The following is a 288,358-nucleotide window of genomic DNA, read 5'->3' on the forward strand; positions in this document are numbered from 1 at the left end:
CGCTGTTTCCCCGTTGTCGAGCAGGGCTCGGATGTCGTCGGTGGCTGCGATGAGGGCGGTCTCAGTGCTGTGGTTGGCTCTGAAACCGGACTGCGAGGGGTCGAGGGATCCGTTCGTCTCGAGGAAGGTGGCAAGCTGTCTGTTAACGATCTTCTCGATGACTTTGGCAGGGAAAGGGAGGAGCGAGATGGGGCGGAAGTTCTTGAGGTCGGTGGGGTCCGCTGTAGGTTTCTTCAGTAGGGCGCTGAGCTATGCGTGCTTCCAGCTCTCCGGGAAGGTGGCGGTGACGAAGGAGGTGTTGATGACGTCTCGGAGATGGGGTGCGATGGTGGAGTCGGCCTTGTTGAAGACATGGTGGGGGCAGGGGTCAGTCGGAGATCCCGAGTGGATGGTGTTCATTGTGCGGACTGTGTCTTCGGTGGTCACCGTGGTCCAGGTGCGGAGGGTGGCGGTGGGGGGTGTTGGTTCGACGGTTGGGTGCGTGGATGGTGCGCCAAAACTGTTGTGGATGTCGGCAATCTTGCGGTCGAAGAAGGAGGCGAGTGAGTCAAAGAGATCTTGTGAGGGAGTGATGTCGTTGATGCCGGTGCTTGGGTTGGAGAACTTCTTGACGATAGTGAAGAGTTCCTTGCTGTCGCGGGTGTTGTTGTCCAGTCGTTCCTTCAGTGATTTCTTCTTGATGGTGCGGATGAGCTGGTGGTGCTTGCGGGTGGCGTGTTTCAGGGCGGTCATGTTGTCGGTGGTCTGGTCGAGGAGCCATGCTTTCTCAAGGGTGCGGCAGGTCTTCTTGGAGTTCTTGAGTTTGTCGGTGAACCAGGAGGCCTTCTTGCTTCTGGGTCTGCTGGGAGGGTTCTTCAGTGGTGCGAGGTAGTCGGCGCAGGCCATTAGCGACTGGGTGAAGTTGAGGGCTGCAGTGCTGGGGTCCGTTGCGCTGGCGGGTGGGTTCTGGCTGAGGGAGGCGGTGAGCTCGTCGGTGGTGTTCTTGCTCCAGCTTCTGTGAGGAACCTGTTGCGGGTAGTGGTGGGTTGTGGTTCTTCTGAAGCTGAAGTGGACGCAGCTGTGGTCGGTCCAGTGGAGTCCGGTGGAGTGGCTGAAGGTGATGTGCTTGCTGGAAGAGAAGACGGGATCAAGCGTGTGGCCGGCGTAGTGGGTGGGGGTGTTGACCAGTTGCTGGAGTCCGAGGTTGGCAAGGTTGTCCAGCAGGGCGGCGGTGTTGCGGTCCTTGTTGTTCTCCGGTGGAAGTTGAGGTCCCCTAGGAGGATGAAGTTGGCGGAGGGGAGGGCGTGCGGGCTGATGAAGTCTGTGATGTCTTCGCTGATTTGTGTGCGTGGTCCCGGGGGTCTGTAGATGAGGGTGCCTCTGAGGGTCGTCTTTGGGTCGGTGTGAATCTGGAAGTGGAGGTGCTCAGCGGCGGCGAAGGTGTCGTTGGAGTTGGTCGTGATGCGGATGGTGTTCTTGTGGACGATGGCGATGCCTCCTCCGGTCTGGTTGACGCGGTCCCTTCTGATGATCTTGTACCCGTCCGGGATGGTGATGGCGATGTCGGGGGCTGAGGAGGCGTTCATCCAGGTTTCCGTGAGGAAGGCGACGTCTGGTGATGTGGTGTCAAGCAGGTTCCAGAGTTCCACGGCGTGTCTGTGGACGGAGCGTGTGTTGAGCAGGATGCACTTGAGGTTACTGCTGGTGCTTGGTTTGGCGGGTGCGGTGCAGGTTCGGAGGCAGGTTAACTTACAGGTTCTGCAGGTGAAGGGTCCGTGGAAGGGTTTCGGGGTGGCCCGGCAGCAGGCGGGGTTCCGGCCGGTATTGAGTTTGTTGAGTGCGGCGGCGTCGTAGGTCTGTCGTGTAGTCTTGCATCGACGGCGGGGGCTAGGGGTCCTGGCGCTGGGCGCGGTCCAGGCGCTGACGGGCTTGCCTTTGGCGCACAATCGGCACACCCGCTTGGCGTCAACGCTGCGCGTACGTAGGGGCGACATTAGAAGGAGCCGGGAGGGAGGAGCAGCTGGGTGGCGGGAGCGGGGCAGCTAATGGGCAAGAGGGGGGCGGGGCATCCGGGAGGCAGCGGCGGGAAAGGAGGGCGGAGGGCGGCTCAGCGGCGGCTGGGTCGCCCTGAGAAGAAGGAAAAAAGGTTAGGATAGGGGAATACGAAAATACAAACGGAGGCAGCAGCGAGGCAGCAAAGGGCACAGCAGATGGGAAAACAGCAGATGGAGGCAGAAGTAAAGAAAGAAAAACGAAGGCAGCAGCAGGCAGCAAAGGGCACAGCAGATGGAGGCAGAAACTGCCCGCCATCGTCAACAATGCAGGTGCACGGTGGCTGTAACCCTGTCGGAACCTTTATGCCGCAAGTGTATACTACAACAACCAACTCGGCAACAGAGCCAAAAGGGCCATTAGGGATGCCAGTTGTGTCAAGTATTATAGGAACGGCAAAATCAGCAAGCCACTTGTACATCCTATGGGGCTTCTATGTGAGTCCACAAAGAACTCATTTCTTTTCTGGACCTCTCTATCCATGCTACACCGACGGGACTGCAGAGCGAATTATATAGAAAACCAATGGCCAGAAACTCTCTCCTTTTGTACGAAAGCCATCATCCGAAAGCACTTCGGGACAATCTGCCCTACGGGCAGTTTTTGAGAGTGCGGCGTAATTGTTCGGAAACTGCTGATTTTCAATCTCATGCAAACAACTTGACTAAACAATTACTTGAGGGACATTATCCTCGACCACTTGTTAAACGCTCACGGAAAGGGCTAATAACAACAACGTGAAGCCCTGTTGGACCCTCCAGTGCAAAAAGTTCCAAATGAGCGTCTGACTTTGGTTAGTACGTTCAATACCATGAGCAACCATATTCAGAAGATTGTACGCCAACATTGGCACATTTTGAATCATGGCAGTAATTGTATCTCAAAACCTGTGTTTGCTTTCAAGAGATCCAGTAACATTCGGGACCGACTGGTGCATACCAGGCCGAAAGAAACTCCAAAAAGAACAGTAGGAACCTTATGGGATATGCCTCCAGTAACAGGACACCATCCCTGTGGAACCTGCTCCGTGTGTCCCCAAACAAAACACTCAATGCAAATAGACATTGGCACTGAACGACCTTGGCTTCAGACTCATTTCACAAACTGCAATAGTGATAATCTAATTTACCTGCTGACATGCCCATGCTCAACTAGATATGTCGGAATGACAACGCGTAAAGTACGCGTACCCATGCTGGAACATAAGAGCTCATTTTGCTGTAGGAAATCCATGACCAGCCTTACCAAACACTTTCTAGAAAAACAACATCGAGAAGATGACTATGTATGGACAGTTTTAGAAAAGCCATTCATACCATCACACATTAGCAACATCTCAAGATATCTCTTCATTAAGGAGCAGAAATGGATCTATAAGCTTCGTACCAATGTGGTGGGGCATAATGACGATATACCTAGGGCTTCCCTATGAAACTATAGGTTCATGCTCATCTCCATGGTTCATATTGAAGATCTTTGATTTATCTTACTATGTACAACTCACATAGGAGCCCCATAGGATGTACAAGTGGCTTGCTGATTTTGCCGTTCCTATAATACTTGACACAACTGGCATCCCTAATGGCCCTTTTGGCTCTGTTGCCGAGTTGGTTGTTGTAGTATACACTTGCGGCATAAAGGTTCTGACAGGGTTACAGCCACTGTGCACCTGCATTGTTGACGATGGCGGGCCTAGTGATTGATATGCCACGGCAGTGAGGTCTGTATTGGCCATCTTATTATTTTTAATAATAGGATGTTCTCTTGATAAGACTAATGTTTCCTTGTTTACCTCTTATTTAAGGAGAGGTGCCGCAAATAACAAGCAGGACCTATTTTCAGCCAATTCACACGCTGTATTGGATCACTTTCATCGTTAAACTACAAACGACGACATGATGACGTCATATTGTAGTCCAAAGGCATTTGTTTGGCTGGTTTCCCGGTAGCCTTTCACTTTCAGTGAGAACCCGGTACATTTTTACAAACGAAGACATTGTAGTCCATTTGTACATTTTTAGTAATAACCACAATACTTTCTAAGGCCCCACGCAGGTTCCCCTAGAGTGTGTTACTTGCGATCTCCGTATTTAACTCTATTATATATTTTTTATTTTTTATTTTTTATTTTTTATTGAACTACAAATAATGACGCTGTGACGTCTTATTGTAGTGCAAGGACATGTCATCGGCATATTCATAGGAGGCTGCAAACATCGAGACTTCCTTCATATTCAAAACAACAATCAGTAATAATCGCAACATCTTTGAGGCCACGCAGGTTCACCAATTGTTTGTTTCCTTTGGTCCCCGTTTTTTTAAGTTTATTGTTTTTGATTGAACTACAAGTAATGACGCCGTGACGTCACAGTGTAGTCCAGTGGCCACGTGATTGATATATTTACAGGAGGCTCCAAACATCGAGACTTCCCTTGCACAATAAGGTATATAAACATTTTTCACCAACGCTATGCTTTCTGTGCTAGCGTGGGCCTTGATTGCTAGGTCCGATGGCAATGTGTATTAGGTGCTATGAATTTGCCTTTCGTAGCTGTGTGTTTGACAACAGGGCGAGGCCTAATGAGTAGCATATAATGGTGGCAACCTGCCGTTTCGGTGCCTCCCCCTAAGACTCAGGCTTGAGCTTAGAGGCACCGATGGACAGGTAAGGTTTGGCCACTACTTTCCTCTGCCCCGTAGATTTCTGTTCTGTCCTTATGGGACATACTGTTCTGTCCAAACGCCTGGTTTAAAATATCTGGCAGGAAACATTGGCGCTTGGATTTGTGCATTGAGACCATATTAAAATGACGTAGGGCTATTTTGAAGTATTGCGAGCTTTACATACCTAAAAATACAGTTGGTCATAAGGTTTGATGCCAGTTTCCAATGTTTTACTTTGAAGCTCTTCTATTCCACATAAGGGGTGTTTGTATCAGTGTTATGGCTTGCGAATGCTATACAGTGGAGTATATCACACACTGCGGCGACCATATACGTTTATCAGTTTTTCCTTTTCCTTTTCAAAGCTACCTAAGTCTTAACTTGCTATGTTCTAACAATATGGATAAAGACACATGCGAATAGTTTCTGATTCGAACATGTGTTGAGGACACTGAATGGGGTGTTCCGAAGTTGAGAGGGTTAAGCTATTCGAGGGATGTTTATGTCTGCATAAGGTGAAAGTACTACTGATAACCTGTAGGAAACCGTATGGCCTTTGGGTCATGTACAGTGTGGGTTCTTTAACCCCCCCTTTTCTGTTTTTGTCTTTGGTGATCCCTTTTTACCTTTAGAGCGGGGCCTCGAGAAACCTGAGCACGGTCCAGGTGAGGTGAAGTCCAGTCCCTGGTCAAGCTGGGTGAGAACATTTAATTTTGTAATATGTGTTGGGTATGCTTTATGGTCATTTTTTACATACGGTGTATTGTAATAAGTGCATTCTCTCTCTATATCTCTCCATAGATGTGTGTATTTTGCATCCACTGAACCGGAGGATTAGTAGACTTGGTAGGTTGTATTCGTTCCAACCTCAACACTATTTTTGTTTGGCACTTTTATTATAATCTGTTTGTCACTTTCTAGCAGTAGCAACAATTTAAGAGCAGAGGCCCTGATGAAAGTTGGGGGACATATTTTGCCCCATTAGGCAGAAACATGTTGGCCTTTTTTCACGGCAGATATTTGTGTTCACTGCCGTTTGCACTCTTCTGGTTTTAATAAGGGGTGATGTCCTTAGTTTAATAAAAATGTTTTTCCCTCTAGGTCATCCCACCCTTTTTTAATTCACTTTCACTCTGATTTGCACTGCTTTTTCTCTATTCCCACAACCATCAATAAACAGCTATCATAATTGCCCGTGGACTAGATCCTGGTCGAATATCGAGCTTGTGGTTTATTGGTCTCGATGATCAAAGGACCAACCACTAGATACGGGTTAACCAAATGATAGCACTGATCACAAAGTTCAAATTTGATGGTTATCCACTTTTGAGCGATTGGGATTTAGTAAACTGGCACCGTATGTACTTACTTCCATGCATGCATACTCTTCTCGACATTATATGTCACTAGATAGGTCACCCAGGGCAACTAGGATACCTATAAACAAACTCTGCCACCCACAAATGCAAGCCCCAGTTCTCCTTTTGCTGAACCTCAAGGCACCTTCAGTATTGTTTGAGGGTTTTGTTTAAACAATCATTAATACTATCTGTCTGTGGGTGGTAGCTTGTTGACAACCTAACATCTATCCTCATGGGTGAGCAAAGCTGTTGCCAAAATAATGCAGTGAATTATGAGCCTCGGTCTGTTATTAACACATTATGTATGCCATTTAGATTGACTATATGTTGAGTGAAAATTTGAGCCAACAGATATGCTGTGGGTAGCTTAGGTAATGCTATGAAACGACTAACCCTGGGCGTAAAACTCCACTCCGCTCATGGAGTTTGTGGATTATTGGCAACTCCGCGTAGAATGTGGACTCCACACTAGAGCTGAGGTTTTTTTGTGTTTGCATGCCCAAACTGCATTGTCACGCATATGGGAGCAGCTTACCATGCGCCTGCGATTGGCAATGAGATTTTCCATCTGTTCGCGAGCATCACGAAATTTGCTAGGCGGCTGCATTGTCCCGCGAGAGTTTGCGATCACGAACATGTCATTAGGGCACACCATTGAACTTCCAGTGGAAGTTTTGTGAAGATTGCGATCCTGAAGATGCAGAATTTGCAATTTGGAGAAGATTCTCTCTCAAGCAGCATCAAAACCTTCTTGACATGATGATTTGGATAAAAAAAACTCCTAAGATTGACATTTGGCTGTACTTTTTTGTGCAAGGAGACCTTTTTCTTTTTTAACTTTTTTTTAAGAGGAAAGAAGTGCCCCAGAGTCTCAAACTTCCTGCTCCTGTCCAGCATGCTTCTCCCAGTGCTTTGTTTATCTCCTGTTCACTTTTCATTTGGATTTGGAGCTGGAAGGATCCATCTTTGTGTCTGCTGCATCATATATCATTGGATGTGAGGACATTTAAATTTGAGATTTCACAAGTAAGTTAGAATATTGGTGTTTGATTGATTGGGGCATTGCACCTACATTTTTTATATACTTTTCATCTTTTTTTAAAAACTTTATTGTGGTGGGTGGCCTCTAGTTTTACTAGGGGTCTAGTTTTTTGTTTGTTAGTAATTTTTCTTCTTTTATAAAGGAAACATGTTGCACAGTTCACTACATTTTCTCCAAGTTTTGAAATCAATTTGCAATATTTATTTAATTCACTAGCCGGCCAGTAGTCTGCCATTAGGCCTTTCAGCCAGTAGGCCCAGAGCTACTCATGGGTGCATGAAACAACTGTTTCTGTGGTGTCTGTTGAATGTAAACATCAATTAGGGCATGGATGGCATCGGATTGAAATGCAATATGTGTTTTTTTTGTCTTTCACTTTTTTCATGTGCTTTAAATAAATACCTTTGTTTGATGTGTGTGGTTGTGTGTAACTTCCAAACCTTTTTCAGCCCCGTGAAGTTTTGTTTTTGGAATTGTTGTATTAAAGCTCTGTTGTTAAGCATGGCTCCTTTGTCTGGCCAGTGTGTGAGTGTGATTGTAATAGTGTGCCAGCATTTACCTTGGCTGTACCTCTCCGTGTGGCCAGGGACCATTTTGTAAAGTCTGTGTTCATATAGGCCTGCTTGAGAACATTGTTTGCCAGACCTTCTGCCTATTGTTGTGAGGGACTGTGGCTGGTGGCCATTTGGTGGTGGTGGTAGTGCTTTTGCCGTTGACCTGCATGTCTTCTTTCCTTTGTTCCTCTTGGCTAATTGCTTCTTCTTGTGAGCTGCCTGGCCATTTTGTGGAGCATTATCTCAGATCAGGACACAAGTTCAACCAAATGTCCTCGTGGGTAGTTGATGTGATCAAACCCACCAAAAGACAGCAAAATGTAGACCGTATTTTGACACTTAGGGAGGGCAAGCTAATATGCAATGCCAATACCATTGAGCAAGGACTGAATAGTGCTACTGAATGGCATTCGCTTGCATGTCTTTGAAGGATACAATTAATGTATTTTTGTATTTTTGATAATCAGCTGTAAACTGGCAGATGGCCAGGAGGGACATGACATTATGATTAGATGTAAACTGGCATAAAGCCAGGAGGGACTATACATCAATATGTAAAGCAATGTACAATATGAATCATAAGTTGTGAACTGGTGACTGGCCAGGAGGACAAATGGTAAAGAACATCAGTATCTTGACTTATATTTACTGGCAATTGGAATATATGGCATTTAAATGAGTTCAACAAACTATAGATAAACATGCATCACCAACAAACAAGTTGTTCTACCAGACATCATCAATGTTTTTATTGGCAATTCAGTTTGTAAACCTACAGGTTTCTTAGAATAAGTAAGACTAGAAAGAATATGTATACAAATTCTTTAACTATGGAAATAGTAGGTTACTAAATAATCCTGGAACAAACACCACACAAGCGCCCGTTTGTATATCATTCATTGATTAACATTCGTCATTCGTCCCTTAAAAAATCAAATTAAAATTAAACAAAACTAGTCTTTTCACTATGTTAAGTACACAATTTGAATTCCCCCGCTTAACTGTAACAGAGTAATGATATACTCTGTACCTCCTCATTTTCACGACTACTAAAGTCGGCAAATTCCATATTACAAGATGGCCGCGTCTCTCCTTTAGAGGAGACAAAGAAGGGACACACTTTGTTAGTCCTATTTCTATTACCAAACAAATAGGGTATAAAAACCATGAGGCGAGAGAAACACATGATCTCTGCCGGATTGCTGCTGCCTGTTGAACTGTGAGGATCGCCTTCGACCTTTGTTTAGCCAGGTAAATGATATATCTTTAGAACTCAGGATCTATGGTTGAGAAACCAGTTTAATGTCCTCTAAGCTAGTTTAAATCTGGGCATCTCATAATATTTATGGTGATTTCCTTATTACCATTTGTAGGACTGCTGTGTTAAGTGAACTTCATGTAAAAGTGACCGAGGGCCTGCCAATCGTTTAAATATACAGGTATGTTAGTCTTTTAACAGCGATATCCCACTAGGCCAGTACTCCCTATGTGGTAATTTTACAACATATGAGATAAAAGGTCTTAGTTGAAATGATGTTTGATAAGTTCTCCTTGATTTACAGACTAGATGTACGTGTTTATCAGCAGTGCCACCTCTAAAGTTACACAGGGAGAGATAAAATCAGCCAATTCCTGTCTTTACAGGTAAATCTCACAATGTACCTTTGTTCCTCATATCGTAACAGATTTAATGGCTGACATGATAACTTTTAATTTTTAATGTGAGCCGTGTGTTTAGCATGCATTAAGCAGCCAGTTGAGAATCTCTGCATCTCTTAACAACAACACTGTCGTTTAATATATGTATGCAGATATATAATCAGTTTGTCCACCATAACACACAGGTGCGACAAATATTGAAGCATACAATCCTTTGGGCCCGAATGTAATATTTGATTGACTACACGCACGACAATGTCGCGAAATAGTCATATGCCTGTTGCAGTTTATAGAAAATAAGGCCAAGAATAAGAGTCATTTAACTCAAATAAAAATATCTATTTACCTTCAAATAATGCATTCAAGTTGAATTCTAATTAAAAGATCGATATGAATGCATTAACAAGTTTGCCCTAATATTTGTTTTGCCATGAACGAGGGTTACATATAATACATGCTTTATAAACAACTCATATATGGTTTATCTCTGCTTTTCTGAAAACAGATGATTGCACTCAGAGCTACCATCTACTTGAATTTGAGGTCCATTTATACTCCATGATCTTCATTAATCTATAAGAAAGGTAAAAGTTTCTGCCGAATCTGCTAACTGTGACCAGGATAAATGGATCAGAATTTTATCTCTGAATTGCAATTGGATTGATTTGTTTTCAACAGACCATATCCCCTATATGAAAAATTGCTTGTTACAAAGTATAATCGAACAATGTTGTTGGTTAACAGACAATACCATCAAGAATGTTAAAATGGTAATGAAATATGTACAAAAGATAATGATGTTGCAATATGCCTTAAATTATGTTGACAATCTCTTTTGATTGTCAAGGTGTCATTTGAATGAAATATCCTGAATGATAAAAAATCTAAAAGTAATATAGTTTGTTATTAAAATCATGTAGAGAGCTTAGGGTTTTATTTGAATAATATATGTAAATCCCTTGAATGGGAATAAAACAGTTTTTTAATTATCGTTTTTACTGTTTTTTAGGGTATTCATGATTTGATTTGTTTGTCCTGAGGATGGTCTCCATAACGCAAGTCTAGAGACCGAAACGCCGACTGCGCTTGTTCCACCGCTTGTAATGATAGAATCTGTAAATAGGTGGATAAGCTACAACAATTGCTGCAAATAGGCTGTTTTATTGATATTTTTCCTATTGTAGCTTTTGCAACAAATGGTATACCCATGTATATTTTATTCTTGTTTTGTGAATAATTAAAACAAACAGAACTTTACCATACACCCTGCTATTGCTCTCTCTTTTTATTACCGTCTGGTATTAGCTCTATTTGTCTAAAAACTTTGTCTGACACAAATTGTGCATCAGTGGTGTCAAATGTTTAGGACCACAAAATAATATATAATTCTGAATATTCAACAGTTTAACAAAAACCCTTGACGGCACAATTACCCTTTCATACCTATCGCCCAAGCCCTCAAGGGTATATTGGGTTGCTCATTCTTAGTTGACATTTTGTGAAGTCAGCAGGTGTGCTTTTCCCGTAGACCTTCATTGTCTGTATTCCCTTTCTTGTTGTTGTGGCCTGCCTGGCCATGTGGTTGGCGGCCATTTTGTGAATACAACCAGTGTGCTTTTGCCACAGACCTGCATTGTCTGTCTTCCCTAGCTTGTTGTTGTGGCCTGGCAATGTGGCTGAAGGTCATTTTGTGGACGGGCAGCCAGTGTGCTTCTGCATTAAGCCAGCATGCCTTCTTTGTGGTGGCCATGCCTTCTTGCTGGTTGTTGTTTTGCATGCAATTTTTTCTTCTTTAATCCTGTAAAAATGTGGCACAGTTCCCTACCTTTTTCTAATACATTTGAAATATTATCAATGTGAATTAATTCACTATGTGGTCTAGTCTGCCAATGGATTATGCAACCAATGGGGCCAGAGCTACTCATGGGTACATGAAACAACTGTTTCTGTTGTGTTTGTTGAATTTAAACATCATTAAGAGCATGGATGGCATTACATTGTAACTTGCAAACCTTTTTAGCCCTGTGGATTTGCGTTTTTTGCATTGTTGTGTTAAAGCTTTGTTGTTTAGCATGCCTCCTTTGTCTTGTCAGTGTGTGAGTGTGTTTGTAATAGTGGGCCAGCATTTGCCTTGGCCGAGCCTCCCCGTGTGCACAGGGGCTATTTTGTAAAGTCTGTGTCCATATAGAGGCCACCAACCCTGCATGGCGGCCGTAGCTCAATGGAACGGAGCTTCCCGGTAATTAAGCATCCAAAACAAAGATGACGAGGCCCAGTTCCTGACACCACCAAACATTTATTCACAGTGAAAGTGGCTGCTCACATGGAATCCTGACGCGTTTCAACAATCAAGCCTTGTTCACTGGTAAGTAGTCCTCATTTTACAAGACACTAGTGCTTTCAAATCTGATTTTCATGTGATGCTGTAATGAATCCCTACATCTCACAGAAAGCATCGATTATATCACGCCAGTTCTTGGAGTTGCACTGCAGCATTATATCTTGCTCAATTATGTTAAAACAATGCAGATAAAAATGTGTTTTATTTATAAAGTGCATAGGAAAAAGTTAAAAGGTGCCCATGTATATTTTTTTGAAAATATGCTTTTTTTAAAGTCTTGAGAGCATGGTTCCTGCTGCCACGTTTGAAAAGTTTCAAACGTGAGGGGGAACAGAAACTGCTGTCGAAGAGGTTACAACTCCTTACTTGTGTGGTATCCTTGATTCATTCTGGGGGATGTAGGAATTAATTACAGCTCGTAGGTAGTTATAGTTAGGACCTACTTTCCATAAGAAAGGCATTTTTGACTTGTCTATAACTCTGGCATCAATTGACCAATCTGCATAAAAATGTCCAAAAAATGTTAAAGTAGGTTTTGTGTGTAATGGAAAGCTTTGGGGTGATCCGTGCAGTGGGGCCCAAGAAATAGGGGCGCAAAATAAGGGTGCATTTGTAATGTTAAGTCTCATTGGAACGCATTGTTGAGCCTACAGCCCGATTCGCTGGACAGAATTACACCAAATTTGGGAGAAAGGTAGGTATTGTTATTCAGATTGTGCTTTTTGTTATGTGGTGCAAATCCATTCAGTAGATTTTGTGAGATTAAAACCGAACAATTTAGTGATATCTCTGGTCACGGATATTTCACAGAGATCGCAGTGAAATCGTGATGTGTTCGAGGTAAACGGCAAAAGCACGCACCAGCAGGGGTTCTCTAATTGGCTGATCACAACCTGTACAGAAAGTTGCGCCGGTTTTGCGATGGTCGCGGTGACATCACAGCGTGTTTGAGGTAAACCACAAAAGCGTGCCAGTTAGAATGCTGTGTTGGCTGGACGCAATTTGAAGAGAAAGTTGCGGCTGCCATTTTATTAATCAACAACAGTTCCTGGAGCTGTCTGTGAAAGCTAAGATAAGAGGTCAGGGTGGAGATACTGTGACCCCATGATTGGGAACTGGGGGTATTAGTGACACAAGTTATGTGTTCAAAATTGTTTTTTTGGATCACACGATATTCACGATGACGGCATGAATGCCAGCGGGCCCCCTGTGTACCATCACAGGAACATCGCAAATAAAACTGACACACCATAATATTGGTGAAAATATCACCGGTCACTGTCACAGTCTCATATATGCACTCACAAAATCCCAAAGACACTTATACACCCATTCACATACCTACCCACACACTTAAACATCCAGTCACATACCCACTCAGGTACTCATGCACCCACTCACATACCCATCCAGGTATTCGTGAACTCATTTACAGACTCACTCAGTGACTCACACACCCACTTACAGAACTACTCACACATGCATGTATGTACTCACAGACCCACTGAAACACCCACACCCACATAGACACTCATACACCTACTCATAGATCCATTCAGACACTCATAAATCCACTCACACACCCATAGAGTCACTCACACACTCTGTCACAGATCCTGTCAGAGGGTTATACATTCAGTCACTCACTCATAGACTCAGAGACTTATACACTCACTACTGTGTACATGCACCCACTCAATCACCCACTCAAAGACCCACCCAGACACTTTCCCTCTGAGTCACAGACCCTCTCAGACACGCATGCATGTACACATTCACTCACCCACTCAGGGACATACGCTCTCACTCACAGACCCACTGAAACACTTGTACACCCACTCACATATTCTCTCAGACACGCATACACCCACTTACAGAGCCACTCAGACATTCACACACCCATATAGTCTCTCATACACCTACTTACAGACCCACTCAGAGACATATGCACCCAGTTACTCACAGTTGCACTCATATACCCATGCACCCATTCACAGAACAAATCAGACACTTACGCTCCCAGTCAAAGATCCACTGAAACACTTATGTACTCAGTCACTGATCCACTCAGACACTCATGCACCCAGTTACTCACCCACTGAGACATGCACTTAGACACTTATGTATCAACTCACAGATCCAGGCAGTTATATTCTTACTTTCAAATGCACAAAGGCAGTGGCACTCATGCAGCTACTCACAGGTTGACTGAGAGACTCATGCAACCAAATCACACTGATGCACCCAGTCATACATGCACTGAGACAGTCCCACAGTACGTTACAGAACCATTAATAGACTGATGTGGGGGGGCGTGGTCTGCAGCCCAGGATGGTGGTCGCTTAAGCTAAGAGCTCTGGGCCGGGGCTTCACATCCCATAAATTATCCGACTTCTCTTACCTGGTTGGAAGGTGATTTGAGCGCTGGCGCACTGCCCTGACTGACGGGCTGCCTCGGCGATGCTTCGTGGATGCCGGTGACCCCTCCAGAGTGATCTTGTGGGTGACGGAGCTTACCGGCTTTCCTGGTGGCCCGCTGAGAGAGCGATGCCACTGCCTGCACTTTGGGTTGGCTGGCGGCGGTTGCCCGCTCCTGGCTGCAGTGACAAATCGAGACCCCAGCTCTGGGCCTCTGATCCTGCACTGCCTTTGATTCCCTTGGTCGGCATCCTACCCAGGCCAGCTGAGAAGCTCCGGATTGCTGATACCGCCCATGGGGGTGGGTGACGCACCGGCGTGTTCGTGCCGCTCTGTCCACCATGGGGGAGGGCTCTCCCGGAGAGACTACAGTTAATTGCAGGACCATATCGCGCCGCGGATCGGCGGCGAGCCCCCAGCAGTCCCCAGCAGTACCCGCACTTATACACTGGCCGGTGGGGTGGCTATGGGGGCTGGATTGGTGCTCCCCATGTCTTTGGTGATCTTGAGGTGAGCGTTGGGACTTCTGTCCTTCGCACCCTACACCAGGTGGCCACTGGGGCTCCAAGGACTACATGTTGGATTGGTGGGGCACGGGCCACGGGGTTTGATGGGTGTTTCCCCCTCCCTGCTTCTTACACTAATGGTTCAGGCGAGGCAGCCACTGCATACAAGAGGGGGCCCTGTCGCACCTCGTGGACACAGTGAATTCCTGACTGGGCCGGTGGTGCCTAGCGCAGAGTGGGGGTCGGTGGCAAGCTGGGGCTGGAGGGCGGCTGCGGTTGGAGACCCGCCTTGGTGTACTGGCTGAAGGAGCGCCGGGCTGCCCAGTGGCCGGACTGAATTGCTTGGACTTTGCACCCCGGGAGCAGCTTGACACTCTCTTGACGCCATTTCCTCTACTTCCAGTCCGGGTTGGTGGAGGGGCCCACTGTTGCACATGCAATCAACTGCCAGACTCCACCTGGGTACCCTGGATTGCCCTTGGGATTGGGCTGTGTGGCTTACCTACCAATGAGTTGTATTGCTGGTTGGTGGTGGCGACTTGTTTTCTGACGGAGCTCTCCTCTGGCTGTGGCGAGGTTCGGGTGTCCACTAACTGTTGCTGGGTGTGCACTGCTTGGCTCCTCCACACCGCCAACCATGGGCAGGAGAAAGCCCAGGGCATCTTCGAGGTCCGGGAGAGCAGGATCTCTCTCTCCTCCTTCGGGCCACTCCCCTGCCCGGTCTCATCAAACAGAAGGAACAGTGGAGACCAGCACTTCGGGGGATAAACTGGACATGATCTTGCAGGAGATCCGTGATTCTCGTTCTGTGTTGGAGGTGCAGTTGGGCATAATCTTGGTGGATCTCCATGTATTAAAGGATGACCACAAGAAACTTGTCAAGAAGGTCAAAGCAACTGAGCAGAGGGTAGGCACTGTGTTGCCTCAGGTACAGGCCCATGAGAAACAATGAAAACATATGCGTCAACATATCGACTCCCTCCAGGCACGGGCGGATGATGCAGAAGGCCGGGCATGCCGGAACAACCTCCGAATCATGGTTATGACGGAGGGGACGGAAGGGTCTACTCCTGCGGAATATATTGAAAACTGGTTAAAATCTACTGTGGCCCGATCGAATTGTACGCACATTTCACAGTCGAACAGGCACATCGGGTAACTACAAGTCGCCAAATTCCTGGCACCAACCCACGTCCCATCTTGGCCAGGATTCTGAATTATAGGGATCGTGATCACCTCCTCCAGGCGGTGAGAGACAATGGTCCACTGTAGGTTGACAATGCAAAGATCTCAATATTCCCAGATTACACTCTGGCTGTTCAGCTCAGAAGATTTTCCTTTATGGAGGTGAAGGCTTGTGCCCGGGTAGCGGGTCTGACGTTTGCCTTGTTGTTCCCTGAAAAGCTGAAAATCCTTTATAACCAGCGTTCTCTGTTTTTTGACAGCACTTGGGATTGGCTGGACAAGACGTTCCCTGATATCCATCCTATGAGACATATGGATTCCTCAACTGCCCAAACCGCAATGCCCCCCTCAGAGGTGTAAGAGGGGGCTTCTTACTCAGAGTTCGGTCTCCAGTTCCCTGGTTCGTCTGCAAGTGCTGGAGGGCAGGCGGAGGGCACTACACACTGCTTCAACTTTTCGCACCACTCGCCCGGGCTGTGGTTTAAATGTGCTGTTTGATATACGTTTAGATCGCTCCCATCCTCCTTTATTTAATACTGCAGCGAGGGCGCAGGCCATGTTCATGACACGTTGGGCACAAGGATGGAATTTATGGACATCTGGAGGATATTGCATGTGAATATGAGGGAATATTCCTTTTACTCATACCCCTTTAAGCTGCACACTCGTTTGAATTACTTTCTTTGCTCCCAGATTTATCCTCTTCTATTAACCATTGCAACTACCTGAGCAAGACTATTTCTGACCATAATCCCATAGAATTATTGTGGACTTGGGGCCAGTCTCCTGCTCCTATGCCGAAATGGATGCTGCAGCCTATACAATTGGAAGACCAGGTACATCGAGCCGTATTGTCCATGACTATAGAAAAATTCTTTGTGGAGAATGAGGGTACTGCCTCGTCCATATCTATTAAGTGGGAGGCCTTCAAAGTGATTGTACGTGGGGTTGCTATGGGGACTTTGGCAGGATCGCAGAGGGAAACGATCAGGGACATAACTGACCTAGAGGAGGAATTGCAGGCTCTGAAGGTTGCGGATCAGGAGAGCGTAGAGGGCATAGAACCGATTCAGTCCGCCAGGATTAAGTATGCAGAGTTGTTGGAACGCTTGCGTATGTTAGATTTTAATGCCTACACACTGCGTACACACTCCGTGGTGGATAGGGTGGGTACGTTATTGGCGAGGCAGATACAACCTACGATGAGTCCTACTCCCATTTTAGCTGTGAATACGATTGATACTGTGTTAGTTACGTCTCAGGGTGGGATCAATACTGCGCTCCAGGAATATTATGCTCGTTTCTACACCATCCCTTACACAGATGTTATGGCTCCCACACTCTCCTTCTTGTCCGAGGTCCTGCTTCCCACAGTTTCTAAATTTGATTGCTAAGGAATTGGCTGCTCCGATTACTGTCGCAGAGATCCGGGTAGCGATAAAGGCATTGGCCCGCAACGAAACGCCGGGCTCTGACAGCCTCCTTGTGGAATTTTATTCCACTTTTGCTGACATGTTGATCCCGAGGTTGTTGCAACTCTATACTACTTCCTTGGAGGACAGGGTCCTGCCTCCAACTACCAGGGAGGCGATAGTTACGTGCTTGTTGGAACCGGAGAAGGAATCAACTGGTCTTCTGTCTTATAGACCGCTTTCTATTCTTAACACCGAAGTCTTAGCGTCGCAGCTCCTTACCCTCCTTCCTCGATTGATCCATACAGATCAATGTAGATTCATACCCCAACACAGTACCTCTCTATATATCTGCCGACTACATGCCATAATGCACGCAGCGCCCAACACTTTCCCTCTTGGTGGTTGCTTGTCTTTAGACGTGCGCCAAGCTTTTGATACTTTGAGCTGGCCGTATATGTTAGCGGTATTGTCTAAATTCGGCCTGCCTCAGTCCTATTGTGAATGGATTAAATTGTTGTATACTTGTCCTACAGCTCGCGCTAAGACGGGCAGGACCATTTTTCCCTCTATGCAATCTCCCGGGGTACGTGCCAGGGCTGTCCCTTATCCCTTATGCTCTTTGTGTTGGCCCTCAAACCTCTTGTGCAGTTTCTGCATTAGCTTATGGCCCCTTATGGCATACTTTTGCATGGAGTGATGCATTCAGTATCATTATATGCAGATGACATGCTGTTGTACTTTCAAGATTTGGGTGCTGATAAACACACAATAGCTGCTGCCTTTTCTAGATTTGGGGACATTTCTGGCCTGTGTCTTAACGCCTCTAAATCGGTCGCCTTCGCCTTCTTTAATACTTAAGCTTCTCCCATTTTACAATTTGGTAAGATGCACTTTCGAGTCAAGCCGGTCACTTTTTCTGGGGATTAATGTCTATAGATCAAACGCTGATACCATAGATGGTAATGTAGTACGCACCATTAATTTGCTGCGCTCCCAGATCTCCTTTTGGAATTCACTGCCATTGACGGTGGCGGGCCGCTTGGCTGTGTCAAAAATAGTTATGCGACCCTGCCTCCTTTATTACTTTGTGAACTTACCGGTGATCTTTCCGACCTGGATTTTTAAACAACTTGACACACTGTTGTCCTCTTTGATATGGGGAATGGGCAGGCACCGGTTGGCACTGTCTAAACTGCAACTACCTAGTGCAGCGGGGGGCATGGAGCGCCTGATTTTAAAACGCATTGTATAGTAGGACAATTACATTGGATGGCTTATTGGTTGTCGGTAAGAAATTATTTGAAATTGGGTACTCCCTGGAATGTTTGAAATGTGGAACCCTCCAATCACAGCTCTGTCCTAGTGCACAAGAGCTGCGCGATTCTCCTTATTTGCTGCATGTTGCCTTACATTATTGGACATTGGCGAAAAGGCTGGCGAGATTGCCCTTTCCGTAGGCCCCGAATATCCCCCTGTGTGTATTGCCTATTAGGCGTGAGATACTTTCGATGAATCAAATACAGGGGTGGATGCGAGAGGGGGTGGGGACAGATATACTTTTTGAGGGCCAATTGATGCTGCATGAGGAGTTTGCACATACTTACTCAGTGCCTGAAACCTTGTTTCTCATGCCTGCTGCAGTAGTATGCTTCATTCGAAGTTATTGGTACGCAGATCAGAAAGAACTCCCCAGTTTCCAATTGCTGAAATCACCACACATTATGGGACACGGCCGACATTTGGTGCGCTGGCTCTATCGAGGTTTGAGGGAACATGTGCACGCTCCATTTTTGCATCTTAGGCAGAAGTGAGACTTAATATTTATGCGGGAGTTGGAGGATAGGGAATGGACTCAAATGCTAGAACATCCCCAGCGAGTCTCTCGGAATTGTCATCTCAAAACGATTCCATTATTTATATTACATAAAGCATACCTTGCCCCTGCAACCATACAAAAGATGTTCTCTACTGCGACCTCGGCATGTCCTTGGTGTAAGATGCCTGAAGCTGATTTTCTTCATATGATTTGGTATTGTCCGGTGCCCAAGGGGTTTTGGTCTGAGGTGTTCGGGGTTTGGAGGTATTGACGGAGCTCACACCATGGGACACAATTGAGGCCTGTCTTCTGGGACTTTTCCCTCTCCCTAAAAAGGCAAAAATATTATGCAGATTTGCAGGGTTGGCGTTGATGTTGGCTAAACGTATGATCACGGAGCACTGGAAGTCTACTCTGGTGGCCCGTGCAGGCACTTGGCGCGAAGAGGTGGGCAGATGGGCGGTTGCTGAGAGGGAGGCTTTACAGCACGAAGAGTACAGGGGACTACGGAATCGACCGATTTCTCTGGACTGGGCACACCTAGTAGAACTATTTAAGGCTGCCGAAGGGGATGGGTCGGTGGACTCGCAAAGTGGTAGGGGAGAAAATGGTACGGTGGTGCTGCAACTGCTTGTACATGCTTGGGTCATTATCCGTTATACAAGTATACAGTTTGTACACTCATGCTGAAAATGATGTGATACATTATGTCGAGTGGATTCACTCCGTATAGGCTTTGTATCTGAATACGAACAAGATTTATGCCAAATTGTTTTTTTGAAATGTGTTTAAATGCTTACTATCCACTGTGTACACTTGTACATTCATTGCAGTACTCAATAAAAATATTTTCACAAAACAAAGATAGACTGATGTGCCGTCTCACTGATCCACTGAAATAATTAAACAGTGAATGAGAGACTTACAGATACAGTGATGCATGCAGTCATAGATTCCACTGAAAGAGTTATACACTGTGTTATAGAGATATTAAGGGACTTATACATGCTATTATACATCTTTTAGATAGTAATGCATTTAGTGTGTTGGTTATAATCTATTTAGCAGTTATAAGTTTTGTATGTAGTGGTGGGTATTGAATGTCTGCTTTTGTTTTGTCTTTTCGAGATGTATTTGCGGGAGCTGGGCTACCAATATCATCGCTGGCACCCAGAATCATGCAAAAACGGAAAATGCATTTTCATAAAATGCATACAAAGGGGAAAGTTAATTTAATTTAGCAATTATAGAATCAATATCTAATTATAGAAAAAAAATATAAGGATGTTATACTTATTAAATAGAAGAAAAAAACCTTAGACATTCACTGAAAAAAACAAAGGTTACAGGTACGTTATAGTTACGCTGACATTTCATTCATAAAAAAACAGAGAAATTTAGCAGTTATAGTTAGCTGTGCTAACTATAACTTGCACCCTCGCAATGCACTGCTTATGAGCTTACATATTACATCACTCATGACATGATCAGTGACATCACTAATTAAATCCCTAATGACATCTCAAATGACCACTGATTACATCATCCAGTGACTGTAAGTGTTTTTAAAAATGTATGGGTGTTAAATATGTATACCAAGGTGTTTTGATGAATCAGTGGGTGTATTAGTGCCGATATGGATGATTCAGCGTGTGCATGTCTGACTGTATCAGTGCGTGATAAGGTGTTTCAGTGAATGTATGGGCGAATGACCAGGTTGTGAGAGTATCTGTATCAGTCTGTCAGTTGGAGGGGGCGTGGCTTACGTGGCGATGTGAACAGAGACGAACCTCTGAGCTTCCCCGTGGCCACCCTCAGAATACAATGATCCTGTAGCCTAATCTGGGGTCCCACTCCACATCCGATTGCGGAAAGGTTGGTGCCCAACTGGCGCTCGGATCAGGATGCTGGCGAAGACAGAGATGGGAGAAATTCATGATTTTCCCACGGGCTGGTGCCTGCCTGGACGCGATCTGAAATGGCGTCTCCCCCGCAGAGGAGCGGATGCCTGACAGAGAGGTTGGTGGTGGCGGAATGTGTATGCCCCAGGAATGGCTCTGCCTGTGAGTACAGCTGCCTGGGTGGTGGAAGCGCTTTACCTGGGCGTATGGTGCGAGGAGGCGCTTGGGAGCGGCGGGAGAGGTCATACGTTTCCCGGCTATCTGGCCGCGGCTGCCTGGTTTCAAAATGGCAGTGAGCGGGACATCGACCACGTTGTGGTGAGGCAGGCCGCCCCTGAGCCCTGTTGGAACTCTGCGGCGTGAACTGAGCCAACTGGAGGAGGTTGCTGGCCTGTGCTGCTGAACGGGTGGAGACTTGTGCGTTGGCACTGAGGAGCGGAGTAGCGGTCTGGTGAGGGGTGCTGAGGCTGGCTGTGCACTGCTGATCCCTATGGAGAGGTAGGAGCTCAAGGTGTGCAAAAGGCCTGGTGTATCAACGTCCGATATTGGATGACCTGGTGCTGGCTGGCATACTAACGAGGACGCTGAGGAGGGAGCACCTGAGGACTGGTGGGGGTCATAGCACCTCGCGTGGATCACCGATGGGAACTGCTGGCAGGCATCGAGTAGACCGTCATTGAGCTCCTCTGGGCAATGCGAAGGCTAGGGGGAGCAGCGACTTTTGGAGGCCTGTGCTGAGAATTGCGCTGCCATCAGAGAAGAGGCCCTGTGCCTTGGAGCATGGGGAGCTGGGGCAGACTACTGCTGTGAACAAGGGGAACAACTTCGTCGGAGGCTTGGGAGCGCCCTGCTGGTGTGACCGAGTATGCACTGCACCACCAGGGTGGGCAGGGGGGCCTGGCTGAAGTGGAGAGGTCGCAGCTGGCCCTCTGCAGTACTGTGCCTGTATAGTGCCTAGGGTTAGAATAAAAAAACCTTAGACATTCACTGAAAAAAACAAAGGTTACAGGTACGTTATAGTTAGGCTGACATTTCATTCGTACAAAACCAGAGAAATTTAGCAGTTATAGTTAGCTGTGCTAACTATAACTCGCACCCTCGCAATGCACTGCTTATGAGCTTTCATATTACATCACTCATGACATGGTCAGTGACAACACTAATTACATCACTAATGACATCTCAAATGACTTCACTGATTACATCATCCAGTGACTGTGAGTGTTTTTAAAAATGTATGGGTGTTAAATATGTATACCAAGGTGTATTGATGAATCAGTGGGTGTATTAGTGCTAATATGGACGGCACTGATACAGTCATGACTGACTGTATCAGTGAGTGATAAGGTGTCTCAGTGAATGTATGGGTGAGTGACCAGGTTGTGAGAATGTCTGTATCAGTCTGTCAGTTGGAGGGGGGCGTGGCTTTCACGGCGATGTGAACGGAGACGAACCACGGAGCTTCCCCGTGGCCACCTTCAGAATACAATGATCCTGTAGCCTAATCTTGGGTCCCAACACCGCATCCGATTGCAGAAAGTTTGGTGCCCGACTAGCGCTCGGATCGGGACGCTGGCGAAGACAGAGATGGGAGAAATTCATGATTTTCCTACTGGCTGGTGCCTGCCTAGACGTGATCTAAAATGGCATCTCCCGCAGAGGAGCGGATGCCTGACGGAGAGGTTAGTGGTGGCGGAATGTGTGTGCCCCAGGAACGGCTCTGCCTGTGAGTACAGCTGCCTGGGCAGTGGAAGCGCTTTACCTGGGCATATGGTGTGAGGAGGCGCTTGGGAGCAGGGGGAGAGGTCATAAGTTTCCCAGCTATCTGGCCGCGGCTGCCTTGTTTCAAAATGGCGGCGAGCGGGACATCGACCACGCTGTGGTGAGGCAGGCCGCCCCTGAGCCCTGTTGGAACTGTGCGGCATGAAGGATTCGCACGTTAAGCGACTTGCTTGTATCATGAACCTCAAACAATGTTAATAAAATAATCAATATGTTTGTCTTAATAATTTTGCACATTTTCCATTATACAGGGTGTCCAAGAGATGCTTGCCTATGTGTTTATTAACCCTAGTACGCTTGCATTACAAAATGGTCGCTGCTACGCGGGAATTTGGGTACAGAGACTGAATATTAAGCCTGAGGAAGTCTAAAATTTAGGTGGTGTGATGACCTGTCCTCCTCCTTTGTCCAATCAAAATTTGGGATCCTTACACTTGCAACATTGGGAGGTGGTACACTGACTTGAAAAACAGTATAACTAGCGTAGGTTTAGCTAGGGAAATTGTCCGACTTGTCCGAATAGCTGACCTGTCACTGACCCAACGCACTCTACAGGTGACGGATACAGAGAGCTGCAGAGCACTCTGTTGGGAGGTTCGAGAAACCCATTCCGGGGTTTAGGTAATTGAAAGTGCTGGCAAAGCACTCTGCTGGGAGGTTTGAGAACCCAATCGAGGTTATTGGCAGATTCCTTGCAGAAAGCGAGTAGCGCAAGCGTTGCGACCGAAGCTGCGGGTGTTGGTCGTACCCTTTGGTGAACCCGGTCCTGACCCAAATTCTGATGGTTATCCTGTCCTGACTGTCCATGAACTGTACCTGCTCACCTACTGGCACCTAAGTCCTTGAGAGTCCTTTCCCGTCTTTTCCAAACTGACCCGTGGCCAGGGTTGGTCTTCACTCTATCCTAGGTAAATATAAAGTCTGTGTGGGTGATTGCTTATCTATATTTGCATTTCTAATTCTCGAATATTGTAAAGCATAATTGCATATGTTCCCTTTTCTTCCCTGTCCCTTTATATATAAGATTTTCATACATTACTCATCTATTAGCATGTTCCACATTTTACCTACCTTTAGTTAATGCTAAATCGTTTCTATCTTAAGTATATGTTCCTTATCTTACCCTCCCTCTAGTAGATAAGCTGAATTGAATAGTATGTTCCAATTGTCCCTACCTATTAGTATCTGAGCTAAATTAAATCTCGAATTTCAATAAAGTTTCTTTGACTGCTCTAAAGCCTTTTTGAATATAGCATGTTCCCTTTCTTTACCCTCCTTTAATCAGGTTGCGAGAGGTTGTTATCTAAATATAGCATGTTCCTTGTTTTTTTCCTATCCTTCAGTTTAAAATTCTAGATGCTAAGCATACTCTGTCTTATTCATAGCTAAATACTGTTTCTAATTTTAGTTATTGATAGTCTTATCACATTCAACTTTCTGCTCATGACATATGATGATGATGATTAGATAAAGTTTTGCACCTACCCAGAGTCTGTGGTTATTTCATTATTCAATAAATGTTATTAAATGTTCTTGGATACCTAGCGTAATACTCGACTCCCTGATTCTAGGTGATTAGGTTCATAGTATCTACCTTGCTAGGTTGTAGATATGGGAATCAGTGTAGTATAGAGAATCTCAAGATATACTGATAGTAGAGCGTGAGTTACCCAAAGTAAATATTGACGTGTGTTTAATGAAATTTATGGGCCCAGGTGAGTATTTAATAAAATTATCCTAGCCGGGTGACCTGCGCACTCTATCAGCTGGCCTGTACTGCTGGACGGGTGGAGACTTTTGGCATTGGCACTGAGGAGCGAAGGGCCGATCTGGTGAGGGGTGCTGAGGCTGGCTGTGCACTGCTGACTCCTATGGAGAGATGTGTTATAACGGGGTAAACCCTGAGAACTATCTGACCTGGGTCAGTTAATCAGGTACGTATGAAGTGGTCAGAGTCTATTGCTTTTTAGGGCATCCAATGTCACAAATAAACATTATATATCTCAAATTATAAACAGTCCATAAATGCAGTGCATATTTTATTTTAGCACATCATTAACTGGATACTTAGTATCAATCAATAAGTATCAGAGGTTGTTGAATCAAAACAAAAGCATATCAATTACTTCATTGAATCCAATAAATTTAAAGACAAAGGTATAAATCAATTCAATAGTAGCTCCTCATGAGTGTAACTTATAGTTTAAAAAAATTATCACATATTATCTACATTCTGGTATATCAACGCGCTCATAGTGATCAAGAAAAGGAGGTAGTAAGGTGGGATAGGTGTGATGGGATATATGTGGGGACTAGGTAAAGGTGTTGTGACCATAAAACAATCACAGTGAAATTCAGTGCAGCCTTTATAGTCTGGTTTAGATCGGTAGTTCCGTAAAAATCAAGAACCGTATTTTGCAGCATTGCAGCAGAATAAGATGCCAAACGGTAGGGGCACCTTTGGTTGAACATTTCCCAGCCAATACTCACACACCTGAATCTCTGAAGTGGGTAGTCATTGAGAAAATCACACTGGGACCACGGGGGGTGATTTGAATTCTATCTTGAATCTAAGAGAATGTAAATGGATGCAGTCCTTTGACTCCGTCCAGAATGGACTAAATGAACTGGAGGCCACATTTGCCCAGATGGCTCTGATTAACCCTGAATAATAGTTTTCAGAACACAGGTGGAGACGCATTGAGACACATCCTTTGTCTCTATGTTAACTTTACAACCAACATATAATACAATGACAATGTATAGCAATTATGTTTTCATGCATATATATATATATATGTATATTCATGCCTAATGTCATGCCAAATGGACAGAAATAACCGATTACCCTCCCACGTTACACTTGGCTTTGATACACTGAAGCTGTATACCCCTCATGGAATGACCATACTCCTAGACGAACAAATGTGTATTCAAATTTTTTTTCTCCCTTTGGTGAGGCTTATTAAATATTATGAATCCCTCTGCCTTACATACAACTTATGTTCACTAGTGAGGCCCCTAACTACCGATGTAAACATAAAACCAGATCGATTATGTTTACCCCAGGGATCCCGGCTAGCACCATGGGACCTTTTGCCACACTCCCTCAACTCAGACCGAGAACTGTCTCTTGATTGGTTGTTCTACGACGAGCCTCTCGACAGTATCTAGCGACTGCACCTCGAGGCGGATCATTCACCGATCGGTTGCCGACAGTGTGTGATGAACATACGAACATCTCGGTGTTGATTAGGTAAGTAATTACGCCCGACCCATTTACCAACTAGCTCCAATATGGAATCCTCGCGATTAACATATATACGGCTAACTTTTAACATCCGGTGATGCCTAGTCTTATTAGACGACAAACTAATTACTTGAGGTATATGACACCCTAACATAGCTCTTCTTTATTGGAAGACCGTCACATATGAAAAGGAAATCTATACGCGGCTTTCGTGGACCTAAGGTCTGCATTTGACATTGTCCCGAGGGCCAAGCTATGGGACTGTCTAGCGAAGCTGGGTATGCCAGCTCCTCTTCTACACTTATTGGTCAACCTTCATGCCCACACATATGCCCAGGTACGTTGGGGTAAACCAGGGGAGGTGACAGAAAAATTTCCAGTTTCTAAAGGTGTAAGGCAATGGTGCGTTCTAGCACCCACCCTATTCTCTCTGTATATAAATGGGGTTACTCAATATTTTACCAATCAGCCTACTGATGCCCCGACCCTGGCAGGATTGAAAATCCCACTCCTCATGTTCACAGACGACACTCTTTTAATATCTAAGACCAGACAGGGTCTCCAGCAGGCTCTGTCAAGGTTTGAACTGTTTTGCTGCGAGCATGAGTTGGAGGTAAATGTATCTAAAACAAAATGTATGGTACCAAGAGGGCACTCATCCATCTCAGCTAGGGTTACTATGGGAGGTACACCTCTGGAACAGACAAAGCTGTTTACCTACCTTGGAGTCACATTTAGTGAGAATCTCAGTTGGGCTCACCAGGTTAACCGAATGGCACTAAAGCATATGCAGATTGGAGGAGCCTTGCTTAAAGAACATAAAAGCTCCAGTTCTAGGCCCATGTCTCCTCTAATAAAAATTTATGGCATGAAAGTTTTACCATCTGTCCTGTACGGAGCTGAGTTATGGGGTCATAGTAACCTTGATTCGTTGAAAGTTGCCCAAAATGAATTCCTAAGGCAGGCTATTGGCCTCCCACAATCTACACCTCGGCTTCCACTCTTGTATGATCTTGGGTGTCAGCCGGTGGAGGACATGGCTAGACAGCGCCCAATAGCATTCTGGCGTCGCCTCTGGACTACGCCCGAACTTCAGCTCTATGCGAGAGCGTGTCTAGAGGTAAGGGATCTTCCGGGCTCCTCAAACATAGGTTGGCTCAAGGTTCTGAGATCCACTCTATGTGCTATGGGATATGAGGAACATTGGCTAAACCCTGACACTGCAACTTTTCCCACCAAGAAGGATTTAAAGCTACAATATTGGGATTGGGTGGTGAACATTAGACATTCTGGACAGTCAGATACAAACCTTACTGGCAAATTCCTCGCTATGAAAGATGTCTCCAGCTTTGAAAATTATTGGGATGTAATAACTAAGCCCTTGGACCGCAAATTGTTTCACCAGTTTAGGTGCGGCTGCTTGCCCATAAGGGAATATACAAAACAGTGGGGCAAGGGTGGACCGGGACAGTGTCCCAGGTGCCCAGGACAGAACGAAAGTATTGATCACTTCCTTTTTGTCTGCCCCCTGTAAACTGCCCCTCGAGCCAAGTGGCTAAGACCAGCTTGTAGGAATCTGGGTATTCGCTCAGCAGCAGTTGGCAGAAGATTGTTAAAGTCTGATCCAACACCCCTAATCGTAACTGGTGTAGCGAAATATCTAGGCTGGGCCTGGACCCTTAGAACTAGATTTATTATTTTATCTTAGGCTATTGCCTTCTTTTTACAGAACTGCTACTGATTATGTATAATAGTGTCTCTGCAAAATGTGTTAGTCCCATTAAGGTTATTAGACTGAGGTCTATTTTAACATTTAATGACTCTCAATGAAGTATTGTATTCGATTCAATTTGGTCTTCGACCACTTTTTATTCTTCTTTTTTAGTATGTGAAATGTATATGTATTTTAGAGTTTTGTAAACTGTGCTATATGTCTTTTATGATTTAATTATCGAATAAAGACTTCTTGAAACAAACAAACCAAAATGTTACGGCACAACCGCAAAAAATATAGCCCAACTGCGCGTGATCTAGCCCAATCTGGCAACGCTGATGCCACAGCCACTCCCTCACGGCTGGTATATACCCACACCACACCCATCCAGCACCGGCATCACAGGTCACGTGACCGTACTAATATAAAAGATTGGGCGCGCGTACTCTACGCCATTTTAGAGTTGCTCGCCACGCACACACTGCGGCCTGCACAGTTACACCACCACGGTGATGACCTGACCCTGATGTTTTGTGTGCTCTGCTGCACCGCAGTGTTGATCTGAGTCCAACAGCGAGGGCCTACCGCCTCACTTGTCACTCAGTTAGTAGCAACGCAAGCACTGTGTGGATGTACAACCTGCAATGATGATAGGTGCACTAGTATGTCCTCTGTCATTGCGATATCAAGACTCAGTACCAAATGTGAGATCTGTTAGCTTGCTGAACGGAGCTGCATGATGTGGAGGGTACCCTGACCTTGAAAAGGTGTGCAGCGTCGGGCAGATACCTCTGGGTGGCGGGCGTGGATGGGGTTCACCAGCCTGGATGCAGGAAGACGGCAGAGCGATTTAGGTGTGAGCAGTCGTATGTACTCTACCATTACTAATTCTGTACTATCTTTCAGATGTGAGAGTGTTAGAACTGGGGTCTCTAGTTGGCAGTGGTATATACCTTTGACCAAATAGGGACCATTGTGTCTAAGTCAGGGAAAGGGGATTACACTACTGGATAACCCCTGCTCACCCTCTCGGTAGCTTGGCACGAGCAGACAGGCTTATCTCAGAGGCAGTGTGTTAAGCATTTGTGAATATACACAGTAACACAGTGAAAACACTACAGATGGACACCACACAGGTTTTTATAAAAAATTAGTATTCTTTATATACACTTAACACAAGACCAAAAATGACAAAAATCCACAATACTGTACTTAAAATTGGCTTACAGATGGTAGAAGTTACTTAATTCAAGTTGGTGATGAATACGACAAAGTTCTCACAAAAGTACCGCAGGGATGGAGATGCGTTAGTTCCTTGCTTCGAGGGAGACGATGAGTCGCAGAGTAGGGGATGCGTCTTGTTCCTTACCGGAGAGGAGGTGATGCATAGATTCTTGTGATGCATTCCGGTTGCGATGCGGCAAGATGGTGAAGATGATGTGTGCATGCCAGGCGGCTGTGTGGTGACTCTGTAGCTTTGTAGCCGCTACAGGCCTGTGACACGCTTCTCCGGTGATGCGACGCCGACCTTGCGGCGGCGACGCGCTACTCCAGTGATGCGTTGGGTAATAGCTTTGGCGAAGGCCCGCTTCTTTGGTGATGCGGCAGCAACCTCTGCGGTGACAACACGCTTCTCCGGCGATGCAAAGGCACCAGCTGTGAATGCGACATGCTTCTTCTCGATGTGTCACGCTTCCAGCTTCCAGCGACACGCAGGCTTCTGCAGATAGAATTCCCAGCAAGGAAATTCAGAGGGGAGCTGGGGGTGAAGTTTTTTGTCCCTGAGACTTCAGCAGGAGGCAAGCACAAGTTCAAGCCCTTGGAGTAATATTCTGCAAGATGATGAAAGTTCTTTAAAAGTTCCTTCTCCTTTCCTTGGCAATAAAGAAACCACTACAGGCCAACCCAGCAACACGATTAAGAAAAGGGGGTGGTGATGAACAGAGTGTCTGAATTAAGCAGACCACTCTTACCCAGTCCAAAGATCAGGGCTTGATCCATCACCGTTTTTTAGCTCACTGCACCATCCCAGCTCAGAACCCGGCTATATGCAAATTAGTCTGACCCTGGCCCAGTGCATCATGGGAACAGGGCAGACCAAACTACCAAGGCAATTCTTATACTGGGAAGGAAACAAGCTTCCGGGGACCGGTTTCTGGCATTTCAGCCGTCTTCGGCCCGCCTAGCTTGAATCCTGATGGTGCAATGAGCAAGGGACTCACATCTGAGTATACCCTTCCACGCTTATGGTGGACAAAAACGATTCAGAAAAGGGGGTGGCGATGAACAGAGTGTCTGAATTAAGCAGACCACTCTTACCCAGTCCAAAGATCAGGGCTTGATCCATCACCGTTTTATAGCTCACTGCACCATCCCAGCTCAGAACCTGGCTATATGCAAATTAGTCTGACCCTGGCCCAGTGCATCATGGGAACAGGGCAGACCAAACTACCAAGCCAATTCTTATACTGGGAAGGAAACAAGCTTCCGGGGACCGGTTTCTGGCATTTCAGCCGTCTTCGGCCCGGCTTGCTTGAATCCTGATGGTGCAATGAGCAAGGGACTCACATCTGAGTATACCCTTCCACGCTTATGGTGGACAAAAACGATTCAGAAAAGGGGGTGGTGATGAACAGAGTGTCTGAATTAAGCAGACCACTCTTACCCAGTCCAAAGATCAGGGCTTGATCTATCATCGTTTTTTAGCTCACTGCACCATCCCAGCTCAGAACCTGGCTATATGCAAATTAGTCTGACCCTGGCCCAGTGCATCATGGGAACAGGGCAGACCAAACTACCAAGCCAATTCTTATACTGGGAAGGAAACAAGCTTCCGGGGACCGGTTTCTGGCATTTCAGCCGTCTTCGGCCCGGCTTGCTTGAATCCTGATGGTGCAATGAGCAAGGGACTCACATCTGAGTATACCCTTCCACGCTTATGGTGGACAAAAAAAGATTCAGAAAAGGGGGTGGTGATGAACAGAGTGTCTGAATTAAGCAGACCACTCTTACCCAGTCCAAAGATCAGGGCTTGATCCATCACCGTTTTTTAGCTCACTGCACCATCCCAGCTCAGAACCTGGCTATATGCAAATTAGTCTGACCCTGGCCCAGTGCTTCATGAGAACAGGGCAGACCAAACTACCAAGCCAATTCTTATACTGGGAAGGAAACAAGCTTCCGGGGACCGGTTTCTGGCATTTCAGCCGTCTTCGGCCCGGCTTGCTTGAATCCTGATGGTGCAATGAACAAGGGACTCACATCTGAGTATACCCTTCCACGCTTATGGTGGACAAAAACGATTCAGAAAAGGGGGTGGTGATGAACAGAGTGTCTGAATTAAGCAGACCACTCTTACCCAGTCCAAAGATCAGGGCTTGATCCATCAACCCAGCAACACAGCACAATGGCAGAGGGCAGTCCAAACTCCTGCAGCTTCCTTGGTTTTTCTCGTTGGCAAAGGTTTGTCTTGTTGTTCCAGAAGTGATCTTAAGTCTTGGGGCCTGGGTCACCATATTTATACTGCAAAATCCTTTGTCCTCTGAAGGCAGAGAGGCCTCTGCCTAGTCCAAACCATTTCTGGTCAGTCCTGGAGCACTTTTTTGACAAGACTCCTTCTTTCCTTTCACAGTGTAGGCCAGGGACATCAGACACACCACAGGAGGTGGAGCCAGCATTGTGGAGGGAAGGCACATCCCTATTCAGGTCCCAGCTGCAACTCCTCCCTCCCATCTGCATCGAGATCTCTCTATTCAGCACTGTGCTGACTCACCCTCTCTCCTGGAATCCCCCAGCCCCTGTCACTCAAACTCCAGACAATGAATACACAACCTAGCAGAGGCAGGCTTGGATAGTTAGGCAAGCAAATACCTGCTTCCTCAAAGGTGTATTTTCAAAACCAGAAAGTTAAAACCAACTTCACTAAAATATATATTTTATCATTCTGAGTTCAGGCATACTAAATTCGATTTTCTACCATGTTCCCTGAGTCAGTTAGGATCATAAGATGTTATAATCAAATTAGTTACAACAAGGGGTGGTGAGGGACAGAGTCTCTGAATTAAGCTGAAAGCTCTCACCCAGTCAAGAGATCAGGGCTAGATCCAACACCGTTTTTTAGCTCACTGCACCATCCCAGTTTCAGAACCTGACTGTATGCAAATTAGTCTGTTCCTGTCCCAGTGCATGATGGGAACAGGGCAAACCAAACTACAAAAGCCAATTCTTACACTGGGAAGGAAACAAGCTCCCGGGGACCGGTTTCTGGCATTACAGCCGTCTTCGGCCCGGTTTGCTTGAATCCTGATGGTGCAATGAGCAAGGGTCTCACATCTGGGAATACCCTTCCACGCTTAGGGTGGACAAAAATATTTACAACAAGGGGTGGTGAGGGACAGAGTCTCTGAATTAAGCAGAAAGCTCTCACCCAGTCAAGAGATCAGGGCTAGATCCAACACCGTTTTGTAGCTCACTGCACCATCCCAGTTTCAGAACCCCCTTTTCTAAATCATAATCAAATTAGGACATGCCACACACACCAGGGCATGTCCTACCTTATACTTATAATGCACCCTGCCCTTGGCCCTACTTTAGGGGTGTCTGATATAAAGAAAAGGGAAGGTTTAGGGACTGCCAAGTGGGCGCACTTGCCATGTCAACATGGAATTACTAGACTGCACACAGGCTCTGCAATGGCAGGCCTGAGACACACTTTACAAGCTTCTTCTGTGGGTGGCACAACCAGTGCTGCAAGCCCACCAGCAGCATTTGATTTACAAGCCCTGGGCACACATGGTGCACTGTACTATGGTCTGACAAGTAAATCAAATAACCCAATGATGGAGTCACTAATCAATACATCAATTTAACATAGGGAGCATATGCACTGTGGCACTAAATAGCAGTGGCACAGTGCCCAAAGCATCTAACCAGCAAAACAGATCAAAAACAGAGGAGGAAATCAGTAAAAAATGGAAGGGAGACTCACGTCAATGATACCAGTTGTAACAGGGAGCTTGAGAGTTCCACTAGGTCCCGGCACGAGGTTGGAGACAGAGCGGTGGAGTAAAGGTAAGCTGTGACAGTTTTGTACACAGTGTGTCCCTCCTCATCTCTTCCTTTCTCTCTCTCACACTCTATCTCCCTCTTCCTGTTATACTGTTTGTCTCTTTCTCTCTCTCTCTTCCTCTCTCAGTTTCTCTCTCTCTCACACTCTCTCTCTCTGTTTCTCTGTTCTTCTTTCTCAAACTCTTTCCCTCTTTCTCTCTCTCTTCCTCTCTCTCACTGTTTCTATCTCTTGATCTTTCTCACTGTTTCTCTCTGTCTTCCTCTCACTATTTCTCTCTTTCTCTCTGTCTTCTGCCCACTCTTTCTTTCTTTTTCTCTCCCTCTCTTCCTCTCTCCTCTGATGGACGCATGACACACAATCTTATTTTGCTTTTATCTAACAGGCTGTGAATCCCAAATCGACAGTCATTTCCCCCCAACACCACCAGAGCTGAATGCGCGTCGAATCTGCGATGATGTGTGGCTATCCTCAATGCATGAGAAAGTTGCTTCGGCACCGTGGACCCTCTTACACACATGCCGGTGGCAGAAGGTGAGCAGAGAGACTTCTTTCTGCAGCAGCAGGCAGTCACCTCTGGGCGGTGGGAGTGGATAGTGTGCAGCAGTCTGGGCGCACAAGAGTGCACTGACACCTCCGAGTAGTGGGAGCGGATGGGGTGCACTAGCCTCATCGAGCATTGGCGAAACAGAGATTTACACGTGTGCAGTTGTATGCACTCTGCAATTACTAATTCTATGCTATCTTTCAGATCACTAAACTTGAGGATGCACTATCTCCCGGCACGTGGTTGGAGACACACCGGTGGCACAAAGGTAAGCTGCGAAGATTTCTCCAGTGTCAACACTCCCTCTAAATCTCTTCCTTTCTCTCACACTTTCTCTCTTTCTGTCTCTTCCTCTCTCTCTCATTCTTTCTTTCTCTCTTCCTCGCTCTCACTCTTTCTCTCTTTCCCTCTTCCTCGCTCTCACTCTTTCTCTCTCTTTCCCTCTTCCTCTCTCTTACTCTTTCTCTCTCTCCCTCTCTCTTATTTTCTCTCTTCTCTCTTCCTCTCTCTCACTCTTTATCTGCTCTCTCTTTTCCTCTCTCTCACACTGTTTCTCTCGTTATCTCTCTCTTGTCCTCTCTCTCACACTGTTTCTCTCTTTGTCTTGCTCTCTTTCTTTCTCTCTTTGTCTATCTTCCTCCCTCACACTCTTTCTCCCACTCTTTCTCTTTCTCTCTCTCTTCCTCTCTCTCATTCTTTCTCTCTCTCTTCCTCTCTCTCACGCTGTTTCTCTCTTTCTCTCTTCCTTGTATCTCACTCTTTCTCTCTCTTTCTCTGTCTTCCTCTCTCCATTTCTCTCTCTCCACTCTCTTCTCTCTCTGTCTTCTTCTCTCTCACACTGTTTCTCTCTTTCTCACTTCCTTGAATCTTACTCTTTCTCTCTTTCTCTCTCATACTCTTTCTCTCTTTCTCTTCTCATACTCTTTCTCTCTTTCTCTGTCTTCCTCTCTCTCACTCTTTCTCTGTCTTCCTCTCTCTCTCTCTCTCTCCTCTTCCTCTCTCTCTTTCTCTATCTCTCTGTCTTCTTTGCTATACACATAACGCACCAACTTATCTTTCTTTTTGTCTTGCAGGCTGTGATTCACAAATGGTCCAGCATTGACACCACACGGCTGTACATAGTTTTATTTGTTGTTGTTTTTTTTTAATAAAACGTTTTATATGTAAATCTATACATGACTAAGATTCTTATTTGTCCAACCTCACAAGCATCTTCTTATTAATGGTTCGCAGATGGACACTTCCGGGCCCAAGAATGTTCTTGGGGGTATGTTGGTGATGTGGGAAGATGGTGCGTTACCTGCTAATGTGGGGAGACGCAGCATGAAAAGGGTATCTCTCACAGAAAGAGCTCGGGTATGTTTTCAGAAATGCCTCGGACAGATGCCAGCGGACGGACTGAATCACAAAATGGCTTTTCAATGCTCATATAGTGTGACTTATGAACAATTCACACCCAGGCTTGCAAAGGGACAACTGCGGCCAGTGCGCTCGACTCACAGATGCAGAACTACGAGTTGTCCGTTCCCAAAGGAACAACAGCATAGTAGCTCGCAGACGTAGAGGAACAGCAGCCTACTAGCTCGAAAAGGTAGAAATGCTGCATGCCGACGGACTGGCTTCTAAAGGCATTGCTGCGAAGTGGCTGATGTTGGGCACAGGGAGCGTGAAAGGGTTATCTTCCTACTGGTACCTGGAGTGGAAGTCGTACTGCCTGGCGCTCACCTATTTCTCCTTTATTGTTAATAAATCTTAAACCTTCAATGCGTCCATATTATCGTTACACAGAGCTCCGCTATATTAAAATTGCCCCTGGAACCTTTTCTTTTATATTTTTCACTCGATGCGAGGCACAAGATGGCTGCTAACACTTCCTGGTTTGAAGTGTTAGCAGCCAACCAAAGGCAAGCTCATGCTCGGGAGTTAGGCACTGACCATATATATACATATATATATATATATATATATATATATATATATATATATATATATATATATATATATATATATATATATATATATTATATATATATATATATATATATATATATATATATATATATATATATATATATATATATATATATATATATAATATATATATATATATATATATTCTCTCCACAAGCGCCGGAGAAACTTTGGATATATATAACACACACTTAACTCTGGTAGGGCGCAATTTGTATAACGTAGAGATTCACATGATGTCCTTTACCTATGTCATTTTGTGCGACTGCCACACACGACTAAGCAAGCCGTCTCAAGCCCACTTGGGGCCAGCAACACAATAACTCCGAACGCGAGCAAAGCGCGAGTTAAAGTGGTAGGCATTCAAACACATGAGTTGCCTTCATGCGTAAGCAATATTTTCAGTCATTTAAAACACTAACACTGGTAGACGCGCACAATAACTCCGAACGCGAGCAAGCGCGAGTTACAGTGTTAGGCATTCAAACACAAGAATTGCCTTCAGAGTCGGCGGCGAAAATGCGTAAGCAATATTTTCAGTCATGTAAAACACAAACACTGGTAGACGCGCATCAGCACTTACCTATTGATACTCTTTGGTCTACGGCACAAACGTGGCTCACGGAAGGTGATCCGGCCTACCCCCACACATAAACGCTGACATGGTAGACACGCCGACATGGTTGTGACACATGGAGACTGGGATGCACAGGCAAACCAGATGGCCTACCAAGAGAGGACCCTATGTAGGGCACATCTATGGCAAGCACTCGGGGTAAAACAGCGGCAATAAGTGTCAACTTATAATTTATACACTGAAATGGCAGCAAATGTTTTTAAGTTACCTTTTTGTCAGCTGTGAATTTAAACATGCTATTTGAGGAAAAGGTTGTCAATATTGTTTGTAACACTTGTTTAGGTGATTTAAGCATTTTTTGATTCTATTTGCAAAAATATTTCTGTAATGAATACTCGTAAAAATGGTAAAAACGGAGAAAAGACTCTTTGAAACAAACAAGATTTACCACAATGTAACCATGGTAACATCTGGATTTAACCTGTGTGTTAATTGTTAGACACGCCCATATCTCTTCAGTATATATGTATGAGCTCATTTTGAATGCAGATGTAGTGAACAAGGCGGCAACGCCGAAACGCGTCTAAGCAGATATTGAGTGAATAAATCGAGTTTGGATTCAGATTCATGGTGTCAGCGCCTTCTTCTTATCGGATAAGTTTGGCAAGACTTGATATATATATATATATATATATATATATATATATATATATATATTACCTACTCGCGGTCGCCAGTAGGTATATATAGTTAGGATTTTTTCTCTATGGGACTTTTGAAAATTCTATGTCTAATAACTTTGGCGTTTGTGGACGGAATCGGCTGAAATTTTCAGGAAAATGGCACATTTTGTTTCTGAGCAGCCCCTGAAAATATAGGGGGGTTTTGTCAAGGGGGGGGCCGAGAAAAAAGGGGGGTCCCAAAACGCGTTTTTCCTATTCATTTTTCCATAGGGCGTTTGGCCTCACTTTTAGCTCGAACGGCTGAATGGATTTGCACGAAACTTGGCAAAATTGTAGGGACTGTTAGCCCGATGTGCCTTTGCTGGGTCTCAATATATGTGCTCCAGTGGATTTTGAGAAATTAACGTTTAAAAAAACAGATATATCTGTGACAGCGTCTCGGGTAGCGCTCCGGTTCGCGTACTTTTCGCGTAACGGAACTTTGCGAAGCGAAGCTGATTGGCTCTCCGGTGTCTGTCAACATTCTAAACAGTCCGGAGCGGCCGCCATCTTGTCTCTCGGTAGGATCGAGAGACAAGAAGAGGAGAAAAACGAATGGGGAATTTAATGAAAGGGGGCAAGGTAGACCCCTCTTGACCCCCTAGGAATGATGTTGGGGTTATTAAAGGGTCCCGTGGGGCAAATAAAAAAAATTAGATTTTTTGCGGTAGAAGCGCTTTCCGGTTCGCGAACCGGTAGCGAACCGGGACGCGAAACGGGAATTCGCCATTTTGCGTTTCGTTTTAATTAAATTACAAGATGGAGGAAAAACAATGTGAGAAATGGGTATAAGGGGTTACGGGAGATGTATCCTGACCCCCTATGTTTTCTGAGGGTGGCTGAGGATGCTCATATATGTTGATACTTATCTTCCAGCGGCTGCGCGTGAGGGTTTTTTTTTGCTGCGTGACGTCTGTTAACGTTCGATTCGAAGGAAATCAGGAAGTGTTGACCGCCATTTTGACACTGCGAGTAAATATATTGTTAAAAATAATTGTTATAAATTAATCCGTATTGATAAACATTGTCTGCCCCATCTTGCTTTTTTTCCAATGCCACACTTTTGTCGTGCACGGCAGCCATTTTAGATGCCTTGACCAGACCCACTCTCTGCACGCCGCCGATCGTGACGTCTGTTAATGTTCGATTCGAAGGAAATCAGGAAGTGTTGACCGCCATTTTGACACTGCGAGTAAATGTATTGTTAAAAATAATTGTTATAAATTAATCCGTATTGATAAACATTGTCTGTGCCATCTTGCTTTTTTCTAATGCCACACTTTTGTCGTGCACGGCAGCCATTTTAGATGCCTTGCCCAGACCCACTCTCTGCACGCCGCCGATCCTCAGCATGGCTCCCCACCCTCGCAAGCATCTCCCCCACGCACTGGTCACCCCCGCTCTCTCTCTTATGCATGGGCCATAAACCTCCCCCCATCTGCGCTGCTCTTCCCTGAGAATCACACCCTGTGCCCGCCCGACACCTCCCTTTCACCCTATTCACTACCGCACCCTCTGACACTCCTCTTCCTTTGTGTCTGATTGTCCAGGCCGGTCCCAGGCTATCACCTAGCCCTGCGGATGTAGTTTATGGCCTCAACTGTAAAGAATCACCCCTCTTCAAAGGAGTTACAGTATTTTCAAGGCCCCCACCCCATGAGATCCATCACACCACACGCGTTCCTACTATCTGATAACGATCCTGTATTGTGATTGGGGAGGGGATTCTCACTGTGAGGGTGTGTGGGACCGAGCCTGAAGCGGAAGATTCCAGGGATGCCTTTTTGTACATCAAAGTCTTCACAATTATGTGTCACATTAAAAATATATAGCACTCCAACAAAGTAGTAGGATTATAACACTTTAATAACTTATAAATATATACAACGCACCAAAAACAGTAAACATGTTAAAAAAAATTTTTTTAAACAAAAGCAACAATGGTCAGTAGCGGTCTGTTGTGCGAATAGTCCGAAGGCAGCACAACGCGCTGAGATCTGGACGGCACCCAGGTGATGTCCTTTACTTGCCGTACTTGTCTTGGCATCCTACAATGCTGCACCGAAAAATGGCGTGGGGCGCCCCCGGGGGGGGGGAGGCGGCGTGAACGGGCCTCCCCAGGTGGAGGCTCGTCTGCTGTAGTGGGGCGCCCCTTTACCGTTTCAGTTGCCATTCAGCGGTTTTCCGCCCGCTTTTGCTGCACTGTGCCTCATCCGCCATTCAGCTGTTTACCACCCGCTCTTGCGGCTACAGCGTCTCGTCCACCATCCAGTTGAGTTGCGCTCGCTCTTGCGGCTACAGCGTCTCGCCCACCATCCAGTTGAATTGCGCCCACTCTTGCGGTGCAGCGATAGGCGACTGCCACAGGACTTTTAAAATGGCGGCCGGCTCTTCGGATTTGGGCCTGGTCCACTAAAATGTCCCTGGGACACATTTGAACTCGGACATTTGCCTGCTAGGGCTTGGGCCCCATTCTCGAAAGCGTCCCCTCAGCCTTGAAGATTCTACAAAAGTCATCGGGGCCCCCGCCTTCCGCAGGCTTCCGGTGGGGAGCGGCTGCCATGATTGCTTGCGGAATGGCCACGACGGAGCTACGAGATGGTGGTGCTCTCATGCTGACGCCAGCTTCAGTCTGAAACATCCAGAAACACTGTAGACTATCAATTCGATGACTTCCGGTGGAGCCCCAACGTGACCCGGTAGGGAAGAACTTGCCCTCCCCTTTTTTGACTGATGGTTCTTCATTAGGAAACCAAAAGCAAAATGAACCAATGAAAAGTTTTATAAACAAGTCACATGACCTGTTATGCGGCTTTGGGCTATAAAAAGCCTACAAAATCCGTTGGCCTGTGAGGCGGCATCAGTAGCGGACCGATGTGCGAATAGGCCGAAGGCAGCACAACGCGTCGAGATCCGGATGGCACCGAGGTGGTGTCCAGCAAGTTGCCGCACTGGTGTGGCTATCCTACAATGCTGCGCCGAAAGACGGCGAGGGGTGCCCGGGGGGGGGGGGGAAGGGGCGCAAACGGCCCTCTCCCGCCTCCCCAGGTGGAGGCACCTCATCTGCAGTGGGGTGCCCCTTACCGTTTCACTCGCCGTTCAGCAGAGTTGCGCCCGCTCTTGCGGCACAGTGCCTCACCCTCCATCCAGCTGAGTTTCGCCCGCTCTTGCGGCACAGTGCCTCACCCTCCATCCAGCTGAGTTTCGCCCGCTCTTGCGGTACAGTGACTCACCCGCCATCCAGCTGAATTTCGCCCACTCTTGCGGTACAGTGACTCGAACGCGCCGAGATCCGGATGGCACCGAGGTGGTGTCCAGCAAGTTTCACTGGTGTGGCCATCCTACAATGCTGTGCCGAAAGACGGCGTGGGGTGCCCGGGGGGGGGAGGGGGAGGCGGCACAAACGGGCCTCTCTCGCCTCCCCAGGTGGAGGCACCTCATCTGCAGTGGGGCGCCTCTTAGCGTTTCACTCGCCTTTCAGCTGAGTTCCGCCCGCTCTTGCGGCACAGTGCCTCACCCCCCATCCAGCTGAGTTCCACCCGCTCTTGCGGTACAGTGACTCACCCGCCATCTAGCTGAATTGCGGTTACTCTTGTGGTGCAGCGATAGCCGGCTGCAACAGGACTCTCAAAATGGTGGCCAGCTCTTTGGATTTGGGCCTGGTTCACTAAAATGGCCCTGGGACACCTTGGAATTCAGACGCTTGACTGCTAGGGCATGGGCCCCATTCACAAAAGCGTCCCCTCTTTTGACTGATTGTTCTTGTTGCCTATTTCTTCTGTTGTCATTTAACGGAACCTTTTTGGGCTGCTGAAAGGTGTTCAGGTCCGACCGCTGGTTGGTGGAGACATTTTGACTATATCCTGGACCTGCCCGGCCTCGCACAAAATGGCGCCGGTATAAATGGGACTTGTAACTCCTTGTTGTGTACTGGTTGCCCAACCTTGATATCACGAGATACGTATGCAGTTTTGAAGCACATGGCGGGCGGGGACGAGAATTGATTGAACATTTGGACATCCCTATTGATATTAAGTTCTGATGCGTTATTGATTACTGTACTATTGAAAGTTCAAATTAACGTCACCCATGATACTTGCCCGCAAATGTATATCTAGATAATTTTATTGTAACTGGCCCTGTCGTACTTTAATTATAAAATGTACGTCCACCGATTCCGCAACTGTTAGACACCTTAGTTCTTACAACCTAATGGCCCGCCCGTTACGTTCTTCTACAGTGTAAATGTCCCCTCATCATATACGATTCCAGTTTGCTCTGTGGCCGGCCCACGTGGTTATAGGCCCGTATTTGTATACTGACATTTTCAAAATAAAGGTTTTTAAAACAAAACATGGTAGTAGTACCTTTTTTGGTATAGTTTTGAATAATAGCCACTGTTTTCGAATGAGTAAAAGGCAAGTGAAATAAAGCAGCCCGATTACATGACGGTTAAAAGGTATAATACGCAGGAACGCAGTAAAGATAAATGGTCAAGGGCTGTTGTGTTTTCGACTCCTGCAACATAAAGTGATCGATAAGAATCCGATATTCATGCCTATCAGCGACTAAGACAGCAGGCCGAGCCTCTTTTGCTCAACGGCTCCCTCATGGGACGAAGAAACGCCCTTTTTCTCGAAATAGGAATATTTTACTTGCAGGACAGTTGTAAATTTCCCGGGAAAATACATTAGCCTGGAACATTGTTAGTGATAAACTGTAAATGCATCTGGGTCCTTTGCTTTACAAGTCAGAGCGAGAAAAAAAAAGGTGGGGCTTTCATCATTTGGGCAAAAAAAATGTTCGAAAGCAATGAAAGGTGTTATTTTTAGGTCATATGACCAAGCCTTTCATCATTAGAATAACAAAAGTAGAATGAACCAATGAAAAGTTTTATTAACAAGTCACATGATCTGTTATGCTTACGTTAGGCGCTGCGCGCCGCGCTCTGGATCGTTTCCGGGAAGCTGCGCCTCGCGCACCGGAGCACTTCCGGGTGCGCTAACGCGGCGCGTCATATGACGCATTACGCGACAACGCAGGTCCAGAATATAGTCAAAATGTCTCCACCAACCAGCGGTCGGAACACAACCCCTTGCAGCAGTCCAAAAAGTTCTGTTAAATGACAAGAGAAGGGACAGGCAACAAGAACCATCAGTCAAAGAGGGGAGGGCAAGTTCTTCTCTACCGGGTTACGCTGGGGCTCCACCGGAGCTGATCGAATTGGTAGTCTACAGTGTTTCTGGATGTTTCAGACTGAAGCTGGCGTCAGCATGAGAGCACCACCATCTCGTGGCTACGTCGTGGTCATTCCGCGAGCAATCATGGCAGTCGCTCCCCACCGGAAGTCTACGGGAGTCGGGGGTCTCGGTGACTGTTGTAGAATCTTCAAGGCTGAGGGGACTCTTTTGGGAATGGGGCCCATGCCCTAGCAGTCAAGCGTCCGAGTTCCACGGTTGCCCAGAGCCATCTTTGCAGGCCAGGCCCAAGTCTGTGGAGCCGACCGCCATTTCGTGAGCTCCGTAGCAGCCGCCTGTCACTGTACCGCAAGATTGGGTGCAATTCCGTTGGATGGCGGGTGAGACGTTGTAATAGCAAGAGCAGGCGCAATTCCGCTGGCCGAGCGAGGCACTGTGTCAGAAGAGCGGGCGCAAGTCAGCTGGTCGAGTGAAGCGCTGGGGTGTAGCTGAGAAACCTCCACCTGGGGAGGTGGGGGAGGCTCGTTCGCGCCGCCTCTCCCTTCTACTGCACCCCACGCCGTCTCCTGGCGCAGGTATATGTGATGGTCGGACCAGGGCACCGCAGTACGTGTCTTCAGGTCAAACGGATTGTGGGACAAGGTGTGGAGCAGGCGCAATTATCTCGGGGGCCTAGGTCAAGCGGTTCAGGGAGGCACCGCATCACATTGTTTTCCAATGCAGTCAGGTCCACAAACAGCCCCCACTTACTTTGAGAATAGTGAAGCTGCAGCAGGTGCAAATAAGCTTCAGACAGTGTTACAAGCGCTGCTCCGAACCCTCAACTATGGCACCCAACATCCAGGACTTATGCCATTTGTGCAAGGCAGTGACATCGAAGCATCTCAGGGACCAAGCAACATACCATATCCAGAGTCCTCCCACAACCTCTGCCTTCCTTCTTACCTAGTTATTGTTGTTTCACTCCCACTCTAGGCTTTTAGTCTGTGGATGGAAAACCATGAAACTACACTCACCTATGAAAATCTTACTATTGATGGTTTATTTTGAGCCCAAAATACAAAGGCTTGTTTGGATCGATGTTGCAGCAGGCTGCCATGTAAATAGTTATTTAATAAAACGTTTTACCCTGTTACTTTGCTGGTGTGTTGTATATATTTATAATATTTGCATAGTGTTTGTCGTTATTTTGGGTGGGGTGGGCGGCGGAGCCAAGCTGTCTTGCAGCTATCATGGTGTCGAGCTCAGTTCCTCTCACTAGTTTCGTATTTGTCATGAGGGGTTGTTCATAATGTTTCTATTTTAGCGAGGTCAAAAAGAGATCTCATTAGTGGCCTACTGATTTTGCTTGATTCCTTTTGTTTTTTTAACGATTTTTCACTATCTGCAAAGACTAAACAGAGTATTGCGACTCTGTGCTTGTTTGTAAATAGAGAATGAACCAAAGAGAACCAATTCCAAAACAATAAATGCTTGGATAACAATCAATCAAATGGAGAGGGAAGCAGGCACGACGGATTACAACGGGGGCAAAGGCCTGTGTTACCTACTCTTCACTATCTGCAAAGAGAGAATACTCCTAAAAGAAAAGAGGAGGGGGGGCAGCGTTAAAAGCACATCAGCGTGCATAAATACGAAAATGTTTTTACCTACCACGTACTTGACATTTTACAGGTTTTGATATTTGCTATTAAAAAACCATTGAAATTCAGTGATGTCACTGACCATGTCATGAATGATGTAATATATGACATCATCAGCAGTGGATTGCGGGTGCGCGATATATAGTTAGTGCAACTAACTATATATGCGAATTTCAATGATTTTGTGGGAGTAAATTAAGGTTTTGTAAATGCTAATCCCTAACTATATATGGTCTATAACCTATGGTTTTTTCAGTGAATATATATATATATATATGTATATATATATAAATATATATATTTTCCTTTAATATTTCATAAACTACTGAATAGATTTACACCATTTCTACAGAAGCGCGCTTTCTAGACCAAGACTTTTCTCCCTGCCAAATTTGGCATAATTCCGTTGAGCAGTTTGACCTGTAGCCTTGTCTAAAGTTTCCTATAGAAAATGGATGAGAAAACATGTTTCGGGACCCCCTTTTTTCTCAGCCCTACTTGACCAATCACCCCTAACCTTTCAAGATAGGAGCTGATCAAACAAGAGAAACTTTTCTGAAAATTTCATAAACATTTGTCAAACGACACCAAAGTTATAAGCACATGGAGTGCTCCAGGAGAGGGGCCTCGCAACACCCCTCCCAACATGAGTAAAGCCCCGGGACTGCGGGGACCCCAGCGGGCCCCAGTGAGCCCCTGCTATTTTTTTTTAATTCCCCCGAGACAAGCCCAACCCGGGGTCTCATTAAAATGAAATACAGGAACCCGCACCCCAGCGAGAATTGCGCCAATTTTCTTTTAATATAAAAATGCTTTCCCTAAACATGCCAATGGGGATAGGATTTTTCTACCCTACCACCTTCTCTTGTTTTATACCTTTGTTTCTGAGTCACAAGATGGCTGCCAACACTTCCTGGTTTGAAGTGTTGGCAATGACACCAAAATTATAAACACATGACCTTGCCAACCCCGAGGTAATGTAATGTAATAGCTCATTTATAACGCGCAAGTATCGCCCCAAGCAGCATCTAGGCGCCCAGGAGTGACCAGAAGATGTAAAATGGTCCAGCTGCTTAGTTTTCGCCAGTCAAATTATCACACTAATGCTCTAGTAGTAGTATCTTGTAGCTTAAAAATCCAGGTTTTTAGTTCTTTACAGAATTCTGTTTCTCTCTCTAGGGCCCTTAGGTGGGGTGGGAGAGCATTCCATGCTTTTGAGCCCAACACTGACAGTGATTTACCCCCTCGCGTCCTAAGTCTGAAACCTGGGACAGCCAACAGATTGGCGTTTGAGGAGCGTAGGGTTTGTGTTGGATGATACCTAGAGAACTTCTTCCGTGGATATGTTGGCCCTAAGGAGTGGACTGCTCTGAAGGTAATAATCAGTATCTTGAAAAGGACCCTTTTGATTATTGGTAGCCAATGTAGGATATTTAATGCGTCCGATGCTGACGATCTTTTCGGCCATTTCAGCACACCTGGCTGCTGCATGTTGCACCATCTGGAGTCTATGAGTGACCCCTTTGTTGGTGCCTGCGTACAGACTATTACAGTAGTCTATCCGTGATGTCACCAGTGCTACTGTAACCGTTTTTCTTGCCTCCAGTGGCAGTAAGTCAAAAAACTTCCTTAGTCCCTTTATGATACCGAAACATGTCCCTGCTACTTTTGATGCCTGTTGCTTAAAAGACAGGGCAAAATCAAAGTTGACCCCCAGGTTACGGGCCGAGTCGGTGGTATGAGGTGGTATTTCTGCTTCCTCTGGCCACCATAATCTGGGGATGAAATCGTTTTTTGGGCCGATTGGCATGATCTCAGTCTTGCCTGTGTTGCATTTAAGATGGTTTCTCCACATCCAGTCAAATGTAGCCGTCAGGCAACATTTGAGCTTTTCCTCCCACACCTGATTTCCTTTATCCAGGACCAGGATCAGTTGGGTATCATCGGCATATGCCACCACATCAATGCCAAAGATGATATCAACCTGATCAGAGGTGCGGTATAGACATTAAACAATGTCGGGCTCAGACTAGACCCTTGAGGCACTCCCGTCGTCAGTGGTTTTCCTTGGAGCGAAATTCACCCAAGGTGACCACTTGTCTCCTGCCACTCAGAAAGTTCTTGATCCATTCTAGGACTGTACCTGTAATGCCAGATGTTATTAGCCGGTCAATCAAGATGACGTGTGAGACCGTGTCGAAGGCCGCCGACAGATCTAATAAAATCAGGACGGCCTTCTTACCTTGGTCCAGAGCCAAGCGGATGGTATCGGTAGTGAACAGGAGAGCTGACTCAGTGGAGTGTTGGGCTCTAAAGCCTGCTTGATTGGGGTGCCACGCTTCACTATCTTCCAGGAACTTGGTAAGCTGTTTGTTAACCAATGACTCTGTGATCTTACACAATACTGGGAGTAATGAGATTGGCCGTAGGTTGGACAAGGTAGTAGGATCGGGGAGTTGTTTTTTTTGCAACGGCTTGACTGCCGCTAGTTTCCATTCTGGGGGGATGTTGGCTGTTGCCAATGAGGTGTTTACAATTTCATTGATTACAGGATTGGCTACCTCCACAATCAAGTGTAGGAGCCCAGGCGGGCATGGGTCGAATGGTGAACGTGACTTAGTAGCCAATATTACCCGGTGTGTCTCCTCAAGACTAATTGGCTGGAAGGTGGCCAGCTGATCTACAACCTGGCCTCCCTTCCTGCTCCCCTCTCCTGACTCTAAAACAGGGACTGTGAAATCCTTCATGAGTCCTTGTACTTTTTCCGCGAAAAAATCTGCGATAGTATCACGGAGAGTCTCTGAGGGCGGGATTTCCTGCACTAAACATTTGGGCTTATGAAAATAGTTTACGATCTTAAAAATGGCTTTATGCTTGTTATTGGCAGTTTCTATCGCTGCTATATAGAACTTCTTTTTGGCCTGTTTAATCAGTGCATGGTATGCGCTCTTAGCTGATTCATATTTACCACGCTCCGCAACGCAGTAGCTTTTCCGCCACCTACGCTCAGCTCTCCGTAGTTCCCCTTGTTTGTCTTTAACACTCAGTCAAACCATGGGCCTGATTTTCTCCTTTGGCCAGGCCTAGTTTTACTTCTCCCGTGCCCTGCCATGCCTTTCAGTTCAATCATCCATTCCCTAAAAGTATTATTGTCCGTGTCTGGGAGTCCTATTAGATGAGGCTTACAATCCCTGGCCATCCTTTCCAGTTCTGGGTGAACCATCGCAGCTTTCCATTCCTCCTGTCTAGCCTGATGGCATGTTTCCAATTGCTTGCCTTTTCTTATACATTCTAGGGGTACAGTAAAAGGTACCAACGCATGATCTGTCTAAGCTTGGACTATGGGATGGTTGGTATTGAGAGTAGTGAGGTTGGTGGCAATGCAATCGATAGTATGGCCTGCCTCATGAGTGGCCTGTGTGGTGCAAATGGCTAACCCTAACCCGTCCATGGTGTCCCTGAAAGAAACTGCTGACGTATCTGTGGGAGACTCTAGGTGGATGTTAACGTCCCCTAACATCGAAAAATTTGAGAACCTGAGTGCCAGGGGACTAAGAACCTCCCCAATACTCTCAAGAAAGCCCTTGCAGGGTCCTGGGGGGCGATAAATCAATGCCCCGGCAAAAGTGAAGGTGTCACTGATCTTAATACAAAAGCCCATCCCTTCTGCTTCCTTCAGATCTTGAAGTTCGACCATCAAGCATTTGAGTGAGTCCTTATAAATAATGGCCACTCCTCCCCCCTGTTTTTTTTCTCTGTCCAACCTTTGTATGCAGTATCCTGGTGGCAGAGCGTGCACTACGTCAGGGGTGCACCATGGTTTAAGCCATGTTTCTGTTAAAAACAGACTGTCTAAATTATCATCAGTTAATAGGTCATAAATATGCTGAGCGTGTTTGGGCAAGGATCTAGCATTTATTAGCCCTCCCTTTAGGATGTTTGTCCCTGCTGCAAGTGCAGCAATTTGTGACCAAGAAAAGGTTTTTCGGCATCCCCGGCAACTCACCGGGCCCTTCCATAGGGAAAGATCTAATTGATGCCTGCAACTGCGAGAATCAAAATTGTAATGCCAACAGTTCTTGCCTACTGTATCCCTTGATTTCAGCGTTACCGGTCCGGCAGCCCCTCTGGCCCTAGGCACGACTAGAGCGCGGACGAGCGCAGATGGGCTTACCTTTGACGCTCCATTGGTGCGCCCGCTGCGCGCGTCCGCTGCGCGTCATTTCCATAAGTGCTTTAAATAGAAGGCTGGGCTCGGTCCTGTCCATCAACTGGACCGCCAACCTCAGCCAAGATGACCACCTCTAGTGTGCCCCAGGAAGTGAGGATCTCACTTCCTCTCTGCCGTGCTGTCTCCCTCCACAACAAACTGCTCTTGCAGTGGTGGAACGGGGAGCAATGCGGCTATTGGTGATGGTGCAAGAACAGGGTATGCACAACCACAATTAGCAGGTATTATTTTAAAATAGCGAAGTGAAAATTAAAACAAATACAATTTAATCAAACATGCAGTCTGCCAGGAATCTTAATAATTCGAGAAGGGCACTACACTCTATACCCCTGTTACAGCTTGCGAAGCCTCGTAATCAGTCAAGCTTGCAACAAAGCAGCAGCGATGCTGCTCGCGTCTTGCTGCCCGTCCTCTAAATAGAAGGCTGGGCTCGGTCCTGTCCAGCAACTGGACCGCCAACCTCAGCCAAGATGGCCCCCTCCAGTGTGCCCCAGGAAGTGAGGATCTCACTTCCTCTCTGCCGTGCTGTCTCCCTCCACAACAAACTGCACTTGCAGTGGTGGAATGAGGAGCAGTGCGGCTATTGGTGATGGTACAAGAACAGGGTATGCACAACCACAATTACCAGGTATTATTTTAAAATAGCGAAGTGAAAATGAAAACAAATACAATTTAATCAAACGTGCAGGCTGCCAGGAATCTTAATCATTCGAGCAGCGCGCTACACTCTATACCCCTATTACAGCTTGCGAAGCCTCGTAATCAGTCAAGCTTGCAACAAAGCAGCAGTGATTCTCATGTAGGGGTGGGTAGAATTTGCGGAATGGACTATCGTGGAGAGGCACGGAGATTGACCAAATCTCCGTGCCTCTCCGCGATATTTCCGTTTTGCAGAGCCCGCCCACCCGCCTCCCGGCTCCCGCCGGCCTCCCGCGTCCTGTCCGCTTCCCGCCCGCCTATTAATTATATTTTAAAGCTGGAAATAAAGTTAAAAGAAAACTTACCTTATTATTGTGCCGCAAACTTCCTGGTCCGGCTTCTTCTTTGAACTGCACATGTGCGGGAGCCTGCGCATTCCTGGCGAGGAATGCGCATGCGCAGGCTCAAAGAAGAAGCCGGACCGGGAAGTTTGCGGCACAATAATAAGGTAAATTTTCTTTTAACTTTATTTCCAGCTTTAAAATATAATTAATAAGGCGGGCGGGCAGCCAATTTCTGTTCCGTTCTGGTTTGTGCAGAAATTTGCACTGTTTTTCCGCCTTCTTTGCGGAAGGCGGAAAGTGCAAATTATCGCACATTCCGTGGGCGAAACGGAAATGTCCACCCACCCCTAGTCTCATTAAAATAAAACGCAGGAACCCGCGACCCCAGCGTGAATTGTGCCTTTTTTTCTTTTCTAAAAATGCTTTCCTTGGCCCTGGGGGTCCTTCTGAGATCCCGTAAGCATGTCTATGGGGTCAGGATGTTTCTACCCTACCACCTTCTCTTGTTTTATACCTTTGAGTCACAAGATGGCTGCCAACACTTCCTGGTTTGGAGTTTTGCCAGCCAATCACAATGAAGCTCGTGCACAGGACTTAGGCTCCGCCCAGATATACAAACTTTTATTTTTCTATTTTCTCAGCAACTACTGAACAGATTTACACCATTTAAAAAAAGGTCGCTCTCTGATCTAAACACTACCTTTTTGCCAAATTTGGGTTAATTCCATTCCAGTCGTTTCGGCTGTCGCCTTGCACAAAGTTTCCTTATGGTAAATGGATTTCTTTTTTTCTGAATTTCTCAAAAACTACTGAACGAATTTACACCATTTAAAAAAAAGGTCGCTTTCTGAACCAAGCTCTACCCTTCTGACTAATTAGGCGTCATTCCGTTCAGCAGTTCGGGCTGTAACTCGTTGCAAAATATCCTATGGAAATTAACATGGGGAAAACGCGTTTTGGGCCCCCCTTTTTCTCAGCCCCCACTTGACGAATCACCCCCAAACTTTCCTTTTTTTTATTTTTATTTTTTTTATTTTTAGTGATACGTTTTCTTCATGATAACAATTTGGATACAAAGAACAACAAGAACAAAAAAAGAAATGGAAACATCTCATATCACATGTTTAGACGTACATACCCTAAGAGGATGCAACTAAATATAGAATAAGAAAACATTATCATTAATTAAAGCTTATATAAACAGAAATAAAGATGCCAAACAAGCCTGGATATCAGATAGCATTACATTTTATTAATCAATTCCATTAGAGGCTACCCCAAATCTTTTTTAATTTGAGCCATGATCGTGGACCTCTTACCTTATCAACAGCTAATTCCATTTCATATATTTACCTAGGTAAAACCCAAAATTCGTTAATACTTGGACTCGTATTTTGAATCCACATTCTAGCAATACATAATCGTGCACAAATTATAAAAATAGAAATGAAAGGTCTCAAATAACTGCCCATATCTCTTATAACCCCTAATATTATTTCCTTCTCACTAATCTGGACATTATGCCCTATCAACATTACAAGTGCTAAAGTTACCTTTGCCCAAAATAAATTCAAGCTTGGACATGTCACAAACATATGCTTTAAATCTGCAGCGTACAGTTGGCATTTGGGACAATGTATTTTAACCAGTGAGTGAGTGTTATACCATTTTGATATACGTTCAGGAGTGTAGTATAACATAAATATTGTCCGATGTTGTTGGAGTTTACAATTAACTGATGCTATTGCTGTATCGATGCACTCCAGCGAATCCTGTACTTCCCCCTTAGTTATCTCAGTTTGAAACCATCATCCTCAGAGGCTGCTATCAGCTTATTATACACCTTTCCAATAGTTCCTTGACCTTCAGTCATAAACAGTGTTTCTACTACTTCTGGGTTATTTGCCAGCTCTAAAAGCCTCTTACCCCGTATAAAATAATCTCTTATTTGCAAATATTTTAAGAACGTATTCTGTCTTAAACCAAACTCCTCTTTCAAAGTTGCAAAGGATCGAAACCCCTGTTTATCATAAAGTTGACTGAGTTGCAGGATACCTTCAACTGCCAATTTTTGCCGATAGCATCATGAAATATATCGGGCATATTAGGATTACCCCATAGTTTCATATAGGAGTGATACGCTGGAACTGAGTACTCCTTACAGATATCCTGCCAAATCCTAGTGATGTCCCTTATTATCTTGAACTGACCCGTTTGTAGTAGTTCGGGTCTGCCGTTTTATAAAGAAGGAATCCAGTATTGGGTCCGCAGGCCAGTTGATATGAGAGCCATACTGAATTAGTGTCTGGCCCATCAAGTAGGCTTTGAATAAGAGCGGCAAAGGTAGTCCAAAAATAAAGTTTAAAATCTGGGAGCTTAAAATACCCTTGCTTGTAAGATAGTTTTATGTACCTAAAAGCTCTTCTAGCACGTCTGTAACCCCAAATAAAACTACCTACTACACTTTCTAACCGCTTAGAAAATGTATACGGAACTCTTAAAGTAATTGTCCGATACAGATACAGAAATATTTGCAGAATATTCATTTTAACTATGTTGCACCTCCCGTAGATGCTAAGTGGGAGTCGATGCCATTTACGGAGTTTAGTCGTAATAGTTTAAAGCAGTGGCTCATAATTTTAAAAGACCACTTCTTCCACTCAACTTCTTAAACATATTCCCAAGTAAACTGCAGTTTTTGTAATTCCTAGCTCTTGCTTAGTAATACCAGACTGATAGTTTAAAATGTTCAGAGTTTTATTCACGTTTAGTTTATAGCCTGAAATCGAGCCAAAGCGTTGCGCTTCTTGCATGATTTGCAAATATGGTCTCGTCTGGATTAGAAGAAAAAACAGCAATGTCGTCTGCATATGCAGTTAATTTAAGTTCCATGCCATTAAGGACAACCGGTTCTATCCTTGGATTTAGCAAGTGTCTTATATAGGGCTCCATATATAATGCGAACAATAGCGGGGATAGCGGACATCCCGGCCGCGGTCCTCTTTCGATAGAAAAGTGTGCCGATGTCAGACCATTCAACTGCAATGCTGCTATCGAATTGTTATACAGTTTTTGAACAGCTGAGATAAACCTTTGACCCAGGTCGAATGATGACATAATCAACCATAGTGCTTCGACTCGAAGGTCTTCTCCGCATCCAACATCATCATCCCCATTTGCTGATTTAAGTGGCCTGATACATCAAATGCAGCAATTGCTGTATTAATATGTGCTGCTGTGTCTCTACTCGGGACAAAACCATGTTGCTGTTCTGATACAAGCTGATGTATTATTGGGGCTAACCGGGAAGCTAAGATTCTAGAAAATATTTTTGTGTCAGCATTAATCAGTGAGTTTGGGCGATACAAGCCCATTTCCTCTACTAGTTTCCCTTTTTTAGGAAATACTATGATATTATTAATCTTCCAAGTACAAGGAACATCCTCTCCGTTCATAATATTATTAAACAATGTAATAAAAACTGGTGCCAAGATGTCTTTAAAGAGTTTGTAGAATACGAGAGGAATAGCATCTTCACCAACCGCCCTATTATTTGGTAAAGAGCTCAGCGCTAACTCAACCTCCCCAGGCCCAACATCTCATTGCAGCCCCTCAGAGTCTCTCAGATTCAGAACCGACAGTTCAGATTCTTGGATATAATCCATAGTTACTTGTGTATTATTAAGCACTGACTCATCGTATAGTTCAGTATAGAAAAGTCTAAATTGTTCAACTATATCTTCTGATTTCATATGAGTTAAGTTGTCCCCCCCTTTCATTGTTTTAACATATGATCTAGCCCTCAGATCAGCAACTTGTGTGGCTAACAAACGTCCTATTCTTTCTCCATATTGATACTACTTAATCTTATATTCATGATATCTAGTAGCTACTTTATTCACCAGGCCACATTTAAGTTTAGCTCTAATTTCCACCAGGTGGAGATATATTTGCTGTTCCTCCTTATCTTTAGCTATAAAAGCTCTAGCATGTTGTTGCTCCAGCTCTAATAGCAACTTGAACTCCTTTCCTTCTCCCGGTTAGCCTGCTGATCCCAAACCACTGCTATAGCCGCAGTACCCCTGTTATTTTCTAAATATTCCTGTAAATTATCCTGCATAAAGTTTCCATACTCAGGATTGCTTAGAAGATGCCTAGGAAAGGCAAATTCCCTACATGGCGTCTTATCGTCTGACTTGATTTGTAAGGTCAACATCATCGGATTGTGGTCCGATGTAATCTTTGGACATACTTCCACAGTCGTTTTATCCAGTGTTGCCCTGGTGGTAAAAAACATATCTATTCGGGAATAATGTTTATGCGGGTACGAGTAAAATGAAAACCCTGGATCTTTTGGGTTTAACCTCCTCCAAGCATCCTCCAACTGATGCAAATGCAGGAGTTCCAGAATTGCCACCCTAGTCCTGCCCATTCTAGCCCGCTGTGCTATATTAGTAGTGTCCATCTTTTTATCGATTATACAATTAAAATCACCCATAAGTATCAGGTCACCGCCCCATTTCAGCAATTCAGAACATAGAAAATTAATAACCTCTGGACAATCTGTATATGGACCATAAACCACACATATCGTATATTTACGCCCCCTGTTCAGCATTTGGGCAATTGCCCATCTACCTTTAGAATCAGCTAGTGTACATGTTACTGTTGCTCTACAGGTTTTTGACTTTAATATGGCTACCCCTCGTATAGAGACTGCCTGTGACGTGCATATTATTACATCAAATCCTGACTGTTTGAGCTGAAATCTAACCTTAAAACCAATATGTGTCTCTGTTAGGCCCAGTATATGGCGTTTAAATCTTCAAAGCTCCTCCATTACTAACCGTTGTTTCCTGGCCTGATTAAGCCCGGCTACATTCCAACACATATATTTAAAATCAGACATTAGCTCATAATTGTATCTATGCTGTAGTTGCTTCCTCCTTTATTTATTAATACTTTCCCTTTCATATTTCCCAAAATTACTCTAGCTAAGTAAACTAAGACATGGCTATTTAAACCCCACTCCCTACCCAACCACCTACTCCCTTCTGACCCCACCACCCAGGCGGCCAGTACCAGCCCAGTACCTTCCTCTGCCTGTCATCCACCCTTCCTAACCCCACCCTGTGCCTACCAGAAGGAATCACCCCTACCTCTGCTGTGCGCACTGACAGTTTGAAAGGGCACCTCGCCCTTCCCCCATCCCTGAAACCCCCGATCCCTGCCCCCTCACCACCCCAATGTAATAAGCTAATGTAAGATAACTAATGCAGTTTTAGAAACCCTAATAATGCAAAATATGAGTAACAAAGCAGGCAAAGCAAACTTAGCCAAGTGACATTGATAAACATTTAAGTATTCATTTTGCCTCTATTGCCCATGCCATACAATATTTACTATCAGCAGTCCCTATTTAGGATCCGACTGCCACTTGGTTAAAGCAGATTCTGCCTCTATTTCAGTAAAGAAAAAATGTACTTGGCCATTTCTAATAATCTTGAGAAGGGCCGGCTCCTGGAGAAACACTTGAGAACAGATTGTTTTAAGGGGATCCATTAATTGCCACAGTCCCCAGCGCTTATACATTGTGAATTTGCACAAATCCGAGCGTGCAAATATGGACGTATTGTCCCGCTTAATGGGATTTGCTGGGCGTGCCTTTAGGTAAATTGCCTGTCGCAGCAAAAAGTTCCCCAGAAACACCAGTATTGGTCTTGAATATCTAGGCTCAGTCTGTTTCCCAGGTTTTTTTGTCAAAGGCAATCTATGTGCCTGCTGTACTTGTGTATCCATTTCCCAGTCCTCCAATTCAGGGAATGCTTTTTGAGGTCAGACCCTTCAGCCCCTTCTGGTATACCAAAAACCCTTAAGTTCTGGCGCAGTTGGCAGTTTTCCAAGTCTTCGATTTAGGTCTGCATAAACATGATTTGGGACTCCTGTGTCCTAGTTATATTTGTAGTGTGTGTATTAGCCTCTTCCACTGCTGCAAAGCGCTCCTGCAGTTCCACAACTTCTGAAGAGAGCTGAGCAACCTTTGAGGTAACCTACCCTAGTGTTTGTTTTATCTTGCTACTATCCGCCCTGGCTTGTTGATAATATTCTTGAGCCTCCGCTCTTTGGCTGATTATTGCCTGCAGTATTATAGACAATGATGGTTCCTCACTGTCAACCGACTGAGAGACCCTTTCAGTGCTCACTGTCATCCCAGATATAGATATAGATCCAGGTCTGGAGCTGCTAGCCTGCTTAGCGTATGAGGAAGGAGCCTCTGAAGCTGGATCTACCACAGTTGTGATTTGGGAGGGTTCCAGAGTTACTGAAGTTGTTACCGTTCTTGCTGTCGAAGCTACCTGTGCATCTACAGAATGATGAATGTCTTGTGAACCCCCATTCATACTGCCTCTACCCTCAAACACGCAACCAAAGCTAACAGTACCCTCTGTCTGGGGTATAAAACCCCTGCTATTAAATGTGTTGCTTACTTGTTCAGCTTCAGCAGCCACTCCAGCCTTTCCTGTAACCTCCACATTACCAGTATTTGAAGGTCTCAAGATAATTGCTTGCACATCACCCTTTGAGGCCACCCTCTTCCGTATGGGGCTAATTCCAGCCCCCACACCAGGCTTTGCACTCTGTGCAGCAGAGTCCTTTAGTCTTTTCACAGCAGAAGCAACTTGAGGTTTGACACCACCACCCCGGCCCTTACCTCCTTTAGTTGCTTAAGATGCTTTAGTCACTTTAGCCACTTTCGGCCTTTCGCCTTTAAGCACGAGCCTGTGCCTTTGCCCCCCCTCAGAGGGCTGTTTTTTTGGGTGTCAGGCTCCCCCACCATGGGGTACCGACTGATCAGGGTAGTTTGCTGCATTACATCTTCGCCCTTTTGATTATTCTGTGCATTCTCCGTATCCGTCTCGCACTCCACTGAGTTCTCTATATTCACTTTTTCTGCAGTATCAAGAGATTCGCAAGGAGTTATAGTTTGAGTTATAGTCTCTTTAGTCTGGTGTTCCATGAGGCCTAATTGCTCAGCTTTTTCCAGAGTACTACCATCAGGTTGGTTGCTAACCTTCGTGACTGCGTAATTTTGCTCATATTGCATTTACATCAGTGTTACGCTTTCATCATGTTCCTCGAATACCTCAGATTCATAGTAATTCTCCTTGGTTGCACCAGTATCTTTACCTGTATTTATCTGGCATGCGCAGACTTAGTTACACTGTCCTGTATTCTTTTATCCATTTTGCTTTCGTCATAAGTCTCAAAAGTCACACTTATATCTATGTGCACAGTCCCGGGTTCAAGAGTTAGAGGTACTGTTAGCTCTGTATTTCTTTCCTCCTTTTCCCAGCCTGCCTCAACTGCTGCATTCAGCATTTCTACCATCACAAAACCAGGGATGGACTCCTCTGAGCCACAGGATTGTAACAAACCTACTGCTCTACAAGAACCACATGATTGGTTTGCCAATTTGTGTACCGGAGTCTGCGCCTATCCCAGGTACTGCCTCTGTGAGCTGCAGTGATCTTGTAGCCCCGACACCGGTGCTTCAGTTTCTGCCACCATCTCCATTACCGGCTACAGGAGTGACCTCCAGGCACCCCAGTCCCCTACCGGTATGTTGCGGGCCGTATTAGACTCCTGATCGGCCCACCAGATATTTTGCATAGATAAGCTCACTGTTGCCAATACTGGCACCCGCACCGCATTCCAGCGTGCAGTGCGTCCTGCAAGTATCAGTTCCTGTAGCGGCTCAAACCGGCACATCCAAAATATGTTGCCTGTTCAGTATTCCTGCTATGCTTGCCAACAAATTCCAGATGGTTGAGGGAGGGAAGGAGGCAGGATCGGCAGTTACTCCAGGAAAGACTCAGGGAGAGGCATCCTTAGACGCGGAAACCATCAATCATCTCCCTTCCCGTTTAACATGGAGAAAATGCGTTTTGGGATCCCCCTTTTTTCTCAGCCGCCGCTTGACGAATCACACCCAAACTTTCAGGATAGGAGCTGACCTGGATAGATTTGTTTTGGGAGAATTTTGAGAAGATTCGTCAAACAATACCAAAGTTATTATCAAATCAAAAAATGCTTTTCCTATGGAAACTAGGTTCTACCTATAACTACCTACTGGTGACCGCCAGTAGGTAAAATATATATATATATATATATATATATATATATATATATAGGAGTGAAACGCTTCATGGACGACACTATGTCTTTCACTTTCTTTTGTGTGGAATACATTTCCTGCCTTCATTGAAAAAGATTTGCTGCCTCTCCTTGTTTATTTTCATCTAACAAGTCTCGTGCGAGAGGTCCTTACCTGGTTTTCCTCACCGTGAAGTGGTAAGCAGGAACATTATTGCATATATATAGTTAGGATTTATTCCCTATGGGATTTTTGAAAATTCTATGTCTAATAACTTTGGCGTTTGTGGACGGAATCGGCTGAAATTTTCAGGAAAATGGCACATTTTGTTTCTGAGCAGCCCTTGAAAATTTGGGGGGGTTTTGTCGAGGGGGGGCCGAGAAAAAAGGGGAGTCCCAAAACGCGTTTTTCCCATGTTAATTTCCATAGGGCGGTTGGACTCACTTTTAGCTCGAACGGCTGAATGGATTTGCACGAAACTTGGCAAAATTGTAGGGACTGTTAGCCCGATGTGCCTTTGCTAGGTCTCAATATATGTGCTCCAGTAGTTTTTGAGAAATTAACATTTAAAACAAGATATATATCTGTAACAGCGCTCCAGGCTGCGCTCCGGTTCGCTTACTTTTCGCGAAACGGAACTTTGAGCGCAGAAAGCTGATTGGCTCTCCGGTGTCTGTCAACATTCTAAACAGTCCGGAGCGGCCGCCATCTTATCTCTCGGTAGGATCGAGAGAGAAGAAGAGGTGAAAAACGAAGGGGGAATTTAATGAAAGGGGGCAAGGTATACCCCTCTTGACCCCCTAGGAATGTTGTTGGGGTTATTAAAGGGTCCCGTGAGGAAAATAAAAAAAAAATGATTTTTCACGGTAGAAGCGCTTCACGGGCCGCGAACTGGGCCGCAAACTGGTAGCGAAACGGGAATTCGCCATTTTGTGCTTCGTTTTAATTAAATTACTAGGTATAAGGGGGTGCAAACTGGTAGCGAAACGGGAATTCGCCATTTTGTGCTTCGTTTTAATTAAATTACTAGGTATAAGGGGGTGCGGGAGACGTATCCTAATCCCCTATGTTTCATGAGGGTGGCTGAGGAGGCTCATATATGTTGATACATCTCTTCCAGCGGCTGTGCGTGAGCTTTTTATTTTTTTGGCTGCGTGACGTCTGTTAACATTCGATTCGATGGAAATCAGGAAGTGTTGACCGCCAATTTGTCACTGCGATAAAATATTTTGTTACAAATGAATCCTTATTGATAAACATTGTCTGCGCCATCTTGCCTTTTTTCCAATGCCACAATTTTGTCGTGCACGGCAGCCATTTTAGATGCCAGGCTGGTCCCAGGCTATCACCTACCCCTGCGGATGTAGTTTATGGCCCCAGCTGTAGAGAATCCAGACATGCCAAACCTCCCGATTCAGGCGTGAGACTACTGATTTCAGTGCTAGTCTCCCGCCTCCCGATTTCTGCAAGCAAAAACCCGGGGGCATATTACCAACAACTAGCGATAATTTTTGTCTCTAACTTGTTTATAGACAAAAATTATCGCCGCACATCGGCGATTTTTATCGCAGATAAACCTTGCTATTAGCAAGGTTTATCGCAAATGCGATAAAAAACGGCCGCAATGCATGAATATCGCTGAAAAGTCAGCGATATTCATGTATTATCGAGCAAATGCTCTTAGCCATGTTATCCACCTCCCATTGGATAACATGGCTAAGAACTGCTCAGGGCACTATCACTGACATGCAAAGCGGGGCCCACGATGGTCGCTATCTCCTTTTAGCTGTCACTAACTGGTGTTAGCGACAGCTTGGTAATAGGGAGATAATTTTATCTCCGCTTTCTTGGCTTTTAAAGCCAAAAAAGCGGAGATAAACCCCCTTGATAATATGCCCCATGATTCCTCGGGGGTTTCAGCTGACAGGGCTTGGTATTGTGTTACGTGGTAATTCTTCCAGGAAACATCAGAGGGTCGATGCAGGGGTTCTAGAAGGGGTGATAAACCATTTAAGCCTCATAAACAAGCGCATGGTCTTTTAAAGATCTGTGAAGTACTCGGGGCGGCGGCGGTGTGTGTGTGTCCTCTTTCAGGAGCGGGTGGGGGGGGGGGGGAATGCCAGCAACTTCCAGGCTAGGCAGTGTTCAACACTTGCATCACCCTTTCTCTGCCTGCTATTGCGCTCCATGCTTCGGAAAGGTAAGAAAAAGAACGTGCATTTGAGTTTGAAATGTCCGATCCTGTAGCAGTACACTTGCAAAGCCCACACATGACAATAACCCGATTCAAGGCCCCATTCACCCGTTTTAAAAAAAATATATAACACTCCAACAAAGTAACATTATAAAACTTTATTAACTTTTAAATATAATGAACGGAACAAAAACTGTAAAAACATTTAAACATTTTTCACCAAAAAAAGCAACAATTGTCAGAAGCTGTCTTTTGTGCGAATAGTCCCAAGGCAGCACAACGTGCTGAGTTCTGGACGGCACCCAGGTGATGTCGCCTGGGTGCCGCACTGGTTTTGGTATCCTACAATGCTGCTCCGAAAATTGGCGTGGGGCGTCCCGGGTGGTGCGGGGGGAGGCCTCGTCAGTAGCGGTCTGTTGTGCGAATAGTCCCAAGGCAGCAGAACGCGCTGAGATGTTGATGGCACCCAGGTGATGTCCAGTAAACTGCCGCACTGGTTTTGGTATCCTACAATGGCGGCCATCCAGCCGAGTTGCGCCCGCTCTTGCGGCTACAGCGTCTCGCTCACCATGTTGTTGAGTTGCTCCCACTCTTGCAGTGCAGCGATAGGCGGCTGCCACATGACTCTTAAAATGGCGGACGGCTCTTCGGTTTTGGGCCTGGTCCACTAAAATGGCCCTGGGACACCTTGGAACTCAAACGATGAAAGCCCCACCTTGTTTCTGGATGTTTCAGACTGAAGCTGGCGTCAGCATGAGAGCACTACCATCTCGTAGCTCAGTCGTGGCCATTCCACGAGCAGACATGGCAGCCGCTCCCCACCAGAAGCTTGCGGGAGTCGGGGGCCCCCAAGACTTTTGTAGAATCTTCACGGCTGAGGGGACGCTTTCGAGAATGGGACCCAAGCCCTATCAGGGAAGCGTCCGAGTTCAAAGGTGTCCCAGGGCCATTTTAGTGGACCAGGCCCAAAACCGAAGAGCCGGCCGCCATTTTGAGAGTCCTGTGGCAGCCGCCTATCGCTGCACCGCAAGAGCGGGAGCAACTCAACTACATGGTGAGCGAGACGCTGTAGTCGCAAGAGCGGGCGGTAAACAGCTGAATGGCGGAAGAGGCACAGTGTAGCAAAAGCGGGCGGAATGGCAACTGAAACGGTAAAGGGGCGCCCCACTACAGCGTGTCTTCAGGTCAAACGGATTGTGGGACAAGGTCCAAAATAGAAGAGTCATCAAAAGGCAAAAAGTTCCGCCGGACCCCGAGAGCCGGCCGCCTATGTCGGGGGCGGTCTCAGGCTACACCGGTGCTATAAGACTTGGGGAGGGGGTCGGAGCCAAGTGTCTTCTCCGAGTCCATGGCCATCACACCGCCCCTCGGGGGCCTCCGTCAAGCTGTTTAGGAAGGTTTCATATCACATTGTTTCCAAATGCAGTCAGGTCCACAAACGACACTCACTTACTTTGAGAATAGTGAAGCTGCAGTAGGTGGAAATAAGCTTCAGACAGTGTTACAAGCGCTGCTCAGAACTCTGAACTATGGCACCCAACATCCAGAACTTATGCCATTTGAGAATGGCAGTGACATTGAAGCAACTCAGGGACCAAAACCATTAACGTACTTTCACGTATGAAAATCTTACTTGGGGAGGGGGCAGGAGCGAAGCGCCCCCTCCCAGTCCGCGCCACCACACCGTATGTTGAAAATCTGAAGCCATCGTTCTACAAAGTCAACCAACCTTGGATTGAAAAATCTAGAAAAATGTACAAACTGAAAACCAGTTTTGGTCTGCATAGCATCAGTAGCAACGCTTGCTATCAGAGTGCATGAGTTTCATGCTCGATCGATTGAGCTAGCCGGATCGGGCAATAAAAAGTATAAAATAGTTATGTAAATAGTTATTTAATAAAATGTTTTACCCTGTTTCTTTGCTGGTGTGTTGTCTATATTTTTAATATTTGCATAGGGTTTGTCGTTATTTTGGGCGGGGTGGGTGACGGAGTCGAGCTGTCTTGCAGCCCTCATGGTGTGGAGCTCAGTTCATCTCACTATTTTCGTATTTCTCATGAAGGGTTGTTCCTAATATTTCTATTTTAGCGAGGTCAAAAAGAGATCCAATTAGTGGCCTACTGATTTTGCTCGATTACTTTTATTTTTTTACATGATTTTTCACTATCTGCAAAGACTAAACAGAGTATTGCGACTTTGTGCTTGTTTGTAAATAGAGAATGAACCAAAGAGAATCAATTGTAAAACAGTAAATGCTTGGATAACAATCAATCAAATGGAGAGACAAGCAGGTACGAATCCACTGCTGATGATGTCACATATTACATCATTCATGACATGGTCAGTGACATCACGTTATCATTGAGTTTATTGATAAACTCATTAGCCATTTCAAAGGACCCACTCCAAATCACAAAGAGATCGTCGATATATCTCCACCAGGTATCCACATATGGCCAGAAGGAAATTAGGTTGGGGTCTGAGTTGATGCTTTGCTCCCAGTTGCCCAAAAAGAGGTTCGCAAAACTGGGAGCACAGCATGAACCCATCGCCGTCCCAGCGGTCTGTCTGTATAAAACACCATCAAAGACAAAAAAGTTGTTGTTTAAGCAGTACGACATCATATCCACTAACATCTTACTATGTTCTCTAAAACGTAGTGGACGATTAGATAGAAAGTCTTCCAGTAGACTCTGGACTACAAACATGGCGGTGGTTTCAGTGTGTCCGCAATTTGCATTTTTAATACAGTGGGACTTACGGAAGCGTACCTCTTCTGTACATTTAACAGGAGAAGGATTGTTTACGATTAGCAACTAACCGTGATATTTACCCAACAACCGATATGTTGTGCTAAAATGAAATTAATACATTTATTTTTTTTCCTTTCGTTACAATAATGAATGTGGGTAATTCATGTACTAAGTTTGTGTGGTTGCATTCTGTATACATACATATGAATTTCATGTTACTTCACAATGACGTTGATAACTAAGAAGTCCTGTTTCTATGTCCATGTATTTTGACGATATTAACAGGAAACTGCCTTTCCAAACTAGCGTGATCAAGGCTGTCCGCAGCCGAAACATGTCGTTAGTCTAAATAAACACCCTTGGAGACTTCTGTGGCTTGGTGTTATTTGGCGGACTGAGAGCACTGTAACTTTGGAACTTTGGAAACTTGTTATAGTACCGGCGTGCTCGGCCGGCATTGGTGCCACTTCCCGAGGGGCCGCCGTCAGCGTTTCCTGAGCAGACTCTGAAAAAAAAAAAAATATATATATATATACACACCACAGCTGTGCTTCTTTACCTTGCTCAAAGCGCAGCAGTCACGGACACAAAACAGAGTTGTGTGCAGCAGACGTAGATTTATTCAACAAATGGTCTTCTGACAAGAATACACTCGACGCATTTCAGGATTACTCCCCAGTTCGAAGAGGCTGCCTGCCTCTTGACGGACCGCCTTCACCAAAGCGGCTGGGAGAGGCGCTGCGAGCGTTTACGCTTGCATTTGGGATTGGATATATATATCCACTGTTTGACGTATAAATGTGGTTAGTTTATTTATTTACTTACTACAGTATACACACATTAATCCTGGATTTATCCGGTAATATTAGTTTGTGCTTATTCGATGTTAAGGAACTACTAGTGGCAGTATGTTTTCACTTTTCATTTGTCACATGACACATTACGTCACTGTGAGGGGGTGTTCCCTTCAAACACTGCATTTAAAAGTAGCATTCTGTCTTCTTTGCATGTTGCAGCGTGATCAAGGGCATAATTTGCCAGAAACGCGTAGCTGCTCTCTGTGCATCGAATAAAAACTTGCTGATGCTGATTCATCGTGGTCCGTCTCCCTTTGTTTGCTGGCGTGCGAGGCTGTGCTGGGTCTGAGACGCTGAGAGATTCGAGGAGGAGTCACGTGGTATATATATATATATATATATATATATATATATATATATATATATATATATATATATATATATATGCAACAGCAGCAGTCTCACACCACACCACCACCGCGATAGCAGAGACCACGCAAATCCAACGTATTTTCTTCGGCATAGATTTATTCAAAAAAGAGTCACCAAATCTGACCCGTTTCGGGCGTCCGCCCTATATATATATATACAGACATACACACCCACCCACACACACACAAATGTATACTTACCTTAAATAGACTTACCATGTGTGGTAAAGGCATGGATGGTAAATTTGCGCGTTAAAAGCTGCATGGTAAAGGCACTGCATGCTAATTCCCACATTTAAAAGGCTGTTTCCCATTTAGAGCTTGTTTACACTATTTCTAAATGACAAATTAAAGCAAAAGCATAATTACCACCTTCAATAGAAGATTTTACTTAAATCCTATTAAATTAACAGCTCCTGTTCCTTCTAGAATCTTAAATTCTGAACAAATGATCAATATTTTTTTCTGATACATGTGTATATCCTGTGCCTTATTAAATGCCTACCTGCCATGCCAAATGGTGGCTTTCAGTGTATCCAGAACTCTGCTGTGTTTTTGAACACTGGTATAATGGGTGACACGCCAGGCCTATAGATCAGCCCCATCTGCCAGAAAAATAGGAACTCCCTGTGGCACCTGAGTATTTTTAACAGAGAACCTATCAGCAACACTAGCCTCTAGGGCAGCAACCAAATATTACTGCCAGTTGGCAAGAGTCTGACATGCTGACCAATGCTCTAGCACGCAATGCCTTCTCTGACCTTCACTCTTCTTACACACCTCTGGCTCTCCTGTACTTTATTTTCTCTTTCATACTCGCATAATTTCTTCGCTAGAACCCTTTGGCATGCCTGACACTAATATTCATCCAACCTTCGCTTCCTACCATTCCCAGCTCTCACCCCCATTACCCTTTGCCCATTCTTACCACTAATTGCATCCTTTCCTTCAGCTTACCACAGTGCCCTCATACCACAATTCCTCCCTCTCACCGCGTGCTTCCTGAAACTCTTCATCCTTTTTTCCTACTAATGTTATTTACCTAACCTACTTCACCCAGTCTCTATTTTACTCCTTACTTCTCACCAGGTCACTGTTTTCCTCCTTTGCATCATTCTTCCTGTTCATTATTGTAGTAGTCTGTCATCTCTGTCGCACCCATCTTTCTTCCAGTGTTGACAGGTGGGGCTGTTTCCTGCACAAAGAAACCCACTGGCTGGTGTCTACATTTTGGGCTTGATTTGACGCTGATGTGAGGCGGTGCCCTCTTAATGCGCACACTTGAGAGTCGCAACGTGCCTGGCACTCAGAGGTCATCACGTGCCCTGTCCCCCTCCATGTCTGCGTCAGGCCCTCTTCAGTCTGCATCCCTCCTCCCAGGCTAGCCCCCATCTCCATCACTGTAGCAGCAGCAGCAGCAGGGACAAGACTAGTGAGACAGGCTCACACCAGGCGAGAGGAAGGCATCATGCTGTAAACTGGCATTATTCACACTATCCCCGAGGGGTGTTGCTGTTCGCATGGGCTTTATTTTAATTTAGAACGTGAAAGTGCGACCCATGATGGGTCTGTTTTAAGTGAAGTGATCCATACACTCCCCACTCCCTCCCCCGACCTCTGCTTTTAAACCGTCCTCCCTAAGTGCTCTCTCTGAGGAGAGCCAAGCTCAGCCGGTTGGTCTGCACTGCTTGATGCTGAGCCTGAACCCGCGTGAGATAAAACTGGTGGGTAATACATTTTCTGGAGACGTATGTTTTGCATAACCGCAGATCTGATTCATCAGAAAGTAGGACAGAGGATGAATGTACCTGTTGCGAAGCACAATGCACAACATGCAGACCACAGTTTTGTATTTTATGTGGCTGTTAGATCTGGGGGTCTCTAGTTGGCAATGGTATTCACCTTTGTCCAAATAGGGACCCTTACTTCTAACTCAGGATAAGGGGATTACACTCCATAATAACACCTGCTCATCACCTTGGTAGCTTGGCACGAGCAGGCAGGCTTATCTCAGAGGCAGTGTGTTATGCATTTGTGAATATACACAGTAATACAGTGAAAGCACTAGAAATGGACACAACACAAGTTTTATAAAAAATAAGTATTCTTTATATAGACTTAGCACAAGATCACAAACAACAAAAATCCACAAAACGACACTTAAGGTTACTTAAATGATTATTAAAGTCTCTTGGTTCAAGTTGATAGTAAATGCAACAAAGTTCTCAACAAAGTACCTGGATGCGTAACGCAAAGTAAACAAAAAGTCTCGCAGAAGGGGAGATGCGTTGGTTCAGTGACCTTGGGGACCGATTGCGTCCTTCCTCAATGCTTGCGCAGAGTGGGGGACTCGTCGTGAGTTTTACCAGTGTGGAGGTGATGCTAAGATTCTCTGCCTGCGGGCCCGTGCGGTGCGCAAGATGGCGCCTTGATGCGAAGCGATGATCCGGTTGCGATGCGAGAAGATGGCGCCCTTGATAGGGCGATGACGATGCGAGGACCCATGGCAGCCTTGCGACGACGCTGTACTTTGGAGCCACGACAGGCCCTGCGACACGCTTACCCAGTTATGCGATGGCGACTCTCTTGATGGCGTCACGCTTCTCCGGTGATGCGACAGCAGGCAGCTTCGATGAACACACACTTCCCGTGAGATGCGGCGAAGGCTCGCTTCACCAGCTTTGCGATCATTTCAGCTGTGGCGGCGACAGACACGCTTCCTCTCAATGCGTTGCACTTCCAGCTCCCAGCGGCACGCAAGTGATTGGAGTCAGAATTCCCAGCAAAGAAATTTAGGAGGGAGCTGGAGGTGAAGTCTTTTGTCCCTGAGACTTCAGCTGGAGGCAAGCACAGTGCAAGCCCTTAGAGAATATTCTGTAGATAAAAGTCCTTACAAAGTTCCTTCTCCTTTCCCTTGGCAATGAAGCAACCACTGCAGGCCAACCCAGCAAAGAGTACACTGGCAGAGGGGCAGTCCAAACTCCTGCAGCTTCCTTGGTTCTTCTCCTTGGCAGAAAGGTTTCTTGTTCCAGAAGTGATCTAATTTCTTGGGATCAGGGCCCCAATATTTATACCCCTAAATCCTTTGCTCTCTGAAGGCAGAGAAGCCTCTGCCTAGTCCAAACCAGTTCCTAAGCACTTTGTTTACATGACTCCCTTCTTCCTTTCACTGTGCAGGGCAGAGACATCAGCCGCCCCACAGGAGGTGGAGCCAGCACAGGGGAGGGACGATACAGCTCTGGAGCACTCGGTTGACATGATTCCTCCTCTCCTTTCACCTTGTAGGGCAGAGGCATCAGACAAGCCACAGGTTGTGGAGCCAGCATTGTAGAGGGAATTCCCAACCCTATTCAGGTCCCAGGTGCACTCCTCCCTCCCATCTGGATGTAAATCTCTCTATTCACCACTGGGCTTTATTATTCTGAGTTCAGGCATACTAAATTCGAATTTCTACCACGTTCCCTAAGTCAGTTAGGATTATAAGAATGTAATAATCTAACTGCCCATTCTGGCCTATGAGAACAGGTAGCCTTCAATAGTGGAAAACGAAAATGGCTGTAATTCACTATTAGAACATGCTACACACATTCAAGCATGTCCTACCTCATACTTACAATGCACCCTGCCCTTGGGCCTACTATAGGGGTGTCTAATATGAAGCAAAGGGAAGGTTTAGGGACTGGCAAGTGAGTGCACTTGGCCATGTCGACATGGCAGTGCTAGACTGCACATAGGCCTTGCAATGGCAGACCTGAAACACACTTTACAAGCTGCTTCTGTGGGTGGCACAACCAGTGCTGCAAGCCCACCAGCAGCATTTGACTTACAAGCCCTGGGCACACATGGTGCACTGAAATAAGTGGCTGACAGATAAATCAAATAACCCAATCATGGAATCCAATTAGTAAATCAATTTAACAAAGGGAGCACTTGCACTGTGGCACTGATTAGCAGTGGCACCGTGCCCAAAGCATAAATCCAGCAAAAACATATCAAAACAGAGGAGGCAATCCGTCAAAAATGGAAGCGAGACTCACGCCAATGATGCAAGGTCTAACACGTGTCCGCTCCAGCTGAAATGTGGGGAGAACTACCCTTGGGAGTTCTCTTCACTAAGGCGGAAAAATCTGGACAGACCATCAGCGTTGGCGTGTTCTGTACCAGGGCGGTGTTCCACCGTAAAGTCCATACCCTGTAGGGAATTGGACCACCTCAACAACTTTGGGTTCTCACCCCTCATCTGCATCAGCCATCTGAGGGGCCTGTGGTCGGTCTGAACTCGGAAGTGAGTCCGAAACAAGTATGGTCTCAACCTCTTCAGTGCCCAGACCACAGCAAACCCTCCTGCTCAATTGCACACCACCTCTGTTCCAGTGGAAGTAACCTCCTACTGATGAAGGCTACAGGTTGGTTGAGGCCCTCTTCATTAATCTGTGATAGAACAGCCCCAACACCATGCTCTGAAGCGTCTGTATGAACAATGAATTATTTTGAGAAGTTGGGTGCCTGAAGCACGGGTGCTGTGCACATGGTAGTCTTCAGGGCGTCAAAAGCCTTCTGACAGGTGTCAGTCCAGTTCACTTTCTTGGGTTGATTCCTGGAAGTCAGCTCAGTCAAGGGTGCAACAATGTTGCCATACCCCTTGACAAACCTCATGTAGTACCCCGTGAGTCCTAAAAAGGCTCTCACCAGTGTCTGAGTCTTTGGGGGTTCTCATGCCAGGATGGTATCAATCTTAGGTTGTAGGGGCGCCACCTGAATGCTTCCTACCTGGTGACCCAAGTACACAACGGAGCCCTGCCCGATCTGGCACTTGCTAGCTTTGATCGTGAGGCCTGCCTTGCGCAGTGCCATCAACACTTCCCAGAGGTGCTGCAAGTGTTCTTCCCAACTGGCGCTGAACACTGCAATGTCATCCAGGTAGGCTCTGAAATCCTCCAGTCCAGCCAACACCTGGTTGACCAACCTCTGAAAGGTGGCAGGTGCATTCTTCATCCCAAAGGGCATACCCGGAATTGGTAGTGCCCATCTGGTGTGGAGACTGCTGACCTCTCCTTAGCCCAATCAGTCAAGGCGATCTGCCAGTACCCAGACGTCAAATCAAACGTGCTGAGGTACCGGGCAGCCCCTAACTGATCAATGAGCTCATCAGCTCTGGGGATGGGGTGTGCATCAGTCCTGGTGACTGAATTGAGCACTCTGTAGTCCACACAGAACCGGAGTTTGGGTGTGGCACCTGGCAAGGCAGCCTTTGGGACCAAGACCACTGGGCTGGCCCAAGGACTGTTTGAGGACTAAATGACCCCTAAAGAAAACATCTTGGAGATTTCCTCCTTAATGTAAGCCCTAATCTTGTTAGTCACTCTGTAAGCCTTGTGCTTAACAGGACTGTCACCAGTATCCACATCATGGAATCCCAATGGTTTTGACCGTGCACAGCCTTAGATTTAACCACACTCGAGAGTGTTTTGTGCTACAAAGAATAACTCCCCGCTCAGGAGAAAATGAATAACTAGAAAGTGGCACCAGTACACATGTATTGGTGTCTCCTTGAGCACCGATTTGGTGCTGCATATACAGCTAGTTTCAACCTTATAATAAACCAATCAATGTTACTTTTTCTTATTCAACCGTAAGTGATTTTATTCATCATTTACTGCATCCAGGTAAGTAAACAATATGTTTTTTATTATTCCTGGGTATCCATAATACATTTCTTTCTCATTCCCAATGTATTTCGGCTACTGCCTTCATCTGGGCAATATCTAGTGAAAAACATATAATGTACATCACTAATGTGAATATGTCACTGAACTATATCCACCACCTAATGCACATTGCCGTGGGAAAGGTTAGCAAAATCACCAAATAATATCAACCTAAATGTTAGGCTTCTAATGGTTAATAAAGGGTGTTTACGTACAAGAGGTAAAACGGTGCGTTATATTGAAGGACGTGACTAAATTAAACAAGGCGTTTGAGTGCACAAATAGAGGTAAAATCACAATAGAACGGATTAGTACGGGTGAAGAGGCTTTCAATAGTATACATGCTTGAATGGTGCATTTAACTTCTATGGACTTGGGGGTGCATGATCGGGACGGCATTTAACAACATTGCGGTTTATGTGGTGTAATATAAACCAACAATGGTGTGCTATTCGCTACAACCGTAGGTGGAATGTATGGTAATAAAGAAGTGCTCTACAAGTTAAAGAAGCTGCGAAATAAAATCTTACCGATTAGAACAACGCTACGGTGTTTCAATGAGCCGGCGGTACAAACGCCATACTCTCGTACCGCGTCCCTTCACCAAGGCGGATTAGGACGTGTGTTACAATGCGTCAGGTGGAGTGGTTAAGAGCGCAGTTCAGTGTACGGTGAATTAAAGGTGTATCCACATAAAATCGAGTGCGAGTGAAAGACAAACTAATAAAGATTTAAGGAATTTTGAAAGAAATAACAAAATCACCAGAACAAAATTCTAAATAAACTGTACAAAGCTATCAATGAGAAACCTCAAAAGGACGGTAAAAATGCATCAAATAACAACGTATAGATAGGATAACCAGCATCAATCATGACGGGAGATATTTACAATGGCAGATAACATGAATAGAATTCACAGATACTCAATACAGAACACCCTGGGTCTTAAACAGAAGAGTGAGAAAGGAGTGAGTCAACCAAATGAAGCAAAAACTAGGGTACCAGTGTTTCAAGTGGGAGCGAGATGTCCTTCTACCAAGACCCATCAATCACCCAATGTGATGTCTCATCATCTGGGTTTAGGTATCATCCCATCAAGGAAAACCGATCTGTGAATTGATCGGAAAAAACCTTGAGTAAGAGGAAGACTTATGGGTTGACTGGTCACCCTATATAGTGCTTGCTCATATCAAGAGACTCACTTAAGGAGGTGAGAGGATCAGGAGGGTATAGGTAGAGAATGTGAAATGTGCAGCGCAAAATAAAGTAGAAAAAGTTGTGTTCTAAAAATGACTAAGGAGTACTTATAACAACTTTATTCATCAAGCCCCCTTGCCATTATTAAAAAGCAGAATGCTGACGCTTTCAAATACAGCTGCTGCTACAAAAGTGAAAAGTATAATAGTGCAAAAATATACATATACTCCACCGGTAATGTCCAAATTGAATGATTAAGGATACATTAACCGGAACCCATAACGATTGGGTGTCGCCCTCACCTCTACCTGGCTCATTACTCAGGGAAGGGGGCCCCGCTCTATCCGTCGGTACCCCGGGCCGTCAGGAGTAACGTACCCGGGGTATATTTTTGCACTATTATACTTTTCACTTTTGTAGCAGCAGCTGTATTTGTTTATAGCTTGGTCCTGATGAATGCCCCGATACAGTTAGATCTTAGCGAGGGCAGAAACATGTTGACCTTTTACACAGTTTGACGTCTTGAAATAACAAGCGTCAGCATTCTGCTTTTTAATAATGGCAAGGGGGCTTGATGAATAAAGTTGTTATAAGTACTCCTTAGTCATTTTTAGAACACAACTTTTTCTACTTTATTTTGCGCTGCACATTTCACATTCTCTACCTATACCCTCCTGATCCTCTCATCTCCTTAAGTGAGTCTCTTGATATGAGCAAGCACTATATAGGGTGACCAGTCAACCCATAAGTCTTCCTCTTACTCAAGGTTTTTTCCGATCAATTCACAGATCGGTTTTCCTTGATGGGATGATACCTAAACCCAGATGATGAGACATCACATTGGGTGATTGATGGGTCTTGGTAGAAGGACATCTCGCTCCCACTTGGAACACTGGTACCCTAGTTTTTGCTTCATTTGGTTGACTCACTCCTTTCTCACTCTTCTGTTTAAGACCCAGGGTGTTCTGTATTGAGTATACGTGTTAATAGGGGATGTCCACCCTGCTGGTCTATAAAATTATCCCTCAGACCCCCAGTAAGATATTTGTCGTGATTGAAGTAGAATTCACAGATAACATGAAAATTCAACCCTTTCCTTCATGCCATTAGGTTTCAGAGTTTGAAGGTGATAAATCCAGTAATTTTTTCGCGTTTCAAAAGCGATTTCTTATTGTCTTTCCCTTCCGATCTGTCAATGATTTCAAGAATACATGCTTTCATCTGGCTCACTTGATGGTTGGCGTCAATGAAGTGGGCAGCAACAACTGATTTAGCAGCTTTAGTTCTAATGTTACTTTTGTGCTCATTCAGTCTTATTTTCAATTTCTGCTCTGTGACACCAGGAACCAAGGAAAATAGATCAGAGAATTGCCATAAAAGTTGGCCACTATCTTTCTGCTGATCAGGGGTCAGTGTGGCAGAGAGGCTGACACCATCCACTGACCCATCTTGCTCTGTTGCACACAGGAGGTAAGGAAAGGCTCGGTCTCCTCTTCCATTCCATCATCTGTCGCTAGGAGCATGCCCACTTTGGACCATTCTAAGTGGGGCTTTAGGCGGTTACGGGGTTCCTGGGAGACCGCAAGTTCACCAGATAAGTGACATCACTCTTGCGCTCCACCACCTCATATGGACCGGTCCACCTACCCTGGAGTGCACAAGGCTCCACAGGGGCCATGACCCAAACTTTCTGTCCAGGTTGAAGCTCAGAGTGGCATTCTGATCATACCACCACTTCATTTCCTTCTGGCTAGCTTCCAGACTCGCCTGAGCGAGATCCCTGAAACGCCGAGTCTGGTTCCTGAAGGCCAGCATGTAGCTATATACATCCTGGGGAGGTTTCCTGGGAGATTGCTCCCAGCCTTCCTTGACCAAACTCAAAGGTCCTATTACCGGGTGACCATACAACAGCCTAAAGGGGCTGAACCCTAGAGACTTTTGTGGCACCTCTCGGTAGGCAAACAGAAGGCATGGCAAGAGGACGTTCCACTTATGCCTCATTGGTTCCTCAAGACCGATGATCATGCCTTTGAGGGTCCGGTTGAATCTTTCAACCAGCCCATTTCCTTGTGGGTGGTAAGGAGTGGTGAACTTGTAGGTAACACCACACTCCTTCCACAGAGACTTCATATAATTGGAAATGAAGTTTGTACCTCAGTCAGACACAACCTCTCTGAGAAACCCCACATGGGAGAAGATCCCCATCATTGCATGTCACACCACGGGGGCCGTCACTGTCCTAAGCGGAATGGCTTCCGGGTAGCATGGTCCACCAAGACCAGGATAAACCTGTTGCCCATGGCTGTCTTGCGGTCCAGTGGCCCCACAGTGTCAATGCCCACCCGTTCAAAGGGGGTACTGACTACAGGGAAAGGTTGGAGAGGAGCCTTGTGCCTCCTTCCACTTTTCCTACTTGCCTGGCAGGTTTGACAGGCCCTACAATGAGTATCTGAACTCTTCCGCACCTGGGGCGAATAAAAGTGGGAAACAAGCCTTTCAAAGGTCTTGTTCTGCCCCAGATGACCAGCTAAAGGAACATCATGAGCCAAACCCAGTAGGAAGGCTCTGAAGCGCTGGGGTACCACCAGCACACGGGCTGACCCAGTCTCAGCAACCTTAGGCTCGCTATACAGGAGACCATTCTCCCAGTAGATCCAATGTGATCCAAACTGATCACCTGCTGCCTGGTTTGTGGCCTGTTGTCTCAAACCCACAAGAGAAGGGCACTTCTTATGCTCTTCATAAAATTCCTCCCTGGAGGGAACCCCTTCTTGCTGCCTATGGGTCAGCTCAGGTATGCTCCCCAGTTCAGACACTTGCTCATCAGTGGGTTCCAGGGCATCCCCCTCAAAGGCTGCCTCCTCCTGGACCGTGGGAACAATGGGGGCTGGTTTCCCACGCCCCTACCTCTTCTCTTTAAGGCAGGTTCCTGGGCCATACTTTCAGGCCCCAGGGTCTCTTGAACACCCTTAGCTGCCCTAGACCCACTGTGTCACACATGCCCACTCAGGCAGACCCAACATCTCTAAATGCGCCTTCCTCTCCACCTTAGCCCAAGGGGAGCTTTCTAAATCATTGCCTAACAGACAATCAACAGGCATGGATGGCCTCACAGCTACTTGAAGAGTACCAGAGCCTCCCACCCCACTCAAAGGGAACTTGAGCCACCTTGCAATGGCTCTCTGTGTTGTCTGGTACAAACATATGATATCCCAACTGGTGTCATTCAAAGACAATTAGGAAGGATATGTGTACAACATTATCGAAAGGAAGTAAGCAGACACTGTTTGATTATTGTATGTGCTCATGGCATCATTTATATAGAAAATTTGAGGAAAAAAGGAAAAACAAGACAATTGGCAGTTGTGACAGCACTGCGGTATACAAATTAAAAGCGATTGGTAACAACCCAAATTGTGACTGGTGCTCAAGGTGTGTGAGTGAAAAACACGTAGCGACGCAAGTGACAATGTGGTCAGCAAGGAAGGCACATAGTGACTGGTGTATAAATATGTACAGTGAATGAATAACACAGTATGGTTCCAGATAGTTTGAAGGGTCCGTTTCTATTCGATTGGAAAGTTTGTGAACCACTGTGTGAGGCGCGCCTAAGATCGCGCTGAGCGCTCGACGGCGCTTCGATCCACTTAAATTGGGATCTTCATCAGGAATGGGTTGGAGGCAGTGTGTCAGCGGCAACAACTGGGAAGAATGCATCGGGGACCACCTGCTCTTCAGAGACCAAGTGACACTTGACAGCTGTCACACTTGCTCCTGCGTCGCTGAGAACCTCCACTCTATGGTCAATGATGATCACCCACTGCCTGTATTTTTTAGTGTTATCAGGCAGCTGAGTCTTAGGGACCATCTCAAAGTCTCCTAATGAGACAAGGGACATTTCTGCGGGACCCCACCCACCTTGGGCACCCATCTCCTCCCCACCCAGGGCTACACTGGCCATCTGAAGGGGTGGTGCACGGGGTGGCACATACTGTCCATTCTGGGGACAAATGTGTCCCACCTGCTTACACTGAAAGCAGGTAACAGGCCCCCTATGAACAACAGGTTTACCTTTTGGGGGTCCTTACTTCTTTTCAGGGGGAGGCTGGGAACCCTTACCTTGGTTCCCTTGAGAATTACTTTGGGGAACTTTTGGAACTCCCTCTGTTTACCCTTGTCCCCCTTACTCTTCTGCTGGGGAACCTGCCCACCTTTAGCGGAGTCTCCTACAATACGCTTGTGGACCCTGGTACTGACACAGGGGTCCGCCTCCTCAGCAAGTTTTCTAGGGTTAGTCAACTTGCTATCAATAAGGTGCTGGCGTAGCTCTGGAAAACAATTAGCAGATAAGTGCTCCCTGGCAATCAAATCATAGAGAGCTTGAAAATTATCAACAGTGCTACCCCTCACCCAACCATCCATAGCTCTGCAAAAGAAAGACACATATTCTACCCAAGTGGTTCCCTCCAGTTTCTTACAATTCCTGAACCTCTGTCTATAGAGCTCTGGAGTTAACCCATACCTTGTCATCAGTGCTTCCTTCATGTGGTGATAAGACATCCTATTTGTGCTGGGCAAGTCTAACAAAGTATCCCTACCTTCAGTTAAAAAGCGGCTCCACAACCCCGCTCCCCAATCCTTTTCAGGGACCTGGTGGGCCAACATTGCTATCTCATACACTGCAAACCAGTGACCAATATCTCCACCTTTGTGAAAATCTTTGATGACATCCTTGGGAATATGTACCCTGCCTTCTGAAGGCACAGATGGTGCGTTGCCACCAGAGGGATTGATTTCTAAGCCCTTGGCCTTGATCTCTAACTCCCTCAACATTCTCTCATGCTCCATTCTCATTCTTTGCCTTTCCAAAGACAACCTGTTATTCTCTGTTTCCCTCTGACTCTCCATCTTAAGTTTAACCAACTGCAGCTTATGCGCCCTACTTCTCTCCCTGTCTTCCAACTCTCTGGGGGACAGGTTTTTGGAAGAGACGCTGCTGCCATGTGGGGACGGCACCCCACCCCTGGCTGGAAACACTGGCCTATCAATTTGCCCATCTGCATCCCCAACAAACTCCACCACAAGATCATGAACATTTCTTGCTTCTACCCAGGCCCTCAGCGCCTTTTGGTAGTCTTCCTTTTTAGAAATACCTGGTGTAGCAACTTTCAATTTCCTTCAGAGATACTTGAGCTGTTTCACAGTGCAGGTTTCCAACCTCTCTTCCTCAAAATCAAGATCCATAGATGCAACAGATGCTGGTTTACTCTTGGTAGTAAGAATCAGTCCAAGGAAAAAGGATTCTAAAAAGAGTATGTGGTCCCGTTTGGTCTGCACTCACTAGTAGTGTACACCAATCACTGTATATGAAACACAAATACAAAGTCGAAATCCTCACCGTTGACCACCAATGTTAGATCTGGGGGTCTCTAGTTGGCAATGGTATTCACCTTTGTCCAAATAGGGACCCTTACTTCTAAGTCAGGATAAGGGGATTACATTCCTTAATAACCCCTGCTCACCCCCTTGGTAGCTTGGCATGGCCAGACAGGCTTATCTCAGAGGCAGTGTGTTAAGCATTTGTGAATATACACAGAAATACAGTGATAACACTACAGATGGACACAACACAGGTTTAATAAAAAATAAGTATTCTTTATATAGACTCAGCACAAGACCACAAATGACAAAAATCCACAATACTACACTTGAGGTTACTTAAAAGATGATTAAAGTCTCTTAGTTCAAGTTGATGGTAAATGCGACAAAGCTCTCAACAAAGTACCTGGATGCGTAACGCAAAGTAAATAAAATGGCTAGCAGAAGGGGAGATGCGTCGCTTCCGTGACCCGGGGGAACGGTTACGTCCTTCCTCAATGCTTGCGCAGAGTAGAGGACTCTTCGTGAGCCTTACCGTAGCAGAGGTGATGCGTAGATTCTCGTCCTGCGGGCCCGTGCGGTGTGTAAGATGGCTACTTGATGCGATGCAATGATCCTGTTGCGATACGAGAAGATGGCGCCCTTGATGCGGCGATGCGATGACGCCATGGCAGCCTTGCGACGACTCTGTACTTTGGAGCCGCAACAGGCCCTGCGACGCGCTTACCCGGTGATGCGATGGCGACCCTCTCGATGGCATCACGCTTCTCCGGTGATGCAACAGCAGGCAGCTACAATGAATACACGCTTCCAGGGAGATGCAGCGAAGGCTCGCTTCTCCAGCGTTGTGATGATTTCAGCTGTGGTGGCGACACGCTTCCTCTCGATGCGTCACGCTTCCAGCTCCCAGCGACACGCAAGTGACTGGACAGAAAGGAAATTCAGGAGGGAGCTGGAGGTGAAGTCTTTTGTCCCTGAGACTTCAGCAGGAGGCAAGCACAGTGCAAGCCCTTGGAGAATATTCTGTAGATGAAAGTCCTTACAAAGTTCCTTCTCCTTTCCCTTGGCAATGAAGCAACCACTGCAGGCCAACCCATCAAACAGCACACTGGCAGAGGGGCAGTCCAAACTCCTGCAGCTTCCTTGGTTCTTATCCTTGGCAGAAAGGTTTCTTGTTCCAAAAGTGAACTCATTTCTTGGGATCAGGGTCCCAATATTTATACCCCCAAATCCTTGGTTCTCTGAAGGCAGAGAGGCCTCTGCCTAGTCCAAACCAGTTCATGAGCACTTTGTTTACATGACTCCCTTCTTCCTTTCACTGTGCAGGAAAGAAACATCAGCCGCCCCACATGAGGTGGAGCCAGCACAGGGGAGGGAAGATACAGCTCTGGAGCACTCTGTTGACATGATTCCTCCTCTCCTTTCACAGGGCAGGGCAGAGACATCAGACAAGCCACAGGGGGTGGAGCCAGCATTGTAGAGGGAAGGCCCAGCCCTATTCAGGTCCCAGGCCCTGGACAGAGGAGGCAGAGCCATGTTGTTTATGCTTGACCTCTCCGCTGCTTTCGACACCGTCCCCCATGACCGCCTCCTTTCTAGACTCTGGGAGATTGGTCTGAGGGGGACGGTGTTCCGGTGGTTTAGGTCTTTTCTCTCGAATCGCCAGCAAACAGTCTGGGCCCCCCCTTTCTCTGCCGCAATGCCACCTTTGGAGTTTGGAGTTCCGCAGGGCTTAATTCTGAGTCCTTCGCTCTTTAACATCTATATGACCCCTCTGGCGGAACTGGCGGAGGATTTTGGGGCCCAGATTGTGTCGTACCCGGACGATACACAACTCCTGTTCACCTGCGACAAGGGCTGCGATTTTGATGGGGCGTCCATCCGGGGTTGCCTTGGGGCAGTGTTTGACTGGTTTAGTCATAACAGCCTCAAGTGCAACTCCGATAAGTCCGAAGTGCTCTTCTTCGGCTGCCCCGCGGACCCCAGATGGAAGGAATGGTGGCCTACTGCCATGTTCCCTTCTGCTGGCGATTCGGGAGCTGCTAAAAATCTGGGTATCCAGATTGACAACAGCCTCTCGTTTAAAGCCCAGGTGGCTGGTCTGGCTGGCAAATGTTTTGCAATCTTGAAGATGCTAAGGAAGTTTCTGCCGCTCTTATCTTTAGAGCATAGAAAGATCACGGTACAGGCCCTGATAGGCTCTCGCCTGGACTATTCCAACATACTGTACCTAGGCCTTCCGGACTTCTTCCTTGCGCGTCTCCAGGTTGTGCAAAACTCTGCGGCCCGGGCCATCTTTGGCCTCACTAGGAGAGCCAGGGCCAGCGATCTTCTCAGAACTCTTCACTGGCTGCCCATTAAGAAGCGGATCACTTTTAAAGCCCTGACCATTGCCTTCAAAGCCCTTCATGGTACACTTGCCTGTTATATTCGGAAACGGATCAGCTTCTATTTGCCTTCTAGATCTTTGCGATCCTCCACCCAGGCCAGGGGGTCACCCCGGTGATCCAACGTGCACTCTGCGGGGGCCGTTCTTTTAAACATCTCGCCCCCCGGTTATGGAACGCTCTTCCTCTGTCACTCAGATCCAACACCAACCTGCTGGCATTCAGGAAGGATCTAAAGACCCTGCTTTTCACGCAATAACTTATTCCATTCTGCTCTTAGCTCTCTCTCCCGTTCTGCCTTCCACTCTGGGCCTGTGATGATCTTCAGCGCCGGGACACTCTTCGGAGTAGCTGTGCGCTATAAAAGTACCCCCATTAACATAACATAACATAACAGGTATACTCCTCCCTCCCATCTGGATGTAAATGTCTCTATTCACCACTGGGCTGTCCCAGCCTGTCTCCTGGAATGCCCCAGCCCTGTCACACACAAACCTAGACAAGGAATACACAACCCAGCAGAGGCAGGTTCAAATGGTTAGGCAAGCAAATACCTGCTTTCTAACAGTGGTATTTGCAAACACAGAATATTAAAATAACCTTTACTAAAAGATGTATTTTATTATTCTGAGTTCAGGCATACTAAATTCGAATTTCTACCATGTTCCCTGAGTCAGTTAGGATTATAAGAATGTAATATTCTAACTGCCCATTTTGGCCTATGAGAACAGGTAGCCTTCAATAGTGAAAAAAGAAAATGGCTGTAAATCACTATTAGAACATGCTACACACTTCTGAGCATGTCCAACCTTATACTTACAATGCACCCTGCCCTTGGGCCTAGCATAGGGGTGTATAATATGAAGCAAAGGGAAGGTTTAAGGACTGGCAAGTGGGTGCATTTTGCCAAGTCGACATGACAGTGCTAGACTGCACATAGACCTTGCAATGGTAGACCTGAGACACACTTTACAAGCTGATTTTGTGGGTGGCACAGCCAGTGCTGCAAGCCCACCAGCAGCATTTGGCTTACAAGCCCTGGGCACACATGGTGCACTGTACTAGGGGCTGACAGATAAATCAAATAACCCAATCATGGAATCCAATTAGTATATCAATTTAACATAGGGAGCACTTGCACTGTGGCACTGATTAGCAGTGGCACCGTGCCCAAAGCATAAATCCAGCAAAAACATATCAAAACAGAGGAGGCAATCCGTCAAAAATGGAAGGGAGACTCACGCCAATGATGCCAGGTCTAACGGTGCCTATATCAGTTTGTTACTACTATTGTCACAGGGATCCTTTTGTTACTTGAAGTTCCTAAGTTACAATCTAACTGTTATAACGCATTGTGCGCTGAACCCGCCATCAAGGAGCTGCATGCAAACTGCAAGGCACAGATTTAGAACCTAATTGTTTTTCCTCAATCTTTTGGTAAAACATTTTTTTAAGTAGTAATGATATGTTATTAGCATAGACAACCTCAATCACTCTGTGATGTTTTAAATCCTGACTTTGTGTTTTCCAGACCAAGTACCTTCACCAGATAATGCCTACCGGTATGGATGATATGTTGCGCGTACATTTTGTAAACCTCACTGTCTAATGTAGCATTCTCTGTACATTGATTTGAACACTAACTATCCTGGATTAGGTGATTTTTCTTTTAAGGTCACACAGGACTTATACCATCTAGAAGAAACACACAACCACCATAGCAAATGCACACATTTGTAAAATCTGAGTAGGGAACAAAAACTGTGTTGGAATTCATTGAAAGATGATATTACCATAGTGATCCGCGAAGCGGATAAGGGAGGAAATATAGTCCTGATGGACTATACAGACTACGTTGCTGAAATAGATTGCCAACTTGATTGTGTGAATTATTATAAAAAGCTTCAATCCAATCCCACTGCACAGATCGAAAAAAATATCAACACCAAACTATCGGATTGGTGGGAGTCCGGTCTAATTACAGACCGGTAATACAAATACCTCTTTGCCCACAATTCTAGACATCCATGTATCTACATACTCCCCAAGATACACATGGGGGGTGCTTTCCCCCCAGGGCGCCCCATAATATCGGGCAACGGTGGACCCACAGAACACCTGGCGGAGTATGTAGACACTTTCCTTCAACCTCTTGTAAGAAATCTTCCTTCGTATCTGAGGAATAGCAAGAAATTGCTATACAAACTAGAAGATCTCAAATGGGAAACAGATATCTTCACATTTGTCACAATGGATTTGGAGAGTCTGTATACATGCATAGAAAAGACTCATGGCATGAGATCGATGACCCATTTCCTGTATAAGAGGAATGCGAGTCATCTGGAGCATACCCAGATGTTACTGGCAATGGCAGAATTAATACTGACTCGAAATGCATTCATGCATGGAGATAAATGGTTACTACAACAACAGGGGACCGCGATGGGATCCAGATTTGCCCCATCCTACGCCAATTTATTCATGAGGCTATATGTGGTGGAACATGCCTGGGGCCCTTGGGCTTAGCAATGGATAGAGAACATTTTGTTCTATGTCCGATACATTGACAACGTATTACTAAAATGGAAAGGCAGTAAAAAAGATCTGGAAGATTACTTTCTATATATAGACACCAATATCTGGCATCAAAGCAATTGTGTGATGTTTTTAAAAGAATAAGCATAAAGGAGGATAACTGCGTATTAATAAAGATTTTGAATTGAATACAATCAAGACGTCTGGCTGATTAATAATTATGCTTGAGAAGTCTTCCCTGTTTGATATTTGTTTTATTGCTAAACATTACTTGCACAGCATTAGCTATATACATAAGAATACGATTCTCTCGGGTGCGGGGTCAGTTCGAAATTTAGTAATGGTAGATGCTATCCACCAAAGTGGGGTGTATATGGGTCACATCCCAAACCCAACGCACTGTGGTCATATTCTAATGATATAGGCATACATGGTAGTGTAGATTGGTGCTGGAACTTTGTAAAAAGCTCTGACCCTTGTTCACAGAACTATAGTTATATTTGAGCTTACCAGCACATTCAACTACAACAGCCCGTAAATATGGGTAGACATGGGCTTTGACAACAATAGGGAGGAGCTCTTGGGAGACTTATTTGGCAAAAATGACACAAGGACAACACAGGCTACATCTAAAATACCTAAGACAGAGAGGTTAAAAAACAAATTCATACGGTTGTAAGATTAAAAAAACAAAAACTCGCCAAATGGTGGGATGGGGCCACTCTAAAAAAATATCTAGAGAATAGGAGCATCCCACGTGGTCTTCGAATTCTTATCTTTCCTAATTACGAAGATCTGGACGCGGACAATCTAGGGAAGTGGGAGGATGGTTTATATAATGCATCCTACAAAATGATGGATATTTTGATTCGGAACCCTGAATGCAAACTTAAGAAAATCAGAGAAGACATTTCCCAATTAGAGAAAGAAATTAGTGACATTGACTTGACTGACGTTATACAACAACAGGGTTCGCGATGAGCTCCAGATTTGCTCAATCCTACGCCAATTTATTCATGGGGCTATATGAGGTGGAGCATGCCTGGGGCCCTGGGGCTTCGCAATGGATAGAGAGCATTTTGTTCTATGTCCTATACATTGATGAAGTATTACTAATATGGAAAGGCAGTAAAAAAGATCTGGAAGATTACTTTCTCTATTTAAACACCAATATCTGGCAGCAAAGCAATTGTGTAATGTTTTTAAAAGAATAACATAAAGGAGGATAACTGCGTATCAATAAAGATTTTGAATTGACTACAATCAAGACATGTGGCTGATTAGTAATTATGCTTGTGAAGTCTTCTCTGTTTGATATTTGTTTTTATTGCTAAACATTACTTACACAACATTAGCTATATACATAAAAATACGATTTTCTCGGGTGCGGGTCAGTTTGGAATTGATTTGAACACTTGCATAATTCATTGTGAAGTGATAACAAACAGAACCCTTTTTCCCCTCTATTGCATTTGCATCTTGTGGTAGGCCAAAGGTCGCTCCCAGTCAAGGTTAGACTCCTATAAAAGGAGAGATGATTGCTTTTGAGTGAGGTCTTTGAGTTAGGCCCAGGTGGAACTACAAATAAGAGATTAACCCCCCACCCGTTGCCCCCCCACCCCACCCCACCCCACCCCAATCCCTTGCAGGCTGCTGATTTGAAAGGAAAGCAGACAACATGCTGGCGTCGCTGAATAAGTCCTGATATTGGCAAAGTAAACTGGGATAAATTTAACAGATTTCACTGATGTTGGCCAGATCTGGCTCAATATTATATGCCGGATCCCCTCATTTCCTGAACTGATTAAAGGAAATACGTACTGAAGGAAAGAGTGCAAAGCTGGTGTTGAACAGGGAAGAGAACAAGTGAGATAATGCAGATAGAGAATTCAGGAAGATGTGGAGAGAATAGGGAATTTACAACCCTGGCATCACCCTGACCATATGGGCATGCAAAACTGGTTGTGACTTAGCCCTCGGGGGGCACACACACACACACAGTGCTGCTTTTATTTACAGTTGGTACATATATGAACATCACTCTGTGCGGTCTGCAGAGAGGACAAGGATTAGATATGCATGCAGGTTAAATATCTTCATGACTCACTGGCAGACACTGTGAGAAACTTGCACTGCCTTTAGCCTAGGGGTTTTCTATTGTGCCATGTTGTAAGCACCCACCTATACCCCGACCTCACTCAGACACCTAGCGGTGACTTGGTTCACAATATTTAAGAGTCAGAAGTTGGATGAAAGTAAAACTAAAGAAGCACAACCTCTTGAAAAACACAAACACTCTTCAGGATTGTAGAATGAAGTAAAACTTGAAATATAAACAGACATGGATTACCTAAGTCTTTTTATAGTTACTGTTGAGAACTTCACAGATGCTTTGGCCTATAAACTAAAGGACATATGTATTGGTTGCAACAGTCAAGTCAAGTCAAGTCAAAGAATTTATATAGTGCACTACATACCCAGAGGGTCTCAAGGCGCTTAGGGAGGGGAGGAGGATTGCTTGTCAAATATCCATGTTTTAAGTTGCTTTCTGAATGCTAGGTGGTTCTGGGTAAGGCGAAGGTAAGTGGGGAGTGAGTTCCAAGTTTTAGCTGCCAGGTATGAGAAGGATCTTCCTCCCATGGTGGTCTTGTTGATGCGGGGTACAGTGGCGAGGGCTTGGCTGGAAGAACGTAGTTGGCGGGAGGGGGTGTAGAAGGACAGTCGTGAGTTGAGGCATTCTGGTCCGATGTCGTAGAGTGATTTGTGTGCGTGGGTCAGCAGTCGGAAAGTGATCCTCTTATCGACGGGCAGCCAGTGGAGGTCTTTCAGGTGGCCAGAGATGTGTTCGTTACGCGGGATGTCTAATATGATCCTGGCTGAGGCGTTTTGGATTCGTTGGAGTTTCTTCTGGATTTTAGCGGTAGTACCTGCGTAGAGGGTGTTTCCGTAGTCCAGTCGGCTCGTGACCAGAGCATGGGTGACTGTTTTTCTGGTTTCGGTGGGGATCCAGCGAAATGTTTTTTTGAGCATGCGAAGAATGTTGAAGCAAGATGAGGATACGGCGCTGACTTGTCTGTTCATTGAAAGTGAAGAATCCAGGATAACGCCTAGGTTCCGTGCGTGGTCTGTCGGGATGGGTGCTTTTCCAAGGGCTTCTGGCCACCAAGAGTCGTCCCATGCAGAGGGGGATGTACCTAAGATGAGGACTTCTGTTTTATCTGAGTTCAGTTTCAGACGGCTGTGTTTCATCCATTCGGCAACTTCTTTCATTCCTTCGTGTAGGTTGGTTTTGGCGGTGCTGGGGTCATTGGTGAGAGAAAGGATCAGTTATTTATTTATTTATTTCCAAGTTTGCTTTTGCACCTGCCCCACTCAAAGCCCTGGGTGGGTGATAAGTGTAAATGAGCTGCAGTCTGATGAGATTGCTCGGGTCAAAGGTGATATGAGAGTAGGCAGAACTAATAAAGATGGTGTATGGAGGGATATGAGACAAGAGCAAAGTAGACAGTGACAGCAGACTTGGGTGAGCGTTATGGTTCGATGTTGGTAGAGGACATCGCTGAAAATATCAGGAAATGCTTCTTTTTCCTTTCTGCTACAAGTATTGTTGCATTCATTTCGACCTCAAACAGATTCATGTACTTCTTGCCAGGATTAGAATTTTTAGTCTAGTCTTTTCTGCAACAGTAAGGCAAAAAGACAGGTCCTGTGTAACTTTTACTAGACTATAATTTTGCTCCATCGAATAAGAATTTAGGGCACGTTCAGGATTTACATGACTACTGAATTGCCTCTTAGTTCACTAATGGCATTGCTCTTGCGGGCGAGGCATGAATTTTCTCAAAACCTATCACTTTTAATACCTGTCTATGCAGTGATATAAACTGACATGTTAAGATGAAACATTTCCGCACGCTAAAGAAGTGCACTTTTTTATTTTTTACAAGATTGTATAATAATCTTAAATGTGTGTGTTGCAAGATATACATGCATAATATGTGCATTGCTCGACTTGTGCATGAACTCTTCGAGCCAAGCTAGACCCCCGGCTTGGCTCCCCCTATTAATTTGCCTGCATATGATCCAGGGCCGGACTGGCCGTAGCGGACACCGGGCAATCCCCCGGTGCACCGCACAGGTGGGGGCCAGTTTGGAGGCCCTGGAGGCAGTTTTTGTTACAGGGCCGTTTTTGCAGCATAATTGCCCAGAAACAAAATCGGCCGAAAACCGACCCTGGCAAAGAGCTCGGCGGCACCCCACTGCCTCCCCCCCCCGGCCGAGCACTTTGCCAGGGCTGGTTTTGGTTCCCAGTCCGACCCTGATATGATCCTCTATTTGCGAGTCAGGCTTAATGCATGGGGCCTTTAGTCACTTGATAAAAAGATTTGCAAGGACTGAAACATGAAGCCCTGCCCACATGCACAGATTTGACAGCTCCACAATCAAGGCTTCTTCTAGCAGAGTTGAAAAAGAAGTCTTGCAGTGGAAAAACATTTAAAATAAGTGATCCAACTGTTACTTGTGTATTAAATATCTTATTAAACAAGAGAAAAGAGGTATTTGGCAAAACAAGAACAGTTTGTTTAATTAAACATGGAGGCCGGGAGAACAGTTACAGGCACATGGTCTGAGGACGGTCTTAATTTACATTCAGTTGGCATCCTTTCTTCAGGTTGTAAAGTTCTCTGGCGATCCATATATGGTGAGGAATGTTGGTTGCTGCCTTAGAGTCAGAAATGAATGGTCAAATGGTTACTACAAGTGGGCCATGACCTTGCGCGGACACAATGTGGCCAGTGTGTAACGTGCCTCAAGTCAACCTAATAACGTGTCTAGATGCCCGGCATGGGGAGCGTGAGATCATTGCATGTGCTGTGTTCTGATTGGCTATATGTTCCCAACTCATGTGGCATCAAACTTTTTGGTGTCTTTGAAGAGCGTGAACCCCGTCTAGTCATGTGTGCGTTATTGGGGTCATTTTTCCTTGACCATTGTATGTTCGGTGTGCCTATCTGTGGGATTTATCTAGGGTTTCCTGTGCTATCATCTGCCAGCTACACATCAACCCACCTGTGAACTATAAATCAGTAACCGAGGGTTTGAGTCTCAGAGCTTGCCTGACTATGTATTTGCGAGTCTTGGTTGAAGTGGAGTTTACAATGGCTGATTTTGTTACTAGGGACATGATTTCTTTTTCATAAATGAATGTATCTATTTCATATTAACATTATCATTTTCCATATTAACACCACAGCAGGGACTCCAGACTGTTGTGTTGTATGTGACTGTAATCATGAGTTCCCAGGGAGAACTACCAAGCTTGGGTGTGACGGGTAGGGGCATAGCTTTAGGTAGAGTGTTTTGGGTGTGACACCCCTCAAATGCATCGTTAGTTTGGTATTTGGGACTGGGAACAGTGAGTCAGGTCTGCTATGTCTGTGTTGCCTTTTCTCGTTGTTCTCATTTCACTAACCGGTTTTAGCTTGTTGGTTTTTTGGATTAGGTTCAAAAATATATATAGTGACGAGTTTACCGAAAAGCAGTAATTCGGCATGCATTGAAGTACTCCTCAAACTGATGGAAATATACTACTTTTTGGACGTCACAGACATTGGCAGTAGTAGGCTTGAAAAGCTGCACCAGTCTCAAGCTTCAAGGCATTCTACTGGCGATCAAACACCCTAAAGGCGATGGCATTAATGCTTGCAAATAGTCTAACCAACGGCAATCGCCTGGGGTAGCATTCCACCCCACCATTTTTCACCCAGTGTGCCCCTCTAGACAGAGGCTTACCTAATGCAAATCAGTACTGACCTTGCTCCTCATGCAGTCTATCCTGAACCTTGAAAACCAGTGCCTTTTTAGTTGGGAAATTTTAGATGCACAATCTCTCCAATCTCAGAGACTAATCCACGCCCCTGCCCTGAGGCTAATTTGAATTGTAACTCAATTTTGGGCTGGGTCTCAAAATCTGGCAACACTAACTTCATCCTTCTTTAGTCTTCTGATCTTTCCTCACGTCCATCCTCTTTTCCATGTTGTGTTTCCCTCATTTGTTCATTGGTCTGCTTTATCCGCCACTATACCTCTCCATCGTGTGTCCTTCCCTCTGTCTCTTCCCTTTTAATTCATTTAATCTCTTTTAGCCTTCAATTTCTCTCACCCTGTCCTTCCCTCCCTCACCTCCTACAGCATGTTTCTCACCCTCTGTTCTTCCTTTCCACTCACCTACTTGTATTTCTCTCCTGTCAGACTCTTGCCCGTCCCTCTCCCTCTCATCTCCTGGCTGCCCTTCCCTTCCCCTCAGGCTCTTCTTGCCTTTCCCTCCTTCTCGTCTACTATCATTCCCTGCCTGTCAGACTCAAGACCTGCAATCTCTCACCCCACGCTCCCTCCCTTGGTTGCCCGGCTCTCATCCCCTCCCACTCCCTCCCGTGGTAGCCTATCCTTCCCTTTATCTCTCACCACACTCCCCCCCCTTTAGTAGCCTGCCCTGCCCTCCTTCGCCCCCTCCCTCCCTCTCCCCGGTGCGCGTGCGAGCGCCGGGCTCGGTATTCCAGGCTGCTGCCTGTCGCCCACGCCCAGCCTCCCTCCCACGCAGGATCTGCGTCACAGGCCTATGTGTGGGAGGGTGGGAGGGAGACAGCAGAGCTCGGAGCGGAAGATCCCAATCCGAGCGGCAGAGGGGGGACGAAGGGGGGTGGGTGCGGAGGAGGAGGGAGGAAGAGAAGCTACCGTCCTCGCCCAGCATTACCACACTCCCACCCACAGCTGCAAGGCTGCCCGGCTCCAGCACAGGCCGGTCCTGGCAGAAAGGGACAGGACAGGAGACCACTGGCCGCTAACAGAGTGCCCACCCTTGTGGGCACCAGATGGGTAGAGTGCCTGTCCTGCTGTCAGGGGGTGCTGTTGGCACTGAGTGAACGAACAAGGCAGCCACCGCCGCTTGGGGTAAGTTGCACTCACTTAGTGTTTGCCTCTTCACAGCTCGGGTAAGTGGCACTCACTCATGCTTGGTACTTTAGGGGACTTCTGAACTTTTATTTTTTATCATTGCATCATTCCTTCAGGCGTACAAGGCACCTTGAGCACTTCATCATCATATTCATAACGTACGAAATCACAGGGTATCCGACTGTTCATAGGGCTGCAGAACAGTGCACTCACACTGCATTGCCCTGCTGTGCACGTATGCACTGGCCTACACTATAAGCGTCACCTCACGCTCTGGGAACTTTGCACGAACAACTTGCACCGAACGCTTAAGTTCCCATAACGCGCAACTGCACTGCTCTACCGTGTACACTTCACAACTGCATGTGTTTTGAACTATACTTTCACAACCCCGTGTACCCTCGCGTGCATATCCTTCACAGTTCGTGCACTGCACACTCTTCGTTTTAGAAAACTCTTGATTTAATGCACTTCACTAATGTATGCACCAGCTTGTGTTCTGTTCTGATCTACACTCCGCAACACGACTTACCTGTATTTTACTTTTCGACTCTTTATGCAGTTGCATACCGTTTACACTATGCTCTTACCACCGTTGCATTTCTGCACGCGCATCCCTATCTCACTCCACATAACTGTTAGTTACACTACATAACAGCAGAGGACAGCATCCGATCAGCTCTTGTAGACTTCTTAATACTACTTATACACTTGTGTGATCCGCTTGAAGAAACTCGCCACATTAGTCCTGCACGTGCACACTTTATTGCACAAGTTCGCGCTATATAAAAATGTATAAATACATTTAAAAAAAATAGTCACATGCGCTGTTCCGCAATCCGCAGAAACAAAGCGTTCACACAGCTTTAACCTTTTGCGTGCACTCTGCGCTTCACTGAACTATACGGGGCAGATTTACAAGACCCCTGCACTACATTTGCCTCATTTTACCCATGTTAAAAATGACGCAAAAGTGGCGTAGGGGGCTTGCAAACCTGCCCCTACATTTCTATCTTGCGTTCTATTGACACTTCGCATCAGTTTTCGCCTGAGTGCTCTCTCTGCTTCACATTTCACAGTATCAACACCCTGCATGTACTTTGCAGTGCACGCTGCAAAGTACTTCTAAATACACTCAAGTGCTTCATTGTGTTGAACGCTATGCACTGTACAGTTTCACTTTATCATATGGCTTGTGTATTTGGATTGTGTACTTGAGTATATTGTATGCTTGAGCTTCAGTTTTTAAAGTTCTGTTACTTTACTTACAAGCAAAAAGTAATTTGAAGGTAACCAGCACACGCATTGCTTAAAACTGACTCCGTTTTAAGCATTGCATGTGCTGGCTTTTTGGGCCAATAGTAATGTGCGAAACGTGCTGTACTCTGGATGCACTGTCACGTGTCATTTGGGGCTACCACGTGACTCACGTCAGGAAGCCATAACATTTCCGGTCTCGCACCCACCTTTCAAATTAAGTTTTCAAGTAAGGCATGTCAGCGGGTTCATTTGACTACAAGTCCCAGCGTACGCTCTTGCATGAAATGAAAGACTAGCAGGTAAACGAGGTTTGCATATGACGGAATGATTATATGGTTCTTCTCCTTATTTTTATTCAGAGGTACAGTACTTTAAAATAAATTCACATGTCACAAGGCTGCTCACATGGCCAGCAAATGCAGTAACTGAGCAACACAGTTAATTTTCCAGTTGTTTCCGCTTTTTGTGTTGTATGAAGTAATGGTCCCTCAACTCTTTTTGGCTGCTAATGATATCCACCAAAGAAAGACCTGTTATAGAGGAGAGGGTGGGGGCTAGGGAGGGAAGGTGGAGGTCCGCTGCCTCCGTTTTGAACTTGGTTCTGTCACATATGAGGATGCGGTCATATGCAGGTGACACTGACTGAACGCTGCACTGTACGCCCATTTCTATTTTTTATGTCTGGCGTAGATACAGTTTTTTTTGCCAGTTTAATGTAATACAAAATATAGGGGCAGTGGGTCAGCTTAAATTCGGCCATTGGCTCTTTTTTACTGTGAGTGAGAACTTAGCTTTATCACAGGCAAACATCCGCTGATAAAGATTTGCAATCAAATTCCAGGGGTTGCTGGCCAATACTTTACTGTGTTATTGTGTTTTTTCTTTCCATCCATTCTTGACCCCTTTTTTTAACTATTTTTTAGTCTTCTTGAGTGTTTAAACTGTGTCTTCAGATTACAATAATTGAATCCAATGCACCTTTTCTTTGTACCAAAAAGAATCATATATTCCTGTGTTGTACATTAAAACTAAAAGGTGCACCTATTTTATATTAAGCACCCACACATTTCTATTAAATTATATGTGATGGTTCATTTTTACAGTTTAATATTTTTATTGCAGTCACACGACTGGCAGGTCTAGACATTGTCATTTTTAGTTTTCTTGTTTATATTTTTGTTGCATGTCTCTGAAGTTAAAAATGAACCATTGCACCATATTGCCATAATCAGACCTATTGGCTTTACCAATGCTTGTTCTTAGTATTTGTTTTCAATCACTGTGGTAGCTTCCTTACTTTTTTTATATTTCACCAATTCACTTTAATTTATCCATTACAGCAGGGTCAGCCCTCCGGTGAAGATTGTTGCTATTAGTGTGCACTATATACTTCAGAAATAAGCTGCAGTATATCAAGATGTCCCTTAGTTGTCTCTTCTGGAAGTTCTGTATTGATCGCTGTGTAACTGTCGTAGCGTGGCCTGATGTTAGCGTTGCGGGCATAGAGCAGGGATCACTCAACCTTGGACCTGGAGGAGCTGGGTTCGAGCATCGGTAATGACGCTAAAACATCCTGTGATTCTGGGCAAATCACTTAATCTCCCAGTGCCTAACAAAAACGAATGAGTGTCTTCATGTAACGTAACTGGTGCTATGTAAAGCGCTCTGATACCCGATTCGGGTCAAGTTTGTGCTATATAAAACTTTGCAAAAAACAAAGCAAAAAAAAAACGTACTGGACACAGTAGCGGTGTAACACGCTAAACCTCGTGTCGCGCGAGGTTAGCCCCTTTTATTAGCTTCACTCACGTAAGGACGCCAGACCACGTCTGGACGTTCATTAGTGTGACGGTCAGCACACCAGTGTTTAACGCTAGCACGTGCTGAACCAAGACCGCCCTTGCACTCACGCTGGCGGCGTGAGTGTGTGTATAAATTAAAGATGGACGGAGCCGCGAGGCAGTCCGCAACACACGCCGATACTGTGTGTGTGTGTCGGTTATTAACGTGGCGCGCTAATTAGGCCCAGCGTGACTTTGGTATCAGGAGGGACCCCCCTGATCATAACTTTGGCGACGAGGGTGGGGATCATCACACGCTGCTTTTGCCCAGCCCCATAAGGTTGCGCAAGCTGTCTCTGCTATACTTCAAGAAGCAACAGCCTACACCTTGTTTCGCCTCAGGGCCTCACAAGCAGCCCTTCCTGGCCAGAGTTTCAAACACGGCTGCCCCCTCCTGCCAAGCAACACTTGCCACAGGAGCCTCGGATATCTCCTGCTCGCATCAAGAAGGGGCAAATTGCGACATCCGGGCGGAGCCAAATGACAGCACTGACCCACACCAGACCGGTGAGTGGCATACCACTGGAAGAGCGCAAGCTATCACGATTCCTACATCGTGCGCCAGCACCTACGCGCCTAGGCCCACCACGAGGCACCAGCTTCCTTGACAAGACGCTTTCCTGCACCTACGTCTGGTACAATGGGAGATCAGGATAACGCCGCCTAGGCCCCTGCGCCGTCAGTTCCCCATCACCCACCTTCAGGAGTCATGCCTCCATTCAGCGAGTCGGCAGGCCCCTCCACAGCAGCGGCGCGGTGGCAGACCTGGCTAGGTCGCCTGGAGAATTACTTAATCGCCACAAGGGAAAAGAATGGCGCAGTGAAACGGTCATTGCTACTCCACTACGCGGGGGAGGAAATTTACCTTTTGTTCAAGCACCTACCAAACACAGGAAACCCTGACGACTACGCAGCAGCTGTCACCGCCCTGAATGCCCACTTCGACCCGCAAATGAACCCGGACTTCAAACACTTTAAGCTCAGACAAGCCAAGCAGGCAGAGGGCGAGTCAGTAGACGCTTTTCATGCATGACTCCGGGAACTAGCTGCCACCCACATTGTAGGAGACAGGCCCACAGAAGAAATAGGGGCCCAGCTAATTTTTGGAATTCGCAGCAAAGTTCTACGTGGCCTCATACTCAGGCAACCGAACATCCTGATGAATGACATCCTAGTACTGGTGCGATCTCATGATCTGTCGGCAGCGCAAGCAGAGGAAAGGGACACGGTGTAGTGCGAGGAGCGGAGAAGGGCGTCACGGTCAAAACAGAGAAGGCCGACGCAGTCAAGACACCAGACAGAATTTACAAACCTCGTGATCGCCAACCACAAACCCCAAAGACTCAATGCGGGTATTGTGGATACCAAGACCACCCTTCACAAGCATGCCCGGCACAAGGAAAGACCTGCACCAACTGCGGCATCACGAATCACTTCGCGTCAGTATGCAGAAAGAGAACGCAGTGCAGGGAAGGGAACAGACCACGGCACATGAGGAAGATGGGCAGGCAACATTCGCAAGTGTCACTTGCATCACACCCCAGAGGGAGGAAGATGGAACAACCAACCTACCAACCAGATGAGTCCACATCAGAGGACGAAGGAACAATCTGCTTGCTTTCGTTCACCCGAGCCCTAAAGAGCCGGAGGCGACCCCAACCTCACTGCATAGTACAGGTAGCTGGGACTGACGTCAAAGCTGTGATCGACACTAGGGCCTCAGTAACAGTAATGTGGATCCAGCAGTTGAGACCCAGGCCAAAACTGAGACCGTCGAAGGCACAGATCTTTGCATATGGAAGCGACTCACCACTACCCCTCCGAGGCAAAATGATCGTGTCAGAGCGGTCAGAAGACGTTGAGATCACCATTGACATTCACGTCATTAACCAGGAGGTGGACACTCTCCTCAGCAGCCATGCAGCTGAAGACCTAGGCCTGGTAATGTTTGCTAAAAGGATACAAGCAGACCAAACAGAAGAACTACTGAGCCAGTTCAGTGACCTGTTCAAAGGACTAGGGAAGATAAAGAGACCCCCCATCCGCCTGCACATAGACTCTACCGTCCCGCCAACAGCCCTACGACACCGAAGGATCCCATTCCACCTACAACCGCTAGTAGAGGAAGAACTACAGAAACTCTAAGACCAAGGGGTCATAGAGAGAGGATCCGGGCCCAGGCAGTGGGTGTCACCCATGGTGATTGCTGAAAAGCCACGCCAATTAGGAAAGATCAGACTCTGCATTGACATGCGCCTTCCCAACAAGGTTATTCGGTGGATACGCCACATCACGCTGACTATGGACGACATTGTTGCCGACCTGAACGGATCCAGGTGGTTTTTGAAGCTGGACCTGAACGTGGGCTATCACCAACTAGCTCTTGCCAAAGACAGTCGGTACATCGTCACGTTCAGCACGCACCTAGGCCTCCGGAGGTACAAATGACTGAACTTCGGGATATCCTCCGCCGCGGAAATATTCAAGAACGCTGTTAAAGAGATCCTAGTATGGCTACCTGGCGTCCTCAACGTAAGTGATGACATACTCATCCACTCATGGACAGCGCAAGAGCACTACCGGCATGTGAGAGCTACCCTGAAGAGACTCCTAGACCACAGCGTCACCCTCCACTGAGAGAAGTGTCTGCTGTTCCAACAAAAGATCGAATTCTTCGGATACACCTTCACCCAAGAAGGCATACAGGTCGACCCAAGGAAGTCCCAAGCAATGAAGATCGCAGCTGCACCCCTCTATGTGGCGGAAGTACGCAACCTCCTGGGAATGGCCACATACTGCGGATGTTTCATTCCAGACTTCACAACTCTTGCAAAACCACTCTGAAACCTCACCAGGGCAGAGACCACGTGGCAGTGGGGTCCGGCGGACGAGAAAGCGTTCTAAGCAGTCAAGAAGGCCATTCTCAACCACACCACGCTGGTATACTTCGACCCGGCAAAGAAGACAGAAGTACTAGTAGATGCCAGCCCCGTAGGCCTCGGGGCCATTATCACCCAAGAACAAGAGCCAGGGCGATGGGCTGCCTTAGCGTACGTTAGCAAAGTGTTATCCCCGATTGAAAAGCAATACTCTCAAATCGAGAGAGAAGCCCTGGCCACCCAATGAGGATGCAGACACTTCCACCTCTACAAATGCGGGCACCCGTTCATGGTAGTCACAGATCACCAAACACTAGTACCGCTTTTCAAAGGCTCAGCGCCTCACCCTCCGCCACGCATTGAAAGATGGGCCATCGGGCTCCAGCACTACGATATGGACGGTGTGTACTGGCCCAGTGCCAAAAACTCGGACGACTTACTGTCCCGACATCCAGACACGATGGGGGAGAGCGACGAAAAGCCCAGCAACAACGACACAGAGGCACACCTGGACATGGTAGCGACACTGACGTGTCCCCGGGCGCTTACGTTCGAAGAAGTAGCTACCGCCGCAGAATAAGACACCGTCATGATCAAAGTCCGGGAAGCCAGCCAAGGAGGACTGTGGCACCAATTTCTACAAGCTGCAAACGCTTGGTCAGATCCATAAAAAGAAAGGCTGATGAACATGTGGAGTGACCAAAACGAACTAACCTCACCAGAGGGGGTATTCTCCTCGGAGGACCTCGCAGCATTATCCCGGCTTCCCTACAAGCATGCGCGATGCAACTTGCCCAAGGGGACATCAAGGAGTGGAGAAAATGAAGGCGCGAATGAGAGAGAAGGTCTGGTTCCCAGGGATGGACACTTTAGTGGAAGAAACAGTCCAGAGGTGCCCATTCTACCAACTCATGAGCGGACCAGAATGACCAGCATCCATACTCACTGAGGAGCACTGCCGGCGACCGTGGGAAAAAGTAAGCACAGATTTTGGGAGCTTCCCTGATGGGTGCGTCACGCTATCTCTCATTGACAGCTACTCAAAGTACCCAGTGGTAGAAGTTGTACCATCAACTCCCTTCTGGCACGTCGGCCCAGCTCTCGAAAAGATATTCAGCCTGTTTGGGTGTCCAGATGAACTCCGCAGTGACAAAGGGCCTCCATTTCAAGGACACGAGTTCCGTGAGTTCATGCACCACCACGGTATCTGGCACCAGCACATCACCCCACAATGGCCCCAAGCCAACGGAGAGGTGGAACGTCTCATGAGGACAATAAACAAAGCCCTCAGCATCGCTCTGGCAGAGCAAAGCAACCCGGAATATGAACCGCAAAGGATTCTGCAGGAATACCGAAGCACCCCACACTGCTCAACACGCCAAGCGCCCTGGGCGCTAATGTTTCACGGCACCTGCAGAGACGGCCTCCCAACTGCACCTGGTTGGTCCCCCCTCCTTCCCCCATTTGATTAAAGGGGTGCCTTTCGGAGGAGGGAACAGCACAACAATGCTGCTAGCATTTCGTCAGCTACAACAAGGGGACACTGTCATCATGAAGGACAGGAGACCAGGAGGGAAATTCTGGACAAGGTATGAGCAAGGGTACTGGACAGTAACCACCACACGAGGGACCATGGTGACGGTCGAGAAGGCAGGAGAAACAGTGACCCGCAACGTCTCTTGGTTCAAACGGGTGGACAGGCCCCACCCCACACCTGCCATCGCAGACCCTGCCGAAGGACCGGAGACCATGCCAGGTGAACCCCAAGTAGTCGACGACCACCATCCTGAAGCGATCCCAGTGCCGACAAGTCTGAAAGCCCCTGGCGAAAACCCCAGCCTACTTTCGGGGCCTACCACACGAGCTCCTGCCCCCACCACCTGCCGGGGTGGTCAATGTATACGATGAATGGATGTCCACATAGGTGCACATAGACATTTCAACGCATCCCAGCGTATCACAATGGTCTCCCTCCTGCTTTGGGAATGTCTCTGCTCATTGGGTGTCAGGGTCCAGCTCGCATATGGACCCCTTCCACTTTGTGAACGCTAGCGAAAACGTTTTTTAAGAGAGCGGTCCCAATGATTACTGCCTGCTCTTAAAAAAAGAAAACGTTAAATTTTTTTCTTTAAAACGCATCCCATTTTTCTTTAACCACTTGCATGCTGCCGCGAATCTGCGCCTGTGCGGCACATTCCGATCGCGGGTGCGGTCATGGCGGCCGGGAGCCGTCATCAGCACACGAGCACTGTGTGCCATGACGGCTCCCGGCCGTCATCCGCATGCAAGGGGTTAAGGAAAACGGGCTGCATTTTTAAACCTGCATTTGCAATGCAATAGGTCTCACATTTACGAGAGTTTGAGCTATTGTCATTGTAAAGGACAATGCCTTTTATTTATCTGTTTTGAAAGCAACACATAAATAAAAGGTATTGTCATTTACAATGTCAATAGCTTAAACTCTCGCAAATGCAAGACCTATTGCATTGTAAATGAGTTCAATGCCCATGCTATAAAGATTTAAAAAAGCGTTAGGAGAGAGCATCTCCTGCCTGCAACAGCAGGCAGGACAAAGCTACTTGAGAAAATAGTGAATGGAGGCTAATTAAAGCCTATTGAGCAACAACGTACTTAATAGGGGGTGTCCTCATAGGAGGTTATAAAATTAGACAAGGTGGTACTAAGGAGGGACTACTAAGTCTATTTACTAATGAAAAGCCAAACTTTACAGTGGCCAATGACACAAGCAAATGAAAAATATGGGCGGAGAGTGGACAGAGTTTCAAGTCCATACCTGAATACAGCATGCCTCGCTGAGCAGCACATGTGCTGCCAGGGCTCGCCCTAAAAAATTATTGCTTTCTTTAAAAGAAATCAAGAACATGGTGGTCTGCTGACCCCAGCAGGCCACCATCCCTGTGATTTTAGTGATTCCCAATGGGTCACAAATTGCAACCTACCTCATTAATATTGGTAGGTTGATTTGCGACCCACTTGGAATCATACATTAGGAATAGCTATTACCTAATTGTGATTTGCAGAAAATCGAAATTAGGTAATTGCTATTTTCCAAAATTGATACATGTGGCCTAAAGTCTGGACGTCCTTGGGGCTTACATGTGTTTGTGCAAAAACTGTAACATTAATGAAAATGAACACACCTCTGCCCCTGTGCTCATGTTGGTACACCCACCCAGGCACCAACTGGCGACCAGAGTGTGATACTACAATAACCAACACTAGAGTAGGTGGGACCTCTGTACAAACAGTGCCCTGATACATAAAGCAGTCTGGTACAGTTGGGCATGTTTGTGTGGAAATCATGTTTTTTTTTAAGGAAGAGGAGCCTGACTGCTTGTGTGTGTGTGTTTCTGGACTGATGAGTTTCTTCCTGCCTTTTGCCCTGGGGGAGAGGGTGGTGGATCCGTGCCTGCTGCGTGGGTGATTCCCAGAGAACTCCACAGCAAGAGGGATTTGGGAGTAGGCGTGCTTCAGCTGCAGTTGGAAAGCAACCATATATCATTCCATTGTTTGCCTAGCTCATGAAAATGTTACACAGAAGTGAGTGTGTGAACTTGCTGATGAGTAGAAGTGACCTAGTTTGGGTGTTAGGTGCACCTTCTGTCTCTAATAGCATAGAATCACGTATTTCCAACTTGTTTTTTAATTTTATTGCATTAAAACACGTTTTCCTGAAATTAATTTAAACCACATTGTTAAATGTCAGCACTGAAAACGTTTGCAGGCATATTCCAAAAATGCAATGTTAAGGTGACAACTGCAAGCCTGCTTTTGATGATGTGCACTACAGAACAGTCTTTAAAGTTCGAAATCCCTGTTTATAGTGGTTAACCTGAGAAAAGTCTCTAGAAATGATATAGTGAACTTCTAAGATTTGGTCATTTCTTGTTTGGTTTTCTTGGTGTCAGCCTAGTTCTACCTCCTGCCGTGCACACCTCATTACACTTTATTGACTCATCATTTAGCTGCGTAATTGTTATGAGAAACATAAAGATCAGGAAAAAGATCTGTGTTTTTGTTTCACCAATCATGCTCTTACGTTAATTACACGATTTGCCCTAACAAGGCTTTTGGTAACGTATGTACCATAATGTATTAACAACAGCAATAATTCATGCTTTATACGGGACCTACTTCCACAATTTTGCCAGTTTGGAGTGCTATAAATACCAGATCTATCTTCCTGCTACTAATTTCATCAGTAATTATTTTCTTGTTCTTGAAAGGATAGACATAATAGATCTGCCAATATGTAAACCAGGATGTGGGGTATCACACACATCTCAGAGTGACTGCTTAACTCACTTAGCTAACTTAAAGGCTTGCCATAGAACTTGTATGAGAGCGAAGTCATAAGGCAAACCCATACAGGAACACTTCCAATGCTGTGTATTTGATGAGAAGTGGGTACTCAAATAGGGGTGCTTCTGTCTCAACTGAGGGTGACTTCTCCGCCTAGAAATCAAATCAGGTGATTCCTGAGACTAAGCCCTCCCCACAATTCTATCCTACGTGGGTGACTCCATTGCGGTCTGTTTTAGGTCTTACTTATTTTACTTCTTTGAGGGTAGGATGATAAGGGCGGTCGATGCATCCGTACCACTACTAACGTGCACTAGGAAAACAGAAGGGTAGAGAGTAAGGCGCCAAAGAAATGGAGCTGAAAGATGGAATGGTCCACGTAAAAAATAGCAGGAGACACCTACGAGAGTAAAAGTATGACGAGGCTGGGATTCTCGTCTAGATTTTTACCTTACCAATCTCAAGAATCCCTGGTCGACAAATCTCTTTAGTCTGCATAGAAGTGTAAAGGAAGTTCTCTAATTACATACTTTAACAATTTACCAATGAACGATTACAGCTCACCCTAAAGGACCACTAACTCTGAAGAAAAGTTTAAAGATTTATTACAAAGCCAAAAAACACTTGAACATACATGCACCTCAGCAAGAGGTTCAAGAAATAAACTGGCACTAATACAAACATAATCCTATGCAGGAGTCTCAGGCGACTCAAAATAAAGAGCAGCGTTAATTCAAGAAGCATTAGGCAAGCAATAACAGTTCCCACTGGAAAATTCAACTGCATCTGCTCCAATGGAAAAGAAAGATTAGTCTATCCCTACACTAACTCTAAGGTGACATCCCTACTTAGCATCTCCTAAGTAAGAGGAAAAGGTGTCAGCTGTGAAGGCTCCCTAAGAAGCACATTCACTCTTTCCAGGTAAGTAGCCTAAGCTACTGAGCTCGTTCTAAGATGCTCCTTAATTTCTCCTGCCTAGTCCCCTCTGAGACCCATGTCTAACTGCATATCCAATTGGACTGCCTCAGTCAGGACTCGGTCTAACTCCAACTGACTCTAACCCTAGCTTCAATAGCAACTGACTCTCCACCCTCGGGGCACTTTCCCTAATACAAAATCCCAAACAGTAAACACGCCCATGGCACACCTCCTTCAGGCAGGTGCAGCCCCTCGTACTTTTCTAGCACTGGTACATCTTCTTCCAGAAATCGTTGCTGTGTCCGTGGGTCCCAGGCACCTTCTCCACCAAATGTTGCATCTCTGCATTCCTGTGCACTCCCTTCGTTCCTACTCCTATCAGCCTAACTTCTAAATAATGGCTCACTCTACCTAACAAGCTACATGGCCTTGCACCTGCAAAAGAAATGCATGAGAAACAATCTTTTACACATTCTAAGTTACATTTCGAAATTCAACTGCAGACGGAAGCTTTTTCCCAGGGAGAATATTCAACTCTACGTTTCTAATTATGCTAAGAAAACCACAATAAGGCCTCTGCTGGCGTTTTCATGTCTCAGGCCTTTACTCTTTTAAATGCATTTCTAATACAGCAATGTACGCGTTACATTAAACCCATTCTAAAGCTCCACATTTAAAATCATCCTAAAAGCACTATTTCATTGCATTCCTAAACATTAGTCTTTCTCATGTTAAAACACCACTTCTCTTTAATGACAAACTACACGTGCAACTTTAATATGGCACGTTCCAACCTAATGCAACATTTTATACGTGAAACAACAATTCTACAATATTCAAACCACTATTCCTTTGCTAAAGCTCTACATTAATCTGCAAATTCTATGAATACATTTCTACTTATTGCACAGATCCCCAGCCTAATACTACAAGCTAAATGTCACACATTAACTTGGGTGTTGACTACTGGCGATTATGGTGCACCCCTACAATATTCAAACAACATGGCGCTCTATCAAGTACAATGTACAAAACCACTCGAAAATATATACAAACAAAAATAAACTAAACTGGCCAGACCGGGTAAGGGTATGACAAGCTCCTTTTACCATGTTGGGAGACGGCTCAACCTTGTCCGAAAGGCTTGATCAGTTTTTTTTCATGTGAAAGTAGCAAAGATCTCGATCATTCATGTTACATATACTACATATGTGTTAAACGTATTACCAGTACAGCTCGTGATAGGACACTTGTGGTTATTGTACATCAAGAACAATTGTAGACATCACATGACCTGTACAGCAGCAAAAAGCAAAAGAACACAGATTAAACTAAGGTGGGGATCAAAGAACACATTGAATGTCATAAGATAAAATCCTTTGTGGATAAGGAGAGTTGTAGTATGGGTATTAGTCCCCTGGGTTGTGGCAGCTCAATTATGTAGGGTTGGAACTTGAGCTTCAGCAATACACAAGCACACATCAAGTAGCGATATTCTATATAGGCCTGCAAGCTAGCCTGCACTGGGTGCAATGTCAGTAGAACCGACACTCTGTTATTCACATATTGAACGCTGCTGCAACCTATGCATGCGCCTCCACAGTTTAAAAAGTAAAAATCCCCTCATCCCTCAATACAGGAATGAGGTGTCTCCAGAGTTTCTAACCCAAGTAAGACAAGCTTTTCTGCTCATTGCCCAGTCCTTCACCTGTCCTCACCAGCGACTCAGCAGCAAGGTCAATATGGAGCGGCAAGACATAGCTATGACTCTCCTCGCCAACAACAGTGCCAGGTACAGAGATTTGTTCCCCACCTTCTTCGGCTTTGGACCTATGAAGAGTCCCAAGAGGCTGTGTATAGATCCTTGTATACTAATATGTCCTCCAGGACTTCCGTTATTTGCTTGCATTTATGCCAGGGCATTCTCTTGCCATATGAAAGAAGCCTGCATCTATGTTAACACATCTGGGGCCCGATAATGGAACTTGCACATGTACCTCATTACGCCACATAGGTGTTAAATAAGTCCTATGAATATAGTTAAACTGCATGTACTTGAAACATTGATTTCTAGAGCCCCTGTATTGTCTTCCAGTTTCCATCATCCCACTGAGATCCATTGTTGTCTCAGATTCCCTAGGTTGACCTTCATCATTGAGTACAGGTCCCGTAGAGCTCTGTGACTTGTATTCTGCTGTTACACAGGGTGAGCACAATTTGCAAGAGATCATGGGTTTGGGGGTTCTTCTTCTCTGGCACCCGACCTTGTGCAAAGGACATTAACAAGGAAACCATACATTAGAAATTGACAGAGTCTGCCCTTTTCTCTCAGTTGGTCTATCGTCTGCATCACCCCTGAAATATAGCAGTCTCCTGATGTCTTTACCCCTGTCCTCCTCCAGGGTTCGAGCTGCACTTTTCTAAATAGACCTCAGAGCTTCAGAAGGACCATTAGTGGGATAGATGGGAAACATAATCGGTCTATCTGGTCAACACCATGCATCATTTCAGCACAGCTTGGAGCTATCTCGTACACGAGATTGAAGCATCAACACCTCATAGAGTTGTCATAACCCCCTCTGCCAATACATTTCCAGGCACTCTGGTATCTTGGAGGAGTGCAACCCTAACTCAGTGTGCTAACCGCAGCAGTTGTGCTGCCAAGTAGTGTTAAAAATCCAGAGTGTGTAAGTCATCCTCCATTATTGGACGTTTAAGCTGGTCCAGATCAGCTCGGTGTCTGTCACTGCCTGAAATCATCCGATCCAATAAGGAACTGAGTTCTTTGAAAACGTTCTCAAAAATACGAGGCGGGGAGCCCAACAATTTTGGCCAGATTTATTTTGCCCATCATTGACATAGGTAGAGTATTTTAGAAATATAACATCCTTTAAGGGAATGCAAAGCTGTCAACAGTTCAGAATCAGGAGTGAGAACGTTGAATCCGAAGGTAACAAAACATTTCGATCACCCATTTTCTCCCAGATCCTGCAATGCTTGTGAACTGCTCCTGTGGTTGTTTAACTTGGAAAGGTGCAAGTTTTGCTCTAATTGACCTTAATGTCTGATTGATGATTGAACTCTTGGAAGTGGTTGATCGTGGGAGACAAGTTTTGTCATTAAGCCTTTTCAAATATTAGTAATTTATCAGTAGGCAATGAAATGACTTGTATACCATCCACTAGTTGCAATCCCTCTCACTGCAGTCATTTCTCATTGCCAAAGCAAATAGTAAAGGGGACTCTGGGTGGCCCTGTCTCGTTCTCGTGGTGACCTCGAAGGAAGACAGTATTATTCTGCCTATCTTAATCCTGTTGTTGGGATTGGTGGGAGATCAAACGAAGTATCTAACCTTCAAATACCCTGGAACGGATTACTGTCAACACGTAGCTGTAATTGAGTGTGTCAAACACCTTTTCCAGGTCGATTGACAATACTATTGCATTGGTTTTGTTATAAGTGTCTTCATTCAGTACTATGAAAAAGCAGTGGTTATTCAAGAATGTATTGTGCTTAGGCACACAGCTGTTTTGATCACGATGTACCAAGGATGGCAGTAGTGAATATGCACTTTGTCAGTATCTTGCTGAAGGTTTTATAATCTGAATAGACTAATGACAATGGCTGGTAATCAGCCTTGTCTAAAGGGACTCAATGAGTTTTAAATAAAGGGACTATGACTGCCTCCTTAATGGATTTAGAGAGGAAACCCAGGTCAAATGCTGACGGATCAGTATTTCAACTAATATGTTATGGAATTCTATATAGAGGCCATTGGGTCTCAGTGTTTTACCTCTGACCATGTCCTGCGTAACATCCTTGATCTAATTATCTGTTATAGATTGTTATACAGATTTGTAACTAACTTGCAAGATTTGAAATAGTATTGCTGTCTTGAGGTAGGATTTGATCATTTAATCAGGTTCTATATACTTCTCAGTATGGAGGTCAGAATCCTAATCTAGGAAGGCAGCATTATTGTCATTTAGTGTTTGCACCATCACACCCAGTCAATACCTGATATGAGTGAGTGGTGTGACTTTTAGCTTGGGCTTAATCAGCCATGCCAATATATAACCAGCAGTTTTTGCTTTAGTGTGAGTTTGTGCCAAATACTACCAGTAGTTGATGAACTGTGTGGTATATTCTTCTTTGGGCATTCTTAGTCGCTTCCCAGATAGTGTCCCCATGATTATTACGTTAAAGGCTTCCCGTTCTACATGTATAGTAGAGACTGTGTTTTCTCATTCACCCTAAAATAGTGACAAATGTCATTACTCTTTTCGGTCTTCAAGCATGAAAATATGCATATGCTGGATCGCAATTATGAATAACTTCCCCCAAGTCATGCCTATAGCAAGGCTTTTGAGATCTGAAATTGTTTTCCTCAGATACTACTTGTGTATCACCTGAGTCGAGTGGAGGTGAGCATAATATTCCAGGTAGTCTGACATGTAAGTCACAGACAGCTGAATAATAAGAGAATTCCTTCAAGTAGGGGGGCATATGTCTCCAGATGTCTACCAAGTCCAATTCTCGACCATGTATTTAAGCCTGTATCAGCCCTTTCAGGCGGAGTTCCATCTAGCATAAGGTGGTGTAAGTGGTCAAGAAAAATCTCTAGTATGCACTTACCATTTCCGCTGAGTATCATCAGTATACCTGGCTGGCTATTGTGAAAGGCAATCTGAGACAGTTTGAAAGAAATTTATCTTTTCTGACTTAGGAGCGTTTATACACTGACATGCCACATATATTTTTATGTGAGAGCACCTTGAGCTTAAAAAAGCACTTTAACCGATGCACTTTTATGGAGTTCAGCAAATGATATAGAAATGTATGCATTAACTATGTGTGTTGTCACAATTCTTAGACTGCAGGGATTTCTGTAGTATAGATTGTATATTAATATACTTTAATTAGAATGAATCCTACCACTGCTTCTGCTATGATACATTTCGTTTTGGCCATTAAAAATAAGGTGCCGTGAGAGCCTATCTGTCGAGACAGGAATGTCGCCTGCGTGGTAAACAGACATATATCCTGACCCTGAGTGCCTGGCTGCATGTGATACTGATATTGTGATGTTTTACTTTTGTGGTCCTGGCGTCACACTAATCTAGCATGGGCGCCGAGGCCTGTCACTGGTAATGTAAGGTCCGGGCCCTTTCCTGTGACCAGGATGAATGCATCGAGCATATCAGGGAATTTACCAACATTTCTTGAAGTCTTTAAGTTTGCTATGAGGCCACACCAACGACATTGACAACTTCGAATCCACCATGCAAAAGCAGGACCACTGCCTGTCTCTGTCCTGCACGAGCCAGGAATCGAATTGCCAGTAACATGTAACTGCAGGGCATATGAACTGTGCAAATGGGAGCCCCTAGAAGCGCCCTGAAGCCTGCTGCAGGCACTAAAGACTTTTTCCATACGAATATTGCATGAAAGGAAAAGTGAACTGACCTCTTGAACGCGTATATACCTTTGGGGGTGTGGGGGGGGGGGGGTGGAGGGAGATAAAGTGACTGCACTTGAGCCTAGCCAGTGCTGTGCCACTGATTAGTTACCAGCAATCACAGATGCTTAGAAACTCTGTTAGTGGCAGTTGGTACAGAGGGTGCAGCACCTAGAAACACACCTAGGATTTTTACCCTGTATTGCATTCTCCTGTTTGTGCTGTGTAGTGTTTAGTAATGCTTTGTGATTAAAGCAATTTCTTTTACATAAAAGATTAGTGCCAAATCTGACAATACTTTATTGCGATGCTCAGTGGTTGTTGAATACTTAACTCTTGCCTATCACACCATCTTCCTGAGAACTCTGTGACTGCTCACTCTTGCTGGCCCGAGAGTCAAGTGTGGAAAGGGTTGTACGTGGCTCAGTTTGCAGATCCATAGCAGGACGGACTACTGGACACTAGTGGCAAAAAAACGCAGCTACCATGGGACCCAGAAGCCCCTGTCTGCCTGGCGGACACCTGGAGGGGCCTGACACCATCTATAGTCCTTTTAAAATGTATCTCGGTATCTAAACCCTTCTGTACGTGATCTTGTGGGATCTGGCTGTTGCGCACTCTCCTCGGAATTAACCATATGCAAAGTCCCTAATGTCTGCTTTCGTGCATTATTCTGATCCAAGTAGTTTCAGACGATGGCAAATCGTCCTGGTTCAGCAGACAATTCTTCAGAGGTACATGCATCTCCAGTCTAATGCTTGGCCCTGTGTTTTTCTTAGTGTAGCCCCCGCCCCCCCCCTCCTCTTGTAAAAACCTATGCATTTGATGAATAAGTGTACCTCCTCTAACCCTAATATCTCATCCTACGTGAAATTCTAAATCCCATGCTGGCTCCTCTCAACCTCCTTTTCGATAATGTTCCTGACCTGTAAACCTGAACATGTGAAAAACAAAACCTCTCCTCAGAAAACTGCCAATTTCTCTTCCCTGTTTTCTTTTTGAAAATTAACGATGGTACGTAACGTCCCCCTTTTCCAAGTCCCGAAGTCTTGCTACTTTTATCTTTCCTCCTTTACATCTCCCATCATGAGGCCGGACAGCTCACACCGCTCCATTTTTCACAGCATTTCTAAGATACACGAATACATCCCTACACGCACTGTGAAAGCCTCACCCGCGCCCCTGTCCTCTGTCCACAGTAGCACGTCTTGGGTTTGAAGCTGAAACCCCCAGCAGGCTCAGCACCGCCTCCTCAGGCAGCCCCTGGGCCGTGTAAAGGAGCCCGCAAGTCACCCAAGAAATCTTGTGTCCTTCTCCATTGAAAAGCACCTCAGTGATTGCAGCGAGACAATGTTGGTGATCAGTGTGAGGAGCAAGCACTTCCTGGCTGGCACTGGGGGGAGTTGGCTTTGGAAGACGCTGGCACTGGGTAATGGTGGGAGGGGCAGGCACTGGCAGGCAGGGTGACATTCGTGGGAGTAGAACTTGTGAGAAAACTATGGAGTTGGTTCTTGTGGCAACTGTGAGTGTGAATGGAGGGAGCTACTGCACAGTGCACAGTGTACAGATAGGGCACTGCTGAGCATGGTATGACGCGTTGTTGGTGGGCATGTAAAATGGTGGGACCCAAGGCAGTCTAAGACGCTGCCACTGGTAGAAAGTAGCTGACATAGTCCACTGAACGTTTTGAAACTATTATATGAGATCGATGAAAAAAGACAGATTGTTTTAATTTCTTTCTTAAAGCTCACACAAATCACACAACGAACAACTCTAACACACTAACAAAGCCAATCGCACAATACGCTTCACCCTCTCCCCCTGCTGACGACTGATCACTAGTGCAGCCTCCCGTAAATAATTCATCGTCGATAACCACAACCTCTCCTTAGTGGTGCAGGGGACAAAGAGCGATAGAAAATGAAAGTGGAAAGTCGCATCCACCGAAAAGGCTTCAAACAACAGCTTTCTTTTTATGCTTGTGAGACATTCTCTCTGGCTCAAATATGCATTTGCTCATTTGCCTTATAAGACAGTCGTTTCTGATTGTTCACTTGTGTATGTTTGAGTAGAGTGATTGGCATAAGCAGTGGCTTATTTTCCTGACAGACTCTGCTAGAACAATGCAAAAACAAATAGTTTCTTTTGACCTTCAAGGCTTGGTGTGCCTACTGCAAGGTCAGTACACCAGGCTTACACCCATGTGCGCTCCTCCATCACTCACACGAGTGGTTCAATATTTTGCAGTGGCAGGATAGGAAATGAAAGTTGTTCCCTTTGTACCATATCCCTACTCTTCTTCCAGTATCATTGTATAAGTTTCCACCTACAAGTTCTAAAACATAATTTTATAAAAACTAAAAATATATAATATTGTTGCGGTAGTCATACAAACGTGAAGGCTAACTTACTTATATTCATTGTCAGGCTCAGAGAAGACGAAGAAGTACTGGTGTGGTAGCATCCAAAAACATTATTCACTGAAGGAAGGATACTGGTAGAATGCAGTGCTTACCTGCCTCACCCACAGAATTAGAAGATCTAGATAAGGTCAAAGAACCAAGATTAGAAAGCACTAAACGACCTAGCCTAGTGGTCTCACTTGAACTAAATGTCAGACTGACCCAAATAGACCACTTGAATGAAACTAGGATCAGTGGTCACTAGCAGCAGTAATGAACCTCCTGGCAGACTCGGAAGCTAATAGAGCTTTAAGTTGACCCATGAGTCTGATTTGTTGTATTCAATGCATACAGTGAATAATCAGATTTAGGAAAATATGTTGGCATTGCAATAATTGCATATATGACCCAATTAATTTGACGAAGAATAATGTGCCGTATTCAAGGGTGGCAGAGGGTGTGTCTTAGCTGGGAGAGTTCTTGTGCCCATCCTTGCCCTCCAATGGCAGAGTGAATAAAGTCTGGCCCCTCCCACCCACCTTGGCAAACGTTCAGTTGTGACAAAGAGCAGAAGGATTTTTGACATCCCTTGCAATGCTCAAGAGTAGTGGGTTTTGGTAGGCCCAATAACCTCAGTTTCCCTAGAGAATTTAAAGCAAAATAAAAATCAAAAAAATCGAGTACAAACCAGAGACACTGGGGTTGCCAAACAATCTAATTTTCAATACCTGTTAATGAAACAAAATGTATTTAACACTCAATCAGAATTTTATGTCAATTAAGTTTTAGTCGCCCCAAAATAATCTATTTTTGTATGACAATGCTCATGTTTCTTTCCATGCTATGAAAGAGGATGCCTCAGAGGAGGGATTGCAGCACTGTTCGAGTAATTGAGCACTGAGTCTCCCAGTCCACCATTGTAGACTGGAAGAGCAGTTTTTAAACTGCTAATCTGACTTTGCCATTTAAAGTAATGGCAAAGCCAAGCCTCCCTCTGCAATATGTATAAGCTACACCTGTTGCAGGCCTACCGAGAACCTAAGGCAGGGTGCAACATATTTCATGGACAAAACATGTATTTGACATGTTCTGGCAGTATAAGCGTAAAACTGTCTGTCATTTTTACTGCGGAAAGACTTGGTCGCCACCTTGGCAAGAACAGGGTTACAGGCTGATCCCTCAGCTGTGCAAACTCCTGCAAAATGCAAGTTAAGTTGATTCTCCAAGGTATCAAACAACTCGTTACTTAAGCCATACCTGATTTTCAAATCAAAATGAATGTTAAAAGTGGCAGTATGCAACTTTTACAAAGTTACCACGTTCTTGCCTTTAGTCTCCTGTGTCCTTCATAGTTGCACAAGGACCCTGTCCTCGAAACAGCTTTCTGCCCTTCTGGGGAGACGTGCTAACGACTCTGATGAAGGAGACCATACAAGCCGGTAAGAGGAGAGCAAAGCCTCTCTCCTGCAGAAAGCCACATGGGTGTTGGCCCAAAATACAAGCTTTGAAGGAGAAGCCGCCTTTGAAGAGCAAGTGGGCAACACTTGGGAGGATGGCTGCTCCATCGTCTATGCAGACAGGCAGGCACAAGGGATAGGAGGGAAAACCAGTTGCCAAACTGGTTTCTCAGGGGTGTATAACCCTTTTGGTAGCCTAACCTCTGTGTTGGGCAAGGTATCTCAGGTCGCCCAGAGAGGGTCTGCCATGTTGGGAGTGGACAGAAAGGTGCATCTTAGGATAGCCAAATGGCACTCTTCCAAGGAAGTGGTCATCAGGAGGGAAGGAACCTGGTAGTTCATTGGCTACTAATCACATCTTCGCTGGATTGAAAGAAGGACCGAAGAAGGACTACCCTGTTCCACCATGAAACCGGCAAATAGAGGCTGCACTGGCATTTACTGCACCTGCTGAACCTGGTGGCTAGTGAAGAAGAGGGACTGTGCCTGCTGTGTCCTGCTTATGGAGAAGTTGTGTCCGAAGCCCAGCAGAAGCAAATAACTTTAAGGGTCAGTTGGCTGGCATTCTGCTCGCAGCAGAGGGACACAACAGCTTAGAAGTCTGCTGGGGTAATTTGGTAACCCATAATCTTCACATGGCTGCCAACCGCTTGCATGCAGCACGCAAGACCAGGACGTGACGCTCAAAGTAGCACCCAAGTTGGTTGGGCCCGGGAGAGTCGTCCTAGTTCAGTTTGGTCACCCACGAAAGGAAGTATTTGGCTGGGACCGCGATACTGGACGACTGGTTGCCCAGTGACGGCTGGACTTCTACCAGGACTAAGAGGACTTTGAGGTACATCGGCATTGTGCCTAGAACAGCTTCAATCCTTTTGTGGACTTAGGAGCAGCAGCTGGAAGATCCCCTCAACCGCATTGCATCCACATCGTCCTTGACCATCTTCAGCATTCTGTATCCCTTGCATCAGTACCACTTCCATAGAAAACCACTGCATAGGTAAAAGGGCCTGGAACTGACTGAGGACTGCTTTCCCTGTTAATGTAACTGTTTCTGAGTACCTTGCTGGTCCTCCTGACTTGCATTCTACTAAAGGTGGTCACCGAAAGTAACTCCAAATGATCGCAATACAACTAGCCCAACTTTTTAGAAAAAAATTTCTAATTGTAAAATTTGTTGAAATTGCCATTGCTTGTTCAAGTTTGAGTGAAATGATTTGATTTACTATACCTTATAGATGTTATATCTCTGGAATAAATCAGTGGATCTTTTTTATTGTGCTGTCTAAAAATACATTTAAAAAAATATTTTTATAAATTGGTGTCGGATTCCTTGAGTGTCTTGTTTATTACTTCTTCAATTGTAATGTTTAAATGCTTTACACTTGTTCCTTTGTGTAAGTCTTGCTGCTCAGAGCCACAGGTACCCAGGGTTGAACTGGAGGGTTTATCAAATGAACCTATTGGTCCTAAACGGGCTAGTAAGTGTATTATACTGTGACGTTGTACAACCACACTTTACAATACACCCTGCTTCCTCAAAACTAGTATATTTTTTGCCTTCTACCGTATACCAATAGGTTGTTTTACAAAATATTTAATTCTAGTTAGTCGCACACTGACCAGCCTACTAAATATTAGGTAGGTCGTAATTTTCATCCCATTATGAGTGTCTACAATCACATACCTAGAGGTTGTCAAGGGTCAGCAGACTGTCGTTCATGTGACTGCGTTTTACAAAATGAAACTTCTTTTTTTGTGTTGGGGGCTTCAATAAGAGTTGACCGTGATCAATTGTACTACTGCCTACTCCCTCTGAAGCTGCCACCCTAAATCTCAAATGAGATGGGTCCAAACAGGACCGTTTGCCATTTGCAAGGGTCTCAGTTTGCAAGGGACACCCTTAACATGCACATTCCAAATTATGATCCAGTGTCTGTTTGTAAACTCATTTTAAGAATCAGTAAACGCAGTAGTGGCCACAACTTAACTGTGGTGGTGGGGTGGGCGGATGTTGTCTGGGTGGGGAGGGTGAACAAAAGAAAATATTTGTTTTTAAAAAGCACTTAGATGCAGGCCGGCTGCCGCCTCTCGGTCTTCTACGCCTGCTTCCAGGGACAGGAACCAGGAAGCAACCAGGCTTCCAGACTCCCCTAGCCAATCACGACACTGCTGATAGCAGCATCGTTATTGGTCTAAATGCTGTGGTGTGGCGCTCAGAGAGGGACTGGGGGCCTGGACATGTTCTTCACCCAGGCTGTACTAAAGCCTAGTTGAAGAACATGCAAAGTACGCCTGACTGTTTGGCCGTCCCTCCCTAGCCGGCCAAATAGTTCTGCGCCCTTGAGTGAGTGCCTACCACTCCTCCCCATGTTCCTGTTCGAGCCAGACCTGCCTCTAACCAGCCGAGCCACGGATAAATAAAATGATAATAATGTCTGTTATGCTCACCTAGAGGGGCGAAGCTCCTCCGCCTTAGCGGAGGAGAAACCCCCTATAGCCACTCACATTGCAGTGCTAATGGAATGTCCATCCTATTTTATAAAAGATTCTCATTTAAATTGACTATTGCTCTAACTTGATATGAACTGAAAAAAACAAAATAGTTGACAATATAATTTTATGTTATTCTGCTTTTGAATATATTTCCCATTGGGAAAAAAAGTACAGCTCATTCTCTGCGCAGGCTCCCGCTCCCTACAGCTCGCAGGCATGCATGCACTTAGATTGGCTCCGGGTTTTCTATTTCATGATGCAGCTTTCTTGTTTGGTACTGTATAATAGGTTGCTACTAATAGATCGATTTGAGCAAAGGCATCTACCCTTTCCCCTACGCAGCACAGCTTTCCCTCCACGCCCACACAATCTGCGTGCGTCAGTTGCAGTTCTGTTTTTATTAGCTGGCATATGTGGCTATGACTCCTCCAGCACAGCACAACTGCCCCACATTTGTAGCTGTCGCTTCCGGCGACAGAGGCTGAATGGAGCAGGACAGAACGAAATGCAAAACTAAGCATGGCGCATCTGGCCAAGATCAGTGTTCGAATTGTGTGCAAGATGGTTTTGTCGAAGCATTTTTAATTAGGATTTTGTTTTATTGTTTTTGACAACCGAAGTGTCGCTTTTTAAAAGTAAACTTTAGAAATGAAATTTCACTAGTGAACATTTATTTACGCTAACATGCCTTCGTAGTGTCATATGTATGGTGCTTTTTATAACTGTTAGCAAGGCCACCAAGAGGGTAGCATGGTGTATAGTAAGGAGTATTTGAAGGAGGATTGCATTTAAGTGCGGCCTGTGTGGGTAGCGTTTTAGTTTTGTTCATGATGATCAGAGTAGTGCTCTTATCCTTACACGAGTCGCTGCGCTTAAGCGTGATCGCTCTCACTTTTTTTATTTATATATTTAATTGAATTGTTGTGCGCTGACTTTTGGCTGGTTCTCACTTTGTAGTGCTGTTTTGGATATTGACTTTAGGTGTATTTCATGTCTAACCCTACATCCGCACAGGATGAGCAAAGTCTGACGGGCCCAGGTCACTTGTTTATTACTCCGTTTTTTTACTCCATTCACAGAGCTCCTCTGTGACACTTTAACATTTTCAGGGAAAAGGCATCCTGTGAGTTTTGTAGAGGGCTACAAAAGCCTTATTGAAGAGGCAGGCTTTAATTTGTTTCCTTGGGCACTACCAAGTGGGAAGGATCCTGAATTCTGGGCAGAAATCATTCCCAGGCTGAACACCCTTCGCCAGATCGAGGTGTTGTGATTGTATCTGAATTATATAATCCTGTTCGACTTTCTAGATCACAGGTTGGCTGTATACTGCTGGAGAAAGCCCTGTAAATATTTGGGGACTTGACTCCCTTGTTTTGTAGACAGTGTGGAGAAGTTTACACTGTTTTCGCTGCTCTTCTGGGATCAAGTGAAATTCTTCATATACTGGCAAAATTAGTCCAATTTCCTCAAATTGAAACTGAGTCTGGCTGCTAGATTTTGAAGACTCTGAGGCCTCCCAATCTCTTTCTTGAGGGCACAATTGAAGGCAATGTTGCAGTTGCTGAGTCTTCATAACACCGAGGCCTTGGTCACTTTAATTTGATGAGGTACTAGCTAAGTTGGGGTTGGTGTAGTTCAGCTAAATCAATGGCAAAGTGAAGTTTGCATCCCATCCTCTGAATTTCAGGGTTAGCCCAATTCAGACTAAGGCAGCACTCCTTTATCCAGCAACGGACTTTTACTAGGCAAATGGTGATATTGCTGTTCGGTAAACTGAGTTACCCTAATGGATGTGAAGTTGACCTTTTCTGAGTGACTTTGCAAATGAGTTCCACATTTTATTCATTTATTTATTTATTTTGAAAGTTTTATAGAGCGCGAACAAGATCCTGGCGGATATCAGAGCGCTAAACAATCAGTAAATGTTACTTATACAGTAAATAAGAACAAATCCAAACATATGTACAAAGCATATTGTAAAAACAGCATAGTAAGATGCAACATCAAGTCTGTCTTGTGGTTGGGAGCGCATGTGCATCTCGCCACAGGGTTTCAATAGACCATACTCATGTGAATTTGGCCATGAGGATGGATTTTACTTCCTTTTTAAAAGAGGTAGTGGACGGGCTCAGTCTGGTTTCTGGGGGTAAGGCATTCCAAATTCTGGGCGCCATCCCAGAGAAGGATCTGTTATAAGTTTTTTTCTTACTGAATTTTTGTGGTTTCAGTAGTACATTTTGCTCATTTCTTGAGGTTCTGATCACACCGAGATCGTCAGTTTCTGTGCCAAGTAGCTGGGGGTCTTGTGATGCATGGCTCTGTGCGTCAAGCACGCAATTTTCAGCTGAATTCTCGCCTCCTGGGGTAACCAGTTCAGAGATTGTAGATCCGGGGAGATTTGGGAGCTACGTTTAGACCCAGTTACGAGTCTTGCTGCTGCGTTGATTGAAGCTCTTTGTGGTGCAGTTGATGCTTTGGGTAGGCCGCAGAGAGAGACTAATCCGTATTCCACTCTGGGTATAACCAGAGCCTGTACTGCCTGCTTGAAGTCATTGTGTGGTAGCAAGGGTTTCAGTTTCCTCAGTGTGTTTATCTGGAAGTTTGCTCCCTTTGTAGCACTGCTGATATGTTTTTGCATGTTGAGGTTACTGTTTAAAGTTATCCTAGCGACTTCGCTGAGTTTACGATGGTAGGTTGAACGCCGTAATATGTTTGATCCATTCTAGCATTTTGGGGATTTGGGCCGGTGGAGCTATTAGAAGGAATTCAGTCTTTAGGGCATTCAGTTTCAGATGATTTTCTGCCAGCCAAGTTTGGGTATTCCTAAGCGCTGTATTAAGTAGTTTGACATCCTCTAGGGTGTGGATCTTGAGGGATAGTTGTGTGTCGTCTGCATACATGTGATATTGCACGTTAGAGGTTTGTAAAATTTCGGTGAGAGGTTCCAAGAGGTGATTAAACAATGTTGGGGATAGTGCAGACCCTTGCGGGACTCACAAAGATACTGGGACGGGCTTGGACAGGCTGTTATTGACTTTGAATTGTTGTGTCCGGTTTTGGGGAAATGAAGTAAACCAACTTAGCACTGCCCCAGATATACCCATTCTGTGTTTCAGGAGGTCTAACAGGTTCTCATGCTTGACCATATCAGAGGCCAAGGAGAGGTCTAGTAGGATGAGTAAACAGGATCCATTTTGATTAAGTATTTGCAGCGCATCATCAATTATGTGTGTCATGGCTGATTCCAGGCTATGGCCTGCATGGAAACCTGATTGGTGTTTGTTAAGGAGGTCAAAGTGATCAATATGCTTCGTCAGCTGTAGATGCACACATTTTTCCAGAAGCTTGGCTAAGGACGGATATTGGAGATAGGGCGATAGTTGTTTAGGTCCATGGGGTCTGCCGTGGGCTTCTTTAGAATGGGTGATACCAGGCCTACTTTGAGGGCATCTGGGATGCAACCTTGTTGAAGTGAACTGTTTATGATCTTGGACCAGAGAGGTAGAAGCAGTGGAGTAAGGTTTTTGACTGCGTTTGCCGGAAGCGGAACAGAGAAGTGGTTGGCGGGGTTCAGTACACTAAGTATTTTGCATATGGCATCTTCTGAGTAGGAGGTAAATGATGACCAATCTGCATCGTTTTTTAGGTTGGGCTTTGATGTGAGTTGGCATGGCGCGGTTAGGAGTGCTGGAGGGGTTTGTGTATGCGGTCTCACGTAGATCATTTAAGAGGTCGTTCTTGATGGTATAGGTCTTCAAGGTGGAGAATCCTTCACAGTTTGGCTGCGGGCATTCTATATCTTGTGGACGTTGAGGTGCCTCCTTAGATTCGGTTTTGATCAGTTCAAAGAGTTTTTTGGGACGATTTCTTGCCTGGTCAAGTTGCAGGCTGAAAAAGTCGGCTTTGGTGCACTTGATCTTTCGGTAATAAGCGTTTCTCTTTGTCCTGAGAATCTTGAGGTGGTTGGCGAATGGTATTGATTTCCAGGCACATTCTGAAGTTCTGAGAGAACGCCTGTCCTCGTTGAGTATGCCGTTGTACCAAGGTTTAGAATCTTTTATAGAGACTCTTTTTAGTTGAGGAGGTGCTACCTCATTTATTATCGATGTCATGGCCGAGAGGTAGTGATTGGTGAGCTCATGTACTTTGGAAGATCCTGCGGGGGGCAACAGTAGGTTGTAACAGGAGGAAGGCAAAGTGCTGGGGTTGAGTTTTTTCAGGTCTATTTTCCACACTTTTGGTCTTGTGCATTGAGCTGAGTTCAGTTTCACAGTTTCCTTAATGGTGAAGGTGATGATGTGATGGTCTGAACAATCGCAGCGTTGGATCGACTCTAGCTGAATGGAGTCTGTTTTAGAGATTATTAAGTCCAGGATCGAACCTTTGTCGTGTGTTGGGATGTTGCAGAATTGCGTTAGGTCTAGGTCAACTAGGAAATTCTTGAGACTGTTCACTGCTGTATTGTTAAGATAATTCAACTGGAGATTGAAGTCTCCGAGAAATATTTGGGTATTTTGTCGCCCCGTGTTTGAAGATACCATATCCATGAAGTGTTCGGTGAAGGCGAGGTTCTCGCCTGGTGGTTGATCGATGATGTGCAGAGAACAGACAGGTTTGCCCTTGATATTGATGTCAAGGCACATGTATTCACATGACGGGAATGTTGGGAAAAGGGATCTGTTTACTGAAATATTACTATGATGTATGCAGGCGATACCTCCCCCCGACTTATCGTCTCTGTCTATGTCTAGTCTGATGATTATGTAATTGGGTGGTACTAAAATGTCTATGATTGGTGTGAAGGATTCATTTAGCCAGGTTTCAGTTAGCATTATCAGGTCTGGTTCATGTGTGAGGATGAGGTTAGCTATGTCCGCTTCATGTCTAGCGGCCGATCTGCAGTTTAGGAGCATTCATTTGAGTTTGGGCGTGCTGATGGTTGAGGAGGGTTCCTGATAAATAGGGATTCTACTAAGGTCGTTGTTTGTGACGCCTCTAGTGTTTGGTTTAATGGTCCTATGAGGGTTGGGGGGGATAATAGGAATCAACAATGATGCAGAAGTGGGTGGCTTCATGGGAGCGGGGTCATATGAGCTCACCAGGGAGAGTAAACCGCTCTCTGAGTGCTGATTGGTGCTTCTAATTGGTCAGGATGAGTCATTGTAGGAGGGGACTGAGGACCAGCTGGGACAGTAGAGATTTGTGTTAGTTGTTAGTTGGCTCCTGGGCCAGCTAGCTTCGAAGTGTCTTGTTGCTCTAAATCCCCATGATTGTCTCGAGAAACGATCGTTGAGTGCTTGGAGTTCTTCTTTGATTTGATTTAATGAGATCATGATCTCATCAAGTCTGGAGTTTTGTGCAGGCGGGCGTGAGGTATGTGGCTGTGTTATGGGTGTGGATGTGGATGCATGCAGTGAGGTCTGGCCTGGTGTGCAGTTTGTTGTATGTGTGAGTGGGGATGGGAGGGGTGCTGCTGGTGAGAGTGTGTGTGTATTGGGTGGACTGTGGGGGTGGCTACGAGCGGGGAATGGGTCTGTGTTATGGGTGTAGATGCAGGTGCTGAGGACTGGCCTGGTGTGTGGTTTGGGGCAACTGTGTGTGGGGAAAGTAGGGGTGCTGCCGGTGTGAATGTGTGTGCTAGAGGGGCTGTGGGGGTGGATGGCTGGGATGAGGGTGTAGGTAGAGTTGTGGATGTGGGTGGGTGGGCTGTGGAAGTGGATGGCTGGGATGTGGGTTTAGGGAGTATACTTGGGGCCAAGGTGTTAACCGAGGGTCACGTGTCCTCTATGTCCACTAAGTGGGGTGTCTTAATATGTTCTTACAACTGAAGTAAGGGAGGTGGTCTAGCGTGAGCGGAGTGTTTACTATGAGTGACGGTGTTTGGCAAGGTTGCAGTGGCGTGAATGTTAGTGATGTGCGAGAGGGTGTTAGCCAAAGGTGCATCTGTTGGTGTGGTTAAGGGGTGTTCGTTGTTTACTGGGGGTGCGTATGTAGCTTCTGTTGTGTTGGGTAGGTGAGTAGTGTGGGTGTCGGGTGTCGGGCGTCGGAGTGGTAGACTGTGTCTACGTAACGAATATCGGCCTGTGTGGTGGAGGACCGGGGTTGATGGGAGGGATCAGTGAGGTGGATAGACGTGTGTTAGTGTAGGGGGAAGTCCGAGGAGGGGGAAGTCAAATGGGTCATATGCAGTTAAAGGTCGGAATGGAGTGACATTGTTGTCGGTAGGGATAGGACATGGGGTATGTTGAGTATTAGCAGAGGGGGTAGCCTGAGTGGCCGTTTGGGGTTTAGACACTTGCTCTTTGATAATTGGCAAGATGTTGTCTAAGAGGCTTAGATTACGATCTGTAGATTGTAGATTGCATGAGGATTGTTCCATTATTGTAGATGGTGATGGTTGCAGTCGCTTGGAAAAATTGGGAGGGGGCGATATAAATAACTGGGCCATGGGCGATTTTCCTGGTGGCGGAGAGTGTAAATAGGGTTAGAAATGCATTTCTCCATTGCGCTCTTCGTTTCGTATGAAAAATGATATCATTAGTTGTGTGTCCGTTGTGTATTGAGAAATAGGGATCAGCTATGGGTGTTTCAGGGTGATGTTTTATAAGATTGTGTTTGAAGAGTTTGGCTGCGTTTTTAGAGAGTTTTGGGGGGTAAGTGATGGTGTAGGTGTGTGTCCCTGTGAGCTCCATAATAAGCACAAAATAGTTGGTGAAGTGTTGTATGTGGGTTTCTGTTAGCAGTCCGTGATATACGGTGTGGGGACGGGCTTAGGGAGGTGGGTATGGGAGGGATGTGTGGGGTCAGGTTGAAGGAGGTGGGTGGGTATGAAGGAGGGTGTCAACTGTAGTAGTGGCTAGGTACGAGTCTGGGTGTGGGGGAGGGAAGGGTTCAGGAATCGGAAATAGTGTGCTGTTTGCGTCACGTGTAAGTTACGATAAGGGACCAGCAGGATGAAAGATAGAGAGGTATAGTAGTAGTGGGTATAAAGGTAAAATAATGGATTATAAAGTAGTGGATTATAAGGTCTGTTGGTAAAATGAAAGTTAACAGACCAGCAGGACGAAAGTAATGTAAGTAAAAAAGATCAGCAGAACGAAAGATAGCGAGGTATAGAAATAGTGGGCAGAGAGATAAAGTAATTGATGATAAGGTCTGTTGGTGAAAAGTGAGTTAAAAGAGTTACGTAGACATTCTGACCTGTGGTGGTTGGGTAGGAAGATCGGCAGACGTAGAGTGCATGTTATATCCTTGTGGTGAAGCTTTTCCAATATGGCCGGCTCATTTGTACAAAGCATCCTAAGCAGCAATACAGTCCTATTTCTTTTTTCATTGACTAAGGGCTAATGGTTGTAGTCTTGTTTCTCTTTCTATGCATATTTTCTCATCAACTTTTTTTGTTTTTAGTCCTCCTTCAGGTGCTGTGGTTGGTGTTTGATCCACCTGGGATGGTCTCAGTCTGAGACAATGTTGACCCATGGTGGGGGGTGTGTCTCTCACCCTCGTTGTTAGAGTGACCAGCCATTTTGCTCCTCTTTGCCTCAAACAGCCCTGTCAGCCATTTTAATGTGCCATTGCAGCAGGGTAAAAAGACAAGAGTTCAGAAAACTCCATATGTTAAATAAGCGAGACGAAAGTGAGCTCACTGTGTCCACGATGCTGTCACCTCAGCAACGCTTACCAGATGCCATTAGATTGTGGACTGCCCAGGGAACCTTCCCTTAATAGTCCAGAGCGCTGTGCTTGCGATGCCCTGGCTCGCTGCTGACTTCCCTCAGATATCCACTATGTGGTTCTCATCCTATACAGTCCAGAAACCTTACACTAAAATGTGTGGGACTTTTTGTATGCCATCTGCCCTCTACTTGGGCCCCTCTAAAGTACGATCCCAGATTATCTTGCAATGTATTTCTCCCCCAAGACTCTAACTCCGAACCACACCATCTAATCTGCCTTCTCTATGTCATGCATTTTGGGAGTTTAGTACACATTTGCTGTGGTGTACTTTTATAATTTTCTCTCCATGCGATTTCTTTCTAGGACACTACAAGTTGAAAATTACAAAACAATTGTGGCCCTTTAGATCCAACCATATAGAAATGGATGCCCTTGCCTAGTGAATGGTGCTATAGTATACTGTTGGGTATTCTGGGTCCAGACTGTTCCTCCTCCTAGCTCACTTTGACCAGAAGTGCCTGGGCTATATAGCCACCAAATATTAATGGGGTCTACTGCCTCGTTTGGAAAACAATTTCTGTAGAGTACAAACAAAGAGGACAAAATGTAATGATTAATTCAACATCTTGATAGCAAAGGAAGGTAAACTAAGATGTTGATCCAGTATCTACTTTTTTTGCCAAGCATTACCCAGGCCTTTATCATGGTCCATGGGCCAATGATCCTCTTTGCCACTACCTCTTTCAGATCCTGGCTCCTGCGTTTAAGCACCTACCAGTTAATATTTTAGAAATTACGTGAATAGGGCGCCAGGGGTAGAAAGTGACTCTGAAGTGTGGCAGGCCTCTGCTGGTTTGTTATTAAGCAGATGCCTTTTTCGAAAAGGCCCAGGGGTCTTTCTAGTGCCAGGGCACAGGAGAAAGGGGTCTACATTGAAATTGCTATGAGTTTGAGGAGGCATAATGCTGCTAAGTGTCAGTAACTTGCCATAGTAATACAGAGAAATACTTTCTTTTGAGGACATCATATTGCCACCTTTGAAACCTGTGGAAAAAACATCGTAAACTCTTTCCATTGTGAATGGTGGTGTTAGTGAGTAGTTCCCTTTTCTTAAACGAAGCAGCATTACCAATGAGTTTAACTTTCCTAGTCCAGCAGAGGTTCGGTTTCCAAATAGTGGTCATAATATGGGCATGGATAAACAGCCGAATTTACTGAACTTTTTCTGTAAACAGTAAAATAACAACATGAGTGGTTACGCAGAAATCCCACTCTGGATAGCAATCATGGCGATGAAAAAATGGTAACTTTACATGTTTAAGATTTCTAAAAAGTTATCTCGCGGGTGGTTAGTCAATGAGTAATGTGATGCTGGCTCCACTTACACAAAAGGCCAATTAAGAGCAGTTTAATTTTGAAGGCTGCGGAATGTAGTCTTTACTGGCATATCTATATTTTCACAAACTTTCCTATTTTTTATGAGCTGTGCAACTAGTAAATTTAGAGCTGCTAAACAGAGGTCAGCCATATCCTTTCTATTCCCACCAGTCAGTTCAACCATGACAACCAAAGTCACTAATAGAAGAATCTCTGGTTCTATTTCCTTTTTCTTGTCGGATGAGGATCCAATGTCTTTTTCAGGTTTGCCACAGATTAGGATAGTGTTGCAGCCTGTTTATTACTTTTACCCCAATTTCTGAGGGTAACCGAGTCTTCTTTGTCAATTCAGAAAACACTAGCACTCCTAGGGATGGAAAGGACCGATCAACACATCTTCACTATCTGTACAGTTCAGACAAAGTGAAGTGCAAACAAAATATTGATGGTAGTGTTATGGCTGCTGTCTACTCTGAGGAGCAGACATCTATGTTACAATTTTCTTGGGAGTAATCGTCTTGTACCATAACAAAACTGAGTCCGTCCAAGTCTTTTTGGAGTGGACGTAAGATCAAGAGAATCATCCCTAGATCATTGCCCCACTTAAAAACATAAAGCTTGAATCATGTTGGAGGGATCATTCACACTGATTGGACATTATTTTCCTTTTTCTGGGAAGGGTTCCTTCAAAGTTTCTCAGACAGACGTCCAGGACAACAAGAAGTCATAAGAGAGTCGTATTCCTGAAGGCTTGCTTTCTCCCTTCCTCCCTTTCTGCTGGTCCAAATGGCTGTTTGTACAACGAGAAAAATCCAAGTTCTGTGCAGGTATGGGATCAAAGCATGCTAGTTTTTTCAGCTGTAAAACTGCCTGATACCCCCCCCCCCCCCAAAAGGAATAAAATTCTACTTAAGATACTTTGACAGACAGAAAAACTAAGGTTGCCATGTTTTTTACGAGAGGTGAAAGGAGGGAACGCTTTGTAAATGTAAATCCATATTCCTCGATCAAGCGAAGTACAAATGCTGACACATCATCAGCTTAGAAATACTCATATAGAACAAAGCTTGCCATACTTTTACAGTTATTCATGGGGTAGTGGGCACATAGATTTATATAAACTCTACTTATTGTGTTATTTAAGTTATACTGATATTAAAATTCAACCGTTACTTCATATTTCTTTTAGGCCACTGGTTCTTAACCTGGAGTTTGGGACGCCTACTCAGGGGATCCACCACTGTTCAGAAAAATCAAATAATATTAGCAGGTTACCAAAGTATATGTACATGAAAAATCTAAATTAAAAATGTTAACACTTTCTAAATGTGAAGGAATTTGAAATTGCAGGCTGAAAAATTAAGTTGGCATCCTTAGCTTGATTCATAAGAGCAGCGCAGGAACAGCATACAGAATCTAGTCTGGATGATTGGTGGCCTCAATAGACGCATTGGTATACACAGACAAAAAGAGAGCATGCATTAGAGCAAAAAAGACAAAGGAGTATGCTGAAGTCTATTAGATTGATTTGTCTTTTAGATATAAAATCACACTCTAAAAAGTTCCAACTTTCTCATTTAAATTTCGATTTTTGTATGTACTTAGTTTGTAAATTAGTAAAATATTTAATAATTTGTCTATTTGACGTATACTTGTTTCTGTTAATTTTGTCTATTGTTTTGCGGTTCAAATTATGTAGCTTGCTTACACAGGGTCCCTGGCATCCATTAGTGATTCCATGGGGTCCACAGAAGACAAAAGGTTAAGAACCATGATTGAAATGCACATGTGGTGTAACAAATAAAATAGTAAAAATCCATGTCCATGTAGCAATTTTATACATTACACACTGAGTATGCCGTTCCCCAGGGCAGGAAACTTGTTACGGAGGCAGGAGGAGGGGATTCCTCCTTGTTGGAACTAGAGTCCTCACACACCCAGCAAGCTAGGTGTCACACTTCATCATATGGACTTGCTCCTCGTCTGGTCGACGCTGCAATACCTGACTGGCATCCATGAAGGGGATCTGTAGCAGAGATCTTTTGTTCCTTGCTGTATGGTGCTGTGGGTGTGAGGGCTCTAAAAGCAGTGTAGATGTGGTGAGGGTGGGTGACGTTAAAAAAGGTTGGATAATCCAAAACCACTTTTATTAGGGTGGTTATCTACCTTCTTAAAAGAAAACAGAGTGGCGGCTCTCTGGCTCTATGGTTCAGTGGAACTCGACTCAACTCTCATGGTATGGTCGACATGTTTCATGCACTGTGATCAATACTGATCCATGGCATTTCATCAGGACCTTGTGTATGCACTATCTACACATGGGGGTGGGTGAAGAAACTCCTACCGACCACACTTCATGGATACGTGCGTTAAGTCCCCCCAATCCTAGTGGTAACCTAACTATAGGGCAATACTCACTCCATTCGTTATTTTGGGTCCAGACACCAGTGTCATGGTGTCCTGTCCACACGGTACGAGCGCCAGCACACCTACCATGCCGAGACCAAAAGCCAGAAGAGACATGTAGCGATTTCGCTACAAGAAAGAACAAATATGCATGTAGTTTTTAGATTTTTTACAGGTAACACCCACACCAGAACAGGCGAAAGACATCTACTGTCTATGAAACAAGTTGAGATCCAGTTTGTTAAATAAATCTAGCGTGTAGGGCGATCACTATAAGCTGTATTTATGCTCTTATTGTTCTTTAGCTTGCTTTCTGTTACACTGTTTTGCACTTTTGACCTAAGTATGTGGAAATCTGTACCCACTTTTCTTCTCATTCGCTCCATTCATGTTAGTAGATAGGGAGCTAAATTAATCGTGCAATTCCTGCTCTACTTGGAATTTTATTTAACAAAAATAAAAATAAGAACAGTTTAGAATAAGTGTTAAACTCTAAAACATCCCGGTGAGTGGTTAGATCTGGCACTCTACTTGTAATGAATTTGTTGTTTTGACCAGCAGCAGTTCGAAAGGTGACATGTCCTGGAACTAAGAAATGGCACGTACACGTGGGTGCTCGGAGAACAGTGGGTGTATAGTAGACTATTGTATTTACTGGTTTGGAAGTTGACTGATGTTGTCCGTCACATTGATTACATGGTTTAATCTTCTACCTCTGTTTTTGCAGTTTGCATCTGGAGGTCTGCAATGGCATCTTCTCTGCCTAGAACCCTAGGCGAGTTGCAGCTCTACCGAATACTACAGCGAGCCAATCTCCTGTCCTACTTTGAAGCCTTCATTCAACAAGGAGGTGATGACGTCCAACAGCTCTGTGAAGCAGGAGAAGAGGAATTCTTGGAGATAATGGCACTTGTGGGCATGGCCAGCAAGCCTCTGCACGTCCGCAGATTGCAGAAGGCTTTGAGGGACTGGGTTACGAATCCCGGTCTCTTCAACCAGCCTCTCACCTCCCTACCTGTCAGCAGCATCCCAATATATAAACTGCCAGAGACCTCCCCTTCTTTGTTGGGAATACCATGTAGTAGCTATGAGAGGAACAGCAGTTCCAGGGAACCTCATTTAAAGATGCCGAAGTGTGCCGCCACAACTTGTGTGCAAAGTGTGGGTTCAGGAAAATCTGATGGGGTGGGCAACTCCCCTCTGCAGAGTGGCAGCGAGGGGAGACCTTGGCAAGGGCACCACACAACAGAGAGTGAGCACAGCCTCTCGCCAGCCGACCTAGGATCCCCTGCTTCGCCCAAAGAAAACAATGAAGCCCTGGATGCCGCGGCTGCCCTTTCAGTTTCAGAGTGCGTGGAACGCTTGGCTCCCACCTTGCCAAAAAGTGACATGAACGAGGTCAAGGAACTACTAAAGACCAACAAGAAACTGGCAAAAATGATTGGTCATATCTTTGAAATGAGCGAGGACGACCCTCGCAAGGAAGAGGAGATCCGGAAATACAGTGCAATATATGGACGGTTTGACTCCAAGAGAAAGGATGGAAAACACCTTACTCTTCATGAGGTAAAAGGGCAGATGAATGGGACTTTTCTTTCTTTTTCCGCAATTTCAGGTGTTTAGACAGAACATCGTAAACACAAATATTGTGGGACAAAATATTGTGTCAAGAATATCAAGGACAAAAACATTTTGAAGATACATTTTTATAGGTAAGCAAAGTTTTGCTATATATAACTCCACATATATGTATCTTGACGATGTATATATATATCTTCAATGTATGTAAATGTGGAATTAAAAACAGTAAACCAATACTTACCTATTTGCAATTACCTACTATATATTTTGTTCCTCTATATTTTTGGCATAATATTCTATCCATACAATATTTTTGTTTCCAATATTCTGTCAGTGATCCGCTCTGCTAGCTACGTCTTCTATGCTAGCTAAATCAAATAGTAAAACACTTGTCACAACCCCCCTCCACTTAGAGCATTAAAGTGGACCTTACTGTTGACTCTACCACTGGATGGAGGAGGGGAAGAAGCTAAACTTGAATGGAAAATCCAGATATGCTAGACCCAGTGGTGCATGATAGGTTCAAGTGGTGCGCTAGATGTTTCTTTTCTCAAAGTAATTGTCACGTTCTAATTTTGGGTTGACACTGGCTACTATGATTACATATATATTACACTGTTGGCCATTCTGGTTTGCAAGTGGGTTATCAGTAGCCCGTATACAGACTTACTATAGGCAAGTCTTTTGAACTGTACGTTATTTTACTTTCAATAATGCTGTATTCTCATTTAACGTTGAAATATATTTGACAGTTTCATTCTTTTTATTATTCAGACCGCATAAAATAGCAATTTTCATTATAAGAAAGTCCCAGCTCAGTAATCAGTTTCACTGGAAAAGTATCCTTTTGACAGCAAAGAGGTATCTTTTTCATGTTAACATTTATGTAACATAACAGGTAAAAACCACTCCTGCCTAGATGAAATGCCACATGGAGAGGAAAATGTTTGAGAAGGGATCGGTGAGTGTTGTGGGTCAGTGAGGTGTAGCAGGGACGAATGCCACTTAATAATCCCCTGTTATCCTTACAGGCGTGACAATGGGGCTCACTGCAGGTTGTCTGTCATGGAACAAGTCCCACTATCTTTCCAGATCTCAAGTCAATATTTGAGATCACAGCAATAAAACTATTTAGCCCTAGACCACAGGGGGACTTGGAGGATTACTTCACCCTCTTCATCATGAATGCAACTTGCCTTTTAACATTAGCTATTGGATCCTAGTCCTTGCTGGGTACAACGAAGAGCCTGACAAGCCCAGCTCAATGAACCCTTTGATTATCAACTGTTGGTCTTACCTGTGTCTCAAAGTTCCCAGGTTGAGCTCTGGTAAAATGTGCACTTTTAGAGCACGTCTACTTTCCATTCCTTTTTTGCTAGCGACTACCGTTCTTTGTTCCAAGCTTTTCACTTCAGCCACTATTGCGTCTGGCATTTATACGCTATCCCAGGATGGTCAGTGTCAGCCTCTCCTGTTCATCCACGTGACAGTTAAGGTCTTCAAGGAATCCAGCGCCTCCCTCCATCACAGGCATCTTCTGCTTGCTCCTTTTGAAGGCACCTGGCAGCTCTTCCCGGGTAAGAGTGGGCTAAACCTGGTAAATGGTTTTGCATCACCTCCATTAACCATTCGACAAGTGGAATAACTTGGTGGTCAATGTTACAATTGTGACTTTCAGACAAGATTCAATTAGTGGCCATTGCGCACGAGATTCCTAGCAGTGATCATCTCACTGCTTCAGGCAAGATCACCAAGAATATTTTATATACAAACAAATGTTTTATCAAGTTCAATTTTGAATACCACTACATCTCATAGCCAGTGGCGGCTGGCATGTCTCGCATGAGCGCGGGGCTATGTTTTTTAGTTATACAGCACTAATAATATTAGTAGCTGGCAATGCGTTTCATTTAACATGAGTAGCTCTCAATACAGAAAAGGTTGGAGACCCCTGATCTAAAGTGTCTTCAGGCTAATGCATTTTATGCCAGCAAGCTGCACTATCTACCTAAAAAAGGAGTTTGACCTCAATTGCACAGCATATTCTTGATGATACTGAAGACCAGGATGAAAAATACGAGAAAACAAACTTTCTCTTGCTATATATCGATCATAACGAAGTGCTCCTTCATCGGGGACTAGCTGTTGCTTGGATGTCCTTGAGGAGGCTCAACAAAGGCCATCTTTCCAGACCCGTGTGCTTGCCCGAGTTCAGCCCTCCCTTTCTTTCTCTCTTGCCCACTTGCTCTGTGTGTAAGTTTGTGTTCATCAATTTGGACTCTTGTCTTACATGATCTTTTGTAAATGCCCTTCCATATGTGCTTCTGTAACACCCACATACTGACACATAACGTTGTGGTAGGTGAAGTGTGGAACTGCTCCTCGGCTCTAGACCCATGCTATATAAATAGCACTGACATGCAGTCCAAGATTTGTTCTCAAATTTTACATCGTATTTGTGCATGTAGTTATACACTAGCATTCCGCAAGGCATATGTACATTTAAGCCTAACAGTTTAGTTTAGTTTATATTTGTTATTCGTTGTTTGCTAGCTGATTGCACGGATGGTTTCTACCGGAACCGCACTGTATTGGAAGTAGTGGCTTTCCGCACAGCCATAGTGCTTCATAATAGTCCCATATAATTCTGGTTTTAGAGAAGATTCTCTCCCTGCTCTGCTGCTTCTCAGCTAGGTCTGTGCTGTTTAAGTACCACTGTGTACCCACATACAAGGTTCCACTTGAAGGTGACTCCATTCCCATGCTTAGTCCGTCTTACAGTGGACTCTTGGATGCGTTATAAGGGCATCCATCATATGTGACTCAGGACTTTTAATCGGCTCCATCTGATGCGAGACTCCAAGCACAAGGGCATCCAGACCCTTTGCCTCCTCCGGTTCTTCAAGGTTAGTTTCTGCTTGAGGTACTGTTTGGGAAGAAATCCCAAGGACATATTCAGTCACATGTTTGAGTCTGATTTCCAATGTGCGCTACACAACTCATATGCTGATACAATCCTGGTGATGACGAAAAGAACAAAATGGACATTTTTATGTCAGTTCTCTAAGTGGACAATTACATAGATTTTCGAAATGCTAGCTACTATGATACCTTACCTGAGCTTAGGTTTTCTATTGTCTAAAAATGAGTTTGGTTTGATTGTGACTGTTCATGCGAGGTTAGATAGCCACACGATGTTACTGTGCTTACTGTCTAGAGAAAAACCATTGACTTCTTGATGTAATTGATGGTGCAAGGAAGGAGTTATTTCTTCTATTTCGTGAAATGCTGTATAAGTATTTGTTGTGCTGTATGGGACAAAGCCCCCTTTGGTGTCTGTAATTGGTTACTCAGGCTTCCGAACCTGCCACACTAAGGTGCTTTCCAACAGAGAATAAAAACATTTTCCAAATTCTTGCTCTGGGGAATAAAATCCTGGCTTCGGCAGGCTGGCACCCCTAGATACACACCTGCTCTCAGCCAGTGGAGTCTTGACACAGAGGCCACTGTTAACTATATTCTCCGGACTAACTGGACACAGGGGAGACAAAACATTGAATAAACTGTTAAAGTACGCTGTTTGATGGGAATGGTATGGTTGGAGTAAAAACACTCTATTTGCATTGAAAAATTAATGATCAATATGGTCACAACCAGAGCCTTCGGGCTATCATCCTAAATAAACCATTACTTCACGGTGTAAAAGGTCCAAATTTGCAAGGCTGGAATTCAGCATCATTATATTAAATGCCAATAAGGAAGTTCTATTTCACTGTACATGTTTAATGTGTGAGTGAGTCTGCTGCTACGCCTATTTAAACATCAAGGTAGTACCTCATTCATGTATGCGGATGATACTCAGTTTGTGGTTACACTTGATCAGAATGCCTCTAAATGAGTAACCAATCTTAGTGCTTCTATCCATACCAGTGTCACCTCTGTGTGTTTTAGCTTCCCCCAGATTACTGCAGTGGTCTTTAAGTCTACCAGTTGCAGTGTATTCAGAACTTTGCAGTTGGGGCAGCTAGAGTTTCTGAGAAAGTTTGCTAAATGGTTTGCTACAAGAACATTTTTCTCTGGCTCCCTGTAAAGTAGAGGGTTCCACTTTAATATCATTTGCTTTATGCATAAGATCTGCTACGGACTTACTCTCTGAGACACATTCCATGGTTACAAGGATGCATGCACCCTGCATCTTTGCTCCGTACTGCTTTTTCAGGTCCCCAGGTATTAACTTGCATGGTTTGGGGAAGTTCCTAGGACCACCTGGTCTCTAAGTGCTGAAACACCTCCCTCTTGTTCTCAAGAAAGTGACTACTCACCACTGTTTTAGGAAGGATTTGAAGACACTATTTTCCGTATATTGTTTTTTGCCTCTTGAGTCTATTTTTCTTACCACCTCCCTCCACTCTTGGTTTCAGGCTTCTCAGTGTCACGAAGGTCTGTGCATGACTGTGGGGTGTTTAAATAAATACTTACTTACATACCCAATGATAACACGGCACCCAGATTGTGCATTAGTGATAAGACTGCAATGCATTCTGTACAAGAAGCCTCAAAATCTGTTTGATAAGGATTCCTTTTAGTCCCACTCACCTGGAGGCAGACTCCAGGGATGCTTGCCGGAGAAGGTTCCAGTGATTTTTGATGGGGCTTTTTCTCCAGTACCTTAGTATTGGTTCTCCAATCACTCCTCCTCTTCACTCAACCCTCCTAACAAGACACCATTTTAAATACAAAGCAACAGCATTCCTTCTGAAGGTAATCATACAGAAAAACCTTTTATGGGAATGAAGAACATTAAAGTACCTTCAACATTTATGCTGTCCTGAATGGCCCATCTAACACATCATCCTGCTCAAAAACATTTAGCAATAGATAACATTTATGGTGGTTATTCTGCTTGAGATTGTGCATATTCACGTATTCCCTGCGAAGGATTGGCAGCTAACTTCAGTCGGACCTACTGCGATCACTTCTTTGGATTCACCTTAATAGAATGCTATTCGGACACATGCTGGGAGCATATGATTTCAATGCCCTTGCTGAAAGCATCCACCTCACTAGTGAAGGTGCCGGGACATTGAGGCAGTGTTACGTTTCAGGCTGGATCCCTACCGACTATCTGTTTCTTTCTTGATGACTCTGAGTTTCATAAATTTGTGCATCTTCATCATACCACAGGTCCAAGTTGGGGTGCACTCTCTGCAGTGAACCCTAATATCACAGTGGAAATTCTCATGGGGTGGCTGTCAGACTAGCACAAGGTTTTTCCCTGGCTTTGTTCAGACCTTCAGCGGTTTTCGAATCAAGACAATCTAGACCAGATTAGAAGCATCGGTAGGTGGTGGGTGCAGTCTTCTTGTGCTTGGAGTTTCCACTGTTGGAGCACTTTGCCACCAACGGGACTAGGATATCCTATTTGTTCTGTCTTAAGGCGTTATATGCGCAAGTACTCTTTTTGGATTCAGATTGATCATCAGCTGGAATTCCTGGTTCCTTTTACAGCTAATGTTGATTTTTCTGGGAAAATTTAAGAGTTCAGTACAACTGTGAGGCTCAATGTTCTCAATTTAGCTAGCATCACATGACCTCAACCCTATCTTGTGACGTCATGGCATCTCTGTCTTGTATAGAATGTGTTGCCCCAGAGGAGGCATCTCTTCTCACAGTTTGGGTTTATTCTACACCCCCTACTGTGCTGGCTAGATCTGAAAAGAGCAGTAAACCTATGGGTCTAAGATGAAAACAGTGGATAAACAGGTAGAGAAGGAAACTGTATTTAGGAAAGCTCGCCAGTGGCAGTACATTTTGTATCACAGCCCACACAGAATTGATTATTGAGGAAGTTCTGAAGGGCTCAGAGCTCATACAACCACTAGTTGAACTGTCACATTTGTTCTGTGGAGAGATGAGTCCACCAGGAAGGCTATTAACAAAGGTAAGCAGTAGTTTTGTTTTTTAAATTGTGTTAAAAAAGCCAGAATTAGCTTAATAAATGCAAAACCAGTGCTGTCCGTGAGAAACAAGTAAGGTATGTTTTTGTTTAACTTTCAGTTAACGGTTAATGAGGCAGCAGCTCAGCTGTGTGTGAAAGACAATGCGCTGCTGACGAGAAGAGATGAGCTTTTCGCACTAGCGCGGCAGATCTCCCGCGATGTCACCTACAAGTACACATACAGGGCTACCAAGTAAGCTAATTTGAAGGAAAAAAATCAATGTTCTCTTCCCAACATGCCTGTTATTGTATTTCTAGATACATCAATAACGTTCTTCGTTAACAGTTAAGTGATCTTTGCTGCCTTTTAGGGGCAAGCTGATGTGACACCGAATATTTGAAAAATTGTATGTGGTAAATTATACTCTAATCATTGTGCAACATTGTGGTTCAAATTCATTCATCTTTAGCTGCGTTTCAGGTATTTTTCAGTCTTTAACTACTAATATTTATCCCTTGCTCACATCCTCTGGATGGATGGCTTATTGATCTGGTCTGCAGATCTTTAGTGAAGCTCTTTGGTTAGGAGTGAGGCGTCATTTTATGCAGGTATGCTGGGCTGTTCTCCTACTATACTTTGGGGACAGTGCCCAATACCATGAACTTAATCCTTGCATTTTTCTGGTGTCAGCAAAAATACTAGATGGATGTGTTCTGGCTAACGGAACTGAGGCGCGGTCTGGCTACTTGTTTCTGCAGATTTTAGAGCTTGACAAGGATCTTCTTGGGCAGACCAGAAAAGACGATGTTAAAGTTATCTTGGCATGGCAGCACAGTAGAATTTATGAGCCCAGTTCTGTTGTCCGTGCGAAAGAGTTGGACATTTTTCTGGCAATGAGAAAGCTGCATATTCATGGCCTTTGCCACAATCAGTGGCGGCTCCTCTATATGGGCGTCGCCCAACTGCTTTCTCGCAGTGCGTGAAGCAGAAACTAAAAATGGTACAAACTACCATTTTATGTTTCTGCTTCTCGCACTGCAAGAAAGCAGAAGTGCCTGGTTGGGGGAGGGAGGGTGGGCGGTCCTGCTTGAGGGCGGGGTAGGAGTGGCTTACCCGCTGCTGTGGGTACTGACTGTTTGGTCGGCCCTGGAGCCAACCAAACATTCAGTACCAACAGCAGTGGGTAAGCCACTCCCTCCCCCCCCCCGCCCTCGAGCACGACCGCCCACTCTCCTTGTTTCTCTATGCAGGAGAAAACGGTGCCGCTGGGGCGCTCTCCCCTGCACTTCACCAATTGCAACACTGCCATTGCAGTGTTGTGATTGACTTAGGGGAGCAGAAGGCTGGAGGTTGCCTAAAACCCAGGAGCAACAGGAGGCCAGGAGCAGAGGTGGCAGCGCGTGATAGTGGAATTCGAGGAAGGTACGTTTTTTTATTTATGGCCACTTAGCCCGCCCCCCACCTGTCGCGCGCGAACCCACCCGTCCTCTTTGCTGGTCGCGACTGTACACATGGGCAGCTAATCTTCGTAGGACCATTTTCATGCTTTAGCAAGCTGTATGCTTTTTTTAATTTGCTCATTCGGGAGCCCGCTAAGCTCTGGCGTGTAATGCTAGGTTCTGAAGTGTGCCCAGGCACAATACCACACAGTAAGACGTGAATTCCGTGTTTCGTCTTCATCTGCAGAACGCTGGAGTGGAGTAGTGTCACATGCGGGCTTTGCCTTCCTTTGAAGGAATAGCCTCCTAGTTCAACGTTGGCCTATTATTTCACTTTCAAATGACAGCCAAGGCCACAAATGCTGCAGGGCATTAGAATGTGCAAAGGGGGTGTGATAGGGGCCAGCGTGATGACCCAACTCAAGTTCACCTGACAAATGCGGTGCAGCTTGCAGGCCGCACTCCAGAAAGGATTATTCACACTACGTTGGGTGTGTGTCACCACGTTTTTCTGCCAGCGCAGCTGTGAAGCTTTATAATGCTAAGGGGTTGTGAGTACCACAAAGGGCTTTCATTTCGGTTTTTTTCCCTGTCCTTGTGTCATTTAGTTGTTTCCCTGACCTTGTACCTTGGTTTCCCGTTGCTCTGTGCAGACTCCGGACACCCCTGCCCCTAAACAACAAAGAACAAGCTTTATTCACAAATATTATCAGCATGGAAACGCCTCAACGGTTTCACATATTGAAAAGGAATAGTGATCACAAGATCATCGACACTGGAACCTTGCAGTCCTTAAAGTATCCATGATGAAGTGAACATAATCTTTACATCCACACGATTTCAGGAACATGGAAATGCCTTTGTGCAAGTGTTTTGCATAGCACCATTGGCCCAACTTTCAGTCTCTTTTTCGCACCTTGCAGCACTAAACACATGCAGGTATTCTAAAAACAATAACGGAATTCTGGAAATATGCAACTACGGCAATAGAGAAAACACGGTTGTCAGCTAAGCATGGGGATTGCCATGATCCAGTCAAGCAACCCCGCTTCTACAAAAACAAAAAAACAAAAAACCTTTGTCTGACTCCTTCACTCAACTGAGGATAACACCTAAGTTAGCACCTACTTCCTTTGCCCTTGTGCTGCACTTACTTAAAACTGGAATGTATACTTATTGTAGTACATTGCATAATCCAGCTACAGAACTGCCTACCACTGCCTGGAAGCATGCAGGCAAATTATTTTAGTTTGTGGCTGCAGTACTGTTCCTACAATACAACAGTGCGACTCATTCCTGTATCAGCCAGTAAGTGACGCTGATTTTACTGGTGTGTGGTATATGCAAAACTATCACTTGTTAAATATATAGAAAGAGTAAGCGCTAATCTGGGCGAATGTTAGTGTTAACTTCCCGCCCTGAGCATCGAGCTTCTGCCTGCACGATGACAGTGCAGTGCCATACCCGTGTGTACAGGCACTATGGCCGTCAAATTGTGGCCCGTAGGTATAGAAATGGATTAAGAGTGACATTACCTCTAGCGTGTTTGCGGGCCATGAAAAGCACACTCTTGGTATGTTTAAGTATAGACAATACGGTGACAGCTAAAGTCTCGATATTCGTGCAAAACTCAACTAGTGTAGAATGCAGTGACCTTAACAATTGTTTTATTGCTGTTCAAAAAAATGGGAATGTTGCTCATAAAAGGTTTGCAATTTTGACACCTACGGCGCCCTTGCATTGTTAACCCATATTTTATTTATAGTGCCATGAGCCATCAAGACAGTAGAGCCTTATGCAAGCATAGTTGTCATTATTGCCTTATGAGTTCATGCCAGGGTCAGTTACACAAATGCCAGAATAAATTATATCTATCATAACCAGCATTAAAAGCAATAGATCAGTTCTTTAAGAATCTTTATAGAATTCTGCACTGCTTTTGAGTATGACGCAGCTGAAGACGTAAATGCAGACATACAGGATTTCTTTATTAAGTTCAACCTTGTGCTATTCTGTCACAGAATATGATGTCAGGCGCTGGATGAGTTCTTTTTATTGTTCGCATTCCTGGTTGGATGTAGTGCTTGAACTTTCTTGATGACGTGTTGTTAACTACTCAGGTACTATTGTTGTGTTGTTGTGCGTTTAAATTGCAAACCAGTTTCAGGCTGTGTCTTACATCTCTCTCCAGAGAGAGAGAGTTAAGGGAGATCATGTGCCCCTGCTGTCTCCGAGTGCCAGTCATCATCTCCTCAGAACTGTCCTAGCTTCTCGCGACCAGATGACCTGCTTAATCACATGGTCATTCTCGTCCTTGTTGTGAACTTTGGAAATAGTTGCAAATAAAATTTGGCCTTGATCTGTTCTTCAATTTATCATCTGACCATACACCTTGTAATGTTGGGGCAAGTTGAATGGGGAGTTAGTAGCTCCAGGATTTTATTGATCTGCGTTCTCGCCAACCAGTTGCTTATAGAAGATATGTGCACTATAAAAATGAAAACCAGCTTATCCCAAATTATGAGGCAAGAAACTGAAAATAATATTGCTCATTATGAGTTTAAAGGGAAATTATACAATGCATATATGGCACGGCTGTCTAGCTGATATTACATCTGAACAAACTCATGCAAAATCCAGTCCAGTGACATGAAATGATAAAGTTTGTTAAAATACCTGTACATATTCAACAGGCCCTATCCAAACTTTTATTCACTGGAAAATAGCCCTGTATTACATGGAAGCCCAGCAACACTATTTTATTAACACTTTATTATTGTTGTATGTATGTGGGTATTTATATAAATAGGGCTCCCGGTTTTATGGTATTTATTTTTTTGGCATTTCCGTCTGTATTTATCCATATTAATTTTTTGGGCATTTTTTCTGTATTTATCCACATTTATTTTTGCCACAAGCAAAAGTCGACACTACAGCAAGTATTTTTCCACATTTATTTAAATGATCTGGGACCAGTCCTTAGCAGAGTAGTATTAGTCACGAAGCATATTTGAATGAGAAATATATGGACAGCTTACAAGAGGTGGTGGCAGGTTCAGAGCAGGAGTATTCTCCAGCCAATAACACAAGGCATTTGCGAGGGGAAAATAATGCAACAAATAATGCAACCAAAGATGGTGGTACAGGAAAAAAAATCAGAAATCATGGCAAATATAATGTGTCGATGGAGACAATTTTCTTAGTAAAGAGTGATAAACTGTTAAAGAAACAGTCAAGGAGCTAGAAGGAAAGTGCTTGCAAATTAGTCAAAGGCAAGAGGCTTCCCTTCCTCTTCCAAGCGTTAAAGATATTGTTAATTTTGATTGAACTGTGCCACAAGATAACGTTCAAATGCTATGTAGTCCACAGAATTGTTCCCCCTCTTCCTCAATAAATCAAATACCACTAATACTGTGGAGGACACCAGATTAGAAATTGCTCTTCCCCGGAAAACAAGGTAAGGTATCACACAGAAAAATCCAGCTTTGCCAATACAGCTTTGGGGCTGGGAAACGTTTTAAAGTCGTAAAAGAGTTTTACGATTTGCAGAGTCAGCAGCAAAGCGAGCACAGGGTGATGACTGGCAATGTCGAAGAAAGAAATGAAATTCGGTACAAATCGTGTAATTCTTTACATTAATCACTTGTAAAGAAGTGAAATTCCTAGTATCTTACATGAGGAAGGAGAACCGAGGATACCATTTCTGACTCTGGTGCTGCCAGTTCATACCGAAGGGGGGAGGATCCCAAGGCTGGCATGGGACAGACTGTGTGACTCAGGAGCGGTTTTCTCAGGGTAGTGTCCGGGCTTTTATCTCTTTTGCTTCTAGGGACACTGTGAAGCCGCCATTTATCTGTTCCCTGAAGGCACATACTTAGGGGAAATACACGCACCTTTCCAGTTGAAATGACAGAGGGCTGCGCAGAGCTCATTTGAAAGGCAGAGTCCTGATCTTAACACGTCCACTCAGTAACGCTTCAATCTCACCAGGATTGGTTGAGGGGCACGGCAGTAGGTTATTAAAAGACCCTGATTAGAAGGAATTTCTAGCATCAGGAAGAGGGGTGCGGCGAGAACTCTAGGCGGCACGGCAGCGCGGCAAAATATGCTAGTTTTTTGCAGTTTTTACATATAAATACAGACAAAGGAAAAATAGTTTTCGTCTGTATTTATATGTAAAAATCAGTTTAAACGGAAAACCGGGAGCCCCATTTATAAAGCACATACCTAACCATGCACAACGGAGCACTGTACAACTAGTAAAGTTAGTGAGCACTATTAGTATTTTTATATGTTTTTTTCAGCAATGTGTTTTCTAGAAGGGTAGGGAGGGTATTGTTGTCAGTGGCTGGGTTGGTGATATTGTCTTGGAATGAACTTGGTGAGTTGTTTGGGCATGAAGTAAAGTGAAGAGGCAACGTGGCCCGTCTACCCCAAGAATATGTGACCTTGCATTGTATTATGATGTCAAGAAGGACAAGGTTGAAGATGTTGCCCTTGTCACGGATTGATTTAGTGACGTATTGCCTCACATTGTACTGATACGGTTGAGGTGGTTGCAGGTGTTTTTTTTTAGCTAGAACTGTCAGCAAGGTGAAGTCTGCTAGAAGGGTGGTGTGCATGTATTGCATGGATAAAAATATCATAAAATTCATCTATGAAGACAGCCCTTTGTGCTTCCTAAAGTAAAACAGATTATGTTAAACAATCATCTATATACACGTTTCTTGTAATAAAGGATGTACCGCACATATTTACAGCATCCTATTTACATTCTAAAGTATGTGTTCAGTTTTGCGTTTCCTATCTGTTCCCAGCACAGAGCCTAAGGAAGCACATGAGTACACTAAAAAACAGACCTGCAGTGCAGTATTTTATGTTTATTATGTCTCACTATTTTTGATTTGATTCTAATGTTTTCTTCACACTTGTGCTTCAAAATGCTATATTTGGATCCCCCTTTTTTCATCAATTTGTAGTAAATTGGTGGTGTAAAACCCACCATTTGAATCCATTTTTTTCAAAATTCTCTTGCAGGGAAGACCCACCCCCCCCCCGCACCCTCCTTTTGCAGTTTGGGCCCGCTCGCTTCGCTCGCTGACCTATTACATTAGGGTACAACATTTTTCACCCCTCCAGTTTCAAAATGCACCAGCCTCCACTGGCCACAATGTTGACTTGGGGAGTGAGTAGAGGAAATGCTTATGCCACCAAGAATGCCCAAATGATTTTGTTTTGATGGGGTTGGAGGTGTTCGGATTTTTCTTTTGGCCTGGTAAATGGTGGTGCATTCGACAGTAGAATACCAGTCTTATTTCATGCAAAGAAGCTTCTTCATCGGGAAGAATATGCAATCCAAGAGCGCAGCGTTGTCTCTTGTATTTGTCTGTTTTCAAAGTGGAAGTTGATTTGTGTATTATGTGCATATATTTGGATGTGCACCTTGTACTGTTCAAGGAAATCTTACAAGATGGTAAGTAGGTGTTAAACATAAGGCAAGAGAGAGAGACCCTTCTAAAATACCACACAATACCAGGTGTGTGAATGATTCAGTTTATCTGGTTCTGACACTTTAGCAGCACACTATGATGAATGATTGACTCCATTGCAGGGCAGGTATGGAGTTTCATGCCCAGAGTTCAAGTCTTCACTGTAGCTTTCTGGGCTATCTTTATCATATACTGATGAACACTAAAGGAGAATTGGAGAATTAGATCTTCTTTAATGTTCCTGGTGCAGGTTTGGTGGCACTCCTCGGTTTGGAAACCATATTTGTGGTCGTGTAAACGATATTGGAATTCTGAATATTCTTGCATTTTTCTGACATTTCCCTTTTTATGATTGTTCAGTGGTTATGAAGGCTAGATATAAGCCTGCAATAGGTCACTATTTGTGGATCAGCTGATGTTTTTTCAGGATGAGGTTATGATGTGTTTCTGAGGTCTAAAGATGAAGGAGTAGAGAGGAGGGATGGATTACTCTAATTGCAGGGGGGTAGTTATTTGAAGCATGTGGCTGAAACACGGGTAGGTGGGCACATTTAATAGTTTGGCTTTGAAGTTAAGGCGTATGACCTTGGTAGTTTTCGGATGTGGGAACAGAGTGAAGGCTGATTGTAGCTGAGGAGAAGGGATGTGTGTAGTGAGACTTTTCTGGGCTTTGGACTCGGAGATTATGAATTTGAAATACACTCCGAGGTCTTCGCAGTGTTTCTTATATATGCATTAGTTGTTTTTTAGAGCATCATGGTTGGCCACTAAAAAATTCTTTCATTTTCTTGGATGAATGTGAATGTATTTGGTGTAATGGGCTCTTTTGATGGTTTTATGGTAACCTTGCAGTGGATCTTGTATTCTACAGTCTGAGACTTCTGCTGTTTTCATTCCATGTTTTGGCTGATGGGCTGCAACTCTTCTAGTTCCCTAGTAAACTATGTCTTGGTGGATTTGAGGCCCACTTTTAGTTTTCTGGGTCTGGCAGGTGGTAGAGTGTCTTGAGTTTGTAAAGTAATATAGTAGTGTTACTTGTTGAAGTTTGACAGTTTTAAGCAACAAGATAGGATAACCTAAATATTTTAGATCTTATTTTTTCCAAAGTCTCTGCTGGGAATTAAGAGGGAAATCATTCAAATTCAAGTGGTTGCTTAATCGATTAGGTTTTAATAGTTTGTGGAGATGGGGGAGGGGTCAGACCATGCATATGGTTATATAGCCATGTTCGAGGTTTAAAGATTATATGTGAAAAGGAGATCTAGCATGGGCCCAGTTTATTATGTTGAGTCGGACACCACATATTTGAGGGTGAGGGGCTTCATGCTGTTGAGGAGGTCTGTAGCCTATGCAGAACTGCCCTACATGTGTGCCGAAATATCGAAATGGTTCGTAGTGGGGAAATGCTGCAACTCTCCTTGTTAAATTGCATGTATAACCCAAAATGTTGGTGCCAAAGTCACTAGCCGAATGTGCTGCAAAATCTACCATTTGTTACTGACTTTCCCAAAATCCACAGAGCCAAATCACCATCTCCCTTGCTTGCTTAGTGCTCTTTTAATCCTTGAAATTTGAACTAGTTCTTCTGGCACAATATTTCGTAAACTTCAGAATTTGCTATTAATTGGAAAACTGTTTTTGAAGAACCGACACCTACACTAAAGGGATCTTTAAATCCAATCAAGTATTCATTACTGTCGCTGTAAAGTATTATGCTTCAAACAACGTGTCAGTGAATGAATCCACAAAATACTGTTGATTACTGCAAACATGCCTTATCTTTGTGCAGTGTGTTCACCACCATACTAATCAGGCCTCGAAAAATCATTAAAATGTTACTAGACCTGCAGGCCTAGAAAACTTGAATAATCTACTCGACCTAACTGTAATGTGCTTGACCAATACATCTTTTTCTTCATTGCCACATATGAGTGCACCTTCCAATATGTAAGTTCAGCATTCCTGCTGTATAAAAAAAAACTATTTGGTTTGATTTAGTAGACTAAACGTTTGCTCCATGCATAATAAGAATCTAGCCGACATATAGTGTACACCGGACTCTTGACTTTCCACTTAGTTCACTAATAGCATTGCCATCAGGAAAGGGGGCAGGAATGTTTCTCAGTTCATATTAAAAAACTCTTTTAATAAATATATTATCAAAGCATGAGGTGGAGGTGCACTGTCAAGTTCCCCCAAACATGCAGCTTTATATATAAACCTAATATGTGGAAATTGGGTTTCACCTTGCATATTTATCATTTGCACATCACCAAGTAAAGTGTTATGATTTGCTTTCATCTTGTTAAAATATTTATTTTTCATCACACAGAATTACCAAACAAGGGCTGTCATAAATACTTACATTTATTTTGAAATGTTTGTACAGGTAACTGTTTAGTTATTAAACTTTATGTTCAAATAAAACAATACATCCAACAGCCTTGCATTTAACGCTTTTTATTCAGCATGTTTGTCAGACAGTTGCCTTTGCAAAATGATCAAACTTTGCTGTCAGGGAAAAATAATTGTAGATGTAAACTGGCTTTTGACCAATGTCTCTGAACACAGAATAAATGTGACACGATAAAAATAAGATTGAAAGGCATCTTTAATGCTCCTTCACTTTCTGAGTGACCAGAACAACTGCTTGTCAACTCACCAGAAGGGATGAGTAGGTATATAGCTCGCCCTGATAAAATTTGACTCGACATAGCGAGCGGACAAGTAGATTTGTCTAGACTTGCTAATTCATGTTTTAGTCCTTCTGCTAGCACAGCTATACAGATATGCTCTCCTGTTTAGGACCCCTGTCATATTGTGTAAAAAATAAAAGTGAGCAATGAGTAAAAAAATTGACATGCAATATAGGGTAGAATAACTCAATGTGCACTCGCCGCTTATAATCTCTTAGCCACGACATGTCGAAAATAAAGGGCAAAGAAGATCTCAAACTCTCAGCATCAGGCTGTACATTAAACCAAAAGGTATAAAGATCAATGTTAAAACCATATATGTGGATGGCAGTCGGCAAGATGGCGGCTGGTCACTCGGCCGAGTGAGCGCTCTCCCCTGATGCGAAGCGGATCGAAATACTGACATATGGTGATGCCTTCTGAAGAGGAATGAGGAGACTGAGTGAGAGAGAAGTGAAATAATAACGGCTATTGAGGGATGCTGTGGGCTCTCCTTACCTCTCAGAGTCATTCTGTGGCCGGCTCTCCGCGATTGTTGCGGTTTCGGTCCTGCGGTGTCTGTGGTGTTCTCTGGCGGTTCTTGGTGCTGCGTGGATATACTCTTGGCCTGACCGGAATTCAAGAAGGGATGCCACTGAAAAACTCGAGAGCAGGGAAGACGCAAGCTCCTGGGGGAAATGCACTGCTACTCAGCAAAGACGTGGAAAATGACCAAAACAACCAAAACAAACGAGGTGGAGCGGCTGCAAAAGGCAGTTCGGCATGCAATGCAGAAGGCCAAAAAAAAGTCACTCCTGCAATATTTATGGTGGTGAAGCGAGGAGGGAAGCAGAATCAAGACACCGCTGAGGGGACAGAGACATTGAAGAATTCTGCTGAGGTGAGCGAGGTGCAAGGTGGGGCCACAGCACAAAGTTTGAATAAAACAATGGGAGTAGGGAGGGGGAGATCCGAGGGTCTCTCTGAAGGTCTAACAAATAGACAGCAGCGGGGTTTCTGCAATAATGAGAGACCCCGATAAATTGGATGTCCAGGAAATGGAAATGGTGACAGCAGCTGTTGGTGGACTATCCCAGGAGCAGAGAGGTGGTTCTAACGATGGGTCAGAGACTGAGGTGGCCATTATAGAAGAGACAGAAATAGAGGGTCCTTTCTTTTCATTGTCAGATCACTCGAGCTCTTCGGGGGATGAATCCCTGCAGGTATCCGAGGATCTCCTCAACCTATCAAATAGACGTTAGAGTGAGACCAGCAGCATAAGCCTGGAAGAAGAAACTCCGAGAAGAAGTGATAGAATATATTCTACCGGGACTATACGTGAGAAAACAGTTTCACAGGTATTAGATCAAGCTAGTGGTCAAGTAGATCCTGTCCAACATTCCGTGGGAAGGGCAGTAGAGCAATCGGGAGGTATCTCCCTGACTCTCATATATGAGACAATGATGGCCCATAGGGAAAAAAGTTGAGCAGAAAGTTTAAAACCTCAAGGTGCCTGTAGAAAATTACAGAACTCTGTTCGACGGATGACTAAAACCTGTTCTGAAATTGGAGAGGATAACGGAAGCAGAGATCCGCATTTCCACCCTAGAGGACGAGATGGTGGCACCGAGGACGACAACCAAGGCATTAACAACCCATAGGGATGACTTATCCTGGTAGATCGAGGATATGGAAAACCGCCCAAGGGGGAGCAATTTAAGAAGTCGTGGTGTACCCGAAGGGGTTGAGGGGGTGGACCCCCGTAAGTTTGTTGTTAAACTTTTCACCTAGGCATTTCCTGAGCTAGCCCAATGGTCATGGGACACTGAGATACAGCGGGCTCACAGATTTCCGTTTCAAGTAAAACATAATCAGGCCAATATAAGAGCTATATTGATATGTCTCTCTAATTACGAATTGACTTAGAGAGGCTAGATAGACAGCGGAAAGCAGAAGGAGTTGAATTTTTTGTTCCCCCTGATTTTTGCCGCACTACTGTGGAAAAACGATGGTAACTTAGACAACTAATTGCGCCTTTTGAAGAGAAGGGGGCACAAGCATTTCTTTGAGCTCCTGCCAAATAAAAAATTATCTATAAAGATAAAACAAGATTTTTCTCCTCGGAATTGAAGGCGAAAGAGTATCTGCAAGAGATTAGGCACTAGGGAAAGAATACATGTAATGATGTAATGATGGTTATATGCAGATACTATACGTAATAAGATGTTTGCACTGTTTCTTTAAGATAACTGAGTGTGAAATGGTTTTGATCCGTATGTCTATGCAATTTTCACTATAATGTTTAAAGGGTGTCTTTTTTAAGTGTGTTACATACGGGTGAGACAAAGGTAGAATGCATCGGGGGCAAGGGGGAGTAGGGGTGGCAGCGAGGCTCCCCATCACTGTAGACGTGGTGTCTACTAGCCTACATATTGGGGTGGGGTGGTGCCTTTCACTGGCAGGGGAGGCAGGACAGGGGAGGGGGGATGTTCCATGCTTTGGGGAGGAGGGAGGCTGCCAGGGAGGTGTGTGCAGGGTGGAAAAAAAGCCAGTAGACGTTTTAGGATTCTTGAAAGAAAGAGGCAGCCAAGAAGGGCAGGAATGGCTAAATTTTGCCCCGACCAGGATGATGGCAGGTCTAGCAGTGTGCACATTTAATGTGCGGGCCTCAACGATAGGGGGAAGCGCAAAGAGTAGCCCGCGAAATAAGGAATATGTCACCCGATATAGTTTGTATCCAAGAAACACATATCCCTTGGAACAAACATAACTATCTGAGAGAGCTTGGTTTGGAGATGCAGCTGTGCACCACACAAGGGACCACTACTCGTGGGGTTGCTATACTATCCAAAAAGGGTCTTTTAAAGCTGACCAAAACAACTGCAGATTAATATGGAAGATGGGCCATGGTGGAGTGTATTGTGGCTAATAAGAACAGCACAATGTGCTCTGTCTACGGTTCCAATCACGATGTAGGCAAGTTATTGAATATCTCAATATGGAATTAGCTAACTGGGCAACTCCTGTGATTTTGACTGGCGATTTCAATATTCAACTTGAAGATATCATTAAAGGGCCCGGTGGAGATAAGTATGTTGGTAAGAAACCCAAAGGATATAAAGCTCTACAACAGCTTCTCCATGAACATGGACTAGTTGATGTATGGCCTAGGCTAATTCACACTGAGCCAGAGTATACACATTACTCGTGCCCCCACCAAAAGCTGACCAGATTAGATTACTTTTTTATAACTAAAACGCTCCTGAAAGATGCACAAATATCAATTTACCCTCGTATAACTTCGGATCATAATCCGGTTATGCTGAAACTTGTAATGTCTGGCCTAACGCGACCTAGAAGTACATTCTCTTTTGACAAAAAACTATTATTAAATGAGGAGTTTGTTACTCATATTCATAAATGGGTGACAGAATTTTTGGCTATAAATCGCGGCTCTGCTAAATTAGGTACGTCTGGGATGCAATGAAAGCAGGACTCAGGGGGGAGATACTGCTTTTTGGCCTATGCATACAGAAACAACTCCGACAACATCAAATGCAAAAAACTGTCTGAGGTTGAACTCTAATAAAACTGAGGTCATTCTCTTCGGAAATAATATCAATTTCTGGAGTCCAACCTGATGGCCACCAAAATTGGGGACCCTTCCCATACCAGTGGAAAAAGTAAAGAATCTTGGCGTCTTATTAGATGACAAACTAAATACGAGTGCTCAAGTTAATGCGGTATCATCTTCTATGGCATTTGTTTTAAAAACAGTAAAAAAAATATTTCCATATCTACCATTTGGAAGTAGGAAAACAGTGGTTACTGCACTTGCAGTGTCAAAGATTGATTACTGCAATGGATTGTACCTGAAAATGCAGGAAAGATGTATAAATAAATTGCAAAGATAACAAAATGCGGCAGCCCGACTTCTGACAGGGGTGCCCAAATTTACATTGGTTATAAATGGTTTAAGGAAATTACACTGGCTCCCTGTAAAGAAGCGAGTACTGTTCAAAGCCTTATGTATAGTGCACAAGGCACTGCAATTCAAAGGACCTGAATTCTTTCAAAAACACTTCTCGTGGTACTCACCTAGTAGAAACCTACGCTCATCAGGTGCCAAACTGGTTGTTGTCCCATCTACAAATAAAGTCTCTTGGGGTGGACGGAGATTCATCTATGGAGCAGCCAAGGCTTGGAATAAACTCCCTCTATATCTTAGAGGGACCACTGATGTGTTAGCTTTTAGAAAGGCCTTGAAAACGTGGTTGTTTTCAAATTAGACTGTATTTTAGCAGACTCAGGTTGTGGCTGTAAGGAGAAATAACGAGCGCCAGGACACCTCAGGGTAACCGTTTGCGCTTTATAAATGATTTAACATTAACATAACATGCAATTATATGGGGAGCTACGGTGTTCAGAATGTAGACTAATCGAGGCAGTACGTGATAAGGCAGACATTGCACAGGCACAAACATAGGTGGCTTGGGGCAAGTCTAAAATTAACGAGGAATGGGCTAAAGATATTGGCAAAAAATACCATATTTTTAGGAAAGACTGTTATGAATTTGGGGAAACAACAGTCAGATGCCTAGCTACAAAGATCAGATGCAAGGAGGTCAAGAACACTATAGTGGTAATTGAGGATTTGGCAGGGAACACAATAGAAACACCAAAGGGTATCCTAAAGGTGTTTAGAACATGCTATGAGAAGCTGTATTCCGAGGATGATCATATTCTAGGTGGTCAGGAAGAGTTATATAAGGACCCTTACAGGATAATCCTGGATAAAGAAGATAAGAGGGAATTAGAGGAGCCAATAGTAATGCAGGAGCTGATAAATCCGGGGGGTCGTAGGCTATGGGAAAAGCTGCAGGGCCTGATAGACTGCCACTAGAAATATACAAGCTGTTGCTACCAGAAATTCAGGCAGATATGCTTGCGGTGTGTCGGGAGGCACAAAAAGGGACTGCTCCGTCATCCTGGGATGAAGCAAGTATTATAGTGTTTTAAAAAAAAGAAAAACCTCCTACACTTCCAGGGTCATTTAGACCAATATCTCTAATAAACTTCGATTGTAAAATCTATGCAAAAATGTTAGCAGGTTGTCAAGGCCTTGGTTTCAGTTCAGCAGCACGGGTTTTTACCAGGTAGAGACACGGTCAACCATATCAGCAGAGTAACAACATTGCTAGATATTGCCAATACACGCAAATTACCATGTGGGGTGATATCATTAGACGCGGAAAAGGCGTTTGACCGTATCTCATGGGAATTGTTATGGGCTACACTTGAGTGGCACGGTGTTGGTGCAGCGTTTATTCAGGTATTTAGGACAATGTACAGATCCCCGAAGGCACGAATATGTACACTAGGGTTAGAATCAAATCCTCTAACTATATTAAGAGGCACCCGCCAAGGATGCCCCTGCTCCCCCCTGTTATTTGCGATATATATCAACCTGTTCCTAAACCTGCTAGAGCATAGATTAAACAAACAACTATTAGACCCAAGGTTGGAGCGGGTTGATATATTTGCTTATGCAGATGATATCGCAATAGTTTCATCAGACCCTGCTATTACACTGGAGCAGACTGAACAATTGGCAGCAACATTTGTGAGGAGCGTGGGCTATAAATTAAATCTAGCCAAGACGCAGGTAATTAGTACTGAACAAACAAAATTTAGGGACCAGAGAGTCTTAAGGGAGGCCTTATATTTTGGAATACACTTGAATGCCTGTCTAGATACTATGGTTAAAACCAATTGGGAACCTCTTCTTAGCAAGATTAAAAGAGATTTGGATAGGATGGAAAATCTACACTTGTCACTGCTGGGAAGATGCAATGTTCTCAAAATTAATGTGCTTCCAAAAGTCCTTTATTTTTTTAGGGCAGTACTACTTGAGATTACTAGGAAACAAATGCAGAGATTACAATCTATCTGCAATAGTTTTCTATGGGCACAGGGGAAACCCCGGCGAGCACTTAAATTTATGACCCTGCCACAGGATAGAAGGGGATGGGCAGTACCAAACTTCCAATTTTATTATTGGGCATTCTTATTACAACATATTGGAATTTTACTGGTTGGAACTAATGGCGAAAGCCTAGGGGATGTGCCTAGTATATATCAGCTATTATTAGGTGCAAGGACAGAAAGAACCTTTTTTTAAATTCTCGAGCCAAACTATTATAAGAAGACTCGCTTCAAGGTGCTCCTGGCCACTTATAAGGCCTGGCGCCTAATAAAGAGACAGCTAAATATTGATAAGATAAACTACTACACACCCACGGATGCAAGCATTACTTCCACCTATTTTCTTAGATGGAATCATGAACAGATGGAGAAGCAACTGTATCACAATTCTGGGCTTTTTGGTAGACAGTCATGGCGTTAAGACATATGCTTCATTGATTACTAACTATGATCTTCCTAAATCGGATTTTTTCAAATACCTGCAGATCAGGGACTTTTGTGCAGAAGGAGGGACATCTTATGTTTAGCTGAGAAAAGTAATCTTTTAGAAATTGTGATGGTTCGGGGTAAAATTGTAAATATATATCAGGCACTTATTGATTTACAAAAAGATGATGTTGAGGCACAGAATGATAAATGGAATATGAGAGTGTCAGCAAAAAGGAACATTTTACTAGAATCTATCCACCTAGCCAAAAAACTTTTAATATCCTCAAATCTGAAAACGCAACAATACAAAACCATGTTCAATTTATACTATACACTGGATAAAATTGCACAATGGGGTGGTGTAAATGAGGACAAATGCACTCGGTGTGGGGGGGGAACAGACAGATATAGTTCACATGTTTGCTACATGTCCAGATTTGAAATCATTGAAAGATAGAATGCAGACATTTTTAACTGAAGTTACTGGGGCACATGTTGAGATAACCCCATTAGTAATGTTGCTGGGCGTTATAGAGGATGAAACGCCCTCACATGGAATGTGTGTGTATATATATATATATATATATATATATATATATATATATATATATATATATATATATATATATATATATATATATATATATATATATATATATATATATATATATATATATATATATATATATATATATATATATATATATATATATATATATATATATTAATATATAATATATATACACTCAATATATATTGCAGTCCCAGTGGCAAGGCTATGTATAGCTTCATTGTGGCGCCAGAAAGAACCCCCTACATTTGAGATGTGGAGAGGTAGGCTATTTGCTGACTGTAAACTTGAGATTAGTTTGTATGCTATTAAAAGCCCAAGGAAGCGTAGACTCGGTGGGGAGATTTGAGGGGCTCTAATGGAATTTCTGTCACCAGCAACATAAGATCTTAGTTAAGCACTGTTCGGCTGGGAAAGATTCTATCCTCTTTCCCTAATCCTTAATCAGCTGTTTCTATAGCCTTATGGGAGAGTGCCGGATAGTGAGTAGGTGTAGGTTAAATCCGGATGTAAATATTGTACAGGAGGTTGGGCCTCCCAGATGGGATGTTAAACAGAAGGATATATATTTGGGTTATAATATTGTATTCAGTAGTAATTTGTTTTATGGTGTTATTTAGAGCTTTATGTACATCTCTCCCATTCTGCGTTTTTGGTTTTGTATGTCTTCATTTCCTGTCGTGTTGCAGATACCATGTGTTTCTTTTCTTGCCTTGTCTTTTTCTTTGTAATGGTTTACTGGCTTAATAAAAAAATAAATTAAGAAAAAACTTATGTGGTGCTAATCTCCTTTACAAAGAAACAGAATCATGCAAGTGATCAAGCACAAGTGTTCAATCCTCCAATAAGGTTCTGATCCACAGTGTAAAACAGTCTGTTGCCTTTCCAACCAAAAGATGCACAGTAGATACATTTAAAGGCATCAACTTGATGATGCCCCACTACTCTTTAATCTGATCATACTCTGTGAGCACTTCCGGAAGAGCAATAGGAAGTACTAAGCTGTCTGCCGAAGAGAGTTTCCATTTGGCTAGGATGAGTGAAGTGAGGTACTGAAGGAAAACATTGTACACTACAAATCATTCAAACCTCAAATATATCCAGAGAACATTTCAAGGTTACTGATGATCCCTATGAACAAAACAGGCCGAGGTTCCAAGCTTGCAACATCTTTGCTGTTCTCTTTCAAATATTTTAATTGAAAACATGATTAACATCAGGAACATGAGAGCGAAAGATCCTTTACTTCAGGTAGAAACAACTTCATCATTGCAATAGAATACCGATGATACATATACATTATTTTACCCTTTAAGATACTGTTTGAAAGAAGCTGCACTGCAGCCTTGGAAGTCCAGCAAGCCATAGCCAATGCACAACCCTTCGGATCACTTATAGAGCCATGCCCTGCTTATATCATGAACCAACCTGCCTCCTATCGCATTACAGATATTATGCTGTTGTTCAGTATTTCACTCAACAACTTCTAGCTCTTGTTCACTTTTACCTTGACTACGGAAATGTGTATTGACTAAAGAAATGCCATAATGCATTTGCAGTTAGTCCAAATTAAATCTGCCTTATTACGTCCGCACCTGAGTCACTTCTTTCCCATCCTTAAACATCTGCTCTGACTACCCATCAAGAAAGTAATTATTTTTCAGGCAATTGTTATCCTACATCAAGTATTCCATGGCTGTTCTAGTCAGTATTTAGCTTCCAAAATCATAATCTATATAAAAGTAAGGTCCCCTCGAGTCTTGTCGCCCATTTTGCTAGCTGTCTCATAGCTCAGACTGAAATATTCAGAGAGAAGTCTTCTCTGTGCTGGCAGCTAGCGAGTGGAATAATCTCGCAAGTCAGCTTTGCTGCTACCCTGCCTTGCCAATCTTCTTGAAACTTTTAAAAACCCATTTTTTTCTTTTTTTTAATTCCAATGTAGTATTTACATCTTTAATCGGTTCCATTTATAGCGAACCTTTAGCACATGGAAGCCTCAGTGAATGTGCACTTAATAAATATAAATACATATGTACTTACTGTGCTTTTACTGTAGTGGCCAGGCAGATTATTATTCCAACCACCTCTAGAGTCCTTGAACAGATAATAATTTGCGTATCTTTTCCCTCAGCAGAGTCCCTTGTGCTGTCTCCTGATTAGAGATCCTTTTTCTTCAGCTCTGAAAATCCTAGTTTGTCCATTACAGTCTCTATAGTAGAACGATTTCAATTCCAACGGGGCTGTCATATCACTCGTCGCCAATTTGTGATGACTACCTCTCACCAGTGTTGTTTCCAACAACATGCATTTCTGTATTTCACACCTAAGGTCAAGGGTTCCGCCTATACCACAGACATTCTCCAAATGTGTCCCCACCAACCAGTACAAAGCACATATTAAACTTGGGAGAAGGTTCTTGATCACTGATAATACATTCAATAAAATTGGATCCAAGAGTAAGGGTTAAGGTGGAAAGTGCTCTATACATTGGCTACTGGAATCACAAACGAGGGAAGCCTCCGACACACCCAGTGATACATACCATTTTGCACATGGGAGCGGGCCAGCACCTGGTCACGTTGCTCTACAAAGCCGTCCGAGAATTGATTCTCCCCCCACTACATTCATTACGCCAGACATGGGGAAACTGAAATGGAGAGAGTGTTCAACGAAAGGGAATGGGATACAGCCTTAGAATACCCCAAAAAGGTCTCCAGGAACGCATGTTTCAGGAACATTCAATTCAATGTCCTCCACAGAACATACCTCACGCCACACCGCCTCCACCATTTTAATCCAGACACGCACATTACATGCCCCCGATGTCAGACCCCGAGGCAGACTTTAAGCACATGTTCTGGGACTGCCCCACTATTAAAGACTACTGGGGTTGCATCCACCAGACACTTCGGGTGACGACCAACATTACAACCATGTCCATGTGGGAAGCATGTGCACTCAGGATCTTCCGCAGGCAGAAAACCAAAAAAGTGCAGAACTGCTTTACATCCCTTGCCATTCTTTTAGCAAAAATGGGAATAGCCATGCACTGGCGGGCTCCAACGGGACCCCCAGAAGCAGCTTGGGTAGACGCCATGAAAAAGTAAGTTTAGGCAGAAGAAGAGGTGCTGAGAGAAGAGGAAGTAAAGGGAATCCGTAAGCTTCCCATTTCTCTAGAATGGGCACAGATATTATATACATTCACACACGAAACAACTCTGTCAGAAGCACCAGTAGACTCCCAATCCCAGACCCCACCTCTGTCCCCTGTAGTGCCAGTAGCAGAAGTCCCAAGACAGGGCCCACTCCCCTAAACCAGATGTCCTGTAAAGTCATATCAGGTGAACTCCTAAACTATGCTAGGACGACCTGCCATGAGGGCTCCACCACCCCCACATATGTACCAATACACCATACAAAGGTAACAACACCGTCCACATTATTGATATCTTAGACACACAGTTCGATAGCTCCCTACCTTTACTCCTAGTTTCATCCCCATAGTTAGCAGTTTGTTGTTTGTTGTTTCACATCGGCAGTTACGACTCCAATGCTTTGACGAGATAACACTGGGAAAGAAAACATGAGAATAGAATATCTGTGAACACCATATAATGGTTGTGATGCAGTAAAAATGTGTATGCTATTCCTTATAATCATTCCGCTCCTAATTGCAGTTATGTGTCAATGCAGTATAATACTATAAGATGTCAACATGCAATAAGTAATATAAAAATCCCAATAAACAAATTTTAAACAGAAAATGCTCTATACATTCGCCACTCAACAAGCAAAACATTTCCTACCTATATACTACAACTGCGTAGTCTTTGCTACTTTGATTTGGTATCATACTTCATTGTTTTTGTTATCCTGCTATCCTTACAGGAGCTCCTTGAGTATGCTGGTTAGCTTTGTGTCCTGTGCACACAAAATCTGCTAACTTTTGCAGTTTAGACATGCCTTCATACCTCCTCCTCCTCTAGGAGTGGAGAAACTACAGATGAATTGGAGCAGTGCACTCAGTTAAAACCCTTTCAATTACAAGCCTTATTTGCACAAAATAGCCTCAAGATTAAGGGCGTAACTTGGTCTATAAAAATATTACTGTAGAATGCTAATTGGGACAGGTAGAAACCAAAATGTGAAAAATATCAGGTTTACTTTAGAAGGGACATGAAACACTGCAAATGTCCATGCAGCAGACGCTTTATTTGAGGTATCATTGCTTCATAGGATCGGCTAGTCAAACATCCATTAATGATAAAGGTTTGTTGACAGTTTGGCTTTACCTTCAGAATAACTAGTGGGAAGTTGTATTCGTTTACTAGGCTATGAATCTCCCATACATTTTGTCTAGTTTCCTGTCTAGGGTAATTCTTGTAGTTAACTCTGGAAGCTGAGTAATCAGGGAGTGAATCTTGAGTTGATTCTCTACATGGAACCCAAACTGAAATCTGTGGTCACTGTGACTTTCCATCAGTTTCTGTTGAAAGTTCTTCCTGCTACTTCCTTATGTGTCTAATTGCTCGGCTATTGTGCATTTTATTAAAATATTCTAATGAAGCCTCCAAAATAAAAATAAAAAAAACCCTTAGCTTTTTGACATTTAAGCTATTAGAATAATGTATCTCCTCGGTCATGAGCTGTTGCCAATATGTTTACAAAGCAGAGGTACAAAGATCTCAACCTCCCGGGGGCACCAGATATATCTGCAAAGTTATGTTTTAGTTCATATGAACACAGTAAACCTGTCTTCTATGGAGAAAATGATCACAATCTCTGCCAAAACTACCCTCTAAATAAATTTGCACAGCACTTGGAACACTGTCATATGATACACAGCATAGACAAAGTGCGGCTACAAGACGTTCTTCTGTGTGTAAGTGCAGACCCTGTAGAAGGAGAATGTTATGGATAGCCTGATATAGCCATACAAAAGAGTGTACTTACTTCAAAATATACACTCTTTATTTAGACTCTTGCTTGAACGCTTTCATGTATTTGAGGGTTAGACAATTCAGTAGTCTGTATCGATTCTATGAACTCTATGAAATGGTGTAGTAAATTTGCCTTTTCTGTGTGGTCACCCTGTATTTTGAACTTTTGCTAGCTGCTATATTATTGCTGGTGTTGGAACTCTTTGCAATGTATTCCTACAAATCAGTTGTAAGGTGCCTTTGCTCCCCTTATCATTTTAGAAGTCCCTAGTATATGGTTAAAGATGTTCCCGGGATCTGGAAATTAAATGCCACCTATAGTGCTAAATATGGCTCCAGGCCTACCCTTTGTACCCTGACTGTTGCAATGTAAAAACTACAATTCAACCAGTGAAAATAAGCCCTTTGACAGGTCAAAACCTCCCTTTTATATATTCATAAGTCACTCCGTAAAGGCCTTGTAGTCAACAAGGCAAGTTATATGGTATTTAAAAGTAGGACATGTTAAAATGTCCTTACAGTGACAAGCACTCAAAAGCAATTTCACTGTGGCAGGCCTAATTGTCCTATATATGAAACCAAAGTACAGTTTAAAATCCTAATCCTGTATCTCAGCAATGGAATTAAGTAGAAAAATAATTCAACAGCTATTTACATTTGCCAACCTGTAATTAGCATTTGAATAGGTGTGAAAACATGTAGAATGTTACACAGGAGCAAAATACTAATGACCTGAATGGGTAAAAATGGCTCCTGTACCTCCCAGAATGTCCAGGGTGGATGATGTGAGAATCCTTTTTGACATTACAGTGTCAAATTCTGCTTGTGGGCCAGCGCCTGCTTGACAGGTTTGCTGGATTTACATATTACATGTAACACTTTGGAGCACACTTGAAAGGACGAGAGACAGGATTCCAAAACAATTCTTGTGTGTCCACCATCTGGCAGTTGGAAAACCTTACTTTTGTTCTATCAGACATCTGTCTCTGGGTTTTACATATAACAGTGGGGCAGACTTGAAAGGAAGGGAAACCGAATGCCTGAACACGTTTTGTGTCTGGTTTCTGGAAAATCCTGCTTTTGTTCTTCCAGATTACTGTCTCTAGGTTTATTGGGGGTACAGTTATTGCCTCAAATTGGATTTTGGTGTTAGATATTTGTGGGCACTAGGATTACCATGATAAACTCCCCACACACACCCCTAGCCCTCAGATCCCAAGTTTAATGTGACCAAAGACATTTGCCATCTTGGAAGTGCCTAAAGTGGGTATGGTTGGGCCCCAGAAACTTTTATTCCATTGGTTATGATCTGTTACCATAATGCTCAGATACGCGAATGAGTCTGTTTGCTCTGGAATGTCAGCCTTCCGCATCTTTGGGCACTAGCTGCAGTGCTCCAAGCAGAAATAACACAGATTTTACTTGTTTTTGTATACATCCATCTGCCCTCTAAATTGCTCCAGTTTGCTCATCAGCATCCCCAAGGAGTTTACTGATTGGTTCAGTCAAATGGACCAGTAGGTAGTCTGTATATAGCAACACTACATACTTTTGGTTCCAAGTCCGAATTGCTCAAGTATCCAGTGACAGACGTAGTGTGCAAACCTACGCCTCCATGGCCAATGAAAACAAAAGGGGCAACAGAGGGCATCCTTCTCTTGTGTCTCTCTACAACTCTCACTCTTTCGATATCTAATTATTAGTTCTAATGATGGCAAGTGGCTCTGCATCCAGGGATGATACTACCTTAAACATATACCACCAAGCCACCATATCAAATGCTTCTCCGTGTTCAGTAACACAAGGGCGTTCTCTGTCTCACTGCTCTCCACCTCTTCCATCAGTTTACTGATATTCATTGTAGTTCTTCTGAATGGTATATAACTGTGTTGATCTACCTACACTAATTCCATAATTACCCTATTTAGCTTCTCCAGGATCTTTCCCAATATTTTATTATTTGTGTTTAGCATTAACAGTAGCTCACCAATCTGTCAGGTCTTTCCGTAGTTCCAAAAGCACAATAATTATAGCTTCCCTCTTCGTTTTACTGAGCTCCTCTCTGTCAAGCACTTCCTATTACACTTGTAGTAATCTATCTGATAATAATTCAACGAATGCCTAGTACCAGAAAAGGTCTAGAGTTTAGCTTAAGTTTGAACCACATAAAATACCTGAAACAGAAATTCATACTATACTACTTTTAATGGGCAAGAGCTGTGTTGTAGAAACCTTGGTCGTTGCCTATTTTGTTGGGGTTTGACGTGACTTTCTTATATTCATGGCAAGGCCGCATCCGGGGTTGTATTGATATTGCCAATGATATAGGGACATAAATCAATCATATCATCGTGGTTATTACCTAAACCCTCTATGATCTAAACCTGGCAAACTACTATTATAACTCTGGTCCTCGAAATTTGGACAGATCAGTATAAAGGTTCCATTAGTGTAAAACCTATCAATAGAGTGTGTTTTTGAAGTGACTGGGCGGCACCATTGAGACCTGCGCTTATTAGGGGTAACTGATTCAGTTTACCCATTGCATTTTCTGTTAACTCTATTATATTGACGTAAAATGTCAGACATAAGCGAAGTTTGCTATAGCTGTATAACAGTACCTCATACCTGCAGTGGGAGCAATCAAGTTACTTACCACTCACTCTCATCCTGGTTGACTATATGCATCGGCTAGGTGGGAATAGTTGAAACCGAAACCCATGTGATGAGGGTATTGAAACAAATGGTATTTGAGCTTTCTTTCTTTGCTCATTTAAATTGGGTCCTAGAGATCTGTGTATTAATGTAGGTATTACAGTGGATCCATGTAAGTTGGCACTGATGGGTAGAACAATCGTCTGAGTAACCTGTTGGACGGGTAGAACTATAGACTGAGTAACCTGTTGGATGGGTAGAATTACTGACTGTGTAACCCGTTGGACGGGTAGAACTACAGACTGAGTAACCTGTTGGACGGGTAGAATTACTTACTGAGTAACCCGTTGGACGGTTAGAACTACAGACTGAGTAACCTGTTGGACGGGTAGAATTACTTACTGAGTAACCCGTTGGACGGTTAGAACTACCGACTGAGTAACCTGTTGCACGGGTAAAACTACAGACTGAGTAACCTGTTGGTTTCTTTTATGAAACTGCATCCTTGGAATTTTCTAAATGTTGTAACTTTTAGTCTGAGGCATTCAATGGCATGGACCACTCTGCAGTTATTCAAATGTATGTTTTAACTGTTGTCTGATCCGATAAACATTCCTTTTATATAATAAAAACAAATCCAGGCTAAATAAATATAATGTTGGTGCTTTAAGGCTTATTTTGTTTCTCTTTCTCGTTTGCTCTGTCTCTCTTTATCACGAACCTTAGTCGTAGGTTTACGTTTTAATCCCAACTTTATCTTATGGCGCAATGTATTTTTCACTTCTAGGTCTAAGTGCGGTGAAAGAGAGGATCTGTCTCCCAAACGCATTAAAATGGAGGTAATGTACTATCTCAATTGTTAATTCATGAGTAGCTAAATAATACACTAAAGACAAAAATGAAGTGCCTCGATCAGTTGCCTGCCAGGTTCAACAGACCGTATAAAACGGAGTCCTGAGGTTGAAAGCATTTTTTGTAATGCAACAGCAGACATTGCGTATTCTCTTCAGCCTCAAATGCATAGGAAAAAGAATACATACAGATATGTGTCGATTGTTCCTATTATTGAATTACAAACGCTTATCTTATATTTAAGGGCCCTTTGAGTACAAAAACAAAATATAAATAAATGTTAAAGTGCATGCAGAAAAGGAGAATAGAGGCATCTGTGGAGGGAGCAAAATCAGAACATTGTAAGAACTCGAGGAGATCACTGTTAACGTATGATTAACAAAGAAAGGGAACATGTTCTCGCTGTTGCGGAGTAAACATACACGAAATCATGTTAACTCAGATTTTTTTGTAATTCATTGTGGACATACCTGTTGTACGTTATACAGTGTGCTTCCCTTTGAGCTTTGCCAATATGAACCTACATTAATGCATTTTTCGACCATACCTTTCAGCTCCGTTGCCACATGTCGAAAAATATAAATGTGGTATGTTGTTTACAGTATAAAATTTCAATAGTTTACTTTGAATTCATTAAACAAACGGTTCATGGTGATGTTACCATGTGGAGTGCTTTCAATTACTCAAGAATGTCATCTGAATTTCCATGTGACATTATTTCATACCTTATACGACTGTACTTCTTTTAGACCTGGTACAGTGGATTGACTAAAATTGTGTGGGCTGAAGAAAATTAGCTGAAGGTCTACAATAAATATCCCTGTAGAGTGGTCCATGCCACTAATTGCCTCTTCACTACTGGTATTTCTAAATTGAATTATTAGCAGCATTCATGGGTTCGATGGAACCTTTTAACTTGCTATTTGCTTGAAGCGGTGCCCCCTCGGAAAGGCTGAAACAGAAAAAAGACTGCTTCTCGAAATAGAGTATCTAATTTTATTTAAACTGGAGACGAGAAAAGAACATCAGGCCTCATTGCTAGAGTATGTCATTCAGTTTCTTAAGTTGATAGGGGACTGCAGAAAGCTTCCCTTTTGCTTAAGAAAAAAGGATACGCTTATTGCTTCCACATAAGGATTTATTTAGAACTAAGAAGATGTCAAACGAAAATGTAGGCAGGGACTAAACAATGTGATACTGGAATTAGAATCTTAATAAAGCACATCCGATTATTACAATTTGAAAGAAAATAAGTATTTATTCCCACAACTTGATTAGATCATTAATGCGCAAAACTAGCGTGCAAATGATGTGTAAGAATCCCTTCAGCATATAGTAGTGAAATGTTCTTTTCAGATTGTCTCTTTACTTTCTTTTTCAAACTGGAACCAAAAAATAATTTTCATTGGCCAAACTCCTAGGCGCTCAAGCTTCCCTTCCTAACTAAGGTAGATAGACTTACCTTTCAATGTCAGGTTCTTCAGATAAATCAGTGTATGCTTGTATTGGTGTTAATACAATACACCGAACTCTGGGACCTACTCGACACTGCCTCACCGGACGTCGCATTCCTGACAGAAACCTGGATGAACACATCATCAACACCCGACATCGCCATAGCCATCCCGGACACTTACAAGATCACCTGAACAGACCGCTCCAATCAAACAGGAGGAGGCATCGCCATCGTCCATAAAAACACCATCAAAATTACGACCAGCTCTGACGATAACCTTACCACCGCCGAACACATCCACTTCCAGATCCACACCGACCCCAGGACCACACTCAGAGGCACCCTCATCTACAGACCTCCAGGAACCTGTAAACAATTCAGCGAAGACATCACCGACTTCATCAGTCCACATGCCCTCGCCTCCGAGAACTACATTCTACTAGGAGATTTCAACTTCCACTTGGAAAAGAAAAACGACAGCAACACCACCACCCTTCTTGACAACCTGGCCAATCTCAGCCTCAAACAACTTGTTGACGCCCCCACCCATGTAGCCGGACACACACTCAACCCTATCTTCACCTCCAGCAAACACATCTCCTTCGATCATACCACAGCTCTCCATTGGACGGATCACAAGTTGAGTTTTAGGCAGCTGTTTTTCATCCATACGGCTACTTCTTTCATGCCTTCGTGAAGATTGGTTTTGGCGGTGTTGGGGTCAAGTTGTTTTCACTTCAGCTACAAAACCACCTCGACCCACAACCCACCACAACCTATTCCCTGAAGAAAATGGAACAAAATCACCACCGACCAACTCCTCACATCACTCAACCAAAACCCACCCGCCCTCTCATCTGGCCCAAACAAGCTACCATCAAACTCAAACAATGGATCACTCACAGCGCTGATGAATTAGCACCCTTGAAAAACCATCACACCAAACAAGACAGCAAAAAGGCCCCCTGGTTCAACGATGACCTTAAGAAATCCAAGAAGCTATGCCGTACTCTCGAGAAAACATGGAGAAAAAACCCAACCACCGACAACATGACCACCTTCAAGGCAGCCACCCGCAAACACCACCAGCTGATCCGATCCACCAAGAAATCAGCATTCAAGAATCGACTCGACAACAACGCCCATAAAAGCAATGAACTATTCAACATCGTCAAAGAATTCACCAACCACATCGCAGCCTCAAACGACATCACTCCCTCCCAAGACCTCTGCGATTCGTTATCCTCCTTCTTCTACAACAAAATTGCCGACATATACATAACAGCTTCAAAAACAGCTCCAACGAACAAACCTCTCCACCCCCCTCAGAACCTAAACCACCCTCTAACAACCTCAGCGCCTGGAACCCAATCACCAGTGAGGACACCATCTGCCTAATGAATTCCATCCATTCTGGCTCGCCAACCGACCCATGTCCCCACCACATCTTCAACAAAGCAGACTCCATCATCGCACCCCATCTCCGTGATGTCATCAACTGCTCCTTCAACTCTGCTACCTTCCCGGAAAACTGGAAACATGTCGAAGTCAGCGCCCTCCTGAAGAAACCCACAGCAGACCTCTCTGAACTTAAGAACTACCGCCCCATATCCCTCCTCCCATTCCCTGCCAAAGTCATTGAGAAAGCCGTCAATAGCCAACTAGCCGCCTTCCTTGAATCCAACAACTCCCTCGATCCCTCGCAGTCCAGCTTTTGAGCCAAACACAGCACTGAAACCACCCTCATCGCAGTAACAGACGACATCCGAACACTACTGGACAACGGTGAAACAGTGGCCCTCATTCTACTCGACCTCTCCGCCGCCTTCGACACTGTCTGTCACAGCACCCTCATACAACGCCTCAGCAACATCGGCATAAAAGGAAAAGCCTTGGTCTGGATCATCTCGTTCCTAGCTGGAAGAACTCAGAAAGTCCGACTTCCCCCATTCAGATCAGAGGCCACCGAAGTCATCTGCGGTGTACCCCAAGGATCATCACTCAGTCCCACCCTCTTCAACGTTTACATGAGTCCACTCGTTTCCATCGCGCGTCAACACAACCTTAACATTATCTCCTACGCTGACGACACCCAGCTGATCCTGTCCCTCACCAATGACCCCAACACCGCCAAAACCAATCTTCACGAAGGCATGAAAGAAGTAGCCGTATGGATGAAAAACAGCTGCCTAAAACTCAACTCAGACAAAACGGAAGTACTCATCCTAGGATCATCCCCCTCTGCCTGGGACGACTCATGGTGGCCTTCGGATCTGGGCTCAGCACCCATACCCACAGACCACGCACGTAACCTTGGCTTCATCCTAGACTCCTCACTCTCGATCACCAAACAAGTCAACGCTGTCTCATCTTCATGCTTCAACATCCTACGCATGCTCAAAAAAATCTTCCGCTGGATCCCCACCGAAACAAGAAAGACAGTCACCCACGCACTGGTCACCAGCCGATTGGATTATGGAAATACCCTTTACGCCGGGACCACAGTCAAACTACAGAAAAAAACTCCAACGCATCCAAAACGCCTCAGCCAGACTCATACTGGACATTCCCCGTCATACTCACATTTCCGGTCACCTGAAGGATCTCCACTGGCTCCCCGTCAACAAGAGAATAACGTTCTGTCTCCTCACCCACGCACACAAGGCCCTCTACGACATAGGACCCGAATGCCTCAACACACGACTGTCCTTCTACACACCCACCCGCCAACTACGATCATCCAATCAAACCCTCGCCGCAATTCCGCGCATCCACAGGTCCACCATGGGAGGAAGATCCTTCTCCTACTTAGCGGCCAAAACCTGGAATTCTCTCCCCACTCACCACCGACTTACACAGAACCACCTCTCCTTCAGAAAGCAACTAAAAACCTGGCTATTCGATAAGTAATGCGCCCACCCTCCCTCAAGCGCCTTGAGACCCTCTGGGTGAGTAGTGCCCTATACAAATCCCTGAACTTGAACTATAGTGTAAACCTACCTGCGAAGCAACGGAATACTGTGCATTATGTGAGGGGTTGGACACGATCTACAAGATCCTGTACGTCAAGTAGGCATTGCAGAAAAATAATTTACACCTATTTAGGCACAGGGAGAGTAAGAGATTTGCTTAGAATCACACAATGTGGAGTCTAGTGATTCAAAACTGGGTCCCCAGGTTCCAAAGATGTTGGCTCCAGTAGCGAGGCCATCTCCTCCCTCTGTCTGACTACTTTACTATGACCCAGTTCCTTTTTTCTGGCGCAAGTCAATAGACAAACTGCCTTAGCTCTGACTGTGGCTCATCTGCCATGCGACCTCTGTCAGTTATCCTGCATGCTTCTGCATGACTTGTTTCCAGAGCAAGGAAGTAGGTTGACATAACTACAGTACTTCTTTACCTTGACTGTTTCAGGATCCGTCCGAATATAGTTCAAAACTTGTAAAGTGCTGAAATGTAACTGTCCATTACACCTGACCAGATTTTACATTGTAGGATACTCAGGCTCCTCAAAGCAAAGATTCCTTTGTACTTTGCGTCTTGTAAAAAATCAAAAATACACCCAAAAGCATTCTCAGCAAATGTGCCATGAATGAGAAATGCCTTTCCTCGGATACCTGACTCATACTAGACTTCCTGGTGTGTGGATGAATGTATTTATTTAGTGTTTGTATGGTGCAAGCCTAGCCTAAAGACAGTGCTGTATATGGTCAAAGATACAGTCAACGATTGACAAGACAAGTTTCTGGGTGCAGAAGTATTTTGTTACTGCATTGTAACATAGTGTGTATCCTAAATGCTTTCTTAAATTGAGGTACTACTTGGACAGGCCTTAAGGAGATTGGAATGTTGACCCAGACCATCGATGCACAGCTGGAGAAGCCAAGCCTGTAGTCTAAGTTTTTAAACCTTTTTTACAATTTTGTGGATCCAGTTTGAAACTGTCCTGGGTGCAGATATCCACACTTATTTGCCTCCATCTGATAGTGTCCTGGCTGCAGGTATGCAAGGAACCACTGAAGATGATTTTGTTAGCCAGAGAGGCACAAGTGCTGGTCGTGATGGCTTTGTAAATGATGCATCTGGATTTGAAGATAGCATTAATCTGCATGGGGAGCCCGTGGTCGTCACTCGGGATAGATTTGACATGATCATATTTCTTCAGGCCATGGATGAGGTGTGCTATGGCATGTGCGATGTGTGGATTCTAGGAGGCCAAAGACCAGGCTTTGACATCATCCAGATGCAAGAGTAGAACGGTTGAAAAGCCGCTGAGAAGCCAACATTACAGATCTGGTTTTTTTTTTAAATGCTCTTTTTGGTAGTGGTGTCGTATTCCTTCCTTCACAGTTGTATTCAGCTCAGCTTTGTACTGTATACATCCCATTACCTCACCAGTTTCGAAGCTCAAGATATAGAGCTCTGTAGTGGTGGAAGACTATGTGAGACACTCTGCAAAGCTCTTAAATCAGTAATACTTGAAGTTCCCAAGATGTTCCCTTTCCACCGGTATCTCGTGTATTCCACATTATACCCTCCCCAGACATCAAACCTTCTTGCCAGTCATGAACAAGACTTTGTAGTTATTTTTATACTTTTTAATTTTAAATACATACATAGATAAAATGAACAGGTTCCCTGTTGCAATATGGGTGAGGTTAATGGGCTCTGCTATACTCTCGAAAGTCATCTGCCCATACGGAGCCTCTCAGAGATTACATGGAACCTTTTTCCTACAGGTGGTTCGATAGCTTTCCCGGGTAGTGAATAGGTAATCTCAGGGCAGCACACTGTCTATCTATCCATACAATAATTTGCCAAATAGATGTAGACAGTTATGCTGTGCTTTCAGAGCAACACAATTTATTCATTTATTTTGAGGGGCACAGTTGGGAACAGCACACCTGTTCATCCTCTAGCAAGGCATGTTTAACCACAGTACCTCGTAGAAGCTCACTTGAAGCTGGACACTGGTTACAAAAACAACACACAGGCATTGGAGGTCTCATCAGCCTTATGACTGCTGGCATTTATCCCTTTCTGGTTGGCCCACAATTGGGAAATCCTCCAGAGTTTCCAAGCTATTTTGGGTCTTGCAGAATTGTGCTTTGGTTAGATCGTGCACGCCTGGTCAATGCAACAAGAGAATTACTTTAGTAGCCAGCACTTATATGTTTTCTGGGCAGTGGAATGGTATCTTGCTTCAGGTTAGCAACAGTGCCCTACTACAGTAATCATTCTTGGAGCTTTCTTTATTTTATGTGCACCTTCAGATACTCAAGAACCAGAATCGTCACACAGCACACAGGCAGCATGCTGGGCTAGCCTATAGTTTAGTCTTCAAGTGTGGGTTGGAAAACAGGCTGGTCTTGTTCTGGTGAGCAGCGGTCATTCTGCTGCAGCTCGTTTACTCAGTTCAGGAATCTTCTTACAATTATTAGGCATTATGTAGTCTTCTAATCACAACTGCTACATAGTAAAGTAGCCCAAGCTAGTTTCCGTAAAGCAAACCCTGTAGATTACACTGGTGCAGTTTTGAAGTAGAAATATTCTGGCCACTAAACTTGTGTATTGAATGTCTGCTAAATCCAGAATGGTGGAATATTCAACATTTGTGTCGGATCTCTTTTCCTTTGTCACACGGATTGCAAATCCCTGAGAAGATGAGCCGATTCTAAGTCTGAATCTAACAGACATGGACTGCAGCCAAATCTGCAAAGACATCAACTCTCTAAGAGGCAGGGAATGTGGAGAGTGCCCCAGCAGGTTTTGTCTATCCTGAGGAAGGACTTAGTATGACCCAGATGTATAGTTATAATTTGGAGAAATATTTCTATGCACTTCAACAGTTCTATTTAAAAGTTAGAACCATAAATATTAATGGAGGGCCTGGCACTGGTAACCAACCCCCAAATTGCATAGAACATAAAAAGAAACTCTTAAGACCGGTGTTTCATACACACTACTCTGCCATCTGTACTGTGCGCATAAGTAGGCACATACTTATAAAGACTAAAGAAACCAAATGTGTATCTCAAAAAAGGAATAGTAATACAAAGAAAGAAAAGGAACTTGGGTAAATGTAGCGAAGCATCCAGCTTCTTACGGTGAGCCTTTTTTAGGCTCTAGTGGACTCAAGTTGTCTGTTTCCCTAAGAAAACCACAATCACAATGTAAGGACGCAGTCACTAGGTGTTCACGCTCCTGTTGATCCCTTTGGGTGGCAGTGCTTCAGTGATAGTGCAGTTGTATGCTGGTATCTTCTGTCAGTGTGAGGTTGGTCTAATTGAGCAGTATGGGCAGCAACCGGCTGCCAGTATATCTGGTGTCAGTAAGTAGCTAAGCAGGTGGTCTGTCTAGGGTTTCATGTTCTACAGAGTTAGGACAGTGAGCAATGAACTAAAGAGAACTCTCTGCATCCCCAAGGAAAGCTCAGCCTGGAAAGGACTCAGCTAAGTTGGACAGGATCTTAAGATGATCCCAGCAGCCAGTGAAGGGAGCACTAGGAGCAGGACGAGCCATTGGGGGATTACTTGGGCTGGACCGTTACCTTTTGTTATTCTTCAGGATATAATAGCCCAAATCCTGGCAGGTGGCATTAAGGTCACAACAACAGAACTGTGAGTAAGCAAAATATGCTGGTGACCATTATTGCCCCCGTGGGTGGATTAGGCGTTTGGGCGGAGCAGTGCCCTTCTATTTGTGGTCGGTGCTGTTCCTCCTTCAATGTGTAATAACACACACTATCACAGATATACGGGATGTATGCATAAAGGGTAGGCCATTTTCCGTCTCAGTTCACTGCAGATTGGATATTGCGGGGAGCAGTCCCTTGTGATCCTCAGACATGCAAGACGTGCACTGCTGTACCTGGGCCTCATTTCCCTGGCTGATTGGTGCACCCAGCGTTAGGGATGCCACAAAGGCTTCATGGTAAGGCGCAGACCACCTTAGGGAGCCCAGGTAACATTTTCACCACACTATCTCATACTCACCTGTTATGTTATGTTATAAAAGACTTATAATGCGCTCATAATACTCAAGAGTGTTCTGGCGCATGAGTGAGCTGTGGCAGGGAGGGCAAAGAGTATTTAAATCAGCTGATTAAATAGGTGAGTTTTTAAATGTTTTTAAAAAGTTGAATGTTCTGGGTATGCTGTAAGTCCACGGGGAGAGCATTCCAGGCAGCAGCTGCTTTGACAGAAAGGGACAGACCCCGTAACCATGACCTGCGAAACCGCGGGGTGACCGGCGTTGAGCGGCAGATCACAAGGATCAGCTGGGCGCGTACAGAGCAAAGCGCTTCCTAAAATACACAGGCCCTAGGCCGTGGAGGGCTCTATGAGATAAGGTAAGGGCTTTGAATTGCACCCGCTGGGCCACAGGCAGCCAATGCAAATCCCGCAAGTGCTGCCGAACACTAGATCTCCTAGAGATGTTAAACAGAAGTCTAGCTACGGCGTTCTGTATGATTTGGAGTTTCTTTAACAAGTAGCCAGGGATACCAATGAACAAAGCATTGGCATAATCAAGGCGGGAAAGAATAAGGGCACGGGCTACCATTTATTTAGCTTGCCTTGGTAGCTGGTGAAAAATCCTTCTTAAGGCCTTCAGGGTGCCGAAGCAAACTCCGGTAAGTTTTTTAATATGATCTTAAAACCGGAGATCCTCACCGAACCAGACCCCTAAGTCCTTCGCCGGGGCTCCCTCTGAGTTAAGGCAGGGAAAATCCGGAGGCCACAAAGATTCTCTGAAGACAGGGGGGAACCGGCCATACAGGAGTACCTCTGACTTGTCCTCGTTGCACTTCAGTTGGGCATGTGCAAGCCAGTGGAATACTGACGAGAGGCACGTCTGGGCGGTATTAGTGCCCAGATCAGAGTCCTTCCAGGTAAATAGTATCTGGGTGTCGTCGGCGTAAGCTAAACTATTTGCTCCCAGCTCCTCCGCTAAAAAGATCAAGAGGGTCAAATAGATGTTAATAAGCAGAGGGCTCAACGTGGAACCCTGAGGGACCCCCATAGAGAGTTTCCTGACTGAGTACGAGAAGGGAGGCATCCAGACCTGCTGAGTGCGCTCGTCCAGGAAGGATTTATCCAATCCCATGCTGGATGAGCAATGCCAAGAAATGACAACCGGGCAAGAAGCAGCTGGTGGGGCACCATAGAAGGCGGCAGAGAGGTCCAGCAGAATCAGGGCCGCCTGCCGCCCTCGTCTAAGCATTCCCTGATCTCTTCCGTCATCTCCCCCCGCGCAGTCTCCGTGCTATAGGAAGTCCTAAACCCGGATTGAGCAGGATGAAGAGCACCAGATGCTTCCACGAAGACCTCAAGCGGCCTGAAAACCACCTTCTCACAAACTTTAGCCAGGGCTGGCAGGAAAAAATAGGGCGATAGTTGGTTGGAACAGAAGGGTCTAAAGAAGATTTTTTAAGAAGGGGTAGGAGTTTAGCCTGCTTCCAACGCCCGGGAACGATAGCGGTACGAAGGAATAGATTAATAATAGCCGCTGCCTCTAAACAAACATCCTCAGCTACCCCAGCTAGTACTCTGGCCGGGCAAGGATCTGTGGGAGAGCCCGACTTGAGGGATTTAAGGATGGCTAAAATATCAAGCTCGGCTGCTGGCAGGAATTGCGTAAACAGCGGGCTGGGTAAGCTGGGAATCAGAGGAGACACCAGAGGAAGAATCCTCTGTTCCAGGGAATATGTTCCCAAGCTGTCCTGAATCCTCTGTATCTTCTCAATAAAAAAGGAGGACAGCTCCTCACACCATTGTGGGGAGTCTGAAAGAATCGTTTGCTCCACACAGGGTGATAAAAAGCTCTTAACAATGGAGAAAATCTCCTTGCTGTTGTTATTGTCCTGCACAATCCGCTCAGCATAAAAGTTCCTTTTAGCTTTCCTAATAGCAGTATAATGATCCCCCTGAGCTATATGGAGTGCAGACTTAGCGGAGGGACAGTACTCCTGATGCCAGCAGCGCTCAAGTTTTTTACACCCCAATTTCAGCTCCTTAAGAGCATTCGAAAACCAAGGCTTAGAGGGAGGAAATCTCTGTTGTCTGTTGGGAACGGGTTTGGCAGTGGAGCCAACCCCCCGGCTAATCCAAGAGTCAAAGCTATCCCCCGCCCCTTCAAGATCAAGGGCAGGAGCCGGTCGGGCCTGAAGCAAAGCCTCAGAGAGTGCCGGGAGATGAATCTTCCAAGGGTGGGAGTCAGGGGGAAGGGCAAGGGTGCGGGAAGACCGAAAACCTGATCAGATAATGGTCTGACCAGGTAACTTGTACAGGTTCCATTACAGATAGGTCAAAGTTAGGCAGACCAGGTCAATTAAGTAGCTACCCGAATGCGAGGGTATCTTGACCCACTGGGTCAGCTGGGCCAGATTAAATGAATCCAAGAGAGCCCTGGAATCTGAAGCTTCAGGAGCTTCCAGGTGAATGTTAAAGTCCCCCAGAAGTAAAAACTTGGAGAAGCGGAGAGCGCGAGGGATAATGACATTGTCCAGAGCTTTCAAAAAAGCTCCGGGCGGGCCAGGCGGACAATAGACCAACGTGCCTCCCAGCGTGAAATGAGGAGATAGAGTAAAAGTAAAGTCCAAAGCCTCACCCTCCCCCAGCTCGCCAGACACTTCGCTGGTAAAAGGCCTCGTATCCCTGAACACCACTGCCGTTCCACCACCTCTCCCCGTTTTACGGTCGGCTCTGACGATTTTATAGCCCCTGGGAATCGCAAGCTTAACCGTCGGAGCGCAGCAATCATTTAACCGAGTTTCAGTTATGAATAAAACCTCTAATTTAGCATCCAAGAGAAGCTCGTAAATATCTGGTGCGTGCTTGACCATGGAGCGGGAGTTAATAAGTGCTGCCTGAATCCTGGTCTCACTCGCTACTTGGGGGGGGAGGAACTGTCAGCCTTGTTTGAAAGCAAAATTTACAGAAAGGGCAAGTCTTAGAAAAGCTATGAAGGACTGCCCACTGCTTACCTCCTTTACATTTAGACACATCCAGTGCCATGAGTTCCTCACGGTTAAAAGACTTCTTGCCGCCCAAAGCCTCTACCGAGGCACGGCCAGCGTGGCTGGCGCTGGACGCTTCCGAGGATCGGACGGGCGCAGACGGGCTTGCCTTTGGCACAACTTTGGCACACCAGCTGCACGTGTCCGCTGTGCATCTGGGAGGTCATGTGCGTTTTATGGTAAAATCCCTCCCCAAGCTACACCCCTGCCGACAGTCCCACCGGGATCCGGGACTCCCACCAAGATGGGTCCTTCCCTCCACTCAATCGGCACTAGAAGCTGCGGTGGACCGGGGTAGGGAGGCACACCTTCTCAGGGTAAGTAAGGACCAAAGTGAAAGTGCGTTAGATAAAAAAAACAGGTCGTATTTGAAACATTAATAGTCGCATTAAAACGTTATTCAGCAGCGCAACAGTGTCGTCAGCAACAGTGAAAGAAATGAGAGCAAGCTCGCAAACTGCCACAGTGACACAAACGGGTTTAGTATGTACTGCCACCACCTGCTCTAGCCGCAGCGCGCCCAGGACATCCTGCCGCATGCATAAGCCACCAGGCCTATCTGCATATGCAGCAGAATGTCTGAGTTGCCCCTAAATGTGCCCGAAAGGTCTGGTAGGGTTCAGGTCCCCTGAATAAGAATTATTAACCTGTTTTCCAGATGAGAGGGCTTTTGCTCACCTCTACCTTGCAACTCCCACAGTAAAGGAGTGGTTGTCACTATCTGTGGTCTTTTAGTAGACATGATGCCTTTATGCAGATCCTTGCCTGCTAAAGCGCTCAGTGTTCTTTGTACTGAATCATGTTGATGAGAAAGTTCTCTCCCTCTGATTCTCTATATCAGTCACTCCCATCCTTGGGACTGTTACTGGTTTTCGCCACCACAGGTTGCACCACTCTGAGTTCCATCCTATAGGGACAGTGAACTGTGTCGTGGCCAAATGCCTTAAAAGGGGAGCATGAGGACCAAGGAGCCACTTAAGGGAGACACAACAGCATTCAAATGGAACAAGCAATAGCTGGAGTCAAGTGACAGGCAGCAGCATGCAGACCAGATTCTGCCCAAAAGAGTCGCTCCACAGGATCCGTGTAACATGAACCTTGCACGCGAAAGCACAGGCACTGGCAACAAAAACATGAGCTAGATTGCACCTTAGGAACGGACTTTCAATAAAGTCTCTTTCCAAGTGTGCATAACATCCAGGTGCTCTTTTATGCTGTTTTATGCTGGTGTAAAATGCTATGTGCAGTGCATCAGCATCCTCAGTGGAAGTCAAGAAGTGGCAATAACAGGGCAGGTGAATGTTGCTGTTGCTTGTGCTTTACCAACATGCTCAGGGGCGTTGTGTGGATGGAGGGTTTACTGACGTGAGTTCCAAGGCCTATTAAGCCAGAGAGCCCAGGTCTCTCAAACAATGTAACCATGTAACTAGTATTTTCACAAGTAATCAAAGCAGTTGCTTGAAAGGCAAGCACCCTAGAGCACCTGCCTTGAGGACAGGACCATCACACTCCCTCTTGTAGCATTTTAGCCGCATGTAAGTGTACATGATGTGAATGGGGCAATGTATTTTCAAAACAAACTTAAAAAAGTCTAACTTTTAACAATGGAAAGTTCCCCACTGACCATCCTGAAATAATTCTGCATCGCTTGGCTTCTTGGCCAGTATTGAGGAATGATGTTCTTATGTAAGTCCAAGGAAGAGAAAAGAGCAGTGACGTTGGAGGTAACCATTGATACTCTATATTCGGATTTCTTTTGGGTTTTCAAAACACTTGTTTTTAACATCAGTGATCTTATAGCTGACTATGTTTATCCTAATCATAATGCCCAATTGCAAGGACATTTATATTAAATAGACATAATTTCTCGATTAATTAGGGAAACTATTAAAAGTCATGAAATAAATCTTCTCGGATAAATCAGGTTCTAAAATAATGCATTATTTTCATTTTCAGCAAAGATATATTGAATCTGATGCTAATCTGTTGCATTGTCTCAGCTGGTATTCTTTTGATAAACAGGATGGATTTTCCGATTACCAAGAGGCACTGCAGGCATTTCAGCAGCGACACGAAGTGCTTCGGGAGCAACTTGCACTGGCAAAGGCGAAAGGGGAGGATCTTGCAGCTCATAATTATCAGGTAAAAGAAGAAAATTTGAAAAGATTTACAGTATATATTTAAAGACACTGACACATGTTTGCACAATTAAGTAGTTTGTTTAATACAGGCTCTGTTTTTGCGACTGTTCAGTTTCCGTGCTACAAAAGATACATTTCTCTGCCCTGAAACTTACTCGAACTAGGCCTAATTCACAGAATATTTTATTCACATGCATGTAATGCATACACTCCTAACTTAAAAAATGTAATGTTTTTTAACGGCAATGAATAAAATCCCCAGCACATAGTTAAACAATGCACGTATTCTTCATGAAAGTTATGCGATTATAGCTTTAAATAGAGTGTGCTGAGGATGTTGTACATTTTAAGGACACATCGCTGACATTCTAGTTGTTTGACATTAGGGTGTAGTTAAACCCCGATGGATCCATTAGTTGTCTAATCGTGTGAGGCTCATGGTGAGGAAAAATACAGCCTGAATTCAGTTAGAAGGTTTTATAACCTTTGCACTTAAATTGATATCCCACAACAAATGATCTGCAGAGGGCAAGGATTGGGAACTTTGTGATTGTGGTTTACGTTAAATCCTCTGTCCGAAATTATATGTAGAAATGTATGCAAATGTGAGTCCCCTTTCCTCACACAGTTATATAAAGATGATTGTAGAATGATAATACCCAAAAAAATTCCATAACTGATAGAGACATCTAGCCGCAGATTCCTTACCTTTGAATTTCCCCATGCATCAGACTGGATCTGGAAGATTTTTCATGAGCAGTATCCCCATGGATCCGGTCAGGGATCTGGGCTGGCACCGGTCATGCAATTATGACCTTCACAGTCCCATTTTGATCCCTGAGGACACGGAGCCGAAACTGCGTCGACCGATGCCGAATCCAGCGGCGACAGGACCCCTGCATCCTAGATCAGAGCCTGAGCCTGAGCCTTATTCTGAAAGGCTAGGCCACAGGGAGGAGTGGGGGGTCACTGGACATTTTAGAATAGCAGTATGAGCAGGATATGGACTGGTGTGAGAAACTGTCTTATGCCAGCGGACTGGACACGTCTCCAGATACCGCCATGTTTTCTTCCACTATAGTGGCAACGGATTAGGGAGCTACATATGCAATGGTGGTCTGGTGGGCAGCTGAAGTCCTCGACCTTCAGTTTCCCTCGCTGGCAGTCAAGACTAACATCTTGACAGAAGTGTTGCGATCAGGAGTCTCCTCCTCTGAACCTCTCCTCCTGTTTATTGTAGCCTCACTGATGTCCTTCTGGGGACCTGGTCCAAACCTAGCACAGGGGCCCCTGTTAATAGGGCGATTGCCTGCCGCCACCGCCCGGCTCGAAGGAACTCAAATTTCTCCACCCAACACCCTACCCTGAAAAGCTTGGTGGTCCAAGCCTCTACTTCTCATCGCACCACTCTGCTGGACAAGGAATCCAAGAGGCTGCACAGCTCGGGAAAGAAAATATTTTCTTCCGCCAACCTTGCATTGCCGTTAGTGAACACTGCATGCTTATTGGGCTGCTTTTCCCACACGCTGTGGGAAACGGTTGTGCAGGTGCTGCCACAGGTCCTGGAGGAAGCCCGGGCTATTAACTCTCAAGCAGTTACAGACAGGAGAAATGCAGCAAAGTTCTCTATACGCTGTGGCTTGGACACGACCGACAAGCTGGGCAGAGCGGTTTAATTGACCTTGGCCCCCTGATGCCATGCCTGGCTGAGAACAACTGGGTTCTCGGGGGATGTCCAGGCTTCCCTCATGGGCATGCCCTTCGCTGGCACCCGTCTGTTTGGAGACACATTATAATTGGCTCTGGATCGCTTTATGGATTAGTGGGCTGCAGTCAAGTCATTGGGCCTATCAGCTGCCCCACGTCCCCAGTCTGCTGTCCGCTTCTTTTGTGGCCACAGAAGGGGCTTTCAACTATGGCAATCTTATCCCAGCCACCGAGCCATGCAAGCTTCCCAGCTTGTGCGTGGATTAGGACACAGTTCCTACAGGCCTCATGGGTCGGGTAACCAGGGGTCTGGTCCAACCACCACCCTCCCAACAGCTACAGCCTCCAAACCTTTCTAAACTTTCCCTTTTAGATCATGGGCATCTAAGTTTTGGAACGACCCGCCATCATCTCCACTACCGGCAGTCCATAACATCGGAGAGGTGGGTTCTGCAGATCGTCGGAAGGGGCTACTCCCTTCCCTTAGAGACCTTTCTCCATGCCTCCATTTTATGGCCAGCTGATGGAGAACCATCTATCACTGCTGCAGGAGGAAGTCATGGCTCTCTTGGCCAAGGGAGCAATTCAGAAGGTTCCGGTGCAAGAGGTAATCCTATTCCCGGTACTTTCTGGTCCTGAAAAAGGACAAGTGCCTTTGTCCTATCCAATATCTCTGAGCACTCAACTACTTTTTCAAAAAGGAGAGATTCAATATGCTTACATTGGCTCAGGTCTTGTCTGCTCTGGACGAAGGAGACTGCATGGTAGCGTTGGACATGTAGGACACCTATTTTCACATCCACGTCCTGCCTGCCCATCAGCGTTACCTGTGGTTTACGATAGGCCAGGAGCATTGTCAGTTCACTGTGCCCCCTTTTTGCCTTACCAGTGCCCTTCGGGTGTTCACCAGGGTAATGGCCGCAGCTCATCTGCGCAGATCAGGGGTGCTCGGCTTCCCTTATCTCGACGACTGGTTGATGAAGGCAGTCTCGCCCCAGGTTGTCCTCTTCTAACTCCAGGCTACGGCAGACCTCCTGCATTCACTGGGGTTCACTATCAGGATGTCAATGTGACACCAGACTCCCTCTCAGGTGATCCCTTTCATTGGAGCTGTTATGGACACAGTGCATTTTCGGGCTTATCCTTCCGAGCAGCAAGTCCAGGATATCCAGGCTATGATGCCGATGTTTCAGCCTATATACTGGATTTTGGTGAGACTGACTCTGAGGCTGCTGGGTCTCATGGCCTCTTGCATCCTGCTAGTGACACATGTCAGCTGGCATTTGCAGGCTCTGCAGTGGACCTGAAGTTCCAGTGGGCGCAGCATCAGGGAAATCTCTCCGACATGGTCCAGATCTGGGAGGAAACTGCAAAGGACTTGCAGTGGTGGCAAATGACCCGCAATTGGATCGGAAGCAGACCCCTCTCCCTTCCCAAACCAGATGCCAGAGTAGTGACAGATGCGTCACTCCTGGGATGGGGTGGCCATCTGGGAGAACTGGAGATCAGAGGACGCTGGTCTCCGGTGGAATCAGGATTCCACATCAACCTATTGGAGCTCCGAGTGATCTGATAAGCATTGAAGGCCTGTTTACCCTCCATCAAGGGAAGGCTGGTACATGTGTTCAAGGACAACATCATTGCCATGAAATACTGCAACAAACAGGGCACAGTGGGGTCGTGGACCCTTTGTCAAGAGGCCCTGCATCTCTGGACATGGCTGGAACAGCAGGGCATTTCAGCGCCTAGACACCTCTGGATTTTAGTGCGCTATATAAATATATCCATAAATAAATAAATAAATAAAATTCTCTGGTCGTTCAGCACTGAACAGGTTCCCTGAACGCCATGGTGGACAAACTCAGCTGTTGATGCCTAGCTGATCATGAATGGTTTCTCCAGCAGAGGTATCGAAAGACCTTATGCAACAGTGGGGAGAGCGAGTTTCGAATGTGCCTCTCGCTTAGAGACGCTTTTCATCTTGAGTGGAGCTCAGGCCCCTGTACACCTTTCTGCCCATACCACTCCTGTCCATAGTATTCAAGAAGATCAGGAATGATTGGACCCAAATCATCCTTGTGGGCTCTGGACTAGGCATGGAGAGTCTGGTATCCCGAGCTTCTGAACATGAGCATCGATCTTCCGATCAGGCTGCCCCTTCAGGAGGATATTCTGTTGCAGCAGCAGGGGAGGGTATTCTACCTGGACCTACCAACTTTTCACCTTCTTGCATGAAGATTGAGCAGCATCAGTGTTTGGCTTTTAACCTTCCTCCCAAAGTCTGTGATGTTACTCTGGCAGCCAGGTGTCCCTCTTCCAAGACAGTATGCTGATGGAAAAAGTTTGTATTATATTGTACAGAATAAACCCTCTTTCTGTCCCCCTTTCAGATATTGTACTTTTAATGTCGACCCTTGCCCAACAGGGCTTTGCTCTAGGCACTCTGAACTGGTATCTTTCTGCCTTGTTTGCCTTCTTGTGGCTCCCTGACCAACCCTTCCTATTTAAATCTCTAGTTTTACAGAGTTCCCTGAGCACAAAAGTATAAGAGTGTATCTGTTAAATTTACAGATGATGTCAATTCAAACAATGAAAGTCCATATCCATGTATCCAAGTTTGCAAAAAAAGTCCTTATTTTATTTCTCTTCCAGATGTTCACGAAGACTTGTCGATACAGCAGTACAGTCCTGATATTTTATACAACAGCCAAACGCCAACACGTGTTTCGTCAAGGGGCATCACCCAATGACTTCCTCAGGGCTGAAACAACAAATTATACCCTATTGTGAATCCCAATAATTGGAAACACCAGTTTAGAATACCAAAACCACCACCAAAACATAACACCTAAGTGAACCATTCCAAGGAAAAACCTACTGCCAATAGGAAAGCCATCCTATAAATAAAAAAGACAAAGGGAAAAGGAGAAGAATAAAGCAAAAACATGCCAAGAAAATGAAATAAGTACCAAGCTGTAACCATCTGATAAACCATGTGATATAAGTAAGAACATGCTCATAGAATCAAAGAAGAAAAGTAAAGACACAGGGTGAAGAACCTTAAGGAGAAGATCTAGTCAGCGCAGTAGCGCTGTCCAGTTAGTGTAGTGCAAAACACACTAAGTGCATGTCAGTAACATCAATAGGATATCTATAAGTGAACAAAGACCTAATAGTTGATTGTTAACTCAGGCCTGAAACTCACCAAACAATGATATCACTTGCAGATGTGAGAGCGGTTGAATATCAGGAATTTCTATAGAGCAATCCACTGTGAAATATAATGTAAAAATCACAGAATATTTAGGAGCTAAGTTAAATTTAAGGCCATTGAAAATTAACAACATTTTTTAAAAGGATTAGCCTCATTGGGTAAAACAAAAATTCTCTTACCCTTAGGGTGGACACGTAATTTTATTCCTCACTAGTGTCTTTAGGGGTCTATCAGTCTCTTTGTAAAAAAAGCTAGGCAGAATTAGCCTGTATATCTTGAGACCATCAGGTATGTCTGAAATAAAATATCAGGCAAGATATTTTTTACCATTGGAGACAACAATTTTAAATCCTTATGACACTATAGGTGTCGATTATAAGTTTAAAAACGCTTAACAAATAATGGTGCCAGTGCCATATTATCACGCTATGCCAGAATAAAACAAAGTTTTATATTATAAAATCAGTTGGGTGTGTACGACATCATCCAAGCCCAAAGATCTAAGCGACCGACATGCAAGTCCCCTCACACGCAGCCAAAAGAAGCAATCTGACTGCTGCCCAGCATTATAAGGGATCCCCTCGGTGTGCGCCGAACATTTAAACACACAAAATGCGAAAGCCCGATCCGTCCACTCCCCTCCCCACAACAGGAGAGAGCACCACGATAAATCACCGTCACAGCGGCCACACGCAGCCGCTCCCGTTGTACAGGTGCATATTAGACTCACCGCGAGCTCCTGTGTGTGAACTGTGTCATTAGGACGGCGTGTTGCATCCGCGCCATCTTGGTTAGGGGCTAAATACTCACACTAGGGCATAGATGTCGAGGAAGGACTCGACAAGATCCCCATTCACCCCCAATAATGCCGAAAAAGCGGCCGGTAATGTACACGGCCATCAAAATTATATATTAAAAAGGAAGCATATTGTATTTATGGTACTAAATATGTCGTTGTGCGAAAATTACGCAAAAGAAGTTATTAGATCGTAAATTCGATCATAGGTGGTATAAAATATGTCATACACTAGTACATATGTACCGGCACCATTATAGGATAATATTAATAACGGTAATACGTAAAAAATTAAGTTTATAAAAAACCAAAATATTATTCGTTATTATGTAAAAGGCCAGCTTTAAAGCTTCATTGGTACTGCTGTGTTCCCAGCAGAGGGCTGTATATGAGTAATATCTACACTCAAAAAGAGGATTACATTAAGGCAGTCTTGGTCAAAGAGGATAATTTAAAAGAGAATGGAAACAGAAAGAAAAAGGGGGGGGACAGCAATTAGGCAGCCCAAGTGAAAAAGGAGAAAGAGAGGAAGGAAATTTAACAACATAGCTGTTTGACAGATGTAATCAGATTAACAAAATCAGCTTGACATTCTTCATATGAGTATATATGTGAATACATGAGTTGATTTTACACATACGCAACAATGTAAATCATCATATACACATTAGAGGTAAACCTGAGATCACCTGTACCATATAGAAAGCAGTACTGGGAAGAACCATATAAAATACATCACCTCATGAAGTTTGTTATAACAGTTAGCACTGAGGAGAAATATAGTTAGATCACATTATCTTCCCAAAAAGTATTGCAATTCTGAATCAATATTGATTCCCTGTTCAAACGCACGCAATTTAAGTATCCAACGTGCTTCACATTGACGTAGACGTAATTCTCTATTGCCACCTCTGACATCAATTGGTATACTTTCAATGCCATAAAAGGAAAATGATTTACTGGTTCCCTGGCTAGGGCATTCACATGCATGGATAGCTAGCGGATATCGCCCATCGATATTCTTTAAAGCTCTAAAATGTTCTGCAATACGTTCTCGAAGACATCTAATTGTACTGCCTACATAGATCTTGGAACACTTACACTTGATAATATATACAACATATTTAGTGCCACAATCAATATGTTGATGGATTTTAAAGTTGGTGAGTTATTGTGTTGGAATTCCTTAATACCTTGTTCCGCTAGTCTACACATGCTGCACCGGCCACATTTGAAAGAGCCACAGTTCAAGTCATTCAACCAATTCCGACCCCTACCTGTATTAGTCGGATAGCTTGGACTGATTATACCCTTAAGTGTGGTACCCCTGCGGTATGTAATGCAGGGTTGTTTAGAGATATATTGGCTGATTCCCTGATCTGATGTTAACAGATGCCAGTGTTTCTTTAGAATATTGTATATTCTATGGGACCATGGATGAGAATTGGTCACCATACGTATAGGCTGTATTTTGTCATTAATTCTTATTTTAGGTTTCAATGTGTTCAGTCTCTTAAGTTTAAATGATCTTTCCTTAGCTTTTTTGATGGTTTCGTGATCATAACCCCTAGCTAGGAATCTTGATTCCATATCCTGTGTACATAACAAAAAGTCTTCATCCTTACTGCAATTTCTGCGTGCTCTATATAGCTCCCCATAGGGTATTGCTTGTTTCTGCGCCTTCGGGTGAGCACTGGTGGCAAAAAGTGTCGAGTTACATGAAGTACTTTTTCTGTATAATACACTGTTGATTTTCCCTTCCTCAACAAACAGCTCAACATCAAGAAATATAATTCTTTCTTTGCTTGATGACATAGTAAATGACATATTGTAATCATTATTGTTCATGTGCTTAAAGAAGCTCAACAAATCTTCATCCGAACCTGTCCAAATTATAAAGCAATCATCAATATATCTACCAAAGTAAACGATGAATTCATGCCACCTTGATCCAGAGGGCCCCCAAATATGCTCAGCCTCAAAGCCGCCCATAAAAAGGCAGGCTAGTGACGGAGCAAACTTGGATCCCATCGCCACACCACATTGTTGGCGATACCAATCTTTACCAAATAAGAAAACATTATGTTTGAGAATTAGATTAGACATTGACAATAACATATTTGAATGATCCAGTAATTCAGCCGGTCTTTTATATAGAAACTTTTTCAACATTTCCAACCCTTGTTCATGCTGTATATTCGTATATAACGAAGTGACATCTAGTGTAACCAATGTCATTGAAGGGTCCCAGATCACATCAGAAAGAATATTGAGAATGTGCTTCGTGTCCCTGATATAGGAGGCCAGATTTACCACAAAGGGTTGCAGGTAGATGTCTACAAACTCTGCAATCCTTTCCATAGGGCCCCCTATAGCAGACACAATGGGCCTGCCCGGTGGTCTCTCCAGATCCTTATGCACTTTTGGTAAAGTGTAAATACAAGGATAGCGAGGTTTGTCAATTTTTAAGTAAGCATATTCATCATCATTGAGTAGACCACCAGTGTGCCAAGATTTCAGTTCATTGTTAACAATTCGTGTTATCTCAAAGATTGGATTATTGGAGAGCTTTGAATAGTTAACAGTGTTGGAAAGTTGATTCAAAATTTCTGCCTCGTATATTGATTTTTTCATTACAACAATATTTCCGCCCTTGTCGGCTTCACGTACAATAATGTTATCATTAGTTTTAAGTTGTTTCAAAGCAAACTGTTCTCCCTTGGTGAGATTATGGAAATGTGTATTATTTTTACTCTGTTTCCTTATTGACACTTCACATTTATCCAGTTCATTGATGACAATACGATTAAAGACCTCAATATTATTACCAACAGGTAATTGGGGAGACCACCTAGATTTTGGTTTTAAGCCACTGTCTTCACTGGCATCTGAACAGACTTCCAAATCATCAAGAACCTGGTGCAGGGTTAGAGGATCGTGTTCATTTTCTGTGATGGACAGCAGTAACATAGTGTCATGAATATCTTGGATAGATTGATTGCCCACAATGGTTTGCTTAGTTACTCTTTATTTAATCACAGAGTTGGAGGAAAAATGCTTTTTTAATTTTAGATTACGGATGAACTTATACAAGTCAATTTTGATATTAGACATATCCAGTACCGGAGTAGGGCAAAAACTGAGACCTTTGCTCAATACAGATAACATATCCTCAGACAGTATTTCATCAGATAAATTAATCACATGAATACCCAGATCTTTAGAGATTACTCGCGTTTGCCCTTGTTCCAAGAGCGGGTGTGCATTCCTTCCCTCACTCTTGGACCTGCCTCTCCCTCTGCACCCTCTTTTTGTCTTGGACGCTCCTCCCTTGGTTTGGTAACGGGCTCTTTGTTGCCCATTCTGATTCTTGTTATTTCTCGTAAAAAATTATTACCTGGGCTACCTCCTGCTGCTCCCCCTCCTATTCCACCATCTCCCAAACTGGACACCGTACTGGTGGATGTTGAGCTACGTTCACTCATAATAGAGGTTTTGCTAGCTGTTCTCTGTAAATCTTGTTTCACCAAATGGTCAAACCGTTTGGCAAAGGTGAATATCCTTCCGCTACAGTAATCCTTCTCATCTCTTTTTAATTTGTGTGCTTTTCTAGCTTTGATATCCTCCTCATATTTTGTCAGTATATCCTCTAGTATGGTATAGTTCTTTTTGCTGACTTCTTCCATATTTAAATCTTTGATTTCTTTCTCAAGTCTATCCACCTCCTCAACTGCCTTTAGGACCTTTCTGTCAGCATTCTCAATTAGAATGTTCATTAACCTCATTGAGTTCCCAGTTAATTCCTTTTCCCAAATTAACAGTAAATCTTCCTCCAAGTCATCGTAGGTGGGGAATATCTGCGAGCGAAGCCCCCTAGGGATACGCTCTAATCTTTGATATTCCTTTAGTGTGGCCCCATCCCACCACTTGGAGATTTCAGTCTTCCTTAGTTTTTCCAAACGAATAAACTTAGCTTTCATTCCTTCATTGAGTTTAATGTTCCCTGGATTAACTGCCCTGTTAATGGGGACTCCTGCATTTAGGTTTTTAAACAAGTCTTCTGATACCTTTCCTCTTTCTTGTCTGGAACATATTATATTAGTAAGTTACACACCAGTGCATAAGGATCTGGAGATACCACCGGGCAGGCCCATTGTGTCTGGTATAGGGGGCCCTATGGAAAGGATTGCAGAGTTTGTAGACATCTACCTGCAACCCTTTGTGGTAAATCTGGCCTCCTATATCAGGGACACGAAGCACATTTTCAATATTCTTTCTGATGTGATCTGGGACCCTTCAATGACATTGGTTACACTAGATGTCACTTCGTTATATACGAATATACAGCATGAACAAGGGTTGGAAATGTTGAAAAAGTTTCTATATAAAAGACCGGCTGAATTACTGGATCATTCAAATATGTTATTGTCAATGTCTAATCTAATTCTCAAACATAATGTTTTCTTATTTGGTAAAGATTGGTATCGCCAACAATGTGGTGTGGCGATGGGATCCAAGTTTGCTCCGTCACTAGCCTGCCTTTTTATGGGCGGCTTTGAGGCTGAGCATATTTGGGGGCCCTCTGGATCAAGGTGGCATGAATTCATCGTTTACTTTGGTAGATATATTGATGATTGCTTTATAATTTGGACAGGTTCGGATGAAGATTTGTTGAGCTTCTTTAAGCACATGAACAATAATGATTACAATATGTCATTTACTATGTCATCAAGCAAAGAAAGAATTATATTTCTTGATGTTGAGCTGTTTGTTGAGGAAGGGAAAATCAACAGTGTATTATACAGAAAAAGTACTTCATGTAACTCGACACTTTTTGCCACCAGTGCTCACCCGAAGGCGCAGAAACAAGCAATACCCTATGGGGAGCTATATAGAGCACGCAGAAATTGCAGTAAGGATGAAGACTTTTTGTTATGTACACAGGATATGGAATTAAGATTCCTAGCTAGGGGTTATGATCACAAAACCATCAAAAAAGCTAAGGAAAGATCATTTAAACTTAAGAGACTGAACACATTGAAACCTAAAATAAGAACTAATGACAAAATACAGCCTATACGTATGGTGACCAATTCTCATCCATGGTCCCATAGAATATACAATATTCTAAAGAAACACTGGCATCTGTTAACATCAGATCAGGGAATCAGCCAATATATCTCTAAACAACCCTGCATTACATACCGCAGGGGTACCACACTTAGGGGTATAATCAGTCCAAGCTATCCGACTAATACAGGTAGGGGTCGGAATTGGTTGAATGACTTGAACTGTGGCTCTTTCAAATGTGGCCGGTGCAGCATGTGTAGACTAGCGAAACAAGGTATTAAGGAATTCCAACACAATAACTCACCAACCTTTAAAATCCATCAACATATTGATTGTGGCACTAAATATGTTGAATATATTATCAAGTGTAAGTGTTCCAAGATCTATGTAGGCAGTACAATTAGATGTCTTCGAGAACGTATTGCAGAACATTTTAGAGCTTTAAAGAATATCGATGGGCGATATCCGCTAGCTATCCATGCATGTGAATGCCCTAGCCAGGGAACCAGTAAATCATTTTCCTTTTATGGCATTGAAAGTATACCAATTGATGTCAGAGGTGGCAATAGAGAATTACGTCTACGTCAATGTGAAGCACGTTGGATACTTAAATTACGTGCGTTTGAACAGGGAATCAATATTGATTCAGAATTGCAATACTTTTTGGGAAGATAATGTGATCTAACTATATTTCTCCTCAGTGCTAACTGTTATAACAAACTTCATGAGGTGATGTATTTTGTATGGTTCTTCCCAGTACTGCTTTCTATATGGTACAGGTGATCTCAGGTTTACCTCTAATGTGTATATGATGATTTACATTGTTGCGTATGTGTAAAATCAACTCATGTATTCACATATATACTCATATGAAGAATGTCAAGCTGATTTTGTTAATCTGATTACATCTGTCAAACAGCTATGTTGTTAAATTTCCTTCCTCTCTTTCTCCTTTTTCACTTGGGCTGCTTAATTGCTGCCCCCCCCCCTTTTTCTTTCTGTTTCCATTCTCTTTTAAATTATCCTCTTTGACCAAGACTGCCTTAATGTAATCCTCTTTTTGAGTGTAGATATTACTCATATACAGCCCTCTGCTGGGAACACAGCAGTACCAATGAAGCTTTGAAGCTGGCCTTTTACATAATAACGAATAATATTTTGGGTTTTTATAAACTTAATTTTTTACGTATTACCGTTATTAATATTATCCTATAATGGTGCCGGTACATATGTACTAGTGTATGACATATTTTATACCACCTATGATCGAATTTACGATCTTATAACTTCTTTTGCGTAATTTTCGCACAACGACATATTTAGTACCATAAATACAATATGCTTCCTTTTTAATATATAATTTTGATGGCCGTGTACATTACCGGCCGCTTTTTCGGCATTATTGGGGGTGAATGGGGATGTTGTCGAGTCCTTCCTCGACATCTATGCCCTAGTGTGAGTATTTAGCCCCTAACCAAGATGGCGCGGATGCAACACGCCGTCCTAATGACACAGTTCACACACGGGAGCTCGCGGTGAGTCTAATATGCACCTGTACAACGGGAGCGGCTGCGTGTGGCCGCTGTGACGGTGATTTATCGTGGTGCTCTCTCCTGTTGTGGGGAGGGGACTGGACGGATCGGGCTTTCGCATTTTGTGTGTTTAAATGTTCGGCGCACACCGAGGGGATCCCTTATAATGCTGGGCAGCAGTCAGATTGCTTCTTTTGGCTGCGTGTGACGGGACTTGCATGTCGGTCGCTTAGATCTTTGGGCTTGGATGATGTCGTACACACCCAGCTGATTTTATAATATAAAACTTTGTTTTATTCTGGCATAGCGTGATAATATGGCACTGGCACCATTATTTGTTAAGCGTTTTTAAACTTATAATCGACACCTATAGTGTCATAAGGATTTAAAATTGTTGTCTCCAATGGTAAAAAATATCTTGCCTGATATTTTATTTCAGACATACCTGATGGTCTCAAGATATACAGGCTAATTCTGCCTAGCGTTTTTTACAAAGAGACTGATAGACCCCTAAAGACACTAGTGAGGAATAAAATTACGTGTCCACCCTAAGGGTAAGAGAATTTTTGTTTTACCCAATGAGGCTAATCCTTTTAAAAAATGTTGTTAATTTTCAATGGCCTTAAATTTAACTTAGCTCCTAAATATTCTGTGATTTTTACATTATATTTCACAGTGGATTGCTCTATAGAAATTCCTGATATTCAACCGCTCTCACATCTGCACGTGATATCATTGTTTGGTGAGTTTCAGGCCTGAGTTAACAATCAACTATTAGGTCTTTGTTCACTTATAGATATCCTATTGATGTTACTGACATGCACTTAGTGTGTTTTGCACTACACTAACTGGACAGCGCTACTGCGCTGACTAGATCTTCTCCTTAACCGCATCGCTGCTGCGGTGATTTTTGCGCTGTGCTGCAAATTGCAATTTTGCTGGCACTATGACGAGCTCAGCTCGTCATCAGCACACCACACCCGTGGGTGATGACGAGCTGAGCTCGTCATCAGCAGCGAAAGGGTTAAGGTTCTTCACCCTGTGTCTTTACTTTTCTTCTTTGATTCTATGAGCATGTTCTTACTTATATCACATGGTTTATCAGATGGTTACAGCTTGGTACTTATTTCATTTTCTTGGCATGTTTTTGCTTTATTCTTCTCCTTTTCCCTTTGTCTTTTTTATTTATAGGATGGCTTTCCTATTGGCAGTAGGTTTTTCCTTGGAATGGTTCACTTAGGTGTTATGTTTTGGTGGTGGTTTTGGTATTCTAAACTGGTGTTCCCAATTATTGGGATTCACAATAGGGTATAATTTGTTGTTTCAGCCCTGAGGAAGTCATTGGGTGATGCCCCGTGACGAAACACGTGTTGGCGTTTGGCTGTTGTATAAAATATCAGGACTGTACTGCTGTATCGACAAGTCTTCGTGAACATCTGGAAGAGAAATAAAATAAGGACTTTTTTTGCAAACTTGGATACATGGATATGGACTTTCATTGTTTGAATTGACATCATCTGTAAATTTAACAGATACACTCTTATACTTTTGTGCTCAGGGAACTCTGTAAAACTTGTTATTGTGACAATAATTACGTTTGTAAATTACTGTCTCTTGACAGCGGTGGGTGGTAGCTGTCTGTGGTTCCCTTGATGCCCCACTTTTGAGATAACAAGCTGTAAACATATTGCTACATAGGCTATGCGCTGTTAAGACCTCACTACCCATCATCCGAAGTGTGTTCTATTTAAATCTCTGACTGTAAATAGATTTCACAAAGGTAGTATACATATGTTCACACCTAACCTTTTCATTATGCCTCAGTGAGATCTTAATCTGGTTCTCACTTTTCTTATGTGTGATCCCTTCGAGCCATTATAAAATTGTCCTGTCAGGCTATTCAACATGAAAACTGCATTTCTTGTGGTGATTAACTCTGATCTGCAGGCTTTATCAACCAAGCCTCCCTTCCTATCAGTTTTTCCTGACAAACTAGTGCTTTGCACTAGGGTCTCTTTCCTGCAAAAAGTGGTAACACCATTTCATGTGGGTCAAACAGTCAACTTGTCCACTTAATACACTCCTCCACATTCCTCTAAAGAAGAGAAGAGACTCCGCCGTCTGGACCCAGAAAGAGGGTTGTCATTTTATCTTGACCGCACAAGAGAGTTCAGGTAGATGACCAACTCTTGGGGGTATATTGGTCTGAAGAAAGATCAGGCAGTACAGAAACGGACCATCTCTCGATGTGTTGTTCTCTGCATCAAGAGCTGCAACACACTGGCAAAGAAGCAGCAGCCTGAAGGCTTAAGAGCTCATTCAACCAGAGCTAAGGCTGCGACACAGCGTTAGTCTGTGGACTTCCAGTCCTGGACATTTGTCAGGCAGCAACGATGGCATACCTGCACACTTTTATCAAGCATTACTGCCTGGACAGTCGGGTCCGCAGGGAAGGAGACTTTCCCCGTTCGGTCCTGCTGGACTTCTTAGACTAAATTTGTCCACAGACCCACCTCCGGGGGATGGTATTGCTTCGGTATCTATTCAAAGGTAAGGAATCTGCAGCTAGATATCTTTATCAGATGAACAAGTAAGTTACCTTCGGTAATGTCTTACCTGGCAGAGACAATTTCTAGCTGCAGATTCCTTACTGACCCACCCATCCTCCCAGCTCTGTGAACAGATTTCTAGGGTCAGGGCTTATCCCTTTCAGGACCCTAGTTTAGACACACAACTGTCAGTACACTTCATGGCTCCGTGCTTCTGCCGTGGAAAGTTGTGAAAATAACTGATGTCAGAGCACTGAGATGGCGCCTGTATGGGTGATGCAGACATCACTTCCGGCACGGACGACGATGCCACCTACCGGCATGCAGGGGTACTGCTCATGAAAACTTTCCAGAATGAAGTCTGACACTTGAGGAAGTGCATAGGTAAGAAAACTGCAGCTAGATATTGTGCCAGATGTATCAAGCATTTTTGCATTCGCAAACGGGCAGATTCTGACCGCTTGTGAATGCAAAAATTACTTTTCTGATGCCGCAAACCTAATTTCGCGATTTGATAACCTATTACCGATTTGCAAAATGGGTTTGTGATTCGGTATTAGGAAGGGGCGTGTTTAGGGCGTCCCTTCCTAATACCGAATCGCATTGGTATGTATGAATGTTTTGTGACCGCAATTGCGGTCGCAAAAGATTAGCATTTTACCATCTACTTCAAGTAGGTGTTAACCCATTTGCAATTGGAAAGGGGTCCCTAAAGGACCCCTTCCCCTTTGTGAATGTTTGTAAAACTATTTTTAAGAGCAGGTAGTGGTTCCACAGAACTACCTGCTCTTAAAAAATGTAAATAAAACTTTTCATTTTCCGTTTTGTAAAGCATCTCGTTTTCCTTTAAGGAAAACGGACTGCATTACAAAAATAAGATTGCTTTATTGAAAAGCAATCACCGACATGGTGATCTGCTAATCTCAGCAGGCCACCATCCCTGTGATTTTTGCAATTCCTAGGGGGTCGCAAATTGCAACCTACTTCATTAATATTCATGAGGTAGGTCATTTGTGACCCCCTAGGAATCGCAAAAGGTGTACTATACACCTTCATACATTGCATTTTGCTATATCCTAATTGTGAATCCTTGTGATTAACAACTAGGGAATCACAAAGTGCTATCTACATACATATAGCTAATTGTGTCCACCAGATCAGGCATTGCTGAAGGTAAGTAGCTTGATCTTAAAGAAACAGATGTGGAAGGGTAGCAACTTTAAAATACAACATGCAGGTGATAACTTCCCTTAATTGTTTTTATATTTAGAAACTGCACAGCTACATGAAGACATTCATTGAGAACGCACACTCTATAATTGTATCTCCTTTTCAATAATTCTTCACTGATTGGTTGATTTGATTGAGTGCTGCCTGGTATTCAATTGTTCTTCTGTCTTTTTCCACGGTGGTTGCCTAAAACCTCTCCTAATCAATGAAATAAAGGCTATACAGCATTGCTGCTTAATGCAAGTGTTTGTCCTAGAGCAAACATATAGAATGCTTACTGAAATTGAAAAAGGATTGTATTCTGGTTGACTCCTTTCCAGCTTACTCCTGTGACTTTATCTTCAAAATCGTTTAAAAAATAGCACTTAAAAAGTCTGTGCCTTAAACTCCTTCTAATTAGATTAGACTCAGCTAGCACCGCTGGAGATTGGGAGTGGAAAGGACAGTGACATTCTACAAAGCCAGTCCTGCCACAGAATAACTGCCAATACAGTTCTTTGTATATCAGGAACTTGCACTGCTCCGCCCATTCTGTGTAGTGTTAGTGATACTTGGAAAAGTCTTTTCGATTCAGAAAAGTCAAATAGTCTGGCCTTGGCAGTGTTTTTTTCATATAGTGCCACAAGTTAAGAATCGGGTCACAGCAAGAAGAAAATTAAGCAAACCACTAAGATATGAGTTGCTTGTCTGCATATTTTTTAATATTTTTTCTTGGGATGCCAAAATCCTATCAGATTGTTTCTGCCATATGCATGGCCACTGTAATTATCTACCAAGGGAGGATCAAACTATGTAACAGCGTTTACGAAATTAAGCAACAAGAAAAGGCAATTATGTGGCCTAATGTGGTATATTTTGAAGCGATACTCACCATTTTCTCATTTGTATGCATGTTAATACTTCACCTTATTATTAGTTTGTTTTATACCTAAATACATCAATCAACAACAGAGAGGTGATCCGCCTGTTAATGACAATGGCCTGCCATTGGGTATGGTAACTGCTGTGGTGGAGTTTTTGGTAACATTTGATACAATTGAGCTCTCTAGAATCCAATCTTTTAGGCAAATCTACAAAATCTGCAGGGGATGATGGACTGTGAGGTAAGTGTGTCCAATCCATAATTATGTGAAGATCACCACATCCGCAGAATCACAAAATCCCAGTCGCTCTGGCCATATGTAATTTCTTAAGTACTGTATAATGGGAGCTTGTGGGCCTTTTTTGATACAGTAGATGCGTTTCAGTTACCCCTGCTTTTATTTTTTTATTTTTGTGTATGTGTGTTTGTTTGTAAATCACCACCATCCCCACGGATTTCACACTTGTCCCAAGGTACCGCTTTCATGTTTGTAATGGAAGTTTAGCAATTAGGCTTAGAAAGAAAGGCGGCAGGCCCACTTGAATCATACCTACTGATGGTTTCGGAGGAGTAAGCATGGCCCAGACACATTAGGGTATGGCTGGCGCTGGCGGCAGTGGTTAACGGCGCTGGCGGCAGTGGTTAGCGACAGTGGTTAGCGAAGAAGTGTGGCTCAATGGTTAGAGCGGCAGACCCTGATGCAGAGTCTGGCCCGGGACTAAGGTTCAATGCCCCGTCTCGGCGGGTCTTGGGCTAAAAAATTCCACGGACCTGATAATTCTCGCCTCGGTGCCTATTCCAATCATGGAGTCCCACTCTGCAACTCTGGGCAATAGCTTGCTTAATCTCCACAATGGCCCCCACAACGCTAAGGATGCCTGGCCTCCACCTTGTTATGTTATGTTATGTTATGTTAACTGTTTTTTATATAGCGCACGGATGCCGCAGCTAAGAGGCGTCCCGGCGCACCTTGGGGGTGCCCAGGAGTGGATGCCTCACAGGGAAAGCCAGGATGGGTTCCACAGCGGTATTCGTACAAGCGCCTTGAGACCCTTGTGGGTGAGTAGTGCGCTATACAAGTATCAATTTACATAAAATAGCCAGTGCTGGGGAGCACAAACCTTACCAAAGCTAGGCGATTGGGAGAAGGATCTAGATTGATGTTGACTGGCAGAACGTATGATCTACCAAAGTAGAGGCTGCCCAAAGAAATGGGAAAAGATTTCGGGAAACTGGCTAATATACCGAGGGCTGTGACTGTAGTATTGAATATATGATGTGGATCACCCATTATAGGTATTGTATCCTTTCCGATGACAATAGTCAACCTCAAACACACTGGTCGGATTATATATAAACTGATGGTACCATGATGTACTGCTATTTTCATGTTTGTAATAAAAAGATGTATAAATATTTTTTTTAACACTTCTATAGCACTATAGTCATCAGACTCTATTTAGTATGTCAAAGATTGTGAAATTAGTAACTAAATATGGTAATTGGAAGAAGGCTGATTGATTTAGGACTAACGTTTTGCCCGACAGGTCTGCTTCTCATATTTTAAATCACTTCGTTTTTAGCTCTGAGTGATAATATGAGGATATAAGTACTTTAAATCGCCCTAGATTATCTATGTTTCGTGTTTTTATTTTTTGTATTCTATTTTACCATGAAATCCGCTTTTGTACTTATGTATGTTACGATTATTATTAATCTACAATAAATATGCACTTGAATTTAGTATCTGTCGTCTGTCTGTGTGTCCTCACCCCACCACCCACCACCCCCCTCTCCTCTCGCATCGAAACCCTACTCGGTCCTCCTCCCTTTACTCCCTCCCCTCCTGTGCTCCCCTTTTCTTCTGTCACAAAGACTTACTGACCAGCGAGGGCGTACATAGTGCTTGTGATCTCTACGCCCTGCCTCAGGTTCATGGAGCCTGCTAGTCTTTTGAGATTCGTTTTGTTGTGATCTGTTTGCAGGCACCTGGATATCGGGCTGTCTTGTAGCAAAATCACAGATTACGCATTTTAGTTCACTTTAAATGAATCCATGAATAATCAAACCTTTGCAGAACCCCTCAGTTATTCCCTATTCTGCTTTGCCATGTCTTTCTTTTTATAAATAGCTGCAACTGTTAGGCTTTATTCATCGTTCTACCCTGTGGCATTCTTACCTTTCAGTTCTTACAGACAAGTAGCTGTTTCTAGAATATGTAAGCCCTCTGTCCTTTTGACAGTCATTTAATAGTTTTTTTTTTAACACGTGAGTGGTAAAAAGAAATGTACATCAGAAAACAATTGTTATTAAAAATGTGTTTAAGTAAAGTAGCACTTAAATCCTGATTCGCATTTTTTAAAATTAATTTGTTTATTTTGTACGCCCTAATCCTGTTATAATACATTACATGGTCCAAATGCTAAGTATTAGCCCACTACATGTTGGCGATTGAGTAAACAGCAGGTTGTATGTAAGCCTGGGCGGAGTGAGTTAAAAAAAATGCTGTTCGCTGTAATTTTCAGGGGCGGTGTCGTGTCCTCCTCGCAATAACGACAGACTACTTCTTTATTTATCTAAGAGCTTTATTCAACAGGTGCTCTCAGGTCCCAGTCCCTACTCTAACTGACTAGCCCATCCCCTGGATCCGTCTCTTCCCCAGCCCACTAACTCCGCCCACCCAACTACTAGACCGCTCACAATCCCACATCGCCCCCTTTCTTAACAAAATGGAATAACCAGTTTATTCATAGTTCCTCAATTAGTCGTTTAGGCCGTCGAACATCTCGTCGAGGCCGTTGGGAGCCTCCATCATAGGCAGTCTCACTCTCAGGCAGAGCGTCCACATTTGGAGGGTCTCTTATTTGGTCACAACTCTCACTGCATTCACCACTGGTGGGTTCCACTGTTCTAGTGAGTATTACTAAAGGACAAGGGAACCCTCTAGGTAAGCAAGGACCTGGGGTATCAATTAAGCAAAAAACAATGGTCCTTGACAAGGAAGAATAACAATTTCCATAATTATAGACCACAATGTGTGCTATAATGAACATAAAGTCAAGCCGGACTTCAGAGTTTATTCGATAACTAGATAAGTTGACAAAATATGTGGTCTAAACACTAGCTCACTATTATGTGTCAAAAATCATGTGTTTTCTACATATGTGAAGCAAATAGATTGAAAAATTACCTTTTTGCTCCTGTACCTTCTAAATGCCTGAAAATCCTTTGTTAATTGTACTGTGTATTGTATGTCTAGTACTGTGGATACAGGACTGTGTCCCACTGCTCTATTGTTTTTTTTTGGTTGATTTAACTTATCTAGGTATCGAATAAACTCTGAAGTCCGGCTGGACTTTATGTTCATTATAGCGCATATTGTGGCCTATAATTATTGAAATTGTTATTCTTCCTTGTCAAGGACCATTGTTTTTTGCTTAACTGTTCTAGTGAGAGCATCTCTCAGAGCTGGAGTACATCTTTGGAAATGAGATATATTCCTGGTAATTCTCCGGTTGTCTGATTCTGCAGTCACCATGGTGCCCTTCTGGCGCGTAATGGTCAAAGGATCATCTCGGAATCGACAGTCTGTTTTCTTTTGTTGTTCTTGTTTTACCACAACAGTATCTCCTTCCTGCAGGGAGGAGGGTCTGGCTCGCCGGCGTCGATCTGCATATGATTTCATGATCTCTTTGTTCGCACCATCAGCTGCTCGGACTTCGGAATCAATGCGGGCAGGGGACACGGGCCTCTGCGCGCCTTCCCATGTGGGAATTCTGGTCCGGATAGGCCGACCCAGCATTAATGTCGCTGGGCACTTGCCCGTGGTGGCATGTGGGGTGGTTCTATAGGCCTTCAGCACTTCATTGAGAGCCACTTGGAGATCTCGCTTATTCAAAGTTGCTTGTTGAAAAGTCTTCTTGAGAGTGGCCATGAATCGTTCCACAGTGCCATTAGCCTGTGGCCACAACGGGGTGACTTTCCGGTGGTGGAAATTTAAATGCTTTGCAAAGTCCTCGAACTCCTGACTAGTGAATGGGGGACCATTGTCTGTTTTCAGTTCTTTAGGAACACCCCAGGCAGCAAACACCTCATCTAGCATTGCAACTGTGCTGGACGCACTGGTGGACGATACAAATTTAGCAATTGGGAATTGTGAATATTCGTCAATCACTACAAGGACATATTTGCCAGATTGCAGCGGGCCATAAAAGTCCATGGCCAATTCCTGCCACACTTCTTGAGGCAATTTAGTCATTTGCAGTGGCGGCGGCAGATCTCCAGACTTGACCAATTGACATTGAGGGCAATCCCTTAATGTGAGTTCGACCATGTGATCTAATAGAGGGAACCAGACTCTTTCTTTCAACGCCCTTTTAGTTGCTACAATGCCACGATGACCCTCATGCGCCAGATTGATGACTCCCTGGAGTAGTTTCTTGGGAATGACAATTCTCTGATTCCTTAACAGGAGTCCCTCGGAGATGGATGACAGTTCCTCTTTGATGTGCTGAAATGCCTGCAGTTCTTGCCGAAACTGTGGCTCACTCTCCCCTTCCTTATCAATGTCTCTCCACCGGTTTTTTCTCAAACAGCTCATAACTTTTTTCAGCGCTGCATCACCTATAGTGGCTTTCTGAATGACCTCAAGGGGAACTGCCGGTGGCCTGGCCTGAGCCTGGCCTGATCCACCACAAAATAAAGATACTCCTCAGCCATAGATAGCCCAGTGATCTGAGACTGCTGCGGATGGCGTGACATATAGTCAGCAGGATTGGCCGACTTCCCAGGCTTATGCACAATGGTATAGATGTAGTTTTGTAGTCTCAAACCCCACCGTTCAATGCGAGGCGGCATCTTCGCTCGGGGGGTTCCAAATATCGTCACAAGGGCCTGGTGATCAGTCACCATCGTGAAATGTTTGCCATATATGAAAACGTGAAAATGTTCACACGCCCACACAACCGCCAGGCTTTCTTTCTCTGGTTGTGAGTATGCCTTTTCTGGGTCTGTCAAACTGCGACTCGCATAAGCCACAATGTGTCTTTGATCAGTGTCGCCTAGTCCCACCTGACTGGCATCCACAGTGATTTCTGTCTTGCGCTTGGGGTCAAAATATGCTAGGTTGGAGGCAGACTCTACTGCCTTTTTGATCTCACAGAAGGCTCGCTCACATTGGGGGGTCGATTAAAACGGCTGATCCTGCTTGGTGAGGGTTCTAAGAGGATGACTGATGGTAGCATAGTCTTTGATATACCTGGCGCAATAACTGGCCATGCCCAGGAAGGACCTGATGTCTCCAACGTCCTGTGGACTCTTGGCGTCATTCATGGCAGCTACTTTGTCGGGGTCAGGCTTCATTCCGGCTGCTGAAAAAATGTCGTCCTCGATGATCTCCACGCATAGCTTCCAAATGGTGCTTGTGCTTCCACTTCCGACACTGCTGGTCCAACACAGGACAGGCGTCTGTATGTGGGAGCTCATAACCACAATGATAGCATTTCTTGGTACGATCCGCCCTTTTGTCTAGCCGACGGGTTTCAGGGCGCTGGTGTCCGGCTTGCTGGTGCCAGGCAGATGACCTGTTTCTTCTGGGCCTTTCTCTGGAACGCTTGCGGGATCTGACATTCTGGACTCTGTTGGCCTGCTCTCTTTTCTCCATACGCCCTGACTCCATCTTCTTGGCGTGCTCCTCGGCCTGATCGTGCACCCTTGTCATCTCCTCAATTTCATCCAGTTTGTGACTTTTCTTTAACAGCTTCCTTCTAAGTGCTTCGGATTGACACCCGTCAATGATTCGAAGCCGTATGGCATCTTCAGTGGAAAATGTGTCAAAATTGCAATATTGTGATAGTCGGCGCAGTCGTGTTAAGTAAGTGCTCATCAGCTCTTCTTTGTCCTGTCGAGCCTGTTGAAACATGTATCTCTCTTAATCAACATTACGCTTGTGCAGGAACTTTTTGTTTAAGGCTTCTCAAACTTTGGCATACGTCCCGGTTTCAGCCGGGGGCAGTTCTTTTATTACTTTGCTAATGTATTTTTCAACTAAATTACGCAATGCAATCAACTGGTCTTCATCCACCGTCACCTTGGACCCTTTGATGTAGTCCTCGGAGTAGCGTGTAACTCACCCTTTCTCCTCCCTTTCCTATCCATGCCTCCCTGAGTGTCTACATTGAGTGCCCCGCCCACCCTCAGGTGTCCTTTTAACGTAGATTATGTTGTGTCATACAGCTTGATTTTAAACTAATAATAAACAACAACATTCTGTGTGCATTGATGCTGTATAGTTTCCCGCATTTAAAATGACACACATAAATATTATCACAGTTATACATCACATCCGCAATAAATCCAAGTAGTCCAAAAGATCCCACTCCTGAGATGAAAGATGTCACCCTTGACTCTCGTGTGACAGTTTTAATTTTTTATTGAATTTCTCAGTAATCCATGGGTGCAGATTGCGAATAGAGCTGTCAGTAATAGTTTCAAAGAAAGGTAGCGGTCAATCGCACACCAGTTGCATCCGTGTTTTCATATTGCATTATTTGGACTGTCCGCGTTCAAGCCCGGAGCGTGGTCTGCCCTGTCCCACGTGCTAATGAATACAACAAGTGATGGAGTGTAGTATCACCCCAAATCCGGACGCACTGCTTTGATCCTCAGTACACAAAAAAGATTTCACAGTTTTTTCACATTTCACAAATGTTTATTCTTCATTTTTCACTTTCCATTTCCTCATTTTTTCTCTTGTCACACGAGAGACGCTTATGTATTTATAATTTCTAAATGCAGCAGATCTGCCTATCCAGGCCTTTTTCTGTAGCACGAATTTTACATAAGTCATCCACATTTGTTAATCTTTCTTGACCCAATGCATTTCGGACTTTTAGCGGCCCTTCGTCAGGGATTCTGTACAAGTTAAAAAGCATCAGTGCTAGATTCTGTGTTTAAACAATCCATCTTTCTGCAGTTTTTCCACATCAATATCAGACTGTGTGTATCAGCACATTATGCATGTGAAATCATGCCTTCGTGTATGAAACAACTCACCCCATAATCAACATTCTCCATCTAGCTCCGTAATTTAAACATTTAAACATTACTTCCAACGTAAATACTCATGTGAACTTTTCCCCGTACATTGTGACCCACCCTTGATACTACCTTCATTCTTTGTTTAACACCCGCCTTGCTAATTATTTATGGAAACCTCATAAGTTGCTACCCCTTTTGCGCATATTACACTTTACCAAAATCACCATTTACCGTTGCATGCCACTTCGTCCACAAAAGCCCTTACCTTCAACAACTGTGAATGCAATCAATTTACCGATCTACTCTCAGCTTTCCAAACGGTCAGTACGCTATTCAGTCTCTCTTTTAAACCCCTGTGACTTCACCCCTCCCCTCCAAATGCCACCTGTCCCATTAACTTGCACCTTTTAACCTGCAGGTTCCATAATGCATTGCGTTACCCCTCACAGAACCCTGATGTACTCAGTAGCGTGTAACTCACCCTTTCTCCTCCCTTTCCTATCCATGCCTCCCTGAGTGTCTACATTGAGTGCCCCGCCCACTCTCAAGTGTCCTTTTAACGTAGATTATGTTGTGTCATACAGTTTGATTTTAAACTAATAATAAACAACAACATTCTGTGTGCATTGATGCTGTATAGTTTTCCGCATTTAAAATGACACGCATAAATATTATCACAGTTATCCATCACATCCACAATAAATCAAGTAGCCCAAAAGTTCCCACTCCTGAGATGAAAGATGTCACCCGTGACTCTCGTTTGACAGTTTTGATTTTTTGTTGAATTTCTCAGTAATCCATGGGTGCAGATTGCCAATAGAGCAGTCAGTAATAGTTTCAAAGAAAGGGGGCGGATCGGGTGTTGAGGAGGATGCATCTGAGGTGGTTGGGTTCTTTCCTGGGCTGAGGTTTGGTGTGGCGGATGCTGGTGAAGCTGCAGTTCCGGCAGGGGAAGGGTCCTTGGGTGCGCTTCGGGGTGGACTGGTAGCAGGTGTGTTCTTGTCCGGAGTTGAGTGCGTGGAGGGTGCTAGCTTCGTAGCTGAGTCGGGCGTTGTGGTGTTCGCGAGGGCCAGGGGTTCTGGCGCTGGGTGCCATCCAGGCGCGGACGGCGCAAGCGGGCTTGCCTTAGAGGGGGGAGGTGGGAGGGAGGAGCAGCTGGGAGGGGGGAAGGACGAATGGGCGAGCGGGCCACAGGGGACGCGGCGCGGGGAGAACAGGAGGAAGGGACGTCTAAGGGGAAACGGAGGCAAAAGGGCACAGAAGTAACCAGGGGAGAAAACGGTCACAGAAACAAATGAAAGCAGAAGCAGTCACACTTGTAGACTTCGTTATGAAATCTTTGCATCCATTCATGTTCACTTCCCTATTCTGTTCTGTACTTGTTTCCAGTATGGTATGCCTGAATGGCAAGTGCAGCTGCGACATGCTTCCTGCACGCTATGTCTACAGTTTAATAGTGCAGGTTGGCTCAAGAGCAAAGGACCAGGATATTACTGAGGCCGAGTGATGCTACAACCTAGGGATTTAAGGAATTGATTTCCCCACCAAAGGCTCTCGTAAATTGCATAAGATGAGTGGTACTCAGCAAGAGAACACACCAATTAGGAAAGAGCTGAAGTTGACCCAAAGGGTGTGATACAATGACTGACTTCTGCAGTCGCGGCCGACATGGCTCACGGGTGGCGGGTCGGGCGCTGGTGTGGGGGGAGAGGATATTGGGGGGGCAGGGGGGGCGAGTGTCACGCAGTGGGATCGGAAAGTAATTTTTTTTAAAAGGCCGGGTCCCGCGTCTTCTCTGCGCCTGCTCTCCTGCCTCCGACAGGACCAGGAAGCAGGCATCCAGACTCCCTCCCCTAAGCCAATCACAACGTTGTGATTGGTCTGAGCGGCGTGACACTATTGTTAACAAAAAAAGCGCATGGAGCCCCCCCTTTGCTTTCAATGTATTTGCTTGCCCGGCGCTCTTCTTTACGGCCATCCTAACTGGTCAACGCAGGCTTAGCATCATTTCCGCGGCTTTGTGTGGCGCAGGGAACAAGCACTGATTAATTCAACTTAATCCATGCCCGTCCGCTGCTCCCGACGTGATTGAGGTACTCTTTTGTTCTTTTTAACTTCTAGTGAAGGCATGTGACTAGCAAACATGTACCCAGCAGGACAAGCAACATTGCAACGTTTTATTTTCCATAGTTAACTTTGTTTTATTATGCCAATTCTTTTTTTCTGACTTATCACTCATGTTTTGTTTTTGTTCATGGGCGTTGCTCTGAAAAGATGACGATTATCTTGTTCTATATATTGCAAAGTGATTATCTTGTTCTATATATTGCAAAGCAACATTGTTTCTTTCTTATGTGTAATTTTCGAAATTATGCAGTGCAGGAAACCCCAATCTGCCCCACTCCGATCTATGCCAATCCACCCACCCTACAACAAAACACCCAGACCAATCCAGTCCACCTCACTCACCTCAATTTAATCCAATCCACGACACTCCAGTCCACCAAACCCACCCCAATCTTCTCCACTCCAGTTCAAAACAATCTTCCCCACTTGAATCCAGCAATCCAAAACAATCTGCCCCACTTAATCCAAAATAATCTGCCCCATCCAAAAGAGTTTGTCCCTCTCCAATCTACCCACTCCAATTTCCCTCACTCCAATGCAAAACAATCCGACGAACTCTAACCTTCCCCACTCCAATTCAAAACAAACTTCCCCACTCCAGTCCATAACAATCTGCCCTTCTCCAAGCTGCCCCACTCCAATCTGCCCCAATCGAATCTGCTTCAATCCAAAATAATCTGCCCCTCTCTAATCTGCCCCACTACAATCCAAAACAATCTGTCCCACTCCAATCCAAGACAATCTGTTCCACTCCAGTCTGCCCCACCCCAGTCAAAAACAATCTGGTCCACTACAGTCTGCCCCATTCTAATCCAAAACAATCTGCCTCACTCCATTTCAAACATTCTGCCCACTCCAATTCAAACCAATCTGCCCCACTCCAATCTGCTGTACTCCACTCTACCTCGTTCCATCCCAATTCAACCCCTCCAATCTAATCCAATCCACCTCACCTCACATCAATCCAATTAACCCCAGTCCAGTTTGTCCCACTACAATCCAAAACAATCTGCCCCACTCCAATCCAAATCAATGTGCTCAAAACAATCTGCATTTTCCAATCCCAAAAAATCTGCCTCACTTAATCCAGTAATCCCTCCCACAAACTCCTTCCCACTCCAATGCAAAACCATCTGCCTCACACCAAAACAATCTGCCCCATTCCAATACACAATCTGCACACTCCAATTCAAAACAATCTTCCCCACTCCAATCCAGAATAATCTGCCCCACTCCAATACAGCAAAGTCTGCCCCACTCCAATCCAAAACAATCTGCCTCACTCCAAAACAAGATGCACCACTCCAAAATAATTTTCCCCACTCCAATGCAAAAGAATCTACTCCAATTCAATCCAAAACAACAAACTGCTCCACTCCAAAATAATCTGCCCCACTCTAATCCAAAACAATCCGCTCCACTCCAATCCAAAACAATCTGCTCCACTCCAATCCAAAACAATCTGTCCCAATCAAATCTGCACGACACCAACCCAAAATAATCCTCCCCACTCCAGTCTACCTCACTCAAACCAAAACAATCTGCCCCACTCCAATCCAAAACAATCTGCCCCACTCCAATCCAAAACAATCTGCCCCACTCCAATCCAAAACAATCTGCTGCATTCCAATCCAAAACAATCTGTGCTTGACACCAACCCAAAATAATCTGCCTCACTCAATCCAAAACAATCTGCCTCACTCCAATCCAATCTGCCCCACTCCAATCCAAAACAATCTGCTGCACTCCAATAGGCCCTACTCCAATGCAAAACAATCTGCCCACTCCAATCCAAAACAATTTGCCCCACTCCAATGCAAACAATCTGCTCCACTCCAATCCAGAGCAATCAACCCTACTCCGATCCGCCGCACTCCAATCCCAATCCACCTCACCCCATTTCAATCTACCCAACTCCACCCCACTCTACTAGAATCCAATCCGCCCCACTACCTCAGTCCACTTCAACTCACTCCACCATATTCCACTGCACGTCACTCTACTGTACTCAACTGGACTTTACAACACTCTCTACCAGTGATCCATTGAACTCTACTATTCTCTAATCCGCTCTACGACACTCTACTCTCCCTGCAACTTGTACTTCAACAAATTCATTCTACGACTCTACTCCCCTACTCCACTCTATGCCACTCCACACCACTAACTTTTAGCCATGCTGAACAGCAGCCACGCTGGTGTACAACATCATAAAAACACACTGCCAATAGCTCTTATGTAGGCCAGACTTATTGGTTATGCCATAGCTTGTTTCTGTTGTGGGATTCCTCTTGCACTTAATGATCTTTTTAAATCCAGTTTTCTCTTTCTTAGCTGTCGCTGAACATTTGCCCAAAAATGTAATTATTATCATTCACTGAATACTAACGCCTCTCAGCGACACCTCCCCTGTATTATAATTGTCGTGGAAGACCCACCTTCTCCCTTCTCCCATCTAATTCTGTACAATAATTGATGTAAGATAAAAAAATGCATCTTTTTGGTATACTTTGTTTTCGAAAACCAATACATTTGTGGGTTTGAAGTATTGATCGCCGTAATCATTTGATTACCGGTTATTGCTCTCATAAATAAGTTTGTTTTTTGTTTATTCATAGGTACAGCTTGAGAAACTCATGTCGAAGCAGATGGAGTTTTTGCGGAATCCCTCTTTGGTTGAGAAGCTTCAGTTTTGTGAGAGACGCCATTCCGCAGGAATCTATAGACAAAACTCAGAAGAGCACAGCCCCAATGGCCAGACATCAGACGCCTCAGATGGGCAAGGTAATCAAGCAAGCAAGTCACTCAACTCTAATGATATCAAACATAAAACTAATGATTCAGAGTTGCCAGGTGCTGGTTTCAGTAAGGCATAACTCTTTAATCCTTTTTGTAATAAAATATGACAACATAGAAGTCGACATGACCATCAGAACTTTGGAGTAAAATCCCCAATATGTGCCTGACAATAGTTTTCTTTCTTCTAGTGGCTGATATGTGATGTGGTGGATATGAAAAAATGTCACAATTTAATGTACTGAATACTGATTAAATTAGCATTCTCTTTTTTCCTTAAGGTGTTTCTAGTGAAGGAGAATTCTCATGCAAATGCAATTCAGAGGTGCAAGTACAGTACCTACGTAGTCAGTGCGCATGTCTCCACTGTATTTTTAAATATAATGTATCCTTTAGTTGAATTCATGTGAACTATTTATGCAAACTATTTTTCCGACCCTGCACCTAATCAGCCATGGTGGGCCAACTCCCATTGGTCACAGCCTTAAGCCATGCGCCGCTGGTTGGTCACACTGCAGGCCCTAGCCTTTGGCTGGCCCTGCTCCAACTAGCCGCAGGGAGTGTATGTCAAGCCTGTGGCAGGAGGCCATGCAGGTCCTAGGATTTAATATAGGCAAGTTGTTCTATTGAGTTTTTTGGTGCTTTTCAAATGAACACTTTTGGGGAGGATGGGTTTATTGTTTGTGGGTGGGGAGGTGTGAATTATTTTCCTCAATTTTCTGCAAAAATCTTCAGGAACATTTTCTGTTCTTCCTGTTTCCTGGGTAGCTGGTGTCTGTGTGTTCTTCTTCATAGCCATCCAGGTGTTTAAGGTACTCCTTTTTGTGCTTTGTAGGTTCTTTCTCATTATCAAAGTTCCTAAGGAGTAGAGATCTCTATGCCCCCACCTTAATTTTTTGTCGCACAGCTTGCATGTGGAGATTCTCCAGGGGAATGCGTGAAAAATTCATACACAATGGAATCTTTCATTACTTTTCGCCCTCTGTGGTTTCTCAAATGCAGAGAACATCCTCTTCCTCAACTTGAGTAAAGGTTCAGCAAGCTCCTTGTCATCCTTATTAGTCCTTCTTCAATTTTTCAAGCATCATGTCCTCTCTGTGAGAGCAGTGCATGTGTCTGCTTTTCCCCAAATGGTAGGTGTGCCAGACTACAGAAGGAGACCCAGCACAGCCGTCTCTGTACCAATAACAACGGCTACAAGTGCCATTTTGGGTGTTTAGTAATCTACGGTCTTGGTACAGAGACTGTGCATTATCGAACAAGATCACTGGACGTGGTAGACCCTTTGGCACATGTTTTTTGTTAAACATTGGGGGGGGGGCATTGTGGCTTTCTACCCCCTCCCCCCACACCTGCCCTTGGATTCATAGAGTGCCCACCCAGACCCCTTCTGTGTCCTTTTTTTAAATGGATGCACAGACTTTACACCCTGATGGAAGCTGCAAAAGATGTTTTCTTTTTTGGACTAATGGCCCATATAGCTCTACGTTTTTTAATTCTTTCAAGCCAGGCTTATTTTGTAACACTAATTTCTCAAAAACTACTGAATGAACTTACACCAAACCAGGGACATGCACATTCTATGGTAAAGTTCAAATGTCTTGCTCGGTTTTGTGTAATTCTGAAGACTTTTATTTTCTTTAGCAGAGAGCAAATAATTGTGTGGAAGTCAAAATGGGAAATGTCCCTTTTTTTGTACACTTCTTCTTTCGTCTCCCTCTCTATTCATACCTCAACCTTTGTCCTGTGTTACAAATTGGGTTGTAGGTTGACTGGGTTATGAGCCCTAGTCAAGCAGCAACCACAATCCTAGTCAGTATAAGAAGCAGGCAAACATTAAATTAACCTGGGCTCATCATCTGGTAGCTTGGCACAGGGCAGTCAGGCTTAACTTGGAGGCAATGTGTAAAGTATTTGTGCAACACTTTAAAAAATAAAACAGTGAAAACACCACTCAAAAAGATTCTACACCAGGTTAGAAAATAGAACGTAATTTAATAAATAAAACAAGATAAAAAAAACAAAAATCCAGTAAGTAGACCAGCGATATTCAATTTCAAAGTTTTTAGGTAAAGAAAAAGTGCCTAGAAGCAGAAAGCGCTATTTGGGATATCTGGTCACGCTGGACCAGGACAAACTCAAAAGTACATACCAACAACGATAGAGCGTGATCTGGAAACAGGGATCCAGTGAGGTACGCTGAACAAAAGTACCTTAATCCTGGGCAAAATGACGTTGTGGATGCGTGGTACAGCCGAGGTGAAGCATCTGTGCTGTCCAGACAGCGGCGGTGATGCACTGGTCCTGATCCGCGCAGCGGAGGTGATGTGTTGTCTGCGATGAGCGATGAGCTGCGATGTGGCTGTCTGTTGTCATCATTGAGGCTGCCTTCGACAAAGATGCAAGGACTTTGTGCTGGGAAGAGCATTGCGCAATGTTGGGTCTGAATGTGATGCGTCTGTTTCGATGCATTGGTGCCAATCCACACATCAGAGGCGATGCGCCAGTTCTGATCCACGCAGCAGAGGCGATGTGCCGGCTCTGATCCTTGCAGCAGAGGCGATGCATAGGTTCTGATCCGCTCAACAGCAGCAATGCGTTGGTTCATCAGCAAATGCTTTGGTTCCACTGGAACAAGTACCTTAGGCCCACTTCCAAGGGTCCAGGACTGGGGTAGCACTACTTGGCCGGAGAGACTCACAGATGGCAGAGTCCATGTGCAGAAAGTGGGTGGTTGGAAGTCTTTTATGTCCCTTAGAATTCAGATCAGGAGGCTAACCAGCTGGCCCTTGGAGTCCTCTGGGTTCAAGTGATGCAGAGTCAGCCCTTCTCACCCAGGCAGGGGAAAATCAGGCAGCAGGGCAGCACAGTAAGTCCTTCATCAGCACAGCAGTCCTTCCTGGCAGGGTCTTCACAGCTCCATAAGTTTACTGATGTGGTAGTGTCTGAGGTCCTGTACTTATACCCAGTTGTGCCTTTGAAGTGGGGAAGACTTGAATAACAGGCCTTTCAAGTGCATAGAGGCCCTCCCTCCCTGCCCTGGCTCTAGACTTAATACAGGCGGTTATACAGCCCTTTGTGTGGGGACAGGACACAGACTATTCAGGCGTAAGTGAGGCTGGGTCCTGCTCCTCTCTCCCATCCTGCCAGTATAGCGTATCAAGTTACACCTAAGCTCGCAATATTTGTGGCTGTCTAGGAGGAATACACAAAGCCCAAATGTCGCCCAACCCAGACATGTGATCAGAGACAAGCAGTAGGCACCAAATGGCCAAAGTAAGAAAATACCAGCTTTCTAAATGTGACATTTTCAGAATTGCAATATAAAATCGAACCACCATAAGTTAGGATTTTAAATTAGGATTCCAGAGACACCAAACTTGAAAGGTCTATCTCTTCAAAATTGGGAATTACACTTAGACAATGGAATAAGGTAGTCCCAATGCTATCCTTTTGGAGAGAAAGGCATTGCACTAGTGAAAGACGGATTAAAGAGTTTTTATACTACCAGGACACTTGAAGCTTAAAAGTACATGTCCTACCTTTTAAATACATTTGGCTCTGCCCTTCCACGTTGAAATGAAAGTGTAAACTGCACACACAGGCTCTGCAATGGCAGGCCTGAGCCATGGTTAGAGGGCTACTTAAGCAGGTAGGACAATAAGTGCTACAGGCCCACTAGTAGCATTTAATATACAGGCCCTGGGCATATATAATGTACTTTACTAGGCATTTATACGTAATTGAATATGCCAATATGCTCCCACCCTCCAGTGCCCCCATCCTCCCAGTCACTCATCCCACAAATCACATGGCCTGTGACTGTGCAAAGTGGGTGTTTGTCACAGGGTCCTATATTCAACTCCCTGTGCATTCATCTCCTGCTAAGCTTCCATGCACCCAACTTGGCAAAGATCCTGTTTTCTTACACTTACATGGCTGCTGCAACATCTACCTGATGTGCTCATTCACCAGTGCATTTCACAAATGTAATGAAGTTGTTCCCCGGTTTCATGTTATTTTTTCACTGTCTATAAGTTGCATTATTTGTCATTCAGTTGCTAAAGTATTGAAGTGTATGTTGCTTTGGCAAACTGACAGTTTTCTGGATATCTTCCTGGTAGTATCTTTTTAAAATAATACTTTGATTTGGCTAAAATATTGATCACCTGACATTCAAGGGCTAGCACATTCTTATGATCTTGAAATGCACAATACCAAATATGCCAAAAATCTTGTATTCAAATAATAAAACGAAAGATATCTTCTCAATTGTAAATGAGCTTTCCCTACCAGATAGAGTCACCCCCCAACCTCAGCCGACCCAAATCCTCTGTGATTCGCTCAATTCTTATTTCATAGAAAAAATCACAACAATAATAAATAATATCCCTACCCCGGCATCTCCTACTCCTCCTCCTCTTCCCCCTACAAACACTAGTATCTTGACTGAATTCCCACCTATATCTCTACAAGAGTTTGCTTCCCTCCTTCATAAAGTTAGTTCGGGATCCCCCAATGACTGCTGTCCCCCGCAGGTCCTGAAAGGAGCCTTTCTCGCATGCCCAGGCCCCCCTCTAGCATTACTTAACAACTCCCTTGCTACCGGGGAGGTCCCATCTTCTTTCAAGCAAGCTGCAGTCTTACCAATCTTAAAGAAACCCAATGCAGACCCTACAATTCTTAGTAACTACAGACCCATTTCCCTCCTCCCCTACCTAGGAAAGATCTTAGAGACCTACGTTACCCGCTGCTTGAGCTCTTTCATAGAGAAATCATCTTTCCTAGACCCTCAACAAGCGGGATTCAGACCCCTCCACTCCACCGAGGCGGTCATAGTAGCAGTCATGGACACCCTCAGGAAAGGTGCTGACAAAAACACCTCTCAAGCCCTTGTCCTATTAGATCTCTCGGCGGCATTTGACACGGTCGATCACACCATCTTGATCGACCGTGTCCACAACACCGGCATTCAGGGAGTGGCCCTTGACTGGCTCAGATCTTTCCTTCACCAGCGCTCACAGTCCGTCCATCTCTCCACTTTTTCCGCACCCTACACCTCCCTTCCCTGCGGTGTCCCACAGGGCTCTGCACTATCCCCTCTCCTTTTTAATTTGTATCTCCAACCACTTTTAGCCTCCCTCCGCAACTCCCCGGTCACAATTTTTAATTACGCGGACGACCTTCAGTTAATTTTTCCCTTAGATTCCCTCCCTTCCTCCCGTACCAACTTCCAGTCCACCATGCTGACCATTGCGGAGTGGATGTACCACAGCCACTTAAAGCTGAACCCTACCAAAACTGAGCTCGTCTTGGTAGATGGCCCCAATCACCCATGGAATGCCACCTTCTGGCCTACATCTCTGGGGACTGCACCCACTCCTGTGAGCTCAGTCAAAAGCCTGGGGGTGATCATTTCAGAAGATCTATCAATGAGACCACATATCAACGCGGTTACCTCTGCCTGTTTCTTCCACCTCAGGCGGATCCGCAAGATCAGCAGGTTTCTTACCAAAGAGGCCCTGACCCAAGTTGTCATCGCGCTCATCACCTCCAGGCTCGATTATGCCAATATTTTGTATGCAGGTATTCCTGCATGCCACCTCCACTGACTTCAGCTGGTGCAGAATCAGGCTGCTCGCCTGATTTTCCGCCAGCCCAAACACCAGCACGTCATTCCCCTCCTCCGCAGTCTGCATTGGCTCCCTGTTTCCAAACGCTGCACTTTTAAACTGGCATGTACTACCTTTAAGGTCCTTTCGGACGCAGCCCCTAGGTTCATCTCTTCGGCCTTGGTCCGTCACATCCCTTTCAGAGCTCTTCGCTCAGCATCATTAAACCTCCTCGAGGTCCCCAGATTCAAAAGAAAAAAGCACGGTGGCCTGAGCTTTTCTGTCCTGGCCCCCTCCACCTGGAACTCCCTACCTCTTTCTCTCCGTCTCTGCCCAAAGTACGACTGTTTCCGTACACTTTTAAAAACCCTGCTTTTTCAAGCTGCCTATGATTAATCCTCCACCCTGGACCAACGCTATATGTCAATGAGCGCCAAGAAACCGATGGTGATAGTGCGCGTTATAAATAATTTTAATAATAGAAATAATAGAATACCGCAACACATAGACCTATCATGGCCAACCTGTAATAACAGTAAATGCACAGCAACATAAACAACAGACAGGTTTCTGTTGCGTAGATGTCATAATAATCAGGCACCAAGGCTTCCCTAGAGCAATGTAATGCTGATATTTGGATCGCCCACCTCTCCTTAAAGATCATGTTTACATTTTCCACTAATGCAACCATGCACCTGGACATAATTGCATTCATAAAACAGGATGGATACAAAGGGACTTCTTCCCTTTGCAAGAAGGGGATGAACCGAAACTAGACGGGACACACACGCAGGCACACACACACACACACACACACACATACACACACACATTCACAGTCACACTCACGCTCACACTCACTTACACTGGCTCACACTCACTCTCACTCTCTTACTTTGCTTGGAAATGTATGTGAAGGGCCTGATTTACAAAGATAAACTATGAGTCTGTGCACATAAAAAGATTTTGAATGTTCTATCTTTTTGTGTGCGGAAACTCCGCAGTCGTATATATACTACTAATAAAATATCTTAGTGAATAGCAAACAATGGTTTAACTTACACAAACGTGTTAGTTTACCTTTGTGAATTAGATCCTAGATAATTAGAATGACCTTTCTTTCGTTTCTTAAATTCTTGTGATCCTATGATGAAATATTGAGTTCATGATAAACCTACACCAATTTTTGGAACTTTACAAAATTGTCAAAAGTTTTTAAAAAACGTGGGTGAAGAATCCTGATAAGAGTTGGTTTTGCAGAAGTAAAAAAATCCACAAACATACTCTTCACAAGAGAATTTCTTCAGAAAAATCTTTAGCAAAAGCTTTTTTGACAGAAATGCAATTTTGCCTATCACTAGTTTCCTTCTGTCTGCTGTTACTTTTCCAAGCGCGGAGACAACATGTATCTCAAATGCATTTTAACTGTGACTGTGCAGCATGGAATTATTTACTATAGTGTGGTTTGACCTTTTTTCTGAGCTCAAACGTTTTGTAAGTTATGTAAAACAAATGTTGCACTGAGTTACTTTTTTATCCTTAATTTCCTTAATTCCTCATACCTTGTAGAACATTGTTACATATGGAGGATGATTATGAGAGCAGCACTAATGGCTATATGTACAAAGCATTTTTGTGGTTGGAAACAGCTCAATTTACAGAATTGGGCTGTTTTCTGACAACAAAAGTGCTTTTACAAATGTACAAATCACAAATTTCGATTTGGTAACACGTTTCCGAATCGCATATTGTGTTTACAATTCTGTATTTGGAAGGGGCGTGTTAAGGGTGTTCCTTCCAAATCCAGAATTACAGTGGTATCTATGAATGTTTTGCTACCCAGTTCCGGTTGTAAAATATTACTTTTTTTACCGAAACCTCAAAGGAAGTGGTAACCATTTGCAAATGGGAAGGGGATCATCAAGGGACCCTTTCTCCTTTGTGAATGTTGAAACAAATACTTTTCTAGAGGAGGCAGTGGTCACTAGGACTCTTATAAAATAAAACTTCGAAGTTTCATTTTTTTTTATTTTTAAATACATCCCATTTTCCTTTAGCAGGCCACCATCCCTGTAATGGCCACGATTCCTAATGAGTAGCAAATTGCGTTCTACCTCATACATAATTCATGTGATAGGTCTATTTGTGACCCCATTAGGAATCGTTATTCGGGAAATCTTTATTATGTACATTAGCAATTGTGATTTCATAATTGAGATTCAATAAGAATCACAATCAGGAAAGCTCAATTTCTATTGCTTGGACATATGCTCTAAATTCCGATCCATGTACAGGAGTTTGTGAAGAGATTGGAATTGCGAAAATTGAATCAATTATGGCAGGTACAGTTTTTACTGCCCCTTCTGCAGAATTTAGTGTAGCAAATACTGCTTCTGGATGTTATACCTCAATTCCTGGGTTCATAAATTAGAAAATGAGGTATTCACCACACCCAGACACACACACACTGCACTCCAGGGTATCAGAATTTACCAGGTGCGATAACTAACTCACTCTTGGTAAATTGGGCCATAGTCTTTTGAGTTATCATGTTGTATAATTAGTAATGGGTTCAAGATCGTAATTGTTAATAGAAGGGTTTCACTCTGACATATCAACTGATCCTTCTGAATCTTTTGTTTTTTACATATCTCATAAAATCGTGCTCTCTATTTGTTAAGTTGCCAGAAACATGATTGTTGTGCATTAAAATAACGTACGGTGAGGAGGTGCCATCTCGGCGTATGCTAATTCACTGATGTCCATTGGTGTTCAAAATGCTCATAGATGCTACCTATTTAAAACTACTTGTTAAGAAAATTGGCTAATTTTGGGATGGGTTATAATGGAGCATCCACAAAAAAAATTGCTGATGCCCCTTCAGCTCACCTCGTGCTTTCCCTGCTTTATGTATAGGCAAATGTCTGCAGTTTTTCTAATGCAGTAGTCCATTCCATACCCTCTTACTTGTGGTGTCTTTTTTATTACCTGTTACTACCAGAAAAGAGGTACTGGGCAGATTAAATTCTGAAATGTCCTCATGTATCAGAGGCATTGATTAATATTATCATTTTTTTTTAAATTAATGAACCGGCAGCAGCCGTGGCAGGGGAAACCACTTTGAGAAAACAAATGTCGACACAGTCGCAGGCTGGGGTGGCACAGCCAGGCCAGATAGGGGACCGTGTTTAACGCCTCTTGAAGGTGGTCACCGAGGGCAGGTAGACCAGCAAGCTAGCAAAAAATAGGCGTCATGATTGGCAGGCAGCTATTAAAATGGCCCAATCAGGAGGAGGGCCTTTGTGTCAGAACAACGTTAAAGGAGGCGAGTGGCAGCACTGCCTACTTCTGGATCGAGTCAAAGTGATAAGAAAAGAGGCACTGCTTGCAAACACAGACATTAAGTCGGCTTTCCGCCTTCTACCAGTACGCCTTGACAGCTACCACCTTCTGGGGCTTTACCTTGATGGCGGCAGATACTACTACAACATTTGCCTCCCAATGGGATGTGCAATTTTGTGTGCCTAATTTGAGATGTTCAGCAGTTTCCTAGAATGGGACCGAGGGGTCCACGACCCAGCGCGGGGAAAAGTATACTACCTTGATGACTTCCTCTTCATTGGTGTGCCAGGTACCACTAGGTGTGAAGGTGTACTGGGCCATTTCTTGGCCAAGGTAGGAGAACTCGGGGTGCCACTAGCACACGAAAAAAACAGAGGGCCCGGTCATGCAGCTATCCTTTTTGGTGATTGAGTTGGACACGCTTGAAGGTATATGTCTCCTGCCCCAGCTAAGATAGAGGATCTCAGGCAATGAATCGGTCAATTGCTGCTGAGGAACAAGGCCACAATAGGAGAAATGCAGCAACTGCTAGAAAATCAGAATTTTTCCAACCGCGTGATCCCAGCAGGGAGCCCGTTTGCGAGATACTTAGCTTGGCTGATTAAAGGACTGACATAGAGACACACCCAGGTTAGGCTAACCAGAGGTATAAAAGATGACCTCAGGCAGTGGGCAGACTTTTCGGCTGGTGTCAACGGCATCCTGATGTGGCATGAACCTTGGGTGACCGCAAGGCAGCTAGAACTTTACACTGATGCAGTAGATCTGATCTGACAACACTGTTGGAGAACGCCTTGGCCCCCAAAACAGCAGCGCAGTATCGTAAGCGCTGGGGGACATTTCAAAAACTGACCGGAGCTTAAGTGCACTACGGAGTGAAAATTAGGGACGTGGAAGCGTTCTCAGTAATTTGCCACCATTTATTGAGGCTTTTATCTGCTGTATGTTCGAGTTCTAGTAAGATTTGAGCTATCAACCCAAAACCTAATTAATAAATACTCTATTGTGAGCATAAACGGTTATGATCACTCTTTTCCCTTTCTAGTACAGCCATGTCATTAACTAGGTGCCACAGTTTCAGATCAACCATTACATAGTCAATGCGATTTTTAGATCTATGGCTGTTATACATATATGTCCTCTTAGGGTCAGATTTCGTCCTTCCATTTGTCACTTGTATGCCAGATTCGATAGTGAGTGCTTTTCGCTGGAGTGCAGCCAGTGTCCACCTCTTAATTGGGGCAATCTCCTTTTGAAGGATAGCCCATCTTTCCTCCTCCTCCACTCTGATTTCAACATCGTCCCTAGCAAGGGGCTCAAATGTAGTGTTGAAATCACCAGCAGGAATCAGATTAACCCCAGGCTGTTGTCTATCCAAGAAGACTTCCAGGGATTGAATTGTTGGCGAGGCAACACCTCCCATTTCACCTTTCGCAAAGATATTACAAAATGACACAATAAACTTTCTGCCACAACTTACTACAATATCTAATATGACCTCACTATCTGTTTCTTTATTGTCGGATTTTGCAATTCAGGGAGGATTTAACCCATGTTACCAATCCTCCAGTAGGCCTCCCTCCTTTACTTGGCTTTGCCGGGATAAAATACATCAGAAAACTCAGTCTATATATAGGGCCTGTTCACCAAGTTTCTTGACAGTTATTGATAAAACTACACCAATGTGGAAGTAGCAGCTTAGCCTTGAGTCCTGCGGCTTCCCAAGAGATTAATGAGGTTATTGATGGAAAGTGATTAACCTGGGTACTGCTAAAGAGACAAATAAAGGTACGATTTGTGCCCTTAGTAGAGTTTTTTTAGTGCACTCTAAGAGATGGATCCTGTCGGGATGTTAGCAGCAGATGTTAGTTCCCACACATCATGGGCCATTCCAAGACACATAGGGCTACTGTTCTCATGGGATGTCTGCATGTCTATGGTTCTTCAAAAACGGAAAAATTGAAATCCACTACGGATTACTCTGTCCTCTCAGCTAATACAGACTGTAACTGCCCTGTTATTTTACATATGTTTTGCACCACCCCCAAAATTCCCCACCCGACCCCCCTCCCCGTCCCCCTCCACCCCCACCCTCCATGCATTGGCAGCGTCAGGTGGTTATTTCACTGACATGTAACTTCACTAGCTGCTTTTATTTGGGGTTGATATTGAGAGAAAATGCCCAGGCCAAACCCAAGTGAGTCATTATTATCAAGCCCAGTGACCACATCTGGCAAGTGGGCAGATTCGCCAGGTGGCATCAGTCCCCTTCCCCCTGAACCTCCGTATTTAAACTGTATACTTGAGTGTTTATGGTAACAGGACCAAATATCTAGCGTGACAAGCTATTGACGATGTTCCTGTCCATAAACATACTTTTGATTGTCGAAGGGTGTCGCAGCATTGGAACATCTTCTAGCGCACATGATATTGTATATGATAACGGAATGGCATCCCCTGGTGTGTCTTATACAGTGGGCTACTTTATTTTTTAGTGACTCTTCGTCTTCGAAATTCGTAGGATCTAACAGTCTTGGGACATTGACCATCGCCAGTCTGAATCTATTCTTGGGATAGCTATTCAGACAGTTTCTTCCCCTTCATTAGGCCCCCTCTCTGTAACCAGTGGGTGTAGGGGCATTTTTTCTATTTCTACAGCTGGGTCTTGGGGTATTAAGGTTAAACATCGATCTGTGGGTCTGTGGTTTGCTAGATATTGCTTGGACCAAATAAACTGGCCTGAGCAGACTCTCCCTAGAGTTATTTGTAGGCCTCTGCGCCGTTGCCAGTGCAGTAACTGCTCCTACATTTCTAGAACTAGGCATCAGCAGCCACCCTTGCTGCGTCATTGTCTCCTTTGACGTCAGAATCTGGTCCACTTTACTCATAAGAAGACTAACCTCAATGTTAACTCCCCCACCCCCGCTTTGAACTCCATAATAAGAGGAAGATAAGTGGTCATATAAAGGGGGTCGATAGATTAGGGTGCATTGGACCAGCCCCCAGTGCACTCCTATCTTTAGCAGATGTAACTGTGGGCCCATCCTCCTCTTCCATCAGGGGAAGAAATCGGTTTTGAAATACCATTGGTGTAGCTGGAGTTGGCACTGCAACCCCTGATGCTTCTGATTGGCTGGAGGGAGGTATCACCGGTTTGTGAAAGTAGCTTGAAATCTTTTGAGGTCCCTTTTTTGCTTTGGTGGTAACAACTTCATTTTGAGCAATGACGACCCCTATGGTAGACTCCACTTTCTCAATTTGCTGATCTATCCCACTAAAAGGTTGGCTGTCAATTTGCTGAGTAGCTTTAGTATAATTGGCAATTCCTTGACCAGATTCAATCAGCTTCTGTTTCTCCATATTACCAAAGTAACCAAGTACACAAAGGCAATTTTTATTCCTGATAATCAAACTTAGGTCACGTTCCCCATTAAAGGTGTTTGCGAAGTGTAAGTAGAAAGTTGCCCCCCCCTCCCCCTTTTACCACAACGAGAGTGCACCCTGCTAAAGCCCTTGCTTAAACTTTGCCCAGAGTGCCCTTTCTTCTACTTATAGTTGTGTAAATAGTTTTATAGCCCATAGGTCCTAGCATACAGCTGCGAAACCCAGGTACAAGCTCCCAACACCTGATATAATCAGTTAATATATGCGCGTCTGCAACCAAGTGCCAGTCAGACGCAGGGAGTGAACACAGTTCAAAAATCTTTGCAAATAGGAAAATGAGCTTGCTTTCTTGGCCCCCAAGGAGCCACTCTCATTTGGGAAATAAAGTCAACAACACTGGCTGGTGGATGGCTTCTTTAGTTTCCTTAATGCACAGTCTGACGCACAGTCAGTCCCACATGCTATAACCATATTAGATACTGCAGACCCGGAGCACGTAGCCCAATGGCTCACTATACGCTTCTCTTCTCCAGAATGTAAAAATCAATTAGTCCCCATATGCAGTGAGACAGGCAGCCAGTAAAGTTGAGGGCACAGCTTGAGAACAAAATAAGGCTTGACAACAAGGGTATTGTGCCAAAATCAAGGAGGGTTGCCATACCCTGCCTCTTCCTGGCAATGACAGACCCACCCTTGGCCCAGGCGCGGCCGCACGCATCCCCGGCAGTGGGGCAGCTCAGATCTTTAAATACGCTGCAGTGGGAACAGCTGAAGAGAGCGCAGTGGGTTGTGGGAGATGGAGCCCCCAGTGACGCTGTTTTCAGGGTTACAGGGTTAGTGAGCTGGTAGCCCCTTCAAGGTACAGTCCAGGGTAGGCGTGCTTAAGAGGCATTGACTTACACCTGGGGAAAGTCACATGAGAATACATCTCAGCTGCTCCAAGGCAGACCAGGATGCCAAGCGCAAGTGCACACGCTTAGATTGCCTGGAGGACAGCGGGTGCCACTCTGTCTGCCTCATGAGTAGATACATGCATGATGGGCTACAACAGGAGCACCCACTGTTTCAACATGGGGATCGCTCATATCTTAGTCATGTCCAGTTTAATACGGTCCTCAGGATGGACCTGGCTGTATCAGTTGCGTTGGGGATCACATAAAGAGAATAGGTCGCTGGGCTTTGGGTGCCTTTAAGGGCTACGTTCGAGGCATGTGGGCTGCTGAATTCATATCTGTGCATAGATCGCCGCCTAGTGTTGGGTCCGGATGATTGCACATTGTTGTCCTGGAAGAGTCTTCGAAGTATCACGAGATAGGTGGCTCCTCCCCTGGACTATAGTGCGCATGGGCATCGACTCCATCCTCAGATTGTTTTTTTCCGCCATTGGGTTCGGATGTCTTTGGGATTTCCTCTAGTCTGAATCGATAAAAAACTTTCTTAAGACCGAAAGGTCTTTAGTTTCTTCGTCGGTATAGTCTTGCATTCGGTCTTAGTTCCTCCAGCTCGGTTCCGAGCCGGATTCAAGACACCCGCGTGCTTTCGGCGCGGAAGGCCCAGTCGACGCATCAGACCCTATCGACTGTTCATCATGGACCAAGTCCATTCAAGAGATGTCCCGTCTGCAACTCGAAGTATCCCCACATCGACGTCCACCCGGTGTGTAATAAGTGTCTGTCGCCGGACCATGATGAGCTTGTTCCCGCTTCAGGTCCAAAAAGACGCTTAAGCTTTGACGCGCTGCGCAACAGGAGGCCCAGCAAGCTGCACCGGCGCCTGCGGACATTTTCGATGCTGGGGATGTCGAGGAAGAATCTACCAGGGACGTCAGTGAGTCGAACCCCGCAGCGGACGTCGACTACGACTACGACGCGGACGCAGAAATGTTCGAAGCTGAAGAAGTCGTTGACGAGGTAGGAGACGACGACGGGGCCCTCGGGGCCATGGAGGATAGCTCGGATGAGGAGCTACCTCAAACTGACACTGGGGCCGTGCCAATTCATAAGGCTCAGGTCGAGGGATTGCCACTAGGCCTTACCCAAGATCTTACAATGGGTTCTACGGCCCCGCCTTCGGGCTCGGCCACGGACATTGCTATTGAGCCGCACCCTGGGAAATCGAAACCGAAAGTGAAACCTACGGTATTGACACAAGAAACAGCGCAGGTGCCCACCTCGAAACCGAAAGTGCGCATCGCTTTAGTCGGATCCAAGGCCTCGGAGCCCTCGGCGCCGAAGAAGCAGAAGGGTGTTGTCAAGCCGAAGGCTCAAGTCAAGGGTGTCGGGTCGAAGACTGGCGCGCCGAAGACTAAAGTCAAGGTGGTCGAGTCGAGCACGTCGGCGCCAAAGGCGGTCGACACCAGCAAAGGACTCGGTGACCCGAAGAAAGGTCTCGGTGACCCAACGGTTCTCGAGACTCTGCGTCAACAGGACAGGGCCAAGAGCGGCGCACCCCGAGAGTCCACTCCTGGTGAGGCCTCGAAGGATCCCGTTGACTCGGCGCGCCCATCTGCCGCTTTCACCAAGAAGGTGACGGACTCCCTACAGCGCATCAGGGAGAAGGCCTGGACGGTCGGACCAAAGGATCCTCCACCTCAAAGCCGGTCGAGAGACCTCACAAGGCGTCGACGCCCATTCACTTTACGTTGCCAGCGTCCCCGAGAAGGTTTCCTCTGTGCCGAAGTCGTCGACGGGGGTCCCAACCCTGAAGCCTCGACAACCTTCAGTAGACTAGCAACAAAAATACTTTATTGATGCCGAAACGGGCAGGCTTTCCCTCCCCAAGCGGAAAATTGCCCCGGAACCACCGATGGAGTCCTACAAGATTCCTCTGAAAAAAAGAAGGACTCTGCTTCCACTCCTGTCCTGGTGGAGCCACTTTCTCCACAAACTCATGATGTCTCGCCCACTTACTCTGATGTGGACGCTGGGGAGGGCGATGATGAGGATGAGTACAGCTATCCCGTCTATCCAGACCCTGATGATACCAATAAACCCTGGGCTGCTGGTGCTGAACCATGTGATCCTCATTCAGGACAAGACACTCAACTCTATTCTGTGAAGACGTCTCCCACAGAAGATTCTGCAGCATTCATTGCCCTCATTGAACGAGCAGCTAAAAATCACAACGTCCAGCTCCATGCTGACCCTATTGACGTCGATTTCCTTTTTGATACCTTCTCAGTCTCGGAGAGGACTGTCAAGACTCTACCTATGTTAAAAGGGATCTTAAAACATGCTGGTGAGATCTTTAAAGAGCCTACCAGGGCGAGGGTGATAAACCCTAGGATTGAGAAAAAGTATAAGCCAGAGCCTACTGATCCTACCTACATCAAAGGACAGTTGCCTCTGGACTCTCTTGTTGTCTCGAATGCCCGGAAGAGGGCTAATTCTCAGACTACGGGTGATGCTCCTCTCCCAGACAAGGAATCTAAGGTCTTTGAGGCATCGGGGAAAAGGGTGGCAGCACAAGCGGCCAACATCTGGCGCATTTCCAATACGCAAGCGCTTCTAGCGAGGTATGACAGGGCACACTATGACACGCTGGAGACCCTGTTGCAGCACCTGCCTGATGAATACAAGGAAGCAGCTGAGATGCTTATTCAGGAAGGGAAGCTGATCTCTAATGCTTCAATTAAGTGCGCTCTGGACGCGGCTGACACCGCAGCCAGGACTGTCAACACTAGTGTCATGCTGAGACGAGATGCCTGGTTGAGAATCTCTGGATTTAAGCCAGAGATACAAACTACCATCCTTAATCGAACAATGAATCCAGATCACCTGTTTGGCCCAGAGGTTGACACCACCTTAGAAAAGATTAAGAAGGACACTGAAACTGCTAAATCCATGGGTGCCTTACAGTCCCAGCAGTTTCGGGGTGGGTCTTTTCGTCGCTCAAGCACTAGAGGCGTTTCCAGAGGCCAGCTCTCCCAAACAACGCAGCACTACAAAGGCAACACGCAGTCCACATACACCAACAAAAGTCGAGGTGGATATCGTGGTAACAGCGCCAAGGGCAGGGGTCGTGGAAACAACAACTCCAGATCCTCTGCCACCAACAAACAGTGACCCCTTGTCACTGTCCGCCGACCATGCAACACCGGTCGGGGGGAGACTTCAGCAGTTCCTGCCGGTCTGGAGAACCATCACCACAGACAGGTGGGTCAGAAAACTTATACAATACGGTTATTGTCTGGAGTTAACATCCACTCCACCCAACATACCCCCAAGACACCGTCCTATGTCTGCCGAGCATTTGCACTTATTGCAGCAGAAGGTCCTCGTCATGCTGCAAAAAGGAGCAATAGAGCTCGTGCCTGTGCAGGAAAGAGGCACAGGGGTCTACTCCCTGTACTTCTTAATACCAAAAAAGGACGGATCTCTCAGGCCCATCCTGGACTTCAGGCCCCTCAACCAGTACATCCTGTCGGAGCACTTCCATATGCTCACCCTGCAGCAAGTGCTCCCGTTGCGCAGTCAGGGGGATTTTCTCGCAACTTTAGACCTAAAGGATGCGTATTTTCACATTCCACTGCACCCGTCACACAGAAAATACCTCCGGTTCACCATCCAAAACCAACACTACCAGTTCACGGTTTTGCCTTTCGGTGTCACCACGGCACCCAGGGTGTTCACAAAGAGCCTGGCGACAGTGGCGGTGCACCTAAGGAGACGGAACATTCACGTCTACCCTTATCTGGACGACTGGCTCATCCAGGCGAAGTCAGCCCAGCAGTGTGCCGCTCACGTGTCCCACACCATTCACCTCCTTCACGACCTGGGATTCTCACTGAATTACCCAAAATCCCACCTCCAGCCCGCCCACATACGGCAGTATCTGGGTGCGACGATAAACACTCTGGCAGCCACAGCACAGCCAAATTCAGTGAGGGTCGGCAGCATTCAATCGCTGATACAACGATTCAAACCCCAACGCTCGCTTCCAGCGAGAGTGGTCATGCAGTTGATAGGCATGATGGCCTCCTGCATCTCCATAGTCCCGCATGCGAGGCTACATATGCGTCCGCTTCAGGAGTGCCTAGCACGTCAGTGGACTCAGGCTCATGGGCAGTTGAAAGACCTAGTGTTGGTGAGCGGTCGGGGATACAACTCTCTGCATTGGTGGAATCCACGAAACCTTTGCAAGGGACAACCGTTCTAAGAGCCTGTGCCACAGATCATTCTGACGACGGACGCATCTCTCCAGGGTTGGGGAGCTCATGTACTCCACTACACTGTGCAGGGACTATGGACGCAACAGCAACGGAAGATGCACATCAATGTTCTGGAACTGATGGCAATCTTCATGGCACTAAAAGCTTTCAAAGTACATCTGTGCAACAAGGTTGTGTGATCCGGACGGACAACATGACAGCCATGTACTACATTCAGAAATAGGGAGGTACCCACTCTCCGCAGCTGTCTCATCTGGCTCAGAGCATGTGGAAGTGGGTCATTCAGAGGAACGTCTTCCTCATGGCAGAACACCTCCCGGGCAAGGACAATCAGATGGCGGACCTGCTCAGCAGGTACAGCCACCAAATGCACGAGTGGGATTTGCATCCATCAGTACTCCACCTTCCAAGAGTGGGGTCTTCCAGAGATAGACCTGTTCGCCACAAGGGAGAACGCAAAATGCCAAAGCTGCGCCGCCAGGTTTCCACACCCACAGTCGCAGGGCAATGCGATATGGATGAACTGGTCAGGCAGATTTGCGTACGCTTTTCCCCCAGCACCTCTGAAACCGCTGGTGGCACGCAAACTCAAGCAGCACTCGATGACTCTCATCCTGGTTGCTCCAACGTGGGCTCACCAACCATGGTACACCACGTTTCCGGAACTGTCCGTGGTACCGCATCAAAGGCTACGCCTCACACCCAGCCTTCTGACGCAGAGCCATGGCGACATTCAGCATCCAGATCCGCAACAGCTCAACCTGGCGATCTGGCTCCTGAGGTCTTAGAGTTTGGCTACCTAAACTTTCCTCCAGACTTCATGGACATCATCCGGGAGGCGAGGAAGCCCACCACTAGAGCATGCTACGCGGCGAAGTGGAAGCGGTTTGTCATTTACTGTGCAGAACACAACATTAACCCGCTAGATGCATCTATTCAGAACATCATTTGTTATCTTTTCCATCTGTACAAATGTAATTTGGCCTATGATTCCATTCGCATACATCTATCTGCGATGGCTGCTTATCTCCAAAACAGGCAGCACCTCTCACTTTTCAGGGTGCCTGCTATTAAAGCCTTTTTAGAAGGGCTCAAGTGAGTTATTCCTCCGCGGACTCCGCCAGCTCCGGAGTGGAACCTCAATGTGGTCCTCACCAGGCTGATGGGTCCCCCTTTTGAACCACTGCATTCCTGCGAGATTCAATTCTTGACATGGAAAGTAGCTTTCCTTATAGCGATTACATCGCTGCGACGAGTTAGTGAGCTCAAGGCACTAACTATCCAAGAGCCATTTATTCAAATTCATTTCAACAGGGTGGTGCTTCGCACTAACCCTAAGTTCCTTCCAAAAGTAGTTTCTCAATTCCATATTAATAAAACTATTGAATTACCTGTGTTCTTCCAAAATCCTGAGTCATTGGCGGAGAGAATGCTCCACACCCTTGACGTCAAAAGGGCCCTGATGTATTACATTGATAGGACCAAGGATTTTAGGAAAACTAAACAACTCTTTGTTTCCTTTGCGCCACAACACAAAGTTAACCCCATTTCCAAAGCTGGTATGGCTAGGTGGATAGTTAAATGTATTCAGATCTGTTATCTGAAAGCCAAACGTACTCTCACCATTCCACCGCGGGCCCACTCCACCAGAAAGTTGGGGGCCTCCATGGCTTTCCTTGGAAATATCCCTTTGGAAGACATATGTAGAGCAGCCACATGGTCTACCACACACACATTTACAAAGCATTATTGTGTTGATGTGCACTCCAAACAGCAGGCAGCTGTAGGGCAGGCTGTTCTAAAAACACTTTTCCAAACTACTGCAGCTGGCACGGGCGGCCGCCGCTAATGGAGGGACTGCTATGTATTCTATGCACAGATATGAATTCAGCAGCCCACATGCCTCGAACCGAATATGCTACTTACCAGTATGCATCTGTTCTTGGCATGTAGGGCTGCTGACATTCATATCGCCCGCCCTCCTCCCCGGCGCCTGTAGCAGCTGCAGAATTAACACATACTTCTAGCATGGTCATCATTCACTTAGTTTCACTCCATCTTGGTCACAATGGCTAAAAACAATCTGAGGATGGAGTTGATGCCCATGCGCACTGTAGTCCAGGGGAGGAGCCACCTATCTCGTGATACTTCAAAGACTCTTCCAGGACAACAATGTGCAATCATCCGGACCCAACACTAGGCAGCGATCTATGCACAGATATGAATGTCAGCAGCCCTACATGCCAAGAACAGATGCATACTGGTAAGTAGCATATTCGATTTGACCCACTGCTGTTTTAAGACATTTTTGTGTCGTGACAGACCCCCTACAATGCGAAGTATGGATTCTGGAACACTCCTACATCGCGAGGGCTCATTGGTGGGCGATAGCACAGAAGAACTACAAAGGGAAGTGGCTGCACAATACAGTGGTGACATGGATAGGCAGATTGGGCATGAGATGGGAACAATTGATACCTGCCATAGAAAGTGGGCTTCACCAGTTAGGGAAGCCAGACTCAGTAGTGGGTACACCTTGGGGGAAAGCACTTGGCCAACTTAAGGCGAAGGGGCCTGTTGGGGCCATGATATCCGGCCTCACAGATGTGGTCAGGCTCATTTGCCTGGCTGAGCTGATTTGGTCAGAAATCATAACACGCTGTGAATGGAGGGGAGCTTTGAATCAGGCAGATTTCTAGATGTAAGTTGAATATCGCAATGGGTAAAACATGCAAAGGGAATGGTTGGGGCTTCGTAGGCTCCAGGCTCATTAATCCCAAAACCCAGGGGCACTACGAGGCAGATGGGTATGACCTGACTGGAGTGGGCATGGACATGTTTTTATTGAACATATTGGGAGCCATAGAACATCTGGACTTCAGCTAGAAGGGATTAGTAAGGCAAGGGGAGCTACCTGAGGTTGGGAAGCCACAAGCAGCGTGGCAGAGACAGCACAGAGGAACAGCTAGGACGAGCGCAATAGCCTAGAAAGAGTAGCCGCTCAAGTATGTGTTCCTGGGATGCCTTAGAGCAGGGCCCGGGGGAGCAGGGTATGGATCAGTGAGATGGGTCACCACAGGGTAGACACAGCACGTGGCACAAGGACTTCCCAGAAAAATCTCAGCAGCAAGGTGAAACCCAGGGGGGCACATAGGTGCTAGACGCCCATAAAAAGAATGGCCACTGCTCTAGGCGCTGTGAGAAGGGTCTATCAGGGCAGTGGACTAAACAACTGGTGTTAACAATATCGTATATGCATGAAGTTGTGAATGATCAATGATTTTATTCTGATGTGAATAAAAATTCAGCTGTTTTGCACCACCAAGTGACTACCGTGTGTTAATAAAAGGGTCAGGGTGCACTGGGTAACGGCCGGAGTGCCCCAGGGTGTCGGGGTGTTCTCACCCGGCGTCTAGAAGGGGTTATGCAAGTGTTGAAGAACAGCAGTCAATCCTGTGATCTGACTTTACTCTCTTATATTGCTTTCAGGTGAAAGGCCGCTGAACCTGCGTGTTACAAATCATCACAATCGACCACTGCAGCAGATTCCATCAGATGGCGAGCAGCACTTAGGGAAGCAATTGTGCAATGAGCTTAGCATGATTTTTTCCAGCAGTGAAACAAACTCTCAATCCTCAGGTGAGGGATGTTACATGTGACACATATAACGATGCGTGCTTTTGAATTGAGAAGGATCCATAACTTAATAGTGGCTATCTGCCAAACTTTAGTACTGCAGTGAAAAACACAATGTTAAAACATAAGCTATTTAATAGTTTTGTTGCTAATAATTCTATTTATGACCCCTACAAAGTGATCTATGCATAGCAAGATCCACTCTTTCAATGTGTCCTTCCAGCATACACCTAGAGATTTCCTGATATAGATTGTTTTTTCTTTAATAGATTAACAGAAATATTTCCCAATTTCCAGTTGTCAAAATGTACTTTCCACTGTATTAGCAAGCAGCTTCAATCCGTGCTAAACCTGTCCCATGAAATTAAGATTATTATTGATCTGGAACTAATACAGTAAAATGTTGCAGCACATTAACTCATCAAATTTAATGTTGATTAATTAATGAAATAAAATAATATAAATATATTTGAATAATTATGTAGAATTGTCCTTTTCTTTTTAGGACACATACTTATATATATGTATTTAATTAATTGAATTTTTTTTTAGATAACAACGTTTTTGTTAAAGTAGTAGGGATTGACCGTGTGTGGTGCTTGACTTACTCCAATGGTATACAAGGGGGTTACCCAATGGGATCACGGGGACCTGGGTTCAATAAGTGTTAAGAGGAAGGGGTCCCAGCGAAAGTGGAAGACATATAATACACTTCACAAGAATTGATCTGAAACAATTATTTTGATCCACAAATTTATTATTCAATAAGGGATCCGGTGTAATTAATACACATAGCAAAGCAATCAGCTGTATTCATGGTCATACAGTGCCCCAGGAAGGAGAAGGAAGTGATAGTGAGGAGGTAGGGAAGTGATAGGATGGCGTGACAGTAAAATCAATAATTCAAAATATTCTTCACGCTATGAATCACATAGCAGTAAGTGCCACAAGCTTATGGCAACATTGTATTTACACAGGCATACGACACATAGTACAATATAAATGCAATTTTTCGCATGTGTGGTTGCCGTAATAGAAAAAGCTGTCGACGTTTCGACCCTCTGAGACTGCAGGAAGATTTAACCTTGCTGCGGGGTCTTCATCAGGACCAGGGAAGGGGCAGGGGACCTAGTAAACGGGTATAATTGACTTGGGTTAGAGGGGTGTAGCTTCAACCTCTATTTATCACATAGGTAGATGCGAGCGAACAAGTGAATCAATATTTTTTTTAAAAAAAAGGAAGGAACTTGCATGCAAGTGAATTCACATTATAACAAACTGTTAAATAAGAGTGTAAATCTATACAATTGAATAGATAGATGACTAAATTTATTAGCGTAGACTTGGATTGGCACATAATTACCAATGTCTGGGTGCCTGTGTAGTAAACTGGCAGAATACAGGGCGGACAGCTACTCGCCTGATGGGGATGCACTAGAGTGCCAAATTAAAGAAACATAAGGATGGCCACAAAGTCATAAACAACCTGAATATTAGTTTTTAAATTGACTAACATTCGATGACCATAAGGCCAAAAGTCGTACAAAATTAGATAAGTAACGGACATACCACATGGTCTGTAGTTTACAATATGGTCTTGTAGGTACTTAGATCATAGGCAGGTCTGAGTCAGCATCTAAAATAATTGGTAGGTATTAGTTAGAAAAGGGCTTAAGTGGCGATGACAACATACATACAAAGGGTAGAACGGGAAGCTTACCGAAACTTGGCATTGTGCCAGTAATCAGAGTTCAGTCAAGCAAAATACGCGGGGAATTAATCCATTGTCGGGCTAGGGAGACAAAGCATAGGGATCATAAGTATTCTGTTCACTAAACAGATTATGTATGGCAGAGGACAGAGCGGGCGGGGGATCGTACTCACTCAATAACGTTGAATCACGGAGCTCCGTACGCGGGCAGCCGATCACCGCGGCATTTCCTGGTTTAAAGAAATAACCATGGAAACAGGTCACGCGGTGACCGTCAGAGTCATGGAGGTTGTAGAAAGACTATGGATTGCGGAATAATTATACGATTTAAAGCGTAATGGACTGGAACAAAACAATTATTCATTGTGATGGTAAAATATGCAAATATTCACAGCGTCATATTAAACAACAAATTAGGAATAAAGGCAAATAAATTACTATTGCAGGGCGTACCTCGTCCACATGAGGGTAAGGCCCATAGCTGAAAAATTGCAATAATCACAATAGTTGGCAACCTGGTGTAAACCAATATGGGAAAGAAAAATATTAAGCAAATTGTGAAGGGTGGCGTACCTATCGCACATGATGGTAGGGCCAACCTGACAGGATCAAACAGCAGTATGTAAACAGTATTTAAAACAGACCGAAATCGGGGTCAATTCATAATTCAACTACCTAATTCAATGGTACACATCCATTGGAAAAAGATAAATGTCTGAGTGGTAGCGTACCTTGATTAAATGGGTCTGGGTGTGTCATACCACAAAGGTGGCCAGGTGATATTCAGAATATTGGGAAAATGGATATCATAGTGATAGGTTGATGAAGGTGATAAACCTGGGTGTTAAAGAGGAGTCAATCACGGTAATGTGGCCAGTTGGGAAAAGGAACTGTCCTGTTCATTGAGGCCGGTTTCTATGGAGTTAAAAAAGTATATCCATTTCAGTTCTCGAGTGTTCAGAATGTCAGAAATGTTGCCACCTCGTGGTCCTAACATGGTTTTCTCAATCACCAGCCATTGTAGACTTTCAGGTGGGTGGGCATGCAGCTTGAAGTGTTCCACAAGAGGTGCGCCAGGAACATCTCATCGAATGCGGCTCATATGCTGTAGGATACGTACTTTGATTTTTTGCTGGGTCTGCCCAATATAGATCTTTTGACATGGGCATATGATGGCATAGATGAGGTTGTTAGAATTACAATTACTGAAGGATTTTAGTCTGACCGTTAAGTGAAGATGTACAAATTCTTTGGTCTGTATAGTCATATCACAAGCCTTGCAGTGGCCACAGCCGAAATGGCCAGTGACTGGTGGAAGATTCCACAAGGTATTGATGGTGGGTTGATTGTCAGGCGATAAGAAGGAACACACAACGTAGTCTTTGATGCTTTTGGCCTTCTTAAAAGCATGGAGAGGTGTCTCAGATTGTTTGATTTCATCCGATACCAGATGCCAATGTTTGTTGATAATCCTTTTGATGTTATTACTTTTCGTATTGTAGGTTGTGACACAAACAATACGACTCTCTTCACAATTTGTTCTGTCTTTAGGAGTTAGAAGTTCCTCGCGTGGATAGAACCATGCGCGTTTGCGTGCCTTTTTGATCAGACGTCTTGGGTAACCTCGTTCAAGCAGGCGATTGGAGAGAACCTGAGATTCCAAGAAGTAGTCGTTTTTGTCTGAACAATTTCTCCGTATCCTCAGAAATTGCCCAAAGGGGAGATTGTCCCGGAGAGCCCGAGGATGATGGCTATTGTAAGCCAATAGGGAGTTTCTCTCGGATGGTTTGCGGTATAATTTCGTGCATAGTCTTCCAGAGTGATGGTAAATGGTTACATCTAAGAAATCGATGGTGTCGCTGTCTGATTCAATCGTGAACTTGACATGCTGGGATTGTTGATTTAACCAGGTGAAGAAATCATTCAATTGGTCGTGAGTGCCATTCCAGATCATTAAAATGTCATCTATATACCTCATCCAGAGGTCAATGTGCTCTCTGAATGGGTTAAGTTGGTTCCGGACACTGTCCTCTTCAAACGCTGCCATGTATAGTATAGCTACGTCTGGGGCAAAAGGGGCACCCATAGCTACACCTGATGTTTGCAGGTAAAACTTGTTGTCAAACAGAAAGAAATTACGAGTCATGGCTGTTTTGAGCAGAGCCACAATAAACTCCGAAGGGACTTGTACTGGTGCAGGACGATTTTGGAGACATCTGGATATCACAGTTAGTGCCTCTTGTTGGGGAATGCAAGTATAGAGGGAAATTACATCACACGTAACCAACCTTTGCTTCGTCGGATCGTATGGAATATTTTCAACTATGTTGATGGCGTGCATTGTGTCTCGAAGGTAGGACGGGTAGATTCGGCAAGTGGTTTGATGAAAAAGTCAATATATTTGCCCAATGGTTCCAGTATAGAGCCGCAGCCAGATACTATTGGGCGGCCAGGAGGCTGGGTCATGTTCTTATGTATCTTGGGCAGAGTATATAATGTTGCAAGACGAGGATGTTTGTTGTTCAAAAAATGAAATTCATTTTCGGACAGAAATCCTAAATTGAGGCCTTATGTGCCTACAAGTCAGAGATTCTTCGCCAATTACAGGATGACACTTGTTACCAACTGTTGAGATCTGATCCAACTAGCTCAATTGCAATGGAGATTCTTGAAATAACCCAGGAAGGCCTCAATTTAGGATTTCTGTCCGAAAATGAATTTCATTTTTTGAACAACAAACATTCTCGTCTTGCAACATTATATACTCTGCCCAAGATACATAAGAACATGACCCAGCCTCCTGGCCGCCCAATAGTATCTGGCTGCGGCTCTAAACTGGAACCATTGGGCAAATATATTGACTTTTTCATCAAACCACTTGCCGAATCTACCCCGTCCTACCTTCGAGACACAATGCACGCCATCAACATAGTTGAAAATATTCCATACGATCCGACGAAGCAAAGGTTGGTTACGTGTGATGTAATTTCCCTCTATACTTGCATTCCCCAACAAGAGGCACTAACTGTGATATCCAGATGTCTCCAAAATCGTCCTGCACCAGTACAAGTCCCTTCGGAGTTTATTGTGGCTCTGCTCAAAACAGCCATGACTCGTAATTTCTTTCTGTTTGACAACAAGTTTTACCTGCAAACATCAGGTGTAGCTATGGGTGCCCCTTTTGCCCCAGACGTAGCTATACTATACATGGCAGCGTTTGAAGAGGACAGTGTCCGGAACCAACTTAACCCATTCAGAGAGCACATTGACCTCTGGATGAGGTATATAGATGACATTTTAATGATCTGGAATGGCACTCACGACCAATTGAATGATTTCTTCACCTGGTTAAATCAACAATCCCAGCATGTCAAGTTCACGATTGAATCAGACAGCGACACCATCGATTTCTTAGATGTAACCATTTACCATCACTCTGGAAGACTATGCACGAAATTATACCGCAAACCATCCGAGAGAAACTCCCTATTGCCTTACAATAGCCATCATCCTCGGGCTCTCCGGGACAATCTCCCCTTTGGGCAATTTCTGAGGATACGGAGAAATTGTTCAGACAAAAACGACTACTTCTTGGAATCTCAGGTTCTCTCCAATCGCCTGCTTGAACGAGGTTACCCAAGACGTCTGATCAAAAAGGCACGCAAACGCGCATGGTTCTATCCACGCGAGGAACTTCTAACTCCTAAAGACAGAACAAATTGTGAAGAGAGTCGTATTGTTTGTGTCACAACCTACAATACGAAAAGTAATAACATCAAAAGGATTATCAACAAACATTGGCATCTGGTATCGGATGAAATCAAACAATCTGAGACACCTCTCCATGCTTTTAAGAAGGCCAAAAGCATCAAAGACTACGTTGTGTGTTCCTTCTTATCGCCTGACAATCAACCCACCATCAATACCTTGTGGAATCTTCCACCAGTCACTGGCCATTTCCGCTGTGGCCACTGCAAGGCTTGTGATATGACTATACAGACCAAAGAATTTGTACATCTTCACTTAACGGTCAGACTAAAATCCTTCAGTAATTGTAATTCTAACAACCTCATCTATGCCATCATATGCCCATGTCAAAAGATCTATATTAGGCAGACCCAGCAAAAAATCAAAGTACGTATCCTACAGCATATGAGCCGCATTTGATGCGATGTTCCTGGCGCACCTCTTGTGGAACACTTCAAGCTGCATGCCCACCCACCTGAAAGTCTACAATGGCTGGTGATTGAGAAAACCATGTTAGGACCACGAGGTGGCAACATTTCTGACATTCTGAACACTCAAGAACTGAAATGGATATACTTTTTTAACTCCATAGAAACCGGCCTCAATGAACAGGACAGTTCCTTTTCCCAACTGGCCACATTACCGTGATTGACTCCTCTTTAACACCCAGGTTTATCACCCTCATCAACCTATCACTATGATATCCATTTTCCCAATATTCTGAATATCACCTGGCCACCTTTGTGGTATGACACACCCAGACCCATTTAATCAAGGTACGCTACCACTCAGACATTTATCTTTTTCCAATGGATGTGTACCATTGAATTGGGTAGTTGAATTATGAATTGACCCCGATTTCGGTCTGTTTTAAATACTGTTTACATACTGCTGTTTGATCCTGTCAGGTTGGCCCTACCATCATGTGCGATAGGTACGCCACCCTTCATAATTTGCTTAATATTTTTCTTTCCCATATTGGTTTACACCAGGTGGCCAACTATTGTGATTATTGCAATTTTTCAGCTATGGGCCTTACCCTCATGTGGACGAGGTACGCCCTGCAATCGTAATTTATTTGCCTTTATTCCTAATTTGTTGTTTAATATGACGCTGTGAATATTTGCATATTTTACCATCACAATGAATAATTGTTTTGTTCCAGTCCATTACGCTTTAAATCGTATAATTATTCCGCAATCCATAGTCTTTCTACAACCTCCATGACTCTGACGGTCACCGCGTGACCTGTTTCCATGGTTATTTCTTTAAACCAGGAAATGCCGCGGTGATCGGCTGCCCGCGTACGGAGCTCCGTGATTCAACGTTATTGAGTGAGTACGATCCCCCGCCCGCTCTGTCCTCTGTCATACATAATCTGTTTAGTGAACAGAATACTTATGATCCCTATGCTTTGTCTCCCTAGCCCGACAATGGATTAATTCCCCGCGTATTTTGCTTGACTGAACTCTGATTACTGGCACAATGCCAAGTTTCGGTAAGCTTCCCGTTCTACCCTTTGTATGTATGTTGTCATCGCCACTTAAGCCCTTTTCTAACTAATACCTACCAATTATTTTAGATGCTGACTCAGACCTGCCTATGATCTAAGTACCTACAAGACCATATTGTAAACTACAGACCATGTGGTATGTCCGTTACTTATCTAATTTTGTACGACTTTTGGCCTTATGGTCATCGAATGTTAGTCAATTTAAAAACTAATATTCAGGTTGTTTATGACTTTGTGGCCATCCTTATCTTTCTTTAATTTGGCACTCTAGTGCATCCCCATCAGGCGAGTAGCTGTCCGCCCTGTATTCTGCCAGTTTACTACACAGGCACCCAGACATTGGTTATTATGTGCCAATCCAAGTCTACGCTAATAAATTTAGTCATCTATCTATTCAATTGTATAGATTTACACTCTTATTTAACAGTTTGTTATAATGTGAATTCACTTGCATGCAAGTTCCTTCCTTTTTAAAAAAAAATATTGATTCACTTGTTCGCTCGCATCTACCTATGTGATAAATAGAGGTTGAAGCTACACCCCTCTAACCCAAGTCAATTATACCCGTTTACTAGGTCCCCTGCCCCTTCCCTGGTCCTGATGAAGACCCCGCAGCAAGGTTAAATCTTCCTGCAGTCTCAGAGGGTCGAAACGTTGACGGCTTTTTCTATTACGGCAACCACACATGCGAAAAATTGCATTTATATTGTACTATGTGTCGTATGCCTGTGTAAATACAATGTTGCCATAAGCTTGTGGCACTTACTGCTATGTGATTCATAGCGTGAAGAATATTTTGAATTATTGATTTTACTGTCACGCCATCCTATCACTTCCCTACCTCCTCACTATCACTTCCTTCTCCTTCCTGGGGCACTGTATGACCATGAATACAGCTGATTGCTTTGCTATGTGTATTAATTACACCGGATCCCTTATTGAATAATAAATTTGTGGATCAAAATAATTGTTTCAGATCAATTCTTGTGAAGTGTATTATATGTCTTCCACTTTCGCTGGGACCCCTTCCTCTTAACACTGACTTACTCCAAGGCTGGACTGGATATATGAATATTGTGACACTTTTAGGACTGTAATGACTTTATAAGTGCATTGTGTACATTATAAAAGACTCTTTCATGAGTGTGTGTTCTGCATTAGCATTTCCCTCCCAAATACCGCTTAAAGTTCAATAAATAGCACTGATTGTTGAGTAATTATTTCCCATTTTCTCTTCTCACCGCTCCCCCTGTCCAATCCTAGATTTACCACAAAGTAGTATACTCATATGTGCAGAGATCTCGGACACAGTGGCGTAGATCTCCGCATTTAAGCTAGGGGGCGCGAGTTTTCCAGATATAGGCTTGTGAATTGCATTTTGTAGTGTGTGAGTAGTACTGCTGTGATACTGCATTACGTACTACAAAATGCAGTTTATGAATTAGGCCCAGTGAGTCAGGATATGCTTTCAAAAACCATTCCAACATGGCAACAGGAACAATGGCTTATTTATTTTGATACCTCGCAAGTGAATACATTGATCTATTTCTTATCTTTCTGCAGAATGCCTTGGGATATTAAAGGATTACCCGCAGTCCGCATTTAACATCACTGAAGAGAAAGTCATAAAGACTGAGCCAGAAGACGGAAGCTAGCCATATCTGCATACCTAACCTTTGATAAATACCATCAGGCCTCACCAACGAACCGAAAAAAACTTGCAAGCCTTAACGACCAGTGTTGCCTCGTTCAGTTGAAACGTAATTTATAGCCAAAGCCTCAAGACTGCCCTAGCTATCAGCTGAAAATAGATGAACTGAATAAACAGTGGTGCTGATGGCTATGCATTCCTAATACATATTTTTTAATGACCTACGAAGGTTCACAAATTAATATTGTGAGCCTTTTATTATTTGAAGAATGTATTATGTTTTATGTAACTTATAGAAACTTCGCTGTTGGGACATGTATTCAGTTGTTGAGCTGATGTGAATACAGTTCACTTTACTTGAAATTCCTGTGTCTAATTTAAATGTGTCTGGGGTAGAGGTTAATGTCATTATGTTAAGCTAAAAGTCAATGGGACTGTGTGAAAAATAATCTTGATGTGGCAGACTTATACCCTATTTTGCAATAGTGAGTGTAGTGAGCATAGATTAGTACATGGTATGTTTAACAAAACACCTGAAAATATAATTTAAAATCAGCGCCTCTCACCTTGGAGGAGCAGTAAACACATGTATTTTTTCTGGCCTCTGCTGATTTTTTTGCCTCAGCCCTCAGGAAATCATGCAGAAAGAAATTGAACCTAGCACATCCACCTAATTTCTCATGACAATTTCAGGGTCAATATAATTTAGATTATGTTTTATAAACATAAATACCCTTTCAGTGGCATGTGGAGTTTATAGCAGTATTATAATGGGATAGGCGTACCACAGATCACTAATCCCAGTAAATCTCTTATATGTATGAAAAGAACATTCAACCCATGTACAGTATTTGATCTGCGATGTTAGATTTCTTCAAGACACAAGGTGAGCATATTCTTTATATGTCACTTATGAAAGAATTTAATGGGCAATTGATGTTCCTTTTTGAGACCTGAAATGAGTTAATGAATGACGTCTTTACATTCCACTACACCATCTTGTGCAACATTAAATTCCTTAATTGTAGTTATATGCTCAATTTATAGATGTCAGGGATATGTGATAGGCCTATATTTATAAAAATTCTAAAATGAAATATATATATATATACACACACTTCAAAGTTATGATATTAACAGTCTGTTACTCTCTTACTCATCCTTGTCAAACACTTCTCATTTAATTTTTGATTGGATTATTTCTCTGAGAGAAGATCGTTTTATCACAGTAGACATTACCATTACGTTTTCAGTATTTTCTTTTGCCCTATTGCATCGTGTAAAACTTTTCTGTGAATTGCTATACTGGGTTCTTGTCCTCCCTACTTTCACATTGCATTGATTCACCACTTCTTAAAAAAGACCTTTAGGCATACATGTCTGATGCGTTGTTTTATCAACCAGTCTCTAACATGCTTTTTCCAGCCAAACTGAGTGCATGAATAAAAGTCCTGCAACTACCGGACTTTGTTTAATGCAATCATATCCTTGACTCTCGACAAGCCATTTTACGTCGAGGACCGAAGGCGGCGCTTGCGCAGTCTCCGGGAGGAGATTTAATGATTTGGAGTATGGGAGCTTGGACCCGCCTCTCTACTCCATTCTCCTCCATTGGCTGGCTTCCTAAACGGAGGCCAGCCGTTGGAGGAGAGGGGAGTCACTCCAATAAAGCCCCGTCTCTTTTGGATTCGGGGGCGTGTTTTTTTGCGTTCTTTCGACTGTGACGTCATCCGTCACTCAGAACGCCAAAACACGCCCCCGATTCCGAAAATTTTGGAAGCTTGCAGCCGGCATTTTTTCCCCCGGGTTTTCAGCCTCTCACGGACGCCTCACGCACTCCCCTGGAGCCCCCCAGGCACAAGGGATTCCCTCCCCCCCGCCAGCACAAGCACCACACGAGGCAGCGCATGTGAAGCCGGCCTTCACACCCTTTGCCTGGGAAAGGAGCGCCGGGCTGGCAGCTGGAGTGTGGCTCAGTCCCCCGACCAACAGACGTACCTTTCCCGAACTGAGGTCTCTGCGTGGGCTTTAAATTACTTCATAAACCCTTTATCTTGAACGCCTCGGCAGCCCATGGTGCCCGGGGCATTCGGCGTGAAGCGTGTCCCGCCCCCGTCGCGCTCAGTTGATGTCATGTCCGTTGGCCCCTCTCAGCAGCCCCAGAGGATGAGGCAGCGCAGCAGCACCGGCTCCCTGCCTCCCAACAGCAGCTGCCTGCTTCTGCAGCCCATCCGGGCCACGGTCCACTTCCAGCTCCGAAGAGGGGGTGGGCACCCTCACCCGCTGAGCCCGACGCGCTCGGCCTCGGTGGGCAGCAACACGGAGCCGGGCGGCGTTGTCCGTCCCGGCAACAGCCCTCCGATCTTTAGCGCAGAAAGCGGCAGCCCCACCGGGTCGGAGCTCGTAGGCGGCAGTAGGGCCCCTGGTCGGACGCGGAGGTCTCCACCGGACAGCGGCAGGAGGAGCGGGTCCCGGGATGCCCGCAGTACCAGCTCTCCTGTGCCCAGAGGTAAGAAGCGCAGACAGCACATTCGACAGGCACCACTCTATTCAGAAAGTAGCAGGACTGCTGAAGGTGTCACGCATGAAAAGGGACCTCTTATCAGCTATACCTAGATTGTGTTCATGACCGGGAGTAGCACAATGACCTACGAGCCCTATAGAACCGAATTTCCAGATACACGCGTTTACAAAACGTGTCTACCTCACAGGCACACCGTACATTATCTATAATTTGTGTTCACCTAACCAGCACACTGTACAGTGTATGCAGCATTTGTTCAGACAGAACACTGTACGGTATCGGAAGGAAACAAAGTGAGCTGCCAGCCGATGCTGGGTCTTTACACCCACCACAGCGCACTCCAGCTGCAAGATTTACTTACCCTTGGTCAACAGTTGTCTGCATACCTGGCAACGTCTTGACTTTAAAATGGGGCGAATTTAGTCGTTCAGGAGGGCGATCTTTTTAAGGTAACTTAGGAATGGACACTTTTTTTGGAGGGTGATGCAGTTTTGAAAACGGGTGATCATATTGCGATCTATCATTTTGTTTGTCAGGCGGGAGAATAAAAGTACAAAAAGCGTGTCACCCGCCAAAATTCGGGAGAGTTGAAAGGTATTTGCCCGTCGCTGACCAAAGAGCACTTGACTACTTGTCACATTAGCACACTGCTGCACACCCAGCAGCATGCACCCTATGCGTCCAGTTGAGAAACATTGTGAGCGTTAGGCTGCCAGATGACCCAAAGTCGCCCCTTACGTTATGGCCTTAGGTTTCTTTTTTGCAAACCATGTTGTTGTTGTTTAGAGCAATCGGTTTCAGTAACAAGAATCTAGTGTTCAGCTACCTAAATATCGAGAGTTAAATAAAGGTACAGGGCTGCCTCATTGCGTCTTTAGTGACATGGAGCCGTCTATTCATTTTATTTGCAGGATTCAACACCGTCCATTATGAACCAGTGGGCACGCAGTGATTTGGTAGTACCTAGGTTACATACCGCTTCAGCAAGCATCTGTAGCCGAACCATCTGTTATTTGAAGCTCTAAAATGAATCATTGGGGGATGGGCCCTACTCAGTGTCAAAGAGCTGCATGAATTGCTAACTTTAGCTTTGGGGTAGCTGAACCAGATATATTTTTAGATTACCGTTTGTAATTATTTCACAACCCTTATTTTTTGTTGTTGCATATAGAAGACTAAGAGATATAATGCGAGCCTGGCAGCACTGCGAAATCCTCTTCTCCAGAGAGCCCAATGTAATTTGCCTTTATTTCAGTATAGATACAATCTGGACCAAACAATCAGTCATAATCTACAACCAGGGGGTAATGTCCCAGGCCGCCCCCGACAACCGTTACCGCCAAACAAAAATTAATGCACTAGCTGTCTCCAAGCCAGAAACACTTGATGAAGAGGGACGTCTCTGCTCTGTATTCTCCCCAGGAAATGTAACATGATACTCCACTCCCTGAGGTACTCTACAACCAGGCATACACAGCATTGCCCTTTTCATACGGGTTATACGCACAAGCTCTTTTGTTTCCAAAACCATGCCCCCCTATGAGGTCCACGCACCTTACATCTGTAATACTGCAATATCGCCTGTTGCCTTTGCCTTCAGTTCAGAATCTTGCTTTACAGTGGACTATCGCTACTGTGGGCGTCTGCACACAACATGTGGGCTACCATCTCCTATGTTACGTGATTGACAAATAACTCCAGCAGCGCACTCTACTTTAAGACCTTGAACACACCTAACAGGAGCTTGTATCCATGTCAAAGTACATGCGTGAACCTTCCAATTTTTAAGATATCTGATCGGGCATCCACAGTAGCACTACCTGTCTCCAGCCAATGCACACATATAAATCGGCATGCACTTGATGTAACCAACTATTATACATCCCATTCAGCACCATCTTCCTTCATCTCACACGCATATGAAAGGGTGCTGCAGAGTGCAAGAGTAGTCGGAGTCACCATTAGCCACACTTCTTTGTTAATTTGGTTCATGCAATTATGTGAAAAGGTTGGGTGATTTTTTTATTGAATCATGTTCCATATATTAGCGTTTTAAATAAAGATGAAGCTTTCACCAATGCCTGATAAATACCAGTTAGCTCTAAAATCTACATCTCTATCCCTATTTTTGAGGGTGGAGGCACTTGTTGGCATTACTTACTCACCTGGTAATTTCCAAACCCCAGGTTGACAGAATTTACTTTGTGTGGGACCTACGTTTCCTAGTATGTGTAGCTCTATTGTGTTCTGGTGTTTGTGGCTATACATGCATGATTCATGGTGGGTGGGTGGTTCTTGTATGTGGTTCTTGTGTTGTTGTGTGTATTTATTGTTTGTGTTGATATTTGTGGTTTTGGGATGTGTGTGTTTGCGTTAGTGTGTCTGGCTCTTGAGTTTACTTTTGAGAATGACTCTTCTTTTGCTGGTTTTTTTTCTGTTAAGTGTGTATATGTGATAGACTTTTTTGTAGGTGGCTCTGTGTGTAGATGGCTCTGTGTGGGTGGTTTGTGTGTGGGTGGCTCTATGTGAATGACTGTGTGGGTGGCTCTGTAAGTGTGTGTGTGTGGCTCTGTGTGGGTGTAAATGCAATAGGTCATGCATATGCGAGCGATTAAGCTATTGGCATTGTAAATGAAAATGCCATTTATTTAACGATCAAGCTATTGGCAATGCTATTTATTTATGATTTCAAAAAAAAGAAAAAAATGTCATGAGCAATGCCAATAGCTCTACCTTTAATAATGCCGAGACCATTGCAGTGTAAATGCTTGTTTACAAAGTGCTTGTGGCTTTATTTGCCATTTTTCAGTCCTTCGTGACTTTAGATTAGACATAGATTGAGGCACCAACAGAGAACTTATTGTGTGTTTGAATCCATCTGTACAACACCATCACCAAAATCATTCTTCCTGAGACTGAAGGCATTATTAATTCAGAATAATTGTTCTGCATTGAATTGAATGCTATCTTACTTATACACAATGGGAATCACACTCTCTGTTTTTTAACACTCGTCTATAAACATCAGCTATTCTAAGAGCCAAATGGCTTGCAGTTGTTCTGATGATACATAACAGGAGGTCAATTCAATTACATTTTATTCAGTATGAGTTTGAATTCCAAAGAATTCCACATAAAAGTACATCTTAAAAACACATTACATTCCCAAAAAAAAGAATTGCCAATCTAATTTCGTCCTATCATTTTGTCTAATAACACAAATAAGCAAATCAGTAACAGCCGTTCTAGAGGTTTTCCAGTGCCAGAAGGGGTGAACCTTGAGTAATCAGATTGCCATACATAAAATTATTACACCCTTATACAGACTTATAATCTACTTCTATCATAAAACATTCAACATTAAAACTCATTGTAAAGTACAGAAGTTTACAATAGCTTAGCAGCAAAACATGGATTTAATGTGCTTGAGATCCTAAAGGATGAGTAACTCGCAGCAGGAGGTTTAACTTCAAGTACTTATGCCTCACACATGATTTTTCAATTGTTTGTTAGCTGTTGACTAGTGAATGGCTCATAATAAATTGAAAAAGAATTAATCCAAACAGGAGATACTTGTTGTCAAAATTTCAGCTAACTAAAGGCCTACGAAAATGTCTCCCTAATCTCTGCGGTAGTTGGTACCATTGATGAAGTTATTCGCCTCATCAGACATTGTTGAATTGTCAGTTTGACCTTCTGATGAATATGAGTCTTAATTCCTACCCTTTGTGAAGCACATTTCCATTACTCTCATTTATACAAAGTCTACTGCATTATGGCCACAATGTTACTTATAGATTATTCAATCTCCATTGACTTAAGCCTTATTGAGTTCCTTGTTCGTCGGTCACAGATGCTTCAAAATCCTAAAGTACATTTTCTGCTGTGTCTACAAAATTGAGACAAGGCTCCACTGGATCTCAGAATCTTTCACTGGTTTCCATTTTTCTCCTATATTATCTTGTTACCCTCATGCATTGCCCATCATGCCAACTAGGCTGCTGGCCAGTTAAACACTGCACTTACATTTATACACTGTGAACCTGACCGGACGTTATGATAAATCACTACACATCTGCTCTGAACCCACATATTATGTCAACAAACAACTGAGCTTCTCTCTTTCAGAAAGCTCCTGAAAACGTATCTATTACCAAGTTAAAGAGCAACTTCCATCGCCTCGACCATGTAAAAACATATCAATATTGTAAGTTCATTGCTAAAGAAACATTTGCTGGAGTGCTTGTGCCCTACATAAAAAACTTTAACATAACCTTAACGTGACATATACAAAGATTAGGAGTACCTTGGAAAATAACTTACGTACTCTATTCACATCTTCATAGGATCTGGACACCTTTCAGCACTGCACTGATATGTGTCCGATTACAATGGTCACTATTAAGAACGTGTTCTACTTTTTAATCTGCCATTGAATATACTTAGTAAGTAAAATGTCTACATAGAGCCATATTTCCTGTTCTTTAGTATTAAGACACCTGTTTTGGACTAACATACCTGAAAAGTGGTGTCCTGTGTTTATGATGGCATTTATTTGATTAAAGAGTAGGAGGAAGGGACATCAAATTGGAATTATAAAGGTTTACCATGTAATATCTTTGGTACATCTTTCTTTATCCCTTCCAAAAAATTGCATTTTACCATGATATAGAGTTTATTACCCAGCCCTAACAAAGTTTTGTGACTACTCTTCTAATTCAATTCTAATACTTTTCTGAGTTCAGAGGTCAAAACCTTTTAACACTGGTTTTACACATGTAAATGGATTACATTGATGCCTGGGCCCCAATGTACATCCAACCAAAATGTGCAAACAGAACATGGTGCCCTGTGTCTACTCAAGCAAACTACAGTGTGTTCATTGTCTTAACCCCACTTCTCCAATTATTAATGGAGGGGAGTTAGTGGGCTTGTGTGCAATATCTTTAGGTTTTATGATACGAAAGCAATAATACTAAAGTTCAAACAGAATTGTTGCCAGACACCATTTGTTTCAGTTACTTCATAAGTTCTGTTTTTTTCTTGCTGATTAAAGCTGTGCAGTTCATTTTAAAATATATTTTTGCAAGTTTAGAAAGAAGGCTGATTTATTTTTGAAAATGTCAGTAGATTTGCAAACTATGTGTTCAGTCGCCTAAATCCTAATAATAAGGATTACTATTTGTATATAAATATTCTGGAGATTGCATTCTTTGTCTCTTCCCACCTGCATAGCAAACAGAAAGGAAAAATCATATTTTCAGGTAAAAGGCAGCTGAGGGGGGGGGGGGTCCACAATATTGTACTATAGCAAGTATTTACAGTCTAAAATGATCTTGTGCAGACCAGGGCACCTGTTAATAAAGGTCATTCGAATGCTTACCGGGGTAAGAGTCAGGTGATGGCAGTTTTCTGTAGGTACTAAAAGTGCAAATGTGCATACCAACAGTCTCTTCTTGTGCCTAAATTCTAGAGTTAAATCTGGAGAAATAGATTTCTGGAGGGTTCTTGAGATTTTCTCAGAGAATCCAGAATAAAATGGATGTGCTTTTTCCATTTTTTTCTTGCCTTAGTATTTAGTTATTGCAGTATAAGAATGGTTGAATACATACTTTAAGGCCACAACAACAAGAGCCAGAATAACTACATGAACCAAAAAGGAAAACTGAATGCAACCGACTGACCTACACCAACCACCAGAAAAAAATGTGGAGGTTAACTTGAAAGGATTTGTACTGTCGAATGGGGAGAATACTTATGTGTTGTTTTCTGACAAAACGTAGGCACAGTCAGAAATGATGGGTTATTGTTAGAAATACAAGAAACTGATCGGAAAGCTGCAAACTGTATAACATCATTTTACAGAGATATATAGCCAGGTATTGTTAAAAAATAATCATAAGTACAGAACAGTAAATGCACTTTACTTTGCTAAGTTTTCTGTTTATTCTTTAATAATTAATATTTAGTTTATATACCACATTTGCAGCTACCCTGTTGTCTGAATAAACATTTTGGATAATAACCTTGGGTGGATTGCTCAATAGAGCTATACACTAAATATTTTTTTATTAAAAATAATATTTGAAGTACATGTTTCAGCGCCCGTTTGATGTTAAGTAAAATATGTTCTAAACATAGACCATAAATGCTAATTTTGCTTGTTTTTCTTCTTGTATTGCGTATGTGTAGTCTCATGCCATGTCGATGTACCAGTTGTTATGTCATGATGTGCATCACATTTAAATCTTCACACCGATCATCAATTGTGATAATACAGCACAGCAACAATCTTTTCATGTCTATGAAAGAATTGCCCTTTGCACCTTTCCATTTACTGTAACTTCTTTGTGAATCCGCTTACTGTGTCGGCATGCAGGCTTCCAGTCCAGTAATGTGGCTGTATATATTTCTATTATAGTGTGTATAACACTTCAATTGTTGTCCAAATGTGAGATTAAATGTATACACTGTAGTCTCAGATCACTGTAAACATTTGACAGTTAGTACTGAATAGTGAAAGAAAGCCTTATCTAGGAAATACCATTTTTATACTATTAAATGTCTTTAATAGTTAATTCAGTGTATTGTTTGTTGTATCACTCACTAACGATCTAGCTAGTCAAGTTCACAATTCTCTTGTAGTAACAGAGAATGGATGTGCGTGCTTGTCTTATGTGGTGTGCTGTCATCATCTCCAAATGATGAAGATTAGAGGCTTATTGGACAATAATTGTTTATCAGAGTCCCTGGATAGCCTCCTACGTTTTTGCATTGAAGACGTTCAGTTATGTAGAACTATATGTTAGACAGAAACAGAATGTAACCCTCCTGGTATTGTAAATAGTTAGAAACTGCGTCAGGAGATTAAGTCATTGCCAATACTAGCACTTCTTTAAATCCGGGATGACCAAATATTCAAAGCATTCACAGAGTTGTTATGAGTGTAGAAATATTCAAAGTAATAACTTCACAAATCCAGTAGAATTTATTTTGTAAACACTAATGTATTGCACTTGTTTTACATTAAACAGTACAACATGTATATTTTTGAATTGTGTGTTCTGTGGTTGATATACTAAACAGAAATTGATTGTAAAACTCATCCCAAAATGTGGCTTATCTGATTGTATTTTGATACATTTTAGTATCTGCTGTAAGGAATTGATGTGCTGAGGTGTGCGCATGCCGTTAAGTTCTCGCTTACTCGTTGCACAATTTCCCAGTAATTTCATACATGCACAATAACTCCCTGTACAATTCATAACTAAAAGCTCACATAAGGTGGCTTACCTCTACCTCGATCTTCTCTGTTTAGTCTAACGTCTCCCCTATAGTCTGTCATGATGGCCCAGATTGTGGTAGCAGAGTGATGACCGTATTCATGTGGATCAACCTTCAAATCATTGGTGGTTGTGTTTTTTAATACTAACATCATAATAACATTGCAGTAAACTTGTTTTTTATGATTTTCTTCCATCAACCTTCACATATATAAAATCCACAGTATTGACTACCAATATATCATCAGTGTAAGCAATTGGATTATTATTTGGCTTAGATGACTTCCTACCTCAAGGAATATTAGAACTGGTATATGCCTCTTGCTCTCAATAGTACAATGTCCAAATATACAGCATCTGCCACTCTCGTTCTCCTTCCTCTCCAAAATATATGGATTAGGAAGTGGAAAGTGAAAGTCAGAGCCTGTGCAGCAGATCACACAGGAGCCTTTTCCCTCCCTCCTCTGGTAACTCACAGTGTCACAGTAACCTCAGAAGGATGGAGGTAGTAAATGCTGCTGGGTGCTTGAATCTCCCTGGCTCGGCTGAACAAGGAAAAGCAGTTTAGGAAAGCCCAAGGAGAACCACGGGCTGACTTTAGCCTCCTTTTACATCTTATGCTCTGAATGTTCAGCAAAGTACAGCTGTGGCCCTGCATGTGGCTGGTATTTGTTGAGCAATCACACTAATAGTTGTGAAAGAAAGACTTTGAAGCCACGGTGCAGTTTCCACCCTCTCGTACTCTAAGAAGCTATTGTGTTTTTTTTATCTATCCCATTCTGCCTTTATGAGGCAGACGTGTTTAATAGCCTTATAGCCCACCGTAGCGGGCTGTGCTGGTCATTGAAGGCCCGTTCCCTTGTTAAAGGACTGAGTCAAAAAATGCTGGAGCAGGCCTTTAATTGCTGATATAGCTGGCTACAAGGCTTTAATCCCAACCCATGTCAGGGAGAACACTCAAAGTTACTAATTTAACCTGAGCTCAACCCCCTGGTAGCTGTGGCACCAAACATTCATACTTAACTGAGTGCAATATGTAAGCAGTATGAAAACAGTAATAAAGATGAGAAGCAAAAAAATTAACATCCCACACACCGAATTGGACCAAGTAAAATTTGATCAACAAAAATCCAATAAGAGGAAGTGGAAATACATATTTTTTAACTTTTAAATTGGAATCTTGTCAAAAAAGCACAATTTAAGGCTAATGACAATAGGGTGTGGGTCGCATATAAGAACCAGGTTCATCCTGGTCAAAGACTTTACCGTCTGACATTTGGCTTTTAAGTCTCAATCCACCACAGGAGTACACTTCCAAAGCCCCCCAGGACATCAGGGGAGGCCCTTAGACTCACAGGATGCCAAGTAGGGGCCAACAATAGGCTCTAGTCCATGTCAAGTTGCCACTGATCCACTGGGCAGACGGAAGAAAGGCCTCCTGCAGCTTGTTGTATCTATATAGCGTGAACTTTATACCTTATGACCCCTACATATTTGTTGTGGGTACAAGCAAGAGCAGGTTCAGTCCTTCAGGGCTCTTCTCGGGTTGCAGACAGGAGGTCCAGTCCTCTTCTGGCCTGGCTCTGGTCTAGGAGTGTTCTGAAGGGAGTTCCCTTTTCAGGCAGCTCCATTTTGCTGTGCCTGGTCCCGGAGGACTTCAACAACCAGCTTGCCTTTCGCCCGTGGCGTCCAGGTGCCATGCAATTGAACTGCGCCTGGAGGCAGTAAAAAACTCTCGACCACTCCCACAACGCGGGACGCGCTTGCGGACAGCGCCCGGACGAAGCCCCGACCAGGGGGTGGGCCCGTCAGGGGGCGAGAGAGGACGGGCTGGGCCAGGGGATTAACATTTGCAATTAGGACTGATTGCTGGCGAGGCATATCCACTGACTCCATTGCGAATAGACTTTGTAAGGTATTAGGCTACAACCACGCACTAGAGATAGAAAGAGGCGGGGTTGTCTAAAAAATGTCCTTTATTGCTTGTAACTTATCTGTGATAAGTTATATTATTGTCCTTTGAATATGTATTCTTTTTAACTTTATTTTTTTTTGTGTGTGAGTAACTCACTTCTGGTTATTACTTTGCGCTTTGGTGCCACACTAAAATGACGAAACCAAAGGTTGGTCAAGGGGCAGTAGGCTCATTAGACACATTTTTATTAAGGGCTGAATCGGCGCTCATACACCAAATTGAGCTTACTGAACGCAGACTGTCCCTAGATTCTCAAATATTACTAAGCCGTCACACCCCAAGTAATTCAAATCCACACACAAGCCTGGCAGATGGAATGCTACCAACAAATGGGTCATCTTTTGCTAAGCCCACCAGTACCCAGGAAATAACCGATTCTCCGATTACCTTAGATAACCCAAATGTAGAATCGATAGCGCAGAAATCTAAATAAAAAAATGGATATTGTTCTGCACCACAGCCAATGAAAAGGAAAGGTCAGGCAGCAACTAAAATACACAAACAAAGTCATCTTACACCCAAATCTTTGGGTCCTAGAGGCAATCAAGTTGATAGGGGCCCACACCTGAGGTGAATCAAACCACTGTCACTGTAGAGTCGGTCCCTAAGCTGACCCTGAGTGATAATCTGGAGGAGGGTTTCTGGAACAAACTTGAAACTGTGATTAAAGCTCATTTAAACCCTATCCTTCACAAATTGACCATCATTGAGAACAGGTTATCACGTTTAGAGAATCAAACACCCAGTGTTCCCGCATTCCCTGTAGAGCATAGACCTAGACCAAATAACACTGTGGGAGGAATAAATATCGGGGGTGCTCATAACCCGGTATCTTCTAGTAAAAAAATGACACGAGAGGGGCCCCAGCAAGGGAATTTCAGAAAGTAATAGCTTACAAACTATTGTTCCTTTAGGGTTGGGTGGGTAGGTCCAATGGCCAATAGCTAAGACATTGGCGGGGGATTGTATTGTCTTGACCTTGAGGCCTCCGGGCCTGGTAAGATCTATATTAGATAGGATGGCTGACCAACTCATAGACGAGTCAAGGATCTCTATACTACCATTGGGTTTTTTTCTATCTACCACCCAGATTGCGACCCCACTTAGTGGAAAATGAGAGTCAAACAATGATAAAACAATATCCAAAGTTTCCACCATGTTATCACGAAAATCATTTTGAGTTATTAAGTGGCCTGGCTGAAATAGACTGACTAAAGTAAAAAAAAAGTGTATTAGAGAATAATGCCCATGTATCTGAGAACAGTCTCAATCTATGAAGGAGAACTATTAAGTATACACTTTCTGTGGACCCTGCACATAATTATAGCCTTCTAGAGCAGTTCCATATTAAAGACTTGGGATTGATAGAAGATACTGGGAGAGAGCTAATAACCACACAATATGAACAACCAGTAAATAGAGGAGATGGTAAATTCTTATACAAGCAAAATTGCCCACCCAATAGGTGCAGCCTCCGTTTAATTTCTTGGAATGTGGCAGGCATCTCACGAAGGTTACCGGATGTGGAATGGGTTCAGTATATCAAAACCTTTGATATTATCTGTTTACAAGAAACGTGGAGCAGAAATGATTTCTTTTTGGACGAATAAGACTCAGTAATTGTTCAGTCTGAACCCGCATTGGCTGGGAGGGCAAGGAAAAGTAATTGACTCTCCATGGTACCAGCTGACTTTACTTCCACTTGATTGATGTACCTTTATTATTAATCAACTGGTACTGTAACATCTTTGATACGCAGAATTCTGATGTTATAGATTCTCTTAATATGGTGATTGTGAGGGTGGCAGGTAAGGTCTCCCCTCTGTGGAGACCTTCATGTGGTTAGGAGATTTTAACTGTACTTTATGCCAGTATAGTGTGACTAAAGCCTGTGGGCTAGTTGACACTAATGATCAATCTCGGACACATTTTAAGCATACTATACAGGGTGACGCGTTAAGCTCCATTCTCATAGCCAATGATCTACGTATGATCGATACCCCGGTCGTTACCTCAATGTTGCAATTCCTGACATTTCAGGGGGGGCGTGTAAGTACAATTGATTTCATGTTGATTTCTAGCAGGTACATACACCTGGTTGACAGTTTTGCGGTTGAACCAAATCCAGCTAGTGACCATAACCTCCTTGCTGCATCCTTACGCACTGTCATGCGTAAGAGTAAGACATCTGATCTTCTAACGAAATATAATCATAACCAGGGGATAAGGTTAAAATGGGACAAAAGTAACCCCAGGGCCCTTGAGGAGTCTATTATTAAAACCAACTTAACGCAAGTGATGACCTAAAGTCATACCTTTGCTTTAAAAGCCTGCTCTTGATCCCACTAAAGCAGAAAACTATTTGCCAATCTCTCTGCTACCTTGGGCAGCTAAGATTACAGAGGTGTATGTGAACTCCCTCCTGTCAGACTATCTCACTCGTAACAACATACTGGACCCCTCTCAAAATGGCTTTAGACCCGGCCACAGCACGGATTCTGCTCTTCTGGCTGTGACAGAACATCTCTGGTCAGCCATGGAGAGAGGTAGGAGGGGGGGGGGGCAAACCTCAGCACTGGTCCTGCTGGATTTAAGTGCAGCGTTTGATACCGTGTCACATGACATTCTGCTGCATCGCCTTGCGGAGGTAGGAATTACGGGTCAGGCATTGGAGTGGATTGCCTCATTCCTTCATGAGAGGTCTTTCTCTGTATCAGCCCCCCCCCGTTTATGTCCAGGGAATATGGTATCAAGCACGGGGTGCCACAGGGTTCCTCCCTCAGTCCCCGACTATTTAATATTTATGTCCAACCTGTGGCTGCTGTAGACGTGGGTAGGGGCCTGACCATGGTCTTATATGCTGACAACACTCAGTTAGTGATGGCACTCTCTAATAACATCGAGCAAGATGCCCTTAAGTTTCATGGCGATCTTGCGGCAGTGGCCGAGTGGATGACTGCTAACTGCCTCCAACTTAATTCCAACAAATCTGAGGTTTTGGTGGTCAGCAGAGACCATGGTCTGTGGAGTGACCTCTGGTGGTCAGCTAGTCTGGGCAAGCCCAAACCCCCCTCCCCCACCCCCCCCCCCCAGCAAGTGGTTAAGAACTTGGGGGTTTGGCTAGACTCATCTTTAAACTATCGAGTCCAACCCAAAAAAAATAGCAGGACTTCCATGGGGTCGTAGGCCGCTGATGGGCCTCTTTGATGCCTCTATGCGTCAGGTCATTATCCAAGCTATGGTCTTGTCTATACTGGATTATGCCTGCTCCCTCTACTTGGGGGTCCAATAAAGCAGAGGTTCAGAGGCAGCAAAGGACACAAAATGCTGCTGTCAGAACATTTCTAGGTCTGCGCAAATCCTGCCCTGTGTCCAGTGCCATCCGTCGCCTCCATTGGCTTCCGGTGGCAAGGCGCATTGAATTCAAGGCTCTGTGCATCTCTTTCAAGACCTTAAAATTGGCCACCCCGCCTATTTTGGCTAATCTTCCTTCATCGTATGTCCCTTCATGTCCCCTCCGGTCAGAGGGTCAGCATTTGGTAGTGATCCCTCAAATCCGTAGAGTGCGGGCTGGTGGTCACTCTTTTCGCTATAGAGCTGCCGCACTTTGGAACACACTTCCTGTGTACATTCTTGGCCTAGAGAACTACCTGGAATTTAGGAAGCCCATTAAGACTCTGCTTTTCCCCACTAACTAGCTGGTGTCACTCTACAATTTGTTGGTCTTTCTTTCAGCCGCCGGGACGCTCTTTTGCTGGGGCAGCTGTGGCGCTATATAAGACACCCTAATATAACATAACATAACATAACCTGACACATCACAGCCAGACTCGATAATACAGAGTTTTGGAGTAATTTGTGAGGGTGTGGCCAAGAACCTTTCTAAACCAGTGAGAAAAGGTCGTCATTCTGAAACAAGGTAGTTTAACGCCCAGTGTTCTGCAGCCCAAATTAGATTGAAACAGGCGCTACACACAGTTACGCGTGATAGGGACATGATAAGAATAGCCAGGCAAACTTATAAAAAGGTTATTTCACAGAGAAAGGACGAATTGAGAAAGCAGGCTTGGGACGACCTAGGAAGAGCAAGTGCCCTGTAGGATTCTAGCAGTTTTTGGGAGGTGTTAAACCGCCCGCTTTTCAGCAATAAAACAAGGACCATGGACACTCATATAACATTGGTGGATTGGGAGGCCCATTTTTTCAAGATATTTAACCCAGAGGGTATTTTATTAAGTGAGAGTGAGGATGACCTAGTTTTTAATATGCAGACAGCGCAACAGCTGAGCTCATCACTTTCCATGAGCGAAGTAGAGGAGGCATTGAAAAAAGGCATTTCTCTTAAAGCACCAGGGCCAGATGGTGTGCCACTGGATTTATTTTGAAATAACCCACAAATCTGGGCACCTTTGTTACTTAATTTTTTTAAAGCTGTAATTGTGGCCTGTATACCATCTTCATGGAAAGAAGCAGTGGTGGCGCCAATTTATAAAAAGGGAAATAGAAATTATCCTAAATGTTATTGGCCGATTTCTCTAATAGATGCTTCCTGTAAGTTGTTGGGGAGAATAATCCTTGCACGCCTGGAGACATGGGCCAATACCTCTGGTATCATTGTTAACACCCAATATGGCTTTAGGAAGGGAAGGGGAACAACTTAGCAGTGCCTCAACTTGTCTATGATAATGGGCAAGTACATGAAGGCCAGGGGTGTTTCTATCCATCTGGCCTTCATGGACTTGTCCAGCGCTTGCAACGCAGTGTGTCAGGGAAAACTGTGGTCGCTAATGGATTTCATGGAATTTGAGGAACCGCTTCTTACCTTGCTGCGTAGACTGCACACAGCTACCACTGTAGCAATCTAGTATGGCCCTGGTGGAGAAAAGGCCAAGCCAATTGCCTCAACTGAGGGCGTACGCCAAGGCTGCATATTAGCTACTTTTCTATTTTTAAAATATACAAATGGTTTGGAACACTTTTTATTACAACAAAGATTGGATTTTCCAAGAATAGATGGCAAACAGGTACTCTTATTGTCCTATGCGGACGATGCAGGGCTGATGACCCTAACAGCAACCAGCTTGCAAAAAATATTTGACTGCATTTAATGAATTTATATCAAGATTGGACCTTAAAGTTAATTTTAGCAAATCTTTCATTATGGTTTATGGCCCAAACAAAACTAAAATTCGCAAGTATATTGTAAATTATATAGTTATTGACAAAGTGCCAAATTTGAGCTATTTAGATAACCTTTGTAATAAAAAACGGAGCTGGGATTATTTGATCACAACACAATTACAGCAAACTAGCAGAACCATAGAGGGGCTATTTCCTTTGCTAGTAAACTTGGTCATAAGCTGATTTCTGAGCTGAAAACATTCGATAAGTCTAAATGTTTGTCAGTAGCCACTTATGGTGTAGGGGTATGGGGATATCATAAAAGTGCCTAGATCCAAATATTGGAGAATACATTTTTAAAACGCCTCTTATCTATTCCTAGAATTTCTCCAACTGTATTCTGTCACTCTGAGGTGGGTCTAGAATATGTAAGTGATTGAATCCATACCTCACCCTTGCTTTTATGGGGGAAAATGTGGATCTCAGAGGACTTGTTATTTTCAAGAAGCATTTAAAGAGATTGTATGAACCTCGACAATGCAATGACGGTTCCATGGTTACGCTATGGCAAAGAAACCTTTTATAAGATAAGTCTTGGAAAATTTTTATGAAAACCCAGAGTCTATTCAATCTAACATGAAGATGGTTATTAAGAATGAATATCACAATGTTTTAAGTTTGCTTAGACAACATAGCAATATAGCTGATTACGTAGCCCTAAAACAACAACAATTTTACTTGTCTTTTACTACTAAGACTCATTGGCGTTTCCTAATGACGAGATTTTGTTTAAATACATTGGACTTTCTTGTGGCTTTTCCAAAACAAGGGGGATGGTGTGAGAGACTTCCCCCTTATCCATGTAATAATGCAGCCCAACAGAGCACAATGCACTTTATGTTTTTCCGTTTACTCTATAAAGTTCCAAAAGCCTGTTTTATTAAACCTATTCTGAGGGATAGAAGAAGGCGTTTAGTATTTGAGGTCATTATCAACTGCCACTATCTGTAGCTATGTGCTCAGTTTTATTAGAATTGCTTTTTTAATAAGGAAACTATATGGATCGTGAATAGTTTTGATTGTTTTTATGTAACTTGGCACCAATTTTTGTGTATTGTTTGTATAAACCATTTGTATCTTAAAAATTCTCTGGATTTTAAAATGAATGTATGAACTTTTGTAAACTTTTATGATTCTTTAGAATCGAATGAAGATATTTGACTTGACTTGAGTGCCTAAAGATGCCAAATTTATAGCTGGCATGATCTACTGGGTTTTAACTTCTGGGCACATCTTAATCAATGGGTTATAAGTTCTGGGGGCCGACTCTATGCACTTTGAGCATTTTCAAGATAGTGAAAATCTTCAGCCACACTAAACGTGGGATCTGAGGTCTGGGTCTGTGTATGTGTGTGGTGAGGGCTTGGGGGGAGAAATCTAGTGACATCCTACATTTAACAACAAAATTCAGTTAAGGGTAGTCTCCGTATATGCCTACATTGATATGGTAGACTATGTATATGTGCAAGTCAATATTCTTATCCTCAGTATTGTGACATACTACCATTCTTTGCAGTTGTATGATTTGAAAGATTAGGTTCAACATTGTATCTCACTCAGCAGAGATCTGAAAAACTCAAATGCATTGATGATTAAAATATTTTGTGATGTTATCTAGTTTTTTTATAGCCCACAAATGCTACAAGTGTGACATCGTAGCACACACACTGTCTGTTTGGTTGCAGGGTCTCGTTTTAATATGTCAAATGTGGCAACAGCTGGGTGTCATGCTGAGGTCCTGGCTCACAATCTGGTCTTGTAGCAGTGAAGCTGTTGCTGTTGGTATGTATGTTTGTACAGCTATTTGAGAAGGAACATATCAGGTATCTTGTAATGTTTATTTTTCATACATGGTGAAAGAATTATCTTTCGGTGTGTGTGCTAACCCATTGTTTCAGTCAAAAGTCATGGTCTAGCACATCAGGACAACTAAGGGTGTCTAGGGAAATACTCCTCAAGCTCATATCAGGATACGTAATTCAATCCAGGCTGAGATGTCCACTTCTGCTTGTTTAGTATACACCCCACCCAAAATACAGCTGTGTGTCAGATCGGTTGCTGCAGAAGGAATCACAGTTTAAAAACCTTTGCTTGTTGCTTGTCCAGCGTTGAAATTAGTGATATACTGAATACACAAATTTACAAAACAAAGTAATTCAGGTTCAGCTGCTAATGTACTGAAAGCTAATCAATCTGATGTACCAACAGCTGCGAAAGGTGATTATGTATTGTGAGCTGTGATTTACAGAGTCAGAGCACAATTATTGTTGGATATTGATTTCATCATGATTAAATACATAAACATCTGTTTGTGTTGTTGAAAGGTTCAGGAAAAAAGTGAACACAAATGTAGGAGCTATTAGCTTAGCTAAATTTATTACAGAGGGTACCGACCAAATGGATCACTGTTCTTAGCCACTTTGATTATTTTAATTATTTTTGTTAGGAGCCTAATGTTTTCAAAACGTTTCAGCAAATTCAACACATGGCAGCTAAAGTTTTAGGTCTGCCAAGCTCTTCTTCAGCCTCCACTGCCCTCTGCTCTCTGCATTGGTTGCCAGTGGCTAAAAAGATCTATTTTAAATCTCTGTATTGTTCACAAGGCACTTCACCAAGCTGATCTAATTTGTTTGAACATTTTTAGTTCTGTGCTCTTTATTGTTACATTTGTTTTCAGGACTGCTTCCTTATTTGTATTCACAGAGTTAAATGAGTTCGTTCGGTAGGGCTACCACTCAATTGGGGAACTCTATACCTCTTTCTCCGCTTAGGATGTCAGTTCTGATTGAGTTCAGGAAAGCCTTAAAAACCTGGTTGTGTATGTTCTTAGACTTCTCTCTTCTCTGTACTTTTGTTTATAAACTTCCTGTTTAGTGTTGGATCGCTGTGCTCAGTTCTCCAGCACCAGGGCACCTTTTCAGTATTTGAGCTCTTTAAAAACCATTTAACACTAAGGTCTTCCAACCTTTTGATGCCGAGACTCCCTTGCCAAACGTTTCTAGGTGTAAGGACTCCCTTCTGACAGAACCTTTTACTCCTCATCATCGACAACCATAAAGTCCCCAATTCCCACAGCAAATAATTTTACAGTGAGGAAAGAATATCAAACAGTGTTTTGAAAACCAAAGGTTTGTGTGACCGTTTTTCAGTGGCAAAGGCTTACCACACAGTTCAAATAAAAAGTCTCCAAAAGGAATTAGCCCAAAATGCACAATGATACTTTATCTTTCACAAACAAAACATAATTTGGCAAAACGTATTTGGATGGTAACACCTTTCCGAACTAATGTGATTGGTGTGCCTTTTTTTCTCTAGAGAGACTGCCAGTCTGTAGTTGCACCTCATCAGTAACAGTTTAACACCCAAATATAGCAATAAGCAACTGAAAGATGACCAGTCCAACTCTGCAAAGGATACCTTCTTCTGCACAGCAACATGTGTCGCTGCATTTTAGCAAATCGTTTGAGCTATGAAAAAAAATGTTTTCTTAAAATCAGCATTATTACTAAAATTATGCAAATATCGCTGCAGCCACACGATCGCATAATTCCCGTGGCCCTGGGTATAATAGTAAGGAGGTTTTTATTTTTTATAGACAGACTTGCAAGATGGTCGAAGGGTGAGATGCTCTAGGGATAGCTATCTCAGTCAAAAATCCCCCGTAAGCCTAACACACCTTCTACAACTCTGTGCAAATAAAAAAACAGCATCAATACCTAACAACGATTAGGAAATTTTATAAAACACAGAAGTAGAGCAACAACCTGAGAACTCAACGGAAGGCGAGGAGCTTGATCAGGAACATGATCGTGCTCTGAGATGGACCAAGAGAAGCTCTGCACAGGTCCCAAGAGTCTGGATGACAACCATGGCTCATCAGACTCCTGTGCTCAAGCACACGGCAACAGATAACGAGGTGAGGTGTGAAGGAGCCTAGACAGCGCAAACGATCAAGAGAGGCCCGGCAGTAGGAGAAAGACAGGCGTGGCTCCCCTGTTTCTCCACAAGGAGTGGATGACGGCGGCTACACTCTGATAGTCAATTCACACGGGACAAAGGATGACCCCCCCCCACATCCAAAGTTCATTTGCATTCACGGTGTCTAAGCAGCTTTCACCATTGCTAAGGCCATGGGAATTATCAAGTCGACCACTGCTGAGATCCTAATTTAGAGAAACCAGAGCATTACAGTCTGAAACAATAGGAATCATTGAAGGTTCCAACAGGCAGACTAGCTGATTTGTTTTAAAGTTAGGACATTTCATTATCTCATGTTTCCATTTCCTCCATTAACCGTCCAGCATTTGTTCAAAATGGCCGATGCCTGAGCAAGCCTCACATGCAACGGAAAGGGAAAGAGGACCAACACCTCCTGATCCTAGAACCACATATAGAACTACACGATTAAGATTTCTACATCACGCAAATCAGTGGCCATATTGGAACGTCCCTGAATATAGTGATTTTAGCCAATTTTTAAAGTCAAATTAATCTTTTTAGCAAATTCACCAGCGATCCCAGTGATTGAGACTCCTGGCTTTATATTTTGTTAAACAAATTAGGGAAAGTCAGTCAATTCAGAAAAAAAAACATAATTAAATATGGTAGGAGATTTGAAATCTGCAGGAAGGAGCTCCTAAAATATATTATACTCCCCTAACATCTCTCAGGAATGCAACCAAAAGCTTTAAACACAATTTACTGAAAAAAAACAAAGAGACACTGATACCAGACCCGTACTTCAACTTAAAAAGTACATCTTTGTTAATGACCTAATATTCTTCACAAGAAAGCCGTCAAAATGGAGCTCAATCATAACAAAGTTATTGAACATACAAGAAAGAAGAAACATTCTGTATAGCACTAAGATATTGATCGCTTCCTCACAAAGGGGTCTATTAGGATGGCGGTCGGAAAATCACCTAGACTGCCATGGAATCGGAAAACAACCGCCCGGTGGTACCGGGGAAAAACCGGCAGCCAAATTAGGAACAACTGCCAAAAAACATGGACCGCGGGGGAACGGGGCAAAGAAAAAACGGCCGAAGCGGGCAGAGATGGCCAACACCGTCCACAGTGGTTGGATTCGTGGTGGAAAAACACCAACGCTCCGCAAGGATAGCGGAGACACAGCACGGGAAATCTTGAACCTTGTACGCTTGCTTTATTGACCTTAAAGCAGCGTTCGACAAGGTTCCGAGAAAGAAGTTGTGGCCCAAAATGCAAAGCTGGTGGGCCCCAGCCAAACTTTTGGAGGCAATAATAAACCTTTACTCAAACACGTGGGTGCAGATAAGGAAAGGAGATGGCTGGACCATAATAAACAAGATCTCAACAATAAACGGGCTAAAGCAGGGGTGTGTGTTGGCCCCCTGTTTATTCAACATCTATTCAGCCGATCTTGAGAAATACCTCCAACAAGTGCAAACTGACCCCCCAAAATTAGGCAAAACATCAATCAGGAGCCTTCAATACGCAGATGATATCATGCTCCTAGCACAAACACCAATAGGCCTGCAGCGATCGATGACCCAACTAGGATCTTATATTACTTCTGCTCAATTAATAATAAACCTTAAGAAAACTAAGGTATTATGCTTTAGTAGTCATTACAAAAGAGGGTTAAAGGGGAAATTCACCTGGAAACTTGAGGAAAAACCAATATCCCAGGTGGACTCATACAAATACCTAGGGTTCCAACTTGACCATACACTTAAATATAAGCAACACTTGGACCAAGGGAATATTAATGCAAAACAACTCCTTTATGCTTTCAAAATTTTACAGAAAAAGCTAAAAGGTTGTCCAACAGGTCAGTAGCTTAAGATAATTGCAGCAAAATGTTTACCCTCAATATCATATGGGTCAGAAATTATGAATACAAAAGATGCAGCCGCCTTAAACCTAGCCCAATCGAGTTTTTTTAAGCGCCTGTTTTTAATTCCTCTACACATCTCTCAGGCACAAGTTCGACTGAAATACGGGCTGAAAAATTAGAAACCTGCCAGACAAGGGGCGATGGCAAAATGTTACTGGCGGATGAGGCAAGCGGAAGACAACACTTTAGCCCACTGCTGTTGGGAAGAAATCAAAAAACAAGCGAGGCAAAAAAACTCTATTGTTTCAGAAGAATCACTCGCCGATCTACATCTTGAAGAGGCATGGCATACAACATCATATTCCGGGTTAAAAAATATGGTAAACAGCGCAATAAAACGAACTTCGCTAATTATTGACAAATCTGCCTTTGCTAGGAAAAATCATGCATGGGCAGTGAGTCAATCATATCAGTTTCTGAAACCCCAACCATACTTGTCTGAATACTTCTTGCATTACAAAAAGCACTATTTGACGCTGTTGCGGCTGGGTTCATTCCCCACAAAGGATCTAACCCCGAAATGGAAGTTTACGTGGCTCACTAAAGAATGTCGCCTGTGTCCCCTTGCTATAAGAACCTCGAAAAATAGTCCTCCGTGAGATTTTTAGGAAACACCAATTGAGGTCGTGCAGAGCTGCAGTGATACAATGCCTTGGTGGACTGTCGATTCAGGTGTCATGTCGAGCCATCACCTTTTGGAAAATAGCAGCCAAAGAATTGGACAAAAAAACATAATAGTCCACATGGCAAAGGTATATGACTGTCTGGTCACTCCCTTTCTGCACTGACATCAAATATCGCTCATTTCAAGTCAAGTCAAGTCAATACAAGCTTTATTCGGTTAAAAATATAATGCAAAAAACCATTTCAATTGCCTAACCTCACAATAAAATAATACTTGGAGTTCAAATAAATAATTTAAAAAGAAATATATTGTCACCCATTGAGTATGCTTTCTAAAATTCCCTAATCATTTAATAAATTTCATATGAATAAAAATTTCCTCTTTCATAAGGTCAATATATCTACAAAGATGGGGAATTGATGTCAAAATTACTGCATCTTATTTCTTCGTCTAATTGCCCCGTGATGTAGCTAGCTACCCCAAAGCACACCAACGGGGACCTCAGGCATTGCAAATATGCTAAGTCCGGCCTAACCTGTTCAAGGTTGCAACCCTTTTACAATGGCACTGACATCAAATATCGCTCATGTCAAGTCAAGTCAAGTCAAGTCAATACAAGCTGTATTCGGTTAAAAATGTAAAACCATCAAAGCACAGTACAACACAAAATTTCATAGCATAAAAATACATTACATACAATCATTAAATGTGATTGACAGTATACAAATATGCATATCTTATGTTTAATGCAAAAAACCATTTAAATTGCTCAACCTCACGATAAAATAATACTTGGAGTTCAAATAAATAATTTAAAAAGAAATATATTGTCACCCATTGAGTATGCTTTCTAAAATTCCCCAATCATTTAATACATTTCATATGAATAAAAATGTCCTCTTTCATAAAGTCAATATATGTACAAAGATGGAGAATTGATGTCACAATTACTGCATCTTATTTCTTCGTCTAATTGCCCCCCTGATGTAGCTAGCTACCCCAAAGCACACCAATGGGGACCTCAGGTATTGCAAATATGCTAAGGCCGGCCTAACCTGTTCAAGGTTGCAACCCTTTTACAATGGCACTGACATCAAATATCGCTCATTTCAAGTCAAGTCAAGTCAAGTCAATACAAGCTTTATTCGGTTAAAAATTTAAAACCATCAAAGCACAGTACAACACAAAAATTCATAGCATAAAAATACATTACATACAATCATTAAATGTGATTGACAGTATACAAATATGCATATCTTATGTGTAATGCAAAAAAACATTTAAATTGCCTAACCTCACGATAAAATAATACTTGGAGTTCAAATAAATAATTTAAAAAGAAATATATTGTCACCCATTGAGTATGCATTCTAAAATTCCCTAATCATTTAATAAATTTCATATGAATAAAAATTTCCTCTTTCATAAAGTCAATATATGTACAAAGATGGAGAATTGATGTCACAATTACTGCATCTTATTTCTTCGTCTAATTGCCCCCGTGATGTAGCTAGCTACCCCAAAGCACACCAACGGGGACCTCAGGCATTGCAAATATGCTAAGGCCGACCTAACCTGTTCAAAGTTGCAACCCTGTAACAATGGCAATATAAATTTGTTGCGTATTAAAACATAAAAATCGCAGAAAAAAACCATATGTAAAGTATTCTGCTCTGAGAAGTTATCACAGGGGCAGGGCCCAAGAACTCCCTCCTTGGACAAACCTCTTGGGAAGGATAATAGCCATGGTAACATATTATACTTGAATCTTGAATCTTGTCAATACAAACAAATGAAATGGCTTGTTTATATAGGTCAAGTATGGCTGAATTCCTATTCCTGTGCTCAGCATTACAAAGCTCATGAGATTGACCTGTTTAGAAACTGGGATTTTATGGCTTTAATAGTCACCTTGCTTAACGCCCTCGGGTTTGTAAACAGGTCAGGGCTGCCCAATATATCCATCTGTGTTTTAATATATCTGAGCCACGGGATGTCAAGGGCTCTGTCTAGAGACATACAGTCCTGGATTATCAATTGATTTAGGTTAGGTGATTGTTGCGCCCAAATTCTTAACCAACCTAATATTGGGGCCACAGCTATCTGATTTTGGATGTAACCAACGCCCACGGCCTCATGTATGTTAAAAGTAGCAGCAGATGCTGGGAGCGACAACAATTTTCGTAAAAAGATATTTTCTGCTACTTGTATTTGTCTAGCATCTGAGTAGCCCCATACCTCACTCCTGTATAACGCCATGGGAACACACTTTGCATTATATATTTTCATGAGGGCTGGGAGTGGCTTTGAACCTATCCGCCTTGCAAAACCCAAGACCGCCCCCGTAGATCTAGATAGGCTGTTCTTTTTAAGGTACGCTGCATGACTTCTTGAAATTGGTTATCAAATCGAGAGAGTCCATAACACTAATAAAAAGATCTAAAAGCAATTGCATCCCTCTTGCTGTTCTAGCCACCAAAACTGCATTGTCTGCATATAGTAATGCTGGGATCTTTTTTACACCTACTCTTGGGATATCTTTGCAAGATGATATTAATGCATCTCCCAAGTTATTTATATAAAGCGAGAACAGTAAAGGGGCAAGGATATCCTTGCCTTACTCCACGTTTAACTTGCCACGCTTCAGTTAAACTCCCATTTTCATTATAACGGACCGCTGCAGTATTGTTCACATGTATATCAGCCAGGAAGGATACTAAACTAGGATCCAGCCCAATGTCAGAAAGAGAGGCCCATAACTTTTGCCTATTTACAAGGTCGAAAGCAGTGGACAAATCCATAAAAGCTAAATGGATGTCCCCCCTGCTTTACAACCGTGTACTTTCCTATGACCAAATGTAAATTAAGAAAAACCAAAGGAAATGATGGACGGAGCGTTGACAATACAAGCACTCCCCCCCAGTCAACTGATCTTGGTTTAATTCATCACCGTTCTTTAACCCACTCTGCCACCCCAGTTCAGACATGGCCATATGCAAATCAGTCTGCCCCTGTGCCTCATGGGAACAGTCCAGCCCGAACTGCGAAGCCATGCCTTCCCAGATCAGTTGACTGGGGGTGAGTTTTTGATTTGCTCAAACCCTCCGTCCATCATCCCCTTTTGTTTCAAATGTTAATTAAGGCATTGGCCTACCGTGCTTTTCCCCTGTCTGAAACCATACTGCAGGTCAGAAATGATGGAGTTATTATCCAGCTAATCTGTGAGACGCGCTAGTATAACTTTTCCCATAATCTTAGCAGCAGAGTCCAAGAGTGAGATTGGCCTGTAACAGGTTGGATCTTCTCTTGGACCCTTGTTATATATTGGTGACTGCTTTCCCCCAAGACGCTGGGAAACCAGCCTTGGTACCAGCATTAAAAACACAAGTTGAAATCTTTTCCGATCACTCTTGGATCAGCCCTGTACAAATCCGCCGGGACCCCATTCGGGCCCGGTGCTTTCCCCTTGGCTGTGGATGCAATTGCCTCCATAACTTCCTCCTCTCGGAAAATGATTTTTTGGGCCTGATGAAAATCCCTATGAGGAGTAGGTAACAGGTGATTACTTACGGAGTACAGGCCACTAAAATGTTCCACCCATCTTTCTGGAGAGATGAGGCAGTCCTTGATAGTATTGTCTGCCTCATCAAAAACTGGACTATTTATTACTTTCCAGAAATGGGTACTGCTTTTTAGGGTACTAGCTTCACTCAGCTCGTCCCAAGCCATCTCCTTAAGCTTGATTTTCCATGATTTAATTGCTTTTTTATAAATCCTTCTAGCTTCAGTGATCCTAATAGTATCCCTTACAGGATCCTTCAGGACCACCCTTAGGGTATTGTTTGCAGTTGTGCATACTTGGTCAAACCAATTTTTTTATTTCTTTGGCCTTGGTTCGCCCCGCCGAGTCAGATTGACCGCTATTTGATTAGTGATGCGGTCAAATGCACCTAAAATTTCTTTGGGTTCAGCGCCCATATTAGAACAGAGGCTAAGATCTTCACGGTTACTATTATACAAGTTATCAAGAAAATCCGCCAGAGCAATTACCTCCCATCTCAGCCTTCGAACCTGACCATTAGCAACTACATTAGAATTTGAGATAAGAGTCAGAGGGGACTCACATTTAAGGGCCTCAATTTTAATGTCTATTCTAAGGGGATTGTGATCACTCATCCCAATCTGTCTAACTCCAAAAGAGCCAATACGGTCCATCAAGGGACATGACACTAGAATGTAATCAATAATGCTGTCATGGCCTTGGCCTATATAGGTTGGAAACGGGTTTAAAATGTCTGATTTCTCAATGCAAAACAAGTAGTGGGCAGCTAAAAGACTCTCTAGATATGACCCGCTTCTCGTATGCTCAAAATGTGTGAGCCCCTGCGGTGCGTATTCATACTCAATAATTTGCAAACAATTTAGGTGACAGACATGGATATTAAAATCTCCAAGAATTATAAGATGGTAAGGAGCATCATTATTTGCTTCAAAGTCGTCTAAAAAAGAGGACAGTGCTTTTAAATGTTCTAATTCATCTGCCCTAGTAAAAGAATTATAAAAATTTACCACTAGTAAGGCTGGGAAATTATTATTTCCCTCCAACGTAACTGCTAAAATATTTGGAGAATTAGACACAACTAACTCTGGGCTATATAATAATTTTAAACTAAATAATAACAAAAGTCCCCCCTCGATTTTCCCATTGACGATGTTTCAGCAAACGTATTAAAGGAGAGATAACCATCTAAATGGTAACTGTCTCTAGCCTCCCATGTTTCCTGCAACGCAATGATATGACATGCAGACAGAAAGCCCTCCCAATTTTTATCCCCTCTTTTTGACCGCAACCCAGTGATGTTCCATGAGAGGATCTCTACTTTATTCGCGGTTGCGATCTGCCCTGGTATATTTTCCCCCAAGGTCAATGTACTCACTAAATTGGATTGGGCGGGCTGGTGAGTGGGGCCTGTATCATGATCAGGTATGATAGGCGTCAAACTCCCCTCTGTCATTTGTCTCGTAACTGGTTGTAGCATTTCGGGCTCATGCCTGTCCTGCATTCAGCCTTGGTCGTCTAAACCAGATAGAACCTCATATCTGTTTGAGACCGGAGATGGTAAATTAATCCCCCCTTGTAATCTTGCTTGTGGTTTATAAAAATAGCCCAAAGGGAGAGCAGCAATACATGTGGTAATAAAATAATAATCCTGTGCTTCCAAAACCGTTTGAATAAAATCACACCTATTAAAATTAGTAATGACACAGTCGCTCCTTATTTTTTTAGGCGAGTTCCCAAGCCAGGCCACTCTACGGACCATTAATATATGGTTTGAAAGAAAGAGTCTAAAGCCTTTGTGCTTAATAAGCCAATCCACAGTTTTGTTCTTTAGCTCGGCCCAAGTCTCAGTTTGGTCTACCCTCAATGGGGGGACGCCAGCCAAGACTACCACCAGGGGGCTTGCTGCTGGGGGTAAATCTATAACGTCTTGAGCTGGTTTCGGCCCACAGCTGTGGATTTGGTTATTAGGCCCACATGCTTGCCCTGTTTTGGGCACGGTTTTTCGGTCCAGTTGGGTTATTCACAGCTTGCACGTGATTCACCCCTGGGTGTTGTAGATTACTTTTTTGGGCTAAATTCTGCTGTGATTTACCAACTGCTTGTGTCTGGCTATCAAGAGGCACACTCCCATCTGACGCTAGTGGTTTTAGGGCAGCTTTCCTAACATTCCCAATGTTCGGAGGGTTTGCAGCGGTAAAATTTCCCTGCTTGCCCAAAGTCCCACCTAACTCTAAATTCGCTGTAGGAGTGGAGAGTATGCCTTCTCCCCTCACATTTGATTGGTGTACTCTATTTCCTCCTTTAAACTCTTACTCTCCAAGACCTCTAGCTTGGACCAAAAGGGGGCGAGAGAAGACGATATCAGTGACTCCATGCGCACCCAGAAAGCCTGAGAGCCCCCTGGATCACATGGGTCACTTACAATAGAGGTAACAGCTTCCTCGTGGTCATGCCTGCCATCAAAAATGCTTGTCGTTTTAGCCTTAGGGGCTTCACTTTTCCTTTTGGTCTTATTTTATGACCGAGTTGCTGGGCCACCGCTTGTACGTTTTGCCAAGGGCTCAACACGCCCACCATTTGATCAAATACATTCACTGGCCGGCCTTTTTGGCCTAGTGGATCGAGTCTCACAAATTTCCCTCGTGTTAGTAATTGCTTGGATGTTAATGTCAGAGAGAATATCATCAGGACGACAGGACACAATAGGGGGAATTGGAGGTGTCACACTCCTATCTTGAACAGCCACAGAGACAGCATTTACCACATCAGTAAGACACTCAACCAATGATTGATTATGCCCAGCCCTCACTTCAGTTATTGGACTTAGGGCTATTCCCCCCGTAGCCCCCTGTGAATGATCTAAAATATCTACATGAATTAAAGGTTGAGCCATAATCTCTGGGGACTTAACAAGTTGAATATGGCCCATAGAGGATCTTTTTTAAGCAGCATAGACTCCTAATGAAAGCCTTTTCTCTGTTAGCGTTATTTCCTGCTGGAGCATATTCCCAGCTCTAACCAGAAAGGCGTCCATAGTACCAGCAAAACTTCCCCCAACCCCTGATTTTAGCCCCACTCCACTATACTTAGTGGTCATGACCTACAAATTGCGCTACACACCTTATAAAATTTAAAATGTCCAAATGCGCTCAAAGGAGATTTTATCATGTAATTTTGGGAGCTATTAAGTATCTGGGAAGCACTGAAATGGGCCTAGGTAGAGTGGTGATTACAGCGTACAAATGTGGAATAAAAGGTGTAGCACTCTATCATATACCATCAACTTTAATTTGCTTTCTTTATCCCCCAAAATCAGGCAATTATATGATCCAGTATACCTAAATAGGGGGAACGAAACTTAAGCCCAGCGTAAACATAGGCAAGGCCCTTCTGTTACAAAAAACGCTCTGGTAACTCAGAGGATGTGGATGCAGATAGTCCTTTCAAATGGGTTCTGAAACTCGCCAAACACCACCGTGCATTTACTATAAACCACTACTGACCATAATATCTGAAATGTTAGGGAGAGGGCCCAGCCCAGCCTCGTCTGGCCTCGGACGGCCTCAGACGGTCCCGCCCTTGTCCCGGGCTTTAACCCAGCGCTACCCACAGGGGATGTCCGTTAATTTATGCACCTCGTGGCGCGGATGTTGGTGGCTTCCGGCCGCAAAGGCACCTGGTCGTGGTAGTCCCCCGCGGTCCCTCCCCCCTCCCCCCCCCGCTGCAGCCACGCTCTGTTGGTGTGGAGCTGCGGTGGCAGGGGGAGACCGTGTGCGGCAATGCAGGCTTGGCAGGAGAGAGAACGGACTCCAGGCAGTGCCCCCAACAGTGTCCGGTCCTCGGCGGGAACAGCAGGAATGGCAGCAGCACACAAACAAAGGTAGGACCCTGTAAACCTCCAAATCAATTAAAGAGTGAAGCTAGGAAAGTGACTTCATATCCCCCATATGACTTCTTTTGTCTAATGATTAATATTCTTCCCAAGGTATCCTCTGGAATTTGTTCGCAAACCTGCTTCAAAGATCCTGCCCCTCACATCAGCTGTACGTGTCCCACGTCTCCCGGCATTTGCAGGACGCTGTAAATACAACTCCAGCAACGCCCTGGGGCACCATCGCTCTTTGCATATTGAACTGCAATGAACTTCTTACAATTTGTATAGATTATAATATTTTTGTTTTAATTGTCGTTGCGACCAAAGCTTATGAAAGGATAATGTTTTTTACTTGTTTGCATTTTATAGATTTTTATCTTAGATAATTATTATGTAATATGTGTTGTTTTCATGCTTTTATGATTTTTAATGAAATCAAATAAAAGTAATACTTACTTGCACAGGAAATTAGGATATTGCCGATGGTCCCGCGGTACGTTCTGCTGTTTCCGACCGCTGCGGTCGCTCACAGTGATGAATGGGAAAGCCGGCGGAAGTCCTGCAGCATAGCCACCGCTCCGGATGCTCCATGACAAATATGGCGATCGAAAGAAAAAACCCACAATAAGGCAACAAAGTGCACACAACAAACTAGCCATGCCACCCAAAAACAGAAAAAACACCCCAATGACACAACCACATGGCAAAAATAAAAATACAAATCCCAGGACAACACACACAGCACACCTAACAGCACTCTCTCATTTGGACACACCCACATAGCTGAGTATAAAACAAGCCCCTTCCCTGATCTCAATCCTTTGCAATACTCCACAACTGAGGGGCCCAACACTAGAGCACAAAGAGAGGCAAACAACACAACATCACTACTCACACCACACACAGCACCACCACTACTTGTACACCTGCACCACTAACCCCCTGCATATCACACACCATACATGCCACTACCACACCCACCACTCACACCCCTGCACCCACAAACATTTTCCACACCACACACCATGGCAACACATAAAATTCCCAAATTCACAGAGAGTGAGTTGAAGGTTATGGTAGATGAGATAGTCAGAGTGGAACCACAACTGTTTGGTAGCCTGGTCCAACAGAGACCATTAGCCACAAGAGCACTAATGAGGGAAAGGATATTCAAGAAGGTCAATGTAGTAGGGACCACCCCACGATCAAGAAAGAAAATCATGAAGCGGTGGCATGACCTGAAGAGGGTTGTCAAAGAGAAGAGGAGCAAGAACCATGAGATGGCTGACAGGACTGGCAGTGGCCCTCCCATTCCACCAAAACCATTGCATCTAGAGAGTCTCACTGGAGTACCCGGGGGAGTGGAGGCTGGTAAGTTTAAACAAATGACTACCACCACACTGGCATGTACTGTCTTGCACAACTACAAAGCTACACCTCCTAAGATAAATTCCATTCATCTGCACCACACACTCCCAAAAACATGTCTCACAGATCCAACATTCACTCCCTCCCATTCACCCCAAACGTGCTAGCAACATTACCATGGGGGCATGTGTACAGGCAGACAGCTACAACTCCCACAGCTTAGCAAGATGGAGCCCTCCACCCACCCCACCCAGAAGCATGTGTCAGTCATTTCATTACCACCATCAAATAACTAACAGGTAGGTAGCCATCTTGCCATGGAGGGCTGTTTGGGGGAGGGAGGCCTATGCTACTACTCCCACCATGCCCCCTGTCCCACACCGGAGCAGGATGGAGCACTACCTCACCCAGGAGCAGTTGAAAGCCATTGTATCACCACAAACAAACTCACAGATAGGTAGCCATCTTTCCATGGAGGGCTGTTTGGGGGAGGGAGCCTATACTACTGCCCCCACCATGCACTCTTGTCCCACAGCCTAGCAAGATGAAGCCCTCCCCACCACACCCTGAAGCATGTGTCAGCCTTTACATTTACCCTCATCAAACTAACAGGTAGGTAGCCATCTTCCCTGGGAGGGCTGTTTGGGGAGGGAGGCCTGCACTACTACTCACACCATGCACCCTTGTCCCCAGTCCAGCAACATGGAGCTCTATATACTACATGCATGTGGCATCTATAAGTTCTCTAAAAAAAAAAAGTGGCTGGTAGGTAGACATAATATTCTGTCTTGTGCCATCACTGAGCTGGATGGAAGCCTCCACCACGCACACACAGATGTGTCACAAAACGAAGCCAAATGTGAAACCATAACAGGTAAGTAGCCAGTACGTGCATCTAGCCATTTGTCACAAAAAGAAAGGTACCATATGAAAACACCAGCCCTCTCATTGCACAAATATGCACATCGATCCTATTGCCAGGCACAGTTTGAACACAGCTAAGCAAAGGAAACTGTCAGAGCAACCAAAGTGTGACACAACAATGCAAATGTAGAAGAAAGTCTGTGCACAATCATGCACAGCACTGAATGACGTGTAGTGCCATGGGGTCGGAGCAACAAGGACCATATGTAAACTAAGAAAGCATGTTTAGTGGTAAAAATCCAAATATGCACATGACAAGACAAAGGTATGCAGGAGATGACAATGGCCAGTCCATGTCCAGATGTGACGTTTGCCAAGTCATAAAAATCAACAAAGATTCCTCACATAAATCATATGTTGCGCTAGTCCCTAGATGTCAACATGTCCCTGTAATCACAAATTATGCATGTGACGCATGGTATTTATTGATACCTCACACCATGGGCCAGTAAGGCATGTACCAAAGCATTATGTCAGGAGGCACAGTAGTGCGCATAGAAAACAATGTGATGATCAGTCAACTGTGTAGTGTACAAACAGTGAATGACACACAGCTAACACAAATCTTGCAGGGTGCACTACAATAACCATTTCCCATCTGACTCACAGGTGACCAGGAACTGACTGCAGAGGACCACATCAGCAACCTACAGAGCCACTTTTCCCCCTTTACTGCCCCCCCCCCACCCCCCTCCGGAACTTCGACTCTCGGATGTTGACTCCCGGGATTCTTTGGACGAGTAGCCCGAAGCCGCCCATCTGGTGATCCAGGGTGCAACAGGTCCCAGGACCCCATCGTCCCCCTCACCACATCTGCTGTTACAACAACCTCCCTGCAGACACTTGCTATTACGGCCTGTGCGTCCTCCACCACCAGAGCTGCCTGCAACACTCTTTCTGACCCACAGGATGGCCACCCCCCCACCGACTGAGGAGGCCAGGGAGAGGATGCCGGTGCCTTCAGTGGAAAGTCAACAGGTCAGTGGCATCAGAACAGGTGGGAGGGGCAGGGTCACCCACACATGATCAGAGCCTGGGACCGAATCCCTGGACCACATACACAGAGTCCTTGGGGCATATGAACAGGCCCAGGGACAAACGGGCTGGTCAGAACAAGATTCCTATGAGCTCCTCCTGCTGATGAGGTCCTTGGACACCCGCATGGGCCAAATTGTAGCCCTTTTGGGCCAGCTAGTGGCGGTACTGAGGTACAGGCCTACACTACAATCAACACCTCTCCCTCCCACTGGAGGGCCATATGATGACAGTTCACCATCCTTCCCTGCTGCCACTGAAAGGGGTGAGTCCCCAGACCCCACTGGCCCCCCAACAGTGGACCCCGCTGCCAAGCGACGGAGGGGCTGTCCCAAGAAAACCCTGGAAGTATCTGTTGTCAAAGCACCTGCCAAACGCCAGTCAGGGAGCCAGCCATGATGGCAACTCTCTTCCCCTCTGCATTGACTTATTTGACTGTCCTTTCCCACACTGCCTTGTGAATGGCATCTGTCTGTTAGACTGGGTCATCACATCTGTGTGGTGACTACTAGATTATCTCATTTACCATAACTATCAACTCACTGCTTCACTAATCACCTCATTGTGAATGTTCACCCACTCACCATTGTAAATAAACAACTCCTTACACACATGTTGTTATACCTGCTCCATCTTTATTCCTGGATGTAGAGTATTCAGCATGATTACAATGTACCAGGAGACTGGAGTGTATGTAGGCAAGGAGAGGTTGAAGGTCCCTAGGAAAACACAACAGAACAACATTCACTAGCCTGGGTGTGGAATCACAGACATCACCCAACACTTCACAACAAGAAAATCCCACTTGCACACATCACAATGGCCAACAAGTGCCAACGTACACATCCTGTAGATGTTCCCAAATGAACTGTTCCATAAACATTGTCAGCCACCACTGAGTCTACAACCAGCTGCTATCACAAATCTCACACACACCTTCACAACAATAGCAACATCATCAGACAATGGGTATGTTGTAAATTGTCACCCACCTTCAAGTGAAGTAGCAGGTGATGAGCTGTTGGCGCAGGTCAACACTTTCCTCCTCTCCACTGTCCTCATCACTGGACACGGGTTGGTTTGCAGGCGGGGGCCTTGGCTGCTCATCATCATCCAGGATCAGGGGAATCTCCTTGCGAATGCCTAGGTTGTGGAGCATTCAGCATGCCAATACAATCTGACACACCTTCCTGGGCGAATACATCAGTGCACCTCCGGTCTTGCCAAGGCAGCTGAAATGTGACTTCAGCAGACCAAAAGTACGCTCCACCAAACGACGTGTCCTCCCATGGGCATCATATTAGCGGATGTCAGCTGGTGTCCTGGGATTCCGCAGTGGGCTCAGCAACTAAGGATGGTTGGGATTTGCAGAGTCACTTAGGTGTGACAAACACAAATAAACATTGCAATGTCTCTGAGGCAGAGGACAGCAGGTCACAAACACAGCACTCTATTTGACTGGGCATGCTCACTCACAATCCATGCACGCTCGAGAAGCAGATTAGCCATCAGCTGGGGTACAGTGCTGATACGTAGGATGTAAGAGTCATGGGCCGAGCCTGGGAATTTGGCACACACATGTGAGATGATCATATCTGCCTGGCACACCACTTGCACATTTATGAAGCAGTAATGTTTACGATTCATGTAGATGTGCGCACGTGCCTTTGGTAGCTCAAGCCCAACATGGGTGCAATCAATGACACCAACAACATGGGGGATATGTCCGAGGGGATAGAAATCCCCCTTTGCAGCTGCCAATTCAAGCCCCTTGGGGAAATGGATTTATCTGTCCTTGTTGATCATCATAGCGGACAGGACATCACGCAGCACCAAGCTGAAAATAGATTGTGACAACCCACCTGCGCTGGACACTGTGTGCTGGAATGATCCAGTGGCAAAAAAATTCAGGGCCGCCATCATGTTGGGGTGAAAGCTGTTGGATATGTTCTGCAAGGCTGCAGGTGGGGCTCCAACATATCACAAAGGGTTCGTAGGGTGGTTCTATACAGACAGCATTTCCGGATGATCGCCTCATCCTCCATGTCTGCCAGCACTGTCAAGTGACGATGCAGATCTACTCACCTCTTAGTTGAGATGAAAGTAGGCACATGTCAATGTAATACATCATGAGATGGGTACAGCATCTCACGTTCTGGCTGGCACAACGCCAACAATGACTGTCATAAAAATTTAGTTACAGACCAGCTTACATGTAGGGACACCTTCAGCTACACTAATTGCACACTTGTCAACTTACACACAGCAAGTACCTCAAACACCACCTCGGTCAATGTGAATACACATAGGGATATGGCCTCATTTACCATGAGCACGCCTGGGAGTATAGAATCCAGTGTAACAAAACAACCCCACTGTCTCATACCTAGCTGCGGTAACTGACACACCTTCAAGCGTCATTTGAATCTGGCAAACAACAACAACACAATGACCACAGTCTGAGCACAAGTGTGTGCATGATCAAACATAAGAGGACATGCAAAACCGAACATCATCCATTGAGACAAACATTGCTGTGATTGATTGTCACTGCAACTCAACACATTGACATGTGTACACATTGACCGTCATTGCTCACAGATATTCTGTTAAATCTGTTCTTGCACATTATTTTTAGCTTTGGAAGAGCTGAGAGATAATATTAAAGTTAAGCATCTACTCAGTCCTATCCAATTTTAATTTACTTTCACTTACACTTTTGCACTGCTTACTCTGTTGCCACCTATATTTATACAATGTTTGCACCTCTCATTTATTAACACATTACGCAAAAGGTTAAGACACAGCCTTGAGAACACCTGTAGCTTGGCGACTTTGTCTACTGGGTAAGTCTACTGGGTAAGGAGAACCCATATGATGTTAAAAAGGGCGGTACAGAACGGCTACTGATGGAACATTTCACCTATGCCCCTGAGTCTTAGCTCACATATTTCTTGTCACACTTAATTGCACATTTGGGTTTTTCACCTCCACTAGTAATAAACATCTTGTCGTGTCAAGGTCTGTCTTTACAGTTGAAATTCACTTTTGCTTGATCCCTAGATATAATTTTTGTTATGTGTACCCATTATAGAGTCCATAACAACACTGTCCTGTTTACAGTCCCATCAATATCAATAGTGACATGTGAGGGAGTACATGCCAATCTACGAAATCACATACACAAACATGGCATGTGTAGTCACCAGTGGAGTAAATGGAACTTTGGCATTGTGTGCACATTTTTATTTTATTTATTTATTTTATTTTGAAACTTTTATAGAGCGTGAACAAGATCCTAGCGGATATCAGAGCGCTATACAAATAATGAATGTTACTTATATAGAAAATAAGAGCAGATCAACACATATGTACAAAGCATTTAGTAAAAACAGCATAGTTAGGTGTAACATCGAAAAGTGTCTTGTGGTTGGGAGCGCATGTGCGTCTCGTCACAGGGTTTCTGTAGATCTTACTTATGTGAACTTGGCCATGAGGATGGATTTAACTTCCTTTTTAAAAAAGGTAGTGGACGGGTTAAATCTGGTTTCTGGGGGTAAGGCATTCCAAATTCTGGGTGCCATCCCAGAGAAGGATCTGTTATAAGTTTTTTTCTTGTGGAATTTTTGTGGTTTGAGTAGTAGCTTTTCCGCACTTCTTGAAGATCTGGACCCACCCGAGATCATCAGTTTCTGTGCCAAATAGCTGGGTGTCTTGTGATGCATGGCTCTGTGTGTCATGCAGGCAACTTTAAGCTGGATTCTCGCCTCCAGGGGTAGCCAGTTCAGGGATTGAAGGTCCGGGGAGATGTGGGATCTACGTTTAGATCCAGTTATGAGTCTTGCTGCGGCATTGATTGAGGCTCTAAGTGGTGCAGTTGATGCTTTCGGTAGGCCACAGAGAGAGACACGTCCGTATTCCACTCTAGGTATAACCAGAGCTTGTACTGCCTGCTTGAAGTCATTGTGTGGTAAGAAGGGTTTCATTTTCCTCAATGGGTTTATCGGGAAGTTAGCTCACTTTGTAGCATTGCTGTTATGTTTTTGCATGTTGAGGTTACTGTCTAAAGTTATTCCTAGTGATTTCGCTGAGTCCACGATGGTAGGTTGAATGTTGAGCGCCGTAATATGTTTGATCCAATCTTGCGTTTTGGGGATTTGGGCTAGAGGAGCTAATAGTAGGAATTCAGTCTTTAGGGCATTCAGTTTGAGATGATTTTCTGCCAGCCAAGTTTGGGTATTTCTAAGCGCTGTATTAAGTAGTTTGACGTCCTCTAGAGTGTGTATCTTGAGGTATAGTTGTGTGTCTTCTGCGTACATGTGATATTGCACGTGTAGAATTTCAGTGAGAGGTTCCAGGAAGAGATTAATCAGTGTTGGGGATAGTTCAGATCCTTGCGGGACACCTAAAGATACTGGGACGGGCTTGGACAGGGTGTTATTGACTTTGAATTGTTGTGTCCGATTTTGGAGAAATGAAGTGAACCAGCTTAGCACTGCCCCAGACAAACCCATTCTGTGTTTCAGGAGGTCTAGCAAGTTCTCATGCTTGACCGTATCAAAGGCCGAGGAGAGGTCCAGTAGGATTAGTAGACAGGATCCATTTTGGTCAAGTATTTGCAGCGCGTCGTCAATGATGTGTGTCATGACTGATTCTGTGCCATGGCCTGCACGGAAACCTAATTGGTGTTTGTTGAGAAGGTCAAAGTGATCAATATGCTTCGCTAGCTGTAGGTGCACGCATTCTTCCAGGAGCTTGGCTAAGGTAGGGATATTGGAGATAGGGTGATAGTTGTTAAGGTCCGTGGGGTCTGCCGTGGGCTTCTTTAGAATGGGTGAAACCTGGCCTACTTTGAGGGTATCGGGAAGGCATCCTTGTTGAAGTGAACTGTTTATGATCTTGGACCAGAGAGGTAGAAGGAGTGGAGTAAGGTCTTTGACTGCGTTTGCCGGAAGCGGGTCAGAGAAGTGGTTAGCTGGGTTCAATGCCCTGAGTATTTTGCCTATGGCATCTTCGGAGTAGGAGGTAAATGATGACCAGTCTGCATTATTTTTTGGGTTGGACTTCGATGGGAGTTGGCATGGCGCAGTTCGGGGAGCAGGACGGGTTTGTGTATTTGGTCTCGCGTATATGGTTAGATCCTTTAAGAGGTCTTTCTTGATGGTGTCGGTCTTCAAGGTGAAGAAGGTGGAGAATTCTTCACAGTTTGGCTGCGGGCATTCTAAATCTTGTGGATGATGAGGTGCCTCCTTAATTTGAGTTTTGATCATTTCAAAGAGTTTTTGGGGACGATTTCTTGCCTGTTTAAGTTGAAGGCTGAAAAAGTCAGCTTTGGTGCATTTGATCTTACGGAAATATGCGTTTCTTTTTGTCCTGAGAATCTTTAGTAGGTTGGCGGATGGTATTGATCTCCAGGCCTATTTCGAAGTTCTGAGCGAACGCCTGTTCTCGTTGAGTATACCGTTGTACCAAGGTTCGGAATCTTTCATAGAGACTCTTTTTAGTTGCAGAGGTGCTACTTCATCTAATATCAATGTCATGGTCGAAAGGTAGTGGTTGGTGAGATCGTGTACTTTGGAAGATCCTGCGGGAGGCAACAGTAGGTTGGAACAGGAGGAAGGCAGGGTGCTGGGGTTGAGTTTTTTCAGGTCTCTTTTCCACACTTTCGGTCCTGTGGATTGCACTGAGTTCAATTTCACCATTTCCTTAATGGTGAAGGTGATGATATGATGGTCTGACCAGTCGCAGGGTTGGATCGACTCTAGCTGAAAGGAGTCTGTTTTAGAGATTAATACGTCTAGAATAGAACCTTTGTCGTGTGTTGGGATGTTGCAGAATTGCGTTAAGTCTAGGTCAATCAGGACATTCTTGAGACTGTTTACTGCTGTATCATTAGGATCATCCCAATGGAGACTGAAGTCTCCGAAGAATATTTGGGTATTTTGTCGCCCCGTGTTTGAAGATACCATCTCCATGAAATGTTCAGTGAAGGTGAGGTTTTCACCTGGTGGGTGATAGATGATGTGCAGAGAGCAGACAGGTTTGCCCTTGCTAGTGATGTTAAGGCACATGTATTCGCATGACTGGAATGAAAGGGAGATGGCTCTATTTACTGAAATATTCATACAATGTATGCAGGCTGTACCTCCCCCTGACTTATCAGCTCTGTCTAGTCTGATGATGTTGTAATGAGGTGGAACTAAAATGTCAATGATTGGTGTGGAGGATTCCTTTAGCAAGGTCTTGGTTAGCATTATCACGTCTGACTCATGTGTGAGGAAGAGGTCAGTTATGTTCGCTGCATGTCTAGCGGCCGATCTTGTTTGCGCGTGCTAATGGTTGAAGAGGGTTCCTGAGTGTCAGGAATTCTTCTAAGGTTGTTGTTTGTGGTGCCTCTAGTGTTTGGTTTAATGGTCCTATGGGGATTGGAGGGGATAGTAGGAATCAACGATGATGCGGGTGTGGTAGGCATTATGGGAGCGGGGTCATATGAGCTCACCAGGGAGAGTAAATCGCTCTCTGAGAGTGGATTGGTGCTTCTAATTGGGCGGGATGAATTGTTGTAGGAGGGGACTGAGGACCAGTTGGGATTTGTTTTAAAGGTTTCATATAGCACTGGCTAGACCCGGAGGTATGAGAGCGCTTTACATGAGCATCAGATCGCAGTTACAGGTTACATCGTTACAAAGGTTACACAGTTATTAGAGTATGGCAACATAATTACTTGTAAGGTCAAGATAAACAATAATCACAAACACCAAAGGGGAAAAGCAAGCAAGGGGAAATATTCAGGGGAGGGGGAAGGAGCTGGGGAAGTAGATAGGTAATGAAGGCGGGAAAGAGGAGGAGAGGGTAAAGGACAAAGAAAGGGAAGAGGAGGGGAAGGGCGATGGGGACAAAAACCAGTAGATGAGTCAAAGTCCAGTAAGCTGTGATCCCAGGGGAAGTGGTATCACTTCCCTATCTCTGTTGCGGGAGGCTCCCTTTACGCAGTGGACTCTCTCAGAGGGGTCTCTGAGACTCCAAGACCTACATACTGGATCCTTCCCCAAAAAGGGGAGAGGGAGTGCTTTGGCAAGGGGTGTCATACCATACCTCAGCTGTGAGTGGCTCCCTTGGCGCAGTGGACTCTCTCAGCGGGTACGCTGAGACTCCAGAATATAAATATTGAATCTTTCCCCAACAAGGGGAGAAGGAGTGCTTAGTCAAAGGGCACAAAGGACAGGGGGATAGGCAGACTAGCAGGCAAGGTGAGAGATTCATGGGAGAGAGGATAGGAGCTAGGAGCTAGGGAGGTAGACAAAGGGAGAAAGAGTACTAAATAGGAACAAATGTAATTAATGAGTTATTATATAGCGCTGGCTAGACCCAATGGAATCAGAGCGCTTTACATGAGGGACAATAATGTTGAAAATACATCAGTTAAAAGTTACATAAGTATCAACAAAAGCATTTAAAGAACACAGGGGAACAAGGTGAATGGAGCAGGATAGGTAAGGGATAGGGGAAAGGGGTAGGAGGAAGACAGGACATAGAGACAAGGGGAAAATAGTTATAAAAGATACCCGAAAAAACTTTTTAGGATCATAGAAGAAAAGGAAAATGGGGTGAGGAATGGAAAGGGGGTGAGGGCAAAAGGGGTAGTGTATAGATACAGCGGAGAGACGAAGGGAAAGTTTGTCCAAGGTCCGGCTAGGTAGGTGATGGCCGAGGGGGATTCCTCGGTCCATCTCCTCTTCAGCTATCTGGTAGGTCCACTGGGCATCGGTCAAATGGCTAGGTCACAACAGAAAAACAATTAAAGGGGAAGATGGCAAGAAGAAGGGAGCATAGAGGGGGAAGGGGGTGGGGTGAAAGGGTAGGAGGGGGAAACGACAGAGAGACGAAGGAAAGTCTGCCCAAAATCCGGCTGGGTAGGTGACGGCCGAGGGGGAATCCACAACCCATCTCCTCTTCTGCTAACAGGTAGCTCTACCAGACATCAGACAAATAGCAGGTTCTCCACGGTCGAGGGAAGGTTCAGAGTCCATGTCAAGGAGGGAGAGCAGGATCAAGGTCAGGTGAGGGATGTGGTTAAGCTCAGGAAGATGACCAGTTCTAATGTCCGGGAGCGTTAGAGCCTCAGTCAGAGAGACCGACTGAGGCTGCCAACTTGAGGTCAGGCAGGGGGGTTGAGACCCTGGTGTTAATTTCAGTCGGTCCCCAAAATTCCCAAAGCATAGAGTGTGTAATCTATGCCGTAAAGCGGCAGGAGGACAGGACCAGTGTCCGTATGTCTTCAGAGGGGGTGAGTGGCAGGTCTGGCATGGCGTCTCCAGAGCCATTCTGCAATAATCAGGGAGCCCTCCCGTTCTGCAGCCCCATCGAGCATACAAGCTCCTCGCATACATAATTACATCAAAGAACAGGCACAGTAGCACATAAGGTGAGAACTCTATTCTGCACCAACCTCATAAGCCTAAATCTAGTAGACCACAAGTCCTAAACATTACTTGCATTAGGAAATAAACTTAAACTTAGTAACATAACCTGCAGTAGGGAATAAATCAAACCTAGACCACAGTAGAAAACATATGACAGTAGGTAAAACCTAGAAAGCATAAAAGCACATCGATAAGCATAAATCAAGGTGCATAAATCACACTACAAACATTACATTTCCTAGCGCCTATAAAAAGTACACTAGGGCCTTGCGCCCTACTAACCTAATAGTCCCCTGGGCCAAGTGGCCATCTATAAGGGCCTCAAATGCCCTCTGTCCAAAAAGTCAGGGCGCGCTGCCAATGCAGCAACAGTCACGGGGGCGCACTTGGCGCAAACCTAAACGTGGCAGCTGCCCACTACTAGCTGGGCAGCTGGGAATCTTCAATGAAGGGCCTAAACGTTGCAGCTGGCACTAAGTGCTGCGCAGCTGTGCAGGCCAAGATAGGGATATGCAAAAGAGTGCATCTCACTCCTGGAGTAAAAGACATGTCCCCTGAAATAAATAAGAACCTAAACAGTGCAGCTGCCCACTACTTGCTGGGCAGCTGTGAAAGTGAAAATGCAGCATGGGCTCTCACTGTCCCTCAGGACAAATGTGTCCCCCTTTGTTGGAGCCACTCGGGGCTCAGTAAATAATTATTAAAACACTAGAGCCAAATGCGTCCAGGCTCGCAAGTCTTCCTTGACCGGGCCCTGGGCCTCCCAGGTTGCCCCCACCTCAGAAATCTCAGCGCCCATGTGGCAGGGAATTGCGTGGAGAAGCCCAGGTCCGCTCGAACAGGGAGTCGAATCAGGGGCCCAGTTATGTCACAGGCTAAAGAGCGCTCTACCACAGGACACCCTTGCAGCTTGTGGCCCCCCTCTCCCATATCAGCTCAGCTCTCCCACCAGCCAGGGCAAAAGGCCCTCAGTCTATAGCCCCTGTCAGCAGCGGGGCCCCGGAGGGCGGGGGAAGCCTCATTGGTCAGCTGGGGCTCTACCTAAAGACAATGCCGGGCTAGCGAAGCAGCTGCTGTGAAGCTGGGCCCTTTGTCTCGGGCAGTATCGTAAATGGCAGACAGACCCCCACTTACCGGTGACTCAGATGTCCAATGCGGCGCTCAACAGGAGATCAGCAGCTGTGGCGGGTGACAACTCCTGCGCCGGGACAGACAGTCCACTGGTCTGGCAACTCTCTTGTGCCCCCTGTAGAGGTGCTAGCAGGCCCCAGGTCTAGCAACCTCCAGTGCACGGGCCCGCCCAGAGCTGGTAGGGAGACAAAATGGCGGGCAATCTATAGGCCTGCAGCGCTCCCCAGGAGGACTGCAGTTGTGCTGGGCTCCAACTCCTGCGCCGGGTCAGACAGTCCACTAGTTTGGCTGTGCTCTTGTGCCCCGTAAAGTGGTTCTAGCAGGTCCCAGGTCAAGCGACCTTCAGAGCGCGGGCCCGGCCGGAGCAGGGAAGGAGACAAAATGTAAGTTGTAAGTTGGTTTCTGGGCCAGCTAATTTTGGGGTGTCTTGTTGCTCTAATACCCCATGGTTGTTTTGAGAAACGATCATTGAGTGCTTGGAGTTCTTCTTTGATTTGTTACAATGAAATTATGATCTCATCAAGTCTGGCGTTTTGTGCAGGCAGGCGTGTGGTATGTGGCTGTGTTATGGGTGTGGATTTGGATGCATGCAGTTGTGTCTGGCCTGGTGTACAGTTTGTTGTATGTGTGAGTGTGGATGGGAGGGGTGCAGCTGGTGGGAGTGTGTGTGTTGGGAGGGCTGTGGGGGTGGCTACGAGTGGGGAATGGGTCTGTGTTAAGGGTGTAGATGTAGATGCTGGGGACCGGCCTGGAGTGTGGTTTGGGGCCACTACGTGCAGGGAAGGTAAGGGTGTTGCAGGTGTGAATCTGTGTGTTAGGTGGGCTGTGGGGAAGATGGCAGGGCTGATGGTGCGGGTAGAGTTGTGGATGACGGTGGGTGGGTAGTGGGAATGAATGGCTGGGAAGTGGGTAAAGGAAGTGTACTCCGGGGTAAGGTGATACCGGAGGGCCACGTGTCCTCTATATCCTCTAGGTGGGGTGTCTTAATATGGTCTAACAACTGAAGTAAAGGTGGTGGTCCAGCGTGGGGTGTGGTTACTATGGGTGTTTGGAAAGGTTGCAGATGCATGAATGATAGTGAGGGACGAGGGGTGTTATCCTAAGGGGAATCTGTTGTAGTAGTTAAGGGGTGATCGGTGTTTACTGGGGGTGCGTAGGTAACTTTGGTTGTGTTGGGGGTTCGGTGTGGTGGATTGATATGTGTTGGTATAGGCGGAAGATAGGGGAGTATCAAATAGGTCACATGCAGGTAAAGGTCAGGAAGGAGTAGCGTTGTTGTCGGTAATGATAGGACGTGGGGTGTTAGCGGAGGGGGTGGCATGAGTGGCCATTTGGGGTTTAAAAACTTGCTCTTTGATAATTGTGAAGATGCTGTCTAAGAGGCTTAGATTACGATTTGTAGATTGCATGAGGATGGTTCCATTATTATAGATGGTGATGGTTGCAGTTGCTTGGAAAAATTGGGAGGGGGCAATGTAGATAACTAGATCATGGGGGATTTTCCTGGTGGCGGATAGTGTAAATAGGGTTAGAAATGCATTTCTCCATTGCGCTCTTCGTTTCGTATGGAAAATATCATTGGTTGTGTGTCCATTGTGTATTGAGAAATAGGGATCCGCTATGGGTGTTTCAGGATGAAGCTTTATAAGATTTAGTTTGGAGCGTTTGGCTGCGTTTTTGGAGAGTTTGAGGGGGTAGGTGATAGTGTAGATGTGTGTACCTGTGAGCTCCATCATGAGCACAAAATAGTTGGTGAAGTATTGTGTGTGGGTTTCTGTTAGCAGTCCGTGTTATATTGTGTCGCGGTGGGCTTAGGGAGGTGGGGTCAGGTTTAGGGAGGTGGGTGGAAATGAGGGAGGGTGTAGACTGAAGTAGAGGCTAGGTGCTAATCTGGGTGTGGGGGTATAAAGGTGAAATAATGGATTATAGAGTAATGGAGAAGGTCTGTTGGTAAAATGAGAGTTAACAGACCTGCAGGACAAAAAATCAAGTAAGCAGAAAGGATCATCAGGTCAAAAGATAGTGAGATATAGTAGTAGTGGACAGAGAGATAAAGTAATGGATGATACGGTCTATTGGTGAAGTGTAAGTTAAAGGCGTTATGTGGACAATCTGACCTGTTTTAGTTGGGTAGTAAGATCGGCTGACGTAGGATGTGTGTTATATCCTTGTGGTGGTGCTCTTCCAATATGGCCGCCTCTTTGTACAAGGCCTCCTAATTAGCAGTATAGTCCTATTTCTTTTTCCATTGAGTAAGAGCTGATGGTTGTAGTCTTGTTTTTATTTCGATGCACTTGTCATACTTCAGTTTTTGTTGTTGGCGTTTGATCGACCTGGGATGGTATCGGTCTGAGACAAGGTTGCCCCATGGCGGGGGGTGTGTCTCTCACCCTCGTAGTTGGAATGTACCAGCCATTTTGCTCTTCTTTGCTTCAAATCTCCATGTCAGCCATTTTAATGTGCCATTGCAGCTGGGTAAAAAGACAGGAGATCGGAAGAACTTTTTGTGTTAAATGGGCGCAATGAAAGTGTGCACACTGTGTTCATTATAATGCCATCTTCGCAATGTTTGATTAGATGACATTTGGATGCAGGCTGTCCAGGGATCCTTACTTTCTTAGACCATGGTGCAATGCTTGCGGTGCCCCGGCTCGCTGTTTTCTATCTTTGTTGTGCGTTCTCGGCGCTGTCCCGATATCGGACCGGGGGGTGGGGCTTTCTGGCAACAACTCGGGGTATCGCCCGAACTAATTTCCCGACCGACTCAGCCCACATATGTTCCCAGTGGTTGCGGTCCCTCTCTGTTCATCAGAGACTGTTCGCATATGTCAGCGCATGCGAAGACCGGCGTGTGCAGACGCGAGCAATGCGGTCTCGATTAACGTTTGGACGTGTGGCTGCAGGGAGATTGTGGGTAAGCGGGTCCTGCTGCACCCCTTCACTCCGGTGTCCCCTTCTGACCCGACCGGGGCAGGCTCGCAGCCACCACTGCTCCGCCCTCCTTCTCATGCTGAGATCGATGCTTGCACTCCAGCCACCCTGGGGGTCAACCACAACCCTGCGTATGTCTGCCGACGGTCGCCTACCTTCCCTGTCTTGCTTCGAGTCGATGTGTATGGCCGCTTCCGGTTGAACTGCCAGATGCGAGGATCAACTCTGCCCATGGAGATCTGCAGTTCCCATGGATATCCCGGTGATAGTCACTTTCCGACCTCGAGTTGTAAGTCTCCTGTTAAGTTTATAATTTCTTCCCGTTTCAGTTAGTTCCAGTTCAGTTCCTTAAAGTTTGTTGCCTGCACTAATAGGGATTTTCCGATTAAGGGATCCCAAGTGCGCGGAGCTCTTTCACAGAGCTCCTTCCAGTTGGCCATCTTGTCATGTCATATTAACCATGTGGCCACTGTGCACTGTTGATGTTTGCCAGATGAAACGTAAGATAATGGTGAACGGTCGCACTCCTATTGTAAGCTGGGGATTTGGGTCCAGGTAGAACTGTAAGTAGGTGCAATCAGGTAAACCTTCCTGAGCTTAAGGGTATGAATGAATTCAGTAGAAGCGTTGTCCCAACCGTGGGCAACGTCACTTGATTGCACTCTGCAAAAAAGCTTTCAATAAAGTTTTTTCAATTCAAAATGAGATTCATAGATTAAATTTTGTTTTCTTATTTTTCCTTTATTAATGATTAATTCTTCATATTCAGATTATTTCAGTCATAATCATTGCCTTGTATGCCCAATGCATTTCGGGGCTTGCCCTTCATCAGGGCACTTTACATTTCCATGAGAAGTAGAATACACAGCCAATTAAGTAAATGGCCTTGACTCTACTTCCTTTTGGGGCAGATAGAGTTGCGGAGAACCACCTACCTTCTCTGTCGGAGCCTGGGGGTCACCTGCTGTCGGTCTCCCTTGCCACCGTCGGAGCCATCGTGCGGCCGCTTAGGGGGGAGACTACAGCTCCCAGCTTGCCCTGCAGGCACGCCCACTTTCGCCCACTTCCGTGCCCGGAGGCGCTTAAAAGAGAGACGCTCCTGCGGTGAAGCGGGAGCCTTGACTCTACATCCTTTTGGGGCAGATAGAGTTGCAGAAAACCACCTACCTTCTCTGCCAGAGCCTGGGGGTCACCTGCTGTCAGTCTCCCTCGCCAAGCCAACAGACAGAAACAACTTGTTGCACTTTAGGAGTTTCCACCAGCCAGCTTTAAAAAAAAATCTTCCATACACACAGCTATTAAGATTAAAGAGAATTTCATCCACACCAGAATCATTTGAAGACAAGATGAACATTACCATTGCAAACCTAGATTCGCGTATTTACGCACGAAGAATATAAAAGAAATTCTCAACAGAGCGAATGAAACTTCCAAATCGATATACAAAGGGACATTACCATGTCACAATTGTGGCAGCTGCAATGCTATAATCAAAGGAAATCACATCATGCATCCAAATAAAGGCACACCGATTAAATTAAAAGTGACAGCCACCTGTGACAGCAGTAACCTTGTATATATGATCAAATGCCCATGTGGACTTGCCTATGTGGGCAAAACAGAGAGAAAAATAAAAACACGATTCATCGAGCATAAGAGTACCATATGCACAAAAAATGTCAAATCTCTGTTGGCAAGTCATTGTGATACCCACAATCATAACCCCAGTCAGTTACGTTTTCTTGTTTTAGAACTGGTTAAACCTCTTCAATACACAATACACAACATTTATTGCACAGGGAAATATACTGGATCAATCATCTCAATGCCACCCAACCGAAGGGTTTGAATGAACGTGTGGACTTACACTTTATTCTTTGATGAACGTACTGTTTCTTTTTATGAACTCACGCAGGGAATTTGTATCTGTCAACGTTATCGTCTGTGCAGAGAATTAGATATACTGATACAGATACCTTATCTAACCTTATTTTCTCAGATGTGTTTAAAAGTATCTTTTGCAGGACACATATATTGGTTTGTGTATTGTTAACATGTAAAGACTTAGGCATGTTATTTACTTTCCACCACATATGTACTTAGTGGCATTATAACCACACTGGATGCTGGTTTATTTTCCTTCTCTTTTACACTGTTTGTATCAACCACCCGCTCACGATTATCACATCATTACACTCGACTTCCAGCTCATGCCATTTTAGAGCACTTATCTCACACAGGCATTTTTTCCTCAACCTCGATCTTTGATTCATGTTTAGAATACGGGATCACCTGTGGATCTTTTTTCTAATTACTGACAGGGTCTTTATTCAGCGTCGTAAACCCTTTTTTATGTTTTTATGTTTATTAAATGTCATTGCCACGTAACAATATATCCAGCCTTCCCACTTCCGCATGTCATGGCGGTTACTGACGAAGAAACGCCACCACCTTCTGAACCGTAAGATTACCCCACTGTACCGAGTGATTGCGATTGATGGGATTTAGTGGAGTGGTGTGGCTCACTGATTAGAGGCGGCAGACCCGAGAGCAGAGGACGGCCCGGGACCAGGGATCAATTCCCAACGCGGCAGGGTCGTGGACCAGGGTCAGCGGACTCGATAATTCTCATCTCGGTGCCTACTCTAACCAGGGATCACACTCGGCAACTCTGGGCATTAGATTGCCTCATCTCCACAACGGCCCCCCACATACGCCAGGGATGCCTGGTTTCACCTTGGAGATACCCAGTAGGGACCATCTCACAGGGAAAGCCAGGACGGGTTCCCCAGCGGTCTACTGCGCAGATACTCCTTCGGGAGTCGATTCTAGCGCATTACAAACCCACAACTAACTAACAACTAATGGGAACATTACGATTTTTGGGAATATCACTCCATCTGTGTTTTTTAAAAAAATGTGGATGTATTTTTTCATTCACAGCTAATCACCTCGGTTCCGAACCAGCGCAGACTTCACCTGATGTATGTAAGTTCACTCCTGTTACGTTATAGTAGAGGTGATACCTGAATACTTCTGGCATCACCCGTTTATTCAACTTACCGTTTTGTACTCGTTTTTTGGCACTATATCTAAGTGACTCCACAAGTTAACCCTCGGGATCACACATGTTCACAACTGATATCACTTAAGCATTCACACTTTTTTTAGTAGTTCCCCGACCGGCATGTTGACTTGCACGTTTTCCCTGAACGTCTTTCTTTCACGTTTCTCTTTCACGCCCTAACCCGTGCTTGCAACTTGTATCACTCATCTCTGACCCGATTTCTTTTCACACCATGTAGTCACTTTACTTCTATCCACTGTTCGCTCACAGTGTTGTAAATATCACTTCAGTCACTGGCACCAATCACATTAAGAATATGCTTTGTATTTCACAGTCACAAATGTCATTATTTGACCATATGAAACGTTTTTTGTTATTTTTCATTTGAAGGTCATTTACTTAATTGGCTGTGTATTCTACTTCTCATAGAAATTTAAAGTCCTCTGATGAAGGGCAAGCCACGAGATGCATTGGGCATACAAGGCAATGATTATGACTGAAATAATCTGAATAATGAAGAATTAATCATTAGAAGAACAACATTTAATCTACGAATCTCATTTTGAATTGAAAGAACTTCATTGAAAGCTTTTCTGCAGAGTGCAATCCAGTGATGTTGCCCACGGTTGGGACAACGCTTCTACTGATGTTTGCCAGATGGCCATTGACACAGCATGATGTGTCCATTGGTGCTGTAAAAGTAATCCGGCAACACAATCCCGCACACCCATGTCACTGTATGGCGCCCAAATCGCGGTAGCTACCGCCTGGCCCTAGGGGTGTGTCAGCAACAATCCCAAAAAAACACAAGTGCGGTAGTGATAGCCATAGAGGCATGCCCAAATGGTGGTTGGAATGCTCCGCCACCCAAAATGCGGTGCCTTATGTGAATATATAAACCACCTAAAACAATTCCAATATTGCTTTTTGTTTGGAACTTAGTCCTATGAAAAATGTGTGGACATACCATCATACCATTTCGAGCTAATTAATTGCTTTTATATAAGTTATTTTGAAAAGAAGTTATTTTTAAACACATTAGAAAATGTCTAATACATGTTATTTTTCTCTGTACACCACTACTATATACAATTACATTAAACAAACTTAATTCACTCGCCACACCACATTGGCCGCATCTTGGCCGTGACACAGCCTGAGCTGGATGCACATTTGAAGGAGCATCAGCAGCAAGCTAGGGTTGAGTATTCTGGGAAGGGTGACTTTGGCTGGGAGTGGCAGCATGTGTACAGGGCCTGTGCCAGAGGTGGCCTATGTGATGTTGGTAGTGTGATGCAGTGGCTTGTAAGTGGTTGCTGGGCTGGGTGCAGCTGTTATGCATTTGCCCTACATGTACTTACTAAGGTAATTTGAATACTGTGCATTCCCATTGCATTCTGAGTCATGTTCTTTAGGTATCGTTGGCATTGGGTTAGTCTGGGAAATCCCATGGAAGGGAACGGCAGCGTGCCCAATCTAAGTGTGCTTTCATCAATGCTTCCATTGCCTGAACTCAGATTTGGGAGGCCTAGACATCTGCACCAATGTGCACCAATCAATCAATCAATCAATCAAGACATTTATAGAGCGCTCTACTTACCCGGAGGGTATCAAGGTGCTAGGGGGGCGGGGGGGGGGGGTGCTGCTACTGCTCGAACAGCCAGGTCTTGAGCTCCTTCCAGAAGGAGAGGTGGTCTTGGGTCAGGCGCAGGTCGGTCGGGAGGGAGTTCCAGGTCTTGGCGGCCAGGTAGGAGAAGGACCTTCCTCCTGTTGTCGTTCTTCGGATGCGGGGGACGGCGGCGAGGGCGTGACTGGCTGATCGGAGGTGGCGTTTGGGAGCATAGACGTTGATGCGGTTGTTGAGGTAGCTCGGGCCTTGATCGTGTAGGGCTTTGTGTGTGTGCGTGAGGAGACAGAAGGTGATTCTTTTGTTGACGGGGAGCCAATGCAGGTCTCTCAGATGTCCGGAGATGTGGCTGTGTCGTGGGATGTCGAGGATGAGTCTGGCTGAGGTGTTCTGGATCCGCTGGAGTCTCTTCTGGAGCTTGGCGGTAGTTCCGGAGTAGTAGGGCCCCAAATTACAACATGGTGGGTGGCATGGGCTCATGGACATTATGGAATGTCATGTTGTAGTCTGTGTCTGTGTTGTCCCCTCCTGCTCCACCCAGATCTATCAGTTGCAACAAGTTGTGTGCCACCATCATGGCCCTAGGTGTGCTCAGAGCTATTTGTGTGTCTTGTTGAATGGAGCCACCAGCAGGGTGTTGTGCTGTGTGGTCATCACATGACTCACTTATGCCTGAATTTCCAGTTTACACGCACTGTTTGAGTCAATAAAGTGAGTTAGCACAATGCCATTGCACAGGGTGGTGTGCAACATGTAGATGCTTTGCTTGCATATGTTTGTAATGTTGCTGCCACTCAACTGAGCCTACATCTCCCTCTCTCATGCAACATCTCCTGTTGTCACAGAGGGACAGGGGATGGACATCAGTGGTAGGAAAACAAGCACCACAGCTGCACAGGAGCCCAATGACACAGATGTGACCAGCGCCTCGGACGGGGACAGGAGTCTGCTGGAGGAATCACAGCCTGAGACGCAAAGTTCAACGTCAGTTGATGCCAGCGGTGTTGTATCCATGTTGGCTGGCACAGGGAATGAGGACTCTGCATCATCTTCCGCCACACAGCGACCAGTGCCCACCCTCCAAGCCACTTCCTCTGCTGCTGCCCGTGTGCACACTAGTTAGAGGGGAAGAGTGTCCTTCACCCCGGGTACCACTGCCCCTGTCCACCCTGCTGCCATCAGTGCTGAGTCTGTGGACGTTTTGAGCCAGCTGTGTGTAAGCCAGTCAGCTCTCCTCAATGCCTTCATAGACCACGACAAACTGGCACAGCTGGTTGCTTTCAAGGAGGGCATACCTTCAAACGTGGGTGGGCTGCACAGAACTGTCTAGTCTTTGTCCTCCACAGTGACGGCGGCCCTTCAACTGGCACAAACTCAGAGTCGAGCTCCAGTTCCTTTAATCACAGCCCTAGCAGTGGCCATGTCTGATGATAGTGACTATGCTCCACAGACCTCAAAATCACGATACAGCACATGAAGCACACAGCAGCAGCAGCCCAAGCGGTCCAGGGCGCAGACATCATCCTCACAGAAGACTAAAGTCACCTCAGAGCGCAAAGACAAAAGCCTGTCAGGAGACACCAGGGGCTAAAAAGCAATAAAGCAGACTTCAGGCTCACATGCCTCAGCGGCATCCCCAGCCAAGGACTCTCCTGTCCCTAAAGCATCTCACAAAGAGAAGTATACAGTTTCTGTACCCACTGAGAAGGTGGTGCATGCCAATGGTACAACTAAGAAGGGCTCCAAGGCAGATTCACCCACCACCTCAACTCCCATTCCAAGCCCAGTGAAGCAGGGGAAGGAGGGCACTGTAGGGGTAACACCTGATAAACAGAGGATGGATGGGCAAAGGTGAGGACAGTTGAAGCATTCTGCTGGATCCTGCACATCTACAGAGGGAGTGCCTGCGTCTGCACCTAATGCAGCTTTCGTAGTGAGTGTGCCTGTTGTGTCCACACCACTTTCCATTAATCCCACGACAGGGAAGCCATTTAGAATCCCCAATAAGTGGAAAGGCACCCCTTCACAATCTCCCAGCCACACTGTGTCTCACGTCAGCATGACTCTACCTCCACGTGCCACTACACCACCTGGTCCAAGCAGCCCTTTGGCTTGCCAAGCCACTGATAGCTCTACCTCAGCTTGGTCGCTCTCTCCCTGGTCAAGTGCTCAAACTGTCCCCGACACACAGTCAGCTCCCAGTCCGCCTGACAGTCAAGTCTGAGTGGTAGTCACCCTCACACACCTTTTTATCATACAGGGGGGCCTGTACTGCTCATTGTTACACCCCTGACTGTGTTGTGGACCATGGAAGGGTACAGTCACACACATTCCCTGTGCAGCTTCTCATGAACTCACTCTGCACGTTGTCCTGCCCACTGGCTGCGTCATTCACTGCTGTGTGCCCCTTGCCTGTGCAGATTCTCATGGACTCACTCTGCACTTTGTCCTGCACACTGGCCTTGCCGTTCACTGCTGTGTGCCCCTTGCCTGTGCAGATTCTCATTGACTCACTCTGCACTTTGTCCTGCCCACTGGCCTTGTCGTACACTGCTGTGTGCCCCTTGCCTGTGCGGATTCTCATAGACTCACTCTACACTTTGTCCTGCCCACTGGCCTTGTCGTTCACTGCTGTGTGCTCCTTCCCTCTGCAGATTCACATGGACATTCTCTGCACCTTGAACTGGCCACTGGCCTTGCTGTTTTCCCCTTGCTTGTGCAGATTTGCATGGACAAACTCTGCACCTTGAACTGGCCACTGGCCTTGCTGTTTTCCCCTTGCCTTTTCAGATTCTCATGGACATGCTCTGCACTTCGTTTTGGCCACTGGCCTTGTTGCTCTTTGCTGTGTTCATACTCTGCACCTTGGACAGGCCACTGGCCTTGCTGTGTTGCCCATGACTGTGCAGCTTCTCATGGACATGCTCTGCATTGTGTTCCATGCTCTTCTCTACTCCTGGACCCTTTCTGTGCAATATGTGAATAAAGACAGTTGTTCCTGTTGTTTGTCATTGTCCTTACTGAATAACGTTTTTTGCCGTGTGTATATGGTTTACTGTGCCACATGCTCTGTGTGCCACCTCAACATTGCCAATGTCTTGGCTCACTTACTTTATTTTTTACAGGGGCAACAGAGACTTCAGCTCTTCCTGACCCTAATACTTGTGGGGGCAATGTTGTCAATTTTAAATGGAATGCAGTTGTCATTTTCATAATTTATTCATGTTGGCTACATTGTACACATATCAGTTTGGGTGGCACTGCCAGCACAGAGTGGGATTCCATCCATAGGATTGCAGGCAGGCTGGCTCGGGTCATTCTGTATGTGTGTTCTTCCTATATGTGTGCCCAGTAGTGTATGTGTGTTTTGGCATCTTGGGATGGCCAGTCATCCTAGTCTCATGGCTTACTCTCAATGTGTGCTCTTGGTTGGTCAAGTAATGTGCAGTGTTAAGGGGGTGACTTTTTCGAGAGTGATGGTATGTGTGTGCCCCTGCATTGTTAACTACACACGTTTCACCCAGGAGTTGGGTGCCAGTTGTTTGGATTGTTCAGCCCTGTGGATGTGGTTGTTTGCACATGTGTGAGTTGTTTGTTGTGCACTGTGCAGTGTGTTGGTGAGTCCATGCAGTTCTGGCTGACTCCTACTTGTTGTTTTTGTCACGTGTGAGTATGGAGAATGTGTGACTGGCAAGTCAGTTTTTTGTTTTGTTAATCATCCATTTGTCTTGGTACTGTTTGTGGAGACTGTGCAGACCTGCTGATCCACACTGCCATTGTGGTTATGTTTTCTCATGCATTGCTGTCACATGGTGCTTTTTTACCTCCATTATGGCATGTTGTGTGTGGTGTATCTCAAAGAAGGGGGACTTGAGGGCTGTTTAAATCGGTCCAGCAACCGTGCCCTGTCAGATCATTAATATCAAGAGTGATAGTAGTGGAGCCTGAGCAGTGGATGTGTACCATCCTTCAAAGGACGATGATGGTGGTGGAGGGGTACTAGGAGGGGTCAGGAATTGCAAGGGATCCCGCTTTTGCAGAACTAGGGTCCTCACACACCCAGGAAGCTAGGTGTCATGCTTCTTCATTTGGAGCTGCTCCTCATTGGGTCAGCGCTGCAATACCCAACGCACACCCGTGAAGGGGCTCGTTGTCGGAGATCTTTTGTTCCTTTGACGTTTGATGAAGTGGGGGTGTGTGGCCAATGAAAGTGTAGATGCAGTGGAGTGCAGTGAGTGCGTTCTTAAAAAAGGTTGGATATTCCAAAATATAATTTTATTCAGGTTGGTTATCCGCCTTATTAAAATTGTGAAGAGTGGCAGCTCTCCTGACGTGAGGGTTCAGTTGAAGCTATGCTCATCTCTTTTTGGTCAACATGTTTCTTGCCTTGTGGTTGTTAAATACTGTGGCAATTCATTAGGACCTTGGAAGTGAAATCTATCTACACTTGGAAGTGCAGCTAATTGCTAACTACCACTGAGAAAAACACCACGTAAAGATTCTCCAGTAGTGCTGTTGAAGACCTAGGGAAAGATAAAGTAAATGGAAAATGCGTATAAGTTTTCCTAACAACAGTATATGAACATCCCTAAAGTGGTCGCTCGAAGTGTTCATCCGACCTCCTAGTGTTTGCCTTAGAAACAAATAATAAAGAACAAACATGGACACAGACAACATGAAAGTGCACCAAGATTAACATGAATGTGGGGCGTGGATTGCACCCCAAGTGCATGTTAAAAATATACAAGTGGAAATCCACCGTATATTGGAAGACTGGTCTCTTAGTTAAGGATTCGTGGCCAATGATCGATGGTCGTCTATAACAACAAAAATAATAATCCAAACACTGAGAGAGAAAGGGCTAGACAAAAACGCTCTTATGCCCTAGGTTAAACTAAATCAAATAACTAAAAAGCAACAGAAATACAAAAAATACAGAAGAAACCCAAGCCCTTATAACCCACATCCAACAATCAAGATGGGGAAACAAGGAAAAGGGGGAGAAATCAGGATAATAAAGTGCAGAACTGTGAGTTGGAAAAAGAACCCTCATACACCAGACAAAGAGGCGATTAATATCATCATTGGGTTCTTTTTCTCAGAAAGGCCTATGAAATAGTGCCCAAAAGAAATAATGTGACTTAAAGAACACAGCAGTTCCCCAAACCAATTTTAATAGAGGGATAGCCGTCCTTCATTAAAACTTCAGTGAAAAGACGGACACCATATGGAAAAGTAAATTCGAACCATAGTGTCCTAAACACACAACCGTGGTCAACATGTTTCTGCTATCATGAGTGTTGTCAACTCAGCATTCATCAGGACCAAAATCTACCCCACTCGGGCGTATGCTCACTAAGGCATACCCCTACTGTGGCGATAGACCAAAAACTATTTCTTTCACAAACTCACGGATCTCCCGTGTCTCGTCTCCTTAAATTTGTTAAGGGTCTTGTATCTGCAACACAGAACATCAATAAGGCACAAACATCACAGATAAAAAATAAACATACATTAGATACTAACACACATTCAAGTATTAACAACAGTATTGAAGAACACCTAAGGAAAAGGTAATTCAACAGTTCATGCCTTTGTGCAGCAAATATACAGTTCTACACATTTTAATAAAAGACCCAAACTAAACGATGTGGGTTGGCGTAGCAAAACCCTACATTGCTAGGTTGACACACCCGTGCTAGCCAGGAATGTAAATGTAAATGTAAATGTAAATGTATAGGCATTTATATAGCGCACTACTTACCCGTAGGGTCCCAAGGCGCTTCGACCGCTGCGAAACCCTTCCTGGCTTCCCTGAGAGATGGTCCCTTAATGGGTATCTCCAGGGTGAGACCAGGCATCCCCGGCGGTCTGGTGGGGCCGTTAGTGAAGATGAGGCAAGCTTATGCCCAGAGTTGCCGAGTGTGATCGCTGATCAGAGTGGGCACCGAGGCGAGAGAATTATCGAGTCCGCTGACCCTGGTCAAGAAACCTGCCGCGCCGGGATTCGAACCCTGGTCCCGGGCCGTCCTCTGCTCTCGGGTCTGCCGCCTCTAACCAGTGAGCCACACTACTTCACAGGAAACGCACAGCACTTTACCCAAACTCATGGGGATGCAGACTACTAGGGATTTATTTACCCAGAAAAATGCAAAGAATTAAAAATTTCCAATGCTCACCCCATTAATATACAGTGGAGCTCAAACCCTTACTATTTAGTATGAGAACCATCCAACAATTGCGTGCATGGCAGTTAAACAACTTATAAAATAACACAAAGCGTCACCCTTTGTACATACTCCGTGGAAGATCAAAATTTTAAAATTGAAAACGGTATTAATGTAAGTAAGGAAAAAACTCACATTCTTTAGAGGTGTATTAAGCTACACGGGCTGGTGGCAGGGGCAATCTTCACGCCCTGCATTTTCTAAAGAGGTGTTGAAACAAAAATTGTGCGTGAGTAAAAGTGCATCAATACACACGTGCCACTCTACCTCATTGAACCTGAGCAGCAGTGGGGTAGAAAGACGGTGAAACGTTTGCAAAATACACCGTTTAAGAAAGAGGGGGACTTTTAGGCTTATTGCTTACAGTACGAATACCAGTGGAACCTTGCTTTCTTGTCGCATTAGACATAGAGAGCTTGTATACCTTTATTCCGCAGGATGCAACAATCAAAGTACTAGCAGATGTCCTGGAAAGGTCGGCTTGGGATTATACGACTTCCCGGTCTTTTGTCGTTGACTGTGTCACCTTAGCTCTAAAACGGATTTTTTTTGAGTACCAAGGCCAGATCTTTCTTCAAAAGACTGGTACATCTATGGGCAGCACATTTGCCCCAAGTATAGCGGGGCTGTATGTTTACACCTTTGAGAGCACGCATCTCTTGGGGCCTTCTAATCCTTACACAGCCAATGTTATCCTCTGGCAAAGGTACATTGATGATGTGCTGCTCGAGTACTCTACAGACGCAATCGTCTTCCTAGATGTCACCATAACCAAGGTAGGGGATCATTTGCAAACTAAAACATACTACAAACCGACCAGCAAGAATAACCTACTTCATTTTTCAAGTTTCCACCCGCTCTCCCTGAGGGAAAACCTCCCTTCGGTCACATGTCCCCTCAGTACGGTCCCGGTTTAGGTGCCTCCACATCAACTAAGTTAAAATCTTGCATTAGGATGTGAAGCTGTACTGCCGCACTGGGGTGGGTGTGCGAGAGGCGCCCGATCTATCCATCTTAGAATGAAGCAAGATGTTGAAGTCCCCGCCCCAGGACCAAGGTTTGCTATCTGTCGCCATACCTCTGTAAAGAAGTTGGACAGTAAATATTAGGCCCATATATGCAGCTAAGAAACCGGCCCACACACTGACCTATCAGTAGCTCACCAGGCACTATCTGAAAGTCTTTTAAGCTTGGCACTGTCTGATTGCCTTACTGGTTAGTCAGATTCTGTGTATAGAATCTACCTTTAGGCAGTCTGAAATGACTTCCATGTTCAGACAGGCCATGGGATTGGACCTCATGAGACTTATAACAATACTCAGGCCAACTTTATCTTGTCTTCTAGATACCCAATGCACAGTTATTCATGGCAGATGAAATGAGGTGTACTATGTGGTAAACTCAACAGGCATCTGGAAAACCACTTTTCTTTGGTTTGCAATCGAGAAACATCTGTGTAACTTCAGATGCCTGCACCACACGCAAAAGGCCTTTTTGGCAATGCAGTGGAAAAACTGGGGGGGGGGGGGGGCGGGGGGGGGGGGGGAGGGGCAAAAATAGTGTTTTCCCATTTTATCTCTCATAGAAAATTGTGCTTGCGCTGTGCTCGGACCACCGCAGGCGTGCCTCGGCCTCTGAAGCTCATCATGACCCGGGTCTACCTGCGTTAGTGGCTGCTGACTCGCCGTCCTGACCCGGCTGCTTGCTACTTTTGGCCTGTGCATAGTGGTATAATTGTGGTCCCGTGGCCTAGGGGTTAACAGACTCGGGACCGGGCTTCTGCCTGTAGCTGTAACAGTGTGTACCAGCCCGGGGGAAGGCACCTGTTGTCGCTGGACCATCTCCGCTCGTCCCCTGCTTCAAGAAATAAGTGTAAAATTAAACATAATTTATAACCTCTGACATCGCAATCGGTGCTCTTAATACAAGTGATGTCCCTTTGGTTTTATTAGATTTACAGCAGCCGAGTATCAAGAAAGGTAATGCTTTTATTTTATGTTTGTCAGAGCGGAAGAAATTAAAGCGTTACACTACACCTGCTCAACATTTTGGTAGTGGAGTCTACATTCAGTGCCCCAGCGAACCATGATGGATGCTTTCAAGTGAGGACATCAAATCTTTAAAACAGTACTCATCCGCCTCCTTCTCTCCCTCCCCCACTATAGCAGTCATTATGTTATGTTCTATGCTTGAGTTAAGAAAGTGGCAGGCACACTGCGCTGGCCTCTCAACAGATAATCTGACCCTACTATAATAACGGACTTTGTCGAAATCTACAGAAACATTATTTTGTTTGCAGTGGCGCGGTACACACACAGTAGTGGAGATCCCAGTGAGTCCTCGTTTTGTTTAACAATCAGCTTAGAAGGGTACTCAATGCTTCAGTTTCTGGTGCTTTCCAGCACTTGTAACCTCTTCTTACAGTGCATTGTTGCACAAATGGGTGAAATTCTTGATATTTATGTTTTCCTGGTTTTCATTGCTTGATTTTGTGTGTGAGAAAGTGTCACTCCTAGTAATTGAAATGTCACTCAAAATTGCACTGAAATTATGAAAATGTCACACTTTGCAATCTGAAAACTTGGGCAGCTATGTTGTATGTCATCTTAGGTTGGACGGGGCAGTTAGGTTTGATGCGCAGTGGGGGAGGAAGTGTAAATTATGCAGCTTGATAGACAAAGCACTGACACATTTTACCTGGGCACAAGCAGTGTATTTTGGGACATGTAGTAGATTTAGATTTTGGCAAATATCACGAAGGACGGATTTAGAAGAGTGGGGTCACTTCGATTGTTACAAGGCTACCAGGGTAAGATGAAGGGGAGGTTACTATTGTGAAAAGACATCAGAACGTTAAATAAATCACTAATGATTATGAAGTACATGAAAGGAAAGGTTACTGCCTAACGCAGCATGGAAGAGGGAGATATAGGGTTAACGCAGGTGGTTACGAAAAGGAGGAGGGTGAACACAGAGCACAGGTGTTAAAAGCACAGGTTTAGGAAAGCATGCAGGACGTGGGGGCTTGTATTTCAATCGTGAGGTGTTTATGGAAGCTGATTTAGAAGGTAAAGTTCCGGGGTGACTTACCTGTTGGGCAACAATTAGTTTATGAAAGGGTGTCACTTAAATGTATTGGGATGCAAGGCTTTGAAATGTGGGAAGTGGAGAGGTGGTTTTGGGCATCAACTTAGGGGTAGCTCTCGGGTTACTTTTAGCGGCTCATAACAAGCTGTGATGTTATGAGTGGGATGTCACAAACAAGGTTCTCCTTCAGCGGTGTAGCTAGGTGGGACAGTCCACACAAGGCGGCACTATTTTGGGGACGGGGGCTGTCTCGCCCTGGACTGTGTCATGTATGTGCATGTAATTTGCATGTTTGAGGTAACTATTAGCAGCGATACTACGTGTCTCTCGGACCTCTTTCAGGTGTTCGCTGTCCTTTTTCCCCAGCCAGGGGGGCGGTAAGCTGAGGGATAGCCCTGGGCACCACAAGCTCTAGCTACGCCTCTGACCAGCTGGTCCCGCCATTGCACACCTTTTGGTGCCCCTCTGTTGCGCCCTCTTCTTCTGCCCCACCTCTGCCTAAAAAAGTTTTTTTTTCGAAGGGGTAGTATTTTGTTTGGCCCTGTGGGTACATGGGGAACTGCCAAAAAGGGACATGTGGGGGTGGCGGTGGCCCTTGGTACTAGGGTGCATTGTTGTTGTTTGGGTGGTTGTAGTTCCTTCTCTGGGAATTGCTGCCCCTACTGTCCGTGCTGAAGTCACTATTAGAAGAACCCCTTCTGCTATTGTCAGTCCCTAGCTGTCACTGCTTCAGTAGAAAACAGTGGTAAGACACTCCCGAAAGGCTTTCCAGTAAAGTACTCATATAAAACTGATGCAAACAATGTTCCTTTTGCTCAAATGCCTGAAGTGGGAGATAGGGCAATCCCAAACATGGAACATAGGTTAGGACTAATCGTAGCAGCACATGAAGCTTGCCTCTGCACACGCAGGTGTTTCTGCCACAGTAAAACAGAGATATTGGGGGCCACGCATGAGGAAACAGACTAGAAACTATGTTCTAGACTGTGAAATATGCCAAAGAATGAAAGTATCAACAGTGAAACGTACTGCGGAGACGCCCCTTCTGATCTCAGATAAACCATTAGCGTGCATTTACCTGGACCACTGTGGTCCCTTACAAAGGGACGGTAACTATAAATATATCATGGTCACAGTGGACTCCTGCACAAGATTTATTTGGATGTGGCCCCAGCGCTTGTCTGACGCCAGAACTGTTACAAAAGTTTTGCGAGTCTCTATG

General features: G+C 44.5%; 1 protein-coding gene across 2 annotated transcripts; it reads left to right on the forward strand.

Moving 5' to 3' along the window:
* Positions 1 to 86,756: 86,756 nt before the first annotated feature.
* NAB1 (NGFI-A binding protein 1) lies at positions 86,757 to 227,450 on the forward strand. 2 transcript variants are annotated; one of them, XM_086955377.1, is made up of 8 exons: positions 86,757 to 87,063; positions 122,285 to 123,123; positions 129,196 to 129,329; positions 154,048 to 154,099; positions 167,543 to 167,728; positions 196,471 to 196,636; positions 217,646 to 217,795; positions 226,327 to 227,450. In XM_086955377.1, exons 2-8 carry the CDS (start codon positions 122,305 to 122,307, stop codon positions 226,416 to 226,418), a joined length of 1,599 nt encoding a protein of 532 aa, XP_086811503.1. In that variant the 5' UTR covers positions 86,757 to 87,063; positions 122,285 to 122,304; the 3' UTR covers positions 226,419 to 227,450. The 2 variants fall into 2 exon arrangements, with proteins under 2 accessions (XP_086811503.1, XP_086811505.1); XM_086955379.1 differs by having other exon boundaries at positions 167,609 to 167,728.
* Positions 227,451 to 288,358: the final 60,908 nt, after the last annotated feature.

The sequence above is a fragment of the Lissotriton vulgaris genome, chromosome 2_1 (assembly GCF_964263255.1).
Source record: "Lissotriton vulgaris chromosome 2_1, aLisVul1.2, whole genome shotgun sequence".
Classification (NCBI taxonomy): Eukaryota; Metazoa; Chordata; class Amphibia; order Caudata; family Salamandridae; genus Lissotriton; species Lissotriton vulgaris.

What these genes read in the sequence shown, in the direction of transcription:
- NAB1 (XM_086955377.1), top strand. Translation starts at nt 122,305, where the DNA reads ATGGCATCTTCTCTGCCTAGAACCCTAGGCGAGTTGCAGCTCTACCGA. An exon ending in TACACATACAGGGCTACCAA is followed by an intron (nt 129,330 to 154,047) that starts GTAAGCTAATTT and finishes TTTCACTTCTAG; the next exon opens with GTCTAAGTGCGGTGAAAGAG. An exon ending in TTGCAGCTCATAATTATCAG is followed by an intron (nt 167,729 to 196,470) that starts GTAAAAGAAGAA and finishes GTTTATTCATAG; the next exon opens with GTACAGCTTGAGAAACTCAT.